At 40.0% G+C, this 243793-nt stretch overlaps 4 protein-coding genes across 9 annotated transcripts in view; all 4 read right to left on the bottom strand.

The window, feature by feature from the left end:
- Positions 1-6684: 6684 nt before the first annotated feature.
- On the bottom strand, positions 6685-40784 carry CAPZA2 (capping actin protein of muscle Z-line subunit alpha 2). The gene is made up of 10 exons (XM_064656052.1): positions 40656-40784; positions 25366-25429; positions 23335-23386; positions 22583-22646; positions 21799-22005; positions 20502-20581; positions 17621-17699; positions 14051-14122; positions 11125-11187; positions 6685-10223 (listed from the first exon to the last, which is right to left on the bottom strand). The coding sequence occupies exons 1-10, from the start codon at positions 40692-40694 to the stop codon at positions 10083-10085; spliced, it is 861 nt and encodes a 286-aa protein (XP_064512122.1). The 5' UTR covers positions 40695-40784; the 3' UTR covers positions 6685-10082.
- Positions 40785-63286: 22502 nt separating this feature from the next.
- MET (MET proto-oncogene, receptor tyrosine kinase) lies at positions 63287-156220 on the bottom strand. 6 transcript variants are annotated; one of them, XM_064656044.1, is made up of 21 exons: positions 156138-156220; positions 134946-136160; positions 122905-123096; positions 111021-111155; positions 109446-109619; positions 103921-104081; positions 102641-102743; positions 102294-102430; positions 101016-101189; positions 100052-100151; positions 87972-88190; positions 82070-82216; positions 79947-80103; positions 79003-79143; positions 76411-76641; positions 73761-73841; positions 72998-73179; positions 71341-71450; positions 68563-68728; positions 67526-67662; positions 63287-67381 (listed from the first exon to the last, which is right to left on the bottom strand). In XM_064656044.1, exons 2-21 carry the CDS (start codon positions 136143-136145, stop codon positions 67171-67173), a joined length of 4158 nt encoding a protein of 1385 aa, XP_064512114.1. In that variant the 5' UTR covers positions 136146-136160; positions 156138-156220; the 3' UTR covers positions 63287-67170. The 6 variants fall into 6 exon arrangements, with proteins under 6 accessions (XP_064512114.1, XP_064512115.1, XP_064512113.1 ...); XM_064656045.1 differs by lacking the exon at positions 156138-156220 and adding an exon at positions 155952-156108; XM_064656043.1 differs by lacking the exon at positions 156138-156220 and adding an exon at positions 155722-155884.
- A 54192-nt stretch (positions 156221-210412) lies between these two features.
- Positions 210413-229981, bottom strand: CAV1 (caveolin 1). Its single transcript, XM_064656035.1, has 3 exons — positions 229777-229981; positions 228808-228972; positions 210413-212744 (listed from the first exon to the last, which is right to left on the bottom strand). The coding sequence occupies exons 1-3, from the start codon at positions 229804-229806 to the stop codon at positions 212403-212405; spliced, it is 537 nt and encodes a 178-aa protein (XP_064512105.1). The 5' UTR covers positions 229807-229981; the 3' UTR covers positions 210413-212402.
- Positions 229982-236881: 6900 nt separating this feature from the next.
- The window catches only part of CAV2 (caveolin 2), a 9038-nt gene continuing 2126 nt past the window's right edge, over positions 236882-243793 (bottom strand). Inside the window, exon 3 of the mRNA XM_064656034.1 lies at positions 236882-238420. Within this exon, the coding sequence (XP_064512104.1) occupies positions 238270-238420 (151 nt within the window). The 3' untranslated portion in view covers positions 236882-238269. The remainder of the gene's footprint in view (positions 238421-243793) is intronic.

The following is a 243793-nucleotide window of genomic DNA, read 5'->3' as shown; positions in this document are numbered from 1 at the left end:
TGGCATTTTTTTACTGCCTGATATCTTCGCTTTTTTTTTAAGGAAAAAGATGTTGAGCATGGTCTTCAATTTGCTGAGCATTGATACTATATTTAATGAACAAACATTTTAAAGAGAGAAAAAGGTCTCTCCTCTGAAGTCTGCAATTAGCAGAGCATAGTTTATTTTTCCTCTATCATTTGCAACATGGCATCTTTACCAGCTATATATTGGTAGAAGCACAGAAATCCACTGACAGTGACATCTTACTTAATCTCCAGAAATTCAGAGGAAGGAAATCAAGCAGTCACAGTGCTGGATCAAGTACAGATAATTATTACTGCTTGAAGCTGGCAACTATTATGGAAGATAAGAACAGCTCTGCCTGTTGGAAGGCAGGGATTGAGCAAGCAGCACTTCCTCTGCCATGGAAGCAAGTAGCATGCAAATGGCACACCATTTCCTTATATCACAGCTAGATTTGGCTCCCAAGCCAAATCTTGTTAAACCTTTGCAAAATCAACTATCAGAATATTATTTTGCTTTGCCTGATGCAGTTCTTTCCTCCTTGGCCTACTTGTCTTGCCTTTCCACATCTATCCAGTACATCATTGCTGAGAAATCCTCCCTCTGCAGACCATGGAGGCTTTTATGTAACAATTTTGTAGTTCAGCCTTCTTCTGATTGTGAAGAACACAGAAGGGTAAGGTGATGGGGCCACCTGGTATGAGAAGATTTTATTCCTTTTCACTCCTGCTAGTATTGGTAAGCACAAAGTAAAATGACTTTCTGTTTCATAAGTTACTGCTAGCTTATATCCCACTTATTATTTCTTATCGTGTAGCTCTGGATTTACTGCACAGCACAGTGTGATTGGACAGCCATAGCTGAGACTGTTATAGACACAGGGGTGAGGTGGGTGCCTGTGGCTCAGGAAACACCTGCATTTCTCACACACTCCACCCACTTGTTGGGAACAAGATGTGTTTGTACTCTAGCACCAGTGGATACCTGTAGTCCCATTATTCAGTATATATCCCTGGTCCCATTTACTACCTATTACTGAAATCTGCTATAGATACAGTATTATTCATTCCCTGATGGTTTCTTTTATGACACTTGCTACTATAAGGACTTCATAGACTGCATATGGATTTTTTCCACAATCTCTTTGCAAACGGAAGGCTGTGATGGAGAAGGAATAGCACTAAATAGTCATTAATATGGGATGTTAGGCATCACTGGATACTCAAGACTTCGTACTTATTGAACTCCAGCCTGACATGAGTTTGAAACAGCAAGTGCTTCTGCAAATTTGGGCTTCTCTGGGCTTGCATGCCCCAAGGTGAGAAACAAGCAAAAGAGGATTTTAAGAAGCATAGAGACAAAATTCTTCTAAATCCCAACAGCTGCTGCTGTGTGGGGAAAAGGGTGGTGGCTCTGCAGCTGTAGGGTGCACAGTGTTTCAGAGGGTGCCAAAGTCAGGGTAGCAGGTTCAGTTTTGACAACAAAATGCTCTGCAATGGCTCTGAATATATAAATGAAGCATAGTGGTACTTACACCAGAGCTTTATACAGATACAGACTCGTGAGAGGTCACTATCTTTATAAAACTCTTTCTCTCAGACTCGTTCTCCTTGCCCAAAGGTGATCACGCATGGGCAGCTTGTGCTGCCCTCCCACAATCGCTGCAACAGAGGTGACTTGCCCAGCATTAGGGGTGCTCTGGGTGTTGGTAAGAGAAACACATACAGGTAGTAGTTATCACAGTGGCTTTCAATTCCTTCCCTTCTCAACATATCCTGCCCTTTCTACACATCATCCCTTAGAAACAGAACTCATTTTCATTCCTGCTTCCACTACTCAACCATTTTCAGAAAGGAAGAGAGTACTTTCTTCTGCTTCTCCCATTGCTTTTACTAAAGATATTTGTATATTTTTCTTGCCCTCTCAACCCCCAAAAAATTAGCTGTTAGGACTTTTCCATCCTGAGATATATGTTGCAAAAGCCTTTATCTTTTCTATATTGCACTTTTATCTTCTGTGCTTGAGATTTAAATCCTTAAGAACCCCACTCCTACAGGCTACCCCAAGTCTGCTCTGGCTAATTGGTTTTAATGGCATACCTTCCTCTCTGTTGCTCCAACAGAAATTTTTCTGTCCCATCTCATTTCCTGACAAACACACATCTGATGAATCCTCATTTATATTTGACTCCAGCATTGGCTCACTTCACTTTCTCTTTAGACACAATCATTGCAGGTAAAAAAGCCAGCTTGTCTTCCTGCTGCTGACTGAATCAGTTGCTCTGCATGGCAGCAGGGAAGAAGAACAAGATGAAAACCCTGGTGGATAAGCAGGGAGCTTCACCTATAGTCTGGGTGAAGCTTCTGTTCTTTTCCCCTCAGTATTTCCTAACCAGGCACAAGGGGTTTTTTGAAGGGGTTTTTCCTTACAATTTTCCTTACAATTTGATCAAAAACCTATCAGAGATTCAGAGAAAAGAACACAGTAATGGTTGCTGCTCCCATGTTTTCACCTTCTGTGGTGATCTCCACCACCAAAAACTGCCATGATTGTAGCAATCCCATCATCTGCACTGAAAACCCACTGTTATAGATGACCTTGGAACCTCTTTCACTGGTTATGTTACTTTGGTGATAATTTTGATGATTCCTAGAACAATAATTCTTGATTCTGGGATTGCCCCAGTTGCAATCCAGACACTGGGTTAACCTCTGTTAGCAGTTACAATTTGGGTAGCAACTTTACTGCATCTGAAAGGATCTTATCAGGAGGGTGAAGTATCAGGTAGCTGGATTTATCCTCTGGGAAATTATGCACTGGCACTCTCCACCTTAATTTACATTGAGATAGAGTAACTCTGGCCATACCAACTGCTGGTAGGACTGCAAGGCACACAGTTTGCAGCTAAAAGAGCTAAGGAGAAGTAGACAAGTTCTTAAATGAAAGATGATGGCTCACTAAGTTTAGTAATGAACAGGGACAGGACACATACTCATTACTGACTTTAACACATTATTTTGCACCCAGAGAATCAGTCATGCAGAAACCTTTGCCTTGTAGCAAAGCCTTGAACCAGGAGCAGCACTTCAATTCTTCATGAGCATATGGCATTTACTTAGCAACATCTCTCAGGTCTAGTGTTCTGCAGTTGAGCTGGCTCCTGGTACCTGTGACAGCTAAAGGACTCTTCAGGCTCAGTACATGCCTACAGGAACTTTAAACAGGGTCTTGAATGACACACACATTTCAGGTACTCTAGAAGTAGTTCTGGCTAGCTTGGTGGAGGATACTACCTGTCCCTACACACAGAGCTTTTGAGACATATGGAAAATGCTTGCATGGATGTTACACTAGCTACCATCCAGTTTTCACCACTGCACGGCAGGACAGGTGAGATGCATTTCACAGCTTGTCAACTTTGACTGATCATTCATTCCTTTTCTTTTCCATAGTAAAAAGGTGGGAAAAAAAGCTTTGTTTCCTAGCACAAGATGGGGTGGTGCATTTTACCTCCTCACTTTTAACTGACATCAGTGCCTACAAGGTACTGTTAAACTGCTTATTGCTGGCATAAATATCCCAAGTAACAAGGATATAGCTCATCACCCAAGTTCACAGCAGCCCTTGTCTCCTCATGCCAGGATACATTTGCTGGCTGGTCCACATCATTAGGATACAGACAGTCTCATTTTTGTACACACCCAGTGCCTGCTTTGTCAGTAGAGAAGGATAACATCAGGCACACATACCTAGCAGTGGCTGGTTGATTCTTTTACCTCCTTAATTTAGCATGGGCTTTAATGCTGGAACAGAAATTTTCTAATTGCTCATGAAGACAATGCTAGAGAATATTATAGCAATCAAGGCCAGATTCTAGCAAAAGGAAATCCAAGTACTAGGTTAATATCATTACAGCCTGCAATATCACCAGGACTGAAAGGAACAATATACAGAGAAAAAACAAGCTTCTCAAAATTAACAGAAACAAAAAAATTGGATGTAAAGAAATTACTTAGAAGTAGTGGATTTCATGTAGAAATTAAAGTTGCTGAATTCAGTCTTTAATCTAAAAGCTACATAGTCTGGAGAAGCTCTTCAAATACCTAAAACATGTTGCAAAGAGAATAGGAAGAAGCCTTTCTGTATGCCCACAGCTAAGACAAAAAGAGATCAGGATCCAGCATGGTAGATTTATCTTTTCCTACTATCTACCTTAATACTAATAATGCCAAAGACTTGCAGAGAGGAAGGATAATCTTTAACAATTTATTTCAGAGCACACAAGTCTGTCCTGCCACATATGGTAAAGATGCAGCTGATTGTGCCATGCTGTGGAATAAAAACCAAGATGAACTTTTGCATTTCATTCAAGGATTTAAAGATTTCTAACGCCACTATTGTTCAGAAATCTTACATTTGAATATTGAAATTTGGAATCTTTAACCGAAACTGCTTTTTGGCTAATCATGTTTTTGCTACCTATTACAATGAAGTGAAAGATTTGCAAACTTTACCAACTTTTACAGCATCTGAAAGCTGATTTGACAATCCAGGTATCATGTAAAAGGAAAGAATGAAACAGATTTTTCTTCCTGTTAGTTTAAAACTGCTAATGACTGCTGAAAGCTCAGATTTCTACTCTAGTTGCATGTGCAGATATTAACCTTAAGAGTCACAGCAAAGTTGAGAATGTATATAAAAAAAAAATCTGTTCTTACTTTGAATATTGATTTATTTATTAATCAACTTGCTCCTTTTTCAAGTCTGTTTCCCTAATTTCCAAATTATGTGGAAGTTATTACTGCATGGTTAGACCACAAGACAGGAGAAAGAGGTGCCAGGTTACTGTACAAATAGCAGGTTATTAATAGAAGGGCCACTGAGGCATTTCGGGCAGCAGGATCAGGAGTTTTGCCTGAGTTCAGACAGACTATGCTGGGACAGGGAGAACAGCCTGAGCAACACCTGAAACACACAGCTGCCATTTGCAAGGCTCAGGTTCAGGAGCAGCATGTGTGCCCAAACTGGTGGGCAGCAGACACCGAAGCTCACAGGCACTGTGTACTAAAGACTTTCTCTGTGAGTGCTGTGCCAGCCTCCATCAGACCTGCGTTCCTGGAGTGCAACTTTTATTCCTCAGAGCTGCAGCATCAGGCTCCATGTTACCAGACTGAATGGCAGGCTTGGTTGAGTGGAAACACATGGCACCTTTCATCCTTAAATAAAATCATAACCGATCACAATCTTGTACCTCTTTTTACTGACATGTCTTGTGTTAACAACTGGATGTGCTGCCTTACCTGGGAAAAGGCAGCATGACAGTGTCTCAAGTCCCAGGACTAATCTTTGGGCCCCTTGCTGCACAATTGGCCCTTCTGGCACCTTCACAGCCCACCAAAAATTTGAACATTTCTGCCTTTAGGCACCTAACTTTTGCCTCTGCAACAGATGCCCAGTCCATGACAATACATACTACCACCCAGTACCCAAGAAAGCCTGCACACTTGGCAGGGAGGCTGCTCAAGCAGCACAAGGAAAATACATCCACTGCATCCACATCCCAAGAGAAAGAATGTTAAGTAGTTTTCCTGCACTCAAGAGCTTGCAGCTGTGATTTTTCAGTTAGGTTCATAAACACTTCATCTGCAAATGAGGAGATAGCCTTATTTTCTTTAAGCCAGTTAGAAGATTTGCTCCAGGGAGGCCGAGTCCTTTCTTTACCTCAGAGGACTAAAACACTCTTCTCTATGTTTGAGGGAAAGTATTCTAGGTTCCAGATATACCAGAAGCAGGCTGTTGCACTGTAATTGGCAAGGCCTCTGGGGGCATTTTTACTTGCTAGGAAAGAGATTTTGAGCATGTTTTTCTGAACCCTGACTCACAATAATGCTTGTCTTGCATTCACAATGGTGTGGCAAAGTTGCAGCTCAGCCTTCTATATTAACATTCTTAAGTAATTTCTGAAATAATCTTGAAGTATAACTCAAACTGAGTTGCACACTGGGAAGCTGCTTATTAAAGGAAGTACTCTCAGTTCTTTCCCTGAGGCCTAAAGCAACTGTACTCAGTATACACTTGACATTGAAAAGCACTTTTAAATACAAAACTGAAATGAGTATTTACTACAAGTCATTATGGGCATGTGGTGTTGTCCTTCCAAACCAATCAACCATCTACTACTTTAGTAGGTATATGTACAACCCTGTAAGCTGGAAGTTATTTCTGATTTGCCGTTATTTCAAACTACAGCGAGTCCGGCAAAAGTCTCTACCTACTCCTGTTGACTTAAGAGGAAGAAACCTGACATATTTGCCCCTGCACAACTTTATTGATTTGCAAAGAAAAGATGCACAGTGAAGTCTGAATGTGTTTACAGAATACATCCTTAAAGGCAACGATTACCACTCTTTCTTCTAATGAGCACATGGCTAACATTATGCTGAGCAATACCTCTTACAGGTAAGCCAATCACAGCAGGAGTGGAAAATATTGCTAATAAGAGAACCTACCAAGTACTAAGCATTCATTTTCACAGAAGGAATAAAGTGCATATTCAAGTTCCTTTCTTTTAGATGAGAGAGAAAAATTGACTTTTTTTGGTTAAAATCTGATGCAAATTTTCCCCCTTAAAATAAAATTTAGAGTTGTAACTGTCACACAAAAATTGACACTTCAAGGTTACGAACAAACTAAGTTTAATCTAAACCTAGTTTACAGTTGCATCTGATGAAGAACAATTTCAGTCTTTCCAGTCAACAAATGCAGCAGAAGCCATGTCTGTGTCTGCAGGTGATTCAATACGATAGAAGTGAATCCACAGAATCAAACAGTTGATGTAAACTTCTATACCCATGGTATATACAGTCTGGAAAGTTGAAGGCCAGGTTTAGTCTGATGCTTCAGACATCCTCAACACATAGGTGGTTTCAAGCTGCCTGAAAGAAACCACTGCTATTGACTTGGGTCACCATTCAGAGCTGGAGAGCCCAGTTCCAAGTTCTCCAAAAGTAAGTGAACTCAAGGATCCCAAAATGGCTTTGGCAGCCAAACCAGTCTGGGGCAAGTGAAGATGAGAGAGGGATTTGCTCCCAAACTGCACAAACTACATTGCTGCTGTAGATGCAGCTGGAGCCATCCCCTACAGAAACCACATCTATTGGGATGTTGGGTCTCACACAATGCTTTTAACCCAGGGCTGAATGACCACTTCCCATTGAACTGCGTTGCAGTGTTCCCAATAGAGCCAGATGGCAGAATTGTTATCAGCATGTAGAGCATAAGAAGTAGTAATGATGTGATCAAAATGACAATGATTTTAAAATTTCATTCTACCCACAGTATGAATTTGAAGACAGTCATAGAAAAAGGGGCTGCTCAGGAGAAACCAAAAGCAGAATTGCTGCTCCTGTTGCAGATGTTCATAAAGAACAATTGCTTACTTGCAGAAGTTAAAAATTCCTTCATATAAAGGGGTACTAGGATGCATAAGATGTAATACACTTCAAAAATTGTACAAGTCCATTTTACAAGCTATAATGTCTATTACATCAACATTCAACAATATAAAGCTTGTATTTATATTTAAAAATAAAATATAAACAAGTAGTAATTCACATTAAGACAACTGCCATAGCAAAATTTCTCAGAGAAAGTGCTTTACCTACACAAAATACCCTAAAGACTAACGAGCAAGTTCTGAAGTTCTCCAATTTAAAAGGGGTAGGGATAGAAACAAAAAAAGTGCAAGTGACATCCAAAATCTTGATAGAAATCAAGCATTCTGAATACGCCATGTGCCTCAGCTGAGAGTCAGGTCAGCTTCATCTACAGAGTCATTACGCCCTAAATATGATACAACACCATTTTGAAAAAGTAAGAGAATAGTTTATTTACTTATACATGGATTTATTGAAGCTATAACTTAATAAATTTGATGCTCCAGCTGTAAAGTTAACTCACAGACTAAGAATTACCACAACAAGAAAAAATATAAGTAATACAAATCTACTTTGGCATCCAACTGGTAGAATTGAACCTGAAGGATGCTATTCTTTCAAGATAAGGAATTAAGACTATCACAGGACTGAATAAACAGGGAAATACAGTAATAGAGTACTTCACAGTAAAATACCTCTTTATTAGGAATATATTTAAAAGTAGCTTTTTATTTCAGGTAAGAAAAATAGCATTCTGACTTTTAGCCAGTGCTGATTCTGGTCATACACAACATTCTAAACAGCTAGAAAAGTTATTTGCACCATTGTTGCCCATTAACAGTTCTCCCAATTGTCCATTCACTGCTGTTTAGCTTGTTCTTAAATATGTTGGAAGAAATTCTTTGAAGAAGGTTTGTATTTAGATCTTAGTTAAGACTGACAGACTGACTTGACAATGACTCAGCATTTGTTATTGGCTCACATGCACCGTTTATAAGCTGATTTTAAAAGAACATCACAGTTCAGTAGCTTATATATAAAGACAATTGAGAGAGCAACTCTCCAGGAAGACTGTGGTAGAACAAATTCCATTCTTCTACTATACAGTTTAGTACTGTAAAGTAGCAGTGGCTTCAAGAATTTCTATACCCCTGTATAAGAGAGCACTGAAGAACAGAATATTGGGGTATTGCTATTACAATTCAAACAGCAAACTACTTTGTGTGTACTTTTTTATACTCAGTACCAAGTCTAGACTCTTTCTCTTGCTATGCTGTAACTTGAGTTAAAGGTAGTTAATTAAATCATGCTGTAAACAAAGACATAAAACCTTTGTGTAAGCTTTACTGTTTAGGAGTGAGCATGAATACTTGCCTTCTCAAAAATAAAAAAGCTTTTTAATTTTCCATCATGAGCATATAAGTATGTAGCATATTGTAGAACAAATTTTTATCCAATTAAAAATGCATTTCATAGAAGTGCTATACAGCATTTGTAATGGAGTCTGTGTTTTTAGATACCTGACATCCATTTTCAATATGAGATACATCAAGGAAGGTATTCTCCAGACACATGTATTAATTTTTGGTCTTGTAATTTCTTCCATCCTCTGTAGCCAATCTGAAGCTAAAAGATACCTGTTTTAAGTAGACTTCCATGCGTAGATGTTTCTTAAATGCAGATGGAAACAACTGATAATATTACAATCTCCAAATACACAAGTTTGTGGCTGTTTTAAGCAGAATTTTAAAAATGTTTAGAAACACCAAAACCAGGCTATATCAGGAAGGAATCTGATACTCAAATAAATAGAAAATTTGCATTTTAATGTCACATTGAATTTTAGTACATTTCAATCCAAGAAAAAATAAACAGACATAGTAATGAGTACAGGATTATATATATTACAATATGCCTTGTTATAATACATTTGTAGCTTTATGATAAAAAAGCTCGAGGGCAGATGGAGTTTGAGCTCATTTAAGTAATTGTCAGAACAAAGCATTAAATGCATTTCTGGAGTAAGTACTTTTATTTCATTTCAAAATCTTAAAACAGCATTAGACCTTGGCCTTTTCTTTAAAAAAAATAATTAGCTACCATGGAGCTAGCTAGGTAAGTCTTCTGACAGGTTTAAATGATACAGAAAATGCTTTTCCCAATTTTACATAAAAAGAAAGGACAGACGATTTCTACAACAGCACCTATGGTGAACTCCATGTTGACTTTGACCTAGAAATGCACATTACTGATCTCCACAAGGAACCCAGCAAATTTTGGAAGTTGTCCATTTCACATGAAAGCAAGAGAAAGGGTTATCATATGCAAAAATATTTTTCCAAACTGTTCTTAACGTGTAATTGAAAACTAAAGGCATGGTCTCTTCATTATAAAAAAATAAAGGTACAACAGAGACTCTAAAGGAAGATACTCAGCTATACTGAAGTTGCAACCCTCTGAAAGGAAGGAAAAAGGAAAAAAGTCAATTAGCTAAGCTTTATGCTCTAACCAAACTACTTACAGTGATTTTCAATGGCAAAAGCCCATGCTGACTGGGTGATCTGACAGTTCCAAATACTTTTTGTAATAATTTTTATTTGTATACAAGGACACTAAAACGATCCAGTCATGCAACGTTCACTAAGCATTCTGCATCTCTTTTCCAATCTTATAGCTAAGGATCTTGTTCCAGTCAATCTTGGTGCGGGTAACTGGCAACTGTCGACGTAAGGCCTTGAAAGTAGTGTCGGACATAGTCTGATAATTCTCACTGATAGCAGTCTGTTAAACACAAAGTCATACAAAACAAAGACACATGAAGAACAGAACTAGGACGCTATATAAACATTAAATGATTGAGAAGCCTGCTACCTCTTAAACAGGCTTAATAAAAACATGCTAAATTAAAATAATATTTTATGAAGGAAAGCTGTTAGATATAGATTGAAACTATGTGAAGAAAATTAGTGAGACATGTAATAAACCTGGCCATAGCCAAGGTGTTTCAGCAAACCAGTGTGGTTAATCAGCAGCACAAATAAAGTGCTGATCAGAGTTAGTGCATACATCAGTAATTCCAAACACCAAAGTCTCCCAACTGTTTTTCCTAGGAGGGTGGTAAAGCCGGTCCACAACATTTTATGAACTTGAATTTAATGCATACTATACCTATTTAAAAATTCTTTATTAAAGAGCATATTTTTCAAGCTCACAGAACATGGTGTCTAAATTTACCTTATGTTCAAGACCTGAATGAATGTCTATCCACTTCTGCAGAGGGTATCCAGAACAGATACACTTTTCTAACTTTGAAATGACTAATTGAAATAGGTAATGCCTAACCATATTTAGCAAAATTGTCCAACAGAGTAGCCTCTGAACAGAATCTGTACAAAAATTCCACTTAGGGAATGCACTAATGCTTAAAGAGATCAGAATTGCTGATATTTGATCTGCTAATAGCTTTTCTGCTCTCAAAAAATTACTTCTACTGTAATGTAAGTAGGTGAGCACAATCCCTAAAAGGTATGCAAAGGCAAGACAGAGTTAACAGCAGCATGTTATCTATTTATATGGAACTGCATTATCTTAATATCAAAAGCTTGCCAGTTACAGAATACTAGCTTTGGCTAAGTATATGGTAATGCTATGAGTGAGGATACAGCATTTGTTTCCAACATACCTGATATTCATTTTCTGCAGCCTCTACGATTTTTATAAATTCCTTCGCTGTCTGGGCTTCATTCTAGGAAAAAAGCATTTGAATTAGTCTGATATACAGCATAATTCTAGGACCAGTTAGATTATGTTTTTCCTATAGTTATGAATAATATCAGGTAGACTCGATGAGAACACTTGACAATATTCAGTGGCTAAACCAAAACTGAACAAAACATTAATCCAAAAGGCATATTCAGCCAAACTGCAACAAGCATAAAGATTACCATGGAGCTTATTAAAATATTTTGATTAAAAATTCTATGGTATGATAAAAAGACATACGGAACAGAACAACATTTGGAAATATGACAATGCACACACAGGTCTCTAAAAACATGCCAAGTATTGATAACAACATTATCAATGCTACATATCCAGTACAAATCCAAGAAGCACCAGCTAAACCAGAAGTTTTAGCAGAAGACAACCATAAAACCAAAACAGATATGTTCACCTCTAAACACTCATTGCAGTTACAACTTCCTCATGAGGGGAAGAGGAGGGGCAACCAGTGACAGGACCCGATGGAATGGCCTGAAGTTGCATCAGGGGAGGTTTAGATTGGATATCAGAAAAAGGTTCTTTACCCAGAGGGCGGTTGGGCACTGGAACAGGCTCCCCAGGGAAGTGGTCACAGCACCAAGCCTGACAGAGTTCAAGAGATGTTTGGACAACGCTCTCAGGCACATGGTGTGACTTTTGGGGATGGTCCCGTGCAGGGCTAAGGCTGGACTCAATGATTCATTTGGGTCCCTTTTCCAACTCAACAGATTCTGTGATTCTGAATCTGGAGACTAAGCTGAGGAAAACACTAGACTTTATATACATGGTCTTCTAGAAACATCCCCAAATACACCTTGTAAAAATCAGGGTGCAAACACTATGCCCAAATTTCATGAAGACTGAAAAGGATGAGGCTGGAAGCCAAGAAACTGTTTAAGGGTGCAAGTGTATATTTGTTTTAAAAATAAAACATTTTCCACCAGTCAATCTGGAGGCAAATTAGCTGAAGTTCTTGAAAGAAGTCTCAAGAAGGAAGTGATAGTTCATGAATTTCCAAGCTTCCAACTTAGCATTGGAGACATTCCTAAAGGTGCTTTTGCAGAAGCTGTTAAAGGTAGAAGTGTTCTTGTCCCATGTGATCCCTCATTCCTACAAAGGCAAAGACAGGGAGAAAACTGACAACTTCAACTACAACTGCTTCAAAGTTTCAGTGAAACTGCACCTAGCAGCTGTTAAAGTGGTCCTGGACATTGCAAGAGAGATGAAGGAAGCAGCAAAGACCAAGAAGAACAAAGGAAAGGGGGGTTTTGACTTTTCAGTGAACTGGGGTAATGCTTTCAAAGGCTCTGCTAATGAAAGGAAAAAAGCAGAGATATGAGGTCTTATTTGTCTCAGAGAAAAATAAGGGATAAGAATATAACCTTCAGCAAAATTATTTACACCTCATTTATTTCAGTTGTGCCTGTTGATGGTATAAAATGGCTTCTCTGCAACAACAAAAAAGAGAAGCCATTGAGACTCCTACCTACCTGGTAGGTCAATCTACCTACCATTTCTTCTGTGTGAAATAGGAACTTGTACAGCCTCTGCCCTCTATAAAGCTCAAAGCCAAGGTTAAAAATTCGAAACCAGCAGCATACTTGCTTTTGTTCTAGCAAAGTTATATAAAAGATGTTTTCCTGCTCATCAGTCTTCTGCTGCTTTACCGAACTGCAAAACAGAATTAAATTTCTTCCCAACAGAAAGTGAAGCAAAAGCTATGGAAAGGAGAACTGCATCCACATAATCTTCCCTGAAATAACTCTTATATGAATGAAAGACTAAATAGATCCCTTTGCTCAGGGAGTCAAAAGTAATTTTATATCTACTGCTCCAGAAGTGTTATCAGTTGGCACCACAGTCCCCCATTCTTTATGGTGCTATTGCAACTGAAAAGCCAACAAGCCTCACTTTGTATTAATAAACAATGTTCTTTATTGATGAATTGAGCTTTTGAGCCAAATCGGTTACTGCTAGTCGTTATCATTAAAATACTTCTACTGTTCACTTTTACAACTTCTCTTTGCCAAGTTTAACCTCGCTGGCTTAAGTTTTATTAAAAAACACTCCAACAGAAAATTTTACTGTTTATAAACACAATTATAAACACATTATTTCAAAAGCAGTAGTTGTTCATGCTGCAACATTATCAGCCCTTAAAAAATACATCTGGCACTATTTCCAAGCAACTTTTATTTCTACTGTTTGTTCCTCATTACTATAATGATCCATTTGGAAAGAAGTTGAAAAAGATGATGCTTTAAATATAAAGTGTGTTATGCTTCTCAAGCTGAAGCATCTGTGAAAGGGCTTTTTGTACAGAAAAGCAAGAGGCTGACAGCACCAGCTACAGACAGGGAGAAAATGAAGAGAATACCTACCACTACTTCTGAACTGGTAGCATTTGTTTACTATTTTTAGCATAGTGGTCTTCTCCTAGCAAGCAAAGGAGGCAATCTCCTACTAAAGTCAGTTATTACAACTCAAACCTCCCTCATATTCCAAAATTAATTCTATAGGTCACTCAGCAGACAAAAGTTTAAATACAACAAAAGTGCAGAAAGACTGACAGCAAGCTGGCTAAAGTTTTAATATCAAAGTTATTTTAACTTATACAAGCCACATGCAAGCATACATTAATTTTGTCTTTTTTTACTTTTTTTAAACACTAACTACATATTAGGTAAAAGTAATAAATATCACATGCAGAATATTTGTAAATTAAAACATTAATTCCCATGCATGCAGAAGAACAAACTTGCCTCCAAACTTCTGAGCTTTTTTTAAGATTGCTTTTATTTTTAAATTATTCAATATACCCTTTAAGGTCCTTAAAGTTCACTTACGGACACTGTTAGAGAATCTTGTATGTCTTTATGGCTCACCAGTTGAACATTACCATCTTCATAATAGTGAACCTACAGACAATTAAACAAAAAAACTCGCATTTAATGTTACAGATCAACAACATACAGGAAAATCAAAGTATTGTGTTATTTATCATAGTAACAAACCTATACAAATCAACCAAAACGGCATATAAAATGTTACAGAACAAAAGCAAATAGGAAAACCAAAATATTGTAGAATTTACTATTTTTGAGGGGGATGACTAAAGAGGATACTCTGGAAACATTTTTGTGTTGATGTGCCTTATGCAGTTTTTCATACAAAGAAGTTTAGGTTTTGATTAACATCATGAAGATGACAACATACAATTTATGTGACCTTACTAGAAACGCCTGAAATGAACAGACCTGACTACTGTAAATGGTGAAGATATATTTAAAATTAGAATAGTTTTGGCAAGGTTTCAGGACACTGTGAAGTTGTTCTGCTTCCCTCAAACTGTTTCCTAGGGACAGTGCAACATTAGGCTTCCCTTTCTAGATCTGCCTGGGTTTGATATTTTCCTCTATTAGATATGGCTCATAACAAATGCTGGTATTTATCTAGACAAGGGAGTTCTTTGGAACAAAGTTTGCTAAGGTTAGATTGCAAAACGGGATAATATCTATTTACTCTTGAAACATTGTATGTACAGAACAGCTTCCATGATTATTTTGCAGGAGGAGATCAGTAAAACTCTACCCCAAGCTAACTTTAGTACTTTTAAATTCAGTTGGGAAGGATTTGAAAACATTTAGTTCCTAATGCAACTGTTGGAAAACTTAAAAACTAGGAAGGATATATAAAATTACATGTAATCATTCACAATAATTGATATAGAAGAGTTATGCAGGTCACCGACATTTAAACAAGTATCTTTAAAGATTTTCTTACAATTTTGATAAAGTCAAGGTAGTTAATATAGCTGACATTATGAAAAAATGAAACATTTGTCTCTCACCCTATTAGACAAGATAACATTTTAATTTTGAGATTAATGCACAATAGTGTAATTTCATATGCACCGTGATGATATGTGCAAAAGACTCTCAGCTTTATAAATAACAATGGAAAAAACATGACACATAGTAAGAGAGCTGTAATACCATTGCAAAAGAAAGGTTTCCTATATGAGAAAAAATTATTTCCTATGATTCATCTTACATGATTATTTTGCTTATCGTCAAATACTTGTTTTGCAACAAAAGGTATCAACCTAAACACAAAATAAGTTTCTTTTCAAATCAAACATTGCTGGGTGAAACTTCTGCCAACCTTTTTCAATCCAATTCCTAAAAGATGAGAAGTGCTTAATCAGTGCAAAATTTTAAGAAATCCCAATTAAATGGCAAAACCCAAAGAAATATAAATCTCCCCTCTTGTCCATGACAATCCACTGCAGGGGCCCACACCTCCTCTGTGCTCTCAGGCCAACCCCAGCACAAACATCCTATCTGTCACTGAATCACATTCTTGGCAAACAGGCCTAAAATCTTAACAGGGATGAAGAGTCAAATCTTATTCTGGGATGTGTTATATCTTAAACTAAATATGAGACATAAGTGTTCCGTACTACACCTCCCTACTGACATCTTTCTAGAATGCTAGGTCTGGTTCAGAAGACTACAAGAAGGAGGATGTTTATGAACAGAACCTCTTGGAAAGGTTAAGTTAGGAGGGATGTGAATAACAAATTATCTAAGAGGTAAAATTAGTAACCAGTACACTTAGTTTTCCATGCACAGTTTGAACATGTTAAGCACCAGAAGGACTTAGTTTTAGTAAAAAGTTCTGCTGTTACCTTTCCCCTTACATACAGAACAAAAAGAAAATTAAACAATGGAAGAGATTCACAGTTGGTAATTTCCTGTATTAGAATTTATTAAGAGAAATAAAAAAAAGAAGAAATTGTGCAAGTGATCTTAGAAATGCTGAAGACACCCGTGATGCTGTAATTTCCCCAACTTATTCATAAAAGATCTTATCAGAAACAGGGCAATGGCATATTGCTGTCAAAGATTTTGCAAACAACACTGAAATTACACAAATTTCACTCATGTTTTAGGGAGTTGATATTCTAGAAGATTATTTTGCTCCTTAAAAAAAAAATTAAAGCACCTTTTTTACTTGTTTGTTTTGAGAGATGAAAGGGGAGCACTTCCACATACATTGAAGAAATTGTACACAATTTGCAAAAATTTGAAAGTGAGTTCAAAATTTCTTGGTGAAACAACTATTTCGTATACAAGCAATAAAAGTAGAACGTCTCATTGCTCTCCAGAACACAGACTTTAATGAATGTAAATAATTACTTGATTTATTATGTGAAATAGTAACAAAAGACAAAATCAGCTGGTGCCCAAATTGAAAAGCTGATTAGAACTTAAGTTCCTTGGTTAAACTATTTTCTAGGCTACTGGGCTAATCTTTTATAGAATTAGGTAGACACCTGCCTCCTTGTTCTGGAAAACCTCTGAAGACATTTAATCAAAAGTGTGTGCTGTGCAGAAAATGCCTGTTTTGCTGCAAGCTCAATTTAAGTGACAAAGTCTTGAGAAGCCTAGAAGGATACTATGACCGTTGTGATCCAACAACATAATAATGGGTGTCCAGATTTTGACTGTCATTACAAATGTTATGGAATTTGCCTCAGAATGGGAAATTAGATTCAGGTTCCCTTGCTTGGGTGGATCTGAACACAGCTACCACATCCTAAAACATCATCCTAGCCTCAGGTTATGGCTAGAAAAACATCACTTTGCATCTTCCTTCTGAAATCATCACTGATCAGTAAGGATGAGCAAACCTCATGGGGGCACAAAAAGAGCAGGAGAAGGGAACTTGATCTATATCTTATAAAAAACATAATAAAGTACTATGCTGATAGTCAAACTGCACTAATATTCTAGTCCTTGATCCCAGAACTGTTTTAATAAACTCTTGCAAAGTATGAATACATATTCCAGAGAACTACTCCAGGAAGTGAAGTCTCCCTGCCTACCATATGACAGTCAGACTTCCTTTGGTGTCAAGACTTCTGCCTGCTTCGAATTCCTCCTTCCTGAAGGCCCTAAAGCCAACAGGAAGAGCAAAAGCTGAATGAAGAAGACCCAGATTAAAAAATTTCTGATAGTGCAATTGCTGAAACCACAGGTTCTGAACAATAGGATAACATGAAAAAACCTCTATTATTAGTTAAAATGAAAAAAAAAGTTCTACTTCAGAGAGGGCCTACCCTCAGGAAAGACTTGTCCCACTGTGAATTCAAGAAATAGGAAACCAAAGAGGTATATGCCTAGCTGAGGTGAATACACCTTCTGAAGTCTTCTGAATCATTACATTAAACACATATTTTGTGTTTGTAAGGATTAGGTAAATATGCAATTAAGTCACTCACACGTAACTGAATTGCTGCTTTGCTTACGGGGAACCCAAATTCTCTTAACATATTTAATACACTGGCCTGAGTCTCCCTTGGTAATAACTGGAGACTTGACTGACCAGGACACAGTTTGAGATAAGCATACCTGAATTTTCAAGATGCCAGCCACTTGAGTGGTTGAAGGGGTGATTGTAAACTTCCATTCTGACCTCCAACGGCCATTCCTTTAAAAAACAATAAAACAGAAATTGGATGTCACCCCACTGGTTAAGAAAAAAATCCCAACATACAACTAAGACTCCAAGGAAACCAGAGAATTAAATTTGCAGTGCAACTACACATGCACAAAATCTTCCTCTAAAGACTTAGCCTCTATCAGTGAAGAACAGAATAGTTTTTCAAAATATTTAACCTCAGTTTTCAGTGTGGACCAAAGAGATTTATTAGTAAGGATATTTTAAGAATAGGACTTAACTTCTGAAAATACCTAAAGCCTCCAGTGTTCTTTCTGTCTTTCAGCATTAATTAGGCATTTACAGTCAATATTTTGTTTCCAGGACCTGGATGACTTGCTGGATCAGTCAAAGTCATGCTTCACCTCAGGCTATCAAAAACTTGAATGGAAGGAACATTCAAGTAGCAAGACTTTCTGCTATGCTGAGCTGTAACTAGGCCTTTCAGCTCTTCTAGTATTTCCCTTCCAGGACAACTATTTCCTTCCAGTTCTCTTCCACAAATTCAGCATCCGTGTCAAAATGCTTAAAGGGAGTTTCAAACATCTGGAAAACAGCATGAGGAGAGTGCAGTTTCACCTGATTTCTTTCCTGTAGACTAGACATTTTTTTATTCAGTTATGAGGTTAGTGGATTAGAAGGTTAGTACACTGAAGCTGTATTAAGAATGCATGGCAGCTCTCCTTGATTCCTCCTGTGTTTGCACTTAAAGAAGGAAAGAAAGTTAATACTAGGAGTTCCAGTCCTGCTAATGTTAGGTGTAAGTTCCAGTGCTCCAGTACATTCAGCAATGGGAGAGAAAGAGATAAAATGCTAAAATTAACAGCTACTAATGAATCTATATAATGACACAGATACAAACAACAATAACTTAAATATAAAGTTTTTGGTTATTTTTTCAGACAAATTCCAAATTATCACTGAAAATTCAGATTAAGGCAATTCAGAAGCTTGTTGGCATCACTGAAAAAACACTGAAAGGTTGCCCAACTCAGTGACACTAATACTACTGGTAGCCTTATAGACTAACCCATTGGTTATGAGAAAGCTTACGTGCTGAACTACACTTCAGGTATAGTTTTTAGATGCCTGGGATTCAATAGCTAGCTAACAGATTTGTTTGCTTCTCAGCCACTTTGTGGTCCCTTGAAGTTAAGAAGACCACAGTGTTTCCAGTCTGGGATATCTTTTTTGCCCTTAAGATGCTTTCCAAAAAAAAAAAAAAAAAAAAAAGTTAAAAAAGTTAAAGTTCAGAAGGACCTTTCTGTAGGAAATGCTCTGAGGTAAAAACAAAGTTATTACTTTATTTAGCTCTACTGACTTCAGATGTTTTGCAAGAGATTAACTATCCTTCCTTTTCTTCCACTCTCTTTAATAAGCCATCTATCCTACTACATTGATAGTATTTCAGATAATCATAGAGTATTTTTCTTTGGTATGTATTGGTTTTCTATCATCCAACAAACTTGCTCTCATGGTGGGTCAACAGCCTTCCAAATGCCTAAGAAGTTGGGACACCTTGAGGATAAATACTGCCTGTAGCTTGGGCTGGATATCCAGACATACAGCTGCATCACTGAGGAGCCTGGTTAACTTTGAATCCATTTCTCCATCCCCATATCCCCCAAACCAATATGCATTATTACAACTCGCTAAGAATGAGAATTAGAGTCTGACTATCCCTCTGAAAAACTCTTAGAAACATGGTAAATATTTACCCATAACTTTAATAAAGAAAACTTCCAAGAAACATTTTCTCCATTTATACAACGTTGCTACATATCTATCTCTCTTCTTTAAAGACTATAATATTAAAGTAACTATTTGGAATATCAAAATTCATTCACACTTCCAAATTAAAAAGAAAATCAGTATTATTATTTCAAGTTACTTTTTGTATTGATGTAAAACATGCAGACTTAACTACTCAAGTTTAAGTCAATAGGAAAAATAACTTATTAGCTGTACCAATTCAATAAAAATCGCTGTACTGGGCAAATAATTTAACTGATATATACACATGGTGAAATTACTATGCATATGTAATATCCACCTTCAGCATTAGAAAACAAAAATTTCTGCAGTCCAGTCATTACCCATGGGATTACTAAATATAAATTTCAAGCAGATGGAAAATAGCAAATAAAATAAGAAATACATTTCTTCAGACAGCTGCATATATTAGTTATCTTTAGGGTATAACCTCCTTAACCCATTCCTGATACTGTGATGTTTATCTAAACTCTGGCCAGTTTCCTGTAAGGTGCTATCCAAAGTTCACTCCAGACTGTGGAAAACATCTATCAATCAAGTCCAGAAAAAATAGAAATGTGCAGTTTGTAAGAGTTCATTTCATCCAAAATTATCTTTATCTACCTCTCACAAAAATTAATCACTCAAATCCTACTGTAAATAATTTCTGGTCACTTCTCTAAGACATTCAAAACAGGAGGAGCTGGTTTTATTCTGTCAATCACAAAGGAAGCAACACACACAAAAGCAACTGCCTTAGGGAATACAGCCATGGTATTGGTGCCAGTGTGATAAACTGTGTCATATGGAATTTTATAAAGTTCTGCAAAGGAGATGCAGGCATGCAGTCTGACATTTTACTTACCACAAAGGAAAAGATTTCTACAGTTTTGGCAGAAAAATGTGGAGTGGGGTGGAGGGAGAAAAAAGTCACATACAAGATGTATACTCATCTTCTTCTCTGAACTAAGGATTATCAGTGATGTGGCACTTAATCAGTTTGCTGTATTTTACTCTGTGTGTGTCCATACAGAAACTTACCAAAAATTTTTTGCTTGGAACTGATGGCTCTCTATGCATGCAATAATGGTTTGCTGTCCATCAATTGTTTTACCATACACCTGAATTAAGAAAAAACAAGAAGAGTAAGAAAAGTAAAAAAAAGAACAGAGTCCAGGTTTCAGTATATCTTGCTCAAACTGCTTAGAGCTATCTGGTTCTACTACTGTTAAACTTTAAAATTTCATTTTATAACCATTACAGTTCTTACATAATATTTCATACATGAAACATTAAAGTGTTTATTACAAAGCAGAAAAATCTAAGATTAGAAAACCTGAAGGTCAAACATCTTAACTGAATTTTATGTGAACTCATTTGTCTGCAACTATAGGAATTTTAAGCCTATAGCAGTTACTACAGAGGCTATATATATATTACCAGCTGGGTTTCAAACATCAGTTATTCTACACTTAAATGATGATTTAAGCCTGTACAGAATAGCAAAAAGGTGACTAAACAGGCAAGTTTGGTCCTCTGTTCTGCTTTATCCCCCAAAATCAAATACTACCAAATATTATCTCAATGAACATCCAATCTGGTTTCCTTTACGGGAGCTGGAACTCATCTGACTGCCTGGGAATCCAATCCGACTTTGTCAATTCAGCAACTGATTTTTTCCCCAAGTTAATTTTTCTGTCACATCAACATAAAGCACAGGACAGCTATCAGTAGATCAGTTTGCTGAGGTTTAAATAGTCATAGGGCTTGTAAGGGCAAATGAATGCCATTTTAGTCCAGACTGAGAGGTTTTACTTTAAGAAGCCGTAAGAATCTCCAATTCTGGTGGTAAGAATACAGCACTTTGACATATAGGAGATATGATGGAGAGAAAACAGTTTGCTCTACTAAGACAGTTTTCAGTAAACTAAGTTAAGGCAGACATTTGTATCATGGATTTCCTCTCCCTCCTGCCAACCCCTTCCTCCCCCCCCCACCCCAAACTACCAGCCAGGTAGCCAGGATCAGTGGGATCAACCTGCAGTAGTCCACAGAAGATCTTAATGCTTTACAAAATTTAAATAAAAATACTTCAAAACTGAGAGGTAAGTCTTCACTATGACCTGCTAATAACCAGTAGTAACTACTAACTACCCACTAATAATCCAGTAGCTGAAATATTAAACTTCTGAAGCCTTCCCTTATTTCCCTGTATGAATTCCTGACAGGACTAAGTTCTTTACAGTCAAAATTGCTGTCTTCCTGGTTTACAAATAGCTACTTTTTAAAATTTATTTCTATCTATAGTGGTACAGTGGTTATGTAATTTAGCACTTACTGTGCAAACACCATTTGGATAGTGTTCCTTCACATATGCTTTCATTGCTGTTTCAACTGAATTTCTCCACGATTCTATGGCATTTTCAACTTCGTGGGGTCTAGGATCAGTAGCCTCCTTTCTTAAGTGATCAAATTTAAAAGAAATCTTGTTCTTGGGATCCAAAAATTTTCCATTTCCCAAATCACCATGTTCTGTTATCAAAACCTGTGTTAATAAACTTTTAGTTAAAATTTTACATTTACATTTATATACATATCTATATTATATAAAATTTATTAAATTATAAAATTAGTTATTAACATTTGCTATTTAATAAAGAGGGAAAGAAATGCCATGCCCAATCTGATTATATCCAACATTTAACTGAAGCCTACTCACATCCAGACTCACACTTTATTATGCATACAAAACATGCATATAGCAAGAGAGAAGGCTAATGTGATACATTGCCTCAGAAAACAAATTTGAATCTTACCCTCTTACTGCAACAAACAGTGCAAGATATAAATTCATGTCTTCTAGTACTGAAGATGAAGCAAATAGTTTTTACAGCTCCAAAACACATCTGACTGAATTCAGCCAACATAACAGACTGAAATTTCAACCTTTTTAGTTGCCCCTATGTGATTAAGTTATGGAACTGGTACTACTGGAGGGGCATAATCTCTATGTTTTGGTGGGGAAGTCTAAACATTTCTAATTTTCTTGCCAAGAAATGTTCCAATACCAGAACATCTTTAAGAGTTTAAGGAAGATTGCAAGTATTTAGTTGTATTCGTACCTGTTCATCATAACCGTCAATTTTTACTGGAGTAAACTGGTCCAAGTTGTACTGTGCAAATGCACTACAAGAGAAAAAAACAACAAAAGGCTGCATCAAGCACAGTCTTTTTCTTTAGTAGCTGTAAGATATTTAAGTAATAGCTAATAATCTGAGCAATGATGAATAAAAAAGTATAAATTCTTTATTAACTAGCAGCCCCAGATTCTTGGAATCATCTTGGTTCACTCAGTGCTCATATTACAGATTCTAAACACCATTCCACAAAGATATATGTTCAAAACTAACCTGATGTAGACAAACACATAAGCTTTACAGTAACCCATAAAACTGGAGGATAAGATAAAGTTTAAATTCAACTGGGATCCAACTTACTAAGCCAGACATCTCTGTTCTTACAGATGAAATTAATTTTGGCATAAAACACAGTAGGCATAATGTTTTGACATAAAAGTAGGGTCTAAGATGTTTAGTAACTTCTACTAAGAAACAGAAAACAAAATCCAAAAAGGTGAGGACTAATTCCAAAATCCAGGTCATCCATTTCCAAAACAGCCGCTCTAATCATTAGGATACAACACAGATCTCTCCTCTGCCAAAAATTTAATCTTGATCAAAGATGCCCAGCACATACAATAGAGTTTTACTTGCCAAGCACACATCTTTTAAACAAACCACTTACTGATTATGAAAGTCTAACTGAAAAAACATCTTGCTTTTATGCAACTGAGTATGTGGCATCTGGTACTTACTGCGCTGCTCCTTCCCTGAGAAGATTATCATTATTAAGCAGCAACCGAACATCTGAAAGGAGATATTAACAACATAAAAGTACAGTTAACTCAGAAACTTGTTTCAGTCACATAACAAATGTCAACAGACTGTACAAAGCAAAAAACTCAAACCACTCCATACCCACTGAGATTACTAGGTAGGCAGTTTATTGCTTCATATTTCATAATTTTGACTGAACAAAATGAAAAGAATGGTATAGAAATGGATCTCTTCCAACACAATCTGGTAAGCAGATATAAGCCATATTCGACAGGCTGTGTGACAGCTCTAGGAATCTGTCAAACTAGTTTTTAGAGAAGTTCTGAATGAGAACAGCACAGAATTCTAACAAGTTCACTTTAAAGATGTATAATACCAAATCCCTCACACTATACTGTTGTTACCGTATTCTGATGACACTTATACGGTATGTGTTGCACTTACTGTTTTTTAAGCCTTACCAATTTTGGTCTTGTTCCATAATGACACTCTACTAGTCAGAGGACAATATATGACAACAGCATTTCTTCTACCATTATACAAGAAACATATGAATATAGAATAAAGTAAATACTCTCCTCAAAATAACTTCATATTTACTATGGAGAAAATTTGTTATTTATGTACTTGACTTACTTCCTTATTATTTACTAGGCACTGTTTTAATAATAATTTAATGCACTGCTCATAAACTAACCAATCATTAGTCTCTCCATACCATATTAAACTCTTCTAAATATTCCCAAGGTCATTCAAGTGAAAAAAACCACCCTGGACTGTATTTGAAGTATTTTTTCTTTAAAAACACACAAACAAAAAACCCTCCTCAAATGAACCAAAAAGAAAAGAAACCCACCTAAACCAAAACACTCCACAACTACCCCCACCCCTCTAAACCAAACAAAATCACAATTTACAGAATTGGAACTGAAAGTTTTCTTTCTCTTTTTAAGAACGCAGTCTGAATCTCATTGAACACTGGACACACATTTATGATCAAATGTTTGCTATGTATTTTCAAACATTATTTTTGAGCAGGTAGTTGCAACTATGAACTAGCTTAACAATAAAGTTTACAGCAGTACTACTGTAAGAAATTTTAATAACCTTCAGGGAGCTGAGTTAAGCTGCTCGCCAACTGCTCACTTCACAAATGCAGTACTAACTGTAGTTAAGTATAAATAATAATAAGCTGGTCACAGTTCAACTCAAAAACAAGACTTGTAAAAGAATTGCATTCTTTAACAAATTTAAGCTCTCTCCTGTCTGACACTGAACTACAGGTTTAGTATACCTAATTTACTTCTTTATTTACATAGCTTCAGAGACATTTGTAAACCACAGCTATAAAACACATGCCTTTTTATACAATATCTATGTCCACATATCTTGATGCCAAACAAACACAACAATTCTTGAAGAAAAGTAACATCTTAGGTAAAGTTCAGGCAACAAGAGTTGAGACAAGGTAATTTTAAATTTCCTTTCAGTTTACCAATACATTCAGTAAAATGAAGTGTTCCCAGAACTTAAGGGTCAGAAATGTTTGGAGAAGATTAATATTCTTTCCACAAGTGGCATTAGGCAGTAGTCCTCTGCATATTCAAGGTTAAGTATTTGTAATGCTATTCCTTCTTAAAACAGAAAAAAAGACCATTTTAATTTCAGCTAGTTTAATTTCTGTTGAAAAATATAGTTGTTTCTCAAAGACTGAAAAGAGTACATGTGGTTTCTGAATGAAAACCCCAGCACCTGTTAATTCATGACTGATTAAAAACAGAGAGAAAGCTTGTTCTTACATCACAAAGAAAAGTAGTACTTTCTTCCTTTTACATTTAAACTTCAAGCTGTCTTGTGACTGAAAAGCTTATTTTGCCAAGCTACAAAACCAGCTCTTACAGTGTGGGAGCTACTACTATGTAAACTACATGAAACTCAGGAGAGTGATCAGCAATACAATTTTGGATATAGATGCCTTAAGTGAAAGGACAGAGCAGACAGATACTCACCATTGAACACCTCATTGAATTCCCCAGGAGGAGCATGAATTATGAATTTTGCCGCTATACGCACCTTAAATACAAAAACAATCATGTAGTTGTATATACTTGTATTTGTTCCTATTCAAACCAGTTATGCATTATGTAATTTTAATAGCCAGACATGAAATTTTTCAACTCCCACTGTTTCACATATTTGTTTGGATTATTTTAACTTCCTGTCTTCATTAAAAACACAGAATATAAAGTTCCATCTCTTCAGACAGAATAAAGGAGATTATATGTGATGGAAGCAGATGGAGAAATCGAATCATTCATGTTTTGTAATTATTCGCAAAAAGAAAAAGATGAATATAACACATAAGATCAATAATATATTCACAATTATTGAATATTTTAACTTTCAGTCCATGGATGCCTGGGAATCAATACACAATCCAGAAGAGCAAAAAACCATGATGAAGATACACTTGATCTTCAAAGCCTCTCTTCTAATTTTACTACACATCCTATGGTTCTATACTTTCCAAAAGGTGACAGTTAGATAGTAACTGATAAACTACACAAGTTGAAAACCACTGCATAGACACTAAAACATGTAATTTCACCTGCATCTACCTATGACCTCTTAGTGCCACAGGATCAACAGATAAAGTTTAAAAAAACCACCTTGAGATCTTAATTAATGCAAGTCCTCCAACAATTGCCTTCAGCCACAACTTCTTGCAAAGAAAACACAGCATAAGCCAGTATTTCCACTACAAGTATGTGCACCTGCCCTGGCTTTCTTCCTCCTGCTTGCACAAGCCCTTGTACAATAACACAGTGAATAAAATCAGAAAGGCTATTGCTCTTTTTTTCCCCTCAGACCAGTTCCCTGACCTGGTTCACTGCACACCTACAGATACATGTGCTTGCAAAAGGAACACAAAAATACTTTTTTAATGTGAAAGAACTTAAAACCTCTCAACTATTACCTTATTTGCAGAATGTCACTCAGCAGACTTGCTTTCATTTATTCTTCTTTCCCCCTTAAACTGTTATGGGCACCCATTATAGAAACTAATTAAATAAATGTTGGTTCCCTAATTTCACCTGACAAAAGTTCCTATCTTTCATACTTTACAGTCATCCAAGTTCAGCAGACACTCTAAGCTCTCTTGCATGCTTGATACGATGTTGCTATTCAAATACAGGATACCACTCGAATCATAGTTCCCATTCCTAACACCTTCAATTACATTTCTGTGGAATAAAGAGCTGGGAGATTCAGTGTCTGCACTCTCTGAGAGCACTGTTTGAAATTAAGGTGTTTGAGAACCACCATACAAATATCTAAAAATAACCAAAGAATGCTTTGTATTTACACATTTATATGTATTTGAAACTACAAAAGAACTGTCTGAACATGCTAAAGCTCTTGAACTGACTTGCAAACAGCTTTTACTAGCAGCAATACAGCCAGTGCTCAGGCCCCTGGTTCTTGACACAGCCCAAGTTTCAAACAGTCTCCAGGAGAGGTGACTCAAGCTTAGAGTACCCTGACAGAGTGCTTAGCTGCGTCACTAGCAGTGTTAAAACCTCAAGTGACTAGCCTAGGCAGCTTTCAGCTCACAAACAGCACACCACCACTAGAGCTGCTAATGGAAATGGAAAAGCTGTCAGTTCCAAACTTTCTAACCTGAATGCAACGTTTTGGATTGCAGACAGCCTTTATCTGCTACCTCAAATGTCCACATCAGAACTCTTCTTTCCATGTAAACATGAATTTGCATTATACTGAGATAAATGTAACAGGCTTTACTCTTCTCAAAAGAGACAGAGAGACAAGAGCATCTTCTTCTATGGTAACTTATTAAAGCACTTGCCCAGGTAAGAAGAAAGGAGACTTGGATTATCTCCTTTGAACCAAAGGAACTCATCTGCATTAGCAAGATTATCCCAACCACCAATCTGCACACTCCATACCTCTCCTGCTGAAGTCAGGGCACTGTACTCAGCTCAATGTTCAATCCAAAGAAAAATAAAGGATGTGAAATACAGCTAACCTATGATACTATTAAAGCACTCAAGAAGGAGAAGACTGGCTCCAAGAATTCTATCATCAGGGCATTTTACCAAATGACCAACTGTGGTGGTTTTGGCTGGGGTTTTCTTCTCAATGGCTGGTATGGGGCTGTGTTTTGGATTTGTGCTGAACACAGGGCTGATAATATAGAGATGTTTTTGTTATTGCTGAATAGCATTTGCACAGAGCCAAGGCCTTTTCTGCTTTTTGTACTGCCACACCGGCAAAGAAGTTGGGGGTCCATGGGATGTAGGGAGAAGACACAGCCAAGACAGGTGACCCAAACTGACTGAAGGGATATTCCATACCATATGACATCAGGCTTGGTATATAAAGGGGGGGGAAGGAGGAGGAAGGGGGAGATGTTTGGAGTGATGGTGTTTGTCTTACTAAAGTCACCGGGACACGTGATGGGGCCCTGCTCTCCCAGACATGGCTGAACATCTGCCTGTCTATGGGATGTGGTGAATTAATTCCTTGGTTTGCTTTGCTTTTGTGCATGGTTTTTGCTTTCTCTGTTAAACTCTCTTTATCTCAACCCACGAGTTTTCTCACTTTCACCCTTCTGATTCTCTCCCTGATCCCCCTGATGGGACAGTGTGGGGCTTGGTGGCTGATACCAATAAACACCAATAGTCAGGGATTGGGCCTCACACTTAAGAGCAAGTATTTAGTTGTGTGCTTTCAGTAAAAATATCTTCCTGTCTCAACTGGACTAAAGTGCAGCAGACTCCTGGCTCAAAGTTAGATGAAGGAACACTTCAGGTGAACAGGACTGCTCACCCCTGCCAAGGCCAGATTAGCTTCGGGCAAGCAGAAAAACAAGACTCACAGACATTTGGAGCCCTGAAATAACAAGTCCATCAATTTTGGGCTGGCAGAAGCTATATAAGCAAAACTTGGGTGCCCAAACTGTACTCTGAATGACTGCATGCTTTAAACTAGTAACATCTCTAAGGTGAGATATTAGGTCTGTACTAAAACTGGAATACTACCCCATTTTCACCTTTTTTGGTAATGTAAAACTGCTTTTGCTTCTTTTTTCGCTATCAGTAAAAATTATTCTTATCAGTCAGATTAGCTATAGTATAAGTAATATTCATTCAAAAACATTCAACAGTAACAGATGCTTCTTCAGCACAGACCAAACTAAACATTACTTTTAATGAACATTTTACTAGTAAATTCAATGCCTCACTAAGAATTTTTTCAGTGTGATAATTCATCACAGATGACACTTTTCACAGAACAAAAACACAATCGTGCAAATTTGCAATGAACATCTCATCGAGTATAAAGTATATTAATGCTTACAAGAAGCAAAAAACCTGAGGTGTCTTAAGAAATTGCATCTGTCAGCTAAGACTGCATTTTGCTAACCTGCCTTTGTGAAGCCAATTTAAAAGTAATGAACTTTGCTTCAGCAGTTAAGCCAAATTAACTTATCTGTGATGACTATCTGAAAAAGCTGTAATTCCCCAACTCATATATACAGGGAGCCCATATAAAAGAATTAAATCCAGTAGTCTCACTTAGCACATTACAACAGAAAATCACTTACAGCTTTATTGCCACTGAATTGTTTCAGAAATTAATGCTCTAAAAGAGGCTTCTGTTTTCCAAAACCAGACTATGCTGAAGGATAAATGAATGCACTTCCATAAGCCCCAACAAGATGAAAATCTCTCCCTTTTGCCAATAAAAAGCCTCTGGTTCAGCTAACACTTGGGGAAGCACAATTAAAACAAAGGGACAGTCCATATAAAATGTGGTGTTTATGGACAACTAAAAAAAAATAAACTAAGAATGCACATATAGCAAGAGGCGCATAACTTGTAATACAAAGTGACAAGCAAAAAACCTCAACTGCACTTCAGTCCAGCTGAGACAGGAAGCTTTTCTGCTGAAAACTGTTTTAAGAAAACATGTCTATCAGATGCATTACAGCTGCAACCAATGCTGATTACTCAATACCCTGAGACTTTTAAAAATTGACTTGAACAGGCCAAAACAGAAACAACCTAATATTTTAAAAGTCTAAGTGACAAACCCTTTTTCACCCAAAAGAACTACACCTTCACACAAGTACAAGAACCTTACACAGGTATCAGCAACTAACAAAAAATTAGGTTACAGTTGAGTATTTCTTGAGAAAATTCAAAAGTAAAGACAGACAACACCTGAAGTTTCTCCACTTATTATTCTAGTTACTCCTGAAACACCACCTGAAGTTGAAGACAGTGTTTTATTGATGTAGCTTTCCAAGATTTGATTTATGGACACTGTTTTCAGTTTAAAGTCTTCAGAGTGGCAAAAACCTGACATCCAGTCATCAATGGTTCACAAAAAGGCAGCTTTTACTACAAGCCTATGTAAGGAACTGTGCATTTATTATATTAAATTTCTTGAATGTAAAACCCCCCAATCTAAATATGTTTTTATGAAACATGACTTTGTGCAGGTTTGAGTATTAATTTGGACAAATCATACAGAAGCTGAGAGTAAGTTATATATAAAAAAATATAAAAAAGATACTTTGAAAACACTGAGAAGGGAAGCATTCCGCACTGTAGGCGTTCTCTTTCTCCAATTTTCACATATACACCACTCTCAGTCTTGCTTAAATGGAACCCTGGTATCGGCAGGTAAGAACTAGCAATATTTACCTTCTCATTGCAAGTGAAGCCAAATGCTACTCATCATATCAGTTACAAGCTTTTTGATTTTATAAAGTAAACTATTTCAGTTAAGGTAAAAATTCAGACAGAGAAGTTTAGCAAAAGAGAAAAGGACAGGTTTATTGCATGTGATGAGCACGGTTATTAGGCATAATGACTAGAGATTAAAACAATTAGTCTGTCAACAAATGCCTACACTTAGTTACAACAGTATTTGCAGTTTTCAGATTGCACAAGCACAGAGAAATGCAGTAATGTACTGAATGGTGACAGTTATGCTAAATCCATCTTTCTTTTCAACCTTCTGCCTTTATTTCACAATCTAATTTCTCCCAATGTGTGACACCCATCAGATACATTGAGAAATCTTACTCCTGTACCTTTTCCAGCCTAAGACATTCTCGAGTTTATTTTCTTTTAAAGAAGTTATATGTAGTGACTTCAAATGCCCCCAAACCACTCTTCCTGTTCCTGACACATCAGAAGTGACACTGGCTGAAGAAGCCCGACCTTCTGTGCTGTATGTGCCTATATATGGTCAGGAATAGCGCTCGCAGCAGTGCGGGGCTCCACAGTGCCACACCACTGTCAGCTCCGCCAGGGCACGCTCATTCCTCTCGATCTGCTAAGGTAACAGGGGAATTAAAATTTCCCCCCTTTCCTTTTTCTTTTCCCTTTTTAACTTAACTGAAACATGGCTGTATTTGTCAGGCACCTTGACAGCTCACTCCTTCAATCAACACCCATGCTGCACAATAAAAACATGCCGATAAGCAAGATGCTGTGAAACCACCTACTTGCCATTACTCTTTCCTACGCATCACTTATTTCAAATTCAGCTGTGAACTCCTTGCAGAAGGGAGACTCACCCTCCTCTACACTTGTAACAGGTTAAAGTTCACTGCTCCACAGCAATAAAAATGAAACAGAGAAGTAGATATTAAAAGCCTTTTTTACCTAAAAAACTGCACGAAAATTTTGGGGGAGGGTGTGTAAAAGATTCCCATAATACATTTTCACTCAAAGACAACTTTGTTGTTAACCACAAGGGTCAAAAAAAAAAAAAAAGAGCTTCCAGAAGTTACTTTTATTAGTGTTATAGCATACAATGGCAAAGCATTGTATATTATGCATTTACATTCCGGATTCCTGAGGGCACCTAGCTGTCTTATAAAACACAATAAATATCCCATTCACAGGAACCTATGTTTGGCAAAAAAAAGAAGATGAGATATCACACTGGGGAGAAGGGAGCTCCAGTAACAGTAAAGAGTCCAGAGAGGTCTATTCTCACACATGCCTTCTGCTGTAGTTCTTATTGAAAACCTGTCTGCAGGCAACTAAACAAATAGCTTTGTCTTGACCCACTCTATTTACAGGTAACTACAGGGGTTTCTCACAATTAACCCATAGTTACAGAAATATTAACAGTTAAACTGATTTAAACCAGGTAAGTTCCAATTCTCTCAAGACCCTGTAACTCACACTCACAGTAACATACAAGTCATTCAGGGATCCTGCTTGGACTCATACTGGACAAAAGACTTATCTAGTTTTATCGAGTTCTGAGTTTGATTCAAACTTGTGGTTTGAGTTCACCTTGAGCTGTACCATTATTTTTCAATATGCAGCTCTGACACCTACCAGCCAAAATGAATTTTGCATTGACACTTGTAACAACACATCGAGGAACACAGTCTAAGGTTCAAACATTTGCAAGATACAATGCCTGATGCTCTGTCAGCACTGCAAACGCCAACGTAGTTTTTGAGTTTGTAAACCCTTCAGTGTTTAAAGAAAATATAACTGGCTTCTGCTTTGGGTAGCTAGACACTTGGTATCACTGTCTCCAAGCGCTCATTAAATCCTTAGGTTAGATACTTACTAGGATGTTACACCAGTAATGACCACACATCTTTTAAAATAATAAAGGAGCTGGGGGTGTTTCCTAGATGGCATGAACTGACTTAATACCATGCTGCTGCTGCCAACAAAATGACTAATCTCCCTGCCTCTTCCTAAATAAGCCCTGTGATGCATTTTTACAAACTTCCATGCATCACCAGTGCTCATCTATTTATGTGAATATTCAGATAAGCAAATTCATATAGCTAAAGAATAGCTTTAAAAGGTGGCAAGAAGATAGCAACCAATTCACTTATAAAAGAACTTTAAATAATTATTGTTCCTTCCTGCTGACAGTTTTGTGAGGTGAAAAAGCCTTCAAACAGCTAGACAAGCACTGGGAATATACATGTGAGGAAGTGATTAACCCACGTCAGCAGCAAATTGCCTTCTCAGCCTCTAATGAAACCTCACCATACCCCCAGGCATAATTTCAAACAGTGAAGCAGCATCCCAAAACATGCATCATCTCACACAAACGTGGAACTAAGGCTCTGGTAGACAGGGAATGAATACAGAAGTAGTGCTGCAACTGCCTTCCTACCAGGCTCAACCGAAAAATGTGCTGTAGTATTCAATTCACTTCTGCTTCTGGAAGAACTGAGGAAGAAAACACTGCAAAAATGTGGTTCTGTGGCACAGGAAAGGAGGGGCACATTCCATGTCTATGGCTTTGACTGAACAGACATTTCCTTATTAGTAATGCCTAGAGTTGCATTGCATCTGTAGAACGTGTGTTTTCCTCACTTATTTTTAATACACATGTATTTAAGACTATATAACAGTACCAGCACTTAACAGTGGTGCAAAAAGTAAATCTTACACAACATGTGGTATTTTAGCTGCCTTCTTTCTACCTGAAAACCTGACTTGGATAATGAGATTTATTTTCATAAAAATAACCACTTTGAAAGATGCTGGATTCTTCACTGTAGGGCCTTTCAGCAGCAGAATATCTAAATATCATAACAGTTTCCATCTTAAAATCACTTTACACAGCACATAAGATAAGATGAAGGATTAATAAAACCCAAACATAAAACAGGACTCCTGAAAGTCATTGTATCAGCCACAGATAGCAAAGGAGAACATGAAAGCAATATATATCACTTGGGTAATACACAAGTCTAACCATAAAAAAAATATTAAAGAAGATAAATCTCCCCCATGTAATTTTGCAGTTAACTTTATTACTCCTGACTATATCTAATTTTAATGTCACAAGCTTTCACAGATTTTAACTTGGAAATTAAAAGTATTATACTGGTCTCAAATAAGTGAAATAAATAAGTTTTGTTTGTAGATGTGAAGGGATCAAGATCAACCCGAGACTTTAGCTTCAACTATCAGCGTCAATTAATAAAACCTCTGAACTAGAAAAAATTGCTTGTAATTATAATACAGACAGTAGAATACATTATATTATTTTTCCTCACATCTTTATTTCTCTGAAAGTTTATGTCTTCTCAGTAGTTGGCTGGACAACAAATAGGCTAAGAAAACTCCATATATGCAAATGGGATTCTAAAATTATTGGTAGGGCCACATTTCCCAAATTTGTCATATAGAACATTCTTCCCTGAAGTGTCTTAACTACAAGTTTTTATCTTTCATGTGGTAGTCCTTTTTCCAGGGATGTACATGAAAGTTCAGAATACAAACAATCAGAAGGAAAAAATAATAACATCTCAGGTTCACAACTTGGACAAAAGTTGCTTTCAGTAACTTCCAAAGGACTTTCTGGGAAAAAAAAAAAGAAAAAGAAAAAAAAAGGTAAAATTAAAAAAAAAAAAAAAAAAAAAAAAGATGAGTAGGAGATGTGTCCAATCAAGTAGCATTAAATTCCAGTCTTGGGAGACTATACACTGGGCGCTTCAACATATCAGTATTTGAAATTACATCATTTTTTGGTACTTCTTATTTCATTGTAAGGTCAAGCCCTAATATATGTAATCAGCCCAAGAAACAAAATACTGTATTGAGAAGCATGCTAGAGACTAGCACTCCCTTTGCTAAACAGAAATCTTATCTAATTTGACAAATATCTAGTGCAGGTATTGGTCTAATGCAAAATTATGAGTAAATCTTACCCATAAAACCTTTAGCAGCTGAGCAATTGCATACTTAGCTTATGGATCAGATAGGGAACAGATAAGCAGCATACAAAAAATTATCCCTATTTCCTTGCAAAAATCATTCATTGAAAACTGAAAAAATAGTAAAATTTTACATTTAGTGAAAAGCAAAAGCATTAACTTTTGCCTGAGAAATAAAAGGTATAAGAAATGGCTAACTAAGATTCCATTCACAAAGAAAGAAACCGACAGTATCATCTCCCACATACAGAACCAAGGCATTCTGTTAAGATGCGATCCTCTCTTTCTCGGCAATCCTTATAAAGTGGTACCCACTATAAGCTAAAAAGCACTTGGTTAATATTTGAAAAGTATTCTTCCACTACAAAACCTAAATTTTTAAAGTGAGTCTTCCTCCTAGCCCAAGAGAATTTGTTATAATTGGATACTCCAAGGACATCAAGCCTGAATTCAGTAGCAGTGGGGAGAGAAAGGGAACAGTCTCAGAGCTTGCTCTATGAAAAATAAAGTGCCATCTTAGCTGTATGCCTCTCCCTCCCAATTTCAGTGTCTTAAAATCCTCTCTCAGAGTTACCTATTAAAAATTTTAACACCTTCTGTCAAGTTAAGAAAGTATCTGAAGTATTTTACATTTCAGAAGCTTTTAACTAAAGCATTACAAAAAAAGTAATTGCCATATGCTGAAAAATCTGCTTTCATTTCTCAATGAGCAGTTCAAGCCCCTTTACACCCCACTTTCAGAAACTGAAAATGAATATTATAGGGTGTTGCCTGAAAAAAATATACTGTTTTGATAAGTAATGTGACTAAACCCCTTATATCCCGCTCTTCTTTGACTGCCAAAACTGAAATGAACCAAAGATGGACTTTCACAGCAGAACAGTTGATGATTGTGTTGGTGTGCAATAGAATCATACCTATTATATCAGAAATTGTCTCCAGTTTCATTATTGGGTTTGCCAATAACTTGTTCTATTGCTCTTCTCTATTTTTGGTTCACTTTGTCTCTCTTATCTACTTAAACTATGAGGTTTCCTGGGTAGCAAGCTTCTGCATAAGTTTTGTGAGCACAAAGGTGGCAAGATGGTCGTGAGCTGCCACTGCATTATACATACTCAATAACATGTTAAAAGTCCAAAAAAGGTCCACAAAAAGTACCTAATTTTTCAAACTACTAATAGGAAAAGACTATATGAACGGCAGTTTTAAAAAGCACTTATAAATATAATACAGGTTTCATTTGTGTTCATCTTCAAGCTTCAAGTAATTACTTTTAAACTTGTCAGAAAGGCAGAAAATTTTGCTTTGCATAGTAACTTTCTCTGGAGGTACACAGTGAAAGCCCAGCAGCAAGTCCAAGCAGCACTGGACCCAAGTTGCAACAATTAAATATTAGGAAAAGTTTCTAAGCATGGGTTTAGTCAAACATTGCAATACCTCACCCCAAAAGCCAGTATCATCTCCATCACTGGAGATACCCAAAACTCAAACCAAGTCCCTAAGCAACCTTATCTAAGTTGGCCTGCTTTGAACAAGCAGCATTTGACTTATGTCCAGAAGTTTCTTCCAGCCTGTATGACTGTAGAAATAAACAAAGTTATTCTTTGCAGTTACACATACAGGACATGATCATTTCTTCAAATAGTGTTTAATACTTCCCCAACAAAGTGATTCAGATCTCTGTCCTGTCCTTCAATCTCAACAATATTGGTGCATTTAAAAAAAAAAATAATTCTTAAGACAACACACTATTTTCATACACATTTTTATGGACATTCTGAGATGTACGTGAAAATCTTAATCTTGGAAGGACTGCTATATTCAGAACTACATGTCAGTCTGAGAAGCACTCCCAACTTTCTCATTCTTATTAAACAATTTCCTCAAAATGTTATCAAAGTGTAACCATGGAGTTTAACCTCATCTTTGTAAAAACAATTCCTTCCACACCATTACACACAGCTACATTTCACTTGAGGAAAAAACATTAACTTTCATAGCTTTGATAGTGTAGTAAATTAAACACCAGATATGCTTAAAAAGTAATTGAGTTACTACCCATTTAAGTATTAAAAGTTTTTCAAACTTTCATCAGATCCTGCTACAGCATTTCCAGTTCCATTTAGTATTTAAATACAAATAAGAACCAGGATGCTCATAAGGTCCTTCTGTGAGACACGTTAGTAAAGCTGCACTTTTGCACCAAGTGTACACTGATGAACTACAAAGAAAGAACGTTAGGATACTTGCAAGACTTTACCTTAAGTTTACCTTATAGATTACATTGCAATTATACCCAGAAAAGGTTATGCAAATCTGGCTCCGACTCATTTACAGTCTCCAAGTCTCATTCAGCACAATTCTAAAAGTGAGAATTCTAAATCCTTTCAAAATTAATGATTTAGAGCACAGGAACTGCTTTAACACATGTAAAGATTTTAGAAAAGTAACACTTTTTCAGTCAAAAACTCTGCTAATGTTTCCAAAACAGTTACAGGAGAAAGGTTTATATTTGTGTTAAGGAAACACCTGAGCCTCCCACAGTGGTGGGTTGTATGTCCAAGTGCAATATGCTGTCAGTGTATTACATATTAAAGACAAAGTTCCACGAGAGAGAATGCATTTTACTGGCACAGCCTTTTCATTCCAAAGCACTGACTTTTCCTTTATCTGACAAAACTACACTGCAGAGTTTAGGTGGTGTAAGACCTCAGCCTTTATAACTTAAATGAGGTGTCACAACCTATAAATCTAAGAAGTTACAAAATTACCCAATGCACCAGGAGTACCAGGAAGCAATGAAGGCTCATTTTAAAAAATAGGACTACTTCCTCATCATAAGAGAAGTTTTTTTTCTAATCACAGCAAGCTGACCCACTGTTAAATCCCACTTTTCTGAGCAAGTGAAACTACTGAGACATAAGCTTACTGAAAGAGGTGTGGTTCCTTTTTTTTAATACTGTTTGACAATTCCCATATTTATTATGTTCAGGAATGCAAGGGCTAATTTTGCATTAAAAAAATTCATGTGTTATCCTTTCCTAAGAGGATTCTCTCCTTTCCTCCCTGAAGGTATCCTCATTTTCTCAGCCTTTATCTTGAGACATACACGGCTATTTAACTTCTGTGCAACCAAACCTACAGTAAATGTGTCCCTTCAAGTCACCAAAAATGAACTGCAGAACACAAGCTTTATGTTTTAAATAGTTTTAGTGTTGTTTTTCATTTGTGCTGTTGTTTGTTAATGAATATTTACATTAGCAAATGCAACGTTTACAGTAAAATCAGTACCTTCCATCAGTCATTGCCTATATTCATGTAGATAAATTGTACCTTTTATATTCGCACTAATATGCTCATTAAAAATATTTTTATATATATTTATTTGTTTGACACAGCCACAGGTAAGAAAACAATTTCTACAGAAACTGGAATAAAACTGAACTGGAAAAAATGGTTACTAGACTTAAATAAAACTATTTCAAATATCCTGGATACATAAAGAGGTTTTGCATTCAAAACTTTTTAAGTGAGGATGCATTATCCATAGGTAGGGCACAGAAGTGATCATTTTCCATTGCTTGAGAGTTCAGAGCTTCAAGATTTACAACTTTCACACCTATTTTTTATTTATAAACAGAAGTAAACATAAATTTATGTTTTCCACATATCCAAAAGCTTCTGAAATTTCAGTGACCTACCTGAATAAAGCAACTACAAAACACTGTGGCTCACAAAAACTGTCTTTAGCACTGAAAAATTGCTGGTCCTGGATGCTAAAGGCAGTAACTCTCACTGGCAATAGTCCAACTTCAGATCTTTGGATCTACACAAATCTTACACAACTTATCTACTTCAAGTAGTTCTCAGATTTTTTTTTTTAAATGCTTATTCAAATTTATCCTCACACTTACTGTCATTATTGAAAGAAAAGCAAGGCTTCAAAAATCTCACATTAAAATGTGAATCTAAGGAACAAGTTCAAAACCAATTACGCAATCCTGAATATTGAAATCATACTCCTTCTGGCAACTGGCTCTTCTTCCTTGGTTTTACAGCTTCTTTACCTGAACTGTAACTCTTTGTTTTGCCATTATTTCAATTATGCCCCTTCAATTATGCTATACACTGCCAGTTTTAAATTTGAATTATGCTACAGCTAAACACAGTGACCTTAAATCTAGTAAGAATAAGGTATATGAACTGCTTACTGTCTTTGCAACACTTAAGTCTTTTGACTACACATGAAGTAAGATATGAATCCAAGACATTCCAGAACTTGTCATATCAAGGGGCTATATCACTCGATCTCCTCTTTACTTGTGCTCATACATAATTATTAGGAATCTGATACAAAAAAACTTCTGTTATTTGGTTCACCTTCTTCCCTCCTTGAATTTCAGAAGTTCTGACCAGGGCTCTAGTTATGTTTCTACTGAAATTAGCTACAAAACTACATCACCACCATCATCTGCATCAGCCTTCAACACTATCAGTTCTGTATCAGGGGAGAAAAGTATATAAATGAGCAACGTGATTTATTTGCCATGAAAAATCAATGTTTGCCTGTTTGCATCTACTCCTACATTTATTTATAGTCCCAGCTGGATGAGTGAGAAGGGTGTGCTTGTCAAATGCTATCCAGCTGATTTTTTTTTAGCTCAGTAAACTGAATGTTTCAAATAACATTTTTATTTTACAATGATACAACAACTTAATGCATCAGAAAAAAAAATCTTAAGGCATCACAAAATCTACATAGATATTTGCCTGTTTTTCCATTAGTTTGCAGGTTACCCATCTTTGCTTTCTTAGCCAATAAAATACACTCTCAGACTTGGAAAATTCCACTCATATAGGCCAATCAATTATATACAGGAATGAAGCAGATAAGTAATCAATTTAAATTTACAATGGATGAGTGCTCATTCTATTTACTTATATCAAGACAGGAAGAGTCTCTAGAAGGTCTGCACCCATTTTCAGAGAAAAAACCCCTGAAATTACTGGATGGAAGAAAGTTCAGAAAACTCCATCAGTCACAAAAGCACAGACTGTGCTTCAGAGACGAGATAAAACTGTCATTGTGCCTTTTCTTATTTGACAGGACAACAAGCAATGGGCACAAAATCAAACACAGGAGGTGCCATCTGAGCACCAGGAAACACTTTCTTACTGCAAGGGTGACCAAGCGCTGCCACAGGTTGTCCAAGGAGGTTGCGGAGTCTGCGTCCTTAGAGATTTCCAAAAGCCATCTGCATGTAGTCCTGGGCATCCTACAGATGACCCTACAAAATGACCTCCAAGGTCCCTTCCAACCATTCAGTGATGACAAGATAACTTGTAGTCTAAGTATTTTCTGCACACCCTCTAGGTACAACGCACTAGATCAGTGTTACTTGTATTTCCTATAAGGGGCTAAAAGTAACATGTATTACCACCTATACTTATTGATAAGATTACTGCTTGTACCAACACAGAGGTGGCATTTGAATGTGAATTACATAGAGGAGGGCATAGTCTTAAAACCTCTTGAGAAACACACAACGAGATCCTCGTGCTACACATCCCCTGGCACATCAGTGCATCTCTTGTCATGAAAAGTGATCAAACAGAAAATCTGTCTTATTGTAACCACTTAAACAGTTTAGACATCCTTCTAACTTCAAACAAGTTTGAAATATCATTTATTGATGCCTCTCACATTTGTGGCATCTCACAGCTTCCACAGCCATGAAAATCTAAATTTTTAAAGTCGAAAGTGAACAAGATCATGCATTACATAAAGGCATGAGCAGTGCACCAGCACAATGTAGACAAAACACCACACCCTAGCTTGGAAACAGGCAGCTGCCATGAAGATGGATCCAACAGAGGATGACAAGGAGGAGTGAAAACTGAGGTTTCACAAGACATCCTACTCCTTGTGAGGCTTTTCTAGAAAAATCTGCCTTAAATCTAAATTTCCAACTGCCACAAAAAGAGATTATACATACATCTCCCTAACACAGGCCGTCTGCTCCTTGACCTTACGCTTCCCCAATTAACGCCTCCTAGCAGGAAGTAAAGCAGCGTTCCTCACGCCCACACCCCGCTCCTCTCCGCAATCACCTGCTCCCCATCTCCTCCCGCAGCCTGCGAGGGTGCAGGGGGATGCAGGCCCGGTGCTCCGGCTGGCACGGGCACGGCGCTTCGGGAACGGGAAGTGGAGGTGGGGGAAGGGGAGGGGAGAGCCCTTCCGCGTCCCTCCTGCCGCTCCGTGCCGTGCCCGCTCCCCGCACACGGGCCGGCACAGCGCCCGCCGCCCCCGGCGCCGCCCCCGCCGGGCCCGCACCGTACAAGGCGCGGCGGGAGATGCGGCCGGGCCAGCCCAGCCCAGCCCAGCCCTGCCCCGGCCTCCCCCGACCCACCGCCCGCCGGGCCCGGCCCGGGGCCATGGCGACAACAGGAACCCGGGCCGAGAGCCGAGCTGGGCCCGCCGGCTCGGAGGAACGGGGGACAGGAGGGCGGCGCGGCTCGGCGCGGCACCCTCACCCATCCAGACATCCCTACCTTCTCCTCGTCGGACAGCTGCTCCTCCAGGTCCGCCATCTTCCCGTCGGCTGCGCCGCCCCCTCCCGGCTCCTCCTCCCGGGCAGGAAGGGCGGGACCCGCGCGCGCTCCCTGCGGAGGCGATGGCTGCGCGCGCGCGCGGGGCGGGTGGGGATCCAGGAGTGGAAGGGCGTGGTCGGCCCGGAAAGGGGGTTTGGCGTCCTTGGTTCGATAGCAACGAGAGATGGGGGTAGGCAGAACTGAAAATCACAGGATCGATTAGGTTGTAAAAGACCTCGGAGACCATCGAGTCCAATCTATGACCCAACACCACCATGTCAACAGACCATGGCACGAACTGCCACGTCCAGTCTTTCCTTAAACACTTCCAGGGGCGGTGGCTCCATCACCTCCCCGGGCAGCCCATTCCAATATCTAATCACCTTTTCTATGAAAAAAATTCTTCCTAATATCCAATCTGAACCTCTCCCGGTGCAGTTTAAGGCTATGTCCTCTAGTCCCGTCGCTAATTTCCTGGGAGAAGAGGCCGACCTTCACCTGGTTACAGCCGACCTTCACCTGGTTACAGCCTCCTTTCAGGTAGGAGGAGAATGTCTGGGTTTCAGACAGAGCCTTGGCAGGGTGCTCAGTGCGGGTCAGTGGATGTGGGTCCGCAGCATCCCACAGGGTGCTGGGGGAGGTTGTGGGAAGCTCAGTCTAGTGCGACTGACAGTGACTGAGGAAACAGACTGTGTGAAATGATTCATACTGTAGAAGATTGGACATGGAATCATGGGAGGAAACAGAAAAATAAATAGATTGGGAAATTTTTACCACAAGACCGAGAAACATGAAGTGTGTCATCCACTGGTGTGACATTGCAGGTGCACAGGGGCGTTTGAGATGATGACTCACAAGGATTGCCCGTAGTCCACTGATAACTCTTTGTAACATTTCAATGTCCAGCACAGTGCACTTTACCCCAGTTATGACAGAGAAGGAAAAGCTCATCATTGACTGGAAAATCGCAGGTGTCAGGGTACACCTAAGGTCAGTCATGGTTAGTGGTGTGAATGTAGCCAGCTTCTTTTATGCTATGCAGTTCATCCACTTCTGTCTTTCTTGCGTGAGTGTTTATACACAAATCCTGTCACATGCAGTAGAGCAAATTATTGCTAATATTTGTAGAATTTTTCGGGGCTATCACTCTAGATGCAGTAACAGGTCTGTTGCATGGAAATGAAGGAAAGTGATATTCGACAAAAAGTTGTTACAGTCAAATGGATACATAGATATCACAATAGCATCAAAAATCTATATATGAACAAAGGATGTAAATGAAAATAAGTCAAAACAATGAATATATAGGTTGGACAACCTGGCTGATTCAGGAAAGTCGAAGAGATTTAAAATTTCTGAAGCTATGGAGTATAAAGGTAATGGACAATAGTTTATTTATGTCAGAAACAAAATAAAGGATGACCAAAGCTCATGTTTGATTAGGCCATTGCTAGATGTAGAGTGGTGAAATGTAAAACAGAAAAGGTGCATCTAAGGGATATTTGGGTTTAGAATATTGCACATTTATTTTTTGGACTCAATAATAGAAGGTAATGGTCTGTAGCATGGAAAGGCATTGTGCAATGTTCTGTTTCATGCAACAGGACTTTAACTTCCACCCAGGAGTCTGAAGAGTAATTAGCTGAGGAGGTCTGTGAATTGCTCCTGTTAATTTTTAACACACCTTGGAATTTGCCATGAATGTTGCTTTATTTAATATTTATTAGGAGGATAGTTCAAAAAGGTAGATCTTATCAGATAAATGTGAATAATTTTCTTATGAGTTAATATATCTATCTATTGGATATAATAATCTACCATATTTAGACCAGTTTCTTTTCTTGGAAGTTTGCTGAAACTAGCATAATGAAGTAAATGATTCAGAGAAGGACTGTGTAGTCATCATAGAAACTGGTGGGAATCTTCTGGATAGTATCCTCACAGGTGATTTACTGTGACCTTAGGACTTAATGGGAAATGAATAATCATGCAGAAATAAGTAGCGTTCTTGCCTTGTGACTCAGTATTGTGGAGTGCTTGTGTGTCTTTTCAGGAGGAATATGAAAATTTCAGAGGGATTTTAAAGGACAACTAAAAGTAATCCTGGAGATGCAGAGCAAATAGCAGTGATACACAAGTTAGTTTGGAATTTATATGCATCTTATCTGAAGTCATATATCTTTACTTGCTATTTTAAATTGAGTACAGCCGATTTCCAAACAGCACATCTTCTCATGCTATAAAATTCACCTTTTTTCACAAGCCAGTTTCTTTACACATTGATCGAAGGCTAATTTGCACTACAATCACATACAGAACAACAAAACATCCTGTTGCTCCCTAGGTAGCTCATGTCTTAGTAGATGCCTAGTCCCACTACATGAAGCTCAGTGTGGGCTAGCAGATCTGTCTGATGAGCAGCGTGCGGTTTACTGATGTAGTGAGAGAAAAACAAATTAATTAAACAAAACAAAAACCCAAACCCAAACAACAGTTATTGAGTTCTACTGGATCTGATCAGATATGACAGAGCTACCAATCATGTACCCTGCTATTTTGCTGTACTGCTTCTGTCACTTCTTTCTGTATTGACTTCATAGGGCCAGACCCCTGGCCCTTGAGTACCATTGGGAGGGAGAGTGCAGCACTTCTTCCTGCAGGGTCTCCCTGCAGGGCTGTCAAAATGGCTTGAGAGAAGTGCAGTTTCTGTGCTAAAGCCATCCTGAAGACTGGCGAGGAGGCGATGGAGCACAGCGGTTAGCACAGCACGCCTCCTTTCTCCTCCTGCTCTGGCCCCAAAGGTTGAGATAAACAATGCAGAAAAAATAAAGTAAATAAATTGACATTTTATCTATTGCATCTGCTCAGAGGACAAACTGATGAGAAGTGTATTTGGTGCTTACTCCTTTAATCTGGAGGATGTACTACACTCTTGTTTCCTAGGACAAAGGTGGACTCTGGTCAAGCTCTGAGTCCTGCTCAGATGGTGCTCCTGGCAGTGGGACAGGAGGAGTGGCCAGAAAGGTGTGGTAGGCTGTATCCCTGCTGCCTGCTCCTTTCCATGGGAAGAGTTTTCCTGCATCCTGATACCTGTTGGTATAAATCCTCACAGTCCTGTGGGTTGATGGGAGGCATACTCCAATTCCTGACATTCCCAAATATGTATCAGATCTTAGGGCCTTGGGCTTTGCCTGTCAGTTCGTGTCCGTATTTTTGGGGACTTGGTGTTTGCAAACCTCCCAGTTTGCTCTGTGTACCTTACAGATCCTTAGCAGCGAAAGCAAATAGGTTTGTTCTAAAGAAGTTGAATGTTAAATCCTTAAAATAGCATTGGAAGAAAAGCTATGATAGGAAGAAAACTATTAATCAAGTGTAACTGTAGGGCAAGCCTGAGACCAAGCTTCCTTCCAAGGTAACACTTAGGATCTTTTAGGCCCCAGCAGACATTCAAGAGAATGACTCAGTAGTCCTTCACCTGCTGTGGAGGTCCCTCTTAGAGTCATGGAACAGCCCAACTTGGAAGGGACCTTAGAAGATCATCTGGTCCAACCTTTCATGGGAAAGAGAGAATTGATGAGATTTGTCTAGTGCCCTTTCCAATTGCATCTTGGAGGTTATTCCAGTTTGTTCCCACAAAAATGTCTTTCCTATATTAAGATTTTTGTTGATACCTTAGAATTTACTGTCATTAGGTTTTACAATGTTACAACATTCTTTATGCTTTACAACCATAATATTTTTACAAGTTTTATTAATTTCTAATTCTATTTTATGGTTTTCATGGATAATATGGATGCCATAATTATTTAAATCACAAACTGAATAGTTAGAGTGTATTTCTTTTGTTAGTTTTAGGGATCTTGATTAACACATTTACCCTAGAAGCTCTTTTTAATTTCCTCATAGGATTGGATTAAATCTTACCCAGGCTTGCTTTGTGACTTCCTACTCTGTTTCTATTCTTGGGAGTTTTCTCAGCTTCTTTCTCCACCCCATCCCCTCCACAAATAGTCAGCTATATAGCTTGCCTTATGTAATTCAAATTCAAAGTTTTGCATTTGCCTTTCTTTTGACATCTGCCGAGGAATTAGATACCCATGTTGTTTCTTAGATTTATCTTGAAATGCAGGCCAGTGGTTTACTTCACTGGTTACAACAAGATTTAGCTCTCCTATAAATTGAGGTGCTTTGAAGCAGATGTACTCTTTCAAGAGCTGAGTGGAATAATTAATTTGCGATACAGAATTTTTATCCAGGAATGGGAATATGTGAAAGTAGGGTGAAAAAAGCAAGTGTTGAGCATTTCAGAGGAGGACACCCAAAGGAAGGAAATACAGCTATGTCTCGTTGGCTGCTACTCTAGTTCCAGCAGAGGTAAGGAAGTTACACATTTTTGAAGGCAATGGGCAGTAGTGCAGCAGCATCTGGAAAGAGCTGAAGTCAACAAGAAGATAATAAGGATGTGAAGTGCTGCATACTGAGCAATATACTTTTCAATCTAGCCAGTTTCAAGCTATCTTTTCAAATGAGCAATGCCTATATATTCCAAATTGCCTACAGATTTTCAAAGCTGCTAAAAATGTCATGTTCTACTGATCCTGTAGCCTGTAATCTTCAGACATGGGTTATGTGTTGGTAGGGTTCTCCACAGTGTTAGCTATTAAAATGTCTCTACCTGGTAACTTCTTTTCTTCATCTATCCTTTGACTTCTTGAATGTATTGTTTGATAAAGTTGTCAGACTTGCAAAAGCACTTTATCCAGAATTCTCTGAGGAAAGAATCCTGATTTCCTTCTGAAGTGCAAAATGAAGTACTGTCGAGCAAAGATTAGTAACTTCTTATAAAACATCTTTCACTACAGAAAATCTTCTCTCTATGCTAATTTATTTAGTTCTGATGCAATGTAAGGAACAACTGCATAGTAAAAGTGCATTCTAAAAGTGATTTTGGAGTTAGCAGTGCATGATCTGAACTGAACAAAGCTATGCCAGAACTGAACAATTTTAGGGATTTAAATTACAACACCAGAGTTTCGAGGAAAAATAAGACAACTAGAAAAGTCTTCTGTGGCATTGTTCACAGTATCTGTGGGAAAGCTGCTAACTTAAACAATCTGTGCTACAGTGATAAATGTTTTGTTAATAAAATATATCATATTCATGTACTGTGACAGTGCTTTGAAAGAAGAGTATAAACATGTCTATTTTACAGCCTGTTTTTCAAAGATAAATAAATTTACTATAGACAGGTACAGCTAGAGGTTTTCAAGGAGAACATTTATGAATTGCAAAGAGTTCAAAGAATAATCAGGGACTGGAAAATGCAACCAATACTATCTCTCATTAGTTTTATCAGAAAAAAACCACAACAACAAACACCTTAAATGTTTCTAAGTACTTTCTGGGAGATCAGAAAGTTGTTAATAGGATGTTTTGGTATATTAGAATATTACAGGATTCGTGGCCAGTAGTTTAAACAGGACAAATTCAGGCTAAAAATAAACTTAATATTAGTCAGAGTAGTTGACTCCTGAAACAATTTAACCAAGGCAACATTGGCACTAGCAATTTTCGAGTAAAGGTTGACCATTTTCCCAGAAGATATATTCTGCAATTCAGCAAGGACTTAAGGAATCTTGTGACCTGTGTTGCAGGAGAAGGTAGCAAGGAAGATCCTGAAGCAATCCTTCTAACACTGGCATGATTCTCTGAGCCCTTTTCCTGTTCAGCAGCTGACGGAGAGAAACTCAAGTGAGAATGGAAGTGGCTCCATGGAAGAGCTAAAGAGAGAGAATAGTTTGAGCATAATGAACTGGATCCAGTGAGAATGGAATTCAAAAGGGAGAAAAAAAAAAGGTAACCAGGAAATTACTGAGGATAGAGTAGGTATTATTGAAATGGGGAATATCATGGTCAAATAACCGGTCGTAAAAAAGTTTAGCTGAGTATTTAAAATTGGATTGTTGGGGAGTATTTTTGATAGTTAACTGATAAACGCCTGAGTCTGAGCTGGGAACTCTAGCTTCTGTAGCATCAAGAGGGAGAAATAAGCACTCCAAGGGTGAGATTCATCTGACTTAGTTAAGATACCTTTCATAGGACAAGACTATTGTCTGTAATGAGATGGCTAATTCAGGTCCAGTTGTCTAAATACTAGGTGTCTCTGTTATGACAGCCAAATCCTTTTTCAGTGTTAGAAGATCAAAGGGAAAGATAGTGATGGACCAATGAAAGGGGACAAGGGCTAAGGGAAGAACACGAGGGACTTGTAAGAACTTAAAAGGCTAAGGTAAGGGAGAAAGGACTGCACTTGTCATTCAGCATTGCTCTATGCTCCTTAGGGAACCTGTACTCAGGGAGGTAAACCTCATATTGATCCACAAAGGACTTTGTACCAAGAGGACTGTAGTTCTGTACAGACTTTATTGCAGCTCCTACTCAGACATCAGGAATGCTGTATCAGTAGCTATGGATAAGAGAGCAGGATTAGGATTAACAAAGGAAGATGACAAATCAGAATCAAAGGATAAGGGTTCTGCACCCCATAATAGCTGAAGAGTACCCTTAAGATAGCAGTGTGTCTTAAAGTAACTCTGAGACTTCCCCATCCTGAACCAGTCTTGCTCTCTTTTGGTGTACATCATTTGTTTGTCTTTGCTCTGTACCAGGAAAGATTGAGAAAACAGCATGGTACTAGGAGAAAGCAAAACTGAGGAAAGCAAAGGAGCTGGAGCACTGCTTTCCCCAGCCATCAGCTTGTTACAGGAATAGAACATTAGCTCACAGGAATTGAGCAGCCACCTGATTCTGGAAAGCTCTATGAGAAAATGCAAAAATTCCTTTCCTTCCTTCTCACTGAGCCTGGTTCCTGCTTATATTTTTAGTTATTCCCTTTTGAAAAAAGAAAGTGTAGTCTTCTAGCTGGATTTATTTACTTTCATTCTAAAGGAGACATTGTTTGACAATTTTATTTTTCAACAGGAAATGGCAAATGTGCTGATTTGTTTAATGAAGTTGAGATTCACTGCAGGAGTCCAAATTCCTTTTTCTTTTACTCTCTGTAGAACCAAATGTCTTATGAAGATAAAATCTCAGTAAAGATAAACCATGCAAACAGATGTGACTGAAGCACTGGGAATTTCTGTGCTTATGTAGTAAAAAAGGCCTCACAGAGTCAGTGGTACTTTGTGCTGTTTAACAGTGGTATGGGGTCTTAATTTTTGATCTTGTGTCACATATTAGAAGAAATAGTAGGAAGAGGAATCGGGATTTTGAAATAAAGCAATGTAATTTTATTTTTAATTGTGTGGGCTTTGAATGATGCACAAAATTAGTACTTGAGTGCACTTGCTGCTGTGATCAGCTTCATAGGCTTCATATTGACAACGCTTTATTCAATGGTTTACAAGGAAGAATTCCTACCCCCTCCACCAAGCATTTCCACTATGGATTATCTCTATAAGAATGGGATTTCGAGTAGGTTAATAATTCTATCTATTCCTGCGAAGATTGTGAAAAGGGAAAAAGATTTTTTGTTGTTGCTGCTGCAGTAAATGGGGATAAAGGGATAGTTCTCCCTCAACTGGCATGAAAGGCAACTGACAAATGTCTAATGCAAACCCAGCAAAAATACATCTCACCATAATGTCCTCAACACCCCCCAACCCCCCACCTCCGAAGTAATCTTTTGGTTAAGAAGAACAACAACTCAGAACAAAAGTAACACAAAGATTAGAGGTCCGATTTTACTAGTTTCATTTCTCCATGTTCAATAAATGCACAGAGGAATAAATCATTATGCTTACTCTGAAAAAATGCTGTCATTTTTCACTTTGTGGCCCTTTAGCAAGCATTTTGTTTGAACTAACCGAAAATGGAAAATATTAAAACTGGGACTGTATTTTGGTAGTACTTAATAACTCACTAAATAATTTCAATATCTAGATGGATGAACTATTTTGAACCAAAGAAAATGCTTTTGATCCTTTTTTTTCCACATGTGCTTTAACCAGTTTTCTAATTTTTAGAGAATTGCTTTTGCTACGCACCTGTGCCTGTTTTAACTCCTTTTGCTGTGTTATAATGATGTCCCTGCCTGATATGGAACATTATTAGTCTGACGGAAATCCTTGTGCATTCTTTCCAGATGGTAAGCTCAGGCTTTTGCTATCTGTGGAAAGTAAGTCCAAATACTGTACTCCGCTTCTTTTCTCACCAGAAAATTTTGAACTTCTGGTTTTAGTCTCTCATGTCAGATCAGGATATGCAGCAAAAAAAAGGAGTCTCACACCTCTGTTGTGCTGTGTAGGATGAGGTGACAAAGAGGTACAAATAGAAGTGGGATATTCAGATATGTAAAGTAACACCATCTAGTGTGATGGAGAGGGCTGTCTTTTCTCCCTACTTTTTTTTTTTTCTCATTTTTGTGGCCTTAAAGTCAAAAGCCATTTTTAGGGAAAGAGGTAAAGGAGAGCAGCAGGGAGCCTTTATAAATGTTTCAGGTGCAACACAGGAGATGACAGAGTTTTCTTGAAAATTTAATGGTGGCAGAAGGTGAGACTTCGATAACTTATGAAAGAACTAGTAGGAACGATACTAGGCGGGAGGTGGTGAGACTCAGGTAGACCACTGTTTTTGTGTACTGCTTGCTGGCATGATGACGTGAAAAGCTCTTTCTAAACCTAGTTGAGCTTATTTACAGACCTGCTGTAGCTGAGTCCACCTTCCTCATGCAACCTGCGTCCTCACACATTGTTTTCTGGCTGTTCTCTTGTGTAGCACGTGATGATTGGACCTCTATGTGTTCATTTCTGGTAGTTTTTAGCTTTTCATTGCTAGTTACTTGTTTCTGGGTTTGGCTTTACATTCCTTTTAGTCACAATCTTTTCTTTGCTCTGAGTCATATCAGGTTGTTGCTGCCACCACTGCTTCCTGCCTCCTGTGCTGGGACTTTTCCTGTGAGCCAGGAAAGAAAGGGGTGGCCTAGGAAGGTAGTGGGAAAATGGGAGGGTAGGGAGGAAGGGGAAGCACATCTCATGTCATGTTTTTTCCTTACAGTGTACTGCCCTTCACAGTTTCTGTGCAATACAGCCTGCCTCTTGTGGGTTGTATTCCAGGGAAGGATTTTTCAATGGTCTGTTAATAAACCCTCCATCAACTCATGAAAGTCTTTTGCAGCTCTCTAAACCTGGCAAAGTTGGGATTTTGTCATGGGTACAGTGGAGGAGCCCTGCACATGGCTGAGGCCAGGAGGGACAGTGGCAAGGGTCTGTTCTTGCCCATGGCAGGAGGTGGAGGGGAATGGACTAAAACAGGCCAGCTCTGTGTCACACCAAGGGTTTTATGTTTTAATATTTATGGGAATTTCTGTTAACCAAGCAAAACAAAAGGGAAACCAAAACAAATAACGAATTGGTTTCAGTGGGTGCTGATCATCCCCTGATGTCAGCTGATGAAGAATGCTGCAAAATCTGAGGGATGTGTGCTTGACTTCTGTGTGTGCTGCCCAATGTCATCTGAGACGTGCTTGACACTGTATTGTGTGGGTTAAAGATTACTGATACCGGGCTATGGGGCAAAAAAGCCCCTGTGAAATATGAGTCCTTGGGGTAGGAGGGAATCTGAGGCAACTGACATAGAGATTGTAATCTTTCTTCTCCTGCTGCAGGATATACAGCCTTAATTTTAGGCTCTCTTTTGTAGTTTAAGGCAATCAATATTAAAAGCTGACAATGAATGTACATTTGTCTAGTGTAGAAGGCCAAGAATAATGCTAGATATGGTGGGAGGGCTCTATAGGGTTTTGGGAAAAGAAAACCAAGTCAATATTCAGTGTACCTGAAAGGGAACACTTAATTATTGGGAACATTAAAGCAGACAGACAGAAGCATAAAATTCTGTGGCAACAAAATAGGAGAGCAATTCTGTGGAATTATGACTTCTGTGAGGGCTCCTCATGTGGGTTGGACTCTGACTCTTCTAGGGAAGAGGGTTTAGAAGCAAGCCTACATGCTTTGTTAGTAGTGTATGGGAAAAAAAAAAGTTAATGGCTTACATCTTTCTGATAAAAATGATCAGTGTCCATTGGCAAGGGTTACATTAAGCAGATCCTGTGCAGGTACTACACTACAAAAAATAAAATGATACTATCCCTTTTTGCTCTCTGTGATTGCTCACTGGTGTGTATATGTATAGATCAGAGGCAGCATAGCTTCATGAGGGAAAAGTCCTGCTTGTCACATCTAATTTCCTTTTATGACAAGGGAACTCACCTAGTTGATCAGGGGGAGCCAGGTGATGTAATCTTTTTGGATTTCAGTAAAGCTTTTGATACTGTCTCTCACAGTATCCTTCTGGACAAACTGTTTATCCAGCACACAGCTGGATAAACGCATCATGTGGTGGGTGAGCAATTGGGTCACGGGTTGAGCACAGAGGGTAATAGTGAATGGGGTAGAACCAGACTGGCGACCTGTCACTAGTGGGGTTCACAGGACTATATCTTAGGCCCTGTGCTCTTCAACGTCTTCATTAACAACTTGAACGCAGGACTGGAAGGGATACTAAGTAAGTTTGCCAATGATACTAAATTGGGAGGAGCTGTTGGCTCCCTCAAAGGCAGAGAGGCCCTGAAGAGAAACCTCAGCAAATTAGAGGACTGGACGATCACCAACTGTATGAAGTTTAACAAAGACAAGTGCCGTATTCTGCACCTGGAATGGGGCAACCCTGGATGTTTGTACAGATGGGGGAAGATGCTGGAGAGCAGCACTACAGAAAGGGACCTGGGCGTCCTGGTCAATGGCAAGTTGAATATGAGTCAGCAGTGCTCTGGCAGCCAGGAGGACCAACTCTGTCCTGGGGGGCATCAGACGAAGCATTGCCAGCTGGTGGAGGGAGGGGATTGTCCTGCTCTGCTGTACACTGGTGCAGCCTCACCTTGAGTGCTGTGTGCAGTTTTGGGCACCACAGTGTAAGAAAGATTTAAAGCTATTAGCATCCAAAGGAGATACAAAGATGGTGAAGGGCCTTGAGGGGAAGCCATATGAGGAGCGACTCATTTGGCTTGTTTAGCCTGGAGAAGAGGAAACTGAAGGGAGACCTGATGAGGGGAAGTGGAGGAGCAGGTGCCAATCTCTTCTCTGTGGTGACCAGTGAGAGGACCCAAAGGAATTTCATGAAGCTGAGTCAGAGGAGGCTTAGGTTAGATATGAGGAAAACGTTCTTCACCCAGAGGGTGGCTGGGCACTGGAACAGGCTCCCTTGGGAAGTGGTCACAGCACCAAGCCTGCCAGAGTTCAAGACGTGTTTGGACAATACTTCCAGGTACATGGAATCATTCTTGGGGTTGTCCTGTAGTAGTGGGTTGACCCTGGCCAGATGCCAGGTACCCACTAAAGCCACTCTCTCTCTCCCCTTTGCAAGTGGACAGAGGAGAGAAAAACCCCAACAGTTCATGAGTTAAGAGCTGTGAGAGGTCACTTACTGATTACCTTCACAGGCAAAACAGACTGAAAGTAGGGATATTACTTAAATTTGTTACTAACAGGATCAGAGCAAAAGAGTGAGAAAAAATAATCTTAAAAACATCTTCCCCTCACCCTTCCTTCCTTCCATGTTCTCCCTCCTTCCCCTCAGCAGTGCAGGGGGATGGGGAATGGGCATTACGGTCAGTTGTTGTTTCTGCTGCTGCTCAGGGAGAGGAGTCCTTCCCCTGCTCCTGTGGGGTCCCTTCCTCTGGAGACAGTCCTTGATGGACCTCTCCAGTGTGAGTCCATCCCTCGGGCAGCAGTTCTTCCCAAACTGCTGTCCCATGGGTCACTCGTCCATGGGGTGCAGTCCTTCACGAATGAGCTGTATCAGCCTGGGGCCCCCACAGGGGCCACAAGTCCTACCTGGCAAACCTGCTTCCCTCTCCACAGGCTGCAGGTACCTGGCAGGACCCTGCTCCATCTTGGGCCTCCCATCGAGTCACAGCCTCCTTCAGATATCCACCTGCTCCAGCGTGGGCTCCTCCATGGGCTGCAGGTGGGTCTCTGCACCCCGATGGTCCTCCATGGGCTGCAGGGGCACAGCTGCTCCACCATGGGCTGCACCACGGGCTGCAGGGGCCTCAGCTCTGGCGTCTGAAGCATCTCCTGCCCCTCCTTCTGCACTGACCTTGGTGTCTACCTTGTTGTTCCCATGTTCTCACTCCACTCTTTCCTGGCTGGAAATTTTCACCCGCACAACAATCTTCTATTCTTAAATATGTTATCACAGAGGCCTTACTGTCACTCCTGATGGACTCGCCTTGGCCAGTGGCAGGAAGCCTGTCCTGGAGCTGGCTGGCATTGGCTCCCCAGCCAGGGAAGCTTCTAGCAGGTTCTGACAGAAGCCACCCCTGTAGCCCCCCTGCTACCAAACCCAGCCACAGAAACCCACTGGACTTCAATGATCCTTGTGGGTCACTTCCCATCTCAGGATATTTCATAATTCTAATAAAAAGCCATGAAAGATATGCAGAGATATTTATATATTTTAGTTTATATTATAAAGAAGATAGAATCATAGAATGGTTTGGGTTGGAAGGGACCTTAAAGATCATCTAGTTCCAATCCTTCTGCTGTGGACAGAGATACCTTCCACTAGACCAGGTTGCTCAGAGCCCTTGAACTCTTCCAGGATAGGACACTCACCACTTGTCTGGGCAACCTGTTGCAGTGTCTCACTACCCTCACGGTAAATAATTTATTCCTAATATTTAATCTAAACTTTTCCTCTTTCAGTTTGAAGGCATTACCTCTTGTCCTGTAACTTCATGCCTTTGTAAAAAGTTCCTCTCCAGCTTTCTGGTAGGACCTTTAGGTACTGGAAGGCCACAATGAGATCTCCCCAAAGTCTTCTCTTCTGCAGGCTGAACAATCCCAACTTTCTCAGCCTAGATACCATCTAAAGACAACAGGGATGTTTCAGTGTAGTTGTTTTGAAAGACAGAACCAGTTTAGAAACCAGAGAATTACTGTCAATGTAGAACTTTGTTTATTTCAGTCGATTTACAGGCAATATCTACTATTTGAGTAGATTTAACTTTAAGGTTCTATTGATAATACAAATGTAAATATGATGTAAAACTTTCTTTGCCTAGAAGTCATGTATTCCCCGATGGAAAGACTTAGGACTTCAGGCATATGGAGTATGACAGTAATTTATCTGTCCTTTTCTGTTTAGCATTAGGAAATAGCTGAAATAAAGAATTGTGTGATCCTGTGTGATGCTCCTCGACCACAGCGGTGCACTAGATGGCACTGTTGGTTTTAGTTTTACTGCTGCCTTCCTCTTCTAGGGAACTTGTCTTAATTAGCTTCCTTTTGAAAACAAACATGCTGTTTCAACAAAGGGTCAGTGTACATTGTTCTGGGCTGCTGCTTTTATGTTTATAGTCATGTAATCAATATGTTGGAAGGGTAATTAATTTTTAACTTCAAGCCAATTGTAGATCAAATGCCACTAGAGTTACTGGGTGGAGACAGTTTAATTTCCTTTGAAGCAATGATACTGATTAGCTGTAAAGGGTTTGTAGTGAGTTGTTAGAGGTCCAGAAGACCTTTTGCTTTGAAATACTGGTGTAAACTTTAAAGTAACACTGTTCCTGTGATACAGATTAATGAGTTGTGGCATAATTCTGATAAAGTTCCTCTCATTTACTTGCTACATTTTGTCCTGTAAATTCGTTTTTCAAAGCAGCTTTATTTGCTTTGACTATTCCCTTCCTATCAAAGGAATGGTACAAAGTCAGCATTAAGTTGATCAAACTAACTTTCTGCTTTTTATCCCCTTTCTCTCATTATCTGCCTTTGGGGACTCTGGAGGCCCATGGATAAGGATAAGATATGACCCTCCATACAGCAGCATAAAGGAAGGATAGTGTAAGAAGCTGGGGAATTTTGAAATCTATCCAACCCCTGCTTGTGGAGCACATGGTGTCCTGTCCTCCTGCCCCTTTCTGCTGCTGTCCAGAGCAGCTCTGTCTGTCTCTCAGGTTCCTTGCTTTGAGACATTTGCTAGCTCAATACTTCCAATGCTTTCAGCCTGTCCCCTTAATGCTTCCTTGTCCTCTGAGCTAACCTTTCTTGATCATATTTTCATCCGTTCTCTCTATTTCATCTTCTTCCTTGCCTCTGTACTTCCACATTCAAACAAACTGGAATCTCAACGCTCAGCTCTCCATCCCTGTCTTACAACTTTAACATCTTCCTCCTGCTTCTTTTTTACAATCAATATATGGGCCATTTTCATGGATAGGCTATTGATCACTTCTCCAGGAGTCTGGATTCTTTCTGATCTTGTGTCTTTGCTTTCCATTACATAAAAATTTCACTATAGGCTCTGGCTATCCATTCTTGGGCAAGTTGCAGAGCCTCTCTGCTGTTCTCATCTTAATTGATCTCTTGGGCAACTTTTGATACTTTGATCATTTAATTGGATTTCATGCTGAGTAAAACAATGAGCACTGGTTTAATCTGAAATGAAACCTTTGTTTAGTCTAACATTAAAAAAATAAGGTCAATTTCAAAACAAAAAATATTTCCTTTCTCTGAAAAAAGCCAGCCTCTTGTATTTTTATGTTTAAACTATTAATTGAATTCAGTCTGGCCTGAGCAACAATTTCTGTCCTTGTGAGTCATACTTTTGAGTAAATCTTATCAATTAATGGGACTGTGTTACTGAGCTGTGCTGCAAAAGTCTCTGATTTCTGTTGGAACCAAGAATAGCCCTCGGTATAGATTGACACAGCCATCAGCTATTGAGACTAGTCAGATTTTTAACCTTTTCAGGAAGACAAAACATCATCAGTAGGATAATGATCAGCAGAGGTTTGGGTATATGCCATTATGTTTTCTGTCAGAAATTAATGTTGTGACTAATAAAGGCAAGACTGCAGTTACTGCAGCAGACTGTTCTGTAGACTGTAGTCTACAGTTGTTTGTGAGATATTAGATTAGGACCATGAAATTTATTCTAGTTTTGAGACAAACTAGAGATGGATATTTGCAGCATACAAGAAGACTGAAAACCCAATTATCATAACCACAGGAACTGGAAAGAAAAATCTGCACTATCTTCCTGTCTGTCAGTTCTACAGGATACATCTTTCCAGTGATCTTAGTCATGGTGCTTCAGAGTGGTACTTTTATCAAATCAGACTGTTTTGGGAGGCGGTGGGGTGGCAGAGTAACATATCCCAATGTATTTACAGTAGAGGGAGCTGATGTTCAATGCATATGCCTGTCAGTTTTTACTGCTGTGCCACTCTTTGTACAGTATGTGCCATTTACCTGTGTGTGTGTAAGCATTGCTGAAGAAATGCCACCTTCTCTCAGGGATTTGAGTAGGATACCTCTGCATCCCTTGCCCACTGGCTGCAGTCTGACAGAGCTCTCTGGGAGGATAAGTGGCCTCAGAGAGCACTTGTTAGAAGAAGGCCTGGGGCCCCTGGGCATCAGGCTTGACATGAGGCAGAGACTGGCAGTAGTGATGTATAATATTGCAAACAGGGAGCCTCAGCCACCTTCTCCCTTACCTGCCCAAGTCTGATGTTTCCATCTTTCCAAATATCATAACTTCCTATTACACTGCAAACAATATCTCTTTTGTGCTCTTAGCTTTGCTCTGTTCCCTGGGTTTAGCTTGTTTTTTGCCTGACCCATCTTATGAATATGCGCTCAAGAAATTCTTTGATTTATAGCGCTCTTTTTAGAAGCCAGAGATCTCTCCTTCTCTGGCACTGCCTGGCTGGATTATGCAAGTTATTCAAAGTTAATGGATCAAAGTTAGTTAAAATAGGGACAAAGGAAGTGTGAAACCACTGAATACATATACATTTAAAAATGTGTTATGTAAAATTCATGTAATATTATTTTAAATTAATTTCTTTGAATAATGCAGGCTAAGAGATTGAAGGATTAGGGTTCCAACCAATTTGAGTTTCTGCTGGTGGCTTTGCTGTAGCTCTTTTGTTGAAAGTTGTCCTCCTCGTGAGGCAGTTTTCCTGACTGCAGTGGTTCAGCTAAGGTAAGGTAATCACAAAAGAATGAGTTAGGGAAGGGACATTGTCTCAAGACAAATGTAGGATATATACTTATATAAAAAAGAACTCAGAGAACTGCAGACCCATCTAACTTGTATGACCAGAAGGATCCTCAAGCAAGTTATTAATGTCCCGTGTTAGCACCTAGAGCCACAGTTCTTAATCTGTTTGTGGACAAAACCTCTAAGCACATAATGGGCTGTAGTACCTTGTTTATGCAGACAAGTTTTATTATTGATGTCTTTATTTAGCCATGAGCAACAGAGACGCTGACCTAATCACTCTACAAAGTGGTACATTTGGAGACTACCAAGTTCATCCTTGGCAGCACACTACAAAAATAAAGATAGACTAGGAAGAACGAGAAAGAAGAAAGTTAAGAAGTTTAGAAAATAAAGTCCATGACTAAAGGTTGAAAAAACTTTTTATCTTAGAAAAGATGAGATTAAGATGGGACATCTTTGCTTAAAATTTTTCTATAGATAACCTGACTTTCATTTGTAATCAGTGTTGGGGCAAAAAGAAAGTGGTGGGTCTCATGCTGAGCAAGAAATTCAGGAGAATTTTTGCACTATACAAATAATGAAACCCTGAAATCCTTGTAGCTTGTAGAGTTGTGTTTTTTTTTTTTTTTTTTTTTAAAGAAAACATTAGACAAATGTTTGCCAAGGCAGCTTAGGTATGCTCACCCTATCTTAGTGACATGGGATGGACCAAATAATTCTTGACGTGTCTTCCAGCCCTATATTTCTGTGTAAAGAACTCTCCAAAATGGGTAGTAGTATTTATTATAGTACTTCTTAGCATAGTTATAAAGCAAAACTTGTATCTCCAAAATTGGTTCTTTCTGGTAATTCTCTGGTCAGCTTTCCTTCTCAGGCCTTGGCACTAGGCATTATCACAGCAGGCTGAAATTGTCACTAGATGTTTAAACAGAGTATTTGATTAGAACCATCAAAAACGGAAATGAGGCTTTTACAATGACATTTCTACAATGTCGCAGTACTTCTTAATCACAGGTAATTTTGGTATTAATTTTCTTAACCGATCTTCCTCAGAGAGATTGATTTTTGAGCGGTATGCTGTGGTCTGCGCTACTGGATAACACCTTAATATTGGACCATGTACTGATGTTATCTCAGCTATTGCAGAGGTAGGATAGATTTGCCGCTCTTTCAACAGCTTTTTATCACTTCTCCCTTGTCATGAAGCATGAGTGATTATAGGCTGAGGGACATATTTTATACTCTCTTAAGTGTAACTTGGCTGTGTGGGAAGATGCCTTATATACACAGTTTGTATCTAAAGAAAACCCACTCCCCAGTGTAAGTGTCTGAAGTTGAGGATACCTTTCACATACATGAAGAAAACACTGGCATTGCAAAACACAGATAAGTCAAAGCAGCAGCCCTCCTTGTTCAGATCCCCTGTATCTGACTGACACAGCTTCCTGCTCAGTTCTGCTTTACTACTGAACAGAAGTTCCCTTGCAACTGTGCAAGTCTGTCACTTTCTGCTTAGATATTTGGAACTTGCACTACATCTGGGAAGCGAAAAAACACTGGGAAGCATTTCAGATCTTGGAGCTGAGCACTTCAAACAGATGGCTTCTTTCCAGAGAAAGCTCTTCCAGCTTTCAGAAATGCTCCTCATAAAATTAGACCTTGCTATTAGGGGTAGTATATAACGCAGTATGGGGGATGGGGAGGAGTGACGTGAAAGTTGTAGAAAATAGTGTTGGGTTCCTTGAACAGTAAAATCTTTTGATCTCCGTGCAGTCTCTAATTTCCTGATTGTGGCTGAATGTATAAATGGTAGACAAAGTTTCTATATTCTCATTCAGGTGGGTTGGGGTTTTTTAGTTTTTTGGTGGTTTTTTTTGTTTTGCTTTGTTTTTTTTTCACTGAAATGAGACCTCATTAGTTTAAATTCAGATTGAAAATACCAGAGTGTATTTGCTCCTCTATGTTTTACTTTATGAATGGGTCGTGAGTCTGTTTTATACAATCTGCTTGGCAGATTAGTGCATAAGCACAGTATGACAAATATGATCTAAACTAAGCATTTCATTAAGGAAAGACATTTGTTATTGGCTTTCAGTATAAGCCATTAACCTTCATGGACACCACTTTCTCTGTAATGAAGTTACTATTTTAACACCATTCAAGGTTTTATGCAGTAAAATATACAACTATATAAATTTTAATGCAGCCATGGTAAGTACTATAAGGACTGTGGAAGGGGGGCATGAGAAAAGTGCTGTGTTAATGATTTATTCAGCACAGTAATAATATTTGTTTATATTGTTCATCACCATCCAGATTTTATCTTCCTATTAAGGATTGTCTGCAGAAAATAATATTGGGTAGATATTTGCACACAGAACCTCCATATCGTGATGCTTTCTGGTAATGTGAAGATACTAGAGACAAGAAAAAGAATGAAGTACTCGGTAAATCAGTCCTGGCAGACAAAAGAACCCTCAAGTACTGCAGAGAAATCTAGTTTCTGCCAAATAATCCAAAATCAGTTTCCCTTGACTCAAACTTTCAGAAGAAATGAAACTCATTTTAAGATGCTCAGAATGGTTAACAGAAAAAAATTCCCTTTATTTATCCAAATGGGCTGGCAGATACATTTTGAAGCAATTCGCACTCCCAGACACAGATTTAAACACATTTTAAAATAATTTACTTTGTATTTTTGTGATGGTCTTAAGAAAACCATGCTGCTATAAATTGGTATCAAGATGCCTAGCAAATATATTTTATTGTTGTTGCAGATGCACAGATATTTTTTCAGGATATTTTTGAGTAAACTTAATATTAACAAAAAGAAGTGGACATAGTCCTGCCATAGATGCTCTTTATTTACTTGCATTTCATGCAGCAGCCCAGGTTACACTTGTCAATGAGGTGTTTTCATCACTTCAGTGACATGATTCATGAGAACTGCCTGGGTCTGACAAACTTTTACCCTCTTTCCATCTGATTCAGATCTTCTGTTCAAAAGTTCTGCCAATAGCTGCAACAATTTGGTGTTCAGGGGTGTATAGAGGACACAAGCAGTTCTGGAGCATTTTTGCAATTATTGAGCTGTTGATCTTTGAGGGAAGTACTTCAATACTGTTACTGTTCTTGTGGCCAGGTGGCAGATATATCACATAGGCATGGCTAGTGATTTAATAGACCAGGTAATTTCAATAGATAAATTTTCCATTTCCAACTGACAACGAATGAAGAAGCTATTCAGATAATTACATTTCTCTACAAAGTGCAAAAATTACATAGTGAGAGTGTTTTTAACATCTAATGATGGTTGTCCTTCTTGAAGCAGTAACCTCTTCTAAGGTTTGCTTAAGGAAACCAATAACATGCAATTGGAGTTGGATGTGACTCGATCCTTGTTATGTCCTACTTGCTTACTAGTGTGTGTGTATTGTCACATCTTCCCATGTGTTTGCCGTTAATTCTGCACCATGAGCTCCAACAAGCTGCAGCTCCACTGTCTTTCTTAAATTGCCTTTATTTTTTATTGAGTCACACAAATGATAGAGAATATACCACTGTCATCTGAGGGCCTTTTTTCCTTCCTAATTAAATCTCAAACCCTATTTTAAGCATTTGTTTTCAGTTTTATCACACTTGCAAAGCATGCCAACTGCCCCAGTGAGCTGCAACCTCGTGGCAGCTGAGGTGTCCATGTTTGGTCATGCGCCCTAAAGTTTTTGGCAAAACTTTTCACATCCTAAAGGAGGATATTCAGCTGTCCTTTGTGCCAGAGAGGGTCTCCATGTGTGCTTGATAATTAGAACTCTGGCAAGTGTTAATTCATAGTGTTTGTAGAAATGCAGAGAGCCTCAGAGGCCCGAGCAAGGATGATTTCCCTGTTAAATCGTCACAATGAATGTGAGAAAACATTGGCAGATACTAATGAACCTCCTAATGGCACTGGGCTGCAGCAAAGTACTTATTACTGAAACAGAAAAGCACATGGAAACTAGAGGTCTCCTCCAGCTGACTATGGCAAGGATTTACCTTCTGCTGAGGGTCTCTCTCTGGGCATGGTGTGTAGGGAGGAGGCTGCTGACTCTGGAAAGCACCAAAATTAATAGTAACAGCAGCCAGGGAAGCAGCATTCCTTACAAAACAGAAATCTTTCCTGTCCCCTGGAGGTCATGGAGTGGCTGCAAGTGCTTGAGATTAGGACTCAGAGGAGTCTTTTGGCATCCTCATTGGAAGTGATTACACCTGGAGTGTTAGCAGGATGGGGATTACAAAAGGCAAATTCAGGTTCAGTGTCAGAGCACACAGTTTCAAGATGAGAGACTGATTTCCACTGGGTTGGTGTCCGTTGAGTCAATAAAGTTGCTCTGAATTCTCCCTGCTGTCTGTGAGATCACAATTTCTTGTAAATGTTTTTCCTAATCGGTCTGGCATAATCCTAAGATTTCCTGTGTCTTTCTTCAATGCTCGGAATACTCAGTTCATGACCTGTTTGTTAAAAATAATGGAAATTGGAATTTTCAGGAATAGATGTTTGGCTTAGTGAGTAAAAAACCCATTAGGATCTCTATTTCATTTATCTACTGTGACCTTTTCCTGTGATGTAGTGTTACAGCTGAATCCCAGAAATGAAATTTCTGAAGGAAGAGTTTCATGTTTAGGATTAAAATTTATTTTGACGTGCTTTTGCAGTTGCTCACCTGTACTGCTTCTGCCACTGTAACCCAAATTGCAACCTCATCACTTATTTATATAAAGCACGTAGGTCTCTTCTTCATGACTGAATTTAACAGAGACAGAAAATTAGCAATATGCAAAGACTTAGCAATCCAGAGGTACAGTGTACCATTTTTCTTGATTTTAGAAACATTTAATATTGTTTGTTGTATAAAAAAATCTTCCTTAATAGAGGCAAATTACTCTCAGTGCGTTATAGTGCACTAAAAAAAGTAGGTGTGAATTCAGTAGGAAAATTTCTGTGGGGTGAGGATATCCTTCCCTATTTTTTTAATCTCTTGGCTTTTGTGTAGGGTACCTGTTATGCAATGTTTTGAGCACTGGCCACATCCACTGTTAATATTCCTGTGGGGGGAAGGCTACCAGTTTAAGTCAGCGGCAGATCTGCTGCAGTGTGTACCTGATATAAACAAAATTAATAGGATGAAAAATTGAGCATGGGAAGCTTGTGATTCTGTTGACCCTTTCAAAAATGCAATATATACCATCCCTGAGAAATCATGAGAAGTAATCAGAGGAATGTGTTACAAATCTGGTATTTAAGTTCAGGCCATCATTTGACTGTGTGTTATGCTGGTTTAGACTGAAGACCCTGGTATTAATAGCGGTCTGTGGTAAAACCTTGGAGATTTTTTACTGACTTTTCAGGGAAATCCTGAAAATGTATTGGAAATACATTAGATGTAAATAATAGAATAAAAAATGGATTAGGATTGTGACACAGCAGAATGTTTCCATCCTGAACTGCTATTTTCAATGCCTTTTTTCACAGAATCACAGAATAGTTAGACTTGGAAGGGACCTCTGAAAATCATCACTTTTTCCCCAAAATATACTTTGAGCTGAAACTGAGCATATACATTTTTTCGTTAAGAAGCAAACATGCCTGGAGAAAATGTGTTTTGATGTTGGGTTTGCATAATATTTTGAAATGACAGCAGCATATAAATTCTGTTTTTTAATCAGCTGAGACATTGTGCAATAAAGTATTTCTGAGTGAGTTAAGTACGAAAGTTCCCCTGAGATAAGATGCTGGAGAAATGAGCTTGTAGTATCATCTGAGTTGAGTAGCACAGGACAGTGTGTGTTGCAATGTTTGTGGGGTACCCACTTAAAATACTCTTCACAAAAGTGAATTTGTGAATTCAGCAGGAGACATCTAAGGTAAGTGGGAGGAAATGCATGGGAGAAAGGTGGGGCTAGCTCCTCTTATCCCAGAAGAACCAGGGTCCCTGGGGACTGCAATGCCTTTTCTCTCCAGGTGTCACAGATACAAAGCACCTTGCAGAGATGAAACACAAGATGGATGACCATGAGGGACATAAGTTCAGGTCCTTGAAATTTCTCGTGATCATGACTGATTAGGGACGTGGATGCTAAACGCAAGCGCTGGCATCCTTGCTGGGCCACGCAAGTACTCCTTATGATACCTAAATTCTGAGTTTCAGATGTCACCCCAACTCTTAAGTGCATCAAGAATTTTAAAGCTCTGCATGGGTGCAGCCTGTGGTTAGGCAAGAACCTTCCTAATCAAACCGACTGTGCCATAGTTGATGATGACAAATGCTCTGCACCTTTCTCTGACCTATTAATGGGTAGGAGGCTCATGAACTGTGTGTTTGATTTATTGGTGCACTCTGTATTTTTATGTTTCTGAGTTGTTTCCCCTCTACCCCACAGTTCCACAGGTTGCTCTTCCCATGTTAGTCAGAAAAAGCATACAGACATGTAAGCTTAACAGTAAACATGAACAGTAATTTCAGCACTCAGAGCATAAAGTATTACAATAATTCATTTTAATAACATTTATTAGGTTGTAACAACAACTATAAACATAAGTACCATTCAGCTCTTTGCAGATATATGAACTTACTAACATCAAATCTTTACCAGAATCACATATTCTTACAGGTGTCCCAGACACAACATTAACTTTATTAATCAAAAGTTCATAAATAGTAAAAATGTCCTCTGTTTCACATTGCAGCGTTCCTTAAGCATGTACATAACAAGTTTGGAGTAACTTCTCCAAATCTATGTGTCATAAAATTCCTTAGCTGTTTCAACAACCATAGAGATGATTTTTTTTGCCTGCAGCAAAGCCTTTTGTCCTTGAGCAATCTACAATTAGTATCTCTCTCAGCAGACATGAAAGTTCATTTCTGAAATGAAAGTGGTGATGAAACACAATACAATATTATCTGCTTATAGGTTGCCTACACACTCTGCCCTCATTATAAATCCTTCAGTTATAACACTGGCTCCCAAGAAGAATATATCCCCCTTATCTGTTCTTTATCTGCACTACCTCTCTTTGAAGATCTTAAAATGGTTGGCTTGCAGCAATGGAGATATTGTACTTAGGGTGGAGTGTGTTTACAGTCAGTTCTTTTCCTTTTTAATATTTACATAGTATTTTTTTAAGGTTGCTACAATTTATGAATCATGTACATTGACTTACATTTTCTGAAATGTTCACAGTGCAGTATTTTGTGGCCTAACCAAACTTTGTAAATGTCATTAAAAATAAACTTTTTTTTAATATAAAAATAGATTACTTTATGTGTTTACACCAACAAACCCAGTTCTATCCTATTCTAAACAAGCTATACAGTAGTATGCACAGAATTCCACAGGAACAGAAATGACATGTGATGTTTGCCCTAAAGCTATAGTACTCTTCCCTAATGAATGAAGGTTTTATTTACTGTCTCTTTTCAAAATTGTTTCTCTGGTCAAAATTTAGAATTAAAAGTAGGTATCATAATTCACTGGGTTGTGTGATTCAAGAAGAGGGTAAAGGGGGCCTAAAGTTATTTCTTTTGATTGGTCATCTCCGCTCTTCAGGGATGGCATGAAGAAGTTTTCAATATGCCTGCTATGGCAGTGTCTTTTTAGGTCAGGGCTGTGGCAACACCTCCACTCTTTACTTACCTGTGGCAGCAGCTCCACCCAAGGTTAGGTGGCAGAGCTTCATCTGCTTGTCAAGTGACTCATCAAACAGCAGCCTTCAAGTTTTTAGTCTCAGAGTGATTCATTCTTTATTGAAAGAAATGGAGGCTTTGCATTTTTCAGAAAGGGATCTGCTGATACACGCTGTTCAACTCAATGAAATAGTTGAACATTGGAGTAACACTGACACTAGGAATGCTTTAAGCTACATGGTGGTCCCTTTGTTTTATGTACCGTCTGACTACACCAGAGGACTGGTAAGACTGATATAAAATCATAGAATGGTTTGGGTTGGAAGGGGCCGTTGAAGATCACCTAGTTCCAAACTCCCTGCTGGGGGCATCTTCACCTAGACCAAGTTCCTCAGAGCCTCATTCAACCTGGCATTGAACGCCACAGGGCATTCACAACTTCCCTGGACAACCTGCTCCAGTGCCTCACCACCCTCACAGTAAAGGATTTTTTCCTAATATAAAATCTAAACCTACTCTCTTTCAATTTAAACCCCTTGTCCTGTCAGTACATGCCCTGGTAAATAGTCTTGGCCCATCTTTCCTATAAGTTCCCTTCAGGTAGTGGCACACTACAGTTAGGTCACCCTTCTCTTTCCCAGGCTAAACAATCCCAATTCTCTCAGCCTTTCCTCACAGGAGAGGTGGTTCATCCCTCTAATCATCTTGGTGGCCTTCTCTAGACTTGGTTGATGTCCTTACTTTGCCGAGGACCCCAGAGCTGGATGCAGCACTCCAGGTGGGGTCTCACAAGGGCAGAGTAGAGAGGCAGAATGCCCTCCCTTGACCCGCTGGCCACGCTGCCTTTGACACAGCCGTGGACACAATTGGGTTTCTGGGCTGTGAGCGCACATCGCTGGGTCATGTCCAGCCTCTCATCCACCCCAAGTGCTCCTGGGCAGGGCTGCTCTCCCCCTGTTCATCCCCCAGCCTGTACTGATACAGGGGGCTGCCCTGAGCCACGTGCAGCATCTTGCACTCGCTCTTCTTAAACCATCATGAGATTGCCATGGGCCCACTTCTTGAGCTTGTCCAGGTCCCTCTGGATGGCATCAAATGTGTCAATGACACCCCTCAGCTTGGTGTCAGCTGCAAATTTGCTGAGGGTGCACTCGATATCTTCGTCTGTATCATTAGTGAAGATATTAAATAACACTGGTCCCAATACAGACCCCTGAGGGACACCACTTGGCACTGATGTCCCTCAGGACTCTGAGCCATTGATCATTACCTCTGGATGTGACTGCTCACCCAATTTCTTATCCATCTAACAGTCCACACATCAAATCCGTCTCTCTCCAGTTTGGAGAGAAGGATGTTGTGGGGGACTGTGTCAAAGGCTTTCCAGAATTACAGGTAAATGATATCTGTAGCCCTTGTCCACTGATGCAGTCACTCCATCTTAGAAGGCCACGAGGTTGGTCAGGCAGGATTTTCCCTTGATGAAGCCATGCTGGCTGTCTCAAATCACCTCTCTGTCCTTCATGTGCCTTAACTTCATAGCTTCTAGGAGGATCTGTTCCATGATCTTCCCAGGCACAGAGGGGAGGCTGATAGGTTGGTAGTTCCCAGGGTTGTCCTTTCTTTCCTTTTTAAAGATGGGTAGTGTGTTTCCCTTTTTGCAGGCACTTGGGACTTCACCTGACTGCCATGATTTTTTGAATATTGTGAAGAGTGGCTTGGCAACTATATTAGCCAATTCCTTCAGTACTCTGAGATGCATGTCATCAGGTCCCATAGACTTGTCCACATATAGGTTCCCCAGGTGGTCATGAACCTGATCTTCAGTTACAGTGGGAGTGGCTTTGCTCTCCCTGTCCTCATTCTGTTGTCCATCTGCTTAAGAGGTGTGGAAAGAGAGGTTGCCATTGAAGATTGAGGCAAAAAAGTTAAGTACCTCAGCCTTCTCCTCATCCGTTGTTACCTGTTCGCCACCGTTGTTTATCAGGAGGGTTACACCTTCTTTGACCTTCTGTTTGTGATTAACATACCTTAGAACCCTTCCTGTTATTCTTTGCCTCCCATGCCAGGTTTAGTTCCAGTTTTGCCTTGGCCTTCCTCACTCACTCCCTACACAATTGTACTTCTCTATACTCATTTTACTGCACACCATTTCTTGATTTTGATTTCTGTTAAGACACCATGAGGCTGGCTCTCTTGGCTGCCTAGGTTCTTAGAAACTTTGTTGATGTAGTGTAAAAATCCAAAGTTTGCACCATGCAGGAGGAAAATACATTTTAAAATCTTGTAACTTTCATTGTTTGCCTTAGCCTTTTGTGTGAAAACCATTTCTGCACTGCTCATCATCCTAAAAGACATGCACAGTAATAGTCCTTCCAGCCATAATGATTGATATTCTACTTTCTCCTTCATGGCATTAATGATGAATTTTTGTTCTTGGGTCTGAGCACACATTAATGACAGTTTGTGGGAACTAGCTCTGTCTGGTAGCACACCACATTTCCATTTGGTAAATTGATGCAGTTATCCAAATACTTGGAAATTACTGTGATGGTTTATAGAATCCCATAGCCTTAAACAATATGATACTGTGTCCCTGTACTAGTGCAACTTGGGCAACAACATAAACATGTGCAACAGTGTTCTCACAAAGACCAGGCAGTAAAAATTAGTGGACAAAATGTTTTGCTTTTTTGTTCATACAACTAAGAATGGATTTTCCTCTATTTCAGACATTCCTGTCATGTGTCAACATCCATATCTATGTTGTCTTGTGATGATAAAAGAGAAGGATAGGGAGCAACGCACTTCACGTTGACATAAGTAGCATTGACATGAACGTAGTGTTCCCCAACAAAAGTGGAGAAGATTGTTGATATATTTGAAACAAGTTCAGAAAATGCTGGACGCATCTCAGGTTTTGGATGCCAGCACTTCAGCATGACTTCGTACCTGCCATTCAAATAAAACAAGTGTGCAATTACAAAATCATGTAAAAAGGAAAAAGCCCAACCCTCTCTTTCCTCCCACAGCCTCAATTACTACAATATCAGAATCAGCAGCATTTGCAGAAGGCTTTGCAAACTATTTACTTACAGTGGATCAGGGCAGTATTCAGGTTGTAGCAGCCTTCTGCCTTGTAATAAGTAAACAGTTATATCAAAAGAATTTACATCAGGATAAGGTGGTGCCCCTCGTGTCATAAGTTCCCATAACAACACACCAAAGGACCACTAAGAAAACAAAGAAATAAATAGTAAGTTATAGGGTTGGAGTGCTTTACATTCCAGTTTTAGAAGATGGTTTGACAGATTTAAGCATTCAAATGCATGGATTTTTCATTTGAAAAGTTATTTTACTGCATTCAGCTTTCTTTTAAGTGCGCTAATAAATGCTGTAAGGACTTGAGGAGCCACTTAAATAAGAACTAGAGAATCTCAACTAAATAAATGAAAGAAAATAAAAGCCTATAGGCCTGCTACTTTGCTGATATAAATTAGCAGACCTCTTTTGAGGTTAATGGAGCTCTGCCAGTTTACATGAGCTGATGATCTGACTAACTCTGTGTAAATACATACTGAGGACAATATATGTGGTGAAAATTCTATGCATCACAAGCTAATCTGAATCTGGATTGAAAGGAGAGCTAAAATAAAAAGCGATCCTGCCAACTAATGACTTAATCTTAACAATTTTTTCTTCATAAATGGACAGGTAATACTTGAGATTGCTGTTGGCAGTCAGTAAATATTTATAAAGCAAGTAAAGTATTTTTGAGAACTAGTAAATTTATGAGTCTCAAAGTTAATGTGTTTTGTCAAGCTTTCCAGAGCCCCTCCTATAGGTGGGTTCAGTTCCAACTTGACTTCTTGGAATGTCCTTAGTTTCCCTTGGAACGGGGTTAAACTAATTCTTTCCTGAGCAGTAAAACATAATCAGGTCAACAACTTGTTGTTTTGTGACTGGGACAAATACGCTTTCTGGAGGTACACAGTCTTTTATTATTATGTGAACTAAAGTTAGATTCAAATATAAGTTTTGATTTGGAGTTAGTTCATTTATTAAATACTAGAAAGATGTCTCAGGCAATATAAAAGAAACAAATAGGTGATACAAATATGTTTCTACATTACCACATCTGACTTTGTTGTGAACTTTTGAGTTTGTAAACTTTCTAAAGCCATCCATTTCACTGGCAGTTTAGCTCCTGTTTTGTTGTGCACACTGTAGTATTCTTTATCATAGACATCTCTAGCAAGACCAAAATCAGCAACCTTGACAGTGAATTTTTCATCCAACCTAGAGAAATGACAAAAGGTATTATTTGCAACTAAGCAGGCAAGATTTACAGTGATGGTGGATTATAAGGAGTGACTTGCATTTTTGAAATGGTTGATTATAATGAGTGACTTGCATTGACTTTGAAAGGCAGTACTTTATTTTGGATCTATTAACCAATGTAACAGTGAAACAAAAAGTGCAGCAAAGTATATTTGACACCCATTTAACACAGTGAATGAACCTGGGAAATTACTGATACTGTTTTGATAATACAATTTGACTTACAGTTACTTTAAAACAATTGCTTTGTATAAAAAGATTTTGGCTAATAGCCTATACATCCTAATTGAGTGCTACATCATTTCTTCCACTGCTCTTTCTTCTTCTGTATCCTTAAAAACAGCTCATTTTTATTTCCAAGTCAAGGCATGTCCTTTCCTACTTACTTTCAGTTTTGATAAGGAGGAGTCCATCATTATCTTAGTGACTGCCTCTAAACAATAATGTAGTCCTGTAACTAAAGATGTGTTTGGTGCCTGTATTGGGAGAAAATGATGGCATAACAAAAGTTCTGCTGGGGTTACACCTCAGCCCTACCAGAAGACATCCCTAGTTTTGCTTCTCCTAAGGTTGGTGTTTGTCCTGGTAAGTAGTATCATTGTCATTGTCATGCTTGTAACAAACGTGGGTAGAGCCCTCCTCAAATCTTCGTTCACGAAGCCTAGCCATGATGATGATGATGATGAGTATCATTGTCAAAAAATGGATAGAGCATGGGTGTTTGCATGCTTAAACCTGTCCTTTATTACATGTGCAGACCTAGCCACAGCAAACACTTGCTTTTGGGCTTCTTTACAGAATCACACAATCAGAGAATGGGTGAGGTTGGAACGGATTTCTGAAGAGCATCTAGTTCACCATGACCTTCCCTGCTCAAAACAGGGTCAGGGACTGCAGGTTGCTCAGTATCACGACCAGTTGGGTTTTGAATATCAGCACAGACTGAGACTCCACAACCTCTCTGGGCAACCTGTGCCAGTGTTCAGGCATCCTTGCAATAAAGGAATTTCTTCCTATGTTTAAATGCAATTTTCTCTATTTTGATTTGTGCCTGCTGCCTCTTGGCCTGTCCCGGGGCACCACTTAGATCTTCTTCAGTCTACCATATCACATATTTATACATATGGATAAGATCCCTCTGAATTTTCTCTATGCTAAATGTTCCCATCTCTCTCAGGGTCTACACAAGGCATTCTCCTGTCTTGAATTTATGAGGTTTCTGTCTGGACAACTCTAGTCTGTTGAAGTCCCTCTGAATGGAACATAACCATCTGCTGCATTTATTGATGTTATAACTAAATCCAGTAATGGGAGTTGGATGGAACTTTGATGGGTCAACAGGACACAGTTTATGCCATAGCAGGTTCCTGCACTTCTTCCAGGATAGTGGAATAGAGTTTAGAGTCCCTGGGGACTATATTTGCATCCTGGCTTCCTTTCTGATAGACATCACTACTGTGGCAGGGCCTGTGCTTCTGAGTGATGGACTGCACGTGGCCACTGGGGAAAGGGGGTGTTCTCTTGTGGCAGCAGCTTTCCAGGCTCTGAAGTGCCAAGCCACATAGAAGTACAAAAGCGCCATTCAGTGGTCATGTGAGACACCCAGATAGCTGTTCCCTTCTCACCCAAGGAAGAGACATAGGCCAGAGGGAATGTCCTGTTGCCACTATTTGGACTTTGATTAGATGAACTAGGACTTTCATCTAGTAATACAAATAATTTCTTCTTAGGAAACCTGAAAATTATGTTGCTTGTGGCTTTTTTCCTCCCTTAAAAAAACCAGCACTTGTAAGAAAATGTTCTTTTTCAGAGGCTGTTCCACTGCACAAGTGTGCAGAAAAAAGAATAAAAAATCTGATGTCACAGGTTAATGACGTTTTTGCAGCCAGAGTTCCAGTTTATGACATACTAAAAATAAACTCTAATGTTTAATCCTGTACCTCATTAATTCACAACATTGGTGATAAATCAGCATAATTGTATCGGCAGCTCCTGTATCAGTTAGTCTTTGTGCGAACTGAACTGTCTGGCTACCCAGACACTAGTAAGGTTCTTTGAATGTTAATTTGTGTGTGTAGTTGAGTCAAAGTAAGCTCATACTCATGTAATGAAAGGGTACTGTCAAGAGGTCTCACTGGTGTTTCTCTGTGTTCCTGTTTTTCTCACAAAGTTCTGTGTGTTCCTCTCCCTCCTGTTAGGTGTGGCAGCAGAGACATGCTGCTTCTGAAGAGGTTGGGTGGAAGCACAGCAAGTTGAGGCAACAGCAGTTTAACTTCCCTTAGGAGATCCCTTTTAAACTCGCTAACCAATGATTTTGAGATGCTACACTTTCACCTCAGCTTTCTTATTTCTCACACTCAAAAAACCCATATGTGTAAGAAATGAGCCTGTAGCAAGATGAGTAGCTCATCAGTATGCAAGACAAACATCAGTATAATTACAGAGCAATGAAAAAACCACCCTATTCTGACTAAAAAAAAGCAGAATCTCGGAAACTTTTATTTCTCTTATCTCACTGTCTTACACAGAAGAGTGTGATAACATGACTGGAAGTAGATGTTTGTACTTACATACAGTTTCTTGCTGCCAAATCTCTATGGACAAACTTTTTGCTTGCAAGGTATTTCATTCCTTTTGCGACCTGAAGGCCAAATCCAATTAAATCTTTTACTGTTGGATTCTGTAAAATACAAACATTTGTGATACAATGATTGCATAAGCTTAAGGAGCAGACTGCTTTTTGCTGTGACTTTTCAGGTTTTACACCCCACCTATCCTGCCACCAGAATGATCAAGACAGGTTGGTGCTTGTAATGAAACTGGTTTAAGTTTAGGTCAAGTTCTTACCTCCAGTGAGAAGACACACTATAAGAAAACAAAAAAGCTGACAGTCTCTAGAAGAGCGGATTTTGCAGCATAAGCAGCATACTCTGGGCTGGGAAGTGGAACAGTATGCTGAAACAGCATCACAGCTGACACACAGAATTCACATGTGTGAACTTAAGAGTAATAGCATGTAACTCAGTAGAAGGTACTAACTATGAACTTGGAGCTCATCAGCTAGAGATGACCAAGAAATGAGAGAGTCCTGTCTAGGACAAAATAAGGCAAATGGGAACTTAGCAATTAGCAGAGGAAGATTTTCCACAATGACTGTTAACTCCTTCTGCTGGTCTACATGGTAAGACAATACTGAAAATGTTAAATATCAAATAAGTATAAACACAAACCTGTAAATCTTTTATCCAACCATATGACTTGTTATGTAATAGTAAAGTTCCCACAGATTTTTGTGTTGTTGACATTGCTCCTTATAATTTTCTTCTGTGGAACAATCTTGTTCAACTGTGTTAATAATTCTATTTATTTCCAGAAGGACCATGGCACTATTCACAGATAAGGGCCCTGGTCTTTGTAGAATGAAAGAAGCTCAAAAGGGAAGAGGTCTCTGTCTCAGAAAGCTTAACTCCTCCAAAAATTAGACAAAATCCTTTCTTTTTTTTTTTAATTGTACTGGCTATTGTTGATTGCCATAGAACAAGGCAAAATCCTGTTGTCTCAGAAGTCACTTTGTCCTAGCACTGTGAAATAGGTGAAATAGTACAGTATAACGTGGGCTTACACTACCTGAGGCAAGACCTGTGGTCTCATACTTGTGAAAAAGCAGTGAGGCACATTTGAAGAATCTGCAATTTTTCAATGGAAATGGGGAAGATCTTTGATAAGAGAGTACTCATAGTTTGTATAAAAATTCCTGTTTCTCTTTCTTAATATAAGAATACAAAATATCGATAATAAACAGACCATGACGCTAGTTGGACATGGAGATCCCTTACCTAGGAGTTGGAAGAGCAGATGGTGATGACTGGTACAGCTGTGCTGAAGTCAACAGAGATATGCCAGTTTAAACCAGCAGATGACTGGGCCCCTTGACTTGGCTCTCATAAACACATTTGTTTATAAAGAGGCTTATGGATGAGAAACGAGAAATATTTATTGCTTATAATTTCTGGGAAAGATTCTAGAGAGGAATTTGAGGGGGAAGGGAAGAAGTAGCAGGGCTGTAGCTGGGCTCGATGCCAGCCTAAGCAAGTGCTAAAGGTTAAGGTGTAAAAACAGCAGCAAGTTACAGACGTAATGTAATTAGGAGAGCTTATAACCTGTGGTGTTGGAGCAGGGCGTGGCGAGACTTGCATTAATGTTTGGTAGACCTCACTGTGTACTTACATGAGTCTCATTCCTGATGAAGTTTCGAAGATCTCCATGTTTCATGTATGGAAGAACGACTAATGGGGATCCTTCGTTGGGCAAACAGATTCCCAGGAGTGACAGCACATTGGGATGAGTGAAATCTTTCATGATTATTCCTTCTTTCAGAAACTGAGCTACTTCTTCCAGATCTGTAATCCCTGAGAAATCCAGTAATGAGTTAATGAAAAGAAACGGAAACAAACTATAGAGTTCATTTCTGTACAGCATGTCATTGCACAACAAAGCCATAATGAGAGACTACAAGTGTGCTCCCCACATCCCACAATACAACCAGGTTATGTTGGTGATTTTAATTCTGTTTCTTCTTTTTTTATTATGAATTATTTAAAATTCAATAACAACACTTGAGTAAATCCCTTAATAAATGTTGTTGTAGTCTCCTCCTGTTCTTCCAGCAGCTTTGCCTACTCTTTAGCAATTTAACTTCCAAATCCAAATCTTCAGTAGACAGTAGAATAAAAAAATTACACTGCCTTTCCCTCATTTTCCAGTGTTCTTTTCTTTGTAGAGGAAATATATGGACATTTCATTTGATACAAAAACATATGCCAATGCCTCGTGTTAATCTGAAGTAATTGGAATTGCTCCAAAGATAAATCTGATTCAGCTGCAACTAAGAATCTTGGTTTGCAAAAGTATACTTCACTGTAATTTATCAGTTCACCCCAGTTATCTTTGTAATTAATAGTAATGTCTCACTATTAAACATGTAACTCACTATTCAGTGACTTCACAGCACAATGAATTTTCCTGCTATCGTTATCCAGCAACGTCCCATGGTACACACACCCAAAATGTCCTGTGTAAAAAAATAAGCAATATTAGATTTAAGAAGTAAAATTATCTTTCTGGTATTTTCCACTGGGTAGCAATTATGCTTTAAGAAAGTGATCACACGTCATTTCTGGCCAATTCCCAACACTTGTAATATGTATTTCCTAACTAACACATAAAACCATTACAAAAAACCATCATTGCATAAAACCATCATTATGTAAAATGAAAACTCTATTTGCAATATAATTGGTATTTCTTGACCTAAACAGAGAGTATAAATAATGCCAAGGCTGGTGCCACATATGTTTCATGTTCTTCTAATGAGTATGCACACAAATACCACGTGAGCCAATTCCCACCATAATCTCCTGTGAGACAGATGTCAAAGGAGGGCACTTGGAAGGGACAGGGAGCAGACAGGAGGGAGCTGACATGACCACTGGATTGGTGGTTCCCAGTGATCTGCAAGCCTATGCAGATCCAGTGGTCCACTGGACTGTACAAACTTGATGCCTCTTCAGTGAAAAGGATGGTCATTGTGGGCTCACAGTTTTTCAGGTCTGCTATTCCATGGAAAATGTTGAGTATTAAAAGTGATGTGTTGGCTGTGGATGGTTTGGGAGTTGCTCTACTGATCACAGACTGATGACATCACTCAGCAGCAGTCTGTGGTCTCTTCTATGGCCTAGTTTCAAGCATAAAATGTCACTAAAAGGTAGTAAGCAAAATTTGCCTTCTTTCTCATGGTCTGAGCAGTGAAATGAACTGCCAGGGACATAGAAATCCCTTCTGATTCTGTGCTTTCCTGTGAAGCAAATGGGGTAGTCTACAGAAACCCACTCTGAGAAGTCAGGTTGACCTGTTCAGGAAACAATGAAGTTTAAGCTCTAGGTTTGAGCATAAATTTATCCAAATCAAATTATGCACACATAATTGTGGCTTTCTTTCACAGATGTACTATTTACTGGAAACTTTTAAAATACTAATATTTGCAGTTAGAAAGCAGAATAGTTCTTCTGCTTAAGTGTGAGTTCTACAGAGAACAAGACTACCTGATTAATTCTACTACGTTCCAGTCGTAAGTGCTGGTCAGAGCTCAGTTGGCTTTGCTTTTGGCTTGAGGTAAAATTAATATAAAGTTTGTTTTATAGAAGCAACTAAAATCCCATTAAACCACAGATTGCTTGGAGCCTGGGCACAAATCCTAAAGCTTGGATTGGGTGTGTCTACAATATTTTTGGGTTTGGCCCATTTCTAGTTATGGAGGAGAAAATTTAAAATCGTTAATTATATCGGCGTCATTCCTGATATTTTTCAACATTAAAAAATGGGAAATTACTTGGAGTTTTCCAAAACAAGAAAAAAAAGAAAAAGGCCCACCCTTGCTTTGGGGATGATGAAGTGTAATACATGGAAGGGAAACGCACTGACTGACTGATTTGTGGCTCTTTTCCTGCAGAAGAGGGATTAAAAATATACTTTATAGCCAATTTTTTATCAGTATTTTTATACTCAACATGAGATCTGTGATGCATGATCTGTAGAAGTATGGAAAATGCAGTTTGTACTTTGGTTACTAATAAGTACTCAATTGTACAGAGATTAATAAATGTCCCTAACCGAAATTCTGGCTTGGGCTATGAAAGGTGAAGGGAACTTGCTTACGGAGATGTAGAGGAATAGGAGCGATGAGAAAAATTTAGAAGAATAGGAGACTTGCTGTATCAGGAAAAAAACTAAGGGCAAGTGAATGAGAACCTATAACCTGTGGTGTTGGAGCAGGGCGTGGCGAGACTTGCACTAATGTTTGGTAGACCTCACCGTGTAAATGAGACATGAGTCTCATTCCTGATGAAGTTTCGAAGATCTCCATGTTTCATGTATGGAAGAACGACTAATGGGGATCCTTCGGGGGGATCCTAATGGGGATCTCATGCCTGCAGCTGGCATGAGAGAGGAATGAGGGGGAAGGGAGAGCCTTTGCTGGGAGGAAACAAACGGCAACTTCCTCAGAGCTGGGAAAAACTTGTGGAGGGAAAGGGGTGTGGGCATTTCACCTGGCCCACGGGGACTTTTACTGAATGCATTAGTGACTACAAGAGTTTCCTGTGTTATGTAGCAATCGCAACAGATCACAGACTCCAAGTTTAAGGTCACTTGTGTCCCCGCCTTGGCATCCCCTGCCATTGAGGTGTGTGCCTTAGGCTTTGCGCAATATCCTGCGGCAGATTCACTCCTGCACTGCAGCCTCATAGATCAGGAGCTCTGGCTGAGCTTTTCTGTAGCCTGGAAAAGGGTGAGAGAGAGACTGCTGAGGGGGAACCAGCAAGTTTCTGAGTTCAAAGGAGCCCCATTAATTGGCAGACTCCTTCCTCCTCATGATGTCTTCTCCAACTGATAAAATGCACACTCCTCATCTGACTTTAAAGGAGAGCCCCTTGGTTCCCCCTTGTTTCAGTGTGTGGGATGCAGTGCTATAAGAGTTAAAAAGCTTGAAAAACCTCTATGCAGACACCTTATTCAAAATGGTTTATAATGAATGGGTGTGCAAAAAGAAGAGCAGTTCGCAAGGTAAGAGTTGCAGTACCCACCTCTTCCTATTACTTCGCTGAAGTGCACTATCAGGCTGTCAGCACCAATAACCACATGCTGCACCTCTTTGACCAGGTCAGGATTTAAGGCGCTGATGTCAATGTGGACGTTAGTTTGGAGAAGTGGACTGGCTAAATCTGAGTCTCCGCTAGACAGAATCGGGGAGAGGTCAGAGTGAGGATACTGGGCAGGTCTGCACGATCCATTCTGAGACATGCTTGGAAACTGATCTGCAAGATGAACAGAAACTGTTATAATCATTTCAAATTTCTCCTTGAAAAATGAAGTTTTATTGCATTGGAAGGCAAGGTTTGATTTTAACAGTTTGGAAGTGGCTTGGCTTTGTGGAAGTTTTGGTCACAAAGGGAAAATGAAAATATGCATTGGTAATCTGCCAAACTCCAGGAAAACTATGTCACTAGAAACTTACAATAGTGACAGCTAGCTAGAATCAGCTCTGCTTTTATGAAAGTAAATGGCAAAACTTCCACTTTTCTGAGGGGATGCAATGAAGACTTGTCACTTCCTGCCAAGTAGAGGTTATAGCATTTCTAGTAATTGGGAGTAACAAGAGTAAAATGGCAAAATGACAGCAATATGGGAGGAGGAGGTAGTAAACAATTAAGAACATGAAACCTTTTATTATTGTCATGTTCTAATTTGGTAGAGAACTTTACATTTCATGAAGGTTTCCAAATTGCTGGTGACTAGCTATATTTATCCAATGGTAAATATTCAACCAGGGAAATGCCTAGAGGTGATTCATATCCTGTAACTGCTGAAGATAATACAGTTGGTGCTACTCATGAAAATAACATGAGTCATCTGATATAGCAGAAATTAAAATATTTCAGTAAAGCCAGGAGTATTTATTTGAGAATTTTTTTTATCAACAGTATGTTGTTCAGGTATTTCAAATAGTTTTTGTTTAAAACATTTTTTCTCGTATTTTTTCATGACTGAATGAAAGAACTAGGTTTAATTTACAGCAATTTCAGTCTGGAATGATTCCAGTGAAGTCAATGAGCAGAATTTAGTCCACGGTCAAAACCAAAAAAGTGAATAAATTTAAGAAGAAAAATTATCAGGTACTGTATCACAACAAGTAAAATATGTTGTACAGACATGCTTTATATATTTCTGTACAAAACTTGGAAAATTTTCATATAGTGCTGTTGTCATTCTAGTTGCTGAGAAAAACTCTGTGCTCTTCTATCTAGAAGCAAAAATACCAACTCTTACATTTACAAATGAGTTTATTTGTCACTAACGGCAAATATCTATTTAATAATGCCAGTAAAATAATCCAGACATGGCTGCAAAATAATTTTTGCAGCTTCTACATGTAAATCTGCATGTTTTCTAATGTTCCTGTTGTTTTATTCTTTGACAGGAATTGACATAAACACTGCTAGAGACATTAAGTGAACATAATTCCCTGCTGTGCTTTGCCAGTGTACAGTGGCCCCAGGACCACTGTTGATTTACCTTCCACCAAGGATCTTTGCACAGTTTTCTCTTGTGTACCACTTTCCCTTCTAACCAGTGGCACAGGCTTTCCTGTTCCTTTGGAAATTTTTCAATCAAGAAACTTCTGTATGAGCTGGTGGCAGCAATTAAAGAATAATAAGGGAAGCTGGGAACTGGCCTGTCTCTCAAACAGCTTCGCGATTGGGGCTTACAGAGGTGAAATAAGGATTTGGAGTGATTTCTATTGAGTTGTATATGGCAGCACCTTAAATAATACAAGACTATGTATATACCACGACTAACAAACGTGTGATATCTTACATACCATAATGTGGTAGCTCCTAATAGTTAAAGGCTCAGTAATGGTAATCACAGGACATGGTCTCCACGTCTTAAAGGAGGTGTTCAGCCTAAGGTGGTATGATAAGTGTAGCAGACTCTCTTCTGAAGAATACCCACTTTAAAATGGTTTTATACAGGACAAAAACGTGTACGGCATAGGATTATTGTTCCCTGAGACCAGCATCGCAGCACACATGGACCTCCACTCAATTTGTAAGTCTTCATAACCTTTTAGCTTAATTTTTAAAGCCAACATTTCTGCATTATACAATGTCCCATTTTACAGAAGGGGCATTAACAGACAAAAGAGTATCAGTTTACAAAGCTCCATGTCCCATGTTGGGCCAACAGAACTGCTTTACCATGATGGTATGAAGTCAGAGACACACTAAACCTACAGCCACTTGATGTTATCCTTAAAATAATTTTTTTCAGAGTGGATTTGCACATGGCGTGATGGACTCATGATAACACAAAATCATTATATCCACTAGCTCCTAACAAATTGTGGAGCATAGAGCGTTTCCACTAATAGCATTTTATATATTCCTCCAACCTGAGTAAAAGTAAAAATCCTTTGCACCTTAGTTTTGGGAAGCACCTGAGAAGTTCAGTTAAAATAGCAAGCCTGTGAACACAGGAGTCCCACTAATGCAGACAGAGACAAACTAGATGACAAATTGAAATTAAGATGCTGATCGAAATAGCTATCATCTGAAGACATATGAAAATCAAAATGTATAAAATATCATCTGTACAGATTCCTAATAGAGGTGTACCTTCTAGAAAAGTTGATCTGTAGTCTACAGATTCACTTGAAACCATTTCTGTTGTTGGACTTACACTCCTTGCGCTCACCAGCCTGTCCAGGTGAGGAGTGTGCACTCTGCCATCGTAACGCACTAGGTCGCTTCCCAGATCTGAAGGGGAGAAGAAAGAAACACTAGAAAACCCTCATGGTTTTGGTATGCCAATATTCATTTAGCTATTTATTTAAACCTAGATGTTCTGCTCTGCTGGGAAGAAGGTAGGGTGTTGCTGTGGCAGACATGATCAGGACCTGAACTTGAGCTATTTGTACAGCACAAGATTTGCTGCAACTTGTTTTGAAGACCCACTCTTAGCCACACTGGAAGTTTTGAAGCCTCTAGGGCCACCTTCATGGTCTGACTGTGATACTGCATCAGAACAAAACTTGGTTATATACTACCTCCCCTGCTCCTCCTGCCTTGCACAGTGTGGCAGCTCCCACTGGAAGTAAACCCAGACACAGGGGCCAGAGAGGAGCCAGGGTCTGACTAAGTTCCTGATCTGGGTGAACAAGAGACCAGGACACTGCAGTGCTCTGTGTCTTGCACAACTCAGGCACAGCCTGGAGGACTACAAGACAGCTGGATGAAGCTGAAGTACTCGTGATTCCATACGTATCATTTACTCGTCCTCTCTTCCAAAGCTGATCGGGGAACAGAAGTTACTAAGTTTTCCTAATAGCTTAGAGTTCCTCCAAAATCCTTCTGCTTAAGGCATAATGTACCCCTTCACCCAGCTCAGGCAAGAGCCAAGCACTGACATGCAACTAAACATTGTGACTTGATTGTGAAACGTCTGCTGATGCATTACAACAGGGCATTGCATGGTAGTTAAGCAAAGCACAAAATTATGTAATTTTTAAAAATCTAAGATATAATAATGGACTTATTTGATGAGATTGACTATGATGGACCTTTAATTTGTTTCTTCTTCCTTCTCCAGAGAAAAAACACCAAAAAGATAAAAAGTAAAACTGATGTTGAAAGTACTCCAGCAATTAGTCCTGTGAAATTCTGATCTTGCTGGATCAGCACTTTTCCGATAACTGTTGATAAAACTTCTTGCTTCCACTGAAATAACAAAGAAAGAAAATAGTGTGATGATTTCCACAGACAAGTAAGAACTAGATTATTAGTACTAAAGTATGAGCTGATATGTCCCATCTAACTGATTTTGTGATGCTGTACTGTGATAAGACACTGGGAGTGAAGAAATTGTTATACTGCTGTACATGAAAGCAGATCTACATGTTTCTCACTTCATTACTCAACTTCAAGAGCTCTGGTAGTGATACAGTTGTGTATTTGATACACCACACACATGGCATGCACTCACACACACTCTGGGTAACAGGGTCCCACTGTTACCAGATGTTAATTCAAAATTTTAAATTCATACTCTTACTCAAATGGTACATGGAAATGTATGGGCCTATGGATATATGGGCTGAGATGTACATTAAAAAAACCAGCCCAACTTTATTTAATATGTGTCCTTCTGGCATAAATATGCTGTAACATCAAACTCACTCATTTGTTGACAGTGTGCCTACGTTTTAGTTCCCAAGGTCATGTGAGCCTGTCCCTAGCCAGCTTCTAGCTTGTTGACAGTTTAAAGAAACAAAACAAAACAAAAAAAACACCAACCCCAAAAATCAACCACCAAACAAACATCAAGCAGCTAACAGGGAAAAACTGTTTTAGGTCACACAGCACTAGCTCAGTCAGTTGGAATGCATTTGGCCATCTTTTCTCTTCCTCCTGTGGAATTCATTCCTCTGGGTACTGTAATGATGGATTTGCCCGTCAAAAGAGCAAATTTTCTTCTTCACTGGGCAGACTGCAATTTCTGTGTCTCCTTGCCAGTAAACAAGCAAAAACCTTACTTAACCCCTTTATGTTTTGTTCTTTTCTATGTATGAAACCTGTCATGCATGTCTATTTCTTAGAGTTTAATGAAATATCACATAGTAGAACTGGTGAAATGTAGTGTCAGCTCTGGTTGCATATGTGAAAATATGAACCAAATGCAACCTGTGCAAAAGTATCACATGAAACTAGGCACTTACAGTTCTGGGAAACATACACCAAAAGAAGAGCTGCATCTAATTTTATAGTTTGAGTGATGTATTCAAGAAATTTAATAATTACTTTAAAAAATAAAGTAATATTAAAATAAATTAATAGTTACTATATTAATAAATGAGTTATTACTATTTACTCAGACTGCAGTAGCAAATAGGAATATAATTCACAGCTCAGGATCCTGTTGAGATAAATGCCATAAAGATACAGAAAAAACAGATGGTCCCTGCTCCAAAGAGCTTACCTAGACTTTGATCCTAATCAGACTTACATTCACTGTTTTCAGTGAATCACAGTTCAGTTTCATAGTTTAAAGGTATTCCTATTCCACTGGGATTTTCCTTTTTTTATATATTTAAAAAATACAAAGATACTGAAAGATCTGTCTGATTCTATGAATCAGTATGTCTACAATTTAAATTTGCAATAGCACACTGTATGATCACCTTTAGAAAAATGGCCAACTCAAACTTTTGTCCAAAGTGTTTTCTTCTTACGAAAAGAATTGAAATGAAATTATAAAAATGCAGACAAAAAAAAAAACTTTCAGGAAGGATGTGATCCTCTTGACTGCAGCAAAATTTTTTGTTGAAAAAAGGGCTTATGAGTTCCAAACTAAACCTACTCCTTTATAGCTTCCCATTCTTCCCCATATGTTTCCTCTTGTGTTTGGATTAATAGCTATAATTTTATTTCCGTGCTTAGTTCAAGTTCTACTTTGTGCCGAAGCCTCCAGAAACTCTCTCTACAAACAGGTAATAACTACAATGAAGACAATATTTATTTTAAAACAGCTGATATTATTTGAATTTCCATCCCAAACAAACATGGATAGAGATATCTCTGTAAGCACAGGCTTAGGCTTAAACTTAAAGTTTCTTGGTTCAATAGTGACACTGTGAATGATAATAAAAATGGCATTAATATCTCATGTGTGGTGTAGTTGCCTCACCTCTATATTTAGCTCACTGTTGGATTTCAGGAGATCACTGGGAACCGTACATAGAATTGATTCTGACTGCAGGAGGAGGTTTTCGCAGCTTTTATTTCCAACTTTTAGCACCTCTCCTTTAACAGCTTCTGAATCAATATAATTTCCCTTGAAAAAAAAAATCAATTTTATATTACATAACCATCTCATAAAAGTTAAGGAGTTACAAGCTTGGAAAATGTTTTTAATGGAAAAACAATTGAGAAATAAAAGACCAATGCAAATTTACACTGTCCTGTCAACAGGCATGTATAACGTTTTTTTCATGTAAACGGTACTTTGACAGACAGGCCAGAGAGGGATGATAAAATTTACAGATAAATTCTGCTGTCACTAATACTCATACAGCCCATACAGGCCTCTAAAAATGTAAATGTCTGAGGGATTAATCCTGTTGGTCCTGTTTAGATTTTTGCATAATTTGCTCAAGAAAGGACGTATTATGTAATGCCGTTGTTTACACAAAACTGGCATTATATTATCCACAAGCTAAAGGCATCTCAAACATTTTGTTTTGCAAGTGGTTATGGTAGCAGTAGTGAAGCTTTCAAAAAGAAGTCATTAATTGTAATAATACACAAATCTGTTAAAATCATGTTCCACAGACCAAAAAGGAATAAACCTTGGTAAAGACGAGAGCATGAAAAGTGCAGTCCCTACTCAGAACACCTGCTTTCATATCCCACATTTGGATGAAAAATTATTCACTGTATTATTCCAGTATTGTGATAGTGGCATTCAAAGGCCAAGTTCAGCATCTTTTGTGCTCAGGAGTGCATCAGAATTTAAGAAGCTGCCCTACCCCATGTACAACCTGACTTAAGATGAACAAAGAGGTATATTAAGCAGGATTAGAAGGGGAGAAAGGAGTGTGGGACTAATACAGGCTATTTACGTGAGCTGGATCTGGCAGTTTTCCATGAGAAGGGAGAGAAGGCACTGCAGCTGACACGGCTATGCGACCTTGTATATTGGAAAGGAAACAAGAATTCCATTCTGAGGGGCAAAAAAATCTTACTTTGGCATTTTACATTTACTGCAGAATGAGACTCAACCCTGGGGAAATTGTAATAAGCATAGAGGAGAGCCAGCTTAATGTCCTATTTTGACTGGCAAAGCCACACCCCAGGTAAATGCTTTTTAATTGCTGTCCATAGAAGTCCATTTTGCACTCTATCCTCTGTCTACTTGAAAACATTCTGTTTGATGTTAAGTAAATATTCAATGGGCCAAAGAGCATGTGACAGACTGCTTATTGCTTAGTAGTATGGAGACTTGCTGCAGATTGTGAGCCATTCATGTTCAAATCTTTCCTTTGAATGATGTTCCTCAAAAGACCTGAATTTAAGTTTTTCATCTTCAGGATAAATATATTGTCTTGGAGAGTGATTCTACGATTCTTCTACACCATAGCTTAGAATTTTTTGCACCATCAAAACTGATACTTACCCAAATGGACAAGAAATCCTACTGATGTTTCCTAAGGTGATCCTTAGCCAGTTATAAAGATGATGGTAGTTTTTACTTAATATTATTACCATTATGTTACCATTAGTATATTATAGTTTCATTTAGGATAACTCAATATATTAGGAGTTTCAAAACTCAGCAGTGGTTTTGCTCTTCCAGGACAACAGAATTTGCCTAAAATTTTAAGAGAAGGCAGAAACTGGCTCCTGTGAGAACTGGGAAAAAATACGTCCTCTTTTAAAATGTGTACTGCCCCTTCTTGGTGAGCAATGCCCTTGCATGCAAGCTGGAGAAGTTCATTACTGGACTGAGTAGCTGTTGCAAACCAATCTGATAGCTCAATCACCTCACAACTTTAGAGAGTTGGGAATAATTTGGGTAGAAGTCTAGAAGCAGTAGAAGAACCGTAAACTAAGGTGTGGAAATTTTCAGATTCGTGTCAGAAGAATTTTTGAGGTTCCTAAGCAGAAAGAAAGGGTTTACTTGGGAAGAATGAGGAGTGACTGCAGCTGCAGAGGTTCCTCTTCAGCTTGCTCAAAAATACCATGGTTTCCATACTGCTCTCTTTTGGACCAGATACTGAGACTAACATAATTTCCTATGTGATGGAAGAAGACTGACAATACAGTGACCTGTAAATAGGCAAGAAGAGTTTCTTAAGATTGTCTTATAAAGAATGTGTTGCACTGGCTTAGGAATAGAGTGGTCAATTTACTAAATCTTGTCCTCCTTGGAGTTTTAATACAAAAGGGCCAGAGGACAGCCAAGATCTCAGATGTGCTGTGTAACATGCCAGTTGTTACGTATTTCTCTAGTGGAAGATTTATATTTATAAATACACTTTATAAGTACATAGACCACTTACCGGTGGTCTATGCCTAGGCGTCCTCTGGAATAATGCACAAAGTCCCTGCACCAGCTTAGTGCATAAGCACACCCTAGAACAGGACAGGCTTTGGGCAGACTGAGGAAAGACAGAGTTTCTTTTCTTATTGGTTTTTTTTTCACAGCCAGGATGCACTGGGTTTGCAGCAGCCCAGCTTGCAGGTCCGGGTCAGTGGCTTCTGCCAGAGGCAGCAAGTATACTCTGTCCTCTTCAACAGACTCAGGTGTTTCACTGTCCCCAGCAGTGAAACACCAGAATTTCTCCCTCCCTGACAGCTTCCCATGTTGGCAGGAGATGGGAGGTCTTTATGGTGTTGAATCAGAGAAGTGTCTCAAGCCACTCTGTCACGACCCCTCTGACTGGGGGATGGTGGGCACCAAGCAACTTCAAAACCCACATACTTGGCAGAGGAAGAGAGTGATGATGTAGGACCTTGAGTGGCTGGCACTGAAGACAAGGAGGTTTGGTATTTGTGACACACAGTGACCTGTGTTTTAAATAGAAGACCTAAAGTTTTCTTGTGTGTTACATTTTCTTACAAAAACATCTTGTGGTCATCAGGGGAAACCAAACAGAACCTTTCAATCGGTACCCACTGTCATTTGATGAAAGCCAAATATGTCACACTAGATTAGTTAGATTGAAAAACTTGTGATAAAAGCTCCCTCCGCCCCCCTGAAACTAATTAAGAAAGAGATAAAAGAACTTTGGTTTGGTAGAACAGACTGTTCGCTGAAGCAAGCTGCCATTTAATTTCATGCTGAGCTTGCTTAATTACTGCACAAAATACAATCATGAGGCATGTCAACTTGTGTGTATTTTTGAATGTGGGTACGGGGTGAGGGAAAAGTGTTGCCAATATGGCTTGTAATGATCTTTTGGCTCCTGACTATAATTTATGAAAGTTGCCTCACTGTTTTGATAGAAGCACCCCACTATAACTAATTCTATTTAGAGGAAGATGTTAAATTGGTGCTTGTCCATGCTTCATTCCAGGAGACCAGTTTTCACTAATGCTATTCTCCAGATGGTTGCCAGGAAATAACCAGGACATTAGACTTAGGGAGACATCTGTCTTGGGTGCCATGACTACAGGTCGATGCCACAAAATTGTGAGTTTGGTCACTAGGACAGTCCTCAGTCAGCCTTTCCATATAAATGGCTTCTTCCCAGCAATAAAACAGTACCAGAGACTTTTTCCTCAGGGAGAATACAAAGTTCACAAGTAAAAGAGAAGGAAGTTAAAAAACCCAACTAGTTTTTAACTCTCAGTCTCTGTGAAGATTATGGAGAAAGTCCTCAGGGAAGCCCTTCCAGGCAGAGTAAGGACAAAAAAGTAATTGGGAACCGCCAGCACAGGTTTCCCAAGAGTGGATTTTGTCTGACCAGCCTTCTATGCAGAGATGACTGGTTCTGTAGATGAAAGATGAGCACTGGACAAAAGGATCCTCATTTTAGCAAGTTTTGCAACACAATCTCTCCTAGCAATGAAAACAAATTAGGATGGTATGAACTGGATAGATGGTCTATAAGGTGAATGAAAAACCTACTTGACATAGGTCAAACCTTAAAAGTCTAACACGTGGCATTTGTCAAAGGCTGATACTGAGACCAACACTAATTGAATCTTTATTGACAACCTGAACAAAGGGATAGAATGCACTTCTTTGAGCTTTCAGATGACAACAAGTTTAGGAAAATCACTGATATACTGGGTCATAATGTGAAATAAGGCAGCAGTATGCCACTGTAGTGATGAAGGCTCAGCACACATTTTAGCAGCAGCAAAGCCAGTAGATTGAAGGTGATTGTTCTGCTTTGGTCAGCACTTGTAAGGCCACAGCTGGAGAATTGTGTCAAGTTTTTAACCCCATCGAATAAGAGAGAGACTGACAAACTGGATGAAGTACAGCAGAGGGCCACTGAGCTAGAAGGGGAGCTGAAGCACAGGATACACAATGCAAGGCTAGTGGAGCTGGGTTTTTTAAAGCTGTAAAATCTCCATTCTTGGAGAGTTTCAAAACTCATCTAGATAAGGCCATAGGCAACCTGACCTGATTTTTAACTTAGCCCTGTTTTGAGCAACAGGGTTAGACTATGAAGATCTCCAGAGGTTCCTTCCAATCTATGTTATTCTACGATTCTTCTCAAATTAGTACTCTTTCCAACTGGTTGATATGCATGACCTGGAAAATACTGGAAAACACTGCTGTCATTGCACAGAGGCACTGAGCCATGCAGCAGCTCTATATTCCCAGATCTCCGTTGACCCACACACCAGAACTCTATCCAGCATTCCTCCAAAACTAAACATGAGAACTGCTCTGCATTGAGGAAGGAGTGATTGTATGGCCAAGAGCTCCAAGTAGAAAAACAAAATTAAAAAATAAAAATCAGACCAATTATTCTTTGGTATTTGCCCAAAACACTTTGCAGAGGCAGATTAATATTCAGAGTTTGACTGGAAGTCAGCATGGCTGACAGGAGCTCTGCAGTGATCCTTCTGATGTCTGGCAGCCCAGCAGCTGGCCCACTGGACCATCTTGGGAGTCAAAGACCTCAGGCTATCAAGATTTCTTCATTGTGATAGGGGAAAAGAGTTTTGGCTTACAGAGCTATGCAGGAGCTACACAAAGAGATGACCCAAGCATTAAGACTGATTCTCTTCCATAAAGCATTTTTTATCAATTATATTCTATATAAATTATAGAAATTTATATAAATTATGTGTACTTTACAACAGATTTTCATAAGCATTCATTGTAAACTAGAAACACCCATATTTATACCTTTTCTATTTGATTAATCTAAACTCAGAAAAGCATTAGATTTCAAAAAATTGGATTCACACAAAATTGATTTAACTTTCTTCGCAGTACTGTAGTAGAGAGCAGCCTGTGCCTGTAAGGGCCCCAAATTCCTAAGAGATGTTTTTCAGTGCCATGTAGGCTACTCTCAACGCTCTTTGAAGAGGCATTCATCACCAACTTTGCATTTTTCACGGGTCCATAAATATTTAGGCTACAGCAGTGACTGATCCTCATGAGTGACTTTGTGCACAGGCCAGAGTTTCCCTCAGCTCAAGAGAGCCAAAGCTGCTAGGCCACATCTTCTGTGAGGAAGGACACAAAACCATGTGACAGTACGAGCTGGGACTCGGGCGCAGGCCACATACTTCAGGCTCTGGGCTGCTGGCCATGTTTAATCCTGAACTGGTGACGCAGCTCATTGCAACCAGAAGCTGATGCAGCGTGGTCCTCCCACGAGGACAAGGAAAGCCCCTCTCCAACTCCACCTGATGCCAACCACCCTGGTATATATATCTTTGTTTTCAGCTCTGCATCTTTTAAATTGTGACAATTGGGGGCTTGGGTGAATGCAGTACCAAACACAGTGCTCTCTCCGCCCTTGCTTCCTTGGGGCTTATGTCATCAAAATGTCTGTTCCACACTGTGCTGCTGATGTGCACTTGTGAATAATTGAAAAACTTATTTCAGCATTTCTTACCTTAATTTCCAGAACATTTTGGTTGCCTCTTGAGATGAACACTGGCTTTTCAAAATGCTTAAATACTGGATTATTTACATAATCAAAATCAAAGTACAGGGAGCTGACACCATCAAAAATAAAGAACACTTTGGTTACAAAGGGTGGTTGGAGATTGAAAACTTTCAGTGAAGGTGTTGTACAGCAGATTATCTCTGAGCTAGAGCGGTGGCTACATGCCTATAAGAAAAAAAAAAGAGGTAATTGTAGTACGTACATGCATAGGAAGTTAGTGATTAACGTAACTTTCTTTAACAATACACAAATACTGAAAAAATAAACACCAAGGGTCTTGTTCTTCTTTAACCAAAGCAAAATCCTCATCAGCGCAACACAGCATTTATGTAGAGCTGGGAGAAAAGTATAAAAACTTCACGTCAATGGTGTTTGCACTCTTGTTGAGGAAATGTTCAAGTAAACAAGCTTCCTGGCCTGATTGTTCACAGCACTTTAAAGTAAATATTTTGCAGATAATTAATGGAAAATGATTTCCAAAGCCAAGGACCATCAGGAGGCTAGCCTGATGTACTGAGCAGGCATAGTTCAGCTTACCCAGCCTATGTCACAGTGACTGCCACATGGATTTCTCTTCCTTTTTCACTACCAGAGCAACAGTAAGAGACCAGAGGACAAGGTAAAAGCTAACAAATTTGACTGAAACAGTGGAAAACAGAAGTAAAGCAGTGTTTACCCATGGCATAGCTAATTCGCTATGTTTCCAGAAAGACACTATGGACTCTGTGAGAAAGTGCTTTAGAGCCAAAGCCACTGTGGATCCTGGGCCACAAAAACTCAGCAAAGTGTATCTTCTTTCTAAAAATGTATATGTAAGGCCCCAGGTGTGTGTCACTTGTTGCTTAGGTTCTCAGCAAGTCCCTGCTGAGAGTGTTGACTGTGGGACATGCTTTGCACTGTATCTCGGACCAGCAGGGATGAGATGTTTGCCCCTCACTGCAGCGCAGGAGCTGCCTGACAACAGGCATGAAGACACACTTGCCCCTCACTCTGCCACTATTCCTTGTGAGGGCCTTCTCTGAGGGAAAGCTGCTGGTGCACCTCATGATCAGAAGACCTGCCAGAGGATGCTTCGTGCCACGGGGATATGATCCAGTGTGAAATGTCTGGCCATGGCGCTTCTCTCTATCCCACACTGCCTTGACATAGGACTTGTCTAAATCACATTTACAGTTGACAGAGGGACAAAAGCTCACCTAGAAGGGGTTTCATCTGATCCATTTTAGACAACAGCTTTAATTAGATTAACAGTGCTCTAGAAGAGTCAACTCTCTCTTGAATGTGAGGGTTTCTACAGGACTACTCTGCTTATAGTATCAACAGCACATCTATAAGCATCAGCAGGAGGCATGGTGGGTGCTGGGCAGCATCACACGAACTGCAGAGTGGTTTGTTTGTGATTGTATCGTGTACTCCCTTCTCTGTGCCTCCCTTTCATGCTGCCTACCATGGATATGGTTGAAGAACTTCTGGCACAAACAGAGTTACTTCAACTCCACAGATGTATTTCTCTTCCAACTGTATAAACCTTCTGTAAGTAGTTCCCTGTACAGTGTGCCCTGAGAGCAGATTAAACTTTTTCTTTTTTAAAAAAATATAAATACTGGGATTGACATGTGCCACAGTAAGAATGGGGCTAAGCTCCTAGTCATCATAAATCTTACATCTGTTCTACAAGAGACTTTCCCGGAAAATCAACAATCCTGTCAAATACCTTTGTGCATCCAGAGAAGGTCAAAATGTATGTTTTTCTGTTTTGTTTTTCAAATTAAATTGGTTCTTATTATATAATGCTGCCTGAAGGAGCTGTGAAATTAGTTTAAATTAATGCAATGTTATTTTGCTGTTTCAAATCAGTGACATAACTGTTCAGGCTATATCAGTTATATTAAATCAGCTGTCTACAAATCAGCACTTTTTGTTATCACCACAGGTATTTATGTTTCTATGAGTATTATTGTTAAATCTTGAATCTGCCAAGGGAAAAATTTTCAATGTTCTGAGCACTTCAGTTTTAGAGCTCTTACGTGTCTGTGAGCTGCGAGTTCGGCACTCAGTTAAATAACTTGGTGCAGTTCTTAGTGATGCTAATGGGACTTGCACCTGTGTATCTAACTGCCCATTTAGATTCCTAGCAGAAATTCAGAAATAGTTGTGCAAGCCCCATGACAGTATGGTAAACTGTGGGACACAAGACAAAGGCAGATTTTTGCTCCATTTTGCTCCATTTGCTTACAGTATTAAACTGTTCTTCTTTTGAATACCTTGTTATACACTGGGCTTTGTTCTATTACATGGATCTAGAAATTAATTTGAATTAGTATGGTAATAATAAGATGTGTCATTAGCATAATGGATGATCAAGCCATACTTTTCCATGATATATGAATGTTTGTAAGGTTACCCATCATATTGTGTCGATTCTAAAACGGGATTACTAAAATATATATAATTATGAAGCTAAGTATGTCCCAAATAATCATTATATTTATTTGATTAATGTAAATTCATAAGACTCTTTATCTACTGTAGAGTAGTGATGTCCCTTAAATTAATAGCAGTGGTATTCATAACTTTGTTTGTGGCTATCTATTAGAATCAGTACTTTACTTTATCAGGCTGGTCTCTGAAGCAGAAGCTTTCAGAAAATGATAAAAATCTAATAATACTCTTTGGAAGGGATGCAATGTGACTGATTGGTAAGGTCAAGAAAAATCTTATTTGCAATGCCCTTATTGGTACATGGTTTGACATGACATTTTTACCTTGAAATTGGTTTTAGCAATTGAAGAATATGACAGTTTGGTTTTCATGAAATATTGGATTGAGGATCTCTAAGAAAAAAATCCTAATTCAATCTATTGCCTTCTCAATTAAAATACTGCCTATCACCCAGCACCTTTAACTTTTATTTAATTAAGCTTTAAAGTACATTCACTTTAAAAGCTAAGCCTACATTCTTCTTGTGACTATAATCTACATCTGAAGACCGTGAGGAAGAAAAGATAAAAATTATGGTACATTTCACAAGCATAAATAAATTCCAAAGGGAATAATAATCCATTGCACAATGCATATGACTCATCACTTAAGGTATGTATTCTTGTTTCATTTGTAAAATATGACCCCTGAGGCAATTAATTCAAACCTGACCTACAGAATCTGAACTTCAGTGCCCAATTCAATTTTTTTTCATCTGATAGAACAACAGGAAAAATTATGAGGGAGGATCTCTGAGTTCCAGAGGTCTCCCAGCAGCTGACCCAGATAAGAGAGGGGCAATTGGATGTGTATTACAGGATCTGCAGTTGTCAGAAGGGAGAAAAGATCCAATTTTTCCTTTCATAAAAAGTAAACTTTTGGAGTTCCAGTGAGGAATGAAAGATGAATGAAGTTAAAGACAGACTGGGAGACTCTCCAACTGTCTTTGCCAAAGGATGATTTCTCAATAGAAAGAGATGAGAATACAGGTCCAACTTGAGGAAAAGCACATTCAGAAGACTTTTCTGTGTAAAGCAGTGACACTCAAGCAGTGTATCTTGAGTGTTTTCCAGAGAACTCATTGGCTTTTGCTGCCATTTCAGGTAGTATAATAAATGGCCCTAATGGATCAGTAGCATTTTTATTCTAGTTGTCTTCTTGGATGAAGGCATGGGAGATGATACTTCTAGTCTATCAGATCATTGGACCAGAAGGTAGAGTAAAACCTCTCTTGCTGCTGGGTCTGAGAGCCAGCCCTTCGCACGACATGACCAATACTGACTGGGAGTCTAAAGTCTGGGCTTGGGATGGTCAATGTACCTTGTAGCACATCACTGGCACTCGGTGATTTCACACTGTGGCTTTTCCCTGATATCCCCTGCTATAGTCTTTCCTTGGCAGGAGATGTGCATAAGATGAAGACCTGGCACAGAAAAATACAAATAGTTCCCCTTTTTGAGGGAAACTCTTTGCTGGGCTTCTGTGGTAGCTGTATGCCACAGAGTCAAGGCAGATAGAGGATCAAACTCTGAGTGTCTTTGGATAAGTAGTCAGGAATATCTTCAATAATCACACACTCAACATCCACACCTTCCAGGGAATTTATTTTATCATTGTTTAATACCTCTAAAGTAGACACTCACTGTTGAATTCTAGGCACTTTGATGAGTATTATGAGTATGGATTGTTCACAGACATGTAAACATTGAAGGAACTTTAGGGCATTTTAAAATTCTCCTGTAAAACAGCAGGAAATGGCACCCAGCAGAGAGAAATTAAGAAATACTAAAGATCATTCAAAAGACTACTTACTGAAGAGATAATTAAAAGTCTGCAGAAAGAGAAGATCTTGCATAGCTACAGGGTCAGTTGTTGAAGGTCATGTATTAGAAGGTGTTACTTCTTAGTTTTGTAACCTTGCATATCATGGGACATTCATGGTTAGAAGAGATTAAGCAGTGGGAATGTACAGCCAAATTAGTTTATAGATGGAATATTAAAAATGGTACAAAAAAAAAAGGATCCCTAAATGACCACTTGTTCACTTTGGGGGAATCAATGCCAAGTACAGGCTTTCAAAGAGGAAACATTGGCTCCAAGTACTTCAGAAACAGAAAAATCATCTAGCATGACTTACAGCAGAGCTTAGAGACATTTATTTTGTAAACAGGCTCCTGATCAAACACCATTCCAAACTGCATAGGTTTTTTTTACAGGCACAATGCAAAGTGAAAGGAAGGAACGAGCTGCTTCCCTGTTGGTGCACCTCACAGAGGAACTGGATGTGTGAGCAGAAGTGAGAGAGTTTCTGTATCCTTATGCATTCTCTATAGTTGTTGGGAATTTTTGCAGCACTTCCTAAATTCTTAATTTTTGTTCCGAGTCAGAACAAATGATAAAAAGAACTCATGAAATAGAAATTAAAAAGAAACACATTGCAAGTATTGAAACATATGGTTCAATAACTCTAGAACATCTTTTTCACTCATTGAAATAAATTCAAAGAAGGCAAAATGTATTATTTTGAGTGTTAACATAAAATGCAATATAAACACAACTAGTGTGAACACAGTACTGAACAATTTTAAGGAAATTTAAATAAATATGAAATGAACATTATAAAGGCATTTTTGCCATATAGAAGAAAAATTTTCAGAAATATTAAACTACAAACATGAAAGCCAAAAAGCTCAACATTAATATTTCTTCTATAGGAGGCTGGCATATTGCCCCCAAAACTTCTCAGTCTCAGTGAAACTGCACTTATAGGAAGCTGTTCCAGAAAAACTCTTTTATTAGTTGTACTGCTCACCTCTTTCACAGGGTTGGAAAAAGAGGCAGAGAAGAGCAAATGCCCCAGGGCATTTCAGCTGGCTCTGCTCCCTGAGACTTATGGATGCACAGCATCCTCAACAGCTCCTGCTGTTTACAGAAGTGATTCTCCACTTACATTGTGACTCTATCAGGACTCTAGGCCACAATTAAACCTGAAGACAGCAAAGACAGAGAGCTCACAGGAAAAGGTGAGACCTGTTTTAAATTGGGCACCATTAGTTTGAGGCAAATGGTTTAGGGTCTGGGAGGTGGCAGAAAGAAGAAGAGCTCTAGGAAACAACATTTATCAGGAGAATTTGGAGTGGTTTGGTTTATTTCAACTGAAAAAGAGAAAGGCTGAATCATAATGTAATGCAAATATGTAAAATTAGCAGGAGAGACTGATTATCTGTTGCTTCTGTCCACAGAGGGTTAAACAAGCAGATAGGTAATTAGCTGCAGGATTTGAGTTAATTATTAGAAAGAAATCTTTCCAAACCACTAGGTAAGCAGGTAGAGCAGCTCTCTCTAAAGCTTGTTTAAGCAAGGTTGTGAAATTTCTTTCACAAGGAGCTTTAATAACAGCCTAGACAAATATCCGTCAGGCAGTGGTCTGCATACATTTGCTCCTGGCGCAGGGAAGCGGGCCAAGCTAGGTCTTTGTGGTCCCTCCCAGCCATACTCTCCTTTGATGCTTTGGGATGTGTTTCAGTGCTAGCTTTGGTTTTCCCAAGAGCCAGAGTTTCTGAATGCTGACAAAAGCGGCTTCTTGGAAGAGGCTAGAGAGAAAACTGAACAGAAAAAGGTCTTACATAACAATTAAAAAAATGACTCATATAGTTATCCTCTCCCAAACTAAGGAAGCAAAAAGACATACAACCTCAGCTATAGCACTTCTTGAGCATTTTGGGTTGTATTGTACTGTTTGTCTGGGTTTGGTCTGTTCAGGATCACAACCTGTCTTCTTTATAAATCAGACAGCTAGTCTGGATCCCTGCTGGAAATAGATCCTCATTGTTGTTTATTTTTTGTAATGACTGGATGAAATTTTAGTTTTTTTGTATATCCCTCATGCATAGAGCCCAGAATCTCCAGTGCAGGATGGGTCAGACTGCAGCCAGTGGCATCTGCCACCAGCAATTTCCTCAGTTACACAGTGCAATCTTGTTTTGCTAGCTATAAATCTTCCCTTTCTAATATCCTTCCTTGAGAAATATGCTTGAGGTAGAGAATAGTGGCAGAACAAATGGCTGCCATAGAGGCAGGGAAGGCCACTGAGTGCCAGAAGCCTTTAATTTCAATAGAGCAAAAATATATTGCTTGGGCAGTGTCAAAGTATAAAACACTGGATTATAATCTGTTTGAGGTTATATTCCATCTTTTGTGCAGGGAGAATGAACTTGTGTACAGGTGCTCATACACTGGGGCAAATTTCTTAGAGATCAGCAGGCGTAGGGGATTGGTGTGTTGACAAATATAACACACACTGCAAGGTAGGAAAAGAAAAAGATAGAGGAGATAATTCTCACTGCCTATGTCTATGTCTTTTTTCAACCGCAGGTTAAAAGGCAGGATGAAAGCAAAACACTGCTCAAAGGCAAGGTTGCTCCCCAATATTTGGGGGAGAGAGTAAATTCTATGGCATCCATTGCCTGGAGTTGCCAGTCACTTTTGGACTTAGTTCTTTAAAATTTCAGATCCTTTCAAATCTGTTCAGATTCTAAGGAAGTGAGGCAGCACCAGAGGCAGCTGAAAGACGGTTCTGGGGTGAGACTGGGCTGTGCAGGGGTTCCCGTGACCACAAACACCTAAGTGCAGCCTCATGTGGACCCGGGGGCCCTCGGCAGCCAAGGAGTGGAGGAGGGGTGGTGCTGGGAGCGACCAAGGGGGAATTTCAATGCTTCCAGGGAGCGCCATTGATCTGGAGTGTGGTGAACAGGGCGTGGCATGTGGCACAGCAATTTGCACAGGCAGGGAGAGCAGGAAAGGCTCCTCTCTCGGACCAGCTAGAAGCAGCCAACGGAGCAGCCAACAGAGCAAACAGGCTCAGAAACTGGTAAGGTAGAGCTTAAGCTTCCTCAGTTATGGCTGACATGCCATAAAGCTCAATTCCTTGTTGCTGCAGGACTCACTGTACCAGCCGTGCCAGAGACCTCCACAGCCAGAGTTGCTGATGGCAGATGCCGCTCTACAGGTCACAGGTTGCCAGGAGTGCCTGATGCCTCTTCACGATGCTGGGGCAGACAGTTATTTTGCAGAAGATGTGCTGTGGTTGAAGAGCTGTGTCACCAAGTGAAGGAGCTATGGGAAGAAGTGAACAGGCTTCACAGTATTCAAGCAAAAGAGCAAGAGAGAGAGCAAGACTCTCGGGAGTCTTGAACCTCTGTTATAGTGAAGAAAGAGGTGGACTCAGAACTCAACAGGGAAATTAGTCAAAGGAATGTTAGTCTGTTAAAGATGAAGGCTGGAAGCTGGTCACTGCACGTACCAGGAGGAAGATTCCTCCTCCTTCTCAAAATATGACAGGTAGGACTTGCACATTCTACAACAGGTATGAGGCTCTGGAATTAGAAGGCTGGACAACTGAGGAGATGGGTGAGAGTCCTTCTAGGGTAGTGGGGTCCCTTAAAATAACACCACCTGTACCCGCATCCAGACCTCCTCTGTCAAGAGGAAAAGAAGGGTAGTTGTAATAGGAGACTCCCTTCTAAGGGCAACGGAGGGCCCGATATGCAGATCAGACCCAGATCACAGGGAAGTCTGCTGTCTTACATAGGCATGGGTAAGGGACATTACTGGAAAACTCTCCAGTCTAATAAGGCATTCTGATTACTGTCCACTATCGGTTGTTCAAACTGGCAGCAATGAAATAACAAAGAGGGCAATCAGAAGAGGCTTCAAGGCCCTGAGACAATTGGTAGAGGGATCAGGAGCACAAGTAGTAACCTCCTTTATCTTTCCAGTAACAAGGAATAATATTAAGAGGAATATAAAGATTCATCAGGTCAACAAGTGGCTCCAAGGTTGGTATAATCAGAAAAATTTTGGGTTTTTTGACCATGCCACGATCTACTCAACACCTGGTCTACTAACACCTGACAGGATGCAACTTTCTCAGAGGGGAAAAAGAATTTTAGTGCAGGAGCCAGTGGGGCTTGTTGACAAGGCTTTAGACTAGCTTGGAAGGGGGAAAGGGGCAAAACCAGGCTCACCAGTGATGAGCAATGGGATGATGTGCCAAAACTTGAGGAAATGAGCACTCATGGGATCCCTCAATCTGCCTCAAGAGGTATTGGCTACAATGTACCACACCTGAAATATTTCTACACTAATGCACGCAGCATGAGGAACAAACAAGAGGAGTGTGAAGCTTTGGCCCAGTCCCAGAGATTTCACTGCATAAGTGAAACCTGGTGGGATGAGACCTGTGACTGGAGTGCCCTGCTGGATGGTTACAGGATCTTCGGGAGGGATAGGCAGGGCAGAAGATGTGGAGGGGCGGCACTGTATGTAATAGAAGGGTTAGAACGTATGGAGCTCACAGTTGGCAATGGCAGAGAGAGTCTCTGGGGGCAAACAAATAATGCAGATATCAACACGGGAGACTGCTACAGACCTCCCAGCCAGGACGATGACACTGACGACTTATTCTTTAAGGAACTAAAGTCAACTGTCCTTGTCCTTATGGGTGACTTCAACTTTCCAGAAATTAACTGAGAGCATCACACAGCTGGTAGAACCAGGGCCAGAAGATTCCTAAAAACCTGGATGACAACTTTATGGAACACATCCTAAGGGAGTTGACTCAGAAAGACGCTCTCCTTGATCTGCTGCTTGTCAACAGAGTGGGTTCTGTGAGCAAAGTGGAGATTGGTGGCCATCTTGGCCACAGCAACCACAAAGGGATCAAGTTTAAAATCTATGCTGACAGGAGCAAAAGTGCCAGCAAAACCTCAGCTCTGGACATGAGGACAGCAGACTTTGGGCTGCTCAGGGAATGTGTAAGTAAGGTCCCTTGGGAAAGGTTTTTGCAGGTGCTGCAGTCCATCACTGCTGGTCACTTTTCAATGTGTAAGTAAGGTCCCTTGGGAAAGGTTTTTGCAGGTGCTGCAGTCCATCACTGCTGGTCACTTTTCAAACATCACCTCCCAAGGGAACAGAAGGAGCAATTCCCAAGTGTTGGAAGTCAAGCAGGGGAGACAGAAGGCTGGCCTGGCTGAGCAGGGATCTTCTCTTGGAAATAAGGCACAAAAGGAAGGCGTATGCTCAGTGGAAGCAAGGTCAAGTGATATGGGAAGAATACCGAGATGTTCCTTCCTGCTTTAGGGAAAAAATTCATGTGGCCAAAGCTCAGCTGGAGTTGAAGCTGGCCGGAAATGTGAGGACCAATAAAAAGAGTTTTTTCAAATATATTAATACACTGCAGTAGGCAGTATAGAAATATCATTGACCCATTACAGGATGTGGATGGTCACCTCACAAACAGGAACATAGACAAGGCAGAGGTGTTTAACACGTTCTTTGCCTCTGTCTTCAACATGGATGAGGGATCAAGGGTGTCTAAGTGCCCTCAGCTGGAGGACCATGACAGAGAATGATCAACTCCCAGTTGACTCTGAAATTGTGTGGAATCTGCTACTCCAGCTGGATTCCTAAAAATCTATGGGGCTAATGGGATTCATCCCAGAATCCTCAAAGAGCTAGATAATGTCATTTCAAAACCTCTCTCAGTGATTCTTGAGCAGTCTTGGGAATCCGTAGAGGTCCCATCTGACTGGAAACTGGTGAATGTTGTCCCAATTTTTAAGGGCAAGAAGGAGGACCCCAGAAACTACAGGCCTGTCAGTCTCATAACTGAGACTTCACCAGTCCATAACTGGTGAAGTTATGGAGAAGATTGTTATGGCAAGTATTGAGGAACACCTGAAAGACAACACAGTCTTTGGTTACAACCAGTACAGCTTTGTGAGAGCAAGGTCTCACTTATCAAACCTGATTTCCTGAAACCTGATAGGAGGGGCAGACACTTATGTTTTCTCTGTGGTGACCAGTGACAGAACCCAAGAGAATGGCCTGAAGTTGTGTCAGGAGAGGTTTAGGTTAGATATTAGAAGAAGTTTCTTCACTCAGAGGATGGTTGGGCACTGGAACAGGTTCCCCAGGGAAGCGGCCACAGCACCAAGCCTGACAGAGTTCAAGCAGCATTTCAATGATACTTTGAGGCACTCGGTGTGACTCTGAGGGATGGTCCTGTGCAGGGCTGGGAGTTGGACTTGATGATCCTTGTGGGTCCCTTCCAACTTGGCATATTTGGTGATTCTGTGAAGCCCCAAATATTTGACAAGCAAGGAATGCAGTATCAGGGCCTGAAGAGAAATAATATCTCATATTCTCACAGGGGAACAGAGAAAGCATATGAGTGATCTTTACTTTAAAAAAAAAAGACTGCTCAAACCCACACAAAGCAAAATCTCAAGACATGGTTTCAGCAATGATCTTTTCTTTGGAAATCCTTTGTGTCTAAAAATAATCATGCCTACATTACTCAAAGCCTAATAAATTTTGAGTTTAGTTGATTTCACTGAAATGTTTCGTTTTTCAACTGACGGACAAAGTGACTTTTTGAAAACACTGAACACTGTGTTTCATTGCAAAGGCACTGATTTTCAGATTAAAATCTGAACCCATTAAATTACAAGCCACGACTACATGCTGTGGAAATTCAGGTCCCGACACTCATAATATTATACAAATTAGGATCATGAAGAATATGATGACCTTGAAGCCATAAAAGACTGCAAATTTGCAGACATACCATTTAAAATGCATTGAGCAAACCTAGGTCTAACACTTAGAATTCAATTCAGGAAATAGTGTATAATGGTCATTAGAAATAACCTGAGAATATGAAGAGTAACATAGCATGTCATAAAGAGTGTAGGTCAATTTAGCTTCAGTTAGGCTAAACAGACCTTACAGGATAAGAAAATATTGGAGGTACAACACAAATGTGTAGGCAAACGCTTACAGAAAACAGTTGCAGTACAACTAGCCATTAAATGCAATCTTTGCTTTGCAAAAATTAAAGTGGATCACATGGTCATATCTGTACACCTTATTTAGATTTAGACATTGTGTAGTGTCAACTCAGGAACAAAAATCAGAAGGCTTGGATCCCTGACTGACCCTCTGTTCATGCAGAGGTACCCAATTGCAAAGCCCCAAACCTTAGTTGTTGAACTTCGGCAAATTAGGAAAGATTTGCCCCAGTAGGGAATTTTGCAAGCATAAATTCTTCAAAATAATACTTACTTTTGATTTTAGATAGATACTCTTCCTCTTTGTTGCATATCCACAGTCACCACTTGAATATGACAGTAGCTTGAACCTGCCATGTAATCTGACATAACTGTATTGCGTTGCTCTGTGTTTAGTCACTTGAATTTGCATTGCTAAATTGCAATATAAAAATCTTATTATCAGATACTGTAAAAGCCTTATTTCTTTGGAAAAGGTTCCTTGGAAACTGCTGTTATACCTTCAGCCTAATTTCAAATTTGTTGTTGAATTCTGCCTATACAGTGAAAACAGCCTGTGCAGAAAACACCAAAATATCAGTGGAAGCCTCAAAGTTTCAAGGCAAAAGTCAAAGTATTTTGACTGAAAATTCTTAAACATTCATCACATCAAGATGAAAAGATAACAGATTGTCTTCTCTAAGACTGACTCACCACAGAGAAGTTCATTCCTAGTTTAGGTACAGTAATCACCATCTGAGGAAAGCACACTGAGTTCAAGTTGATTCCCTGAGCTGTGATTGTACTTCCACCACTAGGAAAAATTAAAAAAAAAAAAAAAGGAAGAAGAAAAAGAAAAAAAAATTATCACATCTGCTGTGATAATGTTAATTACAAATTATATTTTAAAGTGAATGGTAACATAAAACCAGAATTAGGGATATATGGGGTGAATGCAAATAGCTTTGTGCAGTGAGATTATTTTTCTGGGAAATAAATTTTATACTTACTATAACAACTAATCAAATAAAGAAAAGAAAAATAATTTTTAAAATTGTGGTATGCCAGGGTACAAAACAAATGTGTACATTTTAAAAGAGGGTGCATACTTGTACTTCACATTTGCTTTTTAACTTATTGCTTTCAGTGGTGCTGAAAAAGGTGTCTCTTTTACTGCTGACATTATTTTGGCAAAGACAGATGGCTTGGATTATTGCTACTGAGACCATAAATATGCCACTTGGAAACACACATACACTACCATACATATATATTCACAATATTTATATAGCGCTGGATTTAGACTATTTTAAAATCCATTTGCTCTCCTGAGTACCCCTGACTTGTCACATTAAATTATTTTCCTCACTAATCAGGGTAATGTCCAGACACAGTACAGGAGACACACTTAGCTGTATAGTAGGTATCTCGGCAAGACACCACAGGTAGGCTCAGCAACAGCTAGGAGTGAAATCACATAAGGAAAAGAGCCACCCTTCCCCCTTCTCCTTCACCTCTGAAAGGAAATGATCTGCCCTCTGCAACTGCACCATAATGGAAGCAATTGGCATGGCAGATGAAGATAAAAATGCAATTTCTTTTGATGGATTGCTGCACAGCATAGCCATTCTTTGTTCATTCGTCACTTTTCTTGTTTCTATGAGAAACTTTTACTCACCTAAGAAAAGATTTGGAAGGATGAATTTTTAAAACAACAGGGTCTTCTCTGTATGTGAAATGGCTGCTCGCGTCTCGAATAGCTCCATCGATTTCCATTCTCACACGATATTCCTGGGGAATTTGCTGCGCTGGAGTGTAGCACTCTACAGTGCTCGCCAGTATGCTGGGAGGACTGCAAAGGGATTGCTTGTCAGTATTATAAAGCATGTACTTGGTTTAAAACACTGTCCTTTAGTAAGCCCCAACATCGCCTAGGGATCTGCTTGTAAGAAAATGTCATTGATTTTCCCACTGGATAATCATATGGCAACAAGCACCACTGCCTAGGCTCAAGATTCATCTTAATTTAGTTGACTTGCTACTGGAAGGTGTTTCCCTAGCACTGCTGGCAACCACATCAGCCCCTGCACCCTGCAAAGGCAGCTTTCAGCCTGGAAAACACCACCACACTCCAGGTTTAAGGAGAATGACCTGATCTGCTGTAACCAAGGGATAATGCCTCTTTCAAATCCACAGGACTTATCCTGTGTTAAAAACCTCAAGTAAAGGTGCTAGTGTGGGATGTACCCACTCCAGAGAATCTGTGCTTAGTATTTAACATTTATATACAGCTGTGATTGAAGGCATTTCCACACAGGGCACATCAAAGATTTTTGACTGAGCTCCTACTGGATCCAGTACAGAGACATGAGAAATTCTGGCTTAATTCTCAAAACAGTTTTATATATACCAAAGGCAGTCCCAATGTGATGCTGCCTCTGGCTGTTCACTGACAGCAGTGCAGAAGTAGCTGCTCCTCTGCATGGGATACACATTTCCACACTGGTCAGGTCTCTACCAAACAAAGCAGTAGGAAATGGTCACCTGCACCCACTGGATCTCACTGGCAGCTGCTGCATGAACAATAGCTCTTGATAATACAAGGGAGAAGGCTGAGCGTGTGGGAGTCGGGGTGAAAAAAATTATGGGAAATAGGCAGTTTCTAGTCCATTAGAAGTTGATTTCCTACTTCTCTATGCAACCTTTTAATGAGGTTAATGAAGACATGACAGAATAAACAAGTCTTCTAGGGAACCGTAGTCCCTTCTAGAAATCTTTCAGACATCCTGAACTCAGGATATAATCTAGAACTGAATGCTTATTGCAGTATAAATTCCCCAATAAGTGACAAGGAGAGGAAAGCTAATGCATTTTTGCATTTGCTTTTTTTAGCTCCAAGACATTTTAATCAAGCCATTTCAATATTAAAGGTATAACTTTTTAATAAATACATTACCTTTTCAAAGTGCATGGTTGCTCGCCAACAAAAATCCTTATGGATTTTCCACTCCTTAGGTATTTTCCAGCTACAGTTAGCAATGTTCCTCCAGATTTGGGGCCATAAGTGGGGGATATACTTGTTATTACAGGATTCTAAGGGATGGTAAAAATAAGAACAGTGGATTATAAAATTATTTCAAAATATGAAGAAGAATCTTAAAACATTTATTAGCATTTCCATGAAGTAATAATAAAGCCAACAGGAATATAGAATTACCATACTGGATTGGACTCATGAGAAGTTCCTTCCAGTTAATACTGAAGCTAATTTTGACTATAAAGGTTTAATATCATAGTGCTTACCACATACGAAAATGTATTGAACAGTGTTTTGCCATGTCCAACAGAAACACTACTGGATATATTAAAACCTGGACTTTTTGCAGCAGGAACTGTGCATTCAAGCCTTTAGAAAACAAGGGGAAAAAAGGGATTACATTTAGTTTCTGCTTGATTTTTTTTGTATTAAAATAGAACCACTTCAAACTCATAATAATGGAGAATACATACTAAACAGATCATCAATGTATGAGCATCAAGGACATTTCAGAAGTAACAGCTAAAAGAACTCTGCTCCTCCTCTTTAATAATAAATACACACACTGTGGTCTTTATACTTGGCCAGAAAATAATAATAATAATAATAGTATATCAAATATATTTCAGAAAAAAGAAGCATGCTAGAGAAAAAAAAAGACCTCCCATTCAACAGCTGAGGGTCTTTTTGTTTTTACTTTTCCTTTAGTATCAAATTTTGGCAGATAACAGGATTAGAAAAAATGCATTATATACACACATTTGTTGTATAAATTTAAATATTACCAAAAAATTAAACTTGAAGTTTTGTGGCAGCATATGTCAATGTATTATATTACATTCACACAGTCTCATATGTGACATAATCTCCTTAAATCATTTTGTTTCCATTAAGACTGTTGAAAACAGCAGTTAGGAGAGTGCTCAATACTTCTTGAGTACTTGCTGGAGTATACTTGCTGCTATATATGTGAACAGAGAAGCTGTGCCATGATTTGCACATTGCTTTGGTGGTCGATAGTCATATGCTTTGAACCGAGAGAGGATATTCACTGAACTTCCTATTTCTTCCAGATAACAATTGTAATAACCTCTGTCTTAAGTCATTATCCCACCATCTCAAATACTTATTTCTGAGGAAGAGGAGGAGAGGTGCAGCTGGGGGTCATAAGCCTCTGGATGACGAAATATCTGCATCTTCTCACATTTCTCTCCAGCAGCTTCACAGACCAAGACGACAGAGGTGACATAACTGAGTCCAGCAGGATCCTGGCCAAAGGAACCTGCCCGCTTTTCAGAACTTTGAATAGCTTCATTCTTGCCAGCTCCCACAGATGTTGAAGACCATTTCACAGACAAACCAGAAAAAGCTGCTGCAGGGGCTACTGGCATAAACTTGATTTATTGTTCTCCATTTTGAGCGCTTTTTTCTTGGGGAGCTTATCAAACCAAGGGATTTTTTTCAACTTGAAATTTCAGAATCTGAGATGATACATATTTGTAAAAAAATTCCATATAAAAGGACATTAACATTTTAGGTTTCTTACTTGTTTTTGTTGCTAGATTTTGCTTCCAGAGCACAAACTTTTCCTCCAATATGGACTACTGTATTTTTTAATTCAAATCTATTATTTTTGCTGAATCCAAAGTCCCATCCACACAGTGTCAGCTTTGTCCCACCTTCTATGGGGGCACTGCTTGGGAGAATCTGTCAAAAAAATATTGTGTTAGTTGAATCAGGTTTTCTTGAACTTCAAATGGAGCTAAAGAATGTGCAAAGAATTAATTTTAGAAAAGCATTTCTTTTGGTAGACTATGTCCTAGCATTCATCTTAATTGTTCTTCACCTTTCATTTGTCACATTATGAGCTTTCTCTGGCAGTAGCAATAAATAACGAAACCTATACCAGAAAGCTTTGAAAGTTAGTGTTTAGGGGCACTGAACAAGCTGTGCATTGTAACAGTCTTTTAAATCCTGCTGTTCTTGTCTTTCACATCTTATTTCTGGCATGTTAAACATACAATATACTTATTTTGTTAGAAGCTGAATGCTGAACACAAAAGAGCCCCAAAATGACCATTTTTTGTCAGCCTGATGAAAGTTGTGTTCAGAGTGAAGTAGCTTCAAAGACACCATAATCTGGTATCGCATTGACTGTGATAAAGTTAACGTGACTTCTGCTATTCTTTCCTTAAATCTTTTACATTTGGTCACCTCTAATTCTGAGTTAAAAATAAATTATCCCTCAGAAACACAGAGACAATCTACAAAGGAAATGCCTTTTTTTATATATATATTTTAAATTGTCCTGTAAAATATAACAATGGTGGGAAAAACGTAGGAACACTATAGAAGTCTTACAAAACTCAGTAAAAGTACTGGTCAGTACTGCCAGTAAAAAAAAACAAAACAAACTCAACCAACAAAACCCCCCAACATTGGTTCAGGGATTATGAGGACTTTTAACAATACTGCATAATTTTGCAAACATACCAGTACCGCTGAACGCAACAAAGAATGAAAGACTGAATTTATACTTGTGATCATAGTGCCTAAATGTCTTAATGCTTTAGTGATAATAATTTGGCCCCTAAAATGCAATACAGCTGTGCCCTTCAAAGGACCTGACTTAATTTTCAAGCTGAAAGTGTTTGATACTTGGCTATTATTTCATCTGGAAATCCAGTAAGACAGCACATTTCTGTTCAACTCTCTAGTAGCTATACTTCAAGACTCTCACAAATGAAGTATTGTATATAGAAAGGCAGCTGAAGAATACTTCAAAAGACTTATACCATATACTATATATGGGGAAATTTACTGCCCCCATTAGAAACCAGACAAAGAGTCTGATCTAAAATTCACTGAAGCCAGAAGGAATCTTTTCTGTTTTAAAGAGCTTTGAATCAGCTCTCAACAAGCAAAGAAGAGGGAACCTATGCAGGAACAGTACTTTTGCACAAATCCTGTAAAAAAAGGAGTGATACCCCCACAGCCCCTTGACACACAAAACTGCAGCTAAGAGTGTGGAGCAGTACTGTACCCCATGGAGTCTGTGCTATTCCCAAGTTTAACTTTCTCTTATTTCTTTGGGTTTTTTCCTTCAAAATTGAGATTTGACTTCTGATCCTAGTTTTCCACTCTGCTTAATATCTCAGCACACTTACCTATTTTTGGAGTAATAAAACCCCAGCAGAAAGTGACATTGCTCTGTGGGATACAGGATGTCTCTATGTTTTGTACAATAATGCACTGATGCGGCATTTGAAGAGTTTGAAATGTAATCCATAAGTTAGCAAAATAAGGGTGTTAAAATCAGGCTGCACAAAGCCATACAGAATAAAAACTGAAGGTACCGAACTGGTTTTTAGCGATCTTATCTGCCAAAAGAAACTTGTAATAGCAGCCCATGTACCTTAATTGAGGGAGAGTATTTACTACATTCTGCCAACAAATTTAGGAGGCAAGATCTCTAAGCAGAGAGCAAAAAATAAACCAAATCTTAAACTTCTGGTTTTAAGTTCTGCAGAAATTCCCCTAGACTGTTTTTATTCAAGTCCGTATTTTTGTTCCATTTGTTCTGTATGATGAAACATCTGAAAGTCAAATGTGGTTTTTCAGACTTGTTCTTGTGAGAGCTGACAGGAATGAGTAGTCAGCCTCCTGGCATTGAACTCAGGTATATGTAGGTATCTTCTCTGTGCTTACATTGCGCAGGTAGTAACACAAAGTAAGCAAAACCCAAATCAGATATAAATGCCATGAAATTCGGGATTCAAAAGTTCTCTATAGTACAAAAACCCCACTGATAACATGGAGCAAGTCCTGCTGCAAGGCCTGCCATTCTGCTGTTTTCTGGACTTTGGGTTAAGGGAGGAAGTTAACTTTTGTGTTTTCCTTTTGCTTATGTTGACAGTCATTATGCCAATATCCACTCATATACTTTATAAATTTTTGGAAGAAAGTATATATTTATTAGTTTCAATAGCCCGTTCATTTCAATTAAGAGATAAGAACATGTACAGACCATATGTGAAATTTCCAGCAAAAACTCCAACCTCAACAGGCAGCAGAAGGCCTGATGTCCTTGATACATCTGATACAAAAGCCAGCTAAAATGACTCACTTTAAAAACAACAACAAACCATGTCAGATTTTTAACCACAACAAAGAATCAGAAGGGATACCAATTTATTTCTTCTTTTACACCCTTCACCTTTCAGCGTGACCTGAACACCACACACAGATGCTTGCAATTTGTTCCAGCACCAAGTGGTCTCTGAGGAGACTCCCTTGAGTCCTCTGGCTTCCCTCTAGCACTGCTCATCCAGGCTGACAAAACACGCCCCGTGGTTGGCAGAGCCAGTGGATGGGAGTAGAGTGGGAGCTGGGCTGTGGAGGGGACGTGTTCCAGTGCCTGCCCTACTACACTGTCGGTAGCAGGGGGGATGCCCGGGCAGAGTTGGCTGCTCCCCACCACCCACAGCTCCAAGGGAAAGCGCTTAAAGCAGGGCAAAGAAACAAAGGATCTGCAGGACTCCATGGGAAGACTTTGCCAACCCTCCTGAGAAGAAAATATCTTTTTCATTGCCCACCACTGTGTGTAATAACCTGGGAAAACTTTGTTGACAACTTCATTAGCTAACATCCACTGGACCAGACCCTCATAGAGCAATCTGTTCCCTTCAGGTTAAAATGATCATATGACATACCTCAAACAATCTGTCCCTCTGGAAACTGCAAAATATTAGGCAGAGGTTCAGACTGAATTTCAGATACTATGCAGAGCAGGTCATCCTCTGTTTGTTAGGAACAAAACAAGCTTGTTTCTTACATTTTATGCATATGGGTTTAAAGACAGATCAGAAGATGATGAATAATCTGTTTTATATTTTTTTCAGTAATCATGTTAAATGTCATGGTCCAGTAGAGCATGAAATCTGTCTTAACAGCTAGCAATCCAAAGGGACTTAAGTACCCAGCTGCATTTTTTTCCTTGCAAGCCTTTTAGAAGCAACTTCTACCAACATGGGCACGCTGTAATTTGAGATTCACTTTGAGATCCATCGGTGCCACAGATCCATATTCATCACAGGGGTAGACTGGGTTTGTGCTGAGCAGGAAGGGTTGAGCCACATGGGGAAGGGGAGCAAGCACCTAGCCAGCCTCACACCTGCTCCCTCTGCCCCCTGTCCAAAGCATGCTCCCCTGGATGAGACCTCCCAGTGACTTCATAGGGACTGCAGAGGTGGCCTTGGGGATGCACCTCTTGGTCTTGGAGCACCTCCTGGATGCACCTCTTGGAGCCTTGTGCATGGGCTCCAGGCTCTTGATTCTTAAAACTGCTGAGTGCATACACTCAAAATTAAAATTAAAGAGGGCTATATGAGCTCAGCACCTCTGAAAATCAGAAACTAAGCAGTTCAGAGCCTGAGAAATCCTTTTTGAGTCATGGAAATATACTGCCACTGCTGGAAAGTTTTGTGAATAAAAAAACATTAACGGATGCTACTTGTGTTTGAACTCTAGGAAAGATGAAACAAGCCGTGCAAGACAGGTGAGTACCTTAGGCCTGCAGAAGCACAGAAAAATGTATCAGGGTAACTCTCAGGGTATACCTTTGAATTGGTGATTCATTGTCTCATACAAACTAAGGCCAGAAAGCATTATTTCATCATCTAATATAACCTTTTTGAAATAAATGGCTTCTTATATAAAAGGAAAGTAAACTACTCACATTATGTGTTAGCAATTTTTGTACATCTCCTTTGCCCAAAGGTAAATGGCAATAGAAGGCAAGGCAAACACAAACACCCCCCATCCTTTCCATCCATTTTGGGTTTCCTGTAACTCTCCATTGTTTGTTCACTGAATTTTGCCTGTGTTAATCCTAAATTTAGTATTTGAAAGGTGAACATGATAAAAAAACCAACATGTGTTTCTAGATTTCTTTCTGGATTAACAGCAGTTTTGCCTATCCGTTCTTTAAAAAGTTGTTGTACATAAAATCATCTGCCTGGTTGAAAGAAATACATTATTAATTTAAAACCCACTTTTGTCTTCCTTTCTCTCTAGGAGTTTAGCACATCAAATTTTCATCCCTGTTTATAAGCTGTATTCCCATAAAGGAAACTGTACTTTTAACTACACGATGTAGTTTAAATGCACTAACACAAGTAAATGGGTATAAATGCTACCAGGAAGTTTTATGGTTGTCCTTCCCTCAGATTTCTAGTCCATCAAGTGCCTTACAAACCTCTGCCTTCACAGTTATGTCACACTTCACCTGAGAAGATCTGGTTACACATACAGTATGAATCCTGCATTAACTACAACTAAATTAAAACTGGACCACACCAATGCAGCTCTCTGCTCATCTCAAGCTTGCACAAACCTTGATGGTCTCTAGTCAGCTGGTAGTAGCCTCTGGCTGTCCCCTGTCCTGGGGCACGGAGTGTGCAGCTACACGCTTGTCCCCCATTGGTGGCAAGCAGACCCATGGAAACAAGGAGCCAGGGAAGGACATTATGAAAAAAGCATCTCCTCCAGGAGCTTGGGTAGGGGAGAAAGGGAATTTTTCTCATAGAGAAACACCACACTTTCCTTCTGTGCTAGAGCCAGCACAGGGACAGATGAAGAGTGAGAGTCACAGACCTCCTGCACGGGGCCGGGCTGTGGCAGTTGTGGGCAGGAAATGCTTTTCTCCATTTTCCCCTTTGAGAGGAGTCTGAGAGGAGGGTTACTCCTTTCTGTGGCTGACCTTTCCCATAAGACCCCTGCCAGGCTAGCTCAGATCCATGTTGTTTCCCCACCAGAAGCACTTTGTAGGGCCAAGGCTCTCCCATGGCTGGTCAGGATACTCAGACAGACCTATCCACCATGAGCACCTTAGCCCACAGCACTCATGGAGAGCATGTGCATCCAGCCAGAGGATTTATGGACACCGAGGCTGAGGGGAAGTTGAAGAGAGCAGACACTTAATTTATCACAATTACATAAACAGAAAATGTCCACAGAGCACAGACCATGTTCTTCCCTCAAGAGAGAAATGCAAGAAATCCACCATTTTACCTCATAAACCCTAGGCAAGCAGGTGTCCTGGGTCCAGGTGCTGTTGGGGCACTCGGAAGACCTGAGGCACTGCTGGCTGCACCAGCCGCACTGCATGAAGGCAGGTGCCAGCAGGCACTGGCTGCAGGACCTGAAGTGATGGCAGCCCGGCCCCTTCAGTGGGATCTTTGTTATCTGTCGATGGAGAGACATAATGCACAGATCATTTTAATACATACACTAAGTGGCAAGGAGAGTCTCTATTTATGCATAGCGCAGCGGTGCTACTCAGATTTCAGATGTGCAAGCCTCAGTTCGACTTCTCTTTAGCTCAGTAATTATAGGATCTTATAAGTAATTTAACTGACATGATTTTAAATTCGCTTGGGAGAAACCCTAAAGGCATCTTAATGTTATATACAGTTACTACCAGCATCTGGTGTTTACAGCAAGATAGAATTTTTTGCTGATGGAGAAAGAAAACAGCAGTGTGCTCCTCCCAATTCTGCACTAGTTCTTGGAAAAAGCAGTGTATCTCAGTATGCCTTAGTTCATACATTCGTAAAAATAGGCAGGATGACTATTTCAACTTTGGCGAAGCTGTTTTAATGCCTGTGGCACACTTATGGCATGTGACTGCCCATGTACTTGTTTTTTAACACCTAGCATCAAAAAACTTACACTGTACCTAAAATATAAGTTAAAATGTGTATTACCCAAAATAGCAGGATAATTATGATAATAGTCACTTCAAATACGTAAGAATTATTTTTGGACAAAATATTGAAATTAGTATATAATTACATTACTGTATAAGTACCTCATACTTCTTTATATTTCTGTACGTTCCTTAAACTTATTTTGGACATTTTCTGAAGATTGCTCTTATAAATATCTCACATATTTCTAGTAAATGATTAATAACTATCTTTACTAATGGTTGATCTATTTCTGTAAATTTTTATAGAACTCAAGGAGTCAAATTATCGCTTACGATTATGGTTTAGGATTATCTGTAATATTATCTGCTGATGTCTTAAACCTATTCAATGCACATCTACTTATGACAATAGCATATTTATGATAGCTCTTCATCTTTTATTAACTCTTTGTAGACCATATGCTAAAATAATTTTCAAACATTACTGTGAACACTGACTCCTAGTTTTAAACACACCTATGTAACTTTTGCACACAAAACCCTCCTTAAAAAGCTATGACACAAATCAACAAAAGCCAGGAAACTGTGACTGCCATTCTTTTCTTAAGCCATTGTATGTTTTGTCTTTGCAAGCACTTGAATTAGGGACAGGGTTTCAGCCTTAAATTTGCATTTCCTGGCTTTTGTTGGTTTATATCACAGCTCTTACGTTATTTAAACATTTCTCAATATTAGCCTGTTGGTTTGTTCAGTAGAGGGGAAAAAATATGTTGGAGGAAACTTGCCCCCCTCCCCACAGTGTTCCCAAGGGAATAGCAAGGCCGTGAGGATGCAGCACATAAGGCAGTGGTGTGAACAGCTGCTCTTACTGAATGTTGCTGCTGTGAAGACAGGTTTATGCAGTGCACAGAAGGATTAGAGTATGAACCACTCACCTTTTCCCCAGTCACTACCAGGGTATAGCCATCATCTGCTAATGAATTCTTGACAACAACTTGGGGAGAGACAGGGTGGGAGTCTAGCTGAAAGCTGACATGTGGAGCTGTGGGTTCTGAACGGGAAACCACTATCTAAGAAAGAGAGAAATTTTGAAAATCAGCAGGCAGTGTGTGACACAAATGCATGCTGCTCAGCAGTCTCACGTTCTCTGCTTGCATTAATTACTTTGCATTACATTGCATAATATTTTGCATAATGTTCCATCATGATCTGATTAAAGCGCTATAAAATCTACTTTATTTAATACAGCAAAATCATGGCTGTTGGAGGATCCTCCAAATACACTACATTTATTAAAATGTGAAGGAGTCATTGCATGTTTCCTAGTCCTTTAATTTCAGTCACCATAAAAAATGAAGATGGGTCATTTAATCAGTCCTGTACATTTAAGAATGAAGAATTTTATCTACAACATCTATTTAAAAGAATCTTAAAACTCCAGGTCTTCGGAAGTCCGATATATTTCCATTTATTCTCATTTTGGTTCTTCAGCTTGAAAAGCAAACTTTAACCTGTGTCAACCATCTTGCTGCATGTGGGGCCATTAGAATGCAAAGCTATGGCAGGCGCAGATTGTCGCTGTGGGCAGAGCCACAAGTACACAGAGCTTGATTCCCAGAGCTGGCAACATGGCTATTGCTCAGACAAGCTCCTTGCAAGATGTGACTGGGCACCTTGGCTCCTGCCAGGTGTCCAGGACAGAGCATTCAAAGCACTTCTTAAATGACAGGGAATGCTGAAGGGTCATTTAGGAGATGCTCCAAAACAGGAGCCTAACTTAGTTGCTCTGAAGACCCTTTGCAAAAGCCTTTCCTCTCTCTCCCTCTCTCTAGATTCTAGGAGATCTTAGGGAGATTAGTCACGCCAGTATGAAATTTCCCCACTGGTCATCTCTCTGCATCTTGAATTACCTAAATACTTCTGAGAATCCGGATCTATTTCTGCAAACACACGCCTAACTTTACTACTGTAACTTTGTTGACTTTAACGGGATGAGTCATGGCTGTTAAGCAGAGGCATAAAGCATCTGCAGATCAGTGTAGATATTTGATAGTGAGATTTTATAAGCTTGGGCCTGCAATCCAGAAGGATGTGCACCCAAATGTGATAGCATCAGGCAACAAAGGCAGAGGATTGTTTACATGAGGGAAGATCATGTTCATGTTTCAAAAGCTCATCACGTGTAGTTTACTTAAGGAATTTAGATAATGAACATTTGCTGAGAAGTTAGGATTCAATGGGGTTCATTATTTAAAAAGATTGAAGCCATTTTGGAAATAACTTGTATGTCAAATGTTTAATTTTTCACTATAATGAATCTTTTCTTCTGACTCCAAAGGCAGGATCAGAACAGCCAGGACATTGACTTACACGATTTCACTGGCTTTTCGCACTGCCAAGGTCTTTCACCAAGATGGCTGACTCCAAAACTAGACTTAGAGATGCTGTAATTATAGCTGATTTTTTTGGTAATTCAAGACTCAAATAAAATATATGAGCAGTTAATTGATGGCAATAAGTGCTCCACATCCCAGAGGTATTTATAGTTTGGGGTTACAAGAGGCTTTTTTTCCTTTAAACTGGCTTTGTTACAGACTTTCCTATAGATTCGTTTCACAGCACAGAAAGTGCAGCTTTTAGAAATCAATAAGGTATGATCATTTTTGGTGACACAGAAGTATGGTCTCTGACTCAGTGTAACAGGGCATGAGCTCTGTTTTCTATTCAGGACAATGAAAAATAGAATTGACTGAAAAGCTGCATGAAAAAGCTTGATTAATGTTGGCATTATGGGGAGAGGTAGCACCACAGCTGCAAATACCTTTTTAGTTGATCATTAGCCATGTCTCATCTCAAATACCCACTGCTATAAAATGCTAAGAATTCTTTTCCATCATTAATCCAGGCTTCCTCTTATTGCCAAGCATTCTTTCTGATTGAGCCACAGTGTTAACCCTTTAAACACATCTGCATTCCAGCCTCACAGCAATACATGAAAATTTGGATTCCATCTGTAGAATCTTAGAAAAATTACTTGGTACTGACCGACTCTTATTTTACTGAGGCTGACACTCAAATCACCTGCTCAAATCCCAAGTCAGTAGACTTTGACCTCATGACATACAGGGAGCTCAAATTACACTTCCTATCTCATTTGGGACCACAGAATAAAAGTTTGGATTTTGCTTAGAACTAATCTTCCAGCCTACAGTACTGCCTTAACAGAGAGTAGATGCAAAAATGCTCTTTTTTATGTATATAAATGTGGGGGGTTTGTACACATAAGCCCAATCCTTGAAATTCTATCTTACTCTTATCCAACATAATCCTGAAAAAAAAAGGCAATTTGAAGACAGCTTCTACAGTAGAAAAAAGGGGCTACTTAGGACTCCAGTGTCACTCTCATAAACCTCTGATTTTTATGGTTTGGGACTGGGCTGGTATGTGTGGAGTGTAACTTTAATGTGCCATGGACGCACCAACACACAGGGCTACTTCTGCCATGGAATGGCAAATGGTTCAGTACTACAGAAGGACTTCTCTCTTTGCAAAAACTGTGAAGTCCTGGGGTTTTTTGGGGTGTCTTTTTTTTTGGGGGGGCAGTGGTGGTATTGTATTGTGGGGTTTTTTTGCATTTTTATAATTTATTAACCAAGCATTTCTTCCGAGCATAAGAGAAAAAAAAGCATATCTATGTGCCTGCACTCCAGCAGTTAGGAGAAAGGGAAAGTCTTACACAGATAAGTAATTAACTAAAGGAGAATAAACAGACATTAGCAGTAAACAGTCAGTGCTTGCAATAGTGAGAAGTCACCAGAAGTGTTCTACAAGGTGTCTGTGCTGGGATCCATACTGTTCAACACACTCATTTATGAGTTAGACAAGTGGTTGAACAGTCCAAGTGACAAAGTTTTCTGATGATCTGAAGGTATTCAAGTTGATAAGGATGAGGACAGACTATTAAGGATGGCAGAAGACTTTACAAGACAGCGTGTCAAGACAATAAAATGGTAGGTACAATACAACAAAGAAAATTAACTTAATGCAGTACATGATAGATAGTTATCTTAACTGTTTTGCAGCAGCCAAAAAGATCCCAAACTGATAAAAACTTAGGAATTATTAGAAAAGGATTAGAGAACAAATCAGAAAACATCCTGCTGTCATAGAAGTTCATGGCTTGCCCAAAACTTGAGGTCTCTGTGCAGTTCTGGTTGCCTCCTGCCAAAAAGAACACGTTAAAAAGGGAAAAGGTTCAGAGAAAGGAAACAAAGATGATCAAAAGGCTGTAATGAACAATGACTGAGTATGGCAGATGTGGAATCTATGAAAAAGGAATACAGAATCATGAGTGAGTAGAGACTGATCATATCCTCGTTTTCTACGACTACCTGAAAGGAGGTTGCAGCCAGGTTGGGGTTGGTATCTTCTCCTAAGGCATAGGACAAGAAGAAATGGCCTCAAGTTACATTAGGGGAGGCTTAGATTATGTATTAGGAAAAATCTTTTCACCAAAAGGGTTGTCAAGTATCGGAATAGGCTGCCCAGGAAGTGGTGGAGTCATCATCCCTGGGAGTACTTAAAAGATATCTAGAAGCAGCACTTACAGACATTTTTTAGTTGTGGACTTGGCAGTGTAAGGTTAATGGTTGGACTCAATGATACTAGAGGTCTTTTCAATCCTAAACAATTCTCTTATTCTATGATTTTACTTTAATAAAAGTACTAAATACCATCAAAAGACAAAATTGAAACTTCAGTTCAAGGTAAACAAAAGAGTATGACATCCTACCAATACGTCATGACCTATGGGACTCCTTGCCAAAGGATGTGAATGCAAGAGAAATACACATTTAAAGGGAAACTTCACAGGTACACGGAAAATGCTAAACAGACAAAACTCAATAGCTCAGGAAATTGCCAGAAAGGAGAACAGTTGGAGATTTGAAGCAGAAGGCATTAGCTATGTTGCCTGGCTCCCTAGGCATCCACTTGTCAATACTACTGGAGACAGAGCACTGAACTAGATGGACCCTTTGTTTATATACATGTGGCTCTTCTGATGTCCTTAAAAATAACTCTTCCGAGAATCACAGTGAATATCAGTAACTACAATGTCAGACATCCTACTCAAAGCAAAAACAAAATTTATGTCCCTCTATTTAGAGAAAAAACCCCAAACAATTACGTTATCTTTCATCATAGCTCAAACTATTTCCATGAAGATAACGGCCAACAGTTAATTAATTAATATATTAATTAACGTATTCTTTATATTGGAAGTCAGTGATCACTTAGGTTCGTCTGTGCATAATATGGCATAATATGTGCATAATATGACTGTAATCATTTGAGTTGAAAAACAGGATACAACAGCTTCTTTTACAAATTGTTCTGATGCTCAGTTCTGCTAGTCAGCAGTATTGAATTACAAATGTTACTGTCTAAATGTTGAAATATCTTCTGCAAAAATGAGAGGCCTTCTTAAAGGAATACCATCTAAGTATCATATTGTTATTTTTTCCCTAGATGTCTGGCAGGTGTATGCCATTATCCAGCAGAGATAGGCTCAGGGTTAACTTTATTGTGCAATGCCTCAAATGCCCTGGGATATGCAGCATAACCTTGCAAAGGGCACATATGTAGCTCTCTAAATGCTGTATATCATTCTAATCCATGGAGAATATAATGGATCTCCTCTGAAGACTATAAGCTTTTCTACTTGAACTGAATATTAAAACATATGTGCTCTCAATACATTATTCGGCACCAGGTGTTAATTTTAATTTGACTATATGGATTTTGCATTATTCAATATTTGATACTTTTTTGCCTGGGAGAATCAAGATATATTTTTTTACCACAGAAAGAATTGCTATCATAAATGTTAAAAGTTGAGCTATAGATATGAAAATGTTACTTATCAAGAGTTTGCCACAGTTTTCTGTTAGCTTAAAACTCATAAAGACAGAAGAATTGCAGCTATTCACATTCCTACAGATGCCCATGCACACAGTTTCTGCTTAGCCTTAAATAGGTCAGACTGCTAGTATCGAAAAGCCAGATGAATTGCTGGGCCACTGAGGCAGGACACTGAGGACAACTTTTGCAATGACTCCATAGGCATCCCATCACTCCTTCTTCCTCCTAGCTCTGTAGGGTTTAAAGTCCATGCTTATCTATCCCTTGACCTCCTCACACTTGTTTCAAATATGGCTTGCCATTTGCACTGTTTTGTTACAGCTATGTTTACCTAGAGGGACAGGAACCAGATCAAAAGGAGTTTGATAAATACAAGGGTGCATAGTCTTCTAGCACACTACAGTATACACTGGATTTGACTGACCACACTGAAAGATGCAAAGTTCTGTATTTTCTTTGCTCTGTGTCAACTCATTTTGCTGACAGGCACCATGGCTTTCAGCCTTGATTCCTGGAGTGGTGATGTCTTGCTGTTTTGCTGTTTGCAAGAGGAGAGCAATGCTGAAGGCTTGGCTCTCTTCTTGTTGAATTCTGGGACAAATTTTTCCAATCCCTGAATGCAGTTACAAATAAAAAACAGATGTGATTATTTTTGTCTATATTAGTTTCTGTAGCATGCATTATGTTCCCTGGCATGTAATCTATGAAAGCAGATACGACATATACCAATTTCTCTCTTTTTGGGGAAATGAGATGTGTGTTAAAGCTTGGTGGTGGTGGTGGTGTTTATTTTTAATCATAAGCATTCCTGGAAAATGAGTGTGGCTATCAAGTGTTCTATCCACTTGGATGTGAAAGCCAACAGATTCATGCTCAGCGTGTGAAAATTTCCCAAACTACTGATCTGTAAGAGCCCCATCCCTATTCCTCATCGGACAGAATCAGGGGCACCAAAAGGTTAAGGAAACCCCAAAGAAGCTCTTCATCATTCAAAGTGGAATGAAATTACTGAATTCAATGTCACAGCATACTGTGGAGGACAAAACAAAAATAAATTCAAAACCCAATAAAGCAATACTAAGGAGAAAGAAGTCCATAAATGACTATTAAGTGTCAAATATGGGTGCATTTTCCAGCTCTGGGAATTTCTGGGCCACTGAGTGTCAGAAGCTGGAGGGTGCTGGAAAAGGTATCACTGTGTGCTTTTACTTGCCTCATACCTCTCCCTTATTCATCCTAGCCTCTGCCAGAACTCTGCTCCTTGAACATTTATTATAACACCATACACCCTTTCTTAGCAAAAAATCTGGTTAAAAATACTGGCATATTAACAGGTCTCCAGAATAAGGCTTACTATTAATCTGTATTATTTCATGTCTAACAAGTTCAGAGAGCTCCTGAGGATGATGAGTGGCCTGTTGTCTGACACGCTGTAGTCCAAGGATGCCTATCTGTGCCATCATGCTTTGGTTTTTGTGCCCGAAGCCATTTTCTCTTCAGAGTCTGTTCAGACATGACAGTGCATTACCATGTTTTGCTAATGCTTGGCTTCTCAGCTAGAACTGGCTCATGTGCAGCCAGATTGGACAGGACTGCAGCCAGCATGTGGCTGACAGCATCTCAGGGAGTATGTATGCCCACGGGAAGACCCTTTCCTCACCTCCAGAAGCAACAGGATGAATGTCCTACTGCACCACTCCACATGCAGCCCAGTGCAGCCTCACTGTACACTGAGTTTCACTGATATAGTCAGAAGGATGAGATGGCCCCGCTGCCAAAACTGCATCTATAGAGAGTGGTTGCCCATTGTAGCTGTAAATCGTACAGTAAAAACTCCTCTAGCCCCTTTTCCTCAAGAAGGTCACCAACAAGCAGTGTATTTAGTTGGGTGTTATCTTGGTGAGGCCAGCTTGAAGCATAGGGAGCACATGCAGTATTCTGCTTCCACACACAGTGTTAGGCCAAAATCCAGCCTCTGCATACATCAACAGCATCAATCTCTTGTTCATGGTTATGGGTTTTCAGCCGTGAGCTTTTCAGAATAAATCTTGTAAAACATTCCCATACCTCACACTTCCCAGAGCTATCACAAAGATTTCCCCTTCCTGAAGAGCTTTGCTCTTTTCTTCTTCTCTCATAAGCCACTGTCTGAAATAATACCAAGACCCAGGCAGGAAAAAAACCACAACAACTGAGCAAAAATAAAAGATATTTTATCTCAATATATCATGAGGGGTTTTTTTGTGGTTTTTTTTTTTTTTTTTTTTTTACAAATTATGATTTCCCAAAATACTAGGTGGTAAAGAAAGCGTCTTTATCAGTTGTGAGTTGTATTCTCAGTGCAGCTTCTTTGGCTTGAGCAGAGTAAGGCTGCTTACACCAGCTGAAAATCTTATTCCTCAGCTACAGCGGTGTGACTGGGTGCTGTTTTCTAATGAAGTAACCACTGTGAAATACCTGATTCACTTCGCACCCAACAGCTGTAGTTTCAGTCTGTGTTCCCAGTCACAGTCTGAAAACAAGCACAATAAGAAAGGCCAAAACAGCTGCAACTTCTCAACAGAAAAAAAAAAAAGAAGGGAGAAAAAAAGTTTGTTTTCAGGCTCCAGCTTAGGAAGGAAGTAAAGCCATTTTTCTTCTCTGTCTCATGCATGTCAGCTATCTTAGAAAAATTATTACTGCTCTGTTTTGTAACAGAAACTCCACAATATTTGGTAAACTACAAACTCTAGGCTATTCATGGCCAAATACAGATTTAACATTTCTGATGCAGCCAAAACATGCTCAGTATGTGAATGGGCTGCAGTGCTCTCCAGGAGAGATTTGGAATTCACCTCATGGCCCCAATTATCCTCCTTAAAAGAACTCATGAATCTTCTGTATTTGGACCATCCATATTGATTTTATTCTAGTTCTACATTTGGCTGAAAAAAAGTAAACATTTAGTGAAGGAAGCTGTATTTACTTTCCTGTAGTAGAGCTTTCCAGAGCAATTCAAGTGAATAATTCTATTTTATCAAACTAAAAACACAAGCAGAATAACAACAGGTTGGATAAAACATTCCTTGGTTGGATAAAACATACCTGCTTTTGCATTCTGAATATTACTGGTTCTTTAGAAGACTTTTTTTAAATAAGTGAAATGTGGACTATGTTCTCGGGTCATTAACAGAGTTTTGATGGGTAATGCTATAAGCTTTGGTGGAATCACTTGCAAAGTTAGGAACTATTAATTCTGATACATTTCAAAATACATCAAACCCCCAGAATCTGGTAGCCATCACCTACAGGAGGAAAAACATACATGTTAAATCTGCCGAATTTTTCAGCAATGCTGTGCTGTAGTCATGTTGTAAAGAGATAAAGATGGATTGAGACAGAAATAAAGTTGGAGGTGAGGGGAGTGTAGGAAGACAGAAAGTGATGAGCAGAAGAAATGCAAAAGGAGATGGAAAGTGGCAAGAAATAGGAAAGAAAGAAAAGACAGAGAATCAAGTGGTTGGCTGCTGATCAAGTATAAGCAAGTATAATGGGGGAATATGAGAAACATTTTCCAAAAAATTTCTCTCAGGTTGAGGATCAGTAGCTTGCTGCTGCACTTCCTGGCTCCAACAGCACAGACTTGGAGCTTCACTTCAATTTAGGTGACACAATTACTACATTTTAAGGATTTCCCCCCCTCCAAACATTTCTTAACTAAAGGAAACCCTAAATTAATACAGAAAAAATGCAATTTAAACATTCATTACTTTCACCAAACTGTTCCATATTTGGGCACTGCAGGGTGCAGTTGTCAGAGACAGAGGTACTGTACTACTATTTCTTTTAATCTCATGAATGGCTGCTAGTACCAAAACTTATGTCAGAAACTAAGTTGTCTAAATATAGTAAGGCTTGGAATTTCGAAGAAGATACGAGATGAACTGGGTGCACTGGAAGGGCTGAGCTGATTTTCTAATTTTAGAAACCTATATGAATATTTTTTTCTTTTGCTTTTAACTAGTTGGCATGAAAACATGTTCTCAAGATACTAACACAATACAACCAGTGTTAAAACAGGTTCCCTGATAGGTAGAATTCTGTAACTAATGTTCTCTGAAAGCATGCCTGTGTCAGAAAGGATATAGTCAGCTCTGAACAGCTACAAGTTACAAGGGGAGTGCGCAAGAAAATTCAGTATTTGCTTGTACAAAGAGCTAAAAATATGAGTGCAAATGACTGTGCAAAAGTGAGATGCGTAATAAGCGAACAGCTGAGGATTCTTTGCAATAAGTTCCAGTAATTTGTGAATGAAACAAAAAAGAATATAATTACATTTCTTTGCTAAAAATCTGTGGAAGCATTTGGGGATATCTTTTTGATAAATTAAGTCATTGTTAGATAATCCTGATTTTTTTAAAACCCATTTCACTTAAGTAATGGTCATATAATAGCTCAATTTTTAATGATCTCCATCTCATTGCAGCTAATAGCTATATTTCCATAGAAACACCACAAATCTGCTTTAGTTGGGCATTTAGTAATGATCGTGTTTGAAATCACTTCCTAGACAACTATTAGGAAAAAAAAATGAACAAAAAAATGTAAGAGAACATTAAATTCTGGAAAAATCTGTGTCTGCTGTATCCTACAGATCTGGTATCACTTCCAAAATCACTTAAAGGCAAAACAAATACTAACATTTTTATTTGGAGGTCGCATCATTAAAGGTAGTCAGTCTGCTTATTCTCTGCTGGTTGCACCCAACACTCAAAGAAAGCGATCCTACTTACTACAATATGAGCCCAGTGCTGACTTCCCCCTGTAGATCAAGCCAATCTGATTCAATGATGAGAATATTTCTGCTAACAGCCATGCAGTTTACACAATAGCCTTTTCTTTTGATCTGCAACTGAATGTGGAATGGGAAATGTATTCTGGAAATATTTAATTGTTCTTTGAGTTGCGCAAACATCTGAATGAAGTGTGTGGTGCAGGACTTGAATGAATAATTTAAAGAACATTATAAATAAGAATAATGCTCCCTTGCGCTTTCTACCAAACCTTCCTAAAAGCTTTGTGACAGCCCAGAAGAAATGCTGCGAGTAAGAGAGTAGTTGTTATTAACTGTATTTTGTAGTAAGGAAATTACTTCAGAAAGGTTAAACAAATTGCTGATGTTTGCTCTGTGAATCAGTATCTGCTTTTAAGAACAGAGCATAGTTTGGTCCTGTGCTCAGTGTGTAGCTCTTAGCATTTGCCTTTCCTGCACAAAAGACAAACTGCAGCTTAAAGTTACCAAGCTCATCATGGGAAGTGCAGGAAAAACTGGCAGATTTGTCACTGAAAGTTTTGTTAAATCCCTCTCTTTTCAGGGAAAAGAAAAGTATGATTTTCCCCACTTTTCCATCTGTTCTTTGTGGCAAATCACTTCAACCTTCTTCCCTGTAGAAGCATTACAGAATTTGCATTATACTGCAGGCTCTGTGTCCAGCCTGTGCAGAAGACCAAAGGTACAGGATTCCCTTTATCCAGACAGGGTGCATATACTGGGGACAATATGTAACCCTATTTGCTACATGTGGTAAGGACAGAAAATGAGGGGAAGGAAGACAAGAAAGGAGAGGCTTGTTTTCCTGAAAGGTTACATGTGCCCAAGTGTTTTCTAATGGAAGGTTATGGGAAATGGGAAAACTGGAATGACGTAGCCTCCACATCAGGTTTCAGATAATGATGGTTAGGGGACAACACTATCAACTTTGATGACTCTCTGTAGCCTACAGAGCAAGAAGGGCCAAAGACTACCAATACTTCAGGAAGCACACAAGAAGACAAATAATAATGGCAAATTAAAAGAACACGGGTCCTTGGGTGCAGGAAGGATCCAGGTTGAGATGCACATCCAGGCTGGACTTTGTGGCAGCTGGAGAAGTCAAACACTCCAAGGAGGTTACTGCAGGATGATAGTGCTTGAAATAAGATGGGTGTATAGAGGGAGCCCCTGGTGATTTCAAAGTATTTTGTCTTTGCCTTCTGGTGTTTAATTTTGACTGCCAAGTTTTTAAATGGCTTGGCTCTATGGGTTCCATTTATTTCATTAGTCACCTACAAAGAAGTTGTGTAGTATAAATTTACCTGTCTAGATTATTTAAGTACTCAGTGGACAGAGACAGACTACTCAGCAGGGTGATTTGCCACTTTTTATGGAAAACGTCTTTTAGGACAGGAAGAACTGCTGTCCAAAAGAACAGAGTGAGATGGGAGTGAGCAAGAGCCTGAAAATCTAAGACGCATTCAGAGAAACTTGAAAGTAGGTGGAAAAGGAGCTAATCTCAATTCTACAGCTGTGAGTCATAGGCTATGGGTATAAAAGCAAGGAATTTGGTGCCAGAGGAGTGGATCAGTATATAGAAACAACTAATGCTGAGGCTCCTGCTTCTACAGTATAAGCTGTCTTGGCATTTTACATTGAATAGGCTTAATCTGATCCTCTAGAGCAAAGGACCCATATGAAGTGTATTTCTGAAGCCGTTTGAACGTTTCTACCCCAGCTGGGGTTGGAGCATATTTGATATGTATCCAAGAGCTTTCAGTTTAGCTTTCTTTGAAAGAACTCTTGCTCATATGAACCAAAACTGCTCTGTGAACTGAGCCAGCTGGACTAAGTGGAGATCATGGTAAAATTTGCTCCACAACCATTGCTTCAAACCACAAAATCCAGGTAAACACTTAAAATGTTGAGTGTTCCATTAGGCTATTTGTTTATATTCCAGAAGTTGTATTTTATTTGGTAATTTCAATTTGCTAATTTCAATTTACCCCCTGTTAAACTGGGGGTAATAATGCTTCTCACTTTTCACCATCCTGCTAAACTCCACTATGTTTTCTTTATTGTGAAGTTATTGTAGTAGTATTTACCTGTATGAAGCGGCCCTCTGAAGTTCCCAGATTAGCAATGGTAAGGTTCTGTTTGGTGAAGACAGATATCGAAGTCAGCAGGACACTGTTGAACTGGCCCATGAACAAGTCAACCCTCTGCAGAGGAGTCGTAACTTCTAAGCGATATTCATCATCTTGTGCTCTGCAGTATGAAGCATTTCTTGAAAAAGCCTGTTTGAAAATGAAGTACAGATGAGTACTGTCTTTACGAGTAGTAACAGATCTTTGTTAGAATGAAGTCATTTAGCATAAACGCATTTGACCAAAAGGATTTTAAATGTTTCAAACTTAATTGCTCCATCAGTTATGATGTTCCATGAAGAAGGCAACAACTTTCTTAATGTTTAAGGGAATGTTTCTTTTAACTTTTTTTATCATCTCTGTTGGAATAAGACATTGGGTCTTTATTTAACTAAATGATATGAGCACATATATCAAGGTATCCTTTCTCTTAGTGATTTCCTTAATACTGCTTGTCCAAGAGTCTCAGAATTTTTGTACTGCAGAGTCTGCCCAGTGACACATTTTCTTCTGAAAAAGTTTCCTAGAAAAAGATTCTCTAAAAACAATGCAACTTTTTGCATTAAAATAACAATTTCCTATATTCTTCTATTCTATTTTCACCACCCTTTTCAGAGATAAGACATTAAGTGGAGAAAAAGACAGAGAAAGGAAAGGGAGGTAAGTCAGGAAAAAGATGTTTCTGATTGTATGTTTAAATGAAACTATGGGAAAGCCAGATTTTTTTAATTAGTCAGACTGTTGTATCGATCATCTATAGTTCATGCACTTTTTCATCTGATCTCTATATGTCTTGAGTGTACTATAATAGCTGCTGCATTTGCAGGATTTTCTCTTTCATTTTGGGAATAGAGATTACATGGTTTTAATCTGCATTGGAAAAATTCTTGAACAATACACTCTAAGTTATCTCTCAAGAAGAATATAACCTCCTGACAATCCAGTAGTAATCTATTAACTCATAATTTCATTACTATTGATACTACATCATCTGTTTTGGTGAGATCATACAGATAATAATCAGGAACCCCCAAAGGATCTCTAACCAGTTTAAATTTGGAAGTCATCTAGCATGTTTCCACTGTGACGTACTTTATAAATAAACATGTAGGAAGATTATAAAGGATCTTATGGTGGTTCCCTCTGTTAAGATCAATAGTGAACTTCATTTTTCGTATTTTTTTTAATTGATTTGGTTTTTGTCACAAACATGTTTTTAAAAATCTATTAAAAAGCTTGAATGAAACCTTTTCAAGACAGTCAAGAGTCCACTAAATTCAACAGATTTGCATCATCCCCTTAAAGAGCATGTCGGAGTAAAATTTTTTGTCTTGTTTTCTAGATTTAGATGTCTTTCCCTCAAAGTACTATAAGAAAGCAAGCAATGAACAAAGAATTTCTTGTTGGAATAAAACCCAAGGCAAGTTTCAAGGCATTGAAAATGCTATCAAAAAATGTTCAACCTAATAGCTCAGTCCTTTGCTGTTGAATTGTGATGTTTCTGAACTGAGAGCAGCAACAGCCCTGGTGGGTGAAGTTTTCTATAATCCTTGGGTATTGCACTCAGGGCTAGTGCCAGCTTTTCTGAAGGTGCCCTGCCAATTTACTGTATCGTTTAGGCGAAAACCTGCATAAGAACACATGAGCAATTGAAATCTCTGTGCAGTGTCTTAATGATACAGAAAGAGGGCTTCTAAATTAGACCTGGTACAGCAGTGACTTAACAGTTGCACTATCCACATACTAAAGGGTTTGCTATACTAGTCTTGTTATTAACTGATTATACAATGTGTTTTATTCAGCAGAAACTGAACTAATACTTTGAACTAGGAACACTGAAAACACTTTAAGTGGTTTTTAACCCAGTATTCGACTGGGTTAAATCATCAGTGGGCAAATCTAGCTTTTCTTTGTTTTGGCCACCAAACAAGCTAAAAGCTGTATTCTTTTGCACTTATGTCCTACCCAGGCTAAAAGTATTTCTGAAACATCTGTACAAAGATTACTCATACAATGAGTATGAATAGTTCAAGTGCAGAAAGATGTACAGTTTTCATGCTTTTTTGAAATAAGGCAGATTTCTGATTTTACACTCCCCAACTTGGGATCTCTGCTTTTTCTTGTAACTCCTTTTTTTCCATAAGCAAATGAATTTCAGGAGAGAGGTTCCTGTGCTAATCTACCTCCTCCTACATAGTCATTTCAGCACAATTCAAACATCCTATCATGCCGCCTCCTGAAACCCCGTTCAAGCTCTTTGAAAAAAGTGGTTAGATTTTCCTGCTTGCCCTGACACCATTCCTAGCTTCTTCAAAGTCAGCTCAGCCATAAAGTCAGCTCAGCCTTCCTCAGAGATGCCATAATTTTGGTATCGGCTCAAGAACCTGCAGATTGTTACACATATGGTTCTTACAAAACTCAGTGCTTCATGGATTAACCATAATGTACAATTAGTTGTTCAAGAAATAGGAAGGCTTTGATCTTTGAGCAGCACTGAAGAGATTAAAAGGCTACTTAGAAAATGAAAGGAAGATTGATAACAGAGAAAACATCGGCAAAGAAGCTGCTTTAAATTAACACTTTTAAGCCTGATTCTCTCCCTTCCTCCCACCCTCTCACCCTCCCTCTCAGTACACATAACTATCCATTTGGCTGTCAATGTGGAAAAATAACTGATGTCAGATGATGCACCCTGGATACTATGCCAAGTTCTAGTGAGAAATCACACAGCTATTGCAATGGACGATTAGAGCATGGGTAAGTGCTTGGGTTCAGCTATATTGCTCCTCTTGTAGGACAAGAGGTGCCAATTGTGCGTGTGATTCATGGTGAGGGTTTTGTGAAGCTGGCGCAGGTGTGCCACTGGAATGCAATGAGGTGTGAGCAAGCCCTGCTTTACAGCTGTGTCCAGAAGGGTAGGAGATAACTAACACTATCATATTTGTTCATGGGGAAGTTGAGGTGTTTCAGAATTTACTCTTGATTTGGTCCACAGAAGACGGATATGCCAAAAAAGCCTCTAGACATCGCTGAGCAGAGCTATCAGGAGCTGTCACAGTTTTGCAATTAACTAGTGGTTTATATTTCATATTCAGTGACCATAAAGTATTTCAGACAGAGTTGCACATTTGGAGCCAAAGGTGCAAAATGGAGAGGAATTCTTACAGACATTAATGAAAACCTCAGAAAAATACCCAGTTAGGTCAGTGTCAGAAAAATGATTCCAAAGTCTAGTTTTTAGTCTGAATACCACATGGGGGGGGGAGGGGGGGGGATCAAAATTTTATCCAAAGATGTTTTTGTGAGCTTTTCTGTTATTTGCAGTGACTCTAAGTTGGAGAAACACTCCTCCAGGCTCATCCTTCTAAGAGCTGACCAAACCCTGCTCCTCTTAGTTAAGTGCAGTGCTCAATTAGAAAGTGTCATTGTATGTAAAGTCTTGATGTTATGATTCATGTCTTGAATAAACTGGAAATCAATGACTTCATCACTGCAGAACATTTCATACTGTCTTGCGAGCCATTTGTAGGACATCATTAAAAATAAAATTTAATTTCAAAAATTGGAGAAATGGTCTGAAAGTAACTAGGTGATATTTCCTAGTGTCAATCATAAAATACTACAGTTATGAAGAACAATTCAACTGAAAGTAGGAATATCCATAAGTCTTATTCTCTGATGGTTTGTTTATATGAAAGCTTTTAACTTGTTGGCTGTCAGGATTCAAAATCATAAGTACTAACTTTTGTTTTCTGCTATGAATTCTGGGAGTTTCCCTCAAGAGAAGTGGGCACTGACAAGTGGTAACAGTGTTTCTCCTTTCATAGAATCAAGAAATACTTTAGGCTGGAAAAGACCCTTAAGATCATCTCTACAACATAACAGTAGGGGGAAATGAGCTACTGCTAAATGAGCTGGATCCAGATACCTGCAAATGGCAAAACCCCTTTTTCAAAGAAACTGTTGTAGAGTGAATGAATAGATGATGCTACATAAATTGGTTCCCAAGGCAATTAAAACCTGAGAGAGTGTATAAGTTACTTATCCCTTCTGTTGTGGAAGTTGGTGAATTAAGATGAATAATAAAACTACAGGTTTCAGGATTGGGTCCTGTTGGAATCAAACACATAATGGTGAAGAATTTACAGGTCCAGCAGACTCTGAATAGGAAGAGTAAGAAGGAGGAACACAGAAGAACCTTATCAGATTTTCCTCTCTAAATATTCTTGTGTATTTTTAGCCAATAAAGTTTTGCTGTTCTGTAATACACTTGAATTTTCTGAGTAGTTTGCAGTATTTCTCTTCAGGTGAGAAGTACATGTGCTCACTGCTTCTCTCCATGAGAAATACAAGAATGGCATTCTGGCCCCAATAATTCAGTTAAGCCATATTGTTGCCTGAGGATGATAGTGACCTAATCATCATCATGGTAATTATGATTCTTGTGATCCTAGGGAAGGAAAAAACAAATAATATTGAATGGTCCAATTTTGCCAGTGGACACCTATTCATATGGTAAACAATTCCCACAGAAGAAGATCCACCATGCTTCTGATTTCTTCTCGACCAGTGAACGACACCTTGAGGGTGTGTAGGTGCTGTGAACACATCTGGGACGGGAGACTGGGTTTTCTGTTTCTAAGAACTTGTGCTGAGGCACTGAAGCTTTACTCTGAAAGTTAGAAGAGTTGTTTTCTCTTTTTGTTTTAAACAAAGAATTGTTTTCTTCTTCTTCCTTCCTCCTCTTCCCAATATTCCTCATTTATTTGAAAGCAATTTGAAGATTTTTTTTTTTTATAAAATACAGAGAAAGTAAATCCCTTTCTGAGACTATATTTTTTTAAAGAACTCCACTGATGTAAAATTTTACATAGTATCATTCCACTAACTCTTAATAGTGGTTGCTCTGACCTACTTCACTGCTAAAATGAGATGGGGGAAGAAGTTACTGTACTGATGCTTCACTTAAGGTAATAGGTAAAAAACATCCATGTTAAATGCAATTAGTTAATACAAATTAAGATGATTTCATGTTCTTTTGTCAAGATCATTCAAAGAGTTATTTGCTTTTGTCATTGAACAGTACTGCATTAGTTCTCATAATCTGGTTAGTGCATTAGCACTAAGTAAATCCTATTGATTCAGCAGATAAAATGGACCTAAGTAATCTTTGTATTTTGCTGATTTCCCTTATATTAATTTAGCATTTAACTCAGCATACAGATTATCAAAGGAGAGGTGTTGACTAATTACATATTTTTAAGAAATAAAGTAATGCATCGGAGATGTTGTGCTAATGAAAGCAGTTATGTTGTACACTTGTAGTGTATATCAGGTGCATTTTTCATAGAGGTCCTTGGTTACATGTAAGCTGTGGTGAAATAGAAATAGCGTTACCCAAAGATAACGCTGAGTGTGGAGGCTCTTATTCCAACATAGCATTGCACAACAACTGCATGTCTAGCCAAAACAGTGGTGCAAGAGATGTGTGGGAGAGAAAGAAGTCCAGAAACTAGGTGAAAATCATACAATTTGCTCTGATTTCCACAGGCTCTGTATAATATCTGGGTATATGTATAATATAAGGGTAATATCTGCCTTAAGAAAATGAAGCTCTTACTATCACTTCCTACAAGATCAGTCCTCTGGTATTTTTTTGTTTTCACATACCCTGTAGACAGTGCAAGTAACATTTTAATATGACTTACACTTGCTTTCTGAACCATTCATGCCATGGATCTTCTTCCTCAGCATTTTTTTTTTTAATTTACTGTGGGATTTAATTTGGCTTTACTTGTGTGTTTGGAAATAACGAGTAATTCCACTCTGATGCAAAAGCTGTCTGAGATCAGAAACCCACATGTCATCTAGAAAGTTCAAGTAACACAACTCTCTCCTGGATAATAATTACCTACTGTTGCTTTAGCGAGCAATAATGATGGCCAGATGTGGTCCTGACTCAGAATAAGTAGAGTAAGTAGGGAAAGTGCTGAGGTAAGGTGGGTGCTGAGTAAGCTGAAAGGAAAATGTCTGCTTTGTCAGGACTTATGTGTCTCTCCATTGTCTGGCAGCAGAACCCAAGGAAAATTCTTTGCTCACTTTCATGTGTCAACCACCTACCAAAGCCAGGTGGGATGAATCCAGGACTTAAATCTGCATGCAGTGCACTGCACAGTCAGCTTCCCTTTCTTTGGAACGTGAAATTGTGCATAAAGAAATCCAAGCAGATCTTTCAGAAAGGGTTGACACTCTCTCATTGCAAAATAGCCATCGGCAGACTAGATGGGAACTTAATCTGGGGCAAAGGAGTCTTAGAATTTGGTCTGAACTCAGGAAAAGCAGCTTAATCTGAATATTATACATCTCTAGGGAGTGTCCTTAATGTTACATACCTACCAGTATACATTTTGGACATCTCTCTTGCGCGACTGCAAAAGTTTTCAAATTTGCAAGGTGACATAGGATAAGGAAATTATTCTTTGTCCAGTTCTAGTCTTTAGAGTTATTTAAGGGCCTTCAGAAACTAAGACCTAAAAAACACATGACCAGACATCCATTTTAACAAAATAAAAATTACTTTCTGCATGAAGTGATTTCTGTGAAATTCCAGAGAAAAGCAGCAGAGTCACTTTCCCACACTAATAACCAATAGGGAACCCTGCCTTCAGTGGAAGAATTTGATTAAAAAGTCTGGAAATGGAACATTATTAGTAACTCTGGCTGATTAAGCTGTGCCCTTTGCAGAAAATGGTAGTTTAATGGATACCACTTTTTCACAGAGAAATCCAGCTTTCATCAAGAAGATGATAAAACATCAAACAGCAGCACTGGGAGGCAAACAGACAGATCCCTAACAGGACATAAGCAGAAGGAAAACTGTAGTTTTTGCAGCACTTGGGAATTAACAGGTTGGCCTCCAAACTCAATAGCTCCTGGGACTTGGAAGAGTAAAGGTATCTACCACCAGGGGTGGTGGGGTACTTTCCAAAGAAACTCCCTGCCTTTTTCCTTGCCTTGTCTTTTTCTCAAGAACTCTCATGTGATGATAACCTTGTGGCCAGTCCTAGGGACAGAACAGCCCTTACCTCTGTAGTTCAGTGTTTACTGAATCTGGTCCAGCCTGAGATAACTTTACCCGAACCCATGCTCGCACCATACCCCCTACACACTCATACCTGTACCTCTACCCATGCCTGTCTCACATGTAGCGCAACTGGAGTCCAGACTCTTCCTGCAATCACTTATGAGATGCTACTTGCCCCAGTCAGGTCTTCCATGGCCAGGTGGGTAGGTGGCCATGTACCCAAGAGTGGAGGGGAGCTGGCCGGTGAGCACACCCTGCCTTGCACTCCACTGGTACAGGCACAGTGGAGACCCTCAGGGTACTGCCAGGACTTTTTGGCAGACAGACAGCAAGGGCACAACAGGAATGCAGATGCAGCTTATCACCTTATTATCAGGGTTTAAGCATGTTTTATAGGGTGTCAGTTCACACTGCCCATCGTTCAGTCCCTCTTCATTTATTCTTCTGAGATGTCACGACCCCTTAGAAGAGCTTGCGTATGGATGGCAACAGATTTTGTGCCCAGGCAGAGTGCTGTATGCCATCTGATACAGCATTTCCAGACGAATAAATGACTGAACCAATCAGAAGGATTCTGGTGCCTGACTTTTAGGGAAAATATTCAGTGACATTCTACTCAAAAAAACATCTCAGTGCTGTGAGATTACCTAAATAAACCACATCAAGCCTTTCTAATCAGAGATGTGATGCTATTTTTAAACCTGCCAAAAATTTTAAGCCAAATGGTGTAGGATATTACAGTTACAGGGCCTCAAAAGAGTTATTTGTCTCTGTTTATTTTATTAAATATTCCTAGACACAACCTTAGAATGACAGATCAATAAGTGCCTTTGCGGTTTCCTGATTGAAGGCAGCAATTATTTTCTTCCATTACAATATAAGCATAACCTAGTTTTACTCATCTATCATGTGTGTAATGGTAATAAAGAAGCATCACCATGTGTTTATTTTACTGTCACTTTATCTTTTGTTTTGGTGATCTTCTGTTTTCCTTTCACATAGTTGAGATTGTCAAGGCTAAAATCAACCCATCTTCCTCACTTGAAAAATCACATTTAATCCATGACAAAGGTGCACACTACTGGACTGTGTCTGCAAATGAAGTAAGCAGCACTTGTCTCCTCATCTAAACACACTTCTGCTCTGAGGAATACCACACTGGGGCTGATAGTGACTAACTGTGACCAAAGTAATTCTGCCTAAAGACTACACCCCGTTTTCTCCTTGTTGTGGGTGAGGAGATTCCTGAACAGTGATTCAAAACCCTCCACAGCAGCTACCTCTCAGATCTCTTTGTCCTGACTCAAGCACTAAAACTACTTTACTATAACTCCCAGTTTTTCTTTTAATTCAAAGCCAATTCTGTTTCCACCTTGCTGTCATTTAAGTGTCAGACAGCTCTTCACTGAAGGAAATTATTAGGCAGTACTAACTGGTCACAGCTCTGCTGAAGTACATCTGACATCAGTCAGATGCTTCATAAGATTCACTTTCCCTAACAGACTTCAGTGAGCCCAGGTTTTTGCTTCATATGTATTACACTTAAAATACAACTGGAAACGTTTTATTTTCATTTTATGAAGTTTTCCTGAGCACTAGAGTAAGTGAAGTACAGTTGTGCCTAGATTTTTATCTTGTGGTTGGATGACTTTGCTGTCCAACTAAGCTCTGATGGAGACTTTTTCCATGGGTGAGCAATACCTTCCTTAATCCCCGTGAGTCCTTCTGATGTTTATAAAGGGGCTCCTTAAACTTCACCAGTTTCCACAGCCTGAGCATATATTGGATCTGTCTCTGGATTCACACTTGAACTCACATCTTTAGAATTTCTTATTGCTGAGGCTGTTAGGATAACTAAAAGAAAGACAGGCCTACAGTAGCACAACAACAGAAACTTAATTCCTTTAGAAAACAAAGCTAAAACCTATCCAATTTATCAACCACATCAAGATGAGTTGGGTTTTTTTGTTTTTTTTTTTTTTTTTTTTTGCATTAAATATAAGAAAAATGAGTCGAGGAAGTGTTTTGGATATATTATTTAGGTTTATGTTGGTCTAATTCTACCTTTAGAAGCCTCAGATTAAACAGTCCTGAGGGACAGCCACTTAAAAAGATGGACTACCCAAAGTACAACAAAATTATGTACAGTTGTCTTGTGGGACTTTTTTTGATAACATGAAATGGCCTTCATCAATCAGACTCTAACTGTAAATTATCAGAGAGCACTTTGTTGCAAATGGTGCTAAAGGCTCATTTTTCTTTTTAATGTTGAAGTTAGTGGTATACCATATTCACTGCTGGACTATTTTCACTGTCCTATGACTTAATCTCACAGTGGTCAGTGCCTTTCACTTGCATCAATGGTCTGTGGTTATTCTTTCAACATCAAAGAGAAAGGTCATCTTGGCTACATTACAAAAAGCAAGTTTTGAATTTTGCCAAAATAAACTGTGACAAACTCACAGATAATAAAAGCTTTCTTTAAATTGAAGGTGACTTACAAAAAGGAGAAAAATGGTTTATGCCCTCATCTATGTTTCTTCAATGTACAAAGAAGAGCCTAAGAAGAGTTGAGGGGTTTGAGACTTTTTTTAATTATTATTTAATCTTCAGCCAGATCATGGAAGATCAGATTTGACATTCCTGAGACAAAGCATAAGAAATTATGTGCTTTCCTTCTGCCTGCTCCTTCCCTTCCTTCACATTCCAACCCTGCATGTCTACTTTACACACTAGAGAAAAACAGGAGTATAAAGGATGCTTGGCAAATTCTTGCCAATCTTTTCGGCCAGTTGAAACCCAGAAAACCTCACAGGATACTTTTTATTGGATCCTTAATGAGCCCTCTGGAATAAATGAAAGGAAATGGAATGGCCAAGCTTGACAATCTTGATATTTCTGTGTTAAGTAAATAATCAGGATAAAAATTTCTGACTGCCTTTATGCCATTTAAAAGAACCACAAGAAATTACAGAAACATTTTCTCCCTTTATCAATTTAATGTACCAGAAATCAGAGCTCTGATGACATTTCTTGAAAACGGGCAACCATAATAAACATGTCAGCAGTATAATACATTCAGTTTTGATATGCAAAGCAGCAGCAGACTCTGGAAAAGCTTTTGAAACACAAAAGTACTTCCCAGCATGTGAAAAGTGGCGAATTATTCTGTCAATATTTTAATGGTATACTTCTCCATGAAAAGATCACCTCATGAAATGGATGTATAGGCAAGTACAGAATGAGATAAGCTAAAGGCCATGAGCTTTAAAGACAGTCACTCACAAATCATATACCCCGTGAATATAGAAAAAAGTACTTTCAGAGAAGAACAACGCTCCTTGTTATAAATGAACTGAAATATGAAAGAAAAAGGGATATTAATACCTGAAATGAAAAATTAGGACAGCAATAACACAGTGAAGAAAGATAAGAAGTTACCATGCTGAATGCTTGCTAACTTGTTTTTAGTTCCTGGAAATTGCCTGTTCTCCCCCAAATAAAGGTAATTAAATATTATGTCTGTTGGAGTTGCTGTATCAGCATCCGCTGGCAATGCCTACATCTGTGTTGAATGCCTGGAGTTTGCCATGAGCAGATGTCTCCCAAATGCCAAGGTTGTTGTGGTTATGCTCAGTCTGGGTCAGACCCCTCCTCTGAGCACATTCCTGCTACTGGTGAGAAGCCACAGCATCTCTGGAACAGGTGCTTCTCCCCAGACGGCCCTGCCTCACTCCTGGCAGTGAGAAGCGGCCCTTCTCTTTGATGAAAGAGACTCCCATCTCCAACCAGGGCATGTGTTTGGTTGCCCTGTGCTGGGCAGCTGTGCTGAGGAGGACTCTGGTGGTACTTGGGATTAAGAAGGCCTGTGGCTTCCACCCTCACTCTGAGCTATCCCAACAATGGGACATGACAGATCCCATCCATCTCCAAATGCAGGTGGAGCCATTGTTCTGTCCTAACACAGGCCTCATCTTGGCTGAGCAGAGCCCCACCACAGAGACTCTGGCCCTGCCCTCTGTTAGAGGACAGCGTGCCATCTCTGAGCTCCAAATTTCTTGTATTTGAGAAAAGAAAGTTCCCCACAGAGGATATTTAAGGGCCTGCTGCATAACCAGGTGATTTAAAGTTCTAATGTTTCATGCCCCAAAGTAATTGTTAAAAGTACCTGATTCCCAGATTAGGTATTCCTTTTACAAGAGCTGAAACCAGCACAAACACTGGCCAGAAGGGAAAGGGATAATTTCTATGTTTCCTCTGCTCACAGTATTTCAGATGTATGGAGAGGAGCAATCACTTGAACTCAGTGTACAGAAAGGCAACCCTCCCACCCGAGACCACCTGTACCCTCGTTCAGATACATTTCTCATAGACACCTCTTTCATGAAGAAAACTGATGTCAATTGGACCATTTCTGTACCAAGTATGAGTAACCATATTACAGTCTAGCTCTTCGTAGCATGTTTCAAACGATCTCTTTCATTTTTTTCTGAGGAGGGCAGTGATTCAGCATTAACATAGTTTTAAATATGAGAGATGTTCTCAGGGACTCCTCAGTGCACATGGATATGAATGTTTATGAACACCTTTTTGAAATATGAAAAGAAATAACCACCGAAATGTTCCATTTATCTGCATCACAGTTTCCCAAGGAAAAAACCTTACAAACTAAAAAAAAAAGATTTTTCCCCAGTCCCACTACTACATTTTTTTGCACCATAAAGACCTCAGTGATTTTCATACTCAATTTGCAGGAACTAATCCTTATAGAGATGAATCATCAGCAATGCTAAGTAACCTGAAATAATCAGGAACTTAGATTTTGTAACTGAAACTGAAAGGACGGATACTTGGCAACAGAGTAGGCCAAGAGAGAACAAAAGTTCCAAAATATAGCAAATCAATTATCACTTACCCTGTTCAAGCAGTATTTGCTCTCCTTTCCGTAAAAGTGATGGAGACATTTCATGTTCTGCTTGTCAACAATCTTGTTGAAGAACTCATTGATGGTTCGCACAGAGACAGCGCAGACAGCAGATCTCTTGGTTGGTTCAGAAGAGTCTGGTTTGCTTTGTGCAAAAACACCATAGAGAATATCATCGTTCAACCCAAGGCCCATTTCGTGGGCTAAAGCTGCACCAGGCTTGCTTACATAGGCAGCTTGCAAAATGTTGAATACCTCCTTTCGGATGGACCTTTTTCTTCGCTTTTCAGTAAAAATGCACTCAAGAGGCATTTCCATGTAAGAACGCATCTCTGAGTCTAAAGTGCAGAAGCGGATAATTCTAGTGTGAAAAGCTTGTGAGTCAAGAGTTTCTCTCTGTACAGTCAGAAAATACACAAAGTGATCATTTTCAAAGGCATGGACGTACCTAATGGGATACGAGTCACGAAACTGAGGAAGGATATCTATATAAGACTGATCTGTGAGAAATTCAAATCCATCCTGTGTTTCTTTTAACCTTCTAACTGATATAGAATGCAGCACATAGGGAGGTTGAAATGTAGATGTCACAGTATTTCCAACAAAGAAGTTGACAAACCTGTCCTTTTCGGTCACCAAAACTTTGGTTCCTAAAGGGCTTACAACACAGTCAGGACAATTATCTGCTTCTCCATCCACCCGAGGTGAGTACATGCAGTGCACCTCGCTTTCAATGTCAGCAGGGTTGTCAGGGTGAATGATGTGACGGTGGCAGATGCCTCCGGACACGCTACCACAGCTGATGAGCTGATCATCATAATAAGTTTCTAAGAGCAGTGCCATGTTGACATTATCCTTCCATACGCTGTTAGATAAATTGGCTTTATCTCTGCAGTCTTCACATGGCACACAGTCAGGGTTCTCCAAAACAGGCCCAGTCTTGTACACAGAAATGTTCTGGAGAGTTTCATTTAGTACATAAATCTTGTTGACTGCTCCAACATAAACATGATGCTTGTATAAAACTACATTCTGAATTGGTGTTTCTGCGATGAAGTTAGGAAGATCATATTTTACACTGAAATTCATCTCTGATTTTTTAGCTGCTTCTTTGCATTGTCCATGGCTCCTCTGTAGCAAGGTAAACAGGAATACGATAAACCCAGAAGGATATGCAGTAAAGGGCTTCATTGTCAGAGATTTAATCTGTCAAAATATATTTAAAGGAAATAGTGTTTATATTTCATATACTAAAACATCACTTTATTAATCAACAGAAATCCATTTCTAGGCTGCATATAGTAGCTGATGTATTTCAGTTTAAGAAGTGGTCATAATTTTGCTTAGTGTCATAAGAGTTGTGCTAGAAACTGCTATGATTACTGTTCTTCGTGGGTACCCATTTCACTGCTTTTAGAACAATTCACAGAAGGGTTTTCTTACGATGAATTTCTCGAGACCATTTGGCATGTTGTAGAGCAGCAAAAGAGAGATGACTGCTTCCACATGGGCATTAAATCAGCTGACTGATACAGTTTAAAACAGGATGGTGTACACATAGCTAAAAGCAAAACTGCCCAGGACGCTCAGGTCACAAAGCACACAAAGCAATTGGAGCCCTTCAGTGTGTGGATATAAGACATTTGTCAAGTTCTCAAGGGGCTGAGCTGAGAAAGCTGGCACAGCTAAGCTCAAATGTAAGAAATAGAAAAGACATGAAATAACATGGATATTTAAAATGTCTATTGACATTTTTGATTAACCAGGAAAGAGACTTCTCTCCACCAGACCAAAGGAAGAAACTCCTCTCTCTCTCCCTCCAGCTCCCCAAATCACTGTCTTTCATAAAGGCCCAGTTTGGAAAAAAGAATGTTTTTTTTCAGCCAGCTCTACTTCTTGGAATACTCATTCTCACTAGTGTTGACAAGGCTTTGTAATATATTATTAGAATACTTTATGCATCATGTGGTGCCTGGCATGTGCAAGCTTTATTTTAGGCCCTGTACCACAGCAGTAAGTCACTCTGGTGAACCTTTACAAGATACAGCCGATCACTGTGTTGTAAACAAAGGGCTATCAAATGACCTACGGCTATTAACTGATGAAATCAAACAACCTATCGCTTCTCTTTTTTTTTTACATCTCCATACAATTGTTTGATGTGGCTTGAAGAACCAAAGGCAGATGACTAGTGTGATATTTCACCCTCTCGAAAGATCAATTAAATGAACTGTGGTTATGAGCGTTTCAGCGCAGTATCCACATTATGCCCTGTCACACCAGACGTTTTCTGTTAACGTCATGACACAGTTGTTAAGCCAAATTTAGCTTCTTCAAGGAGAAAACAATTATGCATTCTAACAGCAATATGATCACATACTTTGGGAAAATCCTTCTAGTTTGACTATAGTTAGGCAATTGTTGCTAATCAAGAAATGCTTGTGACCACTGAAAGAATTTAAAATAGATGACCTTGAAAATTGCAAACTAATAATAGGAATCTGTATGGACTTTTTATTTCATTAGGACTTTAAGCAAAATGAAAAGATGACTATAGACCAGAGCTTTTTCAGCTGTTTATAAATTCAGTGTTTTCACCAGTTTGGGTAAAACAATCCATCAATAATTCTCCTGCATTTCTTGTGACATTTTATTTCAGCATCCACTGAATTCTTTCTGTGGTTTACCTCCTTAATTACACAAAATAATAGGTTTTGGGAAAAAAAAAAAGTCTTCCTAACTGTTATTTTATAAGAATTATGACTGATAGTTGGGGATAAAAATCAGAAACACAGGCTATTTGCAAGAATTAGCTGGTAAGAACAAGTCACACTTTTAGTATTGAGAATAAAGATCTTCTTTCAAATCAGTAACATTTTTCTGGTACTAATTCCTGATAACAGAATCCTGGAAACAAATCTAGCATGGATTAACACTTAAAAGGAAAAAAAAGAGCAGGTATATTGCTATAACTCAAAAATAGTCCCAGTACACAGAGTACTGACTTCTATATTGTATGGGGCAGGAAACAATTTTCTCATTCCCTGTAACACCTTGCTATTATGGAATTTTTCCTGCCCTGTGGTGGGATGAAACCAAGAGCTTTCAAACTTTGTGTGAAACACCTAAAAGTCACACTCAACCCAAGAACAACTGTGTTCCTCTCCGGCCTGGCCAGTGTGAAGTGAAGGTCCCAGCACTGGGAGGAGTGGGCGTGTGGTCTGTCTGCCTCTTTTCAACCAGCACTTCCACTCAAGAAACTGCTAAAACTGATACATTCCTGCAGATTCACTTCTGACGAGTCAACATGTTCTGACAAATACTAGATTAAGCAGAAAATTCCAAAAATGCTCTATTTCTGACACAACACAGAGGCAGGTATACTGTTTATTGCAACAAGTTTAAAATGACATAACAGAGGTGGCCCTGCAGTGGAGAGAGAAAACAATGGGTGGGACAAGAATTAGAGGAGGCTGACTGACCACCAACACATGAAAAAAGATGCAAGGATACTCGACAGGCATCAATTTGTTGCAGTATATTCCCTGCTATGTTCTTGTTTTAATGTTCTGAAATAGATTTCCCACCCACTAAGCCCCTCAGTTTTCAGTTTACAATCATCCCCATTCTTCCAGTATCTGAAAAAGAGGATCTACAGCTGTCCAACAGTAAGTACCAGTGTGCACTGCGGAGGTATTTAGAGCCATAAATACTATCTGACTTATTCTTTCCCTCAAACCACATCTTGGGATGTGAGGCCAGCATCCTTAGATAGGCTACTCTGGCTAAACTTGGTGAAACAGCACTGGTTTCAATCTGTGCTTTGGAGACCGAAAATTCTTCCTTAGACTCCTTTACCAAGTGCAATCGGAACTGAAAACTTAACAATAAAAGCAAGGGTGGGATTCAGTGTAATGTAAAGGATGCCACAAATAACAGGTACTGTATTTCACCACTACAAGAAGGAAAATACGAGCAATAAATGAAAACCAAGTCATCTTTGCTCTCATATTTGAGCCTCATCACAGTGCTTTCCTTTGTATGCTTTTTCAAGCAACCTCTCAGGCAGAAATTTGCTGATTCCCACATATGGGAAGCTCAGGTTCAGATTTATGGGCAGCTCTAGGGAAGATGTTCCCCACAGTGCATGTCACCAGCATACTGTGACTCTTTCCTCAAGGTACCTAAAATCAGAAGTAATATGGTCCACTGTGAGACATTTAAAGCTTAGGGAGAACACAGGAGTTATGTGAACAGTACAATGTATTTCACAGTCCTCATATCATATAAACTCTGCTGCTCCTTACCGAGCCTCCCATGATGTTTGGTGCCTCTTTTCATCTGCATTTGACCCAGGGTCTTTCTCTCTATTCCAACACTGCAACCTCTAGCACAGAGCTGCTCTTTTGTAACATCCAGACCAGGTCACTACAAACATGGTTCACTTGAATACACCCTAAAGAAACAGGGAAACTTAGGAGAATTAAAAATTCAGTCTCACCTCTCTTCAAAGGTCCAACAATCCCAGTTCTCCTTAGCACGCACTCAAATGTAATTTCAGCTGAACTTAAACACTAAAAGATTTTTGCTGAATTAAAAGCAAAATACTTAGGCTACAGATACACCTTTTGAGTACAGATCAAAGAACCAGCTGCTGTCTATCATTTACAGAAGGAAAACAAGTAATCCCTTTGTTTCTCTACTTGGTTTGAATGATGGATGCTGTTCAATCTTTTGTGACCTTCCCATGACTTGTGTGTCAGTGTGTCTTTCATGTGTCTACAGAAGACTTGTAAGCTTTAGCCTGCGATAACTATCAGCGAGCAATAGCTGTGGATGGATTATTCCTTTGTAAGAAGGATGGATTATATCCTTTTGTAAGAGATATTTTCAAAGCCAGTGTCATGATGTGCTCATTTTTCCATCCCTCAGCAGACAGTAGCCAGTATAACTGATGAGAAAATGGATTTTGGGATGAGAAAATGGATTTTGGTTAACCATTGCAAGTGGCTGGTAACGATGTGTCATATTAGTGTGACTGGCAACCTCAAGTGCTATGGTTGGTGTTTCCCCTCAGGCTTGGTCTTCAGTGTTTGTGTACCACTAACAGTTTCCCAATAGCAATTTTCTTCCTACAAGTTTCATTCCCCCTAACTGTGTCCTGGGTTATAATCTCTAAATATTGAACATCATGGCTCTCCTTCACACTGTTTGCCACTGTATTGACAAGTCAGGCCTGGCCTTACTGTGGAATAATGTTCAAGTTGTCATACTAAAGAAAGCCAGAAAGCCAGAAAACACAGCCATGCTTGTTTTACTTGCCCTCATTTCAGAAATTTGGGTCCCATTTAGCTCTGATCACAAGCACTCCATAGGTCTGCACAAGCTCAGACAACACGCTGACCTGAAAGCGTTTTGTAGGATGTTTGATGCATCTCATTTTTCCTTGCTTTATTACAGAAAAGGAAATTACAGGGTCCTCCATATCACACAGAGATTGTGTTTGTACAAGAACACATTTAGTCCTCAGATAGGTCATTTCAGGTTAGGTAACAGCAGAGCCATGTCAATTTATGTTTCAAAAACTCTACTGTCAGCAAATGGTAGCCTTTTCTCCTCTTTAAGGAAAAGTTTTATAGTATGATTTTATACTTTTTCCAGGGGGATAGTACACCTTGTTACTTTGGTCTCTGACAGAGTTATGGTGGCAAATTTATATGAGATAACCCTAGTGATGACTCCTCCTGAGAGTTCAGTTTGCTTTGCTATTCTGGACCAAAATCCGTGCCAGTTCAGGACCTGATTCCCTGTGGATCAGAGGCCCTGCTATGGAGATAGCATCATCATTTAAGAGGACAGAGCAAACGAGAGAGGGTGATGATAACAGCTCCATCCATCCAGCTTTAATCTATTGTTGCAAATCGGTCACAGCACTGGCATCAGCTTCAACAGAGTAAGCCCACAGTGGACGTGTCTTCATCATACTTTTCAATTAACTAACTGCATCTTAGGGAGTTTAACCTATATTCTACGCTGACAGGTAAAAAATGTTCTTAAGTCTGAACGGAATTAGTTACCTTAAGTTAAGATAACAGAGAGGACAAGGAAATTCAGTAAGTCAGTATATACAAATGATCCCCGAGTTGAATTCAAATGGCTAATCTGAGTTAAAATCCATGTTCAGCACTATTTCAGCTCTTGTTGAGGTTACTCATCCTGACTAGGGTGGCAACATAATTTTCCTGCAGTGTACATTCCTGTGTATATACACTAACACTATGCAATTTTCCAGCGCATAGAATCACAGTGATTTACATCATAAATTCATTGATAGCAGAGTTGGGAGGTTTCTATGGTATTCCAAGAGGTGTGTGTACACAGACAGCTGATGGGGAAGAACCGGTGGTGTGCCTCAGGGCACAGCTTAGGCAACTGCTGAAAGATCTACCATTAACTAAACCCTCTACATATCCAGTGCAGTCATGCGTCAGAAGAAATCACTTTAATTAGCAAATTCAACTGATATGTAAGCCTTTTCTTACAATATTCAAACACAGTAAAAAAGAATCTAAATTATTCCGGCATAAAATACACTTTTTAATATACATGGTTCATTACTGGGTCCGATATACCATTGTAAGTCACAGCGGCTATCAATAGAAGCATTTTTGTTGTCTACCATACTTATTTTTAACAGGCATTAAACCCCAAAATCACTAATCTAGCCTTTGCAGTGAAGAAAATGCTATTCTTGTACTCATTTGTCACTATTTTTGGAGGTGTCCTGCAGTGCAATAAAGTGTAGAGTGTTTTAATTGAAATGTGCTTCAGAACTTTATATCCTAAAGCCAACTCATGTCATGGGTCTCTACCACAACTGAATTTATTTAAGTATTTTTTGTTGTGATGGGCTCCAGTGGCACTACTGGTTCTTTTGTAATGGACCTCAGCAAACACTCACTGATATATTACAAATGAGTGGAACAGATCAAGATATATATTGCTCAAAAAGATTAACTTAAAAGGTGGTATACAGCATTTCTTGCAACTCAGGGAAACTTCTCATGTGAGGAAGTGGTACTCATTCTAAGGGCTAAGGAATCAATTCCACAAGGAACACAGACTAAAGTTCAAAATATACAAAGAATAACTGAAAAACAGAGAGGAACCACCTGCGATAAAGTAGATCTTTCACTGTTTCTTCATGCTTATATTCAGATGGATTTGGATCTTTAAATACAAGAGGACAGCTTTCCACACCTGGACAATAAGATGGAAAGATTTTTTAAAAACTATTGTATTGTTTAGTGATAACAGAAAAATAGAAAGCAAACTTTGAACAACACAATGCTATTGTTCCATTCTGTTCGTCTGAAATGCAAGTGAGCAATTGTGCAACTTCAGTAAGAAAATATCTGTGATGCTATTGTGGCTCTTTACCACTACACTGGCAGCAAAATAAACCCGGTTCTAGCACAGACTTCTGCTTGGTATCTGCAGCAAATAATTCAGCCTGACAACTGACATACAAACATCTTATCCAGTCCAAGTGTTCAGTACAAGTAGAAAAAAGCTCTGTGTGTGGAGAACAACACGCTATGCTTGTTACTGTACATGTCAGGACTAATAACACAGCACAATGTTGGTCTTCTGTTTCAAGTTAGTGAATATGAAGATACTTGGGTTTTACTCCCAATTTTTCACATATTTGAATAGACTAATTCATCTCATGTATTTTCACTGCATATTCAAAGTAAAGGCCTTTATCAACTCTAGTCAGTTGAGATAAATGCAGACGTGCTCAAGTAGACTGAGGAAGTCACACAAGCTCAGGTAAAGATGTAAGTCTTTTTGTGTGTGTGTGTGATAAAAAACCTTAGAGTAGGAGAAAGCAACTTTCTTGTACTTCTGAGTCGATCCTGTTGATCAACTTTTTGCATGAGTCTGAGTATTTTGTGGTTGTCTGTACAGAACAGGGACAGTGTAATTTCCTTGGAATGTAGTTCCTCCTTTCGTAACGAGCCAAGCTGGCAAACCTGGCTGCAAGTACACTTTTAGTTTAATTCCCTTAACTATTCTCAGCACTTCAATTTTCTACTTTATGTTTTATGGTTATGTATCTACCTGAATTCTTGTATTGAAATGCGGAGCAGGTTTTGGAAGCCTTTACTGTCTTGTAAAGCTAACAGTCTTCCATACTGTGATAATTAAAGGAATGGCATGGGTCATAAAATGAAAAAGATTAAAAGGCAGATATTCATGAGTAACCAAGACAGCATATAGATTTGCTCTAAATGTTCCAACAGCAATTATGCATGATCTTGATGCAGGACATTTTCTGCAGTTTAATTGTCATTTGGTGCTAATGGTTCTTAGGAGTCCCTGAGACAATAACTCTTCATAGCCAAATATTAATCTCTTTTTAAAAAAAAAAAGTTCTATGTGTCAGTAGACATGGATGATAAAGTATATTATATGACAACTGTACCAAAATAGATGATAAGGTATATTATATTAGAACGATACCAACGGATCTACAAGCACACCAAACTATCAAGTTTCCTTTTGATGTCATAGTAAATATAAAAATAATAAGCATAACATCAGTAACTAAAACCGAACAAGTCTCTGAATTCCTCCAAGGTGTGGTACGAATACCTAGATACCAAGCTAAATAAATCGTGCTGGCTCTGTTCTTTCCTCTGAAAGAGGTGGCAGGACAGTGTCAGGCAGTGGCTTTCTGCTTGGCGGGTGAACATAAAGCATGCCACTGCGTGCCCCTTCTCAGTCAATGCGTCTCCAAGAGCCACAAGGCAAATTAGTGACAAAACCTAGGGTCAAGGATTTCCAATAGGTTGCTGACGCCCTGCATGATACACAGCTCATCAAGCTGAGGTGTCACGGTCAAACCATGCAGGGTCCCAGTGAGATCAGCACATCTCTATGAGTGAGCTGAGGTCCCCAGATTTGGAGAGTTGGCCCAAGGGCTGGAATGAGACTTCAGTCTGCTGGGGGTGGCTTATCCAGGAAAAGGAAAAACTAGGAAAAATCTCTGTTTGTGGACCTCTGTCAGCACTGTAGAAAGGACTTCGGGCTGCTTCCAAGGCTTCTCCTTGGATCTAGGAGCTTTTGCGAGGCTGCCGAACTGCTCTGGCCTGGCACAGTCCATTTGGTTGATTCTGTGATTTGTCCACATGTATTATATTTAGTGCTGGAAAGCAGACCACAATCCTTCCGTGCCCAAGCTGGCTCCACAAGATATAACCACGATTGTGTAATGCTGTGTTTGAGAAAACCAGCCCTGCCAAACAGAAACCACCTCTATGCAAAGCTAACTTGGTGGTCTTTGCCCCAGGTGAAACATGTGGTGCACTCAGAATAGCTACAAACAAAACTGAACTGGCTAGGTTTGTAAATGGGCTAGTGAAAGCAATGAAGTCTATATTTATGCCTTAGCTTAACAGAACACATCCTTTATCTGATACAAGAGCTAATAACCTGATGGTCTACTTAGCTTCATAGCAGCTTTTTGATAATCAAACAGGAACGATGGCAAGGATAGTGTTCATTTCCCATCTGTGTTTGGTTAGGAGGTTATGACCTTTTCTTTTTAATGCTGACCTCACTTTTGTCACCGCAAGTTTATGTTACTGCAATGCACTTTAACTGATGCCCTACTTTCACTCAGTTTAGAAACTGAGTTAATGACGACTCATTGGCATGACTGCTGCCTTGCTGCAAACCTGTGATTCATGATCTCCTTCCAAGGACTTTACGGTATTGGTGTTCATAAATCCCCAAATGGCCTGGGACCAGCCTATCTGACATCCTGGCTTTCACCAGAGGCAACAGTGTCACAGCTGCAATCAGGAGAGTGGCTGATCTGCAGCAGCTTCAGCTCACTTTTTTTTGGCAGATGTCCCTCAGCAAGGGTCTGTCAGCCACAGCTTTTATTTTGAAATATTGTGCTGACCTTCAGAAGATGCTGAAAAGCTCAACAGTTTGAAGAAGGAGTTCAGGGATGGCTGATTAGTCTGAGTTTCTTCATGCTAATAGGATTTTTTTGTTTGATTCTGAAAGGATTTTTCAGCTGCTTTATTACTTTCTTTCAGCCTGTCCTCTCCCCTCATTTTGGGGATACCTGGGGAGCTTAAATGTGCAACTATTGCTCTTCAGGGGCTCTCATTTATACTGAGCCCAGAACCAGGTTTTGGACTTGTTCATACCCTGGAATGCCTCCTTTGGGAATCTGGAGCTGGATTCAAGGAGTCTGTGAGATAAGCAAAAAGGCTGTTTCCAAACTTCAGAGGGTATTTACCTTTCTCATAGGGGTGAAATGAGGATAAATGAATTCATTCTTACAAAACACCTTCAAAACACAAAAGGCTTAGCACTGTTGTTTAACAGGCATAGTACAGCAAGGCTGAGCCTGCCATAAAGGGGCTGATTCAAAACTGTGGTCTTCATCCCTGAATGAACAGGTTGGCCACAGCTCTAAATCTGGGACTAGGGTTTGGCTGTGCTGCTCTCTGTCCTGTGCTCTCTCCCAGGTACCTGCAGCCCCTGCGTGCACTTTCCTTTCCTTTTGCCATGAGATCCAGCATCCCACCCCATGGCCATTCCTTGCTTTCCTCCTCCTCCTGTCCCTGTGGAAAGATGCAGACAGTGGACATGAGTCCTCCTAGGCAAAGCTGTCCTGATGCTTTGGAGCCAAGCAATCTGGGAGGAAGAGAGGGGATGAAGCATGGTGCTGGAGGCTGCCTGTGAGCAGCAGGACTTGTGCCTGGCTCCATCCTGTCTGGGGACTGCAAAGGAGCTTTAGCTGGAGCTGTAATCCAGCTAGGACTGAGAGCCTCTTACTGCTCCACGTGATGTCTTCTCCTTCGGAGCTCCAGCTCAAGTGTGATCTGGGGAATGTTCAGCACAAACTACAGACACTGGTTAATCTAAGCACCTGAGAGCTTTGTGGCCAGTGAGTGTTAGCTTTCTGGATCCCTTTGTTGGACTTGTGCCCTAAACTCAATCTAAACCCCATTTTAGATGCCAAAGGAGCATCTCTGGATCTTACCCATAACTTTAAGCTTGGTCTGTTTATCCAAAATGAAAATAAAATGGCAGCAGTAAAATTGGAAATGTCAGTTAATGTATGTTTTTAATTTAGGACTTTATAGTACAATTGCTCCCAAGCATGAGGTTTTACTAAGTAGTTGAGATTTAATTCAATACTTTGGGCACTGAATAAAGATCACTGTCATTTTGCAAGAACATTTTCTTTTACATCCCTGCTCCTACTAAAATTCTTGAAGTTATACTGTATTGCTTATTAGCAGCATGTATGTTGTGCACAGACAAAAAAATGGACTACTTGTGATTAATAATTACTCACTTGAGCATTTTAAATTTGAACAAGATACAGATGTTTGGAGTGATGATGGGACAGACTTGAACTCTTACACATCTAAGCTTCCCTGGAAAGCCTGGTTTCAGACTTAAGCTTTGTCAGGATAAGCTATCTTAGCTTATATGAAGCCATCACCTTTTTCAAGACTTGACTCCACAGTCTTTATGCAAACAATATTCTTATCGATTCCTGTGATAGTTGAGCTGATTAAGGACTAGAAAACGGGGTGCTTAAAACAGTCTGAAAGGCAGAAGATCTGTTGCAATGACAGAATCTCAATATTACCTCATTTAAAATGAGCAATAGATGATACAGGGTAAATACTGAAATATAAAAGACATAACAGGGATGATAGGTGCAGAAGAGTAAATCTTTAAAAATCTTATATATTGTTAATGAAGATAATCATTACTCTTTAAAAGACTAAATTAACCCACGTTGCATTTCCAAGTAACTAGCTAATGGATGCAGGCATTATCTTTTCATATCTTTGAAATCCCTATAAACCATGACTAGTCAAATATTTGACTGATGGGCTTTTACCCCTATTAATAGCATGTGATGGAGGTCTCGGTAAATAACCTACCTTCAGATTTCTCTTTTCCAGAGCAGAAAGAGGTATTTTCTGATTCTTTGGCCACCTCTTATTGCTCCTTGCTGCTTCCTGAAAGGCTTTTTGTATTGTGAAAACAATTCACTGGTTGTTACCTTATTTTTGTGCCCTGCGGGAATTTTGGGCTCTACTCTCCTCAGATAAGCAGGGAGCTCTCCCACTGCAGTCAAGGGAACTTTGAAAGCCATTCCTGCTTATCTGCAGGCAGAGGTTGGCCCAGCTTGTGTTTCATTTACAAAAGAAGCGTGGTATCATTTGCATAAAAGGAGTTCTTTCAAAGCCATGTTATATGAAAACTTCTCAATTTGAAAACAAACAAACAAAAACCAACACACAGCAATTTTCAGGAAGCAGCAAAGTTGTCTCTGAGCTCTACCTCAGCTGATTTTATCATGGCAGCTCACATCTGAAGAAGAACAAGCACATACTTATTTTCATAAACATGTTTTCAGAAGGAAAGAAAACTCCACAGAATTGGCAAACAGTCCTTGTAATGACCATGTAGGGAATTTTCTCTTTTTAAGCCCTGCAGGAAAAACACAGGATTCAGTTCTGCAATTAGAAGGTCATTAACGATTTCTGTGATTTCATGCACTCTTGTGCTGACTCTACCTTCACCTCCTGTCTGGCTCCCATTTCTCTCTATTAGCTTCTATTAGCACATTCTGCATTCAGAGCTTCTCCTCTCGTGTAGCCTCCCATAGTTATCCAGGGAAAAAAAAGATACCTGTTGTTGGTCAGGTCTTTCTGAATATAACCGGAGAGAGAATCATCCTTTTCTCACAAATGGACATGCCTTGCAATCCACCTCTCTTGTATACATAAGGTTGGGAAAATAAGGACAGAAAACTGAATGGAATCTGATAGAAAGAATAACTGAATTCTATGGGATTTAATAGAAGATAAAATGAAATGGCATTTTAACATGTTGCAGTTCTGAAGCACAAACAGAACGAATACTAAATTTCACAGGATAATTCAAAACCTCATAGTAAGGTTTCCATGATGGGTAGATTCCATAGGATTTTCCCATTGTGGAAATTTGACTGATGAGTTGTGGTGGAGACCTGACAAGATCTTGAAAACATCACAGGAGAGGACATCCCCAGACAAGGAGCTATTTAATCCTCTGAGAAGACAAAAGGACACAGCAAAATGCTGCCACCGTGCCATGTTCTCTGCTGATTTGTTTGTAAGGCCAGTGTTTGCAATACCAGGAGAAATAAGCATTTGGGAATTTCAGATTATACTTAATAAACACTAAATACTAGGAAATGAAGAAAACAAAGCAAAGCATAGAAATAAAGACAGTACACATCTGAGTCCCCTACATGTTCTCAACACTTGCATAGTTTCCACTGAAGGTGAGAGAATTTACTTGTATCTGGACACCCTGAGTTTAACTGAAGGCACCCACATCTTGGCTGAGGGAACACTTCCATTTACTATTTGGAGGTGCTGCAAATACAAAGAACGATAAAACTCATTATCATGCAGCACTCTGTCCTTTAACACTTATGGGAAGGCAACAGTAAAGTGGATGCTAAAGTTGTCCTTCATCAGAAGAGTTAAACAACAGTTAAAAGAGTTTTCAGTCATCTGCTGCAAGCTAAATTGCATCTTCAAACATGAACAGTATTTTCCACTCATTTGAATGGATGGTAAATAGACTTTTCAGGGTGAAATTTGGATTATTTTCTCTGATGCAGAAATGCTTTATCACCCAGGGAGCTCCACATTGGCTCACTGCTTCACTGGAGCCCAATACTGTTTGCATTCTACCTGCTCTTTAAAATATTATTAATATTGCAATTGTATTTTTTTATTGCAGTTTTGGGTATTTGTAAGAATGATATCAAATACTGAGCATTAACAAGAAACATTTTCCCCCAGGAAATATATTGGCCTCTAATCCAAAGAGCAAAAGCAATAAACCTAAAGAGTTTAAGCAAAGGGTTTACAGGACAGTAATATATAACATTTAAAATTAGTACCCACTTTCTAGAAGTAGACAGGAAAACTGAAGTAAGTCCAGTAATTCATTTAACATTTTCAATGACATTCGGAAAGGGCAATTAATCAACTTTTGACATGAATTCAACTACCAACACCTTTCATTGTCTTCAGCAAAGCTGCCTCTCTCTGCTTTTATCCTGCTTTCTCAGACCTAACTAACAGAATCTGGTATATTTGGATAAGAAGACACATGCCATGAAGACACATGAAAATGATATAATAATACCTATAACAGATACAGGGATATATAATAACAACAAATAGAAGGATCTGTAATTTCCATAACAGAAATCCTAACACAATTTTGACTCTGTAACAGTCTCAAAGAGCGAAATTCGAGCCTGAGTTACCCCAGCATATGCCTAAGACAGACGAAGCTTGTGAAGTTATTTCAGTTTGTTCTTTTCTAGTCATGCTTTGGGACAACTCACAGATTTGGGACTTTTTTCAAAAACTGGGTTTACTTGGAAACTTGCTACTTTTATCCTCACGGGATCATCCATGATGTTGGCGTGTAGTGGGAAAGAAGCAAACCCCAATGCCTTAATAAAAATACCTCTGATGGTCCTGAAATTCTGTTAATTTAGTCTGGGTCAACCAATCCAAAAAGCACTCATTCATGATAAAGCTAAAGATAAAACAATAAAAAGTCATGTATATCTCTAGGCATTCATGTGGCACAATAGACCTCTATCAAGCTTAAAACCACACTAGCTGGAACAGTTTCAAAACAAAGTAAAAGAAACATGAGGTTCAGCATCCAGTGCAAACGAACTAAAAAATAAACAAAGAAACTAAAGAAATATTATCTCCTAAAATAAGTAAGTTTGGAATTCTAACTGTAGGTGGCAATTGTTTTCATCTCCTCATTAAACATGCTCAGAAAGGATTTGTTTCCACAAAATTTAGACCAAAATAAGTAGTTCCTGCAAGACTTAAATTTTAGGTGGAAAAAGATACATCAACCTTTTATTGAAGTTGAAGAAGAGTAAATCCATTATACAAATACTCTGCAAACACACACCAAGGCAGAGCTAAATGCAGTGTCCATGAAGAGTCAGTGGCAAAAACTCCCAGAGGTAACCGTGAGGCCACAGTCTTGCTCAGGGTTCCTACCAGACAAGCAGCACAAACACAAAAGGAGGTAAAAAAACCAGTTGCCTAAGACCCACATGTGTTGGGGGTCTGAGCCTTTGCAGTGGGTGATAGAAGGACTGGAATTCAGCTGAGGGCATGTTCTGCCAGATGTGGGCAGGGGCAACAGCTGGCAAAGCTGGGCCTGGGTGTAGCGATCCCACACTGGGGCCATGTGGCTCTCAGCCCTAAGAAATGCTCAGTGTAATCAGTCCATTAGTCCAGGTTTCTCCCAGTCCCAGACAGTTGTTTAAAATGAGCATCATTTGAAGCAAGCCAGAAACCTTTACACTGTATTTCATAAATAACTGTAACTTTACTGCCTAAATTCATGGTGGTCCACCCCTGTTAACGCTTACAGGCAAAATGCCTTTCTAAGTCTCATAACATCAACTCTCCCCTCTGAAGGGGGTTCAGCTATGGCATGCAGGGTGCAGAGGCAAGCTGCAAGGTCACAAATCTACACACCTCAGATACCAAGAGGTAGGAGTATTATATATGCTTTATTTTTTGGTCATCGGCCCATACCTACACAGGTGAAAGCCCTTCAGGTATTGCATGCCATCCTCCTGCAGTTGGGCCCTTGCCTGGAGGCCACCTGTTTGGCCACTCTTTGCTCTATGAAGAGAAGCAGAAAATTCTATGGGACCCTCGTCAGTCACAATCAAAGCTACGAATCTAGCCATTATACAAAATAAATTATACATTTGGCAAATTTCATATCCTTATGCTGAAAGAAAATCTGCCTGAAGCCAAAATTCTCCTGTGTAGGAAGTGAACAACTTACATTGTATAAAATTGTCAATAAAAATTAATTACTTATTGCCTAAATCTAGCTGTCTTTATAACTGTGCCACCTCAATTAACTGAGTCTGCCTGTAGAAGTGTAACTGAGAGGCCCCTGTGCTTCATCATCAACTCCAGAATCATGCTATTTTGAAAATAAAAGACCTGTATCCTGTCCAAGAAATAAACTCTGGAGGTGACTTGCCATGTTGCCATTTTGGATTACAAAAAAATACTCGGCCAACACACAGGGGAAGGCTTAATTCCAGCAAACACACACATAAACAGGAAATCTCTCTCCAGTCAGAAGGTATTTTTCCTTCGTACAATGGGGTTCAAAGATGTGTCATCATATAGTTTAAAACAATTGCTAAGGAACCTTACCATTTCCAATAGCTTAGGAATAGAGTTGGCTTCCACAGTTGAAAGCCTGTCCGAACTTGCATGGGAAGCACACAAACACTAACAAATATATGCTGGCTTAGGCCAATGCAGAGTTTTTAATCAATAATCATGTCAAGCTGGGGGACAGGGAGGGGAGGGAATCAATTTTCAGAAGGCAAATGGTAACAACTGTAGATTTAATCAAATTGCAGCTGCAATCCCTTACTATTCTCAATATTTTTGAAAGAAAGTAGCTCCATGGCAAAGAATGAATTTCAATAAATGTCACACACTTAGGTTTATTGCTGAATTTTTAAATTTATCAAGCTAGGTCACTGATCCTTCACAAAAATGATACCCATACATGTCAAAAAGATTCTGATATTGTTTAGTTGGATAAACATCAAAATGAAGAAAATACAGTAGAGGAAAGCAACTTACATAAAAAATTGTTGTTTCTCCATGACTACAGTAAAAAAAGATATGCCAGTGTGACCCTTCAAAGAAAGGTTAAAGCTGCAATGCACACAACAAAATGGATTGCTATCAAATACCATAGTGATGGCCACAGTGTGAACGCTTGAGCAAAATGAAAATCTTCTGAAAGCATTTGGTAATTTTCCTTTCACATGCATTTGCAACCAAATTTATCATGAATTCAAACAAGAACCTTCTGGTTCCAAACAAAAGGACAATTGGATGTTCATTTTCTTGGGACAAGCAGAAGAGACTATCACAGAGCTGTAGGATGCACAAAAAAAGCAGTTTGTTTAAGTACTTTTGGCTTATTAAACATCTAAGCATTACAGAAACTCTTCTGTTATTGACACCTACTTGAAAAATTAAATGTTCTGTGGCACTGGCTTCCCTGGAGACTGGTGCGCTGGTGGGAAAGGCAGAGGAGAGGAGTTTCAGGCCATCCAGTGCTTCCCTGTTTGCACTGCATGCACCGTGTGCCTGGTTTACGTACACACAGCCTCTCCTTAAAATACAAGCACTATCAAATCCTTAAAATTTGAGGGTTATATACTCCTCAAATTCTTTATCTCCACTTCCATTTTCTACTCTCATATTTCATATACTCTGTTGCAACTTATTCAAGGAAAGTCCATCTGAGCCAAGGGGACTCAGTCACCATCCAGCCACATCAAGTGACTGAAAAAGATCACAGCGTGACTAAAAGTCTCAGAACAGATCAAAAAACATTGCAATCTACTCATGAACACTGTTTCCTTCAAAGGAGTTATATCCTACACTAATTTGGTCTGTTAACTTTACCTCTCCTTTCTTTTTCTAATGTTCAAAATTGGAGGAAAAAAATACTTTATCTTCTTGTACAACATCATAGTTTTCCTCAAGGCAAATAGCTTGGCAATTTGCTAGATTTGTTAATGCTAGAGGAAACAAGTTAGCACACATACCATGTGTTTGAATGCCTTTGGAAATTAGATTGAAACACTGATTTGATTTCCTAAAAGGTATCTTCAACAAGGCAAGGTTAGAGATTTGGAGAGTAATGAGAATTTGTGTGACTTCAAACAGCTCTACATAAAACAGACCTGATATTCTGGGGGGAAAAAGGTCACCTAATTATTCGTTTCCTGAAGGCCCTGTCTATACTACATTTCCCCTGGGTAAGAAAACTGATTTAAAAATGGCTTCTGCTAACATGCTTGCATCAGTTGCTATGTATGAGATATAGATTTTTAAAACCATTGCTAAAAAACCCACAACATTTTTCAAGAGAAAAACAGAAACCTTCCCGTCTAGGCTGTAGCAAAGAGGTTCCCTCCACAGAGCTGTGGCCCTGCCTCCTTGGTGATGGCATGCTGCTCAGGGCCACATGGCGTGACCATCAGTGGTATGTTGCATGGGCTTAATTTCCAGATACAACCTTTGCATAGGAGGCAAAAATCACAGGCAAAAATCTGCTGGCCACAGCAGACAAGATGCACAGGTTGATAGCTCCGCTAAGGGTAACAGCCTAATGAAAATTGTGCCACTAGCTCAAAGGCCAGACGAGGTAGCAATAGGGAGGTGGAAACCCTGGACACAAAGGTTTCACAGACACCCATCACGAAGGTGTCATTGCCACCCAAAATCTTAGGAAGGTGTGTTTGAAGTTTCCTTTCACACACAGCAACCCATTCCTTCTCCTTTGCACCAAACAGATCCTTGTAACTTCCTACTGAGTTTTGTGTTTCTGTAGTTTCATAGAAAACTATTCAGCTACCCTATCACTTCCTTGTTCAAGAAACGGTATGTAGTACTGAGAGAGCCCAAGCAGGATTTCCCTTATGCTAGATATTCCACAAACACAGATGGAGATGCAGAACCTCTCCTTGCTTTCTGCCTAAAGCAAAGAAAGTCTAGACACATCCCCACCACAAAGCAATCGTGGTACAAAGCAGATCACCCAGTGCTCTGGGACTCCACTGCTGCAGCTCTGGCTCTCTGGCTATCCCAGCACAGCATGCTGCCGGCATCAGGTTCCCTTTGCGGCGGTGAAGGCAAGGCTGCTTGCTGCTCTTGTACTACAGCCAGCTGTGCCAGTTAGTCTCTGGAGTTCTGGAAGCCAGATTTGGGAGGCGGCAGGCTTTGGATTTCTCATCTGAGCTGAAAAATACAGAGCAGGCACTTGCAGATCATGTAAGAATAAAAGTAGGTGGGTTGGCCCCCTCAATTGCATTGGACCAGCTGGAAGAGGCTAAAGATCATCAGCTGAGGTACCAGAAAACCATAAATACAGGAAAATCAGCTTGAGAAAGGCAGTCCTGGGAGGACAACATTTGCCACTCAGTTTTGCATTCATAAGCCTTTCATTGAACCTCTGCTGAATTTTGGCTTTCTGGCTGCCTTGCCCTGACTCAGTGAGCTCCCATCCATTTCCACCAGAGCAAAAGACCTCTACAAACCACTCTCCAGCCACAACATGTGCAATTTAGTTTACCAATAAAGAACCCCTATGCAGTGGTTACCCTTTGAAGAGAAAAAAAAAAAAAAAGAAAAGAAAAGCCTTACATGATAATAAAGAAAGACAATTCATTCCCTCTCCACCAAAAAGGCACAGAAGTTGAGTCTCTTTTCTATAAATAAAGAAATGAATCTTTTACAAAATATTCCATTTTCCAAATGATTCAGTTTGTATTAGAAGACAGTTAGAAGAAGAATCATACAGTGCTGAAGAAGGATTAGGGCACAAAGAACAAGCAATACAGTCATTCTCTAAGTTACTTTGTTTTCAACATGCAGCTCCTGCCAAAGGCTAGCTTTTTGCTCTCACAGTGTATGATCTGTAAACATTTAACCAGCTCTCTGAGAAACATGTGAGACACTTTATCTTGCATGATTATGAATCCGAACCTCTCAGATCTCAAAAAAAAAAAAAAAAAAAAAAAAGAAGAAAAAGAGACAATAAAAAAGAGACACTGTCCTCTTTTTTGATGTTGGATAATGTAAAAAGCACCTGTCGGATGAAAGCAAATGAACTACCACACAAGGCACAGGTTCTTAGGGAAAAGCATGCACTGCAGCTTGAATAACCCCCTGCGGATTACACATGCACAGTTTGCTAAACAACACTGCTACTTGATTATTAATCCCTATTTTAAGATGTATGTGCAAAACTTAATTTCTAAGGAGTGCATTCAGTATTTTTAAAAACAAAGACCATCTAAGTTAATGCTTACATGGAAACCGTGGTGGAATGCCATTATATGGAGTAAATTGTTTATCATTTGCAGCAAATTCTGCTTTAAAAAATGAAAAAAAAAAAAAAAAGAAAAGGAAAAAAACCAGCCAAATCGCATGGAAGACTGTGAACGCCACACAACCATAAAGTACACATGCCTAGCTTGGAGAATCCTGCAGGCTCACCCCGAGACCTGCGCCTCACGGAAGACGGCCACCACAAACCCACACCTTAGGGCCACCGAGCTGGAACTTCCAGGCTGCGCTGCCGGACGCTGCTCCTCCACAAGCCCCGGCCCGCGAAGCGGGGAGGGGCGAGGAGGGCAGCGGCTCTGCCCGCGGCCAAGGGGCCGCTGCGGACGGCATCCCAGGAACCGCTGCCCGCTCTACCCGCGGAGCGCAGCCCGGGAAGCGCTGCCCGCCCTGCCCTGCCCTGCCCTGCCCGCGGCAGCGACGTCGCGGGCGTCCCCGGGTGCGAGCGCCCCGCGGAGCCCGGCCGGGCAGGGGCGAGCCGGCGCCGCAGCCCCGCACGGCGCTTACCTGCCCCGCGGAGCCCGGCCCGGCGCGGAGCCCGCCCGCCCCGGGCAGGGCAGCACGTACGGCCGCGGGCGCCGCCGCGCTCCCGCGAAGTTCCCGGGCGGGGCACAACATAGCACCGTGCCCGTCCTTCCCCCGCTCCCGGCTCATCTCGCTCCCCGCGTCGCCCTGCTCGCCCCGTCCTCCCCGCGGCTGCCGGTCCTTACCGGAGCAGAGCGGAGCGGGCTGCGCGCCGGCACCGCCGCCGGAGGGGCGAGCGCTGCTCCCCGGCGGGTTGGGCTGGGCTGGGCTGGCTCCGCAGTCCTCGACCGGCAGCCGGCCCAGCCCGGGCGGGCGGGGCAGAGCGGGGCGCAGCCCGGCGCACCTCCGCAGCCCCGCGCTGCTCTGCCGCTCCCCTCCGCCTCGCAGACTCACCCTCCCCCCGGCCCCGCGCTACCTGGGGGCGCGCCCCGGCGGGCAGGGGCGTCCTTCTGTCCCGCACGGCACCTGGGCTGCGGGGCGGCTCTGCGCGCCTTTCCCTCCGGTGCCTCCGCCGCGCTCGTGGCGGCTCCCAGCGGTAAATCAGCCGGTCCCCGCGCTCCCTCCGCCCCTCCGGCGCGGTCCTGACCTGCTTGTGACTCACCACATCCCAGGAGCCCGGGTGCGCGGCGGGGGAAAGGAGGAAGGGGGCGCCTTCTTCCCTCTCTCCGTCTCCCCTCCTTCCTTTCCCCCATCCCTCTCGATCAGGCGCCCCTAGCCCGCGGGCAGGAGGGATGGCTGCCGCTCCCCAGACGGGGAAAACCGCTAGGGGACACTTGCTAAACCTTATCGTGCACCGGGGCCAAGTGGGTACCGGTAGTGTGCAGGCACAGCTTCCTGCTGTGCTCCTGGCCGCTGGGCACCCGCCGTCAGGTGTCAGCGCTTGACTGATGCTAAAGCCTTACCCTGAGAGGTCAAGATATAAGTACCTGCAGACTTGTCTCTGGACCCCCCCCAAGTTGTGTAGTAGTGAACAAATTTAGCCCATACTGCTCCATCATGTCAGTGATGACTGTGCTCTGAACGTCTGTCCACAGACATTGAAGTAAATGACCTCAGTTCACAAGGCTGTCAAATAGCTCTCTCTCCCCATATATGCTTCCTACAGGGTACTAAACTGCAGAGGTTGGGGTTTCTCCTTCACAAGGTTTGCAAAACAGATGGTGACTTCATCTTTCGGAGGTGCTGAGAAACTGAGTCATGAGCAATGCAACCCATGCAATGTTCACTTGTGGAGCTACTGAGGGACTGCAAGTCTCAACACTGGGGCCTGCACAAAAGGATCCATCCTTTTTCTGGTAACAAGTTTCAGCAGCTACTGATTTAAACCAGATTTTAAGTGAAAGGCTCCATATTCCAATAGAAGTTATTGGAGACATCCCTTTTTCCTTTGCTTGCTTCCTTTTTTGGCCCCAACTCTGCTCCCCTTAATCATACCATTTAAACGGATGAATGTTTTTCATGAGTAAAGTACAAGGAACTGTAAGAAACACTGCCCAGTTTCATGATTAACCATGGGAAAAATGTCAGACCTTACACAAAACATTTTGAAAGGAACATTAAATAGAGTATTGTATTTGCTTTAGGCCTTGGATGTCACCATGATGTGTATATAGACAAAGCTGTACATCGGAAAAAAATGTTTTCAAAAAGCAGTTAGCCAGCCTTCTGCTAATCTTCAGCAGCATCACTTTCACAGTCTCCTCTTTCCTATGGGCTTTTTGGAACTAGTGATGAAGACATCTAATCTAGCTACAAGCTGATTCTTTGCAAAAACAACTGTGTGATTGAGGGCAGCCTGACCCTCCACTTTCCCTCACAAGGAAGTTGTAGACTGCAATGAGGTGTCCCCTCAGTCTCCTCCAGGCTGAAAGGCCAAGTGACCTCAGATGCTCCTCATATGGCTTCGCCTCTAGGCCCTCCACCACCTTTGGACACTCCCTAATAGCTTTATATCTTCCTTATATTGTGGTGCCCAAAACTGCACACAGAACTCGAGGTAAGGCTGCATATTCAATTTACCAATGACCAGACCCCCAAGTCCTTTTCTGCAGTGCTGTTCTCCAACCTTTTGTTCCCTAGTCTGTACATGCATCCAGGGTTGCCCCGTCCCAGGTGCAGAATCCAGCACTTCTCTTTGTTAAACGTCATGACTGATCTGATCTCATTTCTTTAAAGTCCCTGGAAATCTGTCCGTTTACTTCAGTGACCTTTACTTCAGTTAATACTCAGCGATAGTTAGAAAACGAAGACTGGGAAGCAGCACACACAGTGCCAGGGAAAAGTGTGGTTGCAGTTAGATTGTACTGCTCACTGGGCTTAGTGATCAGTCAATCAGCATGCATCCATAGTCACACCAGATTTAGAAGAATCTGCCTTATTAATTTTGAAAAAAAGTGATAAAGAAAAAGATTTCAATCTGGAGTTCATCCTAAGGACAGCCCCTCATGTTACCTGTTCTTAGTCTGCTCCTGGGTTCCCCATGCACCTGCCTGGGCAGAACAGCTAGAGCCCCGGCTGTTATCAGTGGGACAGCCTGTGCTATTCTAAAGCTAACAAACAGATTGTCACTAACATAAAAAGCAGAAACAGATGTTTCCTTTCCATTTTGACCATGCTGATGCCATGTTATTTTAGGTTAGCTGTATGAGACAGTGACACTGCAGTGGGGCTTTGATAATCCTCAGATACTCCTTTCACCGTTCTTGTAGTGAAATGTGTGCATCACGAACAACTTCTCAGAGGTTTGAAACACCTCTAAGGTACAGGTGTGAGTGAAAAAGAAACTATGACCTACTTATTTATCATTCTGGGTTTTTCATAAGTTTTCCTCACTTCTCTCTCCTGTCCAAAAAAAAGCTGTTTCTCTGCACTCTGGCATAAGTATGATGGTGTGGCACATTTTAGAAAGCTGACGGCACTGGAAAAAACAATTCAAAAGTGTGAAGGAGAGTCTGTCAGAGTGATCTATTCAGTAAGAGAACTGGAACGCACTAGGGAGTGTATTGGCACATGTTTTCCAGCCCTAACGTGTTTCGAGATAGGAAGCTGATGAGCAAACACTATCACATTTCCAAGAATACAAGCATACAGTTAGAAAAATGAATTGCAAGGCTGTAGTGAAGTTAAACTTTCAAATGTAAACATGAGGAAGGAAAACACAGGACAATTTTTATTTCTGTGCATTGGCATCCCCAACACACTAAGGCTCCCAGTTCAGTCTTACAGGTTTCATTGTGACTTGTATTCAGAAACTTGGAAATTATTTATCATAACTACACATAGCAAAATGAAGTCCATACACCTAGGTACCCAGTTTATACTTAATTTCAGTAAGGAGAATATATTTCAATATATCTGTAGATCTGGATCTAACCACCTTTTTTAAACGTTCAGAATCAAACATGAATCTACTGTGCATTCCTGCAGAACTACACTCTACTGTATGGCACCACAGCTATATGGTACCATCAGGGATTTATGCTTTATCTTCTGTTGCAGTCATTCACACCTTTGGGAGCAGATATAAAATGCAAATGTCATTGTGAGACTCCAGAGACTTCAGGCTTAGCAGGGCTTACTCATGAGTAAATGATTTCAGAAGGAGCAAGACAGCAGAAAGGAATTAATTTAATGCTTAAGAACACACAAGACAAAGATCTCCAGACCTGAGCTTAGTAGTGGTGGGTATCAGGTACCCTCCTGCCACAGTAGACTGACAGTAGCTCAGTCTGAGTCTCCCTGGAGGTTGGTAGACAAAAAAAGAGCCTTAGATGAACCCACCTGACCCAACTGCCTCACAGACCACTGATCCAAAGGGAAAATTACAGTGCAACAGCCTGCTGGGGTAATGTGTAGCTGTATTTCCTGTAGATCCTTGTTTACTGGAAGGCAGTGTGGCTGCAAATGCCAGGGGCAGTTCAGGGAAGAGGATGTGCCTGAGGCACATTTCCCTGTGACTACTTTGTCCTTCAAGTCACTCTGACATGATCTGCCTTTCAGTGTCTTTCATGGGCTCAAAAAGCATGTGGTGGACAAAGAGACTGTGTTGACTGGGTGATTGGGGTCTGGAGAAAGCATGCCCATGGTGGTTGTCTGCCTCTCAGGAAACCAGGCTGAATATCACAATTGAAACTTAGATCTGTAGATTCCAGAGGTTTGATCATCACTATGTTTTATGGCATTATCTAGGCATTTATTAACTACGCCCGTAGATTCTGCAAACTAAATAAGCACTTTCTGTTTGTTTGCAAGAGGGTCAGCAATGTCACCAGAAGAAATTTTAGCCTATGACTGGAGGTTGCAATAGTCCCTTGCAAAGCCAGAAATAGAAGTCCAGAGTTAGAAGTCCTAATCTCTAACCACTAGGCTACTCTAGGCTGTTCTCTAGTATGGAAAACCACATTGTAACCAAAGGTGTTTCTAGCCACTGAACTGTGGATGATAGGTTATTTCTGAGCAAAGGGAAGGCCTTTGTTTGACTTCATGGGGGTTTTATCCTTTTTGTCTTTTTGCTTGTAAATGAACACCACAATTGAGTGATTCCAAAATGCAAATAGTACAGGCGTCAACTAAATGTAATACTTGAAAATGGAGGAAAATATGTATGGGGTTAGTGCATCTGAAGTCTGGATTGCCATGGGTCTGTGTCCCTGTTGTGTCAGCTCCGGAACCTTGGTGATCACGTGGGAAGCTGGTACATGAAGTTCAGGAATCCAGCAAAAATTATCTCTCAAAAGAACAAAGATTAGCTTACAGACAGATTAGTTCTTCAAATCCATCTGCCATGCAGTAACATGAGTGCTCATGCTGCAAAAGGAGGAGGTCAGAAACCAAGGAGGAGGGTGGGCTTGTAGCAGCCAAGATTTATGTTGGCTTAAAGAGGGGGGCACCTCACGCTCTGGAGCGCGGTGGGGGAACTGGGATGAGATGGTGTGGATTGCAGCACTGCTTCCCATCTTAGCCTCGCCTTCTTTCCTAATGCTGTTGAAATATATTAAATATCCAAATCCCTCTGAACATACAAAACCCAGAAATCATTTCAGGAGTGGAAAGCTCAACAGTCTTTATGATTTTATGTTCATGTCCCCAAAACTGATAGAAATACAGTAGCCCTTGGTGCATTCACTGAGCTCACACAGCAGCAGCAAAGGCTTTCAGCACACACTGTAGAGAACTTATCTAGCATAATTCATCATGAACTGCTTCAAGCAAAGCACAGTGACAAAACCCAAACCCAGTATCATATACGTGCCACTTTGGCACAGTAGGTTTGTTTGTATAACTGCAAATGAACCTGCTGATATTAAAAAATCAAATATTTACAAAGTAAGGAAATTGCTGTATATTATATTCATATGTTCACTGGTATTGCACATTCAGTTAAAATATGTTAACTCTTTCTTGACTTTTTTTTCCAGTAAATTTTAAATTAATTCCACCACCCAGCCCCCTTACTTTGACTGCAAACATGCTGCATTTGTTTTGTAGTAAAATCGCTCAGATTTTGGTATTTCTAGGATCATTTTTGGACCAAGGGCTAGAAGTTTCCAGAAGACTCTTTTCAGTCCTATTCCTGTGATTCAGATGCAACCTTTTTTTTCCCCCTTCAGTTTGCTGTTTATATTTACAAAAGGCATAGCATCCAGATCTTTGGAAATAGAAAATCTGCCTACTTAAAAGCACAGGGACAATCCTGCCTCCAGCTATATGTTCACCTGGTGAGTAGGGGAAGGGTGTGACTGTGCTAACACACGTGAGCATGCGTGAACAAACGCAGGCCTGATTCAGCCTACTTTTGGAGGACATAAGCTTCGCTAGAGATAATCAGATGCCTGAAGTTAAGCACATACCTAAGTTAGATGATGCTGAGTGACACAGGCATTTGCAACCTGATTTCTGCAGTTGTGTTCATCACTGCAGGTCATGACACAGCTCCACAGTTGCCATTTGCCCAAGTATTACTGTTGGTGAGCTCCTGTGCGTTGAAAGAGAACCATCACTTTCAGATTTCTCCTTAGTCTGAAAGCATCTCAGGATGCTACTGCTTAAGGTAATGCTGCTATAAGCAGTATCTCCAAGGAATGAAGTAGCTTTGAGGAAAAAAGCTCCTTTGTTTTCTGCTTACATGCATTTATAGCATTTTGCCTGTTTTCAGGTTAACTCAAAGATTTTTTTCCTCAATAATTTTTTCAAGATGTTTGAGAGAGGAAAGCCCTTTAAAGACAGAAATTATCTGTGTAAAACTTCCATAAAATGCCAGAGAATATAGAAAATATTAGATTCTGTATCAATCTATATTTTTTGGCACAATGTTGACCAGGCATCAAGTGGAAAGAAAGGAAAGGTATTGCAGAATGTGTTTGGTAATGAAATCAATTGCATACACAAGTGTTTGCAGACTTGGGAGCTTGTGTCTTAGCTCTCTGTAACTACCAAAGTGGAGGTCTTTGGCAAAACCTCAGACTGCTATAGTTTATAGTGGGACTTTGCTTGACATGCTTAGTTTTGGAGAACTGTGTCTAGGTTTCTTCATTTTTTCACCACGTCTAGGGTCTTATACACAGAATTAATTATTTGTTGATTTGGAAAACCTGGTCCTTTATGCACATATGAGTGTGTAAACTTTGTCTTCTATGTGTCCTTGAGGAAGAAAGCCATAGTTCTAAAAACTCATAGTAGGTTTTTTTACTTAATGTCAATAAATATGAGACGTTTCTCAGATGTAGTTTAGATTGTGTTACATTTTATGTACAGTACTTATTCTGATACATTTTTAAAGATAAAGAAAGGTATTCTGTGACCAAGCCAACTTATTGTAGGTCAGGCTTGGATTTAGTTCATTATCATTAAAGAATCTGCATTTTTAAGTTAGCTTTAGAATAACATATTTGATTCTGTAAATGATGTAAGTATATGGTATTTGCCAAAAGCTGTGTTTCATAAGGCTGGCTTAGGATACAGCCCAACTCATAAGAATCTTGATAGGAGATTATTCCTTTCAATAACTTTCACTATATAATTAGACACATGTGCTGATTATGAATCTAATACTGTGGAGAATGAAGTCAATGTTAAAATTCCATTATTTTAAATTAGGCAGGAGCACACCCATAATGTGTTGCCAGGAAATATTTGTGCCCTTAACATCTATACTGATAACAGTATGTTTCTTTACAAGAAAAAAGGAAAATATCAGACTGTCCTTGTTCTACTATTAAAATTTTGTCATTTGTACTCCTTTGGTAGCTAATAACAATCCTGTGTAACATCCAGGGAGAAGGCATATTTAAACATACCAGCAAGTACTCAGGTGAGTTTAAAGTTTAACTTTGAGTTTGGGAACATTTTCAAATCAAACGAAACAAGGAATTTCTAGGAAATACTGAGCCAAACCAAAAGGGATTACTTCATCATTGTAATTTTATGTTCCTCTTTCCTCTGTCTGCTGAGAGATTTTTAACAAAGGCAAAATTCAAAGTTAAAATGTGGGTTTTGTAAGAACATCTTCATGATTTTGGTCACTTTCATAGATTTCATTTTATCTCTAAGGAGGATCAAAAGCACCCCACTGAGAACTGGGCAGCAGGAAAGAGGGCACCAGTAGGAGAAAACCCATCTGGCTCAGGAGATTTAGCCATATAATGAGTACATCAGAAGTCAGAGACTGGAAGTTGGTGCTTTTTTTCAAATTAAGTTGTAGTACTCACTCTGCCTACCTGCCCAACCTGCTGTGGAGAGCTGGGGAAGGCTCAGACATTGTGCACTGGTGTTCACTGGGCTCAGTGGTAGCTGTGAATCTCTGCTAGTCCCTCATAGATATGGTGACTGTGTCTGCCCTCCATTTTGCAGGGGTGTTTTTAATAGCATGCTCATTATACAGAAATATTTTCATTTGACAGACGATTTAAATGATCCTATAAAAGCTGCAATTACCATCAGGACAAATCCAGCTCTGATTGACTCCCACGTTTGCTCCCAAAGTTTGACTCCGAACTAAGAGTTAAGAAAGATTTTACCTGTTTTTATTCTTTTTACATATGCTCTTCCCTCTTATCGCTGTCTCCCATGCCATTGTACTGAAGAACATCTCAAACTGCTGCTGTCTTAATCTTCCCAAAAATCACTGTTGAGGAGTACTATTAGCTTCATTTTACTGATGGGGGACTGAGGAACAGAGAAAAGCACTGTCTTGTCTAAGGTAAGATAGGAAGAAAACCTCTAGAGAAGCTGAGGGAGGAAAGTAAGTCCAATGTAGAATTATCTTTTTGATGGTCCAAAAATCCTAAAGGAAACAGGTATATTTTTAATGCCTAAATAGGTCAGGGAGGTAAGCCTCATGTGAAAACAAAATTAAAATAACATCTTTGAAATTGGGACCCTGAGCTATGACACTAATTCTGAAAATATTCCTTTAGCCGATACTGTGTTGTTAGTCTAGTAATTTACATGCTTATATGGCTGCTCACATAACTGCTTGTTTGTGAAATCCAGCGATTTTTGTCTGCGACCATTTCTTAAGAAACAGGGAAGAAATCAGAGTTTTTTGGATCATTTGCCTTGAGCATCCTGGTCACCAGATGAAGGAGGTCACCTTGGTCAAGCCAGCTTGTGCAGTCACCTGGCCGCTTGGAAGCATCCAGGTCACTTCAAAACGTCTTCTCAGTGCCCTGAGAAATAGAGGAACAGTGCTGCAAAACTCTTAGAAGCTACACTGAGGGCAGTGATGGAATGGTCATTTGTTGGGGGCTTTCAATTTCCTACGAATGTGCAAACTAGACAGATCTTTTACATCTTAAAGTAGCTTCTAATGCTTTTCTGAGAGCTAAAATATATTGCAAACATTTTGCTGGTATGTGTTAGTGCTCTTTGATGACAATAATGATGTAATAACTGTTAACATTATCTTAGAAGGCTGTGATGTGTCTCATTGCACACATCCTATTGGCATTAATCAGGGGACAAGCCTAATCTCAATCCAAACATGTCAAGGGAGTGGCTGGGGTGGAGGTGTGACTGGAGATGAAAAAGGAAAGGCTGCTGCTTTCTAGGAAGCAAAGGAAGATCTCCAGCCCCATCACCCCTCTGTGGGGTGGCCTCTGTGTCAGAGGTAGGTTTGCCTCTTCTCTCAGCCATTCCTCTCACCCAGGCAAGACCCAGCTCTCTTCATGTCCCTTGTGAGATGCCCAAGGTAGGGATCTTTTCAGTCTGGTCTCCTTTTATAGTAAACAGCAGCACAGAGAAAAAGCTCTGAGAATTTACATCAATGCGTCTAAAATATCAGTCACTTTATTTTTCTGCATATGCTACATTCAAGATGCAGGACATCTAACGCTTCCTAAGTCAGACAAGAAGAGCCCAGCTTTTTTTGCCTGGAGTGCTATGAAGGAAGCACCCAGGCAAATGCAAAAGATGGAATTTTCAAAACCAATTAATTTAGATCAAGTCCCAGTGGAAATATTCCTGCTAAGTTATCTCCAGTGTTGTGCAAGAGATTTTGAAGCAGGTCGTTTTGCTTTCAAGGAAGAAAGCAGATAAAATCCACAAATAGAAAAATAAAACCCCAACACTTACCCAGCTCCTAAATTTCTTGATTCAAGGTTTCTGGTTTTTTGGGGTTTTTTTCCTCATTATGAAAGGTAACATTGGACCCCACTGTCGAGTTCTGTCTTTTTGTTAAGATTAAAGATGCAGCAAAATGTACAGGGATAATTTCACGGTTGTGATAATTTACTGTTTCATTAAAGTTTCACTAAATGTATGGCTAATGAGGTACCCTTGGACTCCTGATCTACTTCTGCCACAGTAGTTTTGAAGATAGTTCTTAAAGAGATTGCAGACATTTTGGCTCATTGAGCACCTTGTTTCTCTTCTGCTGTTCGTATCCTGGCAGTGCCATTAGTCTGATCAACATTTGCTTTATGTGGAACAGGTTGCTATTTTTAAATTTGAAAGTTTCCAATAAGGGATTTCATAATCAAACCTTGATATGTTTTTACTAGACTGAGTGTAAAACACAGATACCTCTGTCATGGGTGGGAAGCCACCTCTGTGCCTTTTGGAGGGGATCAGAATGGGTTCTGCCTGATCCCCTTGCCCAGTCTTACAGCTTGGTGCCACTGCTCTGAACAGCTACAGGTGGGTTTGAAAGGCTGCAAAGATCTCACTCAGAACCTGTACTTTAGAGACAGGCTAGGAGTGAGCGTCTGGAGGTAGGGCTTGCAAAAGGACACAGGTGTCTTAACCAGTTTTGACCTGATCTGCCGGAGATGGGAGATGTTTACAGAGAAGCTGAAAGACTGACTGAAGCAGAGGGGTAAAGTGTGTCTTGCGTATGCTGAGACTCACTTTAGATGCCTGTTTCCTGACCTGGCTGCTGGTATCAATTACACCTCCACACAGTGTGGCCTGAGTAACCAGCTCACACGTGGACACCTGCAAGAAGGCACCTCCAGGCAGTTGCCTTCATCCCACATCTTAGTTGGGAATGGCAAAAGAGCTGGGATCATGGTTGAGATGTTACGTGTGGGCAAGATTATCCCAGGAAAGAGACCAGAGAAAGGGATTAAGAGAGAGAACCATGGGGAGAGCTGGAGAAGGAGAAGCAGAGATCCTATTGAGGAGTGGTCAGGAGACAAGGAAGAAGTACAGTCACAAACATGAGTTTTGAAGAAGAGGGCATAGCTGCCATGGATATGGAGCCTAACCAGTTTTTTGGAAGGCAGTGACAGGCCGAGCTGGCCAACTGTGCAGCTCTTTCCTAGGTGGCTAGGAAATCCCAGTGCCAGCTCTGCTGATAACAGCTCCATTTGTGTATTCATGGCCCCACATTCCTGGTGTTTATTGAAGGGCTTGCTAGAATAAGGGAGGAAAGCTCATGTTGGATGCAGAAAAGATTGAAATTGACATTCTGAGTTTAAATAGGATTATACTAATTAATCATCCTCCTGGGAATCTGACAGATCCTGACGGATGCGATCTATCCAATCACATTAATCTTCTCAATGTGATGGCAGCTCTGCATGGGCCACCCGACTCCACTCATCACAGAGCCAGCAGCTGGGGCCATGGCCACAACCCCAACCCTCGGGACAGAGCAAACCAGCCGGCAAGCAGCCTCACAGCGGCTGTAAAGGCAATGGCAGCCAGGGAATTCAAAGGAAACCACTTGCTAAATTCTGCATGACCTTTTCCTTCATTTACAATGGGGATGTGGTGTTTCCTGGGGAAGACTAGAATAGGACAAGGGTATTTCTCCCTTTAGATATTCTTAGTAGTTATGCATTCTCAGTATTTTTAAAAACATAATACAGATTTATTTCCATGAACATAGGGATATGTTTTATGTTTTATCTTCTAGATAAGGATCTTGTTATTAAAGAGATCTGATATAAGCAAAAATAGGCCTAACATTTAGTACTTTGGCTACAAAATAAAGTCAATGTTTTCTAAATAAAAATGAAATGGGGAGAAATTGCCATTTGTTTTGTATTTTATTTTTACCACTGTAAATGAAAGTATGTTTGGAAGACTGGCTGATATTAGGGTGTGATGTTCTGATTTCTGTGCAGTATATGATCACATCTGAATTCAGCATCCTTCACAAGCCTCTGTAAACACCACAGCACTGAACACCCAAGACCATGACAGATGCCTCACAGGAAGCCAGCTCCATATCTTTACACAACAGTTTCTACCTTTTCTTAGGAAAATAATTTCTCATGGACAGGTTTTGGAAATGAAGGAGATGTCTCAAATAGTTCCCCAATACAAATATCACAATGATACGTAAATATTTTAAAAGAATAGTAATGTTTTAGGGTGTGATACTAAGAAAACTATGATACTGCCACCTCGTGGATTCTGAGATAATATCTTGATCGTATTTTATCATCATTATTTACATAGTGGCATAAAGATATCTTGCACTTCATGCCCAAATAATAGCTCATTTCTTATCACAGAATTTTGAAATGTAGAACCCATATTTTTGTAAACATTTAAACTTCTACTGATATAAATGAGCATCTTACTATGTAAGCAACTCCATAAGTTAAGTTCCTAACACTTACTTTCTCTTTGAAACTTATGAGGCCTTCTCACATAGACAGTGTAGTAGTCAAAACTTGACAATTCTTTCCTCTGTAGCATCCACAAAAGCTAATGCTGAATTGAGATGTAGTGATACTTGCAAATTGTGCCTGGAATTTAATTTTTCTTGAGTTGTTGAAGGCCGCTATCACAGGGAAGGAAAGACTTCTCCATATGTAATTGTTCATTGTAATATAAACTGAATTTCATAATTCATCTCTGAGAAAGTCTGTGGTATGTGCATCTGAGAAGTCCTTTCACCTGTGGTCTTCTGGTATATAAATAATGTGGGGTCTGAAGCACCCTATTCTGTTGGACCAAATGTATCAAGAAAAAGTGAAAAAAGCAAAAGAATTTCTTTTTTTCCTGAAGGATTTGAACCATTCCTTCAGCATAGTATCAGTGACTGCTAATGAGTCAAGGTATGAGAGAAAAAAACCTAACATATTATGGGAACTTCAGTGCTGTCCTTGCTTTTTGAGTTTACCATGAACAGCACCAGGATCCCAAATCCCATACATGTGGGAGCCAATATTTGAAGCAGAGCTTTTGTAAAACATTACTGCAGTTTGATGTGCAGCATGAATCCATTCTGAGACCAAACTGCTGGCAGCTGTAATAACCAGTGATATCAATATTTGTATCAAGGCTGCTCTTCCCTTTAGGGGAATGAAAAATATCACTTCTGCATATTTAAAATCAGCTATGAAGACATTTGTGAAAAAAGAGCTGTTGTGCTGTACAAAGACAAAGCAGAAGCTAGGGGCAGGACCTAAAACCCCTAAAATAAACAATGCCTGAAGACTGCTGTAGTAGAAAAACTGGAAAACAGACACCATTGCTGAAATAAACTCCATTATGGTTCATATTTAAGGCTAGACAGTGATTCATGCTGTTTCACTAAACTCAGCATGCTGCAAAAGGCACTTGAAATAATTAACACTTAGAATTAAACTACTTAGATTTCCCATCATCAAACATTTAACTTTCTGCAATTCCCTCTGCAGCTGTGATTTATTTGCATTTATTATTTTCTCTGTTTACCAGTTTTCAGTTGCTTTTTAAGTTGCTCATACTTCCTTCTTCTTTAAGTCTGAACACTGGCTTATTGTTTTGGCTTTAGCTCTTGCATCTTACTCATACTCACACTTCTGCTGGCTAATTAAAAAAATGCATTGCATCAAATATGGTCTTCAAATTGCTGAAAGGAGTTTTCAGTTTATTTAGTTTTATCACTACTTTCACCTTACTTGTTATTCATAACAGGCATACTCATTACTGCAGTTTGATTGTTTAATATTGGCAAGAATATCACTGAATATATTTTTTCTTACAAATAAACCCCAACATTTTGTTTATATAAGGTGTAAGTAAAAACACATGTGAAGAGGAAGTCTCATTATATCCAAAGCTTGTATCAAGAAATACAGATCAGAGTCCTTAATATGACAAAATTACTGAATTTGTGGAGACAAAGGCCTGATAGATAACTTGAGAAGAATGGTCCTGGGAAATACTGGAATATTTACCATCTTTGACAAAATGCACTTTGAAGTTATGGTTACACTGGGAAACTTTATAAAGTATTTGTAGCCGTATGAATGAAGGAAAGATCCAAGAAGAGACACTGACTATATTAAGTGTATAAAAATTGCTACATTGGACAGGACAGAAGTCCAAGAAACCCATCAAACTATGAGAGCCACCCACAACTTATATTTGGGGAAGAAGCACAAGGCAAACATACAAGGACGTTTTTCCACTCGTTTCCAACACTCTGCATCTAGAAGTTTTACTGAGCCGGTTGCTGATTCCACAGGCTTTTGTTTCATTTATCTTCATGGACATTTCTGCCATTCGTTTCTCCTGCCATATTTTGTACTTGCGTATACATCTGGCATTCATTGTCATCTGCCAATGAGTTCCACCATTTAACTAGAATCAGTGTGGAAAAAAAACTCCAACACTTCCTCCTGTACATTTTATCCTTTCTGCTTTGTTTTGTTTGTTTCGTTCTCCTTTATTTTTAGAAATACTGAATATTTTTCCCCTACATTTTTTTCTCTGTGATACTTTAATTTCTTTGTACCATTTACATTTTCTCCTTTTTGTCACTTTTCTAATTTGGCAAATCCTAATCAATTTAATGTCTTTTTTGAACATCATCCTTGTCAGTGTATTCGAAACCTTTTTCTAGTTCCACCGTTTTAATGTCAGTCCCAGAAGCCCATGAAAGCAAATCCTTTCCAAACCAATAAGCTTTTCTTAATAATAATACAATGTTTCAGATTTTGAGAATGTACAAATTTCTTTTGGAATATATTTCTATTTAAAACTAGCCTGAGAGTTGGTCACTCAGGTGTCAGAAGCCAAATTAACGCAAGCTGGGTGTGAACTGCACACCCACATGTGCACAATTATTTCTTCATTATTTTTAAAATTTATTGCATGCATTTGACTGTGCAATTCCTAGCCCTTATGTTTTCCCAGTCAATTTGGGGAAAAGCTGTTTATCCCTCAGGGGATATGATGGGAAAATACTAGCAGACTACCAGATTTTGACTGAGTTAGTCAGCATCCTCGCTGCAAAATACTGTCTTAGAAAAAAAAAACAAAACAGGTCTAACTGCAGGCCTCAGTCGGATAATTTACTTGCTCTCAAGGTACTTCCAAAGGAATTCTTTTTGTTTTGTGTGTAGGTGGACTTGAGGGTTAAAATTTGAATATGAGCTTTGGTTTATACTGCTGTGGCTTCACAGGATATTCTGGTGAACATTTTTGCTAACCTTCTGAAAATGCTGCTATTATTACCCTTCCTGTGATTGGTATTTGTTGAAATAGTTAATAGTGAGAAGATTTCCCAGAGCATGCTTGGATTAAAACCTCGAATAATGACAAAAGACGCTGGTCAACACCTCTTAGAGCAGGGGGCTCAGAAGCTGACATAAGCCCCCAAATTTTGTTGATGAGCTGCTTTTCACAGAGCTCATCACCTCAGAATTCAAAACATAAAGCTCAAGCTTCTGTAATTGCTGAAAATTAAATTCACCTCACCTAATTTTGAAAGTGTGAAAGTCTGGTATGTAATGTCAACTAGTCAAATACTCTCTGTAGTCAATGAGGAGGGGAGGATCTATCTGGAGAGCGACAGTTCTTCAGACTCCACTTTTAGCATGTCCTCATCAGAAAGTTTGCATTGTTGCTTGGTGAATCCCATCTTGAGAGCCACCATGGAGTGATACTCATAAGGGAAACAAACTTACTTGGAAAGGGAACAGCAGATAAGGAACCTAAGGGGAAACCTGACTGATAACCTAGCCAGTCCCATTATTCTCCTCCAGGCAGCTGGAATCAGCTTGTAACTGCACTTCTCAGTCTATGTGAAAAATCTAGGAGCGGAATGATGGTCATTATTCAAAGTCTTGAAAAAGGTACATCCCCAAAAGGTGTTAATTTAAAAGATAAGTTATCAATGGTCTTCAGAGAGCAGATATCAAACAGCATTCATGGCTCTACTGTCTTGCAGCTTCAGCTGTTCTGTGGCATTTTTCAGAATGGCATGTATTTGCTTTCCAGCAGCTCTGTGCGTGGATGCATGGACCTGTGCTCTGGTGTGGCTGAGTTCAGAGGCAGGATGAAGTGAGGTGCCAATACCAGTAACCTCAGAAGGCTCCATGTTTTTGCCTTCATTACCTTCCCCCAGGGGCACACCTTACCAGTGTGGTTCAGGTTTTGTGCAGGGAGAGGAGGCTGTGTGGCTGTGCTGCAAGGTGAGGTGTCATGATACATAAAATAGTCTGTGTGGGGTTGACTTCTCTTTTGGGCAATGGCCCTGTGTCTCAAGGCTGACCCCCAGAACTGCAAAATAGAAATATACCAGTTAATGCAACACTTCACATAAACTGAAAAGGCTACTACAATATTTCAGATAGTGGAAAGGTACTATGAAAGTGTGTTTGGAAGTAAGATGATAGCATAAATTCCAGAGAAAAGTTAATGGGCAGAAATACAGAAGGAAACTAAGAAAAGAAATAAAACACTGCAGGCAAAAGTGAAAGTCAAACCAAACTTCAGTAGCTGTGAGAATATTTTGAGTCTTACAACTATAATTAACTATTTGAAGAGGTACAATGCTTCTTATGAAAGGAGGACTTATATGATTTGGTATACATAAAAATAGTTTGTTTGTGATCAATTATTGGGCTTTAAACAGGATTTTGGAGAAACCTGTAGAGTTGGAAATCATTTTGGAAGTGCATTAGATGCATTTTGCATCACAAAGTCAGCTACATGGGTTTTTTATACATTGCAATATTTACTTTTAGAAATAAAGATTTTTTAATTAGAATAAATGGAATCCTTAAAAAATAAGTTTTGAGGAACTAATTGGCAATTTTTTTTACTTAGCTTTTCATATAGAAATAAGTATTTTCTGAAGGAAAATATACGTTCTTCCAAGTCAACTTTTCTGATTTTCCAGAAAAAGTATTGCTTTCTACAAGGATTACTCAAATACTATGAGTACCTTGAACTTATCATTGCTCCTTTTTTTATTTAGACTAAATATTAATTGACTTTGACTGCTTGAAAGAAACATTTGAGTATAAGAATAAGAGTGATTTCACTAGATTGCTGCTTAAGTAATCTGGCTTTGCATGTGAAGACCAGAGAACCTCTTACGTTATACAGATACATAATCTAACCCTGGCACTATTATTTGTTGACTTTTTGTAAAGCTAAAATTCTGGTTAAGTTTCAGCTGTAGCAATGCAGTTAAATTCATGGATAAGAATTTTTCTGCTTGACTATCCTGTCTTGGTTTTTACAGAAGCATTTTTCTTTTTACTTCAAGAAGGATGAGAAGTGAACATGGATTATTTCAGGCAGTCATAGCCTAAGAAGTTTAGAAATTTGAGTTATTTATAATCTTGATTCAGGGAGGGATTGTTTAAAATTTTACTCCCTGAAGCAATGTCAGTGTAAGTATGAACTCATCTTTCTTTATGAAGAAGATAATTACATTCTTCCTAACACTGCTGTGCCAATAAAGTGGAGTGCTCTGACAGAGGAATTTCTCAGAACAAAAGGATGGCCCTTCTGCTCAAGGGAGATGTGAGAAGGTACAAGGTGGACAGTGTCTCTGTCGTCTGAACATGTTCACTGGAAACTGGCTAAGACTCTTGAAATAGTTTCAGAAGACAGCAGTTGATGAATGGTCATTGCCAGGACTGAACATCTTCTTCCTATTTTCCACCACACAAGTTAATTATCAGGGGTCTTGGCAATAAGAAACTGCCCTTCTTGTAATGAGCTTCATTATGAACAGTAAAACTGCCAGGAATATTAAGTATTTTGACCTGTTATAGTCCATGCCTCCTTAGCTCTGTTGTTTTCAGTACTCAGCATAACTAACATAAAACTAACCTGGAAACATCTCCCAGGACTGGAAACACTCACAGTGAGTATAGTGGCGGCAAATTCTAGGATTATAGGATCCCCAGGACATTCAGAATTCAAATCTCCTTTCTCAGGATGTTTTTTTAGCTTGATCACATGCATACAAATGTTTTAAGAGGATAACAGTTCGGTTTTGTGTTGTGACAATAAAAACATTTCTGTCCCATACAATCATAGAATCATTTAGGTTGGAAAAGACCTGTAAGATCATTAAGTCCAACCATTAAGCCAGCACTAACAAGTACACCACTATACTACGTTCCTGAGTACCACTACTACTCTTTTAAACATACCCAGGAATGGTGACTCCACCACTTCCCTGGGATCATATCTGTCATGATGTGATCTTCTGGTTTTGCTGGTATAGTTCTGCTTTGAAAAATTCTCAAGAGAAAAGGTATCAATCATATCATCAGAAGGAGACAGATTGTAGATAATTCCCCAGAGACTCCTGGCACGGGATTTGGCAGAGACCTAGCCAGTATCCTGCAGACATTTTGCACATTGTCCCACCCCTGGCTGCCAGGCTTCTTGCTTTTTCCTTTCAACTGCAATGCACCCAAGACTGAATGACAAGCCATGCATACTGCCTGCTTCCCTACTTTATCAGAACAGGGAATGGAGGGTGGACATGGTGGGATGTTCCCACCTTCTCTTCAAAAGTGGCCAACACACCTGGTTAGGGGTGTTACACACTGCTGTTGCATCTCTGTGCATAGGGGAGGCAGATGTCAGTTGACTTTCTTTGAGATAGTTTGACTTATTCTACCTTAAAATCTATCTACAATGCACATGAATTGCAGTATTATTTATTCTTTTGTAGGATGTGCATCACATCTAAGAGGTATACTAGCCTGATTTCAAACAGAAATTAAAACGCAAATTGTACCGCTAGAGATCTTACTATTTATGTGATTAAACCCACTCCAAATGTGCTGAATTAAAATCAAATGGAAGAGTACAAATGTTCAACAGTGTGAGGGAAAGTTATAGAGTACTTGGAGTTTACATTCCAAAACTGAGAGTCAGCTTGAAGATGGATGAAACAATACCATGACATATTCCTGTTGATTCCAGTCAAGATATTTCCTCTGCCTATCCATAGCCTATTTTAAAATGTACCTTTATTTTTAATTTACTACCAGCTTTATTCAAATGTAAATCTATTGAATTCAGCAAGTTCTGACACTTATCTCATTTCCTCACTATGTTTTCCAGTCTTAACATGACTTTCATCTTCTGAAAAGCCAAAGGAAGAAAGACTTGCTGATGTTTATTGTATGCAAACTGAAGCTGAGCATATGCAAAATGTTGAAGGCTGGAGGTGTATTACTGGGTCCTGACCCTATTCCAACACCCTTTCACAGGCCCCTGAGGTTACCTTGTTTTCAGATAGAGTACTGGGCTGAGTGGACCTATCCATCTGACATGGTCTAAACTGTGATATATTCTTCTGATTGCTACTCCATTGTTAAATTATTTGAATGCTCTCTTGAGAAGACTAATCCAATTAAGCTCACTTTTCGAGTTTGAAAATGCCAGCATGAATAACAAAACCCAGCATAATTAACAATTATGGGTCTTTTCATAGTCAAAGTCGAATGACCAAAATAGAAAAAAACCCATCAAACTCCCTTCCTCCTTACTCTGTAATGATGTATGGCTAAATACAAGAAAGAGAAATGATCACTCTTTTTACATGTGACAAGTGAGTTCCTACTGGATTTATCACAGCAATACTTATTCGGTGAGCCAGAAATCATGGAAGCATCCTAGGGAAGAATTTTTGTTTCTAGAGAGAATGGTTAAGGTCACTGGGCAAGTAAAGAAGAAAGCTTGTATTCATAATGCTGTTACTAGGGCCTCGGATTAACATTTGGGGCTTTAATTTGAGCAGTGTCAAATACCATAATGCTTAGAAGAAGTAGTACAAATATTTGCACTTAGAATTAGGGTTTTTATTCTTTTACCAAAGCGTATGTGCTTCTGCATTTTTAAATATAGAATCACATATGAGATCAACCTGGCAACCTAGGATGCTAGAAGATGGGGAGGTACCATGTCCAGGATACTTCCAACCCTATGGGCTGGAAGTCTGGAACCCTTGGCTAACTTAAGAGCTGGAGTCCCAACATCTCATTTCTTGTAACCAGTCTGGACATCTTTCCTTCTCTTTTTGTTTGTTTTCTTGGCAATACAGGGACTTACCTGAGTGGGTGGGTGAACACTCAGATCCTTCTACTGCCTCCCAGATCTCCCTCTACAGATCTCCCATCTCCAAGGTGCTTCTACCCATTTTCTCTCAGTGCTTTTGCTTCTGTTTGGCATTAATAAATATCTAGCATTGTAGGAGCAACATTTAGAGCTTTCATGTAGGCTGTAGGAGAGGCAGTCTCTGTCTCCTCTGAATATTTTATGCATGTGATCAGAAGCATCCTCAGATAGGAGGAACTGAGAGCACCTTTATTGAGATGACCCAGCAGTCTAATTGGCAGAGCTGGAAGGACAGAATCTGCCACTGCTGGGGAGAAAACTGGTGGCACCGAACCACTGATGTGGTGGCACTGCTCCACATGACTTTCTTGCAGTTTTACTTCTGTTGAAGTAAAGCGCCCCTGCCATCCCAAATAGATACAAAACAGGTACTTAATTAGAACATTGATTAGAATACCAACATCTTCATCACAACATGGTTTCTATGGGATTAATGCATTCTGAGTTACCAGGTTAGCTCTCAAAGGATGGACAAAGGCCACAGTATAGTGGTGCTAGGTATGGAACAGTGCTGCTAGGATTTAAATGAAAGATGTATGCTTGAACAGTTCAGTGCTGCCAAAATGCAGGTGGTTCTGGTATGCTCATCTGCAGAAATGTAGAAAGCAGGAAGATTTTTTGTGTTTATCTCTAGTATTAAATGGAGGTTTGAAGGATGTTAATTTTTGGGGCTTCAGAAGTCAGCTGGAAAAACCAGTCCCTGTTTTGAAGGTGGTAATTGGAGTCAAAGAGGTTTCCCACGCAGTGTAAGTCAGATTAAGTGCCCAGTTGTTTGCACTGTACGTGCTTGTTTCACAAAATGCAAAGTGCCTAACAACTGTACCCATGTAGTTGTTGGTATCAAACGGTAAAGAAGAGCTATCTGACAGCCTGCTTGGCCTTTAGCTGTTCTTCTAATCCTACAAGGCAAATTTGGCCAGCACAGTGGGAGAGCAGCTACACCCAAGTAAACAGTCTGATTCAGAGGTTTTTTCCTTTGCCTAAATGAAATGTGCATAAGGGGAACACAGCAACCCTCAGTCTGGAGAACACAGGGCTCGCAAACAGTAGCTTACTGTAGAAGTACAATGTGTTGTTGAGGAAGGCTATTTTTTTTCTTTTGTCATCCAAGATGAAATGATCTTTCCCAAAGCATGATGCTTATTCACCCTTTCCAGGCGGGCAATGCTGTAATCCCTGGTTTCCAAAGCTGTTCCAAGGAATAGCTCTCTCATTGCCCTGATGGCTGTGGCTTCTCCCAAATCCCACGGATTATCCAGGGAATGCAGCACAAGCAGGTCTGCCCCAGGAACACAGGGCGACATCCTGCAAACGCCCTGTCGCCACCAGCCCAGGCTGAGGGTGTTTCTGCAGAACAATGGGCAGAGCCGTATTTCACTGTCAGCGCGGTGACAAATGGTGGCCCACTGAGCCCCTGAGACATATGCAACTTGGCTGGCAATCAAAGGCAAGGGTCACGAATTGTCGTCTTACATCTTAAAGCTCAATGAGACGGTTTTGTGCCGTATTAGTCTCTGTGTATTAAGTTTCAGCAAAGAGGGGGCAGGGGAGGAGGGAAGAGATTTTTATCTGGAGTTAGGTGATGTTAAATATTCTGAATAATTAGATAAGATTGTGTGTGTCAAATTCTGTAAAGAACAGATCATGTTTTCTGATAAAGTATCTCTGATTCCCTCTGTCTTCATTCCCCCCCAGTATATGCATGAATGCATGCACACAGACACACACTTTTTTAGTGATTTCAGGGCTTATTAAAGAATCCAGGCTGATAGCTCTGAAAAACCTCACTCTTTCTGAATGCGGGAATGAATTCATACTCTTGCATTTTTGGAAATCTCAAAAAGTAGCCAAAATAGGTGAAAATTCACTTTCCATGGCTGATCATTTTATGCTCAGCCATGGAAATTTTAAAGCCTGACTAAGCACCCATTGACAGGGCAGTGTCCCAGAGCTTACATCACAATGACTGCTGACCTTCAGCTGCTACTGAATTTTCAAAAAGGTATGCAAACCTTACCAGGAATAAGTGTACAAGGATACACACAGTGTACTCCTGACTCTATTTGAAAGGAGCCTTGACCAAATTTGAGCCTTGCTGGAAAATCCTGATGCAAGGATGTGATTATGCAGACGTGTCCCCATGGGCTGCAGCTCCTTCTGAGAAGTGAGGAGAAGCCAAGAGGAGGACTAGCCTTACCCCTTATGTCCAAAACCAAATCCACCTTCACCCCAAGACTTTTCCTAATGGAAAGAAGAAAGTGGTATTTTGAACATTTCTGTTATTCATATCCTCTCACTTCCCTAGCTGCTAATCAATGTTATTAACTTAGGATCTATGGTAGCTTATCAGGGAGAATGCCTGAAGGCTCTGGTAAGCAAACATATGATAGAGGTAGAAACACCAGGAAAATCACAAGAAAATCATTAAGACAAAGAATGTTTTAAAGACAGTGCCACCACTCCAGAGGACTGCCAGCCGGGGAGGACCACCGCTTAGTTCTTTTAGTTCATTACAATCCAGTAAATCTGGTGTCAATAGAAAGTATATCCAAGGATGGACTTGATGTCACTCTTTACAGACAGATGTCTTCTACAGCTGAAAAGGTTTGTCTTCAGCACTCCACTTCCTGCAGGGGTAAATGTGGAGAGCACCTGTTCCCATCTGCAGAGGACCTGTTGTGTGGAGTGATAACCTGAATATCCTTCTTCCACTGCATGGGCAGTAGGACTAAGCAAGGAGGCTGTGTGTTCCTTTCCTGCAGATATGTTGGCTGATGGATCCCACGTGCAGTGGGGTTACAGTTTCTGATGGGATTTTATTGCATTTTGCTCCTCACATAATGGCCAGTCTTCGCGAGCGAAGATTTTGGGAAAGGTCATTAACCCTTCCAGCCTGCGCAGTGGATTTTTTTTTTTAGGTGAGACACAGTGTGCGCTGAACTGAGCCCACCCTTTAGTCCTGAGGTTCATCTGCCGGGGCCGAGCAAAGCTTGGACAGTGGCAGTGAGGTCCCCAGGATGTAGGTTTGTTTAGAGTGACCTTCTCTTAGGTGGATTGCCTACCAAGGCTGACGAGCTCCACCTGCCCAGGGGGCCGGGAATCGAACCCGGGTCGCAGTGGTGAGAGTCAGGCACTCTAACCACTAGACCACCAGAGGCCCCTGCTCCTCACATATTTACTTGGGAATAGTGTTCCTTGCTCTGGGACCTGATTACTATGGAGAGAGGTGAGGTGTGTGACTTTGTCTCAGCTGTGTACTGTGGTTGACTAGGACTGGAGCCCCGGGATAGAGGTGAACGAGTGCTTCCCCATGATTGGTGTTCTCATGACTGATTCAGGGCAGCCACAGGGCTGCTGCACTACAGCAGGTCATGGTACATGAAAGCTGAGACCACCATACCCTACCAAAAACTAATGAATAAGGCAATAAATGGAAGCAACCATCCATATTCCCTTCCACATTTGTTTCTGCAGTCCAAATACTTTAAGAGTACAAATAGGTCAATGTTAGGCACGCCATCATTATTCATTCCTTCAAGCTCATACTTGTCTCTGAATCACAAAACTATTAGATGAAGAGTCATATATGCTGAACAAATCCAGCACCTGATTGATATGAATGACTATGCAAGGCTCCAGGTCAGGGCAGGACTCTGTAGGTCGTGTGGAAAAGACTGTGAAACAGCACTCACATGTAAGCAATTCTTGTAGGAGATGTTGAACAAGAATAACATCAAACCCTTCTCTTTCCTGACAGGAATTTTACACTTTGTGTTGATGTACCCTTGAGAATTAAATAGCATTTGAAAATATCTATACAAACACACTTAGTGCTGCTGAGAGAGCAGAGGGAGGACGCAGAGACGAGTGGGCACTCTCTCTTCCCCTGGCTGCTATGCAAAGAGACAATGAGAGTGAACAGAGCCAGTGCTTACAGCTGTATCCAAGGATAGTTTAAAACAAAGAGAAAGATAATACTTTTGAAACCAGGGCCATAATTACTATTTATATCAACAGCAATTTGCCTTATTATGGTGCACAGCATTTGTTACCTAGGCAACAGATTTCTGTAGAAGCCTGGCTCAAATTAAAGTAAATCAGGCAAGATCTAACATCAATATCAATATTGTGTTTTAAAACCAAAAGACTAGAGAGTCAGCAATCCCACCTAAGTGTTGTATTTTCTATTATTATTGTCATCGACAGATACAAGCAGCACAGTTTGAATCTAAGTAATACCTTTCTCTACTGTGCTGGACTGATCTTCTTCATATGCATTTGCAGATAAAGTGAATTCTACAGAGTTCTGCTCTTTCCTGAGGAAGTAATTGTGGGCATGGATTTGTGACAAGCAATACACTTCTGCAGCCATGTATAGAAGAAGCACCCTTGACATGACTAACCTGATATTTTATTTTCAAGCCCTTGCTCAAGCCCAGCCTCTAAGTGGTTTATGAGCCAGTATGTGCTTTTCTGTGGGCTCAGATAGATACTCGGTGTACACCTGGGGAGGAAAGCTCGGGTCTGGTCACTATAATGGCACCTGTACCCTCTTGGGTGACGAGAACAGATGAGCATGGGAGAGGTTGGGCTCCCTGGATCAGTCTACAGCCAGAGCTTACTCATGGGTTGCCCTAAGCTCAGGTGCTTTGAGTGAAACTATTAGGCAGGGGTATATATGGAAAGCATCTACCCATGGATGTGCAATGTCCTTGTGCTTGCCTGCAAGCCTGTCTTAATCCCACAGCATAAGCAGAGGCCAAACACCATTTTATGAATCACAGAATCAAGTAGGTTGGAAAAGATCTCTGAGATCATCGAGTCCAACCCATGACCTAACACCACCTTGTCAAGTAGACTATGGCACTAAGTGCCACACACAATCTTTTCTTAAACATCTCCAGGAATGGTTACTCCACCACCTCCCTGAGCAGCCCATTCCAATGTCCAATCACCCCTTTGGTGAAGAACTTCTTCCTAATGTCCAACCTAAACCTCCTCTGGTGCAGCTTAACATCGTGTCCTCTTGTCCTGTCACTAATTGCCTGGGAGAAGAGACTGACCCCCATCTCACTCCAACCTCCTTTCGGGTAGTTGTAGAGAGTGATGAGGTCTCTCCTGAGTCTCCTCCACTCCAGGCTAAACAAGCCCAGCTCCTTCACCCTCTCCTCACAGGACTTGTACCACACCCTTCACCAGCTTTGTTGCCCTTCTCTGGACCTGCTCCAGCACCTCAATATCCTTCCTGAACTGAGGGGCCCAGAACTGGACACAGTACTCGAGGTGTGGCCTCACCAGTGCTGAGTACAGGGGAAGAATCATTTCCCCGGTCCTAGTGGCCACACTGTTCCTGATACAGGCCAGGATGCCATTGGCCTTCTTGGCCACCTGGGCACACTGCTGGCTCATGCTCAGCCTGCTGTCAGTCAGTACCCCCAGATCCCTTTGTGCCTTGCCACTGTCCAGCCACTCTGTCCCCAGTCTGTATTCATAAATATTCAAATTCATAAATAGTGTGTGCTTTCGTGATTTTCCTATGCATTGGCAAATAATTAAAGGACTGAGCATTTACAAATCATATTTAGGGAACAGTGTGCAGATATACTTTCAAATGTAGCTTTTGGGGAATACTGGGTTGTATTTTAGGACTTTACCTTATCTAAAGGAACACTGGAATGTAAATCAGTGAAGATTAAAATTTTTAGGAAAGGAGTCTGACTCCAACAGATACTTTAGAGTCCAAGGCAGAATAAGTATAGAAAGACATGGCTAAGCACTATGAACTATAAATACATTAATCTCTTTCTAAATTCTGCTTTAAAAAATGCTAGTCAGCAAAAAATAGACATCTCGTAATGAACCACCGATCATTCTAGCGGTTTTTTTGCACCTTTTCTCATATGATTTTTGCATTTTTTTCTTTTCTGTAGATACAGAAATTCTGCAAAAAATTCTGTCTTGAAAATTTATATGAGTCTAGAAAAGCTAATAAGAAGTGTGTAGTGAAGAGCAATGTAGGAAGGCTCACATATTTGCCTCTCTTAGGCAGCTCTGCCACCATAATCCTTTAATGGGGGATTTTCCCTGCAGATTTTTGACCTATTATATAGACTTGAACAGCTATCACAGACTTTCCTTTTCAGATTGGGCTTCTACTCTTGGCAAAGCCACTGTCTTTGTTATCTAACTCTTCCTTAATGTACCTCAGTCAGCCTTTCTCCATCCCGGGGCTACTGAAACACTAGGACTGTCGTAGCAATTATGGACAGACTCCGCAGCTGCTTTGTGGCTGCCTGTCCATCCCAGTTGCCTGCCCTTTGCACCCCTCTGCTGAAGGCAGCACTGGGGAAGGGTGCCAGCCTATGGGGCTGGAGCTTGCTGTTGAGACAGTCACGCACCTTCTGGTGGTGAGCTTCAGGACTATGCCATTGCTTTTTATGTTGCCTCTCACATAATCTCTGAGAGTCCTGAAATATCACCGAAAGAAAAGTCCCCAATGTTGGAGCCATTGGGCAGAAAATATTTTTCTGGAAAAACTTCATTAAGATGTTGCAATATGACCCCAAGGTAGTGCCCACTTTCTGAGTGCCTTTACAAGTTCACAGCTGCCAATAAATACCACAGTGGTAAACAACCCCAGCTGCCTGATGTTGAGAGTACAAGAACTATTTAGTAATCTGAAAGAATTTGGGCTTGCTGTGCCACACTAAGGTTGTTGAACATGCACTTGGGAAAGTTACATCAGTTTGTGCTGAAAATGTTGGATGCTTTTCCTGGTAATACGCATCCTGACTGTTGATTTGATATTTCTAATAATACCAGCAATCAAATATAGGAAAGACCACTCCATCTTAATATAGATGGAGAAAGAGGTACACATGTTGAATCATTCCCTTGTTGGCAAAAGATAGGAGTTTTACTCAGCTTTGGCAAAAATACGCATTTATTAGTTACTAAGTTTCCTCTAAATCCTTCCTGATTAGCGTTTTAGGGAGGTACAGGACTTTAGAGGTAACAGGTTTTGGATGAGGTGTTTTCACTGGCATCCATGCCTGTTAATGATTAGCAAAAGTCCTCTGGTTCTTTTTTTCCGAGAATATCCTGGCCATGTCTCAATTTTCCAACATGCGAATTCCCCACTTTGGTTTTAATAAGCCATTGAACTGTGTATGCCACTGTACTGTTGTTTTTGGAGCTGCTCAGAAATTATTTTTCTTAATGAAAATTATGCTTTATGATGAAAAATGAAGATCATGTTTTCAATTGAAAATGGCTTTGTTTTGATACCTCAAATGTCTCATGGGAGCAGTAGTCTGCATGCTTCATATTCCAAAGCCTTCAGCTGTGAGGGCTTCTTAAACAAACTGCTCCTCCCTTGACCTGCAGTGTGAGTTCCTGGCTGTAGGACTTGTCATAAGATATCTAGTCCAGCTTGAAAATCTGAGCAACAGAGGGGACTGGAGACAGCTACAGCTTTCATGAACTACCACAGGGACAATCCTGAAATGTTTTGGGTTTTTAAAGAAAAAAACCCAACACAACAGCAACACCAAAAAGTCAAACAAATCCCCCAGAAAAAAAAATATTATTTAGATTTCTGGTAATCTGCTTTAAAAAAAAAAGTAATTTAGATTTCTGGTAATCAGTTGTGAGGGTTCGACCCTGGCTGAATGACAGATACTCACCAAAGCTGCTTTAATCACTCTTCTCCTCAGCTGGACAGGGTAGAGAAAATGAAATGAAAGGCTCGTGAGTTGAGGTGAGAAGAGGGAGAAATCACTCACCATTTGCCATCAAAAGCAAAACAAACTTGACTATGGCAAATTAATTGAATTTTTTACCAAGCAAATCAGAGAAGGGTAATGAGAAATAAGCCCAAATCTTATAAAACACCTTCCCCCCACCCCTTCCTTCTTCCTGGCTTAAATTCACACTTGCTTTTCTCTAGCTCCTCACCCAGTGGCACAGGGGGACAGGGAAAGGGGGCTGTGCTCAGTTCATCACAGGTTCACTCTGATGCTCCTTCCTCCTCAGGGAGAGGGCTCATGCTCTTCCCCTGCTCCCATGTGGAGTCCCTCCTATGGGAAACAATGCTCCATGAACTTTGCCAGTATGAGCCTTTCCCACAGGCTGCAGTCCTTCACTAATTACTCCAGCGTGTGTCCTTCTATGGGGTGCAGTCCTTCAGGAACAGTCTGCTCCAGTGTGAGTCCCACACAGGGTCATAAGTCCTTCCAGAAGCCTGCTCCAGCATGGGCTCCTCTCTCCACAGGGCCAGAGGTCCCTGCCAGGAGCCTGCTCCAGCCTGGGCTTCCCACAGGATCACAGCTTCCTTCAGGCATCCACCTGCCCTGCTGTGGGGTTCTCCACAGGCTGCAGGTGGATCTCTGCTCCAGTGCCTGAAGCACCACCTCCCCCTCCTTCTTCACTGACCTGGGTGTCTGCAGAGCTGTTGCTCCCACATATTCTCACTCCTATCTCGGACTGCCCAATTTTTTTCCCCCTTCTTAAATACATTGTCCTGGAAGTGCTACCACCATTGCTGATGGGCTTAGCCTTGACCAGCAGAGGGTTCATCCTAGAGCTGGCTGATATTGGCTTCATCAGATATAGGGGAAACTTCTGGCAGCTTCTTGAAAAAAAACCCAGCTACCAAAACCTGGCCATCCAAACTCAATACATCTGCTTTTTGAAAAACACAAAATTTTATCAGGTAAGTAGATAGTTCTCACCAAGAATTTAGTTTAGCTGAAAGCTTGTCAAAAAACCAGTGTGATAAAAAGAGTTTGCATATCATTAATTGTTTTCCTTTTTAACAGAATAACCCTACTTCTGCCAGAGAGCTGATTTGTGCCATGCCAGAGGAAGGTTTATAAGACACATGCTTGATGAAATTACAAATAGCTGCACTCGAAATATGCTAACACAAAGCACTGAACACAATGGAAACTAGGAAACAGGAACTGATCACCTGCACTTGAGTGATCAGACTCTCCTGCTGCATAACGAACCTGTAGCACCCAAAAATGCTGAGCATTCTACATTAGCTACAACTGCTTTCCAACAATTTCAGGCTAATTTTCAAGGTATTTGGATCAGAAGGTCTTGCAAGGGAGTTTTTTTGATTACTTAGCTACTGGTTTGTAAGGCTTTGCATGACAGCCTCTTGAATGTCATCTCTTTTCCTGTCTATGTTCTCATTCTTACTATATGATCTTAGATATTTTTTAAAATAAATGTATTATCTTTTTTAAGTCAGAACCTGCCTTGTTGTTTGAGCTCTCCTATGGCAGCAGCAGGTCTTGAGTTTTTGTTCTCAGACACCTTCCTCTCCCTGTTTCAGTTCCCTCATGTTGCTGTTTGCACAACTGGGGCTTTCTCACGCTTATGTGCACTGTGTAATAGGTCTCTGAATTGCCTGAGTTCATCTCTGAGGATTTGCCTTCTCTTTTATTGCAATGGGCTGCCTTGGACAGGTTTTGCAGTGCTAAAAAGAAGTTGGGGAGAAGTTTCTTTCTATACAAACCTTCGATTTAAAATCCACAGGTTTATAGTATACTCGGTGCCAAGTTTGCTTTCTTTGTGAGAATCGATGATTTTCAGCCTATAATAAAATGATTGACTGGACCTTATGGCTTTGTCTAAAACGCTTTGTGCCTTTGTGGTCTGTGTTAAGCTTGTGTTTTTCATGTCAGTGCACTTCATGGTGAGGTATTCTCATTTCCTAGCTTCCCTGTGTTCATTTCTTTCTACATCCATTCTCCCCACACCTTTTAACCACATAGCAGCAAAACAGGCATTCTTTGGGTGGTGGGAGTCAAGCAGAAAATTTTGAGGCCAATTAAGGACTTTTTGTGTTATTTTAAATTAGCAAGCACTGAGGAATGGCAGATTCACAGAAAATTGATGGGGTTTAGGCATGTTAGTTGATATTATCCTAAAAACAAACTGTTGTGTCTTCCAAGATACCTTATGTCTTTTGTCTCTCCCTTCTACCTCTCCTGGTCCTGTGAGCCTGATGGAGCAGACACGATTCATTGACTGATTCCTTTGATGTCAATGGGGTGAAAGTCATGGCCAAATAGAGCTATAGGCTTTTAAGATGACTTGGTGTATTATTTTCTCATTGCCTTAATAAAGCTACTGTAGCAAATCTACAGCTGCCAAGATAATTTTAATATAACAACTGTGTTTCCCATAGTGGTATTCTATAATTATATTGTGCCCAGGAAAAAAAAGTGCCTTCAGGATATTTCTGGAGGCTGCTCTTCTACAGTATTAATCTTGATTGATAATCTGATAGGTAAACCTGTTTACCTATCATGCAGTTGGCTTCCTTTGTTAAACATGACTATATCATGTAAGATCTACTTTTCATTCAAAGAGCTTGAATTGGCTGAGAGGAGGTAACCAAACCGGCACTCCTACTCCGATATGTGAGCAAATGAACTGGAGCATTAGCTCCCATGTTTGCCAACTCTTTGGGATGTGACCAAATCTCAAAGTCAGAGATGCTATTTTTTTAATGACCTAGAGGTGTTTCATCTGCATGGGCAAGTCAAGTTTGCTTCTCCCTGACTCATGTCATCTGTGTAGATTCTGCCTCTGTAACCTCTCTGACAGTGCTGCAGAAGTTGGGTATACCTGTAAGTGCCTTTAATGGTTCTGCAGAGCCATGTGGAGTAAAGAGTGGTAGATGCATATTGTGACTAGAAAATAAGCAGGTATCCATCTACGAAAGGACTGCAGCACCTTCTGAATAAAAAACTTGGTTGCTGTGCTGACACAGTTTGGGGAGTAAATGAACACTTCAGATGATCTTCATTTATTAGTCCGTTCTGTCTAACATAGATATGAATGCTAATTTTTGCTTCCCAGAGAAGAGGACTGCAGTGAATGCAAACCTCTAGATATTTTACATATTTATTTCATCCTTTCCAAACAACTACCTAAAGCTTCTTGAAGATTAAAATTAATCAATTTAGGTTTAATTGAACTGTGTTTTCAAAATCGCAACATGTATCTTTATTCCTAAGGTAGATTTAAAAATAACCAGTAAACATAACTGCTGAGACTATAATTGAACAGTATTTATCTTTTTAATCGCTTGTTGGTTATGTTCCAGGCTTAGCATCTATGGCTGAATATTCAACAAAATGTCAGCAAGATTTTCTTTCTAGATTACTACTTCAGTGCTTGAGGCATAAATTAATTCTTACTTTCAACTGTTAGTAATTTAGCCAATACTCATTATTTAGTATGCTGGATCTATGACAGAAACTTGCCCCTGCACAGACAAGTGTCTTCGAGTTCAGTACAGTATTAAATAACTGATGTTGTGACAATCTTCAGAAATATCATCACTCCTGCTTGTCAAATGGCTCTTCAACACATTTACAAACCAGCTGATGGCAACGTGGCTTGTTAGCTCAGCTTAAATAATGGCTTCAGAGATATAAGTTCATTTACAGAGCAAAAGAGACTTTAAATTTCTGTCAGGATGGTTTTACAAGCCATTAAACAAGCTGCCAGGCACAGAAGTGCTCTGAGAAAAATGAGGAGGAGCAGTGGTGCTGCTCAAAAGAGGATCCCATGTGATTCCCCCACTGCAGTCCCTCTGCTCCCCTATCATGAGTGACAGTATTCTGATGAGCTCCTCCTTGGAGAGGGTTTCTTCCACTTAGGTAAATACCTAGGCATCCACACACTCTGCCTCTTCTTATTTATTAAAAAAATAATAATCTGAAAAGCCTTTCTATCCTTATTGTTGTACAACAGCAAAATAGTATAACTGCCCTGTGGCTCTGATGTATAATCAGATTCCAGATGCAATAGATTGGGAAGCAGATTATCACTTACCCACTCCCATTTAAGCTCAGGTGACAGACTATTCTTTCCATTAATATGTTGATTTTTTTTATACAAACAACAAAAGATGGAATATGGAATGAAATAAGGAGGAGGATGTGGAACTGAATGTTCTTTTTATCACCAGCTAATTCACCTTTTAAAACCTATGTACCACCTACAGTGGCTCTGAAGATGGACTTAAAGCATCATGATGCCTGTCTCATATTTTCCCTGTTTGAATGTATTTATATTTAATCAGGATATTGTGTATTTTTCCAGATACTACTTTGCCTGCAGCTATAGCAGCAGCCTTTTAGAAGAGTCTTTTAAATTGTAATTAAATAAAATAAATAGAAACAGAAAAAGTGCGGAAGCTGTTCATTGAGGATAAGAGCATTCAGAACACAAGAGGTGCTATTTTTCTGTGTTGACCTCTAACAATTTGCATAAACCACCTGCCTTAGTTTATCCAACTGTTAAATTGTTATACGTGCATGTTTTTTCCTCCAAGGGTTGTGGATAGAACTCATTAATGTCTCATAAACACTTTCAAATGCTTTTATAAGATCATCCTATTCATAGTGGGTCACACTAATGAGATCTACTAATAAAAGGTAAAAAAAAAGTATTATTATATTATTCACTCACAAATATTTTGACAGAGGATAACAACCATGGCATCTTTACAATGAGAATTGTATCATAATTTTTAATTAAAGCATTATTTCTAATTAAAACAGCATTAATTCTACAGCAATAATATTAATTTTTCCATTGACGAAACAGTCAAAATTCTGACACTGACAGAGGTTCTGCAATTAAATTCTTTATAACACATCACAGCTCTGACTCTGATTTTTATCTCTCTCTGTACATAATAGTTTGATGATTTCTGAGAGAACAGCTATTTTCTTCCCTCCTCACCCTCAGTTGAGAAGATTATTGCCCATCTCCAGTGACTCCTGAAATGGGCCAGGTGTATGTGCATGAGAAAGGTGTTGACCAGAAGCATTTAGCATGAGGCCCTGTTCTCATGTCCCCTGGCATCTCTGGGTGGCTGGGCTGGGACTGGGGCAGTGTGGGACACCAGGCAGCCCTGTGCCTCTAGTGAAGGTGTGAGGGCAGGGTGCAGCAGGGCAGGTGTGCTAAGGTGCACAATACCTCCCTCACAAGGCAATGGAAAGCCAGTATAATTACTAATGCACAGGCACAGACAGGACCTTGAGTTTGTTCACTTCTGAATCAGGGAGATGTAAAAGTTTTGCTACATTACTTAAGTTTTCCAAAGAACTATCTGCATTTTCAAAGGTAAGGTCTCTTCCAAACAGATTCAAATACTTTTTCCCAGGATACCCTCAACTTTTCTTGAAAATGATCCCTGAGGGTAGTGCTTAGTGCCTTGTGAAGGATGCTTAGTTCTCCAAATCTGGGCATGAGGTACAGACTCAATATGCTTAGATAAAGTTTAAACCTGCTCTAGCCAAAGTCAGTGGAATTATGGCAACCAGGATTTCATAAATACAAGAAAAAATATCATTATATACTGTCTTCCAGGTCTTTTTATTCTGTTTTCAGTCCTAGGACAGCCTAATAGATGTTAGCTTTGTTTACACAAGATTCCCCAAAGAAGTGCCTTCTGGAGGGAGGGGTCTGTGCAGACTTCCTCTCTCCTACAGCCTGCTATAAAGCAGGCTAGAAAAAAAAAGTCCTGCTCTGTAGGAATTCATATATTCTTAGTTGACTGATCCTAGTGAAACATTTGAGAATGCATGTTACATGAGGCAGAAAAGCTGAAATGATAACACTGAATTGTTTCAACATTGTAGAAATCAATTTGCAACAAGATTTTTAATTTACAAGTTCAATGAAATTAAAAAGTGGCTGCTGAATATTTTTGATTTATCTGAAACTCTGCTTCCAGTTGAAAAAATACAATAGCAATTGGAATACTGAATCCTGCTGGTGATTTGTGAGGCTATTTAATTTTGAACCACTCTTTTTAAAAATACCTTTTTTAAGGAGGCTTTTTTGGTTGCAGGTAGTGCATGCAGCAGTGCAGGAGGAAAGTTCAGCCTGGGTGCACGGCATTGTCCTCCAGGCAGGATGCCTAGGAAAGACAGTCCGCAAATGCAAGCACCTGATTTAGATGCTCCAAGGGTCCTCTTTATATGTAAATAAAACACTTCAGCATGGATTTTCCTTAACTTCACATAGTCAAGTTTTTGCACTAGGAAGGAGATGATCAGCAAGGTAGCAGAAGATACTGTGTGGCAGAAAGAATACTGTGATTGCCCAGTGATGTTTCCTTCATCAATTGCTTGGAAAAAAATGTTGGCTCTTTACAAAGGCAAACAGGCCCAGATTTACGGGGCTACCATACAACCACAGGGTATACAGGTGTATATAGCCACATATACCATATACCTGTACGTACAGGTGTATGTAAGCCACATACTTGAAAGACAAAAAAATAAGCTTTAATTGTAGATGCTTGATATGCCCTGGAAAGGAGCAGATAAAGTGTTACCCATCCAGAATGAAGACTGAAGAATTTTCCAGGAGTCCACACATGAAGCACTGCTGAAAATCTATAGTATCTCTAACAATGTACAAATCTGTTACCTGTTAACCTGAAACAGCTTTTAAGAGCTCTGAAGGTAATAAGTAACATGGATTTTGCTGCTTTATGAAAAGTATTGAGGTCCTGAGGAGGCCTTTTGCTTTGCTAATGACCTACTGAATATTATGAAATTTAAAAATGTGGGTCAGATCTGGCCTAAAACCTTTTTTTTTTTTTTCTGTGAAAAAGAAGGCTGTGAATTTCTACTACAATGACCAGAAGAAGGTAACTGAACGTAAGGGAGATCTAGACACTTACAGACTGTGGAACATTAAAGATCAACCAACCTACTCTTTCCCAGTCAGCTATGGGGATACAGCTAGTAAGTAACTCACAGAGTGGGCCTTCCTTCAGAAACTTCTCTTTCTCTTGTCTCTAAAATACATTAGGCTTTCCCCATCTATATGGATGACTTTCTGGATATTTGACTTTTAATGAAAATGTTCTTTTGCAAGTCTTATGAACACAGAAAGATGCATTTCTTGCAAGCTTTTAATTTTGCCCAACACTTTTTGAAGGTCTGCCAATTGTATCAACAGCAAAACAACACTGCATTGTGTTTAACAGAAAGTAAAAATATGAGGTGCCTGTCCCAAAAACTATGATCACGTTGTTGATCCTTGTAATACAGCCATGGTACAATTGCAATGAAATGTACTCTGGCTACAGGAGGTCCACAATTCTCACTGACACCAAGAGGTGGAAGTACCCTTGAGAGTATGCAGTGATCCAGGTGCAGGAAAATCTCTATCAGAGCAACTGAACCCTGCTCTACTGAAGAGATGGAATGAGACAGTGAAGGGTCTCGACTTTGCCCATGGCACCCACAGAGTCTGAGTGCTCCCCGGTGAGCTGGAAGCTGCTGACCTGGCAAAGCACTGTCAACCGAAAGTGACAGCCGCTCCTGTCACATCTCATCTTTGTAGCTCAAGGACCAAAAGTAAAAAGCTCACTCTACAGAAGATCTGGAAAAGATGTCTTCTGAGTGTCTGACAGAGCCTGGCCACTTCGTTGCTATTCTCTTCATACACCACAGAGGATACTAATAACAGCTCTATGTCACTGAGACAAGAATTTGGGACTCACTTTGTACCTGTAAGGTTTTGATTTTATTTGACATGGTGTACTCTTTTAACAACCAGAATAGCATCCGTGGGTTTAGATGTGTGGAGGAACACAGAACTGTGCAGCTTCCAGCATCACCCACTGCAATTGTACACTGCTGGCTACGCTTCTGAGCAGCCATCTGAACTGCAGACTGAACCAGCAGGCACACCTGGCTAGAGGAGGTTTACCATAGGTCTATATCCACTCATTCCCTCTTCAACATCCACATATTAAGTTCTTCTCTGATGATTATGTCTTTGTAGCATAAGCCCTGTTTTTGCTTAGTTGAGAAGAGTCATTACACACCTGATGATTTGGAAGCTCCACTGTAACACTTCTAAACCCTACTACTAACAAAAGAGTAAACCCAGCACAGAACTACTTACTATGTCACTTTTTGCTGCCAGTGAGTCTAAAATAAGTCCCATCTGAAGCCTACAGACATAGCTTTGGACTGAAGATTGGCTTTAAAATTTATTGAAAAAAATATAAGAAGACATTAAAACTGACATCTAGCCTTGTGTGAGAATATTAATGCTAATTCACACACACTTAGAGATGTGTGCATTGAGTGTACAGTGTTTGCACTGAACAGACCTCTGGTTGTGTAACTGAATTAAATGAATAAAAATAAAAAGTGTTTTCCTTCTGTGGCACCCATTTTGCAAATCTTTTTAGAATCACCGGGCTCTTAAAGCCCCTGTAGAATCTCCATCCAGTCTTCAGGGCCACAGATTGCTGGTGTCCCAAGTAGGCCTCTTACAGACAACATCACTGAAAAGCCTCTATGCACGATCCCATCCTGGAAACTACAATTTGCATTGAACTGCTTCAGGATATTGCAGAACATCTTATACCTTGGGAAGGTGAGGACAATATGAGCAAAAGGGCTGGTTGCAAGCTGCAGGCTGCATCATGAATCAGTGCTGATGACAACTATTTGTCAAATGTGTTTTACATTTAACAGCAAACAACTTCCAAAACTGTCTGTTGACAGCTCACTGATCTGAATTTATTTAGCTAAATGTTTCCTACGATTTCTTTCAACATGAGAACCATGGCCTTTTGTGCAGTTCTTATCAAGAGAATCAGGCTCTTGTTCCTCCCCAGCAGACTGAGCTCTCTACTGTGTTAATTGGCAGATCAGTCCATTACCTCATATTAATACCCCCAAAGTCCAGGCAACAAGGTTACCTAAATCCAGTACCAAATGGCAATGCTAACAATTTAACAATCTAGTTACAAGCAGTAAGTTACAAAAGAAGTCACGTTGTCTCTGCCTTACCTTAGTTTTCCCCTTAATGGTCTCATTAGTTTTTGTAGTTGGGCACAGCAGTTAATGGCCTCAGCAATAAATCCGGCAAAGTGAGGTTTTAAATCTTCAAGGTAGATCTGTGCTACTGGTTTGTCTTGTTATTTTCCATGTTGACCTTTGCTACCTTTATTTAGGTCATTCTCCCTTAACTTTAACTGTTTCAGAGTCTAACAAGCGATATCTAACTCTGAAATATTAAATTTGGACCACGTATATGCCAAATCAGTGAGTGCTCTAAGCTCTACAAAATGATGTATCAGGACCTTCCAGGACTACCGTAGCTTAAAATCGGAAGCCTTTAAAAATAGTGACAGTAAAACCACAGTTCCTTTTTATTTGTCTCTTGCACTTCTGAACTTTATTATTCAGGTTATTCCATCAGTCCTATGAGGGCTAGAGAGCTCCTTTTAAAAAAAATTACACCACCACAAAACCAACAGCTTTTATTTAATCATATGACTTGAGAACCTGGGAGCTTAAGGAAGAACAACAAGGAAAACAATAATCACAATTAGAGCTGAAGGCTGGTAGCAATGTGCCTGACACAAAGATCCTTCATCATGACTTCAGGATCAGTGTACCACGATATTAACCAGATTAGTGATAAAGATCATTGCATTCTGTGTTTCCTTTCTCTTGACAGCTTTCATGTCTGATTCTCTATGGTGCTTATTGAGTCCAGGGATATTTAGCTAGTGTACGACTATAGTAAAATAGCCATGAATCATACCCTCAAAGTGCTCTTTACTGTAGCCACTAACACTTTATAGTGTTGTCTAGAAATCCAAAAGAATGATTTAGTCAAACCATGGCTTTTATTTCATTTTTATTAAACCTGGCTCTCTGCCTAAACTCTCAGCATTTTGAACAGTGAATATATTGCTTTGTCCGTAACATTTGTAACCTTTATTGATCCACTCAGGTAAAAGCACCAAGTAAAAGTCCTTTATTATTGATGTGGAAAATATTACTTCTCCACTGCTTTTTGATCCACAAACATCTGTCACTTTTCCTTGATAAATCCCATTAAGTCTTCTTTCTTCAAGGCCTAGAAATTCCATCCATGGTTATTTTGTGGGATGCAGTTGTTTTTCCATATGGAATCATAGAATAGTTTGGGTTGGAAGCGACCTTCAAAGGTCATCTGGTCTAACCCTGAGCAAGTTATGTCCAGGTTCAAACTGACCTTGAATGTTTCCCCAGATGGCATGTCTACCACCTCTTTGGGCAACCTGTGCCAGTGTTTTGCTACTTCAGATGGTTGAATTAACACTGGCTCACAGGACTTTCTTCACATCTAACCTTTGAACACAATATTTTTGCACAAATACAGCTTACTGTGGTCACTTATCTTCTCAGAACTACGTGGTCTTTTGCTGCAGCTTTGAGGGACCCCCCCTCAGGAACCTCATTGCATTCACTGCAGCAGTACTGCCCCAGGGTGAGCATCCTTCTCGAGAGCACAGCAGGTCTGCAGCCTGCTCCTCACAGCGTGCACATATTTTCCAGAAGAAAGTAAATTGTCAACAGAGCTTGTTGTGCACAGCTTTGTTTTCTGATTTTATCACTCCTGATTTTATCGCCCCTGCTACTCCTCTTCCAGTGCTGCAAGAGCTGAGCTCCCCCAAGCAGAGAGGAGCCGAACATCCACACCTGCCCCAGAAGCTGTGGGTGTAATATCACAGCTAATGATTTTTCGATTTATTTTTTTCTGCCTGATGTCCCTAGTCAGTGTACCTGACAGTTCCAGGAGTGTAAGCAATAATTTTCCTGCCTGTCACAAGCCCTGTGACCTGGCCATGGCCTGGGGAAGGTTGCTCTGTGCCTCTGCCCTGCCAGGGCTGCCATTCCAGCACCCTTTTTGCTCTTATGGCTTCTGAGGCAGAAGAAGCCTCCCAAGGTTTTCGGTCAGTGCATGGCTGTCATGTCTCATCACACATCAAAGTGATACCTTCAACAAGTGCATTTTCCCATACCATTTGCTGATTTCTTCTTTATAATTTCACCTGCTGGGACCCAAACTGGCACCACATCGGTCACCAGGGCTCAGAAAATTTCACTGGCTATTTTCTCTGTCTGAGTACAGTTGGTCTTTTTTACTTATTAGCATTTAAAACTATTATAGATTATTACTTATCTGCGTGTCTTCTGAGTGTAGGAGTATGTGTTCAGGCCATTTATATTAAATGTTCATTCCTATCTGGGCTGCATGTTAACTTTGTGTATATTTGTTTGCGTATTGAGGGTGATATCATTCATCCTTGTACAAACAAGGTGTGTATGTCTGTGTCTGTGCAAGCAGCTTAATGTATCTCTTCATATATGTGCAGCATACTCCTGTCTGTATTACACAAAGATGAGCAAATGTTGTGGTTTGTGCTTCTGCACGCAGCACTTCTCTGTCTGCATGTTAATACTTCTCAGCACCCTGATGATTTAATCACATGTTAGGTAAGGAAGGCAGCACTGCTTCACAGTGGAGAACATTTATTTTAGGTTTCCATTTTCAGAAATTATTTCAATATGATGCTCCACCATTATGAAAGAAAAAAAAAGAGTATTTCACCTCTCTAAGGTATTTACTCATTTTGGGAGCAATATTATGCTCCCAACATACTAAAGAACATCTCTGGATCCAGTGAGTGGGATCAACCTCCCCTGTTGTTGGCCCATGTAAAGTCAGACAACTACAAGTTCATCATTGTGGCTCTTTCTGTAGTCAGTGAAAAAAACCAGAGGTGTATAGACTCCCTCTGTAGACATCCCATCCTATGATAGATGCCTAAGGCAGTGAAAGGACCACTGTCCAGGGACAGGTGTTTGTAGTAGCCCTTTGCAACTTGCTGAGTTTTGCATTGCTTATATAGGAGGAGAGCTTTATTCACATCTTTATTTGATGAGGTAAGTCCTGGGTCTCCAGAAAAGCAAAAATAACTGAACTGAATGTAGCAGTTTTTCTCTTTATATGTTTCATGACCACAGTTTTTCTTTCATGCAGGTTTTTCAAGTCTAGACGTGGCCCACACTGGATTAAAGGCATTAAAGGGAGTGGACTAGAATATGTGAACTATAAACAGAACAGGCATTTAATACTGGAGATCCTGGAGGGAAGTTTTAACAGAGGAACTGTGGATGCAAAACTAACCCCAAAGCCAATGAAAGACAATCCCCTTGAATTTATAGGCTTGAGTATCATCCCATGGGTGAATGATGATTATCTTGCAAATGAAGAAATCATCTGATTTTTAGTATAGGGCAAGGCCAACAGCTAATGTTTACATTGCACTGGAACTGCTGGTCAAATAAACAGGACATCAGCACCAACAAACAATTATTACCCAATTTTTGATGATTTCTTCCAGCATATTCATGAAAGATAGAAATCCAAGGTGAAACCTCATGCCTTCTGTAGCTATTAAATCATAAAACAAACACAGATTTGGACTTAACAAAACTACAAGATGTTTATTATGCAGTGAAACTGGAACATCAAAAGTGTCTTGGAAGTCTAATGGAATCCTCAAATTTGAACAAAAGGGAAAGATATGAGCTTTCTCTTTTTTAGCTTTGATACTCTTGAGATAATCAGTAACTTGATGGATCTAGGGAAGCACACTTATTTATAGAACAAAAAGGTTTTTTATGAGTATCAAGTTGCTGATATACATAAAAGTTTACACTCCTACTATGTTCTAAACCTCTCTGTTTAAGTGGGATTTTTAACATATGATCAATTTACAGCTTATCTTTGTGCAGGGTCCCAGAATGATACAATTCGAGGGGAAATAACTGCCAACACTTAATTTTAAAGGCTGAGAATGTTATTTCTTTTTTTTTTTGAATTTCACTGGACTTCAGGTGGAGCTGAGTCCAACTCCCTGTTTTAATAAGAATGTTTTGGATTTTCCTGATTTTACTATTCTAAATATGGAAATGCTTCAGAGTAATACTTTTTTTCAGGGCAGTAATGCTCATTGGTTTTAGGTACACCTCACAGCTGCAGCTCTTCATTATATTCTTTTTTCCTCCTCTCCTCCATCATCCCATGACCCATGACTCCTCGGTCCCTGCCTTCAGAGATCTATAGCACTATATTTCCTTGCCACCAAGCAGTGTGTTCTTTTTCTCTTAGATTTGGAACTGAGAGTGTAAGAGGAGGTGAAGAAACATAACCTAACAATTCTCTTTCTTCTGTTCTTCAGTCGCAGCAGTACCTCTGCTCTCTCTTCTATATCTTATCTTTAATGCTGTCATGCCTCACTAAGAGGGCTTGACTCATGGGTTGGGAACTACTGCTTTTAGTGATGACTTGTTACTTTTTTTTTTCCTTCTGTTTATCGTGTCTCAGTGAAGTTGACAGCTTTCAGTCACTGCCAGATTGTCAACACTGGACCCAGACATTCCCTGTGTACAGAACAAATGTAGTCATATCTTTCCAAGTGCAGTATCTAAAAGCCTACTGCTCTCTGCTTCTCTCCTCTCCACATGAAATATGCCTCATTTCTTTCCTGAAGGGATGACACTGGCACCGAGGAAGGGGGATTTGGCTTCTTTGCTCGCTCACCCTGCTGCCCTTTGGTTGAGATGCTAGTCTGGGAGTCTGCAGTGATGCTGGTGTTGGGATGTGGCTTACAGCAGAACTGGAATGGCTGTTTCCCATCTGGTTCACAGCAGCTGTCAGATGATAACGAATGCCAATATCCAACAGCAGGAGCCTGTTTTCGTTGTGTGTATGTGTTTGTGTTGTGCATGTGTAACTTCTGAACCACCCTGTGCTGGGAAGCAGCTCTTCTCTTTGTTAATGAATGCACTGAATGGCTCACGTAAAGGTACATATTACCCTGTGCTGTGGTTTGCAAACCACAGTTTGCATTGCTCTGGCTCACTAGCTAAAAGACCAAGTTAATGTGTATGTCTTAAAGTAACTTAATGAACTATTAACTAGACTCTACACTTTATTTATATTTTGCAAAAGGAGAGATGCTGGCTTGACATCTTCATTTAAAATCAGAAATGACTGTGATAAATCCTTCATTTAACATATAACACGACCTAATAGCTACAACATCAGCTATGATGTGTATAGACGGTGTTTCTATAGGAAGCATGCAAATGAAACAGGCTCCCTGCAGGGCAGTCTTCCTGCAAGGATACCATGTTTTCCAGCATTGTAGAAATATTTGAAAGCCTACAACAAACCCAGAAAATGGAAAGAGGTTTAAAACTTTCCCTAACAGAACATTTTGAAATAAAAAGGTATATGTCTTCCCTGCAGCGGGTCAGTTTGGATTCCTGCCTAAGGAAAAGTGAGTACTCTTTAAAAACTGAGCATGACGAAGCAAAAAAAACTAAATAAAAGTTAAATCATGTTAAAAACTAGCACTGCTTCTCTGGGATTCTGGACAAGACTTCAGTGAAGTTTTACTTACCTCAAGTATGGACTGGGTAATGGGACCAGCTTTCCAGCGCTTGCTCTTGCCCATCTGGCTGACAGGCTCTCTGTGCTTGGCCAGGACCTGACAACTTTCAGGACTGCTGGTGTGTGGCATTTAACCAAGGGAGCAGCTGTTGCTTATTGGAGAGCCAAGATCCTGCCCAGTCCCCAACTGAGAACTTGTCATATAACGTAGCCCCATAATGGAGATTATAATGCTTGCCCTTCTTTAGAAATTACTTCGAGATCTGCCAAAGAAAAGGGCCTATTCAAATGCAAAGCCTGATGCTTTTATTTATTAATAGATGTTGTGCCAGAGTCACCAATCTGCTCCTGGTGCCTAGTGTGGCTCTGAAAACAGAGGATCTGCCTGCTTGATTGAACCCAGCTGGTGAATTGAGGCCTAGGGCTGTTTCATGATATTGGAAGAAGAACAAAACAGCTAGATGTTAACCAGCAACTACTCAAGTAGTTTTATTCCTCTAAAACTTGAGCAAACATGGGAGTGCCTAAGCTTACCTCCTGGCAGCACCACTGCTTCTGATGCAGAGGACTGGTCTTCTCAGAACACTGTTATTCCCTTAAAGGATCTCAGATTCTTGCAGAAAATAGCAGTTAGAGGTAAAACTACCATCTCCCCTGGGGACTATATTTTATCTACTCTATAGGAACCCAGGGGAATCTTGTGCTGCAGCAGGCTCCTGGCAGGACCTGTGGCCCTGGGGAGAGAGGAACCCATGCTGGAGCAGTACTCCCACCAGAGGAGGAAGGAGTGACAGGGACAATGTGTGATGAACTTACCACAGCCCCCATTCCCCATCCCCGTGTGCTGCTTGAGGGTAGGAGCTAGAGAATTCAGGAATAAAGTTGTGCCTGAGAATAGGAAGGGGTGCGAGCAAGGTGTTTTAAGATTTAGTTTTATTTCTCATATTCATGTTCTGAATTGATTGGTAATAAATTCAATTATTTTCCCCCAGCTGAGTCTGTTTTGTCCATGATGGTAAGGGATGAGTGATCTCCCCCCATCCTTATCCCAACCCCATGAGCCTTTTGCTGTATTTTCTCTCCCCTGTACAGGTGAGGAGGGAAGTGATAGGGAGGCTTTGATGGGTATCTGGCACCCAGACAGGGTCAACCCCCCACAGACTCATAAGCATAGCATAGGATTAAAGGGTTCACCTATTAAAGGGTTCACCTACTACAGCACTACCTGGCATCTCTGGGGCCACTAGCTCAGCTCAAACCCAAACAAAATTTCCAGGGAAGACCAGCAGAAAAAAAAAAGCTCTTTTCAATCTTGCTTTGGCTTTATCTCTCTGCTGCGAATGATTAATAGGTGAGAGGTCTGCTTGTCTAATTTTTTTGCCTTCTCTGTTCTCTTTTTGACTGCACTTTCCTGGTGTGGAAAGCCTGCTACTGATTTCAGTCAATCCATAGTTCGCGCTGCGGGATTCATTTTTGCTGTCCTCAAGGGAGTCTTTTCATAGAATCATGGAATCACAGAATGTTTTGTGTTGGAAGAGACCTTAAAGATCATTTAGCTCCAACCCCCTTGCAAGAGGCAGAGAAAACTTCCACTAGATCAGGTTGCTCAAAGCCCCATCCAATTAACACTTCCAGGGATGGGGCATCCACAGCCTCTCTGGACAACCTGTTCCAGTGCCTCACCACCCCCACAGTAAAGAGTTTCTTCCTAATATGTAATCTAAGCCTACACGCTTTCAGTTTAAAGCCATTACCCCTTGTTCTGTCACTACTTGAGGTTGTTCTGCCTGAAGAAGAGAAGGGTTCAGGGAAACTTTAAAGCAGCCTTCCAGTACTTAAAGGGAACCTTCAGGAGAGCTGGAGAGAGACTTTTTGCAAGGGCATGTAGTCATTGAAGCATTTTTATCACAGATGAATTGAAGAGTGATGAATAATTTTAAATGCATCCTTAACCCTCCACTGTAAGTTCGAGCGAGTACAGCAGAGCCCTGCTGCCAGATGTACACCGGGATGTTTCGATAAATAAAGTAAGGGCTTAAGCAGGACCGCATGGATTTCCTGTCGGAGCTCCATAGGAGCGCCTCCCGGCGCGCTGCGGCCGGGGGAGCGCCGGGAGGTGGCAGCCTCGGCTCGGCAGAGCCGGCTCGGCTCCCGGCGCTTCCGAGAGGAGTGGAAATTCCCCCTCGTTAAGCACAAAAATAAAACACTGGGTTGCCATGGATTTAAGGGAAAGACGAAGGGGCATTGTCAGGGAAAGGCTCTGCCTTGCTGCCCGGGCGGCTCCTGCGGCCACTTTCAAAGCGAAGTGTGGGGCCGTGGGGAAAGCGGGATGGCAGCGAGGGGGCCACGATGAGAGACGCACTAAGCTTGGGAAGCTCAGTTTGGCAGATGAGCACCTAATTTTCAGCTAGTTTAAGTCACTGTCATTCATAAATGTAAGAAGCAGAAGGTCATTGGAGCAAATCAAGAGAGAGAAAGAGCAAGCATTAAAATCAGTACTCTTTGCTTTCTCTGATTACTAACACCTTTTAATGATGTTCTCCCTCTCTATGGAATGGGACTTTTGTTGGCTTACTTCAGTTTCCATTGAAGTAACTCGGAAAATTCCAGCGGCTTTGGTGGAAATAAACTCCAGTAATCTGGGATTCTCGGAAGTGTCCCACCTTTCCGAGAAACATCATCCTTCTGTGATTGAGAGAACTCTATCTTCTGCAGAAACTTAATGCTTCACCATTTTTGATGCTGAAAATGTACTGCATCAGAAATAAAGCCCAGTGCAAATGCGATTATACACTGAGCTCCCTACTCAAAGAGATTAAATTGCACATAATTTTAAATATCTTGCATTAATATTATTTCTTCCTAAATTTAATTTCTTTGTCTGACATTTGAAATTTATTGAACAATCCGAATTACTCTCAGTTTAATTAATTGTCTTTAAGGAGTTGACTAAAATAGTGATTTTGGCTGGTTGTCTTTGAACAGAGATTTCTGGTTCTTATTAGCAAATTCCTGGAGCTGTAAATGCTTTTCTTGGTTTTCATACCTCCACATTGTTGCTGTGAATTGACAGAATCACTCAGAAATCAGAGCTATTTTTGGGTGTCTCCCTGGCCAATAATGAAAAATGTTCCTCTTGCAAAAGAAAACTGTTTCTCTTCTGCATGAGTCATGACTACTTGTATGCACAGAGCAAAAGATTTCCAGCTTCTCAGGCTTCACTGGCATTCGGGGTAGGATTCAGCCAGCCAAGACTCACATGTGGAAACTAAATATGGTCATAGGGTTACACTCCCATTTTTTGCCCATTACTCAGGCTTCTGCATTGTGTATTTCAGTGCCTACTCCCCTTCAGCTGCTGTGTATCTCGCTCTGCAGTGATAGTTTTCTCTGTGGATACAGCTAGTAGGATCTTAGCACCAGTTACACATAAGTAGTGTGTTTCATCTTCTGTTTAGGAGCACTACATAAAGACCCCGAGTATTAATCCTGGGAGGAAAGCTATAAGCTTATAAGTCTTACTCGAGCTTACAGCTGTAGTAATTGCCACAGTTTTCATGGTAGAACGTGCCAAAAATAGACAAACAAGAGGGAGAGAACATGTTGTTTTTTTGAAAACAAAACAACCCATGTATTTTCAGCAACAAGAAGTCAGAGGGACATTTTTATAATTATATACAACATGAGAAGGGTTCTGATGTCATGGGAGACAGAAAAATACATGCTAAATTATACTACATTTCACTACGGAGGGTAATTAGCACTCTAGAGTCGCAATTTAGGCACAGTGAGGGTGTTCAGCCCCTGCTTGAGACTGGTCAATATGTGTGGCTACGGAAGAGCAGTGGTGAACACAAGTTACTGGGGCCTATCAGCTGTGCACTGCTCTGACATGGCAACACAGCTCTCAGTAAGGCACTGGCTCCTTTCCCATCAGCTCTCGCAAGGAACACTAATACCCCCTTCATGGGCTTTATAGATGGGAGTAGCAAAGGACTTGATCTGATACTTTGGGCTCAGTTTTGACCTCCTTAAGAGCTCTGTGTTCTCAATTTATCTCCAAGCTATTCTGTGCTTCCTGGAGACACAAACTGCAAGGCATCCATCAGTGGAGAGCTGATGTCTGAGCTGGTCCCACTTTCCACCTTCAACATCCATGCAGAATTCAGTACAAAATGGTAACAAGCATCGTGGTCAAAGATTTCTATGAATGAGTCCCATTTTCAGCAAAGCTTTTATGTAGTGTCAGATTTATAAGTTTCCTCAGCAAATTATATGAGACCAGACTTGATTAAGACAGAATTATGGTCATGCTGGATTACCATTTGGTTGGGAGATATTTTGTTAGCTGATGATTTACTCTTATCCTGTACAACCTCCATGGGACTTTTGGCTGGCTGCAATATTTCTGTTAGAAACCAAACCAAATAATTTTTTACAACAGCTGTGGTAACTACATGAATTAGCAGCCTTGAACTAGGAGTATCTTATACAATTTTTCAGCCAAACATTTAAAATTACACTTATTCTTTTCTGCATTTTGTTGTGTTTAACTACAAAATAGTTACCAGTGGAAGAAATGCAAAATAAATGATTCTAACTTTAATTAGATAAATAGAGCTTATTTCCACCAGAAGTGCTGCACACTAGAGATTGGATTCACCATGATCACATCTGGGTATGGAAAAAAATCCTGCAGCTTATTTCTTTACCATGAGAACAAGCCCTTTGAAAAGATATGGGATAGACAATGCTGCAGGGCAATATGAAAGTGTTTTTATTTCTGTCATGTGTACCAATATTTGTTCTGGAAAGAGACAACTGGTTTTGTGAGAACTATTCCATTTCATACCCTTTTCCAAGATTATTGAACTGGCTTTAGAAATATTCAGACATGCATTATGCCAAGTATTTGCACCTGTTACATTCTTTATGCAAAATTAAGTTGCTGACTGTAAAGCTCCTAAGGGACTTATGTTCTGCCTCAAAAAATCATTTGGTGTTTATACATATGAAATTTGATAGTATGTGCCGTGAAAACAGATCAGCATGACTGCTCATCTGGGCCTCAACCACCCACCTATCCTTGGTTGACAGATAAACTGGTATTTCTAAAAATAAAAGCATTATTTCTTAACAGGCTTTCATCCATAGCAGTGTTTGTTAACCCACCTGGACAGCTTAGTTTTGGGGAGCAATTTAAAATTTGCATTGGATGTGACCCTTGGAGCCGTGGTAAGTAGCATCATATACTGAAACTGGATCAAATCCATCATTGCTACCTGATTACATCAGTCATTATCTGATGGGCATTTAGAAACATAGTACTAGGACTCAACAAAGAGGAATAAAATGGTTAGCTGGTAGGTTTTAGCCACATTTAATCTGGTTTCCTTAAAGGAATAAAGTCTTTTTGTTTCAATCTGGTGTCTGTAAATGGAGACAAAAAGAATGCAAGCTCCACCTACGAGAAGCTTATGAAATATTGTGGAACAGGGAGAAGATCAGCTAGAGAGGGCTTTTATTCCCCCTGTGCTCGGCACTGGTGAGGCTGCACCTTGAGTACTGTGTCCAGTTCTGGGTCAGTCATGACAAGAAAGACATTGAGGTGCTGGACCATGTCCAGAGAAGGGCAACAAAGCTGGTGAAGAGTCTAGAGAGCAAGTCATGTGAGGAGTGGCTGAAGGAGCTGGGGTTGTTTAGCCTAGAGAAAAGGAGGCCCGGGGGACCTTATTGCTCTCTACAACTGCCTGACAGGAGGTTGTAGCAAGGAAGGGGTCGGCCTCTTCTCCAACAGGTCAAGAGGAAATGGCCTCAGGCAGCTCCAGGGGAGGTTTAGGTTGGACATTAGGAGGAATTTCTCCACTAAAGGGTGATCAAGCATTGGAATGGGCTGCCCAGGAAGGTGGTGGAGTTACCATCCTTGGAAGTGTTTAAGAAATGACTGGATGTGGCACTTGGTGCCACGATCTAATTAACTTGGTGGTGTTCAGTCTAAGGTTGGATTTGATGATCTCGGAGGTCTTTTTCAACTTAATTGATTCTGTGATTCTATTTGTATAAGCTTTCTATTGAGAATCATCTACGTAACTGCTGGAAGCTCATGCTGAAATGGAGGCAGAGTACAACAGAGATTAAATCAGAAACAGAGCAAGGACTTTCTTTGAGATTCCTGCAAGTTGTAGACCTTCTGCAAGATTGTCATGAGTGAATATGGAGATGGCTTTGGAGGGAAAGAAATACCTTGAGCTGAAGCTGCTGAGTAGAGTAGCATGGCTTTGTGAATTCCCTGTAAGTGTCTTGAAACAAGTGGGGTAGGGCTGAGCATTCCTATCAGCTAGTGACATGTCTGGGTGAATGAAGGTATTCCTGGATGTCGTGGTGGTTTAACACTGATGGTGAATGTCAGTAGTGACCACAAAAGGGCAATAGCTGAAGGAAGTACCACGGTTGTGGGCACTGGGAAACTGACTAAAAGGTTTAGGGCAAAGAAATACAGCATGAGCCTTTAATTGTTGCTAATAAAAATATATGATTAATTCAGCATTGTTAATTCTTCCCAAGTTTATTTTGCTTTCTCTTGTCTCTATACAGGCTTAATGTTCTAAATGACAAATATTGCTTATTGAGAGTCAGGGTTCAGTGACCCCAAGACTCGAGAATTCAAACTGGAGGCTTTTGCTAGTGCTAAGATGAATCCCTCTGCATATCAGTCTAGTTCTTGTTGCTATCAGCAACAGAGTTGCTTTGAGTTTCAGTCCTCAGTAATCCATGATGCAACAGGTCACTGAAAATTAAGTTTGGTGTTGGGGTTTTTTATTTCATTTTGAATGACTATCTACCAACAGGGCAGTTTCAATTGTAAAATTTTTAGTCTCTCGGCTAGGAAGGAGTAAACTGATACATGGTGAGGTCCAAGTTTTTCTGAGAAATCCACAACAGAAAGGCTTTCCTCACTCTACTGAAGAGCTGGAGAGTGCTGGCTTTTACCTCTCTGTGCTGCATACTGGTATTTGGTAAGACAATTTTGCAACCTGGAGGAGTAAATCTGTATTTTTAGTGGCATCCTTCAAAGGATATTTGTTAGAGATACACAAAGCAATTTTTTAAACTATAGAAATGATGCTCCAAAGATACTAAAATTCAGACCAAAAGATCCAATCCTGCTAAAATATGACAAAAACTGTTCCATTTTTTTGTGCCTAAGCATCTTTGTGTCATAGGTTTCTTTGGGCTGTTTCAGCACAAATGAAAAAGAAGAATTTTAGCTGCTTTCAAATGTAGTTGAATCATTAATCATTCTTTAGCACAGAGTAAGAACACCTGCTTTTGTTAAGAGAAGACAGCTGAATTGACAAATGTCTGTAACATTCGAATTGGAGTCTACATATCATGAAATAAAGAGATAAAATACTGTACAAGCTGAAATATTAAAAGTCAGGAGTTGACAAAGTACGAACAAATGTCAAAGGCACTTGTCTAAACCTACAAGAACTCATATGCTCTATTCAGTTGCCGATTCCTATTATTATTTAGTGTCCTGAAAGGAATCTAGGCTACAACAGAAGATTTATGTCAGGGAGACAGAGCATATCTGTAATATGAGTAATCTGACAAGGCAGCAAATGCTTATCACAGGAAACACAGGGTAAGCATCACCCACCAGCACATCTGGGTTCCGCGTTGGGGTTGCATGCAGAGGGTTTTCATGCATGAGTCTGACTGCTGCTGGCAGTTCAGGGTGATTCCCCAGCCTGCTTCCCAGTGTGCTTCTCAAGGACAGGAAGCAGCTTCCAGGCCTGTTGTCTGTCCAGCCAGGCTCCTGCTGTATGAATCTCATCATACATACCACATCCAAGGTAAGTTCTGAGCTTACTTATCTCTGCATTTAAATATAACCCTACCTGACCATACCTAGTGATTTCCCTTCAAGGCACCTCACACTTAAGTAGGAGTTTGCATATCTTAATGATACATTAATGCCTTGGTTATTGCTGTGTCTACTTGTACCTATAACTGTGTTGTTCATATTTGCTCTTCTGTATATTCTCTTTTGGTTCAAAATTTACCTGCAAAAAGTTATACGCAGGACTGAAAAAAGGTATGAAGAGTCATGCCTCTCCTTTTTTCTTTCAGAAATCTCCATCCATCACTTCCAGATGGAAGTGCATCTGCTGTACATCTTCGAGTCATTCCTTGGATATGAAAGGCAGAACCCTGAGATCTCTCATCCACTTGTTCTCTGTATAGAATATATCTGCTCTGTTTGATGACATTCCTTTTTCTGGTTTTTGGTTTTTTTTTTCAATTGCACCAGCTAGTTTCCACATCAGTTTTTTCACTTGGAATTTTCTACCAGTAGGGTTTCTGGCCACATGTACATCTGGCAAGCTACATCTAAAGCTCTGGTTGCTGGAGATCAGCAGGCCGACTGTTTTGATGAGTAACAGTCACAGATGAACGCCTATATTCCGGTAGTTGCCAAAGAGTTATACAACGACAGAGCCCTTCATCCTTTCAGGTTCCTCTGAGTGAATCCTCTAGTGTAAAGCATTTTCTAGCTCAGAATAAATAGCCAGGAAAAGACTGTCAGTACCTAGATATGCTGCAGGGGTACTCAATATTCTGAATAAAGTTTCAGAGATATGGTCAACTGAGAAGGTTGCACCTATGACAGCCTTATACTTAAGTTAGTCCCTGGGTGCCAAAACAACTCCTGAGAGCTTCTATCTATCTGCAGAACAACCTTCAGCCTAGATCTCTAGTTTTCAAGCAGGAAAACAGAATTATCTCTAGAAGGGCTAGAACTGGAGACCATAATGCCTTTATAATGCACTGTTAATCACTTGATAAAAGGGAAAATCTGGATTCTGAAGGCTTTAGATCAATGATAGTATCTCACAGCTCAGGCAGTGCCTTTAAAGTGACCTGGCTCCCATTGGAAATCATCATGCCACATCAGGGATCTATGGTTAGTTCCTGCAGAGCACACAAGGAGAATCAGTCTTATAAAAATTGGATTCATAGTAGTCAGGATACTGAGTGGTAAGCATCTGAAGTTTACATCTGGGAGTGCAGTGAGAGGAGTTTAAGGCTCCTCTGTCTCAAGGAGTGAGATGTTAGACTACAAGCCTCAGAGAGGCATCATTTCCCAGCACTTGTTAGTTATCCCTGAGAACACCTATTATCTCCAGTTCCTACAGGAGAAGGTGTCAGAATAACACCTCATTTGTACTTCTCTGCAGTATGTAGGTGTGACCTGGGCACCTTTTCAGTGAGTTTTACTGACAATTATTTGCCAAGGAAATTCAGGTTCTCAGAACAAAAGCAAATTATCTACTGAAATTGAGCCTAGGGACTGTGGATTGTGTCTTGAATCAACACTAAAATGTGTCTTGATTATGAGAGAGAGCACATACTTGTATTCAGTCTAATCACTATCTTCTGTAGAATCATAGAATACTTAAGGAGGGAAAAGATCTCCAAGATCATTGAATCCAACCCTGTGACTAAACACTATTACATCAACCAAATCATAGCACTAAGTACCACATCCAGTCATTTCTTGAACACTTCCAGGGATGTGACTCCACCACTTCTCCAGACAGCCTGTTTTAGTGCCTGTAATGGGTTTCTGTGGCTGGGTTTTGGTAGCGGGAAGGGCTACAGGGGTGGCTTCTGTTAGAAGCTTCTAGAAGCTTCCCCTGTCCCATGGAGCCAATGCCAGCTGGCTACAGGATGGACTTCCTGCCTCTGGCTAAGGCCGAGCCAATCAGGAGTGACAGTAACGCCTCTGTGATAACATATTTAAGAACAGAAGGTTGTTGTGGAGAAGAAACTCCGGCCAGGGAAGAGCGGAGTGAGAACATGGGAACAACAAGGTAGACACCAAGGTCAGTGCAGAAGGAGGGGCAGGAGGTGCTCCAGGTGCCAGAGCTGAGGCCCCTGCAGCCTGTGGTGCAGCCCATGGTGGAGCAGCTGTGCCCCTGCAGCCCATGGAGGACCATCGGGGTGCAGAGACCCACCTGCAGCCCATGGAGGAGCCCATGCTGGAGCAGGTGGATATCTGAAGGAGGCTGTGAGCCCGTAGGAGGTCTAAGATGGAGCAGGGTCCTGCCAGAGACCTGGAGCCCATGGAGAAGGAAGCCCAAGCTGGAGCAAGTTTTTTCCTGGGTAGGACTTGTGGCCCCTGTGGGGGACCCACGTCGGTACAGCTCATGCACCCCATGGAGGAGTGACCCACCGGACAACAGTTTGGGAAGAGCTGCTGCCTGAGGGATGGACTCACGCTGGAGAGGTCCATCAAGGACTGTCTCCCATGGGAAGGACCCCATGGGAGCAGGGGAAGGACTCCTCTCCCTGAGCAGCAGCAGAAACAACTGACTGTAACCAGCATTCCCCATCCCCCGCACCACTGGGAGGAGGAGGGAGAACATGGAAGGAGGCATGGGGGGAAAGTGTTTTTAAGACTGTTTTATTTCTCACTCTTTGGCTCTTATCCTGTTAAGTAATAAATTTAAGTACTATCCCCGCTTCTGTTTTGCCTGTGAAGGTAATCAGTAAGTGACCTCTTCCAGCTCTTCTCTCTACTCATGAGTCCTTAGCTGTTTTTTTTTCTCTCTCCTCTGTCCACTTGCAGAGGGAGAGTGAGAGAGTGGCTTTAGTGGGTACCTGGTACCCAGCCAGGGTCAACCCACTACAGGGCCTGATCACTGTTTCAGGGGAGAATTCTTCCTGATGTCTAATCTGAACCTCCCCTGGTGAAGCCTGAAGCCATTTCCTCTTGTCCTGTTGGAGAAGAGGCCAACCCTCACCTGGCTACAACCTCCTTTCAGGTAGTCTCCCCTGAGGCTCCTTTCCTCCAGCCTAAACAACCTCAGCTCCCTCAGCTGCTCTGCACAGGACCTGCTCTCTGGACCCTTCACCAGCTCCATTGCCCTTCTCTGGACATGCTCCAGCACCTCTCAATCTCTTTCTTTCAGTGAGGGACCTAGAACTGGACATAGCACTCAAGGTGTGACCACACCAGTACTGAGTACTAGGAGAAAATCACCTCCCTAGGCCTGCTGGCCATGCTATTTTTGATATATACACTACTTATTAAAAGTAGTTATAAATCTGGTGAAAATACTGTGCATTTATATCTTGTCATAGTTATCGAATGTGCATTTTACCACTATGCCTTCAGAAGGCCATAACTGAAAAAAGCATCTTTGAGACAGGATGTGCTGGTTGTACAATACAAGTGAAATTTTAATTAAAAATTCTACAGAAGAGAGCAAGATAGAAATAAAAAAAAAACTATGTTGCATGATGTCCTAATGCCAGGTAACATGAAGTGAAAAAATCAAAGTTTGTAAGAATGAAGATAACAAAGGTGTTCTAGCCTAGCAAAGACTTTTATTCTGTGCTTCTTTTCCCCTCCTTGGGAGATGAGGAAACAAGAGGATGCAGCAGACACATGAGGCAATCAAAGCAAACAAGTGAACAAAGAACAGTTCTATTTTGACCTAAGAGAGGGTCAAAAGGTAGCTTGGGTACAGCTATGGAAATTCTCGATCATTATTAAAAGCCTAAGGTTTGTCACTATATCTTGTTGCAACTTCATTCCAATAAAAATATTTTTAATAAAATGTCTATATTTAGTTTGTTCTCAATCAAATAAAGTTCAATCAGAGGAATCAACCACAAAGCCAGACAACTGACACTTTCTCATTTCTCAATATTTGAGTGCTCCAGCTGGTTTGGAGTGTTCAGCTCCCTGATACATGGTCTCAAGGTAGTCAAAGTAAAACTGTTCAAGCTACATGGCAAAATTTAAGAACTGGTGACTCAGAGGATGAGTGACCAATGACAGCCAAGAAAGTTTTCTAGGAGGAGGAAAAAGAGATGTTGAGCCCACCTGAGAGCACAGGTCCTGACTTTTGTATCCAGCAGTGTAAGACAGTCTACGCCACGTTTACAGCTATGACAGGAGATTGCCTGGTGCCACTGTCCAACACCCAATGTCTAATCCTCTAGTAGACAAACCTGAATCTTACTATGGATTGTATCGTGGCTGTCGTATAGGTCTTAAGTGTTATAGCAGGAGCACTGATATGAGATCCAGCCACAGCACAGCCCTGTGACTGCTGCTCAGCGAAGTGCCAGGGACAGTGTGATCACAGCGTGGATTTGCACATCTCTCCCATAAAGTCTTGTAGTCATGACATTACAAATGGTTAAGCCTGAATATATCAGGCTTTGTCAAGATATTTTTGAATACTGAAGGTGTATTTGCTTTACTTTCACATCACAACCTCCCTTTTATCTTCTACAGTATTTTACATTTTCTCACAGTCCAATTCAACACACTATTTGCTACCACTAGCCTATTAACCACTGCTAAATACACCATTCTGCTACTGGAAAACATACAATCAACTACATTTATTTGTTATCTGCCATTTGAACATTAAAATACTGTTAACAGATTTGTAAGCCATTTGTAATAGCCTGTTTTGTTGGGCTTTTGTGTATACTAACTTAACAGCGTGACAGGTATTGTGCAATAAAACCATAGAAAAAAACTGTCCTGTCACAAGTTAGGTCTTTGCATGGCTGAATAAAAGCTGTCATTCCCCTATTTCCATACATTAAATGCTTCAGCTAGTGAGCTTTTATTAGGAAAAATCCTGTTTCGACTGGACTGACAAAGAAAGCTTTGACCAATGTTTGTCCACAAGGAAAAAGAAGTCAGACAGGAGCTATCATTAAGCATCTTTTTATTGTAGTCTTTAATGTACATGCAGAATTTAAAAAAAAGTGCCAGTTATATCTGTAAGCGTATAACAATAATGTAAATGTTTGGATCAGCAATGTATTTAGATTAGGGACTAAGAATCTAAGTGAACAGACATCTTTCAGGATACACAGTTTGTATCGTAAATCAAGGTTTCTTTCAGAGTGATTTTCCTCATAAAAAGATAAAATATTTCTTGTTTACAATCTTGCTTGTTTTTAATACTGAAAAAATCTATAATAGTACACTCTTCATTATGTACATAGAAAAACATAAAACTATATCCATACCAGTGTCTGTTTTAAATGCAAATAGTAGTTAATAGTTTTGTAAATTTTTTTGTGCACCCTCTCTCCCCTTCCCTCTTCCCTCCCCCTTAAAAAAATGCAGCATTTCCTAAAGTTTTCAATGCTTTGGCAGAAATAGAACCAAAGGCTCTCCCACGTTAGGTAAAGCAGTATGTGAAATATCAGCGCTAAATAATAAAGCTATAGGTGTACCAGACAGCTCCATGTTCATCCCAAGGGCCAAATCTTGCACACCTGGAGGGCAAGAACTGGTTTGCTGGAGATTGCAGCTGGAGCAGGCTCAGGCCCCAGCTTGCTTTACAATAAAGCTGATTAGCCTCACGACTATTTTTACAAATGCTTCACGCACACCAATGAGGATGCAGAGAGCATCTCTGAACACAGTACTATCATGAGGGCAAAAAGCTCTTGCAGGTCACAGCATCAGAACATGTTGCAAAGGCTCTGCTACAGAGGCCGTCCACTTTGCAACACGGTAGTTTCACACAACACCCTCTAAGACTTCCTGGCAGGTCAGCTAAAAAAATGAACAAACCAACACACAAATGCAAAGATTCTAAACCATCTCTTGTGATGGATAAGTTTAAACTCAGCAAAGCATCCTGAAAACAATCTACATGCTAGTGGCAGGCTGACTTCTGCTGATAGGGAAGTTTTGAAAGATGATGGAAAAGTTTCTCTCAGGGGCAGCTCCTCCCTGGCCTCCTGTGGCTTGTTTGGCACACCTTCATTTTTCTTGAAACTCAAGATTATCTTTGGCATACCTGCGATATGCATTTGTAAGAATACTTTGCAAAAATACCCCAGGAGCCTATGACATAAGCACCTAAATGGTCGCTAAGGGATGTGTCATAAGTCATAGTCAGGAAAACATTTCCATTATAACCAGTTTTAGAGCTCTCAACTGCAGTTTGCTTCTACAATCCTAGCAAAGACTGAGAAACAACTAGATGCAAACTTCCAAGAGAGAATGAGACAGAAAGGCACCCACTGAAGCTTTTACGTGTCAATGTTTACAGCCTGATAAAGTGTTAAATTTTCAGGACATACACTAGTGCAGTAATATGTTTACTTAACTAATTTATTCATAGTGCACAATATCTGACCATGACTGTAAATAGCTGCAGTCAACTGACAATCCAATTGAAAAAGAACATTCTGCTAAAACCTGCCAGCTGGTCACGTTCATTCTGCTGCGATAGCTCTGCACTCTTTGGCCACAATAAAATGAATGGCTTTATAGTGTTGGAAAGCATTTTTGTCATTCTTCAGTATCACTGTGGATTTATCTCACAAGGAATGAAGGGTAAGATAAAAAGGCATCCAACAACACTTCAATCTCTGAATTGAACGTCCAGCAAAATGATATGCAGCTGGCTTGGAAGAATAGCCATTTAAGGTTAGTTTGAAATGCAGACTGGAGGGGAAAAAAAAAAAAAAAAGGAAAAAGAAAGGAAAAAAAAAGGCAAGTAGTCCAGTAAGAATAAACAGTAGAAAAAGAAACTGAGCAAGTGATTCTTTGTTTTGGGCCAGTATATCCACCACCAGTTGCTGTATGTTGCTTTGGGAAACACGAAACTGGCACCAAAACACTCCAAACAACACAAAAACCCCCTTCCTAGGCTGATGGCTCTCTTTGACATGTCCCTCAAATCTCTTTCCGTACTGTGAATCGGATGCTGCTGAACATTTTGCCTACAGCCTCGAACAGCGGGTCGCAGAATGTGTGGATGCAGATCGAATAGACGCGGCTAATGCACTGGATCTCAATCAGGTAGCTCCTTATGCACGGGACCACTGCCCAGATGTGCAGGAAGGACAAAATGGCAAAGTAGATGCCCCAGATGAGAGCCATAGGAATACCAAAGATTGCTGACAGTAAACGATAAAACCAGTATTTCGTTACAGTGAAGGTGGTAAAACTGGCCTTCCAAATCCCATCAAAGCTGTGTGTTCCCTCTGGCTCAGCAATCACATCTTCAAAATCGATCTGCAGCAAAGAACACAAAGTCAGGTCAGTCAGACATTCGCATCAAGGGTGTATTCCAGAAACACCTTTCCTAGAGAGCTATGGTCCCCTGCAACAAAACACTAAAGCATGTGCTTCTTACATCCCAACATGGTTTCAACCCATTATAACACATCATTTAAGTAATGAATCTTCAGTAATTATCTTTTTTCCATTGACTAGCAGAGAGACTCAATGATTAGCTCTAAATTAGACATCTAACTTCTAGATGGGAGCTTTTCACAAAGCTGAATATATTTTCTTCATCTCCTACAGCTCTAAGGTATGCAGTGCCTTTAGTCTACTTGAGGGACAAACCAGGTGAGTAGAATCATCATGCTTTCATTGCCTAACTCATTCACATCTTTATGAATGGAGTCACTACTTTGACTTTTTACACACCTCAAGCACGTATCAATAAAATCTGTTTTATTCATCCAAATTTTGCCATCTTTCCATTGCTGAATGTTGGCAGTGAATAAACAGTGAGGCTAGCTATTTAAATACATACTTTGAAACAGGCATAGATAGTTCCTAGTAGACTGAGAAATAAAATTATGGACTTAGACATGGATCAGGTGGAGCTCCTCTTTAGTCCTAAAGTGTTAGGGAACTCTTTCATCTTACTAAATATGAGAAGGCTACTCATGTTAGAGTTATTTTGTTCTAGCCTATCCTATTTATGTGACAACTCTGTTCATGAAAGACACAGTCAGGCTAACATGTTAATATTTAGAAGGAACACACTCTTCCATGTATTTTGTAGTTTTGACTATTCAAAAAGTCACTTAAGGAAGCAGTGCATTCCAAAAGGCATATTTTAGCACTCTCTGTTGAAATACTGAGCTGTTCAGGAAGCTTAATTGTCATAACATTTCTATTAGAAAATTAACAGAATTGCAATGATGGTTCAGCTCCATGTCGCACAGATGTGTTTGATATAACCCACAGTACAGGATATTTAATTTAGTTAGCACAACCAATTGTATAGATACTGCATTCAGCAGGAAAGAGAACATCACAACACTATTCATCTGCAAGAAACTAAATGACTGTTTAAATCAGATGAAAAAAAAAAAGAATTTGCATTCCTGGGACTGGATCCCAAAGTGAGATGATAGCGCTGCTGAAAGTGAAAATTTACAGGAGCAGTGTAAGTATGATATGGGCCAGCAGCCTCAGAAACTTGTGCAATAGTACCTTAGCACTCTGGAAGCAGATGAATATACACACACTCAGTGTAAGTATTCCTTATACTATGGGAAAAAGCTCACTATCACTTCTTTTAATCTGAAATATACAAAATAACTGGAAAGCACTCCTTCTTCTCTCCTGCTGAATTTTTATCACCTCCAAACATAAGTTACTAGCAAAGGGAAAAATACTACAAAACCACTGGACTTTCTTGCTTCTTAAACAAAAAAAACATAATTCCAAGCAAAAGTGCACAGTCTAGGTGCAATCTTACATGAAGGGCTCAAAAGTCCTTGGGAGAAAATTTCTGAATCATCTGTGATATCAAATATCTTGAATGCCTAACATCAGGCTGGCTTAATTGGACATATTATTGTGCCTAAACATCACTTTCTCTGCCAGTTCTTCTCTCTAGACATCATGTAATGCAAACTATTAACCTCCTCTTTGTCTGCTACTCTGAAGGAGGTTCTAGTGGTCTGAAAGTCAGTCTTTGGGATAGGAATTCATCGTCATCACCATCACCATCACAATCACACCTAAAGATAGCATTTGAGTTGAAATTCCACCTATGCAGAAACCAATGTGAGACTCTGCAGTGGTGCAGTACCCAAGGAACACAGGTCATCTCTACATGCTTGTCTGTAACAGCAAGCAGGGCCAAAAGTCTGACTGGACTTTCTGAAACTGAATAGCATAATTTTAAGTAATAGCTACAAAATGAGAAAATTAAAAGAGTTTGAATAATGGTTCTGTTCTGTAAAAGTTCTACATGCATGCAATAACCTCTGCTTTTCTAGGTTAATTAATTTTTGGTACAAATCTTGGAAAACAGTTTCCTTGAAAGCAGTGTAAAGACAGTGTAGGAAGTACACTACATTCACTGCTCAGTGACGACATGAAATTGGAAATTATTTGGGCTCTGTAATTTCAATGTGTGCAAGACTGAAGCTCTTGTGGAAATAGCTCTAATTTTGGGGAAGGCATCACAGGCAACAACATGCTCTCTGTTTTCTTTGTGGGGTTATTAGATATAAATGCACATCTCTGGAGAGTAAGCAACAGACAAAAATTAGCTTTATGAAGTACGTTGAGCATCATAAGACATTAAAAGTTAGCTGAAGTATAATAAAATAGAGCAAAAAACTTTTCCAGATGTATTGTGATCTTTTTACTAAATGAAAAACACAGATGTCCTTGTATCAATCACAGGATTTTAGGACTGCATCATGAAAGAAAGAAGGAAAGGTTGTAGATGTATACATGGAGAAGTCATTATTACCAATGACGGCATTTTGTCTTACATTTATTCCCACCCCTGCCCCTCCAGATGATCTCAAGATCTGTACATTGTCCACTGAAATCAATCTCATTAAACTGAGTACACAAGCTGGGAAAATGTATGCCTGAGTTTATGGAGCAGAAATATTTTCTTTTTGGAATACATAAGTAAGTATATTTATAGAATCTGTTTCTGCCGCTATTCAAAAGCAAACTTTTCATGGTAGCCCACATCCCATGTTAGTTCATTTTCAAATGAATGGGTGTTCTTGACTTATCATCAACATTTGCCTTGCAATCAGATAATAAAAATATGCAGATGATGGCAAAATCCAGGATGATTACAGCAAAGAAAATTGCTTCTCAAAAAATATTACTACAGAAAAACTATATGGTTGAAAATAGATCTAATGTCTAAAATTTATGACAATTTATTGCATGCTTCACACCAGCTGATGTTGTGATCCTTGGCAAAGGCAGCATAGCCAATCCTAGAAGTTCAGAGTATTGAGGGCTAGTCAGTGTCATACCTAAAGTCTTTTTATTCAGTTCAGTTGTGGTAGACTCCACCTTGTATTTTTTCAACTCATTGGTAAGGGAAATATTAAATCTCAGAAGGAAAACAAGTTTGCATTGAGTTCCATGGGACTTTTCATGGTTATATCTTTAATCTAGCTAAGTGGGACCTATTTTTATCAGAAAAGAATTTTTTGGCATGCAAAAAGAAACCACGGGTTAAAGTGAATTTTCTAGAACTTTTAAAATATACAGTAAGACTGGTCCATAATTTGATTCCTTTCAAAACAATCCATTGTAATGAATGTTTTACTGGAAATGGAAGCCAATAAACTCATTGGTTTTCAAATCAAATAGTAAACTTTCTGTAACTGCAATTCTCAGTAACTAATAATGTTACCCTGTTGTCTTCAGCAGAATGTCCATGGAGTTAATCCTGGGGAGCTGACAGAAAAATCATGCCATATAACATTTCCAGATGGACAGCCCTGTCTTCATTTCAGGAGATGCTGCTAATATTAGAACATTTATGATATATCTTTGGTCAGGATTTCCCAGCTCAAGTCAAACACAGTTATCCTAAAAGTGCTCAGGGATAAATCTGTCTGTAAGAAAATAGCAAATACTCATGCCACCAATAATTATCACAGTGACTTTCTTGGAGTAATTTCAACAACTCTCAGAATGTTTCTACCAATGCACAGAAGCTGAATAGATGGCTCTGTAGGAACCATGGCTGATGTAACACTACTATGCCTTTCCCATTTTATTATTCCTCAAGTCCCATGTTCCGCATTACTCTGGTTTGAATAAGGGAACCTGTGAGTGAAAAGACAGAAAAACAGCCTGACAACTCAAAAGACTCTTAGCTGAATACAGTGTTAAAATGAAGTTATCTCCCTGAAAGCCGTAAGAACATTATGAAACTACATACACATCAAGAAAGTCCAGCTATGCCTGGCACGCGAACCTCTGCAGTGCTGTCCAAAACCAGACTCGCCTGCAGCAACGTCTAAATAAAGATAGACAAGGAGTTGAGGTAATCTAGGCTCTTCTACTTCTCATCTGCTAACAGATTACACAGAGAGTGCACTGGCTGGGAAATGATCTAATTATTTCACTGTTCAAGCAGTACAGACAAGTCCTTATGCTTCAGGAACTGAGATATCACTCAGATTCTTCCTGCACTAAACCACTCCCATGAAGGATCTTACTTTTAACTCCTAGGGATTAGTCCTCCACAGGCAGCAGGAAGAACAGGTGACTGGATGCATTTTGCCTTGCTATGGGTTACATTTACATCACTCAGGTCACTTACTCACTCCTCAGTCACTCCTATTACTCTCCTCTGATTTTTAGTTCAGTAGCACTCAATGATGGTGAGTGTCATCAGACTGATAATGGGAGTCCAACTGAACTAAGTAAAAATAGGACTGATAGATGAAAGAAGTGGTCAGAAATAGAATGCTACAGAAGAAAGACACTCATTCTGGAAATGAATCTAACTGGTTTGCAAGGATAACACACCTTTTTGGGGGTATTGTTCTCAAGGCCATATTTGCCAAAGCATCACAAGCATGTAGATCTGTGAAGAACCCAGTTTTATCTACATATAGGTATGCTTAGGTTAGGCACAGGTCTTGTTCAGTAGACTGCATGTTCAGTGTGTGGTTTGTTTCTCCAGAGCTGTCAGGGTGTGCTCTAAAATTACATTGAGGTTGTTGATAAGCTAATGAAAATATAGGCACGTTCACTTGTGACAAGGAGAGAAGTACAGGAAATTTGACCCTCTAAAGGATGGTAATAACTTGCTACAGCCTTCTGTTTTAGCCTAAACTATAAAACATTATCAACTCCTGTACCATGCCTACAATACGCTTCCTGACTTCAGCTATTCTTTGTTTCCTACTATTCAGTTTGGCAAAGCCAGGTTTTATGTTGCTTGAAGCTTTTGTCTTATTCTGCTATGAGAATCAACACAGCTTCTTTTGCTCTGTATATGTTTATCAGGAAATTAAGGAACCTGTTTTGATTCTAAAATAGATTTATTTACAAGAGAGGGAAACAGTATGGGATTTATTTACAAGATTTTTTACAAGAAAGGGAAAAAGTCTGTTTAAGGAAAAGAATTACTAATTAAAAAAGCTTAATGGTGTTATCATCTGACTCAAGAATATATGTCTTATGTACGAAATCAGTTGACATTCTGACCTTACCATTGTAAATCTCTATGCATCAAAACCTGGCAGGCTGGAAAGGCGTGTTAAATGCCAACCTCAAATCACCTACTTACCAGTTGTGGTTTTCCTCAAAAGTTTGTTCTCCGAGGTACATAATACCCATTACATAGAAAAAATTACTGTGCTGGGTCTATCAGAAAAAAAATTATTAAGACCATGAGCATTAGGCTTTGATCTACACTTCTGTGATTGTAACTATAATAATTCGAATCTTTGTGTGTGGTTGCTGCATGCTGACACTGTGCTCACAGTATGCAGTTTGCATTGCCAGGCACCACCCCTACTCCACTGAAGAGGAACCCAAACAAGCAGTGAGGGTGCCTACATTTTTGAGTGCCATCAATGTATTTTGGAGTCAGTAAAAGGTTGCTTAGATCATTACTGGATATCTCTTGATTGATCACTATTATCTCCAGTCAGGGAAACCACTTAAATACGCGCACAACCTGAAAAATGTGAACTGTCCCGCTGAGGTCAATATGCTCACACACTCTGTCAGATCAGGGTTACAGTCTAGTCTGAATGTATACAAGGAAGAGTCATAAGCTAGCTTTCTTTATTTTTTTTGCACAGACTGTGGAAACTGTATTTACTGCTTATCCTGGGCTGTTTTTAAACAGGTTTTCCCTGGTTCCAAGACTGTAACTTTAATATTGTTTCACCGTATTATATTGTGTCCTTATAAGACTTGAAGCAGATATGGTATTTTTACAAATGTAATTTGTAAAAATCCCCAATGTATTCAATGTCCTTTAAAGAAGCAATCAACAGAAGAAAATATATGAAATATCACAAAATGACATGCCTTTCTATGGCATGAGTCACATCTGGGCTGTGACGTTCAGGATAGGTGCAACACTACTAACACTGAAGAAGGCCATGGTGTGTATTATTAAGAATAAGAAAATGCATGAGCATACGAGATCATTATTAGCTTTTGTACTTCCACATACTATTTGAAACTTAAAAATTTCCAGTTACAGTGCCTGGAGAAGAAAGGCATCACATCATCTGAACAAAAACCCCAAGCAATAAACTCACAACCTTTCTGTTAAATCAGTGATACAAGCTAAACGTCTACGTGTTTCCTTGATTCTCTGGAATACCATATTTCCACATATACTGAAGCTTGTCTTCCAGACCACTGCCACAGTTTATCAGAAGATGATGAAAAAGTTTGTACTATTTCTACTGAATCCACAGGAAAGAGGATGGGGAGGTGTTGAGACTTAAAGGAGTAAAGCTGCTCTTCTCCCTTCTCTTCCAGACATCAGGAGACTCATTTACCCTTTAAAGAGTACTGTTAATCAACATCTGGCAAATGTTTACTTGTAGTTATGTAGAGAAGCTGGTACTTTGTTCCTGAAAACAGGGAGCTTTGTGATTCCTAGATGAGATACTTCCTCCGTAATCAGGTTTTGACAGCAAACATTAGGTGCTTTCAGGTGTTTAGTAAAGCCCAAACTCATTCTATTCCACAGTATTTATATAAACCTCAGGCTACAGCACGAGTGACTACAAAACACGAACACCTAGCAGTGTTCAGCTCCATTCAAGACATCACCTTGACTCCTGGCATTGGTGGCAAGCATCTAACAAGGGAACCCCAGGAGTCCCTCCAAGCAGGGCTGCAGCAAGCTTAGGCTTTGCCTGTCAATCTTGAACTTTGTTTTCAGAGCACACTGATCTTCTGGGGACTGGCCAGATCACCAGGTACAACAGTTCCTCTTTTGAAAATAATAAAAATAAATAAATAAATGAAAAATAAAAATAATAAATGAATTAAAAAAAAAAAAAGGCCATGACTGCAGATGGCTAGGACCAGAGCTCTTATGTGAGGCTGATTAAGTGCAGAAAAATGACAACAAGTACTTCCAAAGTGAATGAAAGCCTAAACAAGCAAGCAGAACTGTTGCACCCCAGTTACTGGCTCAAATTGACCAATGACTTTGCCTTACATTCCCTGTGTCCCTGTGCCCACTTTCCACAATACAGCAAGAAAAGTGTTCTGCTGGCAGATCTCTTAATGGAAATAGTGAATTTTTCCTGAGTGCTATAGAGTATGCCAGAAAAGCAAACAATGCTTGACAAACAAGATATTCAAGTTAGAAAGCAGGATAGAAGGACTGAACTCTTCCAGCCAAGGAAGAAAACCAGTCCGGTCAGGAGTGATTCCTACTGCAAGCATAACAAAATACTCAAATGGATTATGAAAATTTTTAAATGATGCCATGACTTAGAAAAAGGTGACTGCAGATCACTTCACAAAACTGAAAATCAATGAAAATAGTCAAAAATTAATTTGCTACTAATTACTGAGTGAACAACCTCCTGCTCCCTGCCCAATTACTGATTACATACCAGAAGAGCCCCGGTGATGGGCTTTGTTTTATCAGATGGGCAGGCTCATCAAAATGTGCAGAAGTACTTGTGAGAAAAATGCAATTGATACCAACGGGCCAGCTCTGTAACAATCAGCTGTTCTCCAGAGATCTATTCCTGAAGCACTTGCCTGTTTTGTCTCAATACAGTCTGGCAGAACAAAAGACTATCATCTTCAAGGAGAGATCTGCACTCTTCTACAACACATCAGAACTTCCTGTGCAGGTGGGGATATCATGTCAGCTAGTTCCTTCAAAAATATCTTGATGTTGCTTGAGTAAGCAGTTAGAAAACAAAATGACTGTTTTCCTCCCTGGAAACTGGGCTGCTGGGAGGTTATTGCAGTTTTCCCTAACAGAAACTCCTGAGAAGTTTTCTTTGTTTCATTATTTGTTTCATGTTTCACAGTTCCCTGTTCAATACAGCTAGTTTAGCAAAGAACCCTGCTACATATATGTACATCCACATATGTCTGTCAATCTGTATGTTTAAAGAGGTATATTCGTCAACATAAACACCAGTGTGAAGTTTTGACTACACTAAACATAATGGGAATTTTTTTACTTATTTCAGTGGAGTCTGGAGTTAAGCAGAATCCAAAAACTTTAATAAAAGCAAAGACATCCTGTAAACGGATTTTATATTTTACACTATATTTTATTTAATAAACATAAATATGATATATTTATATTTTATGGTTGTATGCTTGTATGCTATTAAGGTAATAAAGTGCTATTAAGTATAACTTTTTGGAACTTGGTGTAGCTTCATCCCTCCTAAATTTAGGCACTAATGGGAAATGGAAATATAGAAATCTCAGACTCCTTAGCTGTGCATGGAGAGAGACAGGGACCTTTGGGGGTTGTTTTAGATCTGGAAACCATTTTTTCCTCTTTATTGTTTGTAAAGGGATTCTAAGGGAGGAAGACTCTTGACTACATATACTACCCATAAACACATTCCAGTTAACTGCTACAATTCTTTTTTGTAAATCTCTATCACTTGTTTTCACCTTTTACCTCATTTCAACCAGAACATGCTTATTGCTAACAGTGTGCAGCGATGCCCAGCTGCCTTCTGTTCCTTTAAAAAAAAATTTGCCCTGACATTCATCCTGTTAGAAGGTTGTCTTTCTTATGCAAGATCTTAAGTTACCGATCCCTAATTATGAGATAATTACTTCTTTAGCATTTCAGAAAAATCAAGATATCATTATTCTACAGTTCTGCTCTTAGTTTATGAGTTGGGATTGAGTGCATGCTGATGCCACAAAGCTGTGTGGTGCAGTTGACATGCTGGAGGGAAGGGATGTCATCCAGTGGGACCTGGATGAGCTTGACAGGTGGTCTCATGTAACTTCATGAAGTTCAACAAGGCCAAGTGCAAGTTCCCGCACCTGGCTGACGGCAATCCCAAGGATAAATACAGGCTGGGCGGAGGATAGACTGAGAACAGCCCTGCAGAGAAAGACTTGGGGGTGTTGGTTGATGAGATGCTCAATAAGACCCAGCAATGTGCACCTGCAACCCAGAAAGCCACCAGCACTCTGGGCTGCGTCAAAAGTGTGACCAGCAGGTCAAGGAAGGTGATTCTCCCACTCTGCTCTCATGAGATCCCAGCTGGAGTGCTGCACCCAGCTCTGGGACCTCCAAGATAAGAATGTGGACCTCTTGGAGGAAGCCCAGAGGAGGGCCACAAAGATGATCTGAGGGCTGGAGCACCTCTCCTATGAAGACAGGAGAAACTCAGGATTGTTCTGCCTTGAGAAGGGAAGGGTTCAGGGAGACCATTGAGCACTTTCAGTACATAAAGGGGACTTACAAAACAGCTGGAGTGCATGTAGTGACAGAACAAGGGGGAATGGCTTCAAACTGAAAGAGTGTAGGTTTAGATTATATAATAAGAAGAAATTAATAAGTGAGGCACTGGAACAGGTTTCCCAGAGGTTGTGGATGTCCCATCACTGGAAATGTTCAAGGCCAGGTTAGATGGGGCTTTGAGCAACTTGATCTAGTGGGTTGCATCCCAGCCCATGGCAGAGAAGTTGGAACCAGATGATCTTTAAGATCTCTTCCAGCCCAAACCATTCTATATTTCTACGATACATGAACTTGGACTTCAGAGAACAATAGATGACTTTACAACTGATATCTACAGGAGATACTAACCTGATCTTGAGGGGAAACTGATTATTTTTTTGTAGCATTTGTTTGAATTTCAAGAAGAGATTTCAAAGTTGACAGAGGAAGTGTTGCAATCCATCTAGGAGACTCCCTTAGGCTTTTTTGAAAATGTGAATACAAATTCAGCACAGCAGGAATTTGGACAGAGAATGTGATGCTTTCACCTTCAGTTGTGAGGGTGTCTTCTCACTTATCTATGAAGTTGAATTTATCAGTTCCTATTTATTTGAAAATAAAGTATGTGGGCCAAATAAATAAAAGACTAGGGAAAAACCCCACCCTTGTACAGCCCAGCTCCTTTATCTTGAATAAAATCGTATTTTATCACATGCTCATTAGAGTGGGGATAGTGGTACTGAAAATATTTGTTCTTTCAAATGTTAATCTGATAACATTATTTCTGATAAGAATGATATTGCATGAAATTCAAAGTTTGTTTTGAAACTAGCAAAAGACATTTTCATAAGAAATCTGCCAGGAAAATATAAAGAGACTAGTAGGGTTAAACCTGCCTTCTCAATAAATCAAACAAAATTAAATGGCATAACCTCTCTTTCATGTTCAAAGTCCAAGATGGGTTTTATTACTGTCATTTGCCTGGAAAAGAGAGATGGTAGTTCTGGATCAAAAAGCTCATAAAATCAATTACTGATGTACACTTCATCCTGCTGTTTGTTTATTACAAGGGTATTTGAGAGCTGTGGGAAATACGAACTTATCTTGGTTTAAAACTATATCTGTCTTCAGTTCTCCAGAGATCACAAGTGTTACAGAATCACCCAAGTTCATTTCTTCTTTCTGTTCCCTAGAATACAACAAAGATCAAATTTCCCCTTTGGGACCTCATGAGCAGACCACTCTACTGTACAAAATTACACCTCTTCTCCCTGGAGAGTTTTGTATTTCAATATTTTTGTTTGTTTGTTTTAGATATCCATAACCTATGCAAGAGAAGATGGTGTTTTTATCCACATAATGGGCTAAAAACTCTACAATTAATTAAAATTGTTCTTAAAATTTTCAAACCTAATCTGAATTCTGATGAAGCTAACAGAATTGAAAAGTATTACTCTTCTCTGAATCTGAGATAATATTCAATAAATTCTAACAAAAGGAACATCCATGCTGAATTGTTGGCTCTCTGTCCTCATGGACATCAAATGAACATTTTCCTATGGAGTTATGAGTCATGTTCATCATGCTAAGCAAGAACGCTGTGCATAAGGCTTTAATAACACCATGAGTTTAAGTACAAACACATTTTTTTTGAGAAAGAATCTTTCATTAGGACAGATTCCATTATTAGCTGTAATCTTACGGACATTTTGAAATTCCATGTCTCGGAACTCTTAATTAAAGTGCAAGAAAAGTGTTTTTGAGAACTCTCAAAACCTCGCTCAATCCTCATATAAACTGGCATTCATAATGATGCTGACTTTTTAATGTCTCACTCCTAGACTAGCCTTGGAAGAAAAATTTGAAACAGAATTGGATCATGTGGGTAGCCCAAATCAAACATTTGAATTTTCTTGCATTTTAAATCTAAACCCCATAGCCCGTTAATAGGAGACAAAGTTAGAGAATAATTACATTTAAACACAGCTATGTACAAGTAAGGTGTCATGTCTAAACTACATGTATCAGCAACTGAGAGAAACATGCCCTTTGAGAGCACTGCTTGTTCCATTCTATGGTTAGGGCTAAACTCTGTGATGTGAATCTGCCTCCAGAGGCATCTCACTTCAATCACTGCCAACTGCAAGCACCCAGATGACAAGCTTGGATTAGAACACACACACACACACACACATATTTGCATGTCTACATATTTATATATTTATATATTTATGTGGTTATATTTAAAATTATATATCTATTTTCTCAGGATTTTAACAATACCTAAAACCAAAGAAAAAGGCTCTGCATTACATTTCACTTAATTGTGTCAGAAATAGCATCCTGTTGAGCTCTGCTTTTCTCTCATTTTATTATGTTGAAGAGCAGAACTGTGTGCCTCTCATGTTGATGCCTGTTGTCACATCCAAATGACAGCCCTCAACACCTTAGCCTTCCCATCCAAAAAGAGCAGGGGATGACACCTGCTTTCCTTCCAGGAGGTTCTCAGGTGTAGGGATGGGAAGTGCTTTGCCCAGTCATCTCTCTGTGCATCTTACATTTTTTTTTCACTGCAACAGGGAGATACCTTCATTGTGAAAGATTAAATAAAATGGCAAACTGCTTTTCAAAAACCCTCTCTATTCATTAAAAAGAGGCAGAAATTGTAAATGGCTTTAAAATGGCTGAGTAATAGTTTCCTCCCTAATGACTACATAAGGGTATTATGGTATTTGTCAACATCTGACTAAAAATTCCAGACTTTTCCTTGCAGTGAGCTGAATTGTCCTTAACTGCATTAGTTTTAAGTGGAATGCATGAATACATAACTGTTTAAAACTTTGTACAAAGGCTCTGCATCCTCACATCTGTAGCCAAGTACTGGATTTTTTTTTTTTCCCAGAGCAAAAAGGACTCCTATATAACAAACAGTGGACAGACACCACTTGTTTAAAAGAAAATAATAAATATGTTCTAGATGGTAGACAAGGCACAGGCCTTTCTTCCTAGCACATAACTGTAGGAAAAAAAACATAATCTGGCTGCAGATGTGACTGCACATTTGGTCCTCACTAGTCCCAAAGGAGTAGACTTTTCAGGGTTGGCTGCAAGCTCCATCCCCATCCTGAGCAAGGAAGTTACTGAGAAGAGCAATATGTGGGAGAACTGGCTCCCTCCTCTGTCTTTGAAATTCAGTAAACTCTGTGCAGACTTGACCACAGATACTTTGAGAAACTTTGGACTCCAGAGTTGGAAGGCTGCAATTTATCCATACTCTGGAAAACACAAATATTTTGTTGGAAAACAAGAAGAGCAAAGGATGAACTTCAGGTATCTTCATGTGAGTGTTGGGTCATTGGGGAACAAATGAGGAAAAAAACCCCAGCAATCAGCTTTCTACCCTGTTTGTTGCATCTCATCACACACAAATAAAATGCAGGATACAAGTCCAAGGGTAAAATTGCCCAGTGAAGGACACATGAAACAGATACAAAACAGCTGTATCACCAGCAGTACTCCCAGAGAGCTACCAGGTGCACAGAGGCTGTTTCTCCTTTGCCTGATTTTGTCCTTGCCTCCTCCCTGATTAGCCACCTTCACAAGCCAGTGCCTGAAGGAAAGGGACCACTAGTACAAGTTCTCCTGCTGTCAAGGTGATGCACGAGGGCAGTTGTAGGAAGAAGAAACTTGTTCCTTTCTGGTCCCTACTGAAGGAATTGGAACAGGAAGGAAGTTCTGGTGATTTTCACTAGATCGTGCTTCCTCCAGCACAGAGTCACCAACTTCATTGTCTGCATACCTCAGGTTCTCTAAGGCCTCATTCACGTCCCTCTCTTAACAGAAATCCAGTCATTTGCCCCAATTTTCTGGAATCCTCTGAGCTATTAGCTTCTACTTGGTAGCTAATTTGAAGACAAACCATAAGCAAAGTCACCAAAGCTGCTCCATGCATCTAGTTTTATAAGAGGGTCTGGATCAGGTTTCTTCCCCTTGCCTGGATCCCAACCCTATTGCTGCCCACACTGTGCATCTGCTGCAGGGGAAGCTGTGCAGATGCTTTGTGTTGCAAATCAAGGGAACATGTCTCCTGCTTCTCACAAGAGAAGGTTATTTTTAAAATGTGCTATGAGAAGTATTTGAATGCAGACAACACTGAGGCCTTTTAGAGAGCTGCTTACAGAGCAGATTCCTCATTCTCTGTCTAATCATTTCTATTTCATGGCTGACCGATTTGTCCCCAGTTTCCATGCTATTGTGCCTCATAGTCAAGTAGCAAGAAATGCATAAAATACTGGGTAAAAAGCAGAGGGTCCTGAAACTAGAAAAATGTAACCGCTCAAAACAAAATTAAGCTCAGCCTGAACCACACTTCTGGCTTTACAGCACTCCTGAACATTTTGTTTTCTGATTTCCAGTACCTGACTAAGACTGGGGACTCATTCTGTTGTACAAGTATATCTTTTATATTCTGCCTGGATGACTTACAGCTGAAGTTCAAAAGGCAGATGCATGACTGAAGGGGACCACAGACCAATGGCTAAGACAGGAACAGAATCTGTGTAACTTCACCCCAACCCAAGCCTGTCCCCTAGGTATTGGGTCTGAATTTCATTGCTACATCTGACAGATGAATCTGAACACAGTGTCCAAACAAGCGCAAATTGTGGCAAAATTCTTCCCTCTACTCTTCAGGTTGGACCTATCTGTGATACACTTACAAAAAGCAAAGTTATTCTTATTTATCCTCATAACAGAAAAGATTGCTTTACAATGCCATTTTTTACAAAAACTGCTGTTTTTATGATGCAAAATGGATCCTGTCTGGTTAACATCAAATTCATTTTGGTATATTGCCGTGTCTTGATGTGACTACGTTCCCTACCAGGAGCTCACTTGTTGACACAGAGGCAATACTGGTATTCTGGCTGTTTGCTGTTTTTCAATGAATGTGTTGGTCCACAATTGTTTCGATAGGACTAACTGAAAAGCTAGCTTTTCCCATTCCTATAATTCTTATTTTCCAAGTTTCTTTTAGAAGACTGAATGCAACAAACTCCCTTAATCAACTTGCCCCTGTGGGAGGCAGAGAGGGCAGGATGGGCTTTGTATGCTTCAGTTTAAGTTCAGTAGGGTTTTTTGCTGTCAGTGGTCTCCCTATTTTCCCAGCAGGATCTTTCTTTCATGAGTTAAGTTTGTGGACACCAGGATTCTGACTTGCTTGGGGGCTATGACTCATCCTCAGAAGGTTTGGTTGCTTTGGGGACTTCTGTTGGTGTATGAAATAAGCCATGATGCAGTCTCCTTCATCAGCTCTTTCATTCCCTGTCTACTCAGCTGCTCCTTCATGGTTAGAAGAAAAAAGAACTGCTCTCTTCCTTTTAAAATCACCCATTTTAGTGGAAGTTTTGTACCAAGATGAATTTTTCTAAACAAGTAACAACTTCTTGCCTTTTCTTTCTATACAGCAAAGCTGACAATGGCTTCTTAAAGGTATAGACTGCTTTGAAGAGTAATTCTTAGCATTGATCCAGCATGATGGTTAGTCATATCCAGCACCTTCAAATTGTGTTGAAGTCTGGAATTTGAGGTTACTGGGGACCTTGCTAAACTGTCTGCACATAGCAAGAATAATTTTACAGATACACATTCAGAAACCAGAGTCTAGCTTCTTGATTCTCTAGAAACAATACAATATTTCTCTTTATAAATAACGGGTCTTCATGACCAAGAAACATGGCGAACTGCACACACACTGACACTGCTGGACACTAAACAACCCAGTTAGTGGCTTAGTCATCCACTACGAGTGGGCAGCTCCCATTTTTCCTAGGGTCTGACAAGTCCAGATGACAGCATCCTCAATTTTCACATGCAAAGTGTAAAGTTTGTCTGCTAAGAGGAAAATTAAGCTCTGATTTTTCTGACCAAAGTGACTTCAAGCAAAAGTCTCCATCAACCCTGACCTGTGAAGATAGTCAAACTGATTTATAAACCCAAACAAAAAAATCTAGACAAGGACACAGTTAGATTTTGCTTAGCCTTCTTCCCTTTATCAGCTTTTGAAGGACACAAATCCAAACGACCACCAGGACCTCTGATTTTGCACCCGCCAGGCTTAGGGAAAGCGATCCGGTTTGTGCCATTTCCCTGCCCTGCCTCTGTGCCTGCTTCGGGGAAGGAAAATCCTTCTGACGATGTTACACAAGGTCACATAACTCATCCCCCTGCTCCCTCGGCCCCGGGCGGGACGTCCTGGCTGCGGAGCTGAGTGCCGGCACACACCGCGGCGGGAGCCACCCCGCTCCCCGGCGGGCGCTGCGAGCGCAGCCCGGTGCGCCCCGGCGGGAGAAGGCGGACAGCCCGCGGCAGGGGGGCCCCGCACCGCACTGGAGCGACGAGCTCCGGCGGGCTGCTCTGCCTGCTGTCCGCCTCTCTCCGGCTGTCTGCCCCCTTTCTTTGAAGAACAAAAAAACCAAACCAAAACCTAAACTATACATAATCAGCCCCTGGCCCGTTCCCTCTTGCAGCAGGTGGAAGGATGCGATTAGCTGCTGCCGCCCCAACAGTACCCACGTACCTTGCTTCCGCAGGACCTGGCATCGCCCCCCGCCCCGTCCCGCCTCGGCCCCTCACCTTAACCACGTCGTCGTTGAGGTGCTTAGGGTCTCGGTTGACCAGGTCGATCTCCTTGGTGTGCACGTCGTGCACTGCCTTTTCGCTCAGCTCATCTGCCATCATCTTGTTGTTGGGCTTGTAGATGTTGCCCTGCTCCCGGACGGGCGCCGTGTACAAAAAGCCCTGCGGGAAGGAAAGGGAGTGCGGGCGGGATGGGAGAGCCCAGCTGAAGCAGGGAGGGCAGGGCAGGGCCGGTCCGCTCCGCGCAGGGGGGGGCGGGCTGGGGGAGGCGGCCCCGCTCCCGCGGGCGGCAGTATCCTGGCAGCGGGGAGGCCCTCGCCCAGCTATTTAACCGTGGCCGCGGGGCGCACACCACACCCCCGCGGTGCCAGGCACGGCTCCCGCCGCCAGGCGGCCCCGGTCCCGCACCACCCGCACCCGGCCAGCGGCGTTCCCTCAGGGCGGAGCGAGCCCCCCCTCTGCGGGGAGGGCGCTCCCGCGGCCCCCGCGGGCACAGCTGAGAGCGGCCGGGGATCCCCGCGCAGCGCCCTCCCCACGCTGCCCTCGCCGTACCGCGCTCGCCGCGCTGACTGGAGCACGGCGCCCTCACCGTACTGTCCTCACTACACTGACCCCACGGTATTGCCCTCCACGCAGAGCCATCACTGTGCCCCCTCCATCCCGGCGCACCCGCCGTAGTGCCCTCCATGTAGCACCCTCCATATACCGCCTCCATATACCGCCCTCCACGGACTTCAGCAGCCCCCGTCCCCCCGTCCCGCGGGGCACAAGCCCCCCGGCTCCCACTGTCCCTGCCCGCAGGTGCCCGGCTCTCCGCCCTCCTGCCGCCCAGCCGCCTGGGCCCTGCTCCTCCGACGGGTCGAGGAGCTTGGGGGGCCAAGCCGCTGCAGGTACTCGGCAGCGACGGCGGCGGCGGACGGGAGGGCAACGGAGCAGCATCCTGGCCCCATCCCCTGGCGGTCCTACCTCCGAGTCTACGTATTTGGTGCCGGACATGCTGCCGCGGGCTGCTGACGGCTCTGCCGCGAGTGACTCTGCCCTGTGACTTGTAGGACCGGACGCAGGAAGATCCCGCTCAGCGGAGCAGCCGGCCGGGGGAGGTAGCTGCGAGGAGAGGGCTGGCCGGTGGCCAGGGCGGCTCCCTGACTCCGGCTGGGGTGGATGACAGCCGCGATACGGCCCCGCACACAGCAGGGCAGCCGGGAGCTGCCGGGGGTGGGAGGAGAAAATAGCCCTGCCCCGGCAACCTGGGAGCTGGCGGTCCCGGTCCCGGATGCTTGGGCCACGCTTGCAGAGACAGGGACGCTACCGGGACAGGGATAGGGGATAGTGATAGGGACAGGGTTCCCTCCGCGTCGCCCGCCCTGTCCCGGCCGCTCGCCACCCCCGACAGAGGGTCCCCGCCGCTGATTGCAGGGGGCGACAGTGGCTGCGTGTGGCAGAGATACGAGGGCAGGGGCGAGGGGGCAAGGAAGCAATGAGGACATGGAAAATTTAGTATCACGTCCAGAGCGAGCGAGGCGTTTGTCGGGCTCCCCCCTCCCGGCACTGACAATAGTTTACACAGAAGCATCGCTGCTCCAGGAACAATTGTGGAAACTTGGACTTCCTTGGGATGAAGAAAAAGAGATTTTCTCAACTGGTTCATTTCAAAACTATGCAAATATTTAAGAGTTCTGAACTTTAACAGTGCTATATTTTTCCCGGGAGGAGAATTGATCCATGCGTGTCTGCCATGCATATTAACCTCTGGGATTTACTTTTAAAGGGGAATGGTGGGACACCGATGTCTTGCCATGCTGTGTCCTCAAGGTTCTTTGTAAGCTCGGAGGCATATGTTGGTGTAAATGCTGTAAAGATTCATCACTGTATTCAAGATGGCTCAGGTTAGGGTTGTAACATCACTATACATCTGCAAGCTAAGAATTTTTTTTTTTTTTTTTTTTTTTTTTTGTGCTTGCAGCCATTAGTTTTGTGTTAGGAAATCAGAGTGTGGTGAAAGATTTATAACATTAACAGAAAAATAGTGACCTTAGTGTTAGTTTAGCACAGAATTGCAGCAACAGAAGTAGAAAATTCTTAACTGCAGTATATTTGGCTTTGGCAATTCAACAGAGAAATGACCTTGGAAAAACCACTGGCTAAGATGGATGTAGGCTCCACAGATGTAAATAACTGCACCTGTTGAAAATGCAGTCCACATAGACATGTATTGCTTATAGGGTCATCAGTTAGTAGTCAACTTTCTTTAGGAGTTTATATTGCTCATAAACTTTAGAACAAATGCTTTGGATGGAAGTTTTCCAACTTTCCAAGTGAGTCGTAACTTTTAAAAGTAACTTTCTAACTGATGCAATAATTTACTTAAACCATCATTAAAATATCTTCATCTGTCCACACATTGGAGTGTGTATATGGAGTCAAATGAGTGTATTGAAGGACATACCCATCTGAAAAAAACCATAAGACAGTTATTTGTTCTCATACCTAGGAAAGTTTTTCAATTAGTCCCTGTCCTGCACATAAATCAGAACATTTTGATTCATCATTCAGTATTATAGTGTATTTCAAGGATGACTGAAAAAGCAGAGATACTTGTTAATTTGAAATGATGAATTGGTTCTGGAATTGTTTCTGCAGAACCACAGTCCCCTTTAAAAGACATTTCTGAATCACACAACACCACTGCAGCTAGAAAAATATCAGAAGCTAGTGGAATTTATAAGTTTTATGAGATGAATTCTGGAATAGGCTGCATACAAAGTGAAATGACCCATCACATCTGATGAAACTTAGTGGTGTTTTCTTGAGCTGAAGAAATATCAAGGAGACAGCCTACAGAGAAAATGCAATGGGTACTACCAAGCTGTAAGAGTGAGCAAGTTACACCTGCAGAGATGGAGAGGGATGGAGCCATGGCCCATTGGCTCTAGCATGGCTGTATGAGAAATGCACACGAACTTAGCAGCCAGAGACTTGGCGTGGGTGCACACAGGAGTTCTACAAGGAGTTCCTATTACATTCAAAATAAGAGTATAGCTCAGTGGGAAAGGGCCTGGTAAGAGCCTGCAGGGAACTTCTGAAAGTGCAAAGGCTCTTGTTCCCTTCTCGGTTCCTATGAATGGATTATCCAGGGGTGTCCTAAAATTGCCAGAGGTTGTAGACACCCAACCTGGCCTTGGAAATGACACCCAAACAGTCTTCTCATGGAGCTTTGCTGTGTCTTTTAGTAGCCCAGGTCAGTTGCTGAGCACTGACCACCTCACTGCCTTTCTTCTTTCTCCATCACACTAGCCTTAGGCATTTCATATCTAATTTTAAAAAGTTTTTATTGCTCCAAAGTCTTGCTTTAACTGAACTTTCAAACCTTGAGATTACCTTAATTGAGAACTTGCTCTAAACATGGAGCAATTTGTGTGTGAGTTATGATCTGTTTTTTTTCTGTTTTGAGAAGAGGAAAGGTTTTAGTATGGGTAGTAAACATGTCTTCCAAAAAGCCAGTGCAAAAAAAAAAAGGTTGGAAAAAATTCGTGGTGTCAGAAAATGAGTCACAAAAAACTGAACTGAATGTGGATGACTGCTCACTTTGTGTCTTTGTCTGGTATCAAACACTCCTTCTTCCTCCTTCCTCAACTCCCCTTTTTTTTTTTAAGCTTGTGTAATTATTCCAGTTATGGTATTAGCAATACTCCTGATATATTCCAATGTCAGCAAGATCAAAATCAGTCCTGGGAAACTGTTTTCTTTATGTATAGTTTCAACAGCAACAAGGCTGCAGATAACAGAGGCTGTACGTTAGCAGCCTGCCTTATGCAGAGCACTTACAAACCTGAGGCTTAGGAGTGGAAGATCATTGCTTTTTTGCGTATCTTCTGTTCAACTGCCTGATCACATAATTTTATGTGCATTTTTTTATGTTTTGCTGGATGAAAGCCTTAGCTGCCAGAATTGTTGGCACCGAACTTTTCTGAGCCATCCTACTGTCCTCACCCTGCTGCCTGATAACAAGCCCTAGCATGGGTTTAACATGCAGGACAATGTATTCCTCATTCCATTATTTATAGACTTGTAGTCCTGGAGAACTCACAATGGTCACCCTGTCCCCGCTCTCTGGAGAATTACTGTATTTTAAATTGTGAGTCCCTGGATCAGAACTTTTCCTTGGAGATAGGTGTCCCTTGCCCCTAATATACAGGTCTGCACTTTCATGTATGCATTTGTTATTTGGCCTATTTGTTTCTGGCATCAAAGGAATAGTTTTCCCAGGAGAGATGGGTAGCTCCTCTTGCATTCCTTCCTTCTCGCAACCTCTAGCTAGGAGTGATTTCATTTTATGTGGACGTGCTGCTGCCATAAAACATTTCACAATAGCCTAAGGGCTAGAAGAAGTAAACCAACACTGCAGAAACCTGAAATCAATTTTGCCTGAGATGTGCCAATGCATATGGACTCACTCCTGGGAAAGTATATTCCGGGAAGTACCTTATTATGCTGATGTGCAGTAAGTGTTTTTTAAGGAGTCTAAGGCAGTCTCTTCCCTTCTTTTGGGATTCTGACTGGGCTTAGATGTAAGATGCCAAGTTGCTCAAATAAGGGCAGTTCTGGGCATGACAAAAATAAAACTGTAGGTACTAAGAGGGTTTATGCGAAAGGGAGGTGCCTTCTGAGTTCAGACATGTTCCTGGTTGGGTGGCAGCTGAGCAGGGATTACAATTTTGGATTGAAATGCCTGGCTTTCTCTCACTTCAATCCTGTTGTTGTAGGTGTGTACATATTTTATTAGAGCTAGTCCTTGAAGGTCTTGATCAAGATACCTTGTAACTGCCTTGGCTGCAGAGGCAAATATTGGAAGCTTTAGTTCTGCCAGACCTTGTGCAAATCAAGTCACTCTGTTCTCAGCGCTTTTCAGTATCAAATTCCTTACTACTGAGCTGGACCATGAACACTGGTCTATGTCAACACTGTTCTGAACCATTCTGTTGTGTTTACCTTATTATTAAGTGTTCAGGTGTTTTATAGAAAAATCAGACTAGTGAGAACTAGTCTCATTAATGGGACTTGAATACCAACTCCTTAAGGCTTATGTATTGTCACCAAGCTTCGTTACCTAAGAATTTCATAGTTAACACTATCTGATAGTTGTAGCATTGTGTTAGCTCTGATAGTGTAAAGTAAAGCAAGATGAGGTAGGTACATGGCGTGAAAAAGTCACTCTTATTGAACTGAGGCAGCTGGAAAAGTAGACAAGCTTTCCTTGGGGTTTGAAATAAAAGTGTGAATCTCTAAATTTTATTCAATTTAAGTGCCTAAAGTAGGATTTGATTCAGTGCTATGTGAAGGGGTCCTTCTTTCTCCCACTTGCAGCTGGAAGGGGAACCCGGGCAACAGACAAAACATCTAACACAGGTGACACTCACCCTTGGCCTCAAGTTGTGAGAGAAGCATGTAGAAAAGAACCTGCCTCGCTAATTACATGAAGCTCTAGTTGCTTCCATCAGTCTTTCCAACTTCTGCATCAAATACAACTATTAATGTAGCAAAGAAGCCAAGCCAAGCCCAGCATTTTGCATTAATCAATGCAGAGTGTCTTCTCTGGATAATGATTCAGAGCAGAAACCTATCTTCGATCCTCTGAATTGCCTCTCAGAAGACATTTTCTTTTTGTTGCAATAAGCTTAGGAAGATTAGTGTCACCAGGCTAAAATTAGCCTTTATTAATTCACCTCTAATTGGTAAATCCCTGCATGAAGAAAGCACCTTTATTTTTAATGCATAACTGCTGGTTCAGCATACCCACTGGAGGCCTTTAACTGTAATTTTTATGAGCACAGACAACAAACAAGACTGGTAAAATGTCCGGTGTTTAACCCTGTTCCATTTGCATTTTTATTTAAAAAACCCCAAACACATGTATTTTTCCATGTCTTTTTAAAAGAGAGTTAATAACTACAACAGTTTTATCTCTGCAGGTGGGGGAATGATCACACCCTGTAAAAATAAGGGACTTACCATTCTTTGGCTTCCACTAAATACGAGTGTGTGGTCTGGGGTCCCAGAGCTGCAGGGATGTTCTGAACTTTTTAGGCAGTGAATGCCTAAGTGAATTTTTTGGATAGGTGGGATAGGCTCTTCATTTACTAATACATTAAAGTTTCTGTTAAGAATTTATTTCAATTTTATGGTGAACAAGTAGGGTGGGGAAACATAAGGTACAAGTATAAATGCTCCAGAGTCAGATTTGGAGGATTTTAGGAAACAGCTCTTGTAAGGAAGCAGGTTAAACCTCCTTGCAAATTAAAAGAAAAAAAGCCCATAAACACAAATCCAGGGTTAGTTCTGTATATTAGTTGTGATTTTCATGAAAAACAAAATGCTGAAATATTTTGCATGTCAAAACTGAGTCTCCAGCTCATGAGTGTAGATCTAAGGTCTGCAATAACAAGAGACAGGCTGGATTTGGAATGTTTTATTATTTATAATAGCTCTACCACGATGACGTAAAGTCTACTCTTGTTAAGAGTTATATTTTCTACATTCCATAGAGAAGATGCATCAAAGTAGATGACCCGAATCAGGCGTAAATTTTCCTACATTTGTTGCAGACAATGAGACCAAGTTTCTGGACTCCCTTCTTGTCTAAATTCTCATTTGTAAGTTTCTATTAAGAGATCAGCTGGGACGGTTTGTCCACATTTCAAAAAATTTGGAGATGAACATAAGGAACCTACTCCTACATCTAAGTGCACAGTTCAGTGCCAGTGCCAATACAGTCCCTGTTGTCCAAGAGTGCTGTAAACTGTTCACAGTATCAACTGTGCCAGAGCTTCAGGGTGTCTGTCAGAACTGTCAAATCCACAAAATCCTGAGAATACTTGCCAGCCAGAGTTGCCCGGGGAAGATTCACACCTAAGTATTGGAGAGTCTGTATATATTCATGCTTCCTTCCACTCCTTTTATAGATAAAGTAAATGTAATGGCCAAGCATCTAATATTTTACCCAAAGTCTAACAGTGCATTTTGTATTTTCTTATAGTAAAAGCACCTCTGTTCCAGAGAAAGATACAGCTATAAAGTCTATAAGAAACTAACAGCTTTAATTATTTAATTACAAGTTTGCTTGAGTCTTGTAGCAGCTAGAGAAATGGTGAACAGGACTAATTAATGACAAGCCTAAATCAAAATAAGAACAAACCAAAACCATTCCACTTAATTGTCTGAGGTAGCTAGAGCCAAATGACTTCAGTAACGTATTTAAGAATGCATATATCCAAGAGTACAAACCAGAAAATTATACATTTTTCTCTGGGGAATGGCCTCATTCTCAAAACTTCATATCTGGACTTTAGACTTTTATAGGGCTCCTTTTAGACATAAGAACTAGTGCTGATAGATTTATTTTCTTTAAATGAATTCATCAAGGGGACATTTTTCAGTGGAAAATATCTTTGTAAAAATCCTTGGACACTGTAAAAGAAAATAACTCTCAAAAGAGTTCAAGTCTAGCCTGGCCAATTTTTATTTTCAAAACAGTTATTTCCATTTTTAACAAGCTAACTTCTTGATGAATAAAAAAAACCAAGGAAAGTTTCCATGGGCACTAATCATTAAGATCCAGTTTTTGAAAGCCATATGAATCCCTCTATACATGTCATAAATGCTAAAAATACTTTTAATATACAAATATTTTCTTAATGTATGAAGAATAGTGTCAGCTAGCTTCAATAGGCCAATAAGCAAGAAAAGGACAATTCTGTAGCTCATCTGTAAAAAAAGCATGTGCCTGTAAAAAGAATTAAGCATTTTTTTGAATGTTGCCAAAATTCTGCAGAGACCTGCTTCAGAGAAAGCGATCGTTCTGTATGGGCTTAATCACACACAGAGATACATAATTTTCTACTATAAACATGTTAAATGCAGTTGATAATAGTGAAATTGTACTGATGCTCATCCATTTTTTTACCTCTCACATATTCTGAAGAACTGCATAGTACTCTATGCTGTTTGGCATTTTAAGAGTTTTTTTTAAAGCTGATAAATCTGAAAAAAAAAGAAAGATCAAGTCGAAAAGGGAAACGGTTGATGTTTTATTTATATATCTTGTGTTTGATAAGAAATTTGAGACATCATTTTAGAAAATAGCATTCTAAATCATACAAACATTTTACAATTGCAACTTACCATCTGTATTTAAAGGAAACAGCAGCATAAGCCCATCAGAAGGCTAATGTAATTTTAAGGTACCTCTGCATACGTTCTGTTATTCTGATTTAAAATGTCATATTCTGCCTAGGTGCAGAAGAAAGAAAGGCTTTTTTGGGGGAGTTAGGCTTTGAAGTAGTAAATAAGCAACACAGAGAGTCAAGTCAATAGGTTAGAGAATTAGACAAGGATACCAATTACATTCACTTGCCTTCTTTAAGAGCTTGCTACCTACTTAAAGTACTAACATAGTGTCTATTGCTTTAAATATCACAGTGTTCACACCAATAATATACAGAAATAGGCAGGGTTGCGTTTACTATACCCCATTTTAATAAAAACCATTTCTCATAAACAGATATTTCCAGCTCTTTTGCACAGTTGTGTATGAAAACACTTATAATTTTTGCTTTTACACGCAGTCATTTATAATTAATATACTAGAATTGCACAAAATTTACTTAAGTTATCTAATTAAGTTAGTTTAATCTAAAGTTATTTTCTGCAGCATCTCACTCTTGCTGCTTAATAAGTTGGTTAGAATTCAAATACTAGAGAAATAATGCATCAAAGAAAACCAATCAAGTGTAATTTACAAAGGTACAAAATATACAGCAAAGTTAACCTCTCATTAAATAAAATATACAGATTAGCTGATGTTACAAATCATTAGCTAACACCTTATTTTAAATGATAAACTTGTCGTGAGCTTCCCCCTCACCTTCAATATAGGAGAATTACACAACAGTTCCTTTCCCTGTATGTTTATGCAATGAGTCACATTCACTTTAACTGCTGATAACAGAGGACTGTGTTTATCGTTTTGCACAGTGAAGCCAAAAATAATCCCTGGTGGAACTGCAGTAAAGTCAATGTGAAACCCTAGAGATCAGTTTTGTCTAAGGTATGACAGCCTATTCATCGAAATATTTATAGTAATAATGCCAATCATATCACTGTGGTGGCTGTTAAACCTCCATGAGAATTCTCCTGTAATCTAGCAATCAATGTACCATTAAAATAAAGTGTTGCCAATATACTCTGCAACCACTGTTGTTAAAACAGCAAGCTATGAAAACTGCCTACTTATTCTTAAACGGATCTCCCTGATAAAAAATGAGTTTTAATAAAAATAGCATGTTCCCACTTAAACCAGCCATTGTAATTAACAGTTTGGAATGAAGGGTAAGTGCTTGTATGTTAGGTTAGCAAAGAAGTATAACACCAGCCCTGACTACTGCAATGTCACACCCCTGATGTTTACTCTTGGTCCAGGCGTATATTAACCATGGCAAAGCATCGGCCTAGGCTCTGAAAGAACGGTACAGCAAAAACATCTGTCAGGCTCTTCCATACAGTTTGCACTGAAGGCAAGACCATGAGACAGGTTTTCACAAAAGGCACCACAATCCTGTAAAAGAGAAAATTAAAGATGTGAAGATTGGTGCTGCTACAGCAGGGGGAAATAAGGATAATGAAACACAAGTGTGACATCTTATGGCAAAGGAAGTGATTTTATAACTCAAAATATTTAAACAAGTTGATTTCACTCTCTTGCAGTCCTTCTCCATCAATTTTGTTTGCTTACAGGCTCATACCTGCACATGCAGAAGCACCATGATGCATGTGGTCCTCAGGCGAGAATAAATTGTGTGCAGTACAGGAGACACCAGCTTTCTTTTCATCATCTCTCTGCTTCCTAGTCAGAAATTCTTTTACATGCCTTTTAGAATGATGATATTTTGCTGTTCTCTCGCTGCTGCTGGCAGGGCTGGTGTACATGATATGCTGTAGCCCTGCTGCCACCAGCTGTGGCTGAAGAGCAGACTCATCTCCTAAAGACTTACTTGTGCTGTGGTAATATCTGAATGTGGGTCTTTGGGGCTAGACAGAAACACCATGTTCTCCACTTTGATTGACTGAAAACAGTGCTCTTTACAATCTGTTCTTGCTCTGCTGTCTCTTCTGGTGTTTCTCCTATCTGTCTCTCTCCCCCCCACACAAATACACAGGCACACATGCACATCACCATTGGTGTCTCAATCCTGCCAACCTAACATCCCTGTTACAAGTTGCTACAATAAAACAGAAAAGGAAAGCAATATCCAGTTACATCAGATTACTACAGTACAGAGACATGCCGCACTGCAGAAAAATGGGCTGATCCTGTAAATTTTTTCATTTGTGGGTGAGAAATTAACATAGAATGAGGTCAAAATGCCTCGTCAGGGGAAAAGATCATCTTATTTACTCAGGGTGCATACTTGAAAGTATTGTGCTTTCATCTCCTAAGCACTGGTAAGCAACTGGTAAGCAATACTCCATATGTGCCAATTCCAAAGCAATGTCTTTAGTGGTGCCTTTAGCCAAGCACACTAACAAAGTAGGTGAGCCTGAATTGCACCTATGGGCAGCTCACAAGGGCCAGTGGGTACATGATAACTGACCACACTATTTTAAGTTATTCTCCTTTCTTAATTATTTACCAGCCTAAAACCCTGGTCATTTCACTAAGCTGGATGTTCTTACTTTGGTGCAGAAAAATTAAATGTATAAATAACTTATGTAATACTGAAGTGTACTAAAGCAAAGTTTTAAAAGAATCTCTGTGCCATATTTATTTCCTAAATTAGGTAAAAGAAGCTATAGATTCTTTTGATAAAGATAATAAATTCTGTTCTAGTTTATCGTTGCATTCAAAATTTAAATTCCCAATCTTGCATCAACATAATTCTGCTGCAAAACTCTCAATGACTTTGGTGGGAATAACAGAAAATATTTAATTTACTATTTCATCATAAGTCTGAAAAAATAAAAAAAAAGTACTGTGCATTTACATTGCGTGCCTCTCAGAATAACAGTGTAGAAAAAACCCCTGACCCATTCAAAAATGTTGAAGGTTAGAAATGCACAGAGTCAAAATTAATTACTTTCACTGTTTATCTAACTGGATTCTCAGCTTTTGTCACACAATACAAGCCATATACTAGTATGTCCATGCTGCAGTCTAAGCTAGCCCTGATGGATTTAAACGAGAATAGTTTTTCTAAAACCTTCTCTTTTGTCTCTGCTGAAACAGCTAGTAATATACACCCCATATAGAACTGTGGGTGTTACTGGAATAATGTGTCTCTAGTTTTCAACCGAACACTGTAAACTATGTGCTTTATAACCACCTATAATACCACTGCATATAGAATCGATGATTTCTAGAGAATAAAATCAGGCCTTCACCTGTTGGAATACAGCTGATAAACATCAGTAATGCAAAGGAAAAAAATAATTGGTATTTCTCCAAGCAACACAGGGAAAATGCCAGAAATGGCTACTCAGCTTGTGTTGACTTCAACTCTTTTCCATTTCAGTTTCCATGTCACTGTCCTTTGCTGCCATCTAAAATTAATTTGGCATGACTTTTTTTTAAAATCTAACTGAACTGGAGAGAAGCAGAGAAGCTGACATTTCTACTGGACCCTCTGTTGACAGGATTACACAAAATACAAACTAAACAAACACCACACTATGCAGAGGTTTCATAGAAAGATGTAGAAGGCTGGAAATGCAGTGATCATACTACTTGCAACTGCTGTAGGGGTCATTCACACAGTACCAGAACTCAACCTATATTGATAATTTTAAATAAAATAAACATTAAAATGTTTTGGTAATGCTTTATAATATTTTAGCACTTGCTATCCAATTTTATGGTAAATGGCAAAAACCAATGTAGGCTAATTCCACAGGGAGGATACATGAGACGTAATAGCAACCAAAGCTAATTAATGTAAATAACTTTCAATTTTAAAATAAAAGTCACTCTACTTAGACAACAATTACTCAAACACCTTTCCTCAGAGAAGAAAATCCTTTACAGCCAAGAGAGCCATAAAAGGTATTTTCTAGCTTTTAAAATATGAGTGTGTGTATATATGTATTTACATGTATGTAAGTCCGCATCCTGTTCTGCATGGGACAGGTTATTCTATGGTGCAGTATTTCCAAATCATCAGAGGGTGCAATGTGTCTTCTGTGGAGTTACCAGGCACACTCAAAAAATAAATAACCAAATGCCATTAGAAGCCATGTATTTGTTTTGTGACCTGACAAATATAACATACACATTCTTTACTCACAATGCTGTGGGTTTACTCCAGTCTGCACTTCTATTCACAGATGTGGTAACTGCTTGCTTGAATAATGTCTAACAGTGAAATTAAAGGTAGCATATCCCACAGATATCAACATTGATGCCAAATACTGGTACTACTAGTGTTACCAGCACTGGGAAGAAAGTGAAAGCTCTATTAAATTTGTCATCTAAGCTGAAGACAGCTACCTATATGACCTCTCATTGAATCTTGCTATGTATGTATTTATTATAAAACACCCATTATTATAAAACACCCATCCTTTCACTAAGTAGAATGAATTGTATCTTTTGGGAACCATTGAACTGAAAAAAGCAAATTACCCCATTTTTTCCCATCCAATCCTATTTTGTCTTCATTCTGTTCAAGGCATGACATTTAAAAAATCATACCCTTCAAACTTTCTCACTTCAACTCACATTTCTTTTTTTTCTCCTAATTCCTGAGCGAATGTTGTCAAGAACCAAACACCTCTTGGAAATGGCAGAGCACAATTTAACTCCCACTAATAAGGAAAATCAACTTGTCAAATACTTGGGCAATGAGGTTGGAGTAGTCACGCACTGTTAGTTCAGATTCCTGCTTCAAAGTGAACAATCACATCTTCTCCTGTAATGTTTTTCAAAATTGAACCTCAGACATGTCTTAATGCTATTTTTCAGATCCCACATGTTTCTGTGCTTAAACTACCTAATTACAAGTATGCACACATACTACATCATGATTTTGAATTAGAAGTCTTGTATGGCTCTACAATACAAGCAAGGATTGTGAAAAGATGGCTAACTATCACCTAGAATTGTACAGTTTCTTGTTGTGTCCCATTAACCCTTGGGAAGAGTGAGGCAACAGATAACCACCAAAGTCTTTCACAACTCCTATGCAGTACATGAAGTGCATTATAACCAAACATTATCTATTCCAGGACCTGGGTACACCGGAAAAGATAAAATTACTATAAAGGAAGCAAGAGAACATCCACCTACTTCCTCTTCACAAACCAAGGGATATGTATTGGACATCAAAGAAGAGGCATCAAGGCAACACCACCAGGTCATAAGGTGCAACACCACCAGGTCTTCATGGCATAGCTGCACTATAATTTATTTTGATTTCAGGCAGTCAGTAGGGAGATGGTTTTAGAGTTGATTATGATAGTAGTAAGTTATGTAAATGAAGTTGTGGAATAAAAAAAAGGTAAGAAATTATGCATGTCCATATATGCTTCTCTGCATGGGAGTCCCTGGCTACATCTTAGCACCGTGAATGGAAGCTCAAGCCAAGATGGTAAGAGTATAAGGCTGTGTGAGTCCTTGTGGTTTACAGTCCATTTCAGATTCCAGACTCAAGCTATGGATCCTCAAATGAACCACTGATTACTAGTGTCAATATGCAACATACCCAAAAACTATTCAGGTAAGACTACAAAAAAGCATATATGAAATCCAAGTTTTAATTTCCAAGAGGTGGCAAATATGTGGCTTGGAACAAGAATCAGCCACTGATCTATAATAAATATAATGGGTTTGCATGTGCTGCCTGAAAAACCAGAAGTGTTCTGCTCATGTTCAAAAACCAATAACCTTAACAGCTGCAATCTAAGGACATATTTAAAAGCTTGCTAATTTTCACAGAAAGATGTTAAAGCTCAGTCTGGAAATTTCTGCCATGTATAGTCTGGGGTGAGAATGACAGTCATCTGCAAAGGAAAATTAAAGCAGACTTCCTTGAACTGGCTTATATGTAGATCACCAACCTGCTAGCTGGCCCAGTTTCAGCCCATAAGTATCTTTTACCAGGTAGTGTAAAAGCAGATTCTGGCTCAAGAAGCCAGTTTGAGAACAGGAACAGAATATGCTCCATCTTTATGGTTAAAATGAAAATTAAAGTATTATTACGTATTTCTTACTCAGCTTCCTTTTTGCTCTTCAGGAAGACTCACATATTTGCTGCCTTCTATAGCAATCATTTTTCTGGTGAAAGACAACATTTACTATCGGGTATGAGGGGGGCAACTTGCAAAGTGTCCTTGAGCATGAGAAATGTTGAGTCAGACTTCTGTGGATTTTATCATGCAACTGCAACATGTGTGACAATCAACAGAGCTTTGTACTTGAGTACTTCCAAAAGTTGTTGAAACACTTCTGAATTTAGCCTCAGGAAAGGCTCCCTTATGCCATATCATCATCATCTCACTGGTTTGGATGATTAATGTGAGGCACAGAGACTCTGAGTGGCAGCCTTCTGGGAGGGTGTGCCCAGTGTTTTCCCATGACATTTAAACAGCTGAAGACAGAGTTATAATGGAATTCCCTTCCTTTCACCCACAAAACAAGAAGTTACTTTTTTTTCAGACCCGATGGGGCTACAAGGGAGCCAATACCATGTGTTTAGGGCCTCTGTACCTGCACTACTCCTGCACTACTCTCTTAAATGCAGCAATGTTGAACTTCTTACTCCCATGAAATCTGGAACACTAATAAGAGCAGAGAAACCAACTTAGTTTTGGTGTGTTCCACTTCTGTGTTGAAACAAATCCAGCTTGGGTTTGTGGGAAGATGAGACTATTGGCTTTGGATGGTAGCACTGGATGGGGCTCAAGGAGGTGTAGACAGTACTACTGAATCACATGATCC

This window comes from Pseudopipra pipra, chromosome 5 (genome assembly GCF_036250125.1).
Source record: "Pseudopipra pipra isolate bDixPip1 chromosome 5, bDixPip1.hap1, whole genome shotgun sequence".
NCBI lineage: Eukaryota > Metazoa > Chordata > Aves > Passeriformes > Pipridae > Pseudopipra > Pseudopipra pipra.
The sequence above is the reverse complement of the archived record's forward strand: the minus strand, read 5'-3'. Positions and strand labels throughout refer to the sequence as shown.

What these genes read in the sequence shown, in the direction of transcription:
- CAPZA2 (XM_064656052.1), bottom strand. Translation starts at nt 40,694, where the DNA reads ATGGCGGACCTGGAGGAGCAGCTGTCCGACGAGGAGAAG. An exon ending in TTCCAAGCAAAAAATTTTTG is followed by an intron (nt 17,700 to 20,501) that starts GTAAGTTTCTGT and finishes TGTTTTTTAAAG; the next exon opens with GAATGGCCGTTGGAGGTCAG. An exon ending in CTGCAGAAAATGAATATCAG is followed by an intron (nt 10,224 to 11,124) that starts GTATGTTGGAAA and finishes TGTGTTTAACAG; the next exon opens with ACTGCTATCAGTGAGAATTA.
- MET (XM_064656040.1), bottom strand. Translation starts at nt 155,629, where the DNA reads ATGTTGTGCCCCGCCCGGGAACTTCGCGGGAGCGCGGCGGCGCCCGCG. An exon ending in GCTTGCCTAGGGTTTATGAG is followed by an intron (nt 104,082 to 109,445) that starts GTAAAATGGTGG and finishes TTTTTTTGACAG; the next exon opens with ATTCTCCCAAGCAGTGCCCC. An exon ending in ACAGTGAGCTAAATATAGAG is followed by an intron (nt 80,104 to 82,069) that starts GTGAGGCAACTA and finishes TTGTTATTTCAG; the next exon opens with TGGAAGCAAGAAGTTTTATC.
- CAV1 (XM_064656035.1), bottom strand. Translation starts at nt 229,806, where the DNA reads ATGTCCGGCACCAAATACGTAGACTCGGAG. An exon ending in CCAAATACGTAGACTCGGAG is followed by an intron (nt 228,973 to 229,776) that starts GTAGGACCGCCA and finishes TCCTTCCCGCAG; the next exon opens with GGCTTTTTGTACACGGCGCC. An exon ending in TCAACGACGACGTGGTTAAG is followed by an intron (nt 212,745 to 228,807) that starts GTGAGGGGCCGA and finishes TCTTTGCTGCAG; the next exon opens with ATCGATTTTGAAGATGTGAT.